This window comes from Pelobates fuscus, chromosome 3, assembly GCF_036172605.1.
Source record: "Pelobates fuscus isolate aPelFus1 chromosome 3, aPelFus1.pri, whole genome shotgun sequence".
In the NCBI taxonomy this organism is placed as follows: Eukaryota; Metazoa; Chordata; class Amphibia; order Anura; family Pelobatidae; genus Pelobates; species Pelobates fuscus.
In genome coordinates, this window is record NC_086319.1 from 256,513,298 (window position 1) to 256,801,655 (window position 288,358).

At 43.1% G+C, this 288,358-nt stretch overlaps 1 protein-coding gene across 4 annotated transcripts; it reads right to left on the bottom strand.

The window, feature by feature from the left end:
• Positions 1 to 40,958: 40,958 nt before the first annotated feature.
• SBF1 (SET binding factor 1) lies at positions 40,959 to 177,780 on the bottom strand. 4 transcript variants are annotated; one of them, XM_063448364.1, is made up of 42 exons: positions 177,647 to 177,780; positions 115,353 to 115,438; positions 114,655 to 114,792; positions 111,381 to 111,503; positions 110,131 to 110,241; positions 109,957 to 109,980; positions 108,278 to 108,383; positions 107,968 to 108,100; positions 107,725 to 107,833; positions 106,808 to 106,921; positions 105,674 to 105,751; positions 102,250 to 102,363; positions 101,930 to 102,058; positions 101,648 to 101,746; positions 101,161 to 101,365; positions 100,732 to 100,844; positions 100,416 to 100,565; positions 97,832 to 97,900; positions 97,306 to 97,461; positions 96,957 to 97,213; positions 96,504 to 96,676; positions 92,870 to 92,943; positions 92,217 to 92,412; positions 89,334 to 89,461; positions 85,427 to 85,602; positions 84,486 to 84,625; positions 83,899 to 84,103; positions 83,472 to 83,668; positions 80,950 to 81,081; positions 79,181 to 79,258; positions 78,108 to 78,286; positions 76,679 to 76,855; positions 74,832 to 74,933; positions 74,424 to 74,609; positions 71,082 to 71,208; positions 69,577 to 69,707; positions 69,134 to 69,361; positions 68,174 to 68,281; positions 62,892 to 63,106; positions 43,478 to 43,565; positions 42,982 to 43,113; positions 40,959 to 42,845 (listed from the first exon to the last, which is right to left on the bottom strand). In XM_063448364.1, the coding sequence occupies exons 1-42, from the start codon at positions 177,699 to 177,701 to the stop codon at positions 42,747 to 42,749; spliced, it is 5,640 nt and encodes a 1,879-aa protein (XP_063304434.1). In that variant the 5' UTR covers positions 177,702 to 177,780; the 3' UTR covers positions 40,959 to 42,746. The 4 variants fall into 4 exon arrangements, with proteins under 4 accessions (XP_063304434.1, XP_063304435.1, XP_063304436.1 ...); XM_063448365.1 differs by lacking the exon at positions 109,957 to 109,980; XM_063448366.1 differs by lacking the exon at positions 79,181 to 79,258.
• Positions 177,781 to 288,358: the final 110,578 nt, after the last annotated feature.

Genomic DNA, 288,358 nt, shown 5'->3' on the forward strand with positions numbered 1-288,358 from the left:
CGTCGAGTGCGTGGAACATCTGGCTTCCATGGCACCTCCTCCCCCCTTTCCGGAAAAGGCAGACAGTGGTTACTCTGGTACCAGCTGAAATAGTTGCGTTCTACATCTGCTTGCTGGGACAATCCATTGGCATTTCGGTTGTCCTTCCCAGGCTGGTACTGGATAGTAAAATGAAAGGGTTGGAGCTCTAAGCGCCAACGTAGCAGCTGTCTATTATCCCCCGCCATCCAATTTAGCAAAACTTGGGGGTTGTGATTGGTGACTGTGACGGTAAATTCTCTTCTGTAGAGATAGGGTTGGAATCTTTTGAAGGCCCACACCAAAGCCAGGCACTCATTTTCATATCCTACATCCCGGTCTAACAATTTTCACCTTTGGTAGGTTACTGGATGCTCCTCCCAGTCCTCATTCACCTGGCTCAACACTGGTCCGAGTCTGTACATAGAAGTGTCTGTATGAACTAGAAAACGTTTGTTAAAGTTTGGAGCTGCTTGGACAGGAGCTTTTCCCAGAGCAGCTTTCAGGGTAGAAAAAGAGAGCTGGCACTCGGGGGACCACAGGACTGTCCGGAGTAGGGATTTCTTAGTCAGATCCGTCAGGGGCTTGGCAGTCTCACTATACTCCTTGTAACGGATCCCCTATACTACGACTGAGTACATCCGTTGTAAGTCTCCCAAATCCCAAGTGAAACAGTGATCAGAGCCCTTGGTTACCCAAACAGCAGCCGAGACTTGAAGGGTACAGCAGGAATGACTTTGTTTATTTTGTTACACATGGTTTTACAGGCACAGACCCCTACATGGGGTCCCCAAAACAGAACAACAGGGGTTTCAATCCCAAGAAACTGATGGGGGATGGAAGAGGGACAAAACATCCAGTTTAAAGTGGGTTGGCAGTGTCCCTGAGGGGAGGGGAGGGAAAGGGATACATTTCACTAAACCATACTTTACAGCTCTATAGAGGTGCCTGCCCCCTTTCCCTACACCAGTTGATTTAACCTTCATCGTTGTTCATCATTTAACCTTCAAGTCGTGGCTGAAGTTTGGGGTGCAAAGGCTATAACACACTTTCCCTCTGCGGGACTAGGGAAACTCTTCAGGCAGCAGATATACTCTGCCGGAGTATGGGAGATCCGTTACAAACCCGTTTAGCTTATTTTGTATTTTGACTTCTTGGACACTTATTTCACTAGGGCGTTTTCAGTTTTGACTGTATGAGGGTTGTGTATGAATGCTTTTTCTCACAATTTAATTGAATGAATGCACATATAGTTCGATGTACTTAGGATATTTAAAGCTTAGAATAAGATTTGATTCTATCCCTAAATTTTGTGCTAGCACTAACCAGTACTGTCCTGGACCATGCATTCACCTATTCATTTGAGCAGTTGCCATTCTGAGACAGTTTATTTTTTTTTATACTTTCACTAGCAATATTTAGTAGAAAGCTCCTGTATGGACTCCAATGTTTTTTACATTTAGTGTTTATATGCACTAGGAGTTAGTACCCTCTTCATTAGGGTCTTAAGACATTACCCAACACCAGTTATTTCACAGAACAATATTTATTTAATGGACACATTTATCCGCTGAATGAGTGGTTAATTTTCAGCGTTAGACGCAGGGTTGCAGATCTGTATGGAAACATATTTTATCACAGAGAGTCTTGGCTGTAGGCAGCCTAATTTGTAACTGTACCCATTTTCTTCAGCTGAAATCATATCAGATATTCTGTAACATATATAGAGTTCTATTCATCCGATGCAGTTTGGATACATCAGTTTGTATCAGGATTTGCTCTTTGAAGTATTTCTATTACCCTTTCCAAATTGCTTTCCGCGACCAGACATGATTACAGACATGAACTTGCCAAGTCCGCGCCAGCTCCTAAGAAAGGCTCCAAGAAAGCCAAGACTCAGAAAAAAGATGACAAGAAGCGTAAGAAGAGCAGGTAGGAGAGCTATGCCATCTACGTGTACAAGGTGCTGAAACAGGTCCACCATCACCTCCCGGGAGATCCAGACTGCCGTGCGACTGCTGCTACCTGAGAGCTGGCAAAGCACGCCGTGTCTGAGGGCACCAAGGCTGTCACCAAGTACACCAGCGCCAAATAAATGCCCGCCTCCCTGATCCGCTAATACAAAGGCTCTTTTAAGAGCCACCCACATTATCTCTCTCGGAGCTGCTATCATACCCACACACAGCGTTCTACCTCTAGAACTCAATGACAAACATTTCACTACCCACCACCATATATAGCATACCGCTATCTTTGCTTTACCCAACCCTTTCCGTGCAGCCTTGTTATTAAGTGACTATTTTAGGAGCTGCAGCTAAAGTCCCAGGCTCATGGTGTATTTGCTGAGTTTGCAAGTAAGGAACAAGTCACACTCATAAAGGCTTCATGTTACATCAGCAAGAGTATTCCTGTTTGTACAAGAAGGATTAATCAACCTGGACTCTGTAAAACATACATGATTTTTTACTACAGATTGCACAGCATTTTGAAATCTATGCATTCAGAGACCAAAGTGTTCACACAAACCGCATGGGACAATATTAACCCCTTAAGGACACATGATGGAAATATTCCATCATGATTCCCTTTTATTCCAGAAGTTGTGTCCTTAAAGGGTTAATACTAGGGTTTGACGGAGGCGGAGCCTAACTGCCAAAGCGAGCGGCCGCGCGATTCTTGAGCTCCTGGAAACAAGGGCCCAAATCGGCATTTTACAGCCTTCCTTACCGGCACTTTTGGGCTCTGGAAGATCTCCAAACTATACATCCTACCATGGGGAAGAAAAGCAAGAAGATGAGACCTGATAAACCCTGTGAGGGGATGTCCATCGGCGATATGTGGCGGTAGGCAAACAGCATGCAAGAGTCCAAAATGGCGGCCCTCATGGGAGATTGCTCGGACTTCTCCGACGACCAGTCCACGGTCCTGGGCGAGGGGTACTTACCCGCACTGGCAGCCGCACCGCTGACACCAAGGCCGAACCCAAACGCCGCTCTGATAACAACGGCCATAATGAAAGAGCTCTTAGCAGATCTGCAGCGGAACCTCATGGCTGATATGGCCACTATTCGCAAGGATATACAGGGCCTGACAGGCCGCCTTGGAGACCTCGAAAAAACCTCCACAGAAAGCACTAAACACATAGCATCCCTGCAAATGGCAGTCCACGACCTGCAACAACAAAACCTTATGTACAAACGCCGCTTCGCGGCCCAGGAAGACACACGACGGCGCAACAACCTTAAAATAAGGGGGATCGCAGATACCGTCTCCGAAGAGGAACTACCACACATGGTGAGGCGCCTGATAGCAGCCTTACTGACACCACGGCAGGCTGAAGTCGTGGAGATAGAGGGAATATTCTGCGTGCCCAAACCGCTGAAAGCACACTCAGCGGCCCCAAGGGACCCGATAGTCCAGTTTCGAAATATGAAGGACAAAATGGCGCTGATAGCGGCGTCCAGGGATAAGCTGCCATACCGCTTTGAGGAAATGGAGGTCAACTTTTATGCCGACCTGTCGGGCAGTGCTCTAGCCTGGCGCAGGGAATTTCGGCCGCTCACGTTAATACTGCAGCAGCGCAAAATCCGCTACCGCTGGCATCTCTCACGGTCCCTAACCATCTTCCATGGAGACGTGACTCACACAGCCCGGGACCTTAAGGAGGCCGCGACTATCATACAAAACTTGGGCCTCATCGACACAGCCTCGACCCAGGACAACCCGCCCACGGCACCCAAAAACCAGCACCGCTGGAACCCACAGATGACGGCGGTGTTTGAACCCCGATCCTCTGCGGCGGAGCCCTCGGACCGAGCCGCTACCTAGAGGCCACGGAACTCACTTCACACTAAGTTTTTGCCGTGAACTGGACATTGGAGCTCCAATATCCCTACAGCGGACAGGCTTTGGAATCCGATGCCCTCTACAGCACTCCCCCCCCCCCTTTTTATGCATATGGGTGACCACGGGAGACACTCACCCCAAGTGAAGACAATTCTGCGAATTGGAAAGGGAGGGGGGGGGGGCGCGATAGCCTCCTACGATTGACTGTGACCCCCAGCTACTGGCACACCATAATTGTTAATTATTTTTATTTTTTTTAAATTCTTTATTTTTGGTGCATAGGATAAACAGTACAAATAATCTGGCAATGCCCCAACAGCTGTTGCCGAGAGATCGTTTAACATAGATCAGTGTTAGTGAGGCATGTGTAACAATGCACATTTTGGTTTTTTTAAAGTAGTGTGAACATTAGATTGTTAGTACAGGCTATAAAAGTGAACATCAAGAGTGTATTTCTGTATGCTTAAATAAATGTAACCACCAGGGGGCAGCAGAGCGCTAGGTTTTCCACATGGTCTCGCTTCATATTTGCTCTCTATGGGGAATTACAAAAGGAGATTCAGCTGCAGTATACACTCGGGATTTTTGTAAAGGTAAGGTGCTGAAACACAGGGTTTGCCATAGTCCACAACCTTATACATACATACATATACACATGGCATATATAATTAGCCTCCGCTTGATCATCCCTGCCTCTGTGCTGGATCGGTCAGTGTCCTTGATGTAGTCAGGTCTCTTGCCAGGGAGGGGTTAATCTCTTGTTGTGCTAGCTGCAGCTTCTGGTGTTTGAGAGAGGGAGCTTGTGACACAGCTGGGTTAGAGTCCCGATTGAGTTCCCTCTGATCCTCCGGTGACCATGGTGAGAGATTGCCTCATGTTATGCAGGTGTGAGCCTTCTTTACAGTCTGAGCGTTTCCTCCTTAGAGTTGTTTGGTGTGCAGCAAGAGTGTGTCTGTGCCTGTGGGTCTCCTGTTCTGCCGCTGGTGATTGATGCGGCGGCCATTTTGTTTTTCGCCATGCGGTCCCTATTTGCGCCGTTTGTCACTGAGGCTACATAGGAGATCGCTGCTTCCCCGGTGGGGTCCGGGATAACCCCCCCGGCCCACAGGGGGGGGTGAACGGGGCCCTCGTTAAGTGCATGGGAGGTCCCGCCGGACTAAGCACGGGAGACCGGCCGCATCTCCCGCCAGAGCCTCACGACAGGCCACAATCCCAGCCATCCAGCGATCATCCTTGCCGGCAGGACGGGGGTCAGTATTCACCCCTTAAGTTGTGCTCGGGTCCCCCCTCGCCTTCTTGTAGCAGCTGTTCGGGTATTCAGGAGAGATTAGGGTGTTTTGCGCTGTATATTGGGGATTCTTTGAGGAGCAGAGGTGCCCCACGTCCAGCCAGCTCGGCGGTCAGGCCCCGCCCCCCCCATAATTGTTAATTATTATTGGAAGCTTGTTTTCTATATTTAATAAGTTGCAGCTGTTACTTAGAGTTAGACATGACAGTTGATTTACCCTTCAGGGACAGAACCCACGACCACACCACCACGTCTTCACCCACAGCAGGACACGGACGCACACCACACTACTACGGCCCATATGTCAGCCATGCACAACCCTCACGCTTCATAGGCCCCCGGACAACCCACACACTGGACCGGGGAAACCCGGCCTTATACCTGCTTTTATTTTTCTCTAGTTCTCCCTCTATAGTTAACCACACCGCTGATACCAATGTCCCACAGTGTTAGCAATACAGTCCAAACATGTAGGCATGGAGGCGACACCCCCGCGGTTCCACTCAGCGACTTCGGGCATACCCATGCCCACTCAGATATTGCGGACCGATCTGTAAATAATGACCCTACTGAAGTCATCTCAGGCCTAAGCCTGTACATCTCACGACGACAACTCCCGCTCTACCAAATGCGCACTCCAAGCGAGAACCCTCACACATATTATTATTCACTTACAGCTTGCTTTGTAACCGTACTTTCAACAACATGTTGTATTTACAATGCTGAGTATAATATCGGACCAACTTGTTTATATATGCTTTTGATATCGCTTGTGCATTAAAAAAAAAAAAAACATTCTGCATACCTATCGCATGTGAAATATACAAACTGTGACCTTTTGTATACCTATAATCTGTCAACCAATATAAATCGTATTTTTGGCACATTTGCAGAATGAGAAAAAATAAAGAATTTTTAAAAAAATACTAGGGTTTGACAACAATAAAAAATAAATAAATAACTGCTTTATTGGAATAAATCAGAAGGGAAAAAAACAACCAATAAAGTAAACACAAAGTGCTAAAAATCCTAAATCTGTGATAAACAGGCTAATAGAAATACTTCAAAGAGCAAATTCTGATACAAACTTATGTATCCAAACTGCATCCGATTAATAGAACTCTATATGTTACAAAATATCTAATATATCCGATGAGTAGATTTCTACATAAAAAGAGACTCAACGTCTAGCGAAAGACCAAAAGATCTTGCACTAGAGTTGGTTCGGTTGCAGGGTATAAGGGCATAACCCTGAAAATATAGTATGAAAAGAGAAAGAGACTGAACAGGGATTAGAGTGGAATCCTCCCAATTCACCGTCCCTATACCCCAAAGAGACACTTGTTCATAATAAAATGGCAAAAAAATGCCCGAATAGAACTTGAATGAAATATAAAGAAAATAATTTTTTATTAATCCCTCTTAGGGAGAAAATAAATAATAATGGGTGAAAAAAATCAGTGAAAATGTGTATAAACAGTGATAAGATAAAACATATATATACAGGAATCGTCTATTGTTTGCTATATGTTCCGTGCACCTTTTTTAATAATAATACAAAGCCACTGAAATAGGTTTCTGGTACAGACAGTGTAGAAATATAATCATATGGTTTGTAACAATGTCTCAGTGACCACAGTAGCTATTTGGTGTACAGGGGAGAGAAGCTAAATCACTGTACTAACAAACCCCTCAAGGGTTAATGCTGAATATAGATAGATATCGCCCATAGAGGAAGGTAATTGAATTAGTAGATGTCTATCATACATTGAGGGTTCAACCAGAGAACAAAGAACTACTAATATGCCTTAATCTGTGGCCAAAATTCGTCGGGAGAATAAATCCGTAGTCTAATGATCTCGGGTCCCCTCAGAGAATGGATAGAACAGAAAATCAATTAAGTGTAATCTTTATATCACCCTAATTGAGAAAAAGTGGGGTATAAGTACAGGATACTAGAGACCTCACCAAAGAGGCTCAGTAGGTGAAAATACTGAAAGTAAAAAATCGTCACTTCCCTAGTGAGCTTAATTTCTTAAGTATGAGCATAGATGCTAAATAAGCTAAAGTAGCGAAGGAAGGAACTACATATGAGCCGAAATCCTAAGTCCTTAGTCCTAGAATACAATCAGAATTTCTCCTATTCTCTCCTATTGTAAACTGCAGCAAACAGGATACCTAGACTACCTGAACTAAATAGAGACCATGTGGTCGCATGTGAGCTCTTACCGCGACCACATGGTCTCTATTTAGTTACCTTCCTCTATGGGCGATATCTATCTATATTTAGCATTAACCCTTGAGGGGTTTGTTAGTACAGTGATTTAGCTTCTCTCCCCTGCACACCAAATAGGTACTGTGGTCACTGAGACATTGTTACAAACCATATGATTATATTTCTACACTGTCTGTCCCAGAAACCTATTTCAGTGGCTTTGTATTATTATTAAAAAAGGTGCACGGAACATATAGCAAACAATAGACGATTCCTGTATATATATGTTTTATCTTATCACTGTTTATACACATTTTCACTGATTTTTTCACCCATTATTATTTATTTTCTCCCTAAGAGGGATTAATAAAAATGTATTATTTTCTTTATATTTCATTCAAGTTCTATACGGGCATTTTTTGCCATTTTATTATGAACAAGTGTCTCTTTGGGGTATAGGGACTGTGAATTGGGAGGATTCCACTCTAATCCCTGTTCAGTCTCTTTCTCTTTTCATACTAGATTTCTACATATGTTACAAAATATCTGATATAATTTCAGTTGAAGAAAATGGGAACCGTTACAAATTAGGCTGCCTACAGCCAAGACTCTCTGTGATAAGATATGAGTTTTGGTGCAAGGATCCCTTTTGCCGCCCTCTCATGTCACTCTCTCACTGACAGACACACACAGACACTCAAACACTCACTGACAGACACACACAGAAACTCACTGACAGACACACACACACAGAAACTCGACAGACATTCACACTGACATACATACACACTCACACACACACACACACAGGCAGACACTCACTGACATACATACACTCACACACAAACACACTCACTGACACACAGACTCAGACATCCAGCCTCCTTACCTCCCTTGGGTCCAGTGTGGGGGTGCTGTTTTTGGTATGCTGGGCCCGAATGACATCATATTCTGGCTCCCAGCATCACAGAGGGCGCGTGAGGGAGGAGTGGGAAGCTGCAAGAAGAGCCTACCTTGCTGCCCACACTGCAGCCGCTTGCCTCCTCTCCTCTGGCATTAATCAGCAGAGCAGGGACCTCCCATCAGGGTAAGCAGATGTCTGCTCTGCCATACCGATTAAAGGACAGATTAAAGTAATGTAAAAAATAAGCCCACCCTGGCGTTGCTGCGTCTGGGAGATAATTGTATCACCCAGACACAGGAAGCTGACACACAAAAACCCACAAAGTACACAGAATACTGTAATGCATCCCAACATGACCATCCCTGGATAACTCCTGGTCCGAGCTATGCACCCTGCAAAAATCGTAACGATCAGATGTACAGAGCCTAATAAATCATTGTGTTAATTCTGGGCTCGAGGCTGCTGTTCATGCCCGAAAATAGCTCCATAAGATCACTTGGTTTAGGCCGGTGGATTCAAGTTTCGCACCTAAACCAAGCAACGGCCAACCCAGATAAAGGGCGTGTATCCGGGGGAGCCAATCAGGGCTCAGGGAGGTGAGGAGTTACAAGGCCCTTTTTCCTCGCACTGACCAATCAGGGGAAAAGGCTCAGACCAGGTTTGCATGCAGCGACCAATCAGCATTCAGGGTGGGGAGATGTTTCACTGGCCAATCATGAAAATGGGTGTGAAACAAATTTGAATGGTAGTGCTTTTCCCATTGGTCGGCACGGTCTGCAGGTGGCCAGCGGGGCTGTGCGGCTGTGAAGCCACCTCCCAGTTCCAGAGCGTCGGCTAGGGCTCGAGTCTCTCCCTGGTGGATCTCTCCACATGGGTAGCACCAAGGAGAGCGCTCTTTGGGGTCGGCAAGCCCATGGGCTGGGACAAGGGGATTGCGGGGAGCGGGAAACCAGTGCCGGGTACACGGAATGGCGGGAACGGGAGGGCTGCACTCTTTTGGGGGGATGGGACAGTTCATTACAAAGGTCTCAGTGCCCATTGGTCCCCGCTTCTCTAATCCTCTGCTGATCCTGGATTCAGCTACAGCATACAGTTATTATAATCCTCTGGAACCTTGTAAAAGTCCCCAATACAGTGGACAGTACCTCCAATCTTTTCAGCGTCGCTGATAAGGTGGTTCTGTACTAGGGTTAGTGTGGCTCCAGTGTCTCGGAGACCCTGTACCGTTCGGCCATTGAGCCTGATGGACTGTCAATGGTGGCTTCTGTTATCTGCTGCAGCTTGTACCGGGTCCACCTCATGCAAGATGCCCCAGGCTTCTTCGGTAACCGGCGGATTCGAAGAGGAAGAAATAGAGTGTGAAGAACTTCCTTATTTAGCTTTCCCATCTTAACTGAACACAATATGTTTCCCCTTGGTTCAGTACTTTCATACTACCGTACACCGACCACCCCCCTAACTCATTAACGTCAAAGAAACAATTAACTCAAAGGCTCTCTCTGGGTGGCCACCATTCGTATAACTGAACACACATGCTCTAGTAAATGGCAGCCATTTATTGTCCCGAACGTAGGCAGCAGTATCTGGTCGTTGCGTGCATGGAGCTAGATGTCAAATACTTTGCCTGGTCGTTTAGTGCATGGAACTACTTTGAGTGCTATTTGGACAACTTGGGAGCTCACATCCAGGCTATCCGAATATATAATACTTGTGTATTGTGGGGGCGTTTTTGGTATTGATGTATTGTACCTTAAATTCCCGGGAGAAAATTAGTTTAAGCCAAAGCAAACTCACTTATCTCCCAGACACAGACGCCTGGGCGGTTTTACTGTTATATGAATAGACCCCATTCTGGGTGTCATGTATATAAACAGGCAACTTGGCCAAAATAAAACCAGTTCTTTTTGTACCCTTCATCAAGTCTCAGCTGATGTTTGGGTATGTGGGAGTTATAATCACTGCTTCACTACGGGACCTGGGAGAATCTACAGCGGAGGTACCACTTCGGGTATAAGCGCTCTGTTAGACTGGTGGCAATCGGCTGGACTCTTCTCCCGAATGGATATCCTGAACCAGGAGATGCAGTGAATGGCCCAGCAGTTTTAGCTCTTTAAGTGAACCACACTAAATGATTTACTGGAAGCTCGAGGCAGAGTGGTGAGTAACAAGCCGAAAGCTGCAATCATCGCCAAAGTCATGCAGAGCAACAGATCCAGTAACTCACCGGTGGACATCGCTGAGGAGTCAAATACAGAGGAATGTCCAATGGTGGCTATGCATCTTGGGGACCAATCCCTTGCAGGACATCATTGTCCAGATAATGGCTCAAGCAACAGAAGCATGGACTAAGACTTTCCTAACTACGAAAGAGTCAAGGAGACACTGCTAGCAAGGTATGCAGTTACACCCGAAGCATAGTGAAGAAAATAGTACTGATTAAGAAAAGGGGAAAGAGACTCTTAGGCCAAATGCGCTTTTCATATGCACTGAGCAGCCCAAAATGTAATGCAAGGAGTCAAGCAACCACATTGACCGATGCCTTGCAACTGTTATTATTAGAACAATTTTTTGATCATACTCCACCGGAGGTTCAAGACTGGGTCTGGGACTGAAAACCATTGACCGTGGAAGAAGCAGCTAGATATTGGCCACGACGGCAGAAGCAACAAAATCACCAATAACCGCACTACTGAATAGGCAACCTCAACCTACGTCCCCGCCAGCGGCAGTGCCGTACCGAAAAATACAACCAACGGGGGCACATTAAGAACAATTGTCCCCTTTGCAGGTGAGGAGAGTGGGATCCTCCACAGTCACAACCAATGCATGCAGTATCACATTGCTTTTACAAAGAACAAGTTGGAGACTCCCCGTGCATCAGGGGTGCAGTGTGTATCTGTGTGAGTGAGGGTGCTATGAGTGTATGAGAGGTGCATTGTGTGCGTGTGTGTGTGTGAGGGTGCTGTTAGTGTCAGGGGCGCTGTGTGTGTGTGTGTGTGTGTGATGGTGCTGTGAGTGCCAAGGGTGCCGTGTGTGTGTGAGTGAGGGTGCTGTGAGTGTCAGGGGCGCAGTGTGTGTGAGGGTACTGTGAGGGTAAAAAATAAAATATGCACAGATTTTATCCCCCTCCCTTCTTACCTTTAGCCTGGGAGGGGGGACCATGCTGCCATCCCTGGTTGTGCTAGTGGTGAGTGAACTCTAGCCTATGGCAATGCACCGGATCTTGCAAGAGGAACCTGGCGGAGCTGCAAGATAGAGCTCCTCCGGGTTCCTTTCCTGTCTCCCTCCCTCTCCCCCCTGCTGGCGGTCGCAATACACTGTATGCGGGCCGGTGAGGGAGATCTTTGATCTCCCCACCGGCCCGTCATGAAAATCAGCGGGGCCGGTGCTCAGATCGGCCCGGTGTGCCTGATGGCCAGTCTGGGCCTGGTCTACATCAATTGGGGTTCAGGGTACAAATCCATTGAGGTTGGGATCATGAGGGACTTGCCAGCGGAAGTTCTACTTGGAAACGACCTAGGGTGCTTAACTTCACAATTCGATCGACAGAACACTGAAAGCGCACTACCGGTAACCACACATCTACAAGCCCAAACGATGGAACCTTTGCACTCTGAAGAACCTCAAGTAAGACAATTTCCCAAACCTAGACGCTCAACTGGCCCCCTACTATTAAAACTCAACCATGATAGTCTTTTAGCAGGTAATCTAGGGAGCCGAAAACTAAGGACCGACTGACTCAGACCTTTTTCTGGCCAGGAGTAACTTTGGATTTACAAGAATACTGTAGGACCTAAAAATGTCAGATCCAAAGAACTGTTTTTAAAAGGGTTGTATTATATTCAGGTGGAAATTGTAATGTCCTGTGAAAGAAATCTTGAGATAATAGAAGAAATCTGTGGGTTTCAAGTTCTCTTTATTGTTTGCCTTGTCATTTGTTTCATGATTAGAATTAGAATCCTCCAAGGCAGATCTCCTGATTGTGTTTAGATTGAGAAGACAAAGACTGAAAATTCCACTCCAGTGGTCCAAAGTGTTCTAAACACTGTTTGTATAGTCTTGTCTTGGTTAAGGGAGTAATTAACACTTACAGGTAGAATGGGTAATTTCCAAAGTACTCAGGAGGAATTTACAGCTTTGCCTATAGTCAAACGTCATAAAGGACAAGGAGCAACTAAGAAAATTAAAAAGTTACTTAAGAGAGCTGGCATGCCCTCAGAGGGCACCCTAGACCCACAGATCTGGAAGGAATTGTTGGCTAATTATAGAGGATGGTTAGACGTCAATGATTTAGTAAACGTTACTCAGAAATGGTATGATAGTGCAGTTGGACTAACTAATTGTGGTTGTAGGGAAACCACTAAGAAAGGTATACCATATCAATGTTTTGGACCCTTAGGGTCTCAGGGTGAGAAGGAGCTAAAGAAGGAACCTGAAAATCCACCTCCCTACCCGAATAAGGAAAGGGGCTAACTCAGCCCCTAAAGACCAAATTAAATCTCCAGTTCCTGTACCCCCTGACAATACAAATGTTGAAAAACGTATTGGATCTGTCCTCGGTGCCAATGGACAAACCCATAAAGGGAAGAGAAGTGTAGAAGTTGTGGCTTTCCTCGACCCCTAGATCACCTCTTAATGTACCTTAAAGAGCCACAGCCGGGTCACGTATTAGCCCATCTAAATAGCCCTTCACCACCTAACCAAGACCCTGAAAACCTTTTTCCAGTAGTATTTTGCAGTGGAACTACATATAACTCCGCTGCTCTAGTAAGACCCATGGGGTCACAAGTGGAAGATGGTGTTCCACCAGACTTTTAAGGGAACCCCTAGAGGCCCCTATCAACACCCCAGTAAGACCATTAGCGCCACGATTTATACCAAACCTGAAAGTAGACATGGACTAGACAAGGGAGTTCAGGTATCCAACACTGGGAAGAATATAAGCATTGGACCCCCACTGAGCAGTTAGCCATAATACAGCAACTGCCAGATGTAGAGAAGGCTCCATTAGTATTAGTCCAGTCCCTGTCCACAATCCAAGTCACTTACCAGTGTACTTGGATGGATTTAAAGCAGATTGCTGACCTTAAAGCAGGTCCCCCATTATAGCGAGAATAATGTCCAAATATACTGATGCACATGAGGATAGTCTGAAAAGAGGTTATTTGCAGCCAGATAGGTGGTTTAGAACCAAATCTGCTTCAGGGGAATGTTATATCACTGCCCTGAGAGAATGGGCAGACCCATAAAGAATTAGGTAAAGACCCAAGAATTAGCCCACAAGCTGGGTGATATTGTGCAAGGCAAAGATGAGTCTGTTGAAAAGTTCTACTAGATTACAGATAGCTTGGGAATCACTAGACTACTCCGTTATTGAAATCACCTCCACCAGACTCCTAATAAATTGCTTTATGGGTGGTCTCCTCCCTCCCATAAGGACTGGTCTCCAAAATGCCAGACCTGAAATGAGAAGCCTTCAGTATGGTGATCTAGTCAAGGTAGCAATGGGTGTGGAGGCCAATTTGAGAAACCGGAAAATTATGACGCCTCTAATGGCACCAACTGCCCCCAGACAAAACACAGAGAGAAGGCAGGTAGAGTGTTGGAACTGTGGGAGAAAGGGACACATCAAAAGATACTGTAAATGTCCTTCTTACATCAAACCAGAATGTAAAAGCAGGGCCCCTGCTTACCCCTCCTTCGCAAGATACTGCTGCTTCCCCATAGGAAATTGGCAACCCAGTGTCTCTGCATGCTTTAACCAATCCTGACATGGCTGGACCCTCTCCTACTATTAATGTTACATTACAAGGTGACAGAATAGTCCCTTTTTGCTTGACACTGGAGCAGTCCGATCTGTGGTGCAGGAAAAATTTCCTTAGGAAAAATCTGAAGATGTATTGTCATGTGTGGGGGTAGATGGGACCCCTAGCGACATCCCCCTCACCCACAAAATAAAGCTTAAACTTCATGATTCCACCTCCCTTGTAACTAGACTGCTTGTCAGATCCAATGCCCCTGTTAATTTGCGAGGCAGTGATGTTCTGTCTGCTATTAATGCAAATATTCAGTTTGGTCTGTCTGGAGAGGTATCATTGTCCCGTCTCCTAGAGGTCAACTGATACCCCTTGCTAATGTACTAGCGACCCTCACTGTGCCCAACCCTGTGACAGAACCTACCATTGACTTGACCTCAGTCCCCGACTCCCTATGGCAACAGGGAAAACAGACAGAGGCAGACTCTCTATGTCCCCAGTCAAAGTGATTCTACTGCCAGGAGCCACCCTGCCTGCCAGAAACACTATTCACTCAGCCCAGCACAGAGGATGCCATCTCCCAATCTGTACAAGAGTTCTTGCAAGCAGGAATAATTGTCCCAACTGCTTCCGCTTGTAATAACCCCCTGTACCCCATTAAAAAGAAACAGGGGAGGGGCGGAGCTTGACACCGCACCAGAGCGGACGCCATTGCTCTGAGCTCCGACACTTTGCCATACAATCTGCCTAAAACAGAGAGCATCCTGCTCAACCACCGGCTAAAAAAGAAACGGTCAGTTGCAGCACTAACTGCCGTACCTGCAGATGCCCTTCTTTTTAACTCCGGCATGAAAACCCAAACTCGAGGCCTAAGGCCTGACGTGTGGGCGGACTGCTGCGGGAACTTGCTGAAAGACCCGGACTGTGGAACGCACCGGAGTGCCCCGGTACCAGTGAGGCAGGTGAGATGGGGCGCAGGTTGCAAAAGCAGCCTCTACAGAACCCAAAACTACAGTGGTGCATCGGTGGTGCTAGCTCCCCAGACACCGCACGGCCTCCCCAGCATCCTCGGTAGAAGAGGACCACCCAGGCAGTCCCCCCTCCATTTCTCACCCTCCCTTGATGACACACTCTACAGGAGACCACAGCCCGGCCTCTAAAAGAGACATACAAAATATGCTCGCAGGCCTGAGGCAAAATTTTAAGCAGATGTGGAAGGCTGACCTAGATGTTTTAAATTCTTTATTTAATTCGTGCATAGGTTAGACAGACAAGATTGCGCTGCCTCAACGGCTGGTACATGCATAACATCGGATAGACTATAACAATTATGTGACATGAGGAACAGTGCACATTTTTTTATTGATGAGGAAGAACAGTAGCATATCGGCACACTTTTGGTAATGAAAGGCAAGCCAGGTAAAGTTAGACTAGAGTATTGGCTCGGACTAGGCGGGTGCATATGATAGGTACATTAGAGGTAACATCTGGTGAGAGACGGTATGGTAAGATAACTAGGGCTTAGACGTATAAACAGTATAGGTATGGTGTGCTATGTGTGCGGGTCCTTACGTGATGTGCGGCAGAGTGGCATCCCTGTAAGGCAAGTTACTTGTTGAGGTAAAGACATGGTAACATGCACACTGTATAGGCTGACACTAGCTATGCCCACCAAACATCTTAATTTACGTGACAGTATTCGGACTAGACGAGATATTATAATTTGAACTGGTAACCTAAATAAAGAAAATACCATAAGTAGAGCCAAACATGCAATGCGTGTAGCTGTTATAGGTCAGGCTTATCGGGTGCAGGTCATGCGGGTTTTCACATTTTGCAGAACTGAGTTGTCGAACATAATTGTGTATGGGTTACAGGCTAGTTTTACATGAATACGCAGGCTACAGTATTGTAACATGTTTGGTTGACAGGCAGGTTTAGGTGCCAGGGATGACCACCAGGTCCACTGGGAAGCAACAGCTTGCAGGGGTAAGTGCAAGTGTGATATTAGCGAGGAACGGTGTCACTGAGTAGTGGTTTAAAAGCAATACAATCTCATAGCGAGTAAGATACTGGGCATTGGAATCCGTAAGTTGCAAATGAACTGGCATTGCACGCAATGTAAAACTGCAGAAACGAGGCAGAAATAGGTGGGGGAAAATCAATAAATGCAAAATAAAGAAAATCAAGGAAAACTTTGCTCATCTGCTGTAAAAAGAGTCCTTGGCAGTCAAGAGTTAGACATGTATGCAGTGTAGGTAAAAGCAACAGGTGTCCCAGTGAAAGGTAAAGTAGGTGTCGGACACAGGTAGCCAGTTTATTTTAAATACTCAACCGACTCCAGATCTTAAAGGAACACTATAGTCACCTAAATTACTTTAGCTAAATAAAGCAGTTTTAGTGTAAAGATCATTCTCCTGCAATGTCACTGCTCAATTCACTGCCATTTAGGAGTTAAATCACTTTGTTTCTGTTTATGCAGCCCTAGCCACACCTCCCCTGGCTATGATTGACAGAGCCTGCATGAAAAAAAAACTGGTTTCACTTTCAAACAGATGTAATTTACCTTAAATAATTGGATCTCAATCTCTAAATTGAACTTTATTCACATACAGGAGGCTCTTGCAGGGTCTAGCAATCTATTAACATAGCAGGGAATAAGAAAATCTTAATTAAACAGAACTTGCAATAAATAAAGCCTAAATAGGGCTCTCTTTACAGGAAGTGTTTATGGAAGGCTGTGCAAGTCACATGCAGGGAGGTGTGACTAGGGTTCATAAACAAAGGGATTTAACTCCTAAATGGCAGAGGATTGAGCAGTGAGGCTGCAGGGGCATGTTCTATACACCAAAACTGCTTCATTAAGATAAAGTTGTTCAGGTGACTATAGTGTCCCTTTAAGGCCTGCAGCCTGGTAGCAGGCATCCGCTCGGCGATATGGTGTAGCCAGCCACTCCGTGAGATGTAGGAGGTCATTGCGACAGTGAGGTCAGAGCTCCACTCCAGTGAGGTGGACCTGATACCATGAGGTAATCTGCTTAAGAAGGTATACTGCAGATCATGGTACCGAGTTGTAGGCAGGTAAGTTGAGTTTCTTGCTGCACATGGGGATCTGCACTGCTCCTCAGACCGATGTAGCACTCCAGTCTGAAGTCGCATGTATGTTTGCTTCTGCGTCGCCTTATGTCTGAGTAAAGTGACGTAAGTCTTGGTAAGTAAATTTCTGAAGGAACTGGTATGTAGATACGGGGTACCTGAACTGATTGACAGTGACAGGGGTAGTCATTTCACTGGGGATATAATGCAAGAAATCATGAAAGCACTAGGGATCAGTCAGGCTTTCCACACCCCTACCACCACCAGAGTAGAGGGAAAATAGAAAGGGCAAATGGCACTTTAAAAAACTAAATTACGGGGCGTGGCCTGACACCGCATGGAAGCAGTCGCATAGACCGCGAGCTCCGCCATACCGTGGACCGATCAGCGTGTTACACAGCTTCAATCGACACACCAACACAACCATGAGCCGTTAGGAATGCAGGGGTGGAGATGTCCACAAAATCGAGCAAGAAACTCAAACAGAAAACGCTGCACTCGCATCTAAAAATGGTACATAACAGCGACCAAGATGGCGACGGGGACCCGCACTCCCCTTTCTCAGGCCACGATGCCTGGGATATCCAAAATGTCCCAGACACCCCAAACTCACAACCGACGCACGGACGCTTCGGTAAGCAATATGCTGCACACATTACAAACCAGCCTGAGAAATGACTTCTACAAAATGGCGTCCGACATCATGGCAGACATGCCACGCTCCAGCAAAAAGTGTCCTACCTAGAGGGGGAAATTGCTGACAACGAGGACCGAGAACGGAGGAATAATATAAGGCTGAGAGGAGTACCGGAAGACATAGGCCCACAAGACCTAACTAAATTTGTTCAAGACGCGTTCATAGCCCTGATTCCGAGCCTTGAGGCCTCCGACCTCCGCCTAGACCGTACACACCACCTGCCGAAACCCAAGCACCTACCGCCTTCTACCCCAAGAGACGTAATTACGAGGGTTCATTATTTCACAGTGAAGGACCAACTGATGCAGGCTTCTCGGGCCGCCACAATGCTGCCAGCCCCATTTACAAACGTCAAGCTGTTCATCGACCTTTCTGCAACCACGATGTCCAAGAGAAGAGCCTTTGCGCCTATCACCATGGCACTCCAAAGAACTTTCCCACGCTGTGTAAAATGACACATGAAACTTTCCCCCGCCCTGCAGAGCTTAGTCTGCGCGGAGCCCTCCATGGGTGAAGATGGAATTTTTTTTTTTTTTTTAATTGGGTCGGTTATTATGGTTTTTTTATTTGGCCTTTTTTGGGGCTGAAAAAAGAAGATTTTAGAAGAAAGAAAACATCGAATGGCAAGTTGTTTTTATCTATTTTTTTTTTTTTTACAGGTTTTTAGTTAAAGGTCCCCCACTCATTATTTTTAGGGTGAGGGGGGTAGGTAGGTGGATAATTTTTTTTTTGGGGGGGGGGAGGGGTGACTAGGGTCCCCCTTTGTATTTAGGGCCCCCACCCACAGCTCAGGGGTGGGGGCCGGGGGGGGACAGTAGGTCCCCCCTTATTGTTAATTTTAGGGCCCCCACCCACCACTCAGGGGTGGGGGCCGGGGGAGACAGTAGGTCCCCCCCTTATTGTTATTTTTAGGGTCCCCACCACCGCACAGGGGTGAGGGACGAAGAGGGGGAGGACAGTAGGTCCCCCCCTCATTATCTTTATGGCCCCCACCCGCCGCCCAGGGGTGGGGGCCGGGGGGGGAAGGAGAGTAGGTCTCCTCCCCCCTTCAACCACTATTGTGTCCAGAAAGAGTCCCTGTGGGTTTTAAAATTCGCCTGCCTATTGAAGTCTATGGCGGTTCGCCCGGTTCGCGAACATTTGCGTAAGTTCACGTTCGTGGTTCGCAAACCGAAAATTTTATGTTCGCGACATCACTACTCATAAACTGCAACCTGGAGATTGGGTAGTGATAAAAAGACACATGAGGAAAGGATTTGATCTGAGATTTGATGAGAATTCCAGGAGTTCCATCCGGACCAAGTCAACTTTATCATTGAAGGGATAGATTGGATATTCCGCCACAATTTTCTTTGGTTTGGAAACAATTTTTACCTTCAAGTATGCAGTATTGTGATGAGCACGAGGTTCGCCCCCAGTTATGCCAACCTATTTATGTCCCATTGGGAACAAGAGTTTATCTATGGGGATGGCAGATGGGAGGCAAACCTCGTGACCTATCGCAGATATATTGATGACCTGTTCTTTATTTGGAGGAGTGATAAAGAATCACTTCAATCATTTTTAACCCACTTCAATTCTTACGATTGGGGTATAAAACTTACCACCCACTTTAGTAAATCCAAAGTTAATTTTCTAGATTTGAACATCTATGTAGAGAATGGAGCACTAAAGACTAATGCGTTCTTCAAGAAAGTAGATGTTAACAGTTATATACAAGAAAAGAGTTGTCATTTTTCACCTTGGCTCCTTAATGCTCCAAGAGCACAACTACTGAGAATAGAACATAACTGTACCGACGAACATGTATTTCAAGAACAAGCACAAACGATTCTAGATAATTTTAAAGAAAAAGGATATAAGGATGAATTATTAAGTGAGGCATATGAAAAGGTTAAGTTAGAAGACAGATCCTCTCTCTAAAATATAAAGAGAAAATGAAGTTGGGAATGGAAACAAACCGGTTTTTAGATGTGATTGTAACTGTAAAAGTAAGCAGGTAAAAATAATCATTAAGAGGGCGGAGCCTGACCGGGGAGCTAAACAGACACGCTTTCTGTGAGCTCCGGAGCCTGAACCCTGTTTTCGGGGGAAATCAGCGGGAAATCAACAAATCCTGCACCCCAGTTCACCTCGCCTTGTGATACAGGGGCAGGGGTACTGGGGGACACCTGGCAAGCCTAAATGCCCGCTGTGATTCTGTCAGCTAAAGTTTTATGGCCTTAAGCTGCAAGCTCTGTGTCTGTGTGTAAGTTTCACTTTCGTTTCTCTGTGAAGTACCGTCATAAATCTTCTCTTGACAGCTAATGTTGTAGATTCTATACGGTCTTAGCCATAGGAATGTATTGCCATTTGTATTGCATACTCATGTTATACTGAATATTCATTGATTATTATCATGCATGTTACATATTATTATTTAAATTGTCACAATAAATTGTATATTTTTACAACAAATTGTGATTTTTATTTATATGGAATACATTTCACTTACACGATAACGATCTTTGGGATCTGAGAATTGAAATAGTGGGCAATTCTCAACTGTTTACTATTATTATCCCATAAATATCCCCACAACTTGTGAGTTAGAATATGGTTTAATATTCCTATATTATATGATTGCCGATCAACTCTTTAATCCATTATATGGATTTAAATACTTCCTACACCACCTAATGGGTTAATGGTTATTTATATAATGATAGACACTGCATTGTACCAATGGTATGACATTGTAACAGCTCTTTGATATTAATCACATATTATGGATATATAACATTCTTTTTTATTTGCCTTTATCCCTTTGCCATTACCCCTATGGGAGTCTGTATTTGGTTGTTTCTAAAGTGCCATCAAGCAATATGGTGGCTATGGACTCGCCCGGATACAAGGGCAAAGCAAGCGTTACGTCACTTCCGGGTGACGAAAACCGGAACCGGTGTTCTATCAAATTCCCCAGCCTCGTGAAAATCCCCTACCCTCGTCACTTCCGGTGAGGGGAAATAAATTAGGGTTAGGCAAGTTATTTTAACCTCTCTCACACTCTATTCTTGGGGTAAGGGTTAAAATAGTGTGTGAGAAATCCCTATTAAGTGATATTCCCCTAATGTGAAATATCACTAAATATGAAGTCCCTAATCCTAACCCTAATTTGAACCCTAACATTAACCCTAAATGTCCTGTGTCCTAAGCTTAGTGAATGCACTAACTATAATGAAAGTGTAAAACTAGTTTTACTTACCTTCCAGGACCTTGCTGTGGAGGAGTAGCAGGAGTGTTAGCACGCATGTGCAGCACAGGATCCAGCTGATTCCCCTCACCGGAAGTGACGAGGGTAAGGAATTTTCACGGGTAGGGAAATTTGATAGAACACCGGCAATTACAACAGTGATGGATAACAGCCGCAACTAGTATGGAGGGGCCGGCGGCAATCACAAATTAACCAATGAGGACTTTGCATACCATATAAAAGAAGAGCAGGTACCTGGATACACACACTGATTGAAAAGCCGACACGGCGAAACGCGTCTCGGGACCACCCACAGAACCCAAATTTCAATACTGTTATACTACTGTTTTTTTTTTTTTTTTTAGTTGTGCATTGCAAAATCACAAACCATCAAAGCCCGTATACATATCCTGTTACATGCAACTTTATACAATAATGTACTTAGGACAGGCGTTACATATATGCACTTTTCACAGTTATGTTGGACTCAAAAAACAAACATTTGTATCAAACGTCCCAACTCCGATCATCTGTAATACAATATGTACGGCGGGACTGATTCGTCATCACCTCACATTCGTACAAATTCTGTAGTACCCATGTGTCTCTGTCGTTTACCAAGGTGCTTTCTATATAGTTGCTGTGTACGACAGTAATGCAGGGCGATAAGGCCAAGACACACTTCTTATATCATATAACAAGAACAACAGTATAGGTAACTTTTCGTGGCCTGTCAAATATGAACATGCATTATTAAATAGTGTGTCCAGATCGGAACATACCGTATATACTCGAGTATAAGCCGACCCGAATATAAGCCGAGGCCCCTAATTTTACCCCAAAAAACTGGGAAAACTAATTGACTCGAGTATAAGACTAGGATGGGAAATGCAGCAGCTACTGGTAAATTTCTAAATAAAATTAGATCCTAAAAAAATGATATTAATTGAATATTTATTTACAGTGTGTGTATATAATGAATGCAGTGTGTATGAATGCAGTGTGTGTGTGTATGAATGCAGTGTGTGTGGGTGTGTATGAGTGCAGTGTGTGTATGAATGCAGTGTGTGTGTGATGCAGAGTATGATGCAGAGCCTTGGTGGGGGGGTGGGCATTTTTATTATTTTTTTATTATTATTTTAATATTAATAGTTTTTTGTTATATATATATTTTTTTAATTATTATTATTTTTTAATTTAATTTTATTATTTTATTTATTTTATTATTATTAATATTTTATTTTATTATTATTAATATTTTTTTCGTCCCCCCTCCCTGCTTGATACTGGTGGTCCAGTGGATGGGCACTGTGTAGGAGGGGGGGCTGGCACAGTTTACTTGCCTCTCCTGCAGCTCCTGTCAGCTCCCTCCTCCTCCGCGCCGGTCCATTCAGCACCTCTGTCAGCTCACACTGTAAGTCTCGCGGCCGCACTATGACCCCGCGGCTCTCGCGAGACTTACAGAGGTGCTGAACGGACCGGCGCGGAGTAGAAGGGAGCTGGCAGGAGCTGCAGGAGTGGTAAGTAAGAGCTCTGCAGCCCTCACAGCCCCCAGTCTGTATTATGGCAATGCAAATTGCCATAATACAGACAGTGACTCGAGTATAAGCCGAGTTGGGGTTTTTCAGCACAAAAAATGTGCTGAAAAACTTGTCTTATACTCGAGTATATACGGTATATACATAGTTAGCGATAGAAATTCTGTCGGGATAAGCGGACAGTTTTGTTTCCAAATGGTTACGAATAAAGATCCCGGTATCCGTATTTCTCCTGCTTCTTGCCCTGCATATGCCAGGGCTGTGATTTAGTCATAACATACGAGAGTAGAGAGAAAAAGAAATAAAGGAGTTTCACAGAGTAAAACATGGAATACGAGAGAGGATAAGGAAAGAGAGACAAAGAATCATGGAAAGAAAGATCAGGAGAGACAAAGAGTGAAAAGGAAGAGAAGGAAAATCAAGGAATCGAAATATGCGCGGGGTACCAGAAGGCGAGATGAAGGAGACGGGGGGACCAAGGGGCAGGCGAACGAGGGGGGAGAACCGAGGCAAACCCCCGAAGCCTCCCCCGGCACCTAAGTGCTCAGTGGACTATCATCCCACGGCTCCCACAGCCTCCGAAAGGCCTCCGTTGTCCCTCTAACCCTTGCTGTCAGGTCGTCCATTAAGCGTACTTCCCTAATTCTCGCTATGATGCTCGCTATGTGTGGTATATCTGGTTGTAGCCATGTGTGTGCTATAGCTCTTCTCGCAGCCAGGGTTACTTTGTGAATTAGTTTTTGTTCCCTTCTAGTCCAGCCCTCTATGGATCTGTTCAATAGATATACCCAAGGATTCAAATCCGTGGCTCTGGAAAACACCTGTGTGAGGAGGCCCCTTATGGCCTTCCAGAACCTGGCTACCCTAGGACACTCCCACCACATGTGTAAGTATGTCCACTTTACTCCGCATCCCCTCCAGCAGTTGTCCATAATGGTTTTGTGCCTTTTGAAGAGCATAGCTGGGGTCGTATACCATCGCAACATCAACTTAAAGGATTGTTCCTGTAATGTCACGCATACCGAGGTGTTTCTGCTGACCTCCCATATTTCCTGCCATTCTATTCCCTCGAGTTCCTCCCCAAGATCCCTCTCCCACCGTTTTATGTATGCTAGTCCCCCCCCATTCCTTAGTTTCCGTGCATAGGTGTGCATACAGTTGGGTTATGAGACCTCTGGGGATTGTCTCTAACCGACATATTGATTCAAAGAAGGTCAGTGTCTTATGTGCTATGGATTTTATATGTGGCTGTCTGGCGAAGTCTTTAATCTGTAGATATCTAAAAAAATCGCTAAAAAAATCGTTTTTGTTAGATGCCTCCCCTGTTTAAGAGCATCAAAAGTGATTATCTCAGGGCCTTGGTAGATATGGTTAATCCTTTGTATGCCTGCTCGTTCTATATTCCTAAAGTTCTTTGCCTCCATTCCCGGGGCAAACGCTCTGTTGCGCAGTAGCGGCATAAGGGGTGATGGAGAAGACGCCTGTCCAAATTTAGGTCCTGTCAGGGTATTTATATCGGCAGACATTTTGTGCTCTGATAGAAATTAAAAGTGTATATTCTGAAGTCACTCTGAACAGACCAGAATCCATTTTGTTATTTTCAAGTTAACAAAAGACACAAGATTTCAATCCCTTCTGTAAAACTGACCGCTTTGCCAGAACTAAGGAATGTATAGTATAAACAAACCAAGTGATAAGAGACTGTCTAAGTTGCTAATGGAATAGAATAAATTCTAAATCCAGACATAGGTGACAGAGAAGATTAAATAATTACATTTTACTTTCTATATCTAACAGATTCCCATTGTATTGAAGGGGTCATTTTTAGTTTAAGAACTGTCATATTGAAAATTACAGCAGAATTTGGAGACACATAGTCTGAAGAAAATTCAAGGAAAGGCTTTGAATTGAAAGAAAACTTGAGTTATAGCAACTATAAAGATAACGAAAATGACGTCAAAATAGCCACCAGGAAAAGTTAACTCGTTCCTGGATAGGTATGTTTAGTGGGACAAGACTGCCATCTATAGACCAAATACTAAAATGGTTATCTAGAAGGGAACCACACCCCTAGTGTTCCTATTGGGTTATTAGCCACTGACGAACAGAGAATCTGTCCCTTTAAAAGTTAAGACAAAGCGAAGAGAGAGGGCAATCAAGGTGATCAAGGCAAATGCAAGGAGGTAATCAAGAAATCAGGAGAGAGAAAGCAGTCGGGGGCAAAAGAGTCGGAAGCAGGCCAAGAAAGAAAAGACAGAGAAACATTCCTTGACACTTAGCTACCTGAGAACATCTGGTGAGAATATCTATTTAACTGGTAAATATACTGGCTTCATTTAATTAATTAAAATTTTCTAATAGCATGATATATGACTGGATAAATCACGATCAGATTTCGATATTTAGAAATCTTAGTTAACTAAGAAATATATATTAAACTTTCTATTCTGCAGTTAGAAAAGATTAATCATATATTTATGTAATTAATATCACATGTTAGCATATCGTGACATTTATCCAGCTGTATTGATTTGCTATAAAATAAGATTAAATATCTGTTTAGGCAAATTAAATTAAAATATCAGCTTGTAGAATTACGTAGATTTCTCATTGGATGGATCCAGGAAATGACTAATGACTGGCTTAAATGTTATTTTATTTAAAATTACATAAGAATAGATCTTAAATGCCTAGAAGAGGTCTAGCCAGCATTGAAAGGGTTATTCTAACTGTCAGCTAAAGTTGTTACGACCTCACGCTGCACTCTGTTCTCTGTGTGAAACTTTCACATTCTTTCTCTGTGAAGACAGTTGTAAATCTTGTCTTAGTCATTAGGAGATGTTTTTATATTACCATATTATATTGCATACTCATGTTATACTGAATTTCCATTGATTATTATCACGCATGTTACTTATTATTAGAATATAAAAATAAATTGTATCTATTTTTATAACAAATTGTAATTTTCTTTATATGGAATACATTTCACATACACGATAACGTTCTTTGGGATCTGAGAATTAAAATAGTGGGTAATTCTCAACTGTTTACTATTATTATCCCATAAATATCCCCACAGTCCATAGGAGTCCCACAGTCTGAGGGAGTTCAAAATTGCCGGGCATGTAACCCTGATCAGAGGTCTGTGTTCCCTAGGGACCCACATCACGAACTGGGGGAGATCCACTCCCATCATTCACGATTCTATCTCTACCCATTTCCGCTCATCGAGGGGCGAGTGCCACAATGCAATCTGTGTCAACTGTGCAGCCAGATAGTAATAGAATAAATTAGGAAGGCCCAGACCACCTTTCTGTTTAGGTCTGTGTAGAATGTGCCTAGCTATGCGGTGTCTTTTATTTTGCCACACAAAGTTACCAATGGCTCGTTGAAGCGGCTTCAGGAGCGTTTTGGTCAGAGGCACCGGGAGTGCCTGAAATAGGAACAGGGCCCTCGGCGAGATATTCAACTTTACCGAGTTGATCCTTCCTATCCAGGAGATCGGTTTCTCATTCCATGTCTTGTATTAACGTACGCCATAAGGGGGTATAGTTTCGGGCATACAGGTCTCCGGGGTCATCAGTCAAGTGAATCCCCAGATATTTGAGGGAGTGTGTTTCAATCTTGATATGATACGTGGTACGAATGTGATTGGTCTCCGCTACTGGCATCCCTATGGGGAGTGCACAGGTTTTTGTCATGTTCACCTTGAAGCCTGACATGTCTCCATACGCTGTTATGGCTTCGCTTAGGGCCCCCATAGAGATCTCTGGTCTCGTGATCGTCAGTAAGACATCGTCGGCATATGCCACTACTTTAAATTCTCTATCTCCCACCTTCACTCCATGGATATCCGGGTTTGTTCTAAGCTCCTGTAGTAAGGGTTCCAACGAGATGACAAACAATAGTGCGGAGAGAGAGGTGTATTCTGCCGGGAATCCTAGGTGTTGTAGTAATGTGAACATGTAGTGCCATTTAACTCTATCAAAGGCCTTCTCTGTGTCAATTGAAACGGCTAAAGTGGGTGTATTAGTAATTGATTGCTTCCATATGAGGTCTATGGTCCTGCGGGTATTTTCAAATAGTTGCCTACCTGGTATGAAGCCAACTTGGTCTGCGTCTATCAAAGATGTCAAATATGGGGAGAGACGGTCTGCCTGTATTTTGGCAAACAGCTTCATATCATGATTGATAAGGGATATGGGCCTTTAGCTACCCGGTAGTAGTGGGTCTTTGTCTGGTTGCCATATCTTTGTTTGGCGTGCCACCCTCTCTGAAGCTATTAAATAGTTTGAGCAGGTGGGGTACCAAGTCTTCCCTGAAGGTAAGTAAAACCCGTCAAATCAATCTGGCCCAGGTGCTTTGTTACCTTTGAGACTTGTAATTGCCCTGTCTACGTCCTGTCTACGTCCTCCTCCGTGATTTCCGCCGCTAATTGGTCTTTGGCCCCTTGCGAGAGTTTTGGCAAATCCAGCCGTGACAAGAATTGCAGGATACGCTCCTCCTCCTGTTCCTCTCCCCCACTACCGTTTGGTGTATGGCTATATAGCGTTTTGTAGAAGTCTCTAAAGACCCCCCCGATTTCCTTCGGAGTGCTTTTCAATGAGCCGCCGGGATGCCTGATTGCGGTAATATGAGTGCGTCCCTGTCTAGGTCGCAGGGTCCTAACCAGTAATGTGTCCATCTTGTTTGCCTTTTCGTAAAAAGGCCCTTTTGGACCACGTCAGGGACCGTGCCACCTCATCTATCAATAATTCTCTGATCTCTAGTCTCTTATTTTTTACCTGTCGCACCGCATTCCTGTCCGGGTTTGACTGATGCCTCTGCTCAGCTGTTTTAAGGTCTGTGAGCAGCCTACGCAAAGTTTCTGCCTTTTTTTTTCTGATTCGTTGCTAGGCGTATTAATGTTCCTCTCACTACCGTTTTGTGGGCTGCCCAGAGTGTGTTTACGCTTATGTCGGGGGTAGTATTGATGGTAAAAAATTCCACTAAGTCTTTATGTACCTGTTTCCGAATTGTAGGGTCCTGCAATAGTGATGTATTAAGTCTCCAGGTCCAGGGAGTCGCCGTGCATAGACCGCCTAGGGTGACTGAAATATTGGCGTGGTCTGACCACGTGACGGCAGATTAGATAGTACGTGTCATTAGTCAGGAAAAAGTCTATCCTCGAATGTGTCCCGTGTGGGGCAGATTAATAGGTATAGTCGATCAAGCCTGGGTGCTGAGCCCTCCATACATCAATCAAGCCAGACCGACGTATGAAGTCGTGTAGCAGTTTATCTTGCCCCCCTCTTCTTTGTGATACCCCCACGGGCACTCCTATCGACTGCTGGACTCATTAAAATACCCCCCCCCCAACTAAAATCATGCCGGTCGGTAGAGCCTGAATTTTGTTTGTAAGCGTATCGCAGAACACCGGGTCCGGATGATTTGGGGCATATACATTGACTAAGTGAATTTTATGTGAGAATAGGGTCCCCGAAACTATAATGGAACGTCCCTCAGGGTCCACGTCCGTTGCCGTGGCCTGCAGTGGGCAGCTATTCCTCAGTACTATCGCCACTCTGTTGCGCTTACAGTGCATTCTAGCCTCGTTGGAGGCCGCATAGATAGGGTCACTAAGTTTAAAAGGTGTCTGTTTGGTGATATGTGTCTCCTGGAGAAAGGCGATATCCGCCTTTAGTCCCTTTAGTTCGCGAAAAAGTATAGCCTCTTGGTCGGGGTGTTAAGGCCCTTTACCTTCAGGGAGACTACGTGTACTGTCATGGAGCTATCTGAAATCTATCGCCTTTGCATCGTTCGCCCCCCTGCAGAGAGGCCGCCACCGCACCCGCCCCCCCCACCACGCCCCCCACCGCAAAGAGAAAGAAGGAAAAGAGGACAGGTAGAGATAGAGAAAAGAGATTCAGTGCAATCAGCTTGCACTGGAGAGATAAATGAAACCGTCTGGTCTTACTGCTCGCCAGACTTTTTCGGGGGAATACGGTCTGGCCGTCCACCGGCGCGCAGCGCCCGTGAACCACTTTGGACCATATGCCAGTACCTTTTAACACTGTAACGCATTTAACAACATGAAAACATTGACCTTGGACACGTCATATTACGTAACACTGACCCATCCACTGACACATCCATAGATACTTCAAACTAGGACTATAGAACTCCATTGTATAATACAAATTGAACAAATTGGATGGATGAACGATCCCCCCTCTTGGTGGTTTATATGGGAACTTCTGTGGGTTTTTCTCTCTTTTTTTTATTGAGGGGGTGCGAATGTTTTTATTGTTGTATTTGTATTTATTGTTTGTTGTAAAATTTCATATATATAGTTATTTTTATTTTTTGGGGGGAAGGCTACATGGGGGGGGGGGGGGGGGGGGGGAGAGGAGACCCATAAACAACTTGGGTGTTGGGTAGTCCGGATTATGGGCACAATTACCATACCAATCAGGGACCAGGCATGGGGGCCAAGAATGTTCCTTCACTTTGTTTTTTAATAATTTGTATTTTTGTTGGTTTTTTGTTGTTAGTTAGTGCTTTGGGGGGGTACCGAGAGAGATCCTATGGGGGTGGGCCCGATAGCAGTCCCCTAGCTTCCGTCGCGGGGATGGGAGTCACCCGGAGAGGCCCTCTGTGCTGACAATTTGACTGGGCACTCAACGGTGCCGGCCGGCACTCCAATGGGCGCTGGGACAGTCCGGAGTGGGGCGTGTGCAGGGGTGCTGCCCGGGGCAGCTCACCTTAAGTCATAAGTCCCGGCCCCTCCACACGCCAAAAACCCTCTTGGGGTACCCCAACTCCTAAGGAGAGGAGTTGTACACATGCGTGTTTGTTCTAAAATCTGCCGACACCATGTGGGGACCCAGAACGTGGACCATCTATCGGTTCAGCATTGCCATCCCCCTAATCTCACCTAACGATCCCATCGTCTCGCTCTCCTATTTATCGTCCCCTCCACCCATATGAGGTACTAAGCGGGAATAAGCAGAACACATACATCATGCACATCGATTTCTTTCAAAAAACCTTCCCCGGGGTAAGAGAATGGAGCACCCCCGGCCCAGAGATCACCGGCCCAAAGACCGGAACCGAAGCCTCCACACCGGACAGCGCTCCACCCCCCCCCCCCCCCCCGGGACGCTCCTGCAACATCACCAGCGCTAAGCAGGCTTATCACCCATGCCACCAAGAGTCACCCGAAAGGGAAAACCCCCTGTTTCAGCATTAGCATCTGTAGCCTATGGTCTATAGTCCCGTGCAATTTTTGTCTTTTTTTTTTTGCTCTTTTGTTTTTAGTAAACTTTGTTGTCACTCTTTTCCTGTCAAATTGAGCCGAACTCCCGAGTATGAGTAGGCGTTCCGGTATATCCCGTATCCATAATAGCCACCCAACCTATCCATATTGCCGTTCCCTGCGGAGTAACCCTTCCCTGTATTTACGTGCCCCCTGTCACATCCTTCTCTGTTCTGTGGAGATGTCTGGCAATGGCTTCTGGTATCCAGTACTCTTGTTACAATTCTTGTTTAGTTTTTCTTGATTTTCTATTCTATGTCTGGTTTTCTTAATGCTGGGATTTCTGGGTTCATTCCTGTAGTCCGTCCCTGGATTTCCCAGTCTCTTGGATTCATTTAAATGTTTGTTTTATGTTGCCACACCCGTTTGTTTTCCATCATTCCCTTTGTTTCAGAGTTCCTGCAGGCAGCTCCTCAATGCTTCTGCCCTTTCTTGCAGGTAAGTGCTATATATGTATTATTTGGTTGTTTTAGCATACATTAGGCAGTGTAGGACCTGCCAGATATGGGGTACATTGGCGTTGTTGGCAGGCTTATGCAATGCATGATCATATAATGTGACTAAATCCCCATGATTTTCATATATAGTGCTTAGTTATTTCTCCTCTTGTTTTGCCTATGTTATCTTGTATTTTTTTAGTTTGTATACCCAGTCCATTTACAGTCCTGTCCAGGACTATCTTTCTCTGGTTCTGGGTTCTATTAGTTCTGTCTTGTTTGCATGTTTGGTGCCTATCTCTAGTCTTGCCTTGTTTCTAGTACTGGATACAATCTTGCTGCAGAGCCTCCCTATTCAGCTCCTGGGAGGTCTGCTTAAATTCCAAGCTCCTAGTTCCTGGTATCCGCTGAAGCTGATTCAGGGTCTTGGTATGTGGACCGCTGGTGCTCAACACCAGGGGGCGTGCGGTTATCCTGCACCAGCCCCTGCTAATCCACCTCCACACTGTGACTCCTACTCTGAACATCAGGCATACTGGGTCCCGGTCCTGCACCGCCGCCGGGACACTGTCTGGGTCCCGGGCACCGGACCGCCACCCTGACACCCCCCCCCACCAAGGCCTCCCATCCAAACAGTCCGCTATATCCCCCGTACCACTCCCCCCGCTATATATACACTGTCAATAGATATATACGATACCCTCCGCCAGCCTCCATGATCTCAGACTCAGGCATGTTGCCACTCAGTTGGAAGCGGCTGTAATTCTTCCACGGGGGCCAATGTGATGGGCAGGTCCCGTGGAGGTTCCAGGCCCAGATCCCTGAAGAAACGCAGTGGGTCACCTCTGACCGTGAGTGCATGGGTTCTGCCATCTCGAAACGCCATCAATCTGAAGGGGAAACCCCATGCATATCGGATCTCTGCTCTGCGTAGTGCCTTGGTGATCGGTTTCCATGTCCTCCGGCGTTGAAGTGTGCTGGGGGCCAGGTCCTGGTACAGCGTGATGTCTGCTCCTCCAAATGTGATGGGACCTTCTCTGCCTCTCCAGAGGACTGCTTCTTTTGTGGGATAGTGTAGAAATTTTACAATGATGTCTCTCGGTGAATTAGCCTCGGGACGGCGTGCCCGGAGTGCTCTATGTGCCCTCTCAATCTGCCATAGGTTTTCCGGTATATCAGGCAACAGGGGCTTCAGCATGGTGAGTATGAGGTCTGTGAGGGGCCTTTCACTCTCCCGTTCTGGCAGGCCCCGGATACGTAAATTGTTCCGGCGAGACCTGTTTGCGTTGTCCTCCAGGGCAAGGTAAATTTGTAACAAACTATGTCCCCCAAACGAGTGCAGCCCTCCCGTTCCCGATATTCTGTGTTCCTGGCACTGGTTTCCCACTTCCCTGCCTGAATGCTGATTGGTCTCCGCATGCAAACCTGGTTCGCACCCTTTTCTCTGATTGGTCAGCATGAGGAAAAGGGCGTACCTTGTAACTGCAAGTTCGCACCCTTTCTCTGGATTGGCCTGCTTGCTTAGGCACGAAAGTTTAATCCACGGCCTAAACCAAGTGATCTTATTAAACTATTTTCGTGTGTGAACAGAGCCTCGAGCCCAGACTTTACAGAATTATTTCTCAGGCTCTGTACATCCAAATCGCTCCGATATTTGTAGGGAGCATAGCTTTGACCAGATGCTATCCAGGGATGTAAGGCATGTGGATATGCATTACTGTGTTCTGTGTATTTTGTGGATTTAAGTGTGTCAGCTTCCTGTGTGTGGGAGATACCATTATCTCCCAGACACAGTGATGCCGGGGTGGGCTTGTATTTTATATTATTGTGAATGGAGAGCCCCTTTGGGGGTCGGTGCATAAATACTGTGTATCTGGCCTTCAATAAACAGATCCTGTTGTACCATTCATCAAGTCTTGGCTGATGTTTGGGTAACCAAAAGCTTTAATCACTGCTTCACTTGGGATATGAGAGACTCATACCGGAGATACTCAGTTGGAGTATAGGGGATCCGTTACATTGGTGGCAAGCGGTGGGATTTCCCTCCCAAATGGATATCCCAAACCAATAAGTGCGGTGAATAGACCAGCACTACCACCTCCTGAAACCTTGAAAGAGCTGCTGGAGGCATGAGGATGAGTGGCTAGCAACAAATCAAAAGCCACCCTTGTTGCGGAACTAATGGAGCGTGACAGGTCCAGCATCGCTTCAAGCGGGAGTACGGAGGAAGCCAACATCCAGAAAGATGTGCATTGAAGGCTAAGCCTCCTAGGTCCCAACCCGTCCCCAGAGATGATGATGCAAGAGATGGCTCAGGCCACTGAGGCCCTAAAGGCGCTGACCCACATTCCGGAGCTGTGGTCGGAGATACCGCTCTCCTACCTACGGTAGTGGGACCGGGAAAACTGAACTATGCTGCCTTTTAAGCATTTACAGATGGAGAGGAGGATATTGACATCTATCTCCGGGACTTTGAAAGGCAATGCGATCTGGAAGGGCTGGATCGGGCTAAATGGGCTGCCGTCCTAAGCAGAAAGTTGTCTGGCTGAGTGGCCGAGGCATACCGAGTAGTGCCAGATACCAAAATTCACCAATATGAAAAAGTTAAAGAAAGGCTTCTGGTTTGGTATGCTGTGACCCCGGAAGCCTACCGGAGGAGGTTCCGTGAAGTAAGGAAAGGACACCAGGACTCGTACACCGAGTTTGCCTTCCGCATGCAACGGGCGGCCCATAACTGGTTGCAAAAGTGCTGGAGGATGCTGCCCAACTGATCCTCTTAGAACAGTTCTTTGACCTTATCACACTGGCGGTCCGAGACTGGGTCAAGGACCAGAAACCCCTCACAATAGAGGAAGCAATATCATGACTATCGGAGGCCCAACAACTCGACTCCCACACCGCTACCTACCCCTCAGCTAGCTCCACAGCATTCCATGACTACCCCAGGAGAGCCATGCCCCTCTCCCTGCTGTGCCATGAATGTAAGCAACCCGTGCATTTCAAGAACAACTGCCCCAAAAGAACCCGGATGGAGTGGAACAAACTCCCCTCTAATCGGCCTAGAGCAACGGCACACTGTGTGGAGGGGGACTGGCCCTGGGGTGACCCATGCGCCACCCAGGAAATTTGACCAGTGCTCCATGAGGTGGACCTGGTACAAGCTGCAGAGGACAACCAGGAGCACCACAGGCAGGTTGTCAAGGATAACGGCAGAAAAGCCCAGGGGCTACTGGACACAGGGGCCACCCTGACCCTAGTCCAGCAACACCAGGTTGGAGCCACGGAAATGATCGGTCGGACTGTGGCTGTTCAAATCGCTGGCGGGGCCATCCACAGAATCCCGACCACCTTGGTGCACCTCAACTGGGGCAACGGGGCTAAGTACACAGAGGTCAGCCTCACGCAAGACTTGCCGGCAGAGGTGCTCTTGAGAAACTATTTGGGGCACCTCACAGTTCACCCCGGCCACCCCAGAGACGCCATGACCTGTGACCACCAGACGACAAGCCCGGGATGCTGAACTTCAGCACTCCGAAGACCCGCAGGTAAGGCAAAATTCCCCGTCCCGGACTGACTACATTCCCTCGTGTTGGGACACCCAGGGTTTCGGGAAGGAACTTAGGATAGACCCTACGTTAGCCAGGTACTGTAGACTATCAGCGACTGGGGCTGAGGGGGGTAGAAAGTAACGGTTCGAGTGGGATGGAAACTTACTGTACCGGGTGACAGCAGGGGTGGAGAGGGGGGCCACCAAAGTTCCTCAGAAACAGCTGGTAGTGCCGCGGAAATTCCAGGCGAAGCTATTACAGCTCAGCCACGATATTCCCCTAGTGGGACATCTGGGCATTCGAAAGACCACGCACTGGCTCACGCAAGCATTCTTCTGGCCTGGAGTCACACGGGACCTATAGGAATATTGCAGAACCTGTGATACGTGTCAGCAGGTAGGGAAGAGAGGAGACCACCCCAAAGCAAAATGAAGGTCCTTACCTATAGTAGACGAACCCTTTCACTGGGTAGCTGTAGATCTCATAGGACCCCTAAGCAAGCCGAGCCCCTCTGGGAAAAATAAAGTCTAACTGTATTCGACTACACCACCAGATACCCAGAAGCTTTAGCCCTCTCTAATATTCTCGCTGAAGATTAAGATCTTTGGTTAAGATCTTTTCCCGGGTTGAATTCCCCCAAGAGAACTTGTCCGACCAAGGCACCCAGTTTATGGCCACGGTAACACAGAAAATGTGCAAGAGCTGTGGGGTGCAACCTATTTTCAGTTCACCCTACCATCCCCAAACTAATTGTGTGAGCATTTTAACGGCACTCTGAAACAGATGCTTAAGACATTCACAGAGATTGGGAACTGTTTCTACCCCCTTTGCTGTTCGCCTATAGGGAAGTACCCCAAGAGTCCACTGGGTGCTCTCCCTTCTAGTTACTGTATGGGAGGCGAGACAGGGGGCAGTTAGACCTAGTATGGTAACACTGGGAGGGGAGCACCGGTGAAGAGGGAACCCCCATCATGCCATATGTTCTGGAGCTCTGGGACCGGCTCAAGGCTCTCAGGGAAACGATGCATGGGAACCTGTGGGCGGCTCAGAGGAACCAGAAAAGATGGTACGATCGGGGTGCATGGGATCGACTGTTGGAAATCGGAAAGAAGGTCCTAGTGCTTAAACCCACTAAGCAGGATAAACTTGGCAAGGTCCCTACCAGGTGGTGGAGCGCATCAGACACCACCTACATAATGGCCTTGTGCAAAGACGAGAGGGTTAGAAGGGCATTCCACATGCTTAACATGCTTAAGGTATACCTAGAAAGGCCTGAGAAGGTGGCCGCCATGTGTGCCCCTCCTCAGATGATAGCGAACGACTCCCCACCCCTCCACCCCCCCACCCCCCCGGTCCGTCGTGCAGGTCGGGCTGGGAGACACGTTAACGCCCGAGCAGGAGGAGCAAGCAACACAAGTACTAGGGAAGCGCCGCAGTATGTTTTCGGCCGTACTGGGGTACACTGCTCTGGTGGTCCACCGTGTGGAGACCCCAGGACAGCAACTCCTGCAGCAGCAACCATACCGCATCCTGGAAGCCGTATGGGAAAGTAAGTTAAAGGAAATTATGGAAATGCTAGAGTTAGAGGTCATCGAGCCATCTCAGAGTCCCTGGGCTTCCCAGGCCGTATTGGTACCCAAGCGGGACGGTAAAACTCGTTTCTGTGTTGATTACAGAAAACTCAACGATAAAACCGTGACCAACACCTACCCCATACCTAGGGTTGGCAAATTGCTAAACCGGATAGCGGTAGGAAACTACCTCACGACTATCGAACTGTGCAAGGGATATTGTCAGATTCTCCTGGACCCGGAGGCGATTCCAAAGTCGGCATTCATCACCCCTTTCAGCCTGTACCAATTCAGGGTCATGCTGTTTGGGATGAAGAATGCCCCGGCTACCTTTCTGAGGAAGGTGGACTGGCTCCTGGAGGGTCTCCAGGACTTCACATGTGCGTACTTGGATGACATAGCCATCTACAGTCGCACCTGGGAATTACATCTCCTGCACCTGTCGGTGGTCCTAGACCAGATACTAACCCTTAAGGCCGACAAGTGTCAGGTGGGAATGGCTGAGGTACAATACCTGGGCCACCGAGTGGGCTCCAGGAAGCAATGTCCCGAGCCAGCTAAGATGGCGCGTTACTACCGCCGAATTGAACTTGTCTATAGCTCCATAGCCAAACCCCTAAATGACCTAACTAAGAGAAACTTTCACCCGCCAAGTCCTGTGGTCTCCGGAGTGTGAGGAGGCCTTACAAAAACTGAAAAGGGCATTAACTAAAGCTCCAATACTAGCACCTCCTGACCATTTAAAACGATTTGTCGTCCATACAGATGCCTCCAAGTTCGGCTTGGCCGTACTAAGCCAAGTAGGGGACGACGGACAGGAGCACCCGTGGCCTTCCTCAGCCACAAGACACACTGTCACTTGCACACTCTCACTAACACACACACACACACACACACAAAGAGTCACTTGAACACTCACTAACACACAAACAGTGTCACTTACACACACACTCACTAAAACACAAACTGACATCACTTTACATACAGTCACACACTAACACACACAAATAGAACAATTTAAAACACACACAAAATAAACCATCCCCTTTAGCCTGCCATACCTGGGTGCTGTAAAGAGGAGAAGTCCAGCCTGTAGGTAGCTGCTCTGTTCCTGGTAGGGGGAAGCAGGAGAACTGTGCACTGTGAGCACAGGCTACTTCCTGTTCCCCTCAGAGTGCTTCTGGCAGGGGGCAGCCAGGATACAAAGTCATGTCTCAGCTTCCCCTGCCTGCAGCAAGCAAAGTGCTGTGCTCGGGTTACAGCATACCCCGCTCCCCGATCAGGTAATCGGAGGCAAAGGGAGACCAGTAGCTGAATGACTGCTCTGGGGTGTGGTTAAGGAGCCACTCACCCAGCACAGCATCTCCAGATAGAATCAGGGCAGCCCACCAGGAAACTTCCCGGTAGGCGCTCCCTAGAGGCCAGGACCCCAGGTGAAGGCCTTATTCGCCTAATGGTAGTGCCAACCCTGGGTACACCACTCTGGCGGTCCGCCAGGTAGAGATCCCAGGGCATGTACTCCTGCGGCAGCAACCATATCGCACACTCACAGCAGTTTGGTTAAACATGCAAAAAGTAATACTGGAGATCAGTGGTGAACCATGGGGCTCCGGTGCAAAAATTGATCCGTGGGCTCTAGAAGGGGGCAGAAGCACTTCAGGTTTCCTGGTTCTAGCTAGGAAGCGAGCTTGGCACCAACACATTATGATTATTATTATTGGCTCTATGATCTCTATATTTCAGTTGAGAAACAATGCATTACATTTTGCTGGTGCACTGCTTTGGAGATTTTTCTTTTTGTCTTGTTTTCAGTTATATTTTCACAAGGGAATAAAGGATTTTACCTTATTAATCCATCAACCCACGGATGCATTATATATAAAAACAAAAACATAGTGAACACACCTACTTAGACTATTTTGTCAGAGTCTGTTCAGAGACTGTAAATTTGTCTTTTCCTTTTTCAGAATGACAACGCACCCATCCATGAAGGATGTTCCATAAAGAAATGGCTTGTCAAGTTTACGATAGAAAAACTGTGCATAATGTCTTGACATAAACCCCACATTTGAAATAATATGGAAAATTAACATTAAGCCAGGTCTAGTTGTGATTTCAAAGAAAATTTCTAATCTTAGGCAAAAATTGCTTAAATCCGATCACAGCTGACTGGGAGAATTTTTCCAGTACGAGTATTCACTCCTACATTTGAAATTTACTTTGGATTCACTTTACATTCACTGATTTCACTACAATTTATACCTTAGCAAATAATCCTGATAGTTTAAAAAAAAAAAAAAAAAAAGGTCTTAGAAGATGCAAAGACAGTGTGTGGGGAACACACAACATTTTATTGCACATGATTTTGTAATAAAATGCATAAAGAACATATTCAACATTAGCAACTGTGACAAATCATCCTATTTTTGGTCACCCAAAAGACTAGTTTCACTGCGCCTTCCCCTCCAAACTAACTGCCCTGGAGCATCCTTCTACTGACCATAGTCATAGTCCAGAGAGCCGCAAAGCATGTAGCGGGATGTACTTACAATTTGTCTGGAACTCCGGTTGCGACTAGTCCCATTTACGGCCAACTTCCACACCAACTATAAGAGTGCTTTTTGGAGAGAAGTTACTTTAGACTATGAGGGGAAGCGCCCCTTAATTCGCCTACAGGAGCCCATTTGACCAGCCAAAGCACTAATCGTTCTGGAACTCTTGTGCATGGAGTATACGTGCGGCCAGTAAAAACTTCACCCCAGTGGCGTTTTGTCATAGCTGCATGGATCTGGGTGTTATTTTGCCAACATGGGCACTCCGATCAGAGCTATCCAGGGATATATAAAGTGTGGGGTTTCTGTATGTTTTTATGATGTTTTCGGGGTGTTTTGTATTGTGCTCTCTGGATACAGTAGATAATTGACTTCGCAAGCCTCAACTCAATTATCTCCCAGACTCAGAGGCCCTAGGGCGGGATCACTGTATATTGTGAATAGGGACCCCATGCTGGGGGTCCGTGTACAATGACCATGTTGAACCTAATAAAAGCACACCTACTCCCAACATTTAGTTGTGACTAATGTATGGGGGAAAGCTATACCAGCTATAATCACTACTTCGTCTGGAAGGAGCAATAATACTACGGGAAAGGTAATCCTTGGCGGCAATACTATGGTGGTCCGCCACAGCAACTGTCCTGATGATCATCAAGTTTGACTATAACAAGATAACTCCGCACTCTCTAAACCTGTATGGAGGGAGTTCTATAAAAATATTTTCCAACTCTATATAATTATACTACATTTTAGTGCATACTGCAAGCCTTACAAATACATATTTACAAGGATAAGTAAACAATATTAAAAATCCTAGGTAGTGAGTTTCCCTGTTGAAAATAACATTCATATTAAGGATACTTGGTGGGAATATTCTGTCACCGATAGTTTGTAGCGTGCGTATGGAGATGGTCACGAACCTTTGTTAGATATTTTTATTTAAAAAAAAAACTGTTCGTCAAAAAAAAAAAAAAAAATCCTAGAGTTTGCTTCGTCCTACAAAACTAGTTTCTAAATGGACAGAGCAATATTCAGAAACATCGATCTTGATGGTCATTTTGAGAGTGAACATGAAGAATCCTTTAAAGGATTCTAAATGCCTAAATACAAAATAAACACTGTTTAGTACAGTGGTCCCCAACCCAGTCCTCATGGACCACCAACAGTCCAGGATTTATGTATTTCCCTTTTATATTCAAATGGAGATACTGACAAACCCTGGACTTTTGGTGGTTCATGAGGACTGGGTTGGGCACCACTGGTTTAGTAGACATACCCCAAATGAAAACCTGCATTTAATTATGCATTTTTTTCCCCATTGGAGTTATATCTAAAATTAGCTTGCAAAAACAGCAGTTCTCTTTTCAGCTGCCTTTGCAAGCCCTCCCCTTCTAACCCTGCCCAGACTTTATGTTCAATCACAGACTTCCCAATGCAGCTCAATGAGACGTCTTTGTAAGGCTCTGGGCAATTGCTGCCTCTTGAATTCAGTGCAAGTAAGCTAACCAAACCAGGAAGTAACAGGACCCGTTGTCTGCTTGAAAAGCCAGAGGATGTAACCAGGTTAAAAGTGTCAATTTCTATTGAAATTTGCACTATTAAAAAAAAAAAAAAAAAAAAACAATAGAGGACACACTACACAAAGCTTTTCAGCAAGCTAAAGTGTCTGGAGTGTCCCTTTAAGTAAGACAGATAAGCAAACAAGCTAATGGGGAGTCTGATGCATGAAGTGAGTGAGAAATGAGAAGACAATCATACACATGTTGAGATGCAAAGCGGTGTTGGAAGAGGCAATGCATGAGCGCCCACAAAATCCCAATAAGATAGTTTATATGTGATAAATTCAGTGGATGCTTTGTGTAGATTCACATAACACTAACATATAAAACATACAGACACTGCATCTTATTAAACATTTGTTAGTTTCTTTTATTTCTCTGGACATATTCCTGTTTTCAGATATCTAGGCACAACCCAAGGACTGTATGACACAATGTACAATAACTGATGTATTCTACAAAAACAGGAAGCTTCAGCCTGAGAATCGAGATTATGTACAAAGAGCGCCAATATATAAATATGGCTTATGTAACTGAGCAATAACAAACCTTTGGGAATTTGAAGGAATGTGATGCTTTTTAGACCTGGCAGTGCCAGGATCATTGTGGGGGAAGCAATAGATATTTCTCTGCCACTGAAAGTGATTCACACTTTCACAACAAGAGAATGCTTAAAACTAAGATCCTCTTCTGCATTCCGAGCACTAAATGGTCCAATCCTTTACCAGATATCTGGTGTTTTGTATCTGACATCAGGTGTTGCACAGTAACACACAGGCAGAATTATATCTTTCTTCTAAGACTACCTGGTTCCACTTCTATTTTTCACTTTACTCCCACCGACACTGAAATAGGGTTAAGGGCAGATGAGTACCACATTACAATCTGACACATGCAGCTTGGACCATTGCAATGCAAGATTATACAAATAAAAATTGAAACCCGAATGGGAGAAAATAACTAACAATTTGCATCACATTAAATCTTCCCTCTTAATCAGAGCATCACATTGACCATTTTTTAAATAAACATTGGGTTATTTCAGGTTGTGAAGAATGGAAATTTATGGCATCTATCATCAGTGTTTATGGACATGTACCCTTACATTTTAAACCGTTTTTTTTTTTTGTTTTTTTTAGGATGCATTAAATTTGTCAAATTGTAAGTTTGTGTGTATGTATGTATGTATACTGCATAAAATCAAAGATTGGTATAAAGTTTCACTTTTTAAATCGAATGTTTAAATCAAACTATAGTCCAAAAGAAAATGGTGCGGACATTGTTCTATTTTTTATGACCATAAAGTCATTTGACAACCTACAACAATGTTATATATACAACAATGATATATATATATATATATATATATATATATATATATATATATAACATTGTTGTAGGTTGTCAAATGACTTTATGGTCATAAAAAATAGAACAATGTCCGCACCATTTTCTTTTGGACTATAGTTTGATTTAAACATTCGATTTAAAAAGTGAAACTTTATACCAATCTTTGATTTTATGCAGGGGTATTGGAACATGTGCAAAAACAATATGCTCTATTTTCTCTTTTGTAAGATAAGGATTACACTTGTTGCTTTATCACAACAGGAGTAATCTGTGCAAGTTAACCAGCCCTCTGGCAGTGACAAGATTACAAGACTCCCCAATTTGTTCCTTTTTCTATCACAGTCCTCTTCAGCCTTGTGCTGCTTTGGGAGACTTCTCTATATACATCAATATACAGTAGTAATAATAATTATAATAATAATTGAATGAAGTACAATAACCAGAGTTAAAATACGGTTAGCAATTTAACACGTTTTCTGTTAATTGCTTATGTTCAAGAGAACATAAGGTGTCAGTATAGCTGCATTACAACCATAATGTATGCCAACCAAACTGCAGTATGGATCATACAGGGGACTGTGAGTGGGTGAGACATGCTGTGATTCTTTTTTTTAATCTTCAAAATGATGCTGACAGGTTTAGCCAAAAATTTATTAAAAGTCTCTATTCCTTGAGATTCTGCTGCTTAATATATTACTTTTGTTACAATATGATTTTATGTAAGGATCTCCCCACATCAGTACAGTGTATCTGTTGGTGAGGTGCTACGTGAGCAAAATCCTATGACAAGGAGAAAATAAAATCTATAGTGGTTTTCACCTGTTTTATCTCAAAAAGTACTGACATATCTTTTTTTCTTCCTACATCAAGCACAAGAAGACTAGAAAGTCCTCCAATAGGAATCAATGTGCTTTTTGCCCATTGATGGTGCAGTTCTAACAACTGTCCATCAGCCATGTCTTCTCCACAGAATGTCAGAACACCAGTGTTTTACAACAATGGGACAAACACATCTAATTGGATTCTCACAGCCAAAGTTGATAGGGTTTCCTTTCACTGCATTGATTCCTGTCTTGGCCTACCAGGATTCTGTAAATATTTCTGTACCCTGATCTGATATAGCTATATGTCTGTAACTCTCTTTGCCTCTCACTCACTGGGTAAGTATGATTGAAAAGCCTCACATTATAAAATAATTTAAAAATCTTCACAGAAACGAGAAAAAAAAAAAAATAATAAAAAAAAAAAAATCTGACACTCGTATTTAAAAGAAGGTAACCAGAAGGCAGAACGTAGTTAAGGATCTCAAAGGTGGTCACATCGGTCCTCACGTGGGGTTGCTCTGTACAAGCAGCGATGTAAATGTGCATGACAATGTTCAGGGAGTTTGACATTTGGAGGAGAGACTCCCATTTACCCAAAACTGACCACAGGATCCACCCCCATTCACTGGCTTACTGTTGACAAAATTTACTATGGTCTTTTTTTTTTTTTTTTTTATATAAACTCTGCAGGTGTTCTGCCTTTTGTGTGCAATTTCCTCCAGAACAGTTTCCTGAATCCCTTTTTCAGTTGATTGGGAGTTATTTTCCTTCATCTGTTGCTGAGGGATAGATGCATTTAGCAGCTCACGCTACAGGCATACTTGTGATGTCCACCTGTTTCACATGAAGATACAAAGGGTTTTATGCGATGTCCGGCGGTTTCAGCTCCACACATGATCTGGGTCACTTCTGCCAGCCACTTAATTAGGAGACCCTGCCAATGGCTGCTATGTAGTGCCCCAGTATATGCTCTCTGGGTGACTGTCAGATGTGGGGACCTGCATCTACCAACTCACGCATCTGACAAACAGCTCTGGATTCGGTCAATCCATTGCTGTGCTAATAGAGGGTCTGTTGCACAAAAATTGTACACTCTCCGGGTCGTCTTCAACTGTTGAGAGAGTGAAAAAAAAAAATTATTAAGAGAAAAGGAGACACTAGAAAAAAATTGTAAAGAGAAATGGAGATACTAGTGGTATAACAAATTCCTTCCAGTAACAATGTAGTAAACAGCATAAAATACTCACATCAAAAAATGCTCTTTCATCCACAGTTTTAGGAGCACCCAGAGTCTGAGTTCCTGGAGTTATGGCCTCCACTTCGGCCAAGTCAATCTCTCCTTTACATTCAGTATCTGTGCGACTCTCATAGTATCGTAACTAATTGAAAGACAAGAGAGAATACGCCATGTAAAGAGAATACGCCATGAGCAAGACAAGAGCTAAAGACAGAACACTTAAAAAAAAAAAAAAAAAAAAAAGACGTACAAAGCAGTAAAGTCTCATCATGATTCATGTGATGCTTATCTCAACTAATTAAAGTGGTCTAAAGTAGCAATAATTATGAGTAATGAAGTGGTGAGCAAAACTAGATAGTTGGCAAGTGTGACAGTGCTTTGACATAAGCTATGGTACAGTTAGGAAATCACAAAAGTTGTCATAAGGGAAATGGGGCTAGTCTAATGCAGACAAAAAGCCATGGGCATACTCTGCAACAGAGTATCAACCAGAAAGAATTAATCACCTGGTGTTTTGTCTTATCCAACACAAACCAACGAGGCTTCCAGGGCTTCATAAAGGCGCCTCTCTTATATAAGGTGCCTTCATAAGATCTGCAAGGACAAAGAATAGATGAGATTATTTTATGAAGGCATGGCCGTTGCAATTATTACCAGCTAATGTAAGGAAATTAATGCAAGTATACTTAGTGCCCCAGTATAAGTCAAAGTTAAGCTACATTACAGCATTTGTGCATTATAATATTTGGAGTGAAATACATACTAAAAAGGGAGAAAATAACCATAAAGCAGCAAAAGTAAAGTCAATGCTGACACATGTGTAAGCATTAGTGATGTCGCGAACATAAAATTTTCCGTTCGCAAACGGCGAACGCGAACTTCCGCAAATGTTCGCGAACGGGCGAACCGCCATAGACTTCAATAGGCAGGCGAATTTTAAAACCCACAGGGACTCTTTCTGGCCACAATAGTGATGGAAAAGTTGTTTCAAGGGGACTAACACCTGGACTGTGGCATGCCGGAGGGGGATCCATGGCAAAACTCCCATGGAAAATTCCATAGTTGATGCAGAGTCTGGTTTTAATCCATAAAGGGCATAAATCACCTAACATTCCTAAATTGTTTGGAATAACGTGCTTTAAAACATCAGGTATGATGTTGTATCGATCAGGTAGTGTAAGGGTTACGCCCGCTTCACAGTGACATACCAAACTCCCCGTTTAACGCACCGCAAACAGTCCATTTGCACAACCGCAAACTCCCCATTTGCACAAGGTTGGATACCAAGCTAGCCATGTCACGTTCCTTGTCCTCACTGATGTCATTGAAGGTCTCTTCCTCCACCCAGCCACGTACAACACCAAGGGTCCCCGAAAGGTGACAACAAGCCCCCTGGGACGCCTGCTGTGTTTGGTCTTCCACCTCCTCAAAGCCACCTTCCTCCTCTGACTCCTCTTCTTCAGACTCCTCTCTCTGCATTGCCTCTCTCTGCGTTATTATAAGGTGTGTTAAGTAGTACTATTCTTATCAGTTTAATCCCTGTTACGTCCCCTATGAGGGGACGTGTATATGGCATCGATTTTAGGAACCAGGAGATGGAAAAAGATGCTTGGTTGGTCCTCCTACTTCAAATTTGGGGCACTGCGCGTGTAATCTAAAGTGCCACCAGATAGGAGTGAAACATAGAATGTGACGGCAGATAAGAACCATTCGGCCCATCTAGTCTGCCCAGTTTTCTAAATACTTTCATTAGTCCCTGGCCTTATCTTATAGTTAGGATAGCCTTATGCCTATTCCACGCATGATTAAACCCCTTTACTGTGTTAACCTCTACCACTTCAGCTGGAAGGCTATTCCATGCATCCACTACCCTCTCAGTAAAGTAATACTTCCTGATATTATTTTTAAACCTTTGTCCCTCTAATTTAAGACTATGTCCTCTTGTTGTGGTAGTTTTTCTTCTTTTAAATATAGTCTCCTCCTTTACTGTGTTGATTCCCTTTATGTATTTAAATGTTTCTATCATATCCCCCCTGTCTCGTCTTTCCTCCAAGCTATACATGTTAAGATCCTTTAACCTTTCCTGGTAAGTGTTATCCTGCAATCCATGAACCAGTTTAGTAGCCCTTCTTTGAACTCTCTCTAAGGTATCAATATCCTTCTGAAGATAGGGTCTCCAGTACTGTGTACAGTACTCCAAGTGAGGTCTCACCAGTGTTCTGTACAATGGCATGAGCACTTCCCTCTTTCTACTGCTAATACCTCTCCCTATACAACCAAGCATTCTGCTAGCATTTCCTGCTGCTCTATTACATTGTCTGCCTACCTTTAAGTCATCAGAAATAATCACCCCTAAATCCCTTTCCTCGGATGTTGAGGTTAGGACTATCAAATACCACCCTGATCTATAATTTTAGTTACCCAATCAAAAAAATCAATAAGATTAGTTTGGCATGATCTCCCTGAAGTAACCCCATGTTGTCTCTGATCTTGAAATCCATGTGTTTTTAGATGTTCAACAATCCTATCCTTTAACATGGTTTCCATCACTTTCCCCACTACTGAAGTAAGGCTTACTGGCCTATAGTTGCCCGACTCCTCCCCATTACCTTTCTTGTGAATGGGCACAACATTCGCTAACTTCCAATCTTCTGGGACTACTCCTGTTATCAATGATTGGTTAAATAAATCTGTTAATGGTTTTGCTAGTACACCACTAAGCTCTTTTAATAGCTTTGGGTGTATTTCATCAGGTCCCATTGACTTATTTGTCTTTACTTTTGACAGTTGAAATAGAACCTCTTCCTCTGTAAACTCATGACTCATTTATCCTTTTTCTTAACTGAGGTCCCCCTTTCCTTCATTTTCATCTGTAAATACCGAACAAAAATATTCATTGAGGCAGTCAGCTAGACCTTTATCCTCATCTACATACCTTCCTTCTTTTGTTTTTAATCTAACTAATCCTTGTTTTACTTTTCTTTTCTCATTTATGTATCTAAAAAAAGTTTTGTCCCCCTTTTTTACTGACTGTGCTATTTTCTCTTCTGTGTGTGATTTGGAAGCTCTTATAACTTGCTTAGCCTCTTTCTGCCTAATCTTATAGGTCATTCTGTCTTCCTCACTCTGGGTTTTTTTATAATTACTAAATGCTAACTTTTTGTTTTTTACTATTTTGGCCACATCTGCGGAGTACCACAGTGGTTTCTTGAATTTTTTGCTTTTACTGACAAGCCTAATGCAATTTTCTGTTGCCTTCAGTAGTGCAACTTTTAAATAATCCCATTTCTTTTGGACTCCATTTAAATTGCTCCAGTCTGATAATGACTCCTTTACACATATTCTAATTTTAGAAAAGTCTGTTTTTCTAAAGTATAAAACTTTTGTTTTTGTGTGGTGTGACTCAGTCACTGTTCTTATATTAAACCACACTGACTGATGATCACTGGATCCTAAACTTTCACCTACAGTAATATCTGATACCAAATCTCAATTTGTTAACACTAAATCTAGTATGGCCTCTTTACGAGTTGGCTCCTCAACGACTTGTTTTAGAGACAATCCCAGTATGGAGTTTAGAATATGTGTGCTCCTGGCACAAGTAGCTATTTTTGTTTTCCAATTCACATCAGGAAGATTAAAGTCACCCATGATGATAACTTCCCCCTTCATTGTCATTTTAGCTATTTCTTTAACTAGTAGATTATCTAACTCTTCAATTTGTCCTGGGGGCCTATAAATCACACCTACACGAGTCACTGTGTGATTACCAAATTCTAACGTAACCCAAACGGACTCTATGTTCACCTCACTAACCTTTATTAGGCTAGATTTTATGCTATCCTTTACATACAGGGCCACCCCTCCCCCTTTCTTGCCTTCCCTGTCTTTTCTATATAAAGAGTACCCTGGTATTGCTATGTCCCAGTCATTTTTCTCATTATACCATGTCTCAGTAACAGCGACTAAATCTACACTATCAGTTGCCATTATTGCCACAAGTTCATGGATCTTATTCCCTAAACTGCGAGCATTTGTAGACATGACTCTAAGCTTATCATTTTTTAACACACTTGCTACAGGCACCTTCTGTCCTTGTTTTGAGGGACAATTGGATTGATGTTTTATCACCCTTTTGCCCCCCCCTCCTAGTTTAAAAACATCCTAGCAAAACCTCTGAACTGCTCACTGAGAACATTTGTTCCCTTTTGAGAAAGATGCAAACCATCTTTTTTGTACAGTTTATTTCCATTCCAAACAGAGCTACCATGAGCAATAAAGCCAAATCCTTGCTCCGACACCATTCACCAAGCCACAAGTTAAAGTCCCTAATACGCATCCGCCTGTCGTTCTGAGTGTTATGCACAGGCAGAACTACAGAGAATGACAGTGTGGAAGCAACCTGCCGTATATCATTGGCAAAAACACTAAAAACTTCCTTAACCTCTGAAACCTCATTGCAAGCCAAGTCATTTGTCCCTAAATGGACAAGTACATCCAATTCCCCTTCCTGCTTTGCTTGCTTAACAATATTACAGATACGTCTCCTGTCTCTGTGAGCAGTAGCTCCGGGAAGACACCTCACAAGACCACCATTGTCCATCTCCACACCTCTTATGATGGAATCCCCCAACAACAACTGCTTTCTATTAGGCCTCACCATAGTCTTCAAGCCTCTCTGCACAACACCACTAGACTCAGTGCCTCTCTGCAACAACACCACTAGCCTCAGTGCCTCTCTGCACAACACCACTAGCCTCAGTGCCTCTCTGCACAACACCACTAGCCTCAGTGCCTCTCTGCACAACACCACTAGCCTCAGTGCCTCTCTGCACAACACCACTAGCCTCAGTGCCTCTCTGCACAACACCACTAGCCTCAGTGCCTCTCTGCACAACACCACTAGCCTCAGTGCCTCTCTGCAGGGCTGCCATCAGAAATTTTGGGGCCCCTGACAAAGCACAAGGTCTGGGCCCCCCCCTCTCGGGCCCGCCCACGCCCTACCTAGTCCGCTGACCATGATGCAGGACTGAATGTGGTGTGTATAGTGGAAGTGAATTAGAATGTGTGTAATGGATGTAGTGTTTGTGTGTATTAGATACTGTTTGTGCAGTGAATGCAGAGTGTGTGTTTGTGTAGCAGATGCAGTGTGTATAGTGAACGCAGAGTGTGTTTGAGTAGTGGATGTAGTGTGTGTACAGTGATGTAGTGTGTGTTTGTGTAGTGGATGTAGTGTTTGTATGTACTAGATGAAATGTGTTTAGTGGATGCAGTGTCTGTAGTGGATGTAGTGTGTGTATTAGACGCAGTGTCTGTGTATAGTGAATGCAGAGTGTTTCAATTTGTGGTGGATGTAGTGTGTGTACTGTGAATACAGGATGTTTGTGTAGTGGATGCTGTGTGTACAGTTAATGCAGAGTGTGTGTCAGTATAGTGAATCCAGAGTGTGTGCATAGTTTAGTGAATACAGAGTGTGTGTTAGTGTGTAATGAATGCAGAGTGTGTCAGTGTAATGAATGTAGTGTGTGTGTGTGTGTTAGTGCAGTGAATGCAGAGTGTGTGTAAATGTGTAGTGAATGCAGTGTGTGTAAATGTGTAGTGAATGCAGAGAGTGTGTAAATGTGTATTGAATGCAGAGAGTGTGTTAATGTGTAGTGAATGCAGAGAGTGTTAATGTGTAGTGAATGCAGAGAGTGTGTTAATGTGTAGTGAATGCAGAGAGTGTGTTAATGTGTAGTGAATGCAGAGAGTGTGTTAATGTGTAGTGAATGCAGAGAGTGTGTTAATGTGTAGTGAATGCAGAGAGTGTGTTAATGTGTAGTGAATGCAGAGAGTGTGTTAATGTGTAGTGAATGCAGAGAGTGTGTTAATGTGTAGTGAATGCAGAGAGTGTGTTAATGTGTAGTGAATGCAGAGAGTGTGTTAATGTGTAGTGAATGCAGAGAGTGTGTTAATGTGTAGTGAATGCAGAGAATGTGTTAGTGTGTAGCGGATGCAGAGTGTGTGTTAGTGTAGTGAATGCAGTGTGTTAATGTGTAGTGAATGCAGAGGATGTGTTAGTGTGTAGCGGAAGCAGAGTGTGTGTTAGTGTAGTGAATGCAGAGTGTTAATGTGTAGTGAATGCAGAGAGTGTTTGAGTAGTGGATGTAGTGTGTGTACAGTGATGTAGTGTGTGTTTGTGTAGTGGATGTAGTGTTTGTATGTACTAGATGAAATGTGTTTAGTGGATGCAGTGTCTGTAGTGGATGTAGTGTGTGTATTAGACACAGTGTCTGTGTATAGTGAATGCAGAGTGTTTCAATTTGTGGTGGATGTAGTGCGTGTACTGTGAATACAGGATGTTTGTGTAGTGGATGCTGTGTGTACAGTTGATGCAGAGTGTATGTTAGTGTAGTGAATGCAGAGTGTGTGTTAGTATAGTGAATGCAGAGTGTGTGCATAGTTTAGTGAATGCAGAGTGTGTGTTAGTGTGTAGCGGATGCAGAGTGTGTGTTAGTGTAGTGAATGCAGAGAGTGTGTTAGTGTGTAGTGAATGCAGAGTGTGTGTTAGTGTAGTGAATGCAGAGTGTGTTAATGTGTAGCGAATGCAGAGTGTGTGTCAGTATAGTGGATGTGGTGAGTGTGTTAGTGTGTAGTGTATGCAGAGTGCATGTTGTATTAGTGAATGCAGTGTGTGTATTGTATTAGTGTATGCAGTGTGTGTGTTGTGTCAGTGTATGCAGAGTGTGTGTTGTGTTAGTGTATGCAGTGTGTGTTGTGTTAGTGTATGCAGAGTGTGTGTTGTGTTAGTGTATGCAGAGTGTGTGTTGTGTTAGTGTATGCAGTGTGTGTGTTGTGTCAGTGTATGCAGAGTGTGTGTTGTGTTAGTGTATGCAGTGTGTGTTGTGTTAGTGTATGCAGAGTGTGTGTTGTGTTAGTGTATGCAGAGTGTGTGTTGTGTTAGTGTATGCAGTGTGTGTTGTGTCAGTGTATGCAGTGTGTGTTGTGTCAGTGTATGCAGTGTGTGTTGTGTCAGTGTATGCAGTGTGTGTTGTGTCAGTGTATGCAGTGTGTGTGTTGTGTCAGTGTATGTAGTGTGTGTGTGTGTTGTGTCAGTGTATGCAGTGTGTTTGTTGTGTTAGTGTGTGTGTGTGTTATGTTAGTGTGTGTGTGTGTTATGTCAGTGTATGTTGTGTCAGTGTATGCAGTGTGTGTGTTGTGTCAGTGTATATTGTGTCAGTGTATGCAGTGTGTGTGTTGTGTCAGTGTATATTGTGTCAGTGTATGCAGTGTGTGTGTTGTGTCAGTGTATGTTGTGTCAGTGTGTGTTGTGTCAGTGTGTATGTAGTGTGTGTATATGTTGTGTCAGTGTATGTAGTGTGTGTGTTGTGTCAGTGTGTGTTGTGTCAGTGTGTGTGTGTGTAGTGTGTGTGTGTGTTGTGTCAGTGTGTGTTGTGTCAGTGTGTGTTGTGTCAGTGTGTGTTGTGTCAGTGTGTGTTGTGTTGTGTATGTAGTGTGTGTTGTGTATGTAGTGTGTGTTGTGTCAGTGTGTGTTGTGTCAGTGTGTGTTGTGTCAGTGTGTGTTGTGTCAGTGTGTGTTGTGTCAGTGTGTGTTGTGTCAGTGTGTGTTGTGTCAGTGTGTGTTGTGTCAGTGTGTGTTGTGTCAGTGTGTGTTGTGTCAGTGTGTGTTGTGTCAGTGTGTGTTGTGTCAGTGTGTGTTGTGTCAGTGTGTGTTGTGTCAGTGTGTGTTGTGTCAGTGTGTGTTGTGTCAGTGTGTGTTGTGTCAGTGTGTGTTGTGTCAGTGTATGTTGTGTCAGTGTATGTTGTGTCAGTGTATGTTGTGTCAGTGTATGTAGTGTGTGTAGTGTGTGTGTGTTGTGTCAGTGTGTGTTGTGTCAGTGTATGTAGTGTGTGTTGTGTCAGTGTATGTTGTGACAGTGTGTGTTGTGACAGTGTATGTAGTGTGTGTTGTGTCAGTGTATGTTGTGACAGTGTGTGTTGTGACAGTGTGTATTGTGTCAGTGTATGTTGTGTCAGTGTGTGTAGTGTCAGTGTGTGTTGTGTCAGTGTGTGTTGTGTCAGTGTGTGTAGTGTGTGTGTGTTGTGTCAGTGTATGTTGTGTCAGTGTATGTAGTGTGTGTGTTGTGTCAGTGTATGTAGTGTGTGTGTTGTGTCAGTGTATGTTGTGTCAGTGTGTGTTGTGTCAGTGTGTGTTGTGTCAGTGTATGTAGTGTGTGTGTGTTGTGTCAGTGTATGTAGTGTGTGTGTGTTGTGTCAGTGTATGTAGTGTGTGTGTATTGTGTCAGTGTATGTTGTGTCAGTGTGTGTTGTGTCAGTGTGTGTTGTGTCAGTGTGTGTTGTGTCAGTGTGTGTTGTGTCAGTGTGTGTTGTGTCAGTGTGTGTTGTGTCAGTGTGTGTTGTGTCAGTGTGTGTTGTGTCAGTGTGTGTTGTGTCAGTGTGTGTTGTGTCAGTGTATGTATTGTATGTGTTGTGTCAGTGTATGTTGTGTCAGTGTATGTAGTGTGTGTGTGTGTGTGTAAATGTGCAATCTGGGGGAGGGGGAGGGGGAGGAAGGGGCTTTTTAACATAATAATAAAAAAAAACAAAAAAAAAACTGTTGCTCCCCCCTCCCTGCTTACCTGTGTCCAGGGTGGGGGGGGAGATTCTATGATCCCTGGTGGTCCGGTGGGGGCCCCCTGGCTTCCCTGTTACCGCAGAGGGGGCCCAGGCAGCACACAGCCTCTTCTCTCCTCTGTTCCAATAACTCTTGCGAGACCCGCGGAGTGTTGCCATGGCAACCGGGTCTCGCGAGAGTTATTAGCAGAGAGGAGAAGAGGAGAACAGGAAGTGTGCTGCCTGGGCCCCCTCTGCGGTAACAGGGAGCCGGGGGCCCGGGGCTGCACACATAGATAGCGATATTCGCTATCTATGTGTGCAGAGAGGGAAAGTGGGGCCCAGGACTGCCGCTCGCGAGAGTTATTAGCAGAGAGGAGAAGAGGAGAACAGGAAGTGTGCTGCCTGGGCCCCCTCTGCGGTAACAGGGAGCCGGGGGCCCGGGGCTGCACACATAGATAGCGATATTCGCTATCTATGTGTGCAGAGAGGGAAAGTGGGGCCCAGGACTGCCAGAGCAGTCCGGGCCCCCCAGGGCCGCCGGGCCCGTGACAACCGTCATGGTTGTCACCCCCTGATGGCGGCCTTGCCTCTCTGCACAACACCACTAGCCTCAGTGCCTCTCTGCACAACACCACTAGCCTCAGTGCCTCTCTGCACAACACCACTAGCCTCAGTGCCTCTCTGCACAACACCACTAGCCTCAGTGCCTCTCTGCACAACACCACTAGCCTCAGTGCCTCTCTGCACAACACCACTAGCCTCAGTGCCTCTCTGCACAACACCACTAGCCTCAGTGCCTCTCTGCACAACACCACTAGCCTCAGTGCCTCTCTGCACAACACCACTAGCCTCAGTGCCTCTCTGCACAACACCACTAGCCTCAGTGCCTCTCTGCACAACACCACTAGCCTCAGTGCCTCTCTGCACAACACCACTAGCCTCAGTGCCTCTCTCCACAACACCACTAGCCTTAAGGCCTCTCTCCACAACACCACTAGCCTCAGTGCCTCTCTCCACAACACCACTAGCCTCAGTGCCTCTCTCCACAACACCACTAGCCTCAGTGCCTCTCTGCACAACACCACTAGCCTCAGTGCCTCTCTGCACAACACCACTAGCCTCAGTGCCTCTCTCCACAACACCACTAGCCTTAAGGCCTCTCTTCACAACACCACTAGCCTCAGTGCCTCTCTCCACAACACCACTAGCCTCAGTGCCTCTCTCCACAACACCACTAGCCTCAGTGCCTCTCTCCACAACACCACTAGCCTCAGTGCCTCTCTGCACAACACCACTAGCCTCAGTGCCTCTCTGCACAACACCACTAGCCTCAGTGCCTCTCTGCACAACACCACTAGCCTCAGTGCCTCTCTGCACAACACCACTAGCCTCAGTGCCTCTCTGCACAACACCACTAGCCTCAGTGCCTCTCTGCACAACACCACTAGCCTCAGTGCCTCTCTGCACAACACCACTAGCCTCAGTGCCTCTCTGCACAACACCACTAGCCTCAGTGCCTCTCTGCACAACACCACTAGCCTCAGTGCCTCTCTCCACAACACCACTAGCCTCAGTGCCTCTCTGCACAACACCACTAGCCTCAGTGCCTCTCTGCACAACACCACTAGCCTCAGTGCCTCTCTCCACAACACAACTAGCCTCAGTGCCTCTCTCCACAACACCACTAGCCTTAAGGCCTCTCTTCGCAACACCACTAGCCTTAAGGCCTCTCTTCGCAACACCACTAGCCTTAAGGCCTCTCTTCGCAACACCACTAGCCTTAAGGCCTCTCTTCGCAACACCACTAGCCTTAAGGCCTCTCTTCACAACACCACTAGCCTCAGTGCCTCTCTCCACAACACCACTAGCCTCAGTGCCTCTCTGCACAACACCACTAGCCTCAGTGCCTCTCTCCACAACACCACTAGCCTTAAGGCCTCTCTTCACAACACCACTAGCCTCAGTGCCTCTCTCCACAACACCACTAGCCTTAAGGCCTCTCTTCACAACACCACTAGCCTTAAGGCCTCTCTTCACAACACCACTAGCCTCAGTGCCTCTCTTCACAACACCACTAGCCTCAGTGCCTCTCTCCACAACACAACTAGCCTCAGTGCCTCTCTCCACAACACCACTAGCCTAAGTGCCTCTCTGCACAACACCACTAGCCTCAGTGCCTCTCTCCACAACACCACTAGTCTTAAGGCCTCTCTTCACAACACCACTAGCCTTAAGGCCTCTCTTCACAACACCACTAGCCTCAGTGCCTCTCTCCACAACACAACTAGCCTCAGTGCCTCTCTCCACAGCACCACTAGCCTAAGTGCCTCTCTGCACAACACCACTAGCCTCAGTGCCTCTCTCCACAACACCACTAGTCTTAAGGCCTCTCTTCACAACACCACTAGCCTTAAGGCCTCTCTTCACAACACCATTAGCCTCAGTGCCTCTCTCCACAACACCACTAGCCTCAGTGCCTCTCTGCACAACACCACTAGCCTCAGTGCCTCTCTGCACAACACCACTAGCCTCAGTGCCTCTCTGCACAACACCACTAGCCTCAGTGCCTCTCTCCAAACACCACTAGCCTCAGTGCCTCTCTCCAAACACCACTAGCCTCAGTGCCTATCTCCACAACACCACTAGCCTCAGTGCCTCTCTCCACAACACCACTAGCCTCAGTGCCTCTCTCCACAACACCACTAGCCTCAGTGCCTCTCTCCACAACACCACTAGCCTCAGTGCCTCTCTCCACAACACCACTAGCCTCAGTGCCTCTCTCCACAACACCACTAGCCTCAGTGCCTCTCTCCACAACACCAATAGCCTCAGTGCCTCTCTCCACAACACCAATAGCCTCAGTGCCTCTCTCCACAACACCACTAGCCTCAGTGCCTCTCTCCACAACACCACTAGCCTCAGTGCCTCTCTCCACAACACCACTAGCCTCAGTGCCTCTCTCCACAACACCACTAGCCTCAGTGCCTCTCTGCACAACACCACTAGCCTCAGTGCCTCTCTGCACAACACCACTAGCCTCAGTGCCTCTCTGCACAACACCACTAGCCTCAGTGCCTCTCTGCACAACACCACTAGCCTCAGTGCCTCTCTCCACAACACCACTAGCCTCAGTGCCTCTCTCCACAACACCACTAGCCTCAGTGCCTCTCTGCACAACACCACTAGCCTCAGTGCCTCTCTGCACAACACCACTAGCCTCAGTGCCTCTCTGCACAACACCACTAGCCTCAGTGCCTCTCTGCACAACACCACTAGCCTCAGTGCCTCTCTGCACAACACCACTAGCCTCAGTGCCTCTCTGCACAACACCACTAGCCTCAGTGCCTCTCTGCACAACACCACTAGCCTCAGTGCCTCTCTGCACAACACCACTAGCCTCAGTGCCTCTCTGCACAACACCACTAGCCTCAGTGCCTCTCTGCACAACACCACTAGCCTCAGTGCCTCTCTCCACAACACCACTAGCCTCAGTGCCTCTCCACAACACCACTAGCCTCAGTGCCTCTCTCCACAACACCACTAGCCTCAGTGCCTCTCTCCACAACACCACTAGCCTCAGTGCCTCTCTCCACAACACCACTAGCCTCAGTGCCTCTCTCCACAACACCACTAGCCTCAGTGCCTCTCTGCACAACACCACTAGCCTCAGTGCCTCTCTCCACAACACCACTAGCCTCAGTGCCTCTCTCCACAACACCACTAGCCTCAGTGCCTCTCTCCACAACACCACTAGCCTCAGTGCCTCTCTGCACAACACCACTAGCCTCAGTGCCTCTCTCCACAACACCACTAGCCTCAGTGCCTCTCTGCACAACACCACTAGCCTTAAGGCCTCTCTGCACAACACCACTAGCCTTAAGGCCTCTCTGCACAACACCACTAGCCTTAAGGCCTCTCTTCACAACACCACTAGCCTTAAGGCCTCTCTTCACAACACCACTAGCCTTAAGGCCTCTCTTCACAACACCACTAGCCTTAAGGCCTCTCTTCACAACACCACTAGCCTTAAGGCCTCTCTTCACAACACCACTAGCCTCAGTGCCTCTCTGCACAACACCACTAGCCTCAGCGCCTCTCTGCACAACACCACTAGCCTCAGCGCCTCTCTGCACAACACCACTAGCCTCAGCGCCTCTCTGCACAACACCACTAGCCTCAGTGCCTCTCTGCACAACACCACTAGCCTCAGTGCCTCTCTGCACAACACCACTAGCCTCAGTGCCTCTCTCCAGGACACCACTACACTCTGAAAGTGCAGAAAATGAATTATGTAGAGCAACAGACTGTGCAATATGCTTTTTTTATCCACAACTCCAAGTCTACCAGATCCTACAGTAATCCATCTGCCATTCCTAGTATGTCTCTGCGGCAGTGGCTTTCCAGCCTGAGTTTGTTTACCAGATAATTTACAAATCTCAGACTTCAAAAATACAATCTCCTGCTGCAAGATAGAGAACTGTCTACAGATTAGACAACAACCAAACCTCCAAAAAGTGGAACGTGAAACAAATGCAAAGCAACTATTACACTGAACTAAGTCTGCCATTCCAATTAGGTGAATAATTTAAATCAAACAAACCTTCACTTTTTATTTATCCTCCTGAATACCTCAGATTACCTCCAGTTTATCTCCAGAATATCTCCAACCACACACACACTTAGAAGCAACACTCACATGAAGCAACCAAGCTATATTAGCCAAGCTAATGACAACAACCCTTATATACTCCTAAAATCACCTCCCACTAGGAATGTTTAACACCTGGGTAGGCCTCTGCTTATTAGCAAACAATAGCTAATTTAAACAGCAATCAATAGCAAGTAGCTACCTAATCAAATCAAATGCCTTATAATTACCAACAGGAAATCAAACCTTGTGCAATCAGTAACCTTTTCCTACAGATGAATCTTACCTGTAACAGTAAAAAAGAAAACTCTTAGCACAACTCTTAGACAGTTGAAGCTTCTGTAAAACTCTCCAGAATATCTCCAACCACACACACACTTAGAAGCAACACTTAGATGAAGCAACCAAGCTATATTAGCCAAGCTAATGAGTGGTGTGTTAAGTAGTACTTTTCCTATCAGTTTAATCCCTGTTACGTCCCCTATGAGGGGACGTGTATATGGCATCGATTTTAGGAACAAGGAGATGGAAAAAGATGCTTGGTTGGTCCTCCTACTTCAAATTTAGGGCACTGCGCGTGCAATCTAATGTGCCACCAGATAGGAGTGGTGTGTTAAGTAGTACTATTCTTATCAGTTTAATCCCAATGTCACGACTACTAGTGTGGTCCAGCACGCAGAAACTATGTAAACATATACATAGGCAAGAAAAGGAAAATAAAAGGACAGAGCGTAAACCGGACCTTAGAATGGCCGGACTAATACGCTAGAGACAGAGAATGGTCAAAGGGAAAGCCGAGGTCAAGAAAGCCAGAAAATACACAATACCGTTTACACAAGCCAAGTCAGGGAAACCAGAATTCAGAATAACCAGGGAAAAGCCAAGATCAGGATACCAGGAAATCAGATTCACAATGATAAAGCACTCTCAGGAAACCAGGAACAGGAAACCACGACAGGGCAAAGTACTGGGGTGAGCTAGGGATTTAAATATCACGCGGCGGGCCGGCAGCCGCGACACCCAGTTATGTCCCCCTCATCAGGCCTTTTTTTAGTCGAATGTATCGCCCACTGTCAGTCCCTTCGGGATCCATCCCTCATTCATTTTAATAAAGGTGAGGTAATCTAGACTTTTTTGACCTAGGCGACTTCTCTTCTCAGTAACAATACCTCCTGCTGCACTGAAGGTCCTTTCTGACAGGAAACTTAAAGCAGGGCAGGCCAGAAGACCTATCGCAAATTGGGATAGCTCAGGCCACAGGTCAAGCCTGCACACTCAGTAGTCAAGGGGTTCATCGCTCCTCAGCGTGTCGATATCTGCAGTTAAGGCGAGGAAGTCTGCTACCTGTTGGTCGAGTCGTTCTCTGAGGGTGGACCCCGAAGGGCTGTGGCGATGCGTAGGACTTAAAAAGCTCTGCATGTCCTCCATCAACAACACGTCTGTAAAGCGTCCTGTCCTTGCCGGCGTGGTCGTGGGAGGAGGAGGATTACTTTCACCTCTTCCCCTGTTAGATTCCCGTTGTGCTGTGACATCACGCTGTGTAAAGCATAGTTTTTAATTGATTTTGGAACTGCTGCATCCTTTCCGACTTGCCGTAATTCGGTAACATTTCAGGCACTTTCTGCTTATACCGGGGGTCTAGTAGCGTGAACACCCAGTACAGGTCGTTCTCCTTCAGCCTTTTTATACGAGGGTCCCTCAACAGGCACGACAGCATGAAAGACCCCATTTGCACAAGGTTGGATGCCGAGTTACTCATGTCCTGTTCCTTGTCCTCAGTGATCTCTCTGAAGGTATGTTCTTCCCCCCAGCCACGTACAACACCACGGGTACCAGATAGGTGACAACGAGCACCCTGGGATACCTGTTGTGGTTGGTCTTCCTCCTCCTCCTCAAAGCCACATTCCTCCTCTGACTCCTCTTCCTCACAAGCCTCTTCCAGCGTTGCCGCAGGTCCAGCAAGCGATGCTGATAAGGCTGTTTCTGGTGGTGATGGTGACCACAACTCTTCCTCTTCATGCTCATCTACGGCCTGATCCAGCACTCTTCGCAGGGCACGCTCCAGGAAGAAAACAAAATGGTATGATGTCACTGATGGTGCCTTCAGTGCGACTGACTAGGTTTGTCACCTCCTCAAAAGGACGCATGAGCCTACAGGCATTGCGCATGAGCGTCCAGTAACGTGGCAAAAAAATTCCCAGCTCCGCAGAGGCTGTCCTAGCAACCCGGTCATACAAATACTCGTTAACGGCTTTTTATTTTTGGAGCAGGCGGTCGAACATTAGGAGTGTTGAATTCCAACGTGTCGGGCTGTCGCAAATCAAGCGCCTCACTGGCATGTTGTTTCGCCGCTGGATATCGGAAAAGTGCGCCATGGCCGTGTAGGAACGCATGAAATGGTCACACACTTTCCTGGTCTGCTTAAGGACGTTCTGTAAGCCTGGGTACTTATGCACAAAGTGTTGTACGATCAGATTACACACATGTGCCATGCACGGCACATGTGTCAACTTGCCCAAATGCAATGCCGCCAACAAATTTCTTCCATTGTCACAAACCACTTTGCCGATCTCCAGTTGGTGCGCAATCAGCCACTGATCCACCTGTGCGTTCAGGGCGGACAGGAGTGCTGGTTCGGTGTGACTCTCTGCTTTCAGGCAAGTCAACCCCAAGACGGCGTGACACTGCCGTATCCAGGATGTGGAACAGTACCTGGGGAGCTGGGGGGGTGCCGTTGATGTGGAGCAAGACGCAGCAGCAGAAGAGGACTGAGCCGAGGAGGTTATGGAAGAGGATGGAGTAGGAGGAGTAGAGGAGGTGGCAGCAGGCCTGCCTGCAAGTCGTGGTGGTGTCACCAACTCCTCTGCAGAGCCACGCATACCATGCTTGGCAGCCGTCAGCAGGTTTACCCAATGCGCAGTGTGATATACCTGCCCTGACCATGCTTTGCAGACCAGGTATCAGTGGTCAGATGGACCCTTGCCCCAACACTGTGTGCCAGACATGCCATTACTTCCTTTTGCACAATCGAGTACAGGTTGTGGATTGCCTTTTGTGCAAAGAAATTTCATCCGGGTACCTTCCACTGCGGTGTCCCAACAGCTACAAATTTTGCCTCAGACTCCACCAGCTTGTATGGTAAAAGCTGGCGGGCTAACAGTTCAGTCAAGCCAGCTGTCAGACGCCAGGCAAGGGGGTGACTGTGACATTGGCTTCTTACGCTCAAACATATCCTTGACAGACACCTGACTGTGGGCAGATGAGCAGGAACTGCTCAAGGCGAGAGACGGAGGGGCGGATGGTTGAGAGGGGGCAAGGAGGACAGCAGTGGTTAACGTGGCTGAAGATGCTGGACCAGGAGGATGATGGCGGCTTTGAGTTTGTGTGCTGCTTGTACTCATGAGTTGATCCCATAGGCGTTTGTGATGTGCGATCATGTGCCTTCGCAAAGCAGTTGTACCTAGGTGGGTGTTGGACTTCCCACAACTCAGTTTCTTTTGGCACAGGTTGCAATGACACACAAAAAAAATGCCACACTGCTGAGCTCTGCAATGACGGTATTCTGGTGGTGGGAACAGCATGCGTTGATTGGCATGCTGTCTGGCTGACCGAGGGTGCCGATGCATGCTGTCTGACTGTGCCACTAGCTCCTTGTGACGAACTCCCCCTGCTTCCAACTCGTCTCCTCCTCCTCCTCCTCTCTGTCTCCCAATCTGAACTTTCCCCCTGTTCTTCTCTTCTAGCGGGCACCCACGTGACATCCACGGACGCATCGTCATCATCAACCGCTTCACTTATATCTGACAACTCAGCAAAGGAAGCAGCAGCGGGAACAACATCATCATCATCACACCGTACGTGTGTAATGCTGCCTGACTGAGACATATCCCTGCTATCTACATCCTCTGGCAATAATGGTTGCGCATCACTCATTTCTTCCAACTGATGTGTAAATAACTCCTCTGACATTCCAAGTGAAGCGGCTGTGGTGCTAGTGTTGGCAGTGGCGGCAGGGGGGCGAGTGGTAACTTGAGAGGTGCCCGAAGCTAAGCTGGAGGAGGATGGTGCGTCAAGGTTCCGAGCGGAAGCTGTAGAAGATTGGGTGTCCTGTGTTAGCCAGTCAACTATGTCCTCAGAACTTTTCAAGTTCAGGGTACGTGGCCTCTGAACACTGGGCATTATTCTAGGGCCAAAGGGAATCACAGCACCACGACCACGACGGCCCCTGCGGGGTGGCCTGCCTCTGCCTGTCATTTTTTTTCCGATTAGTGGTACTATGCGTGCAAGCTACTGTGACAACAGATATGAGTGGCACTGTGCAGTGGCAGAAGTTAGCAGAGTAGGCGCTGTAGGCCTGACACACACGCTTGCAGACAACTGCTATTCAATCTATTACAGTCAAAACTGTATTTTATTTTTTTAAATGTACACTACTGTTCCACCAGATATGAGTTGCACTGGTGTGACACTGTGCCCTGGCAGGCCCTGAAACGCACACGCGTGAAGGAAACTGACTGCTATTATATTACAGTAAAAAAAGTTGTGTTTTTAAATGCAAGCTATTGTGACACCAGTGAGTGAGTGGTGGCACTGGGCAAGTGGGCACAGTATATGCTGTGAGACTGACACACAGGCTGGCAGGCAGGCAACTGCAATTACATTACACAGAAAAAAAACAAAAAACAGACTGATGTTCTAGCCCTAGAAAGGGCTTTTTGGGGTGCTGTCCTTACAGCAGAGATCAGATGAGCCCTTCAGGACTGTAGTGGACACTGAATACACTAGCCTAGCTATCAATTTCCCTATCAAATCAGCAGCAGCTACACTGTCCCTCCTCTCACTAAGAATGCAGCTTCACAATGAATGTAAAATGGATGCTGTCCAGGAGGTGGGAGGATCTGGGAGGGAGGGTCTGCTGCTGATTGACTGGAATGTGTCTGCTGACTGTGAGGTACAGGGTCAAAGTTTACTCAATGATGACGAATAGGGGGCGGACCGAACAGCGCATATGTTCGCCGTCCACGGCGAACGCGAATAAGCGATGTTCGCCAGGAACTATTCGCCAGCGAACCGTTCGGGACATCACTAGTAAGCATTTTTAAGCTGGGCACAATCTTAACTCAATGTGTATATTTTTTAAGCCATTGTTTTTCAAATACAACCAATGATCCAACTTTACAAAACATCCCCACTGTAATAGACTCGGTTAACACCTAATCCAATACTTTTGTTCTAGAATAATGTTCTAAAACACTAGCTGTATTTTTTGTTGTTGCTCTTTTTTATTTATTTTTTTAATAAAGACATTAGGTTAGCAATTAATCCAGTTTATGTAAATAAATATATGTCCTCACATTCTACTTAATGCTGAGGCGTGATGAATGGTAAAACAGGTCTATCTTTAATGGAAAACACACAGATATATACACACTGTATTGGAGCTTCAATACTATGAGTGAGTATCTTCGCTAAAGTCCTCTCAGGGTGGAAAAAATGCAGCTGTAGTGATTACAGCCCACCTCCCCAAGCACTAGATGACACTTACTGAAGGGGAGAATAACACACATTATTATTACCAAGGTAGGTGTATATATAGTAAAAACCAAAGAAAAAGTTACCTGCGCTCTCTCCTAAATCCGTATGTATATTTAGACAAATGCAGGTCATTTAGTTACTCCAATGGCTATTGGAGGGAATGCCCGCCTGCCAACGTCAAGGCAGACCCACTTAGTCCTACACTGACCTTTCACCCTGCTTCCTTGAGCCTTGTCGTAAAGTGTGTGTTTAGGAGTCCTGCACCAGTTGTCATTGTGAATTTGCAGGCTCCACAACATTCCAAACAGGGGGTCAATATGGCTGACAAAGCACAAGAAAATGTAATTACCTACCAGGTACCAGGGCACCTGACAATAATAACCTTAAAAATACATGTTGATAGCTCTGTTGTGGAGGAGGTGTCTAGAGTCCAGCTCAAGTTATTAAAAGTGACCAGGCAATCCATTACACTCACGCTACACAAAGTCCCCAACTCAACCGACAGGTTCCTTCGAAGTTTACTGTGAAGGAGCTTGAGCTGCAATTGCAAACATGCACGATCATATCCTTTACCAAATCTTTGCACAGTAGCAGTATTGTCATCACAATTCAGATATCTGTTAAAGGAAATTGCTACCAAGTGCTCAACTGCTAGGCAGAATATGCTGCGTTATTATTAAAAATAAAGAGAGCATACATAGTGGTGGATTAACTTTCTGACCTGGGTAGAGTTAAGTCCATAAACTGCAGTGTGTGGATGTGCAGAAAGAGCAGGAGCGTGAATGTTAATATTTGTATTAAAAAGGGAAGGGGGGGGGGGTATACTGTCTGCACTGTACTTTCGATAAAATTCTACTTCTGCATATACTCATATTTAGAATTTCACATTCCCATAATCATTGAGGAGTGCATTAACCAAATAAAATAAAAGTATCCTGAGAGATTTTGAAAGCCAACAGATATTGGCTGCCTGGGCAATTACAAAACCGTAAACTAATGGCTAAATACCCTGATCCAATAAGTTGACAGGCAGATTATTTTTTAATTTTCATGTTTTAATCAAAACATGTTCTGCAATAGGAAAAACAATATTATAACTATTCTGTACATGACATTTCCTCTTTCTTGCAGGTCTGTATTACCTGTTCTCTCTTTCAGCCGTGTTGAACTGGCTGTATAAGGTGCTGGTGCTGTTCCGAGACCCCAGTTTTCCTGATCCACTCGGGGTGCTGGTTGAGCTTGGCCCGCTCTCCAAGCTCAGATTTAAAGTTGATCCAACTCCACTCTCCTGTAAGTAAACCCCCAGGGAGTGGCGATGTGAGGATACGTTTGATGACATTAGCAGAGCACTGGACTTCTAAAGGGCACAAAAAGTAATAATATGTTACACATTGATTTTATTTTTATATTTCTTTATTTTTGGAGTGCAGTGTTATTTGATAATTGTAAAAGATGTACTGCAGCATAAAACAAGTTAAACATGACATAGAATGACAAGAAATAAATGCACTGTTTTTTTGTTTTTTTTTAAGTGTTAGAGCCATGGCATAACAAAGTGTTTCAAACTATGTAAACTAACAGATAAAACCAGATGTTGACTTGTTATAGAATACACCTCAGGATGCTTAAAGTCTGTGTTGCCTTCAGGTGGCTATATACTCGAAGTATAAGTGGTCATGTTTCAGCTTGTGTACACATTGATATTAATCCAGCTTATTTGGACATGGTTTATTCACAGGAAGAGAATGGACAAAGTGTTGTGTGAGGTTTGCTGAGACACAGAGTTTAAATTCCACCCCCTCATATTAAATCTTTTGTTTTTTATATTCAAGTTTTATAAAAGACAATACAATATGACAAAGTACAAAACTATAACATTAACATACATACATATATTAAAACTCATCTACTATAGAGGAGCACTATAAATGCAGGAACTTAATTGAGACACATGGAAAAGTGATTTTATTTTTTAATTACAAACATTATTTGAAAAGGTGGGTATGTCAAAACAAAGTATTGGATTCAGAGTTAATTATACTTAAGTGATTTATATAGAATATTCTTGCAAACTGCACCTCGGTCAATTCCATTTATTAACCCTTCAGGACAAAGGCAAATGTCCAGGTTCTGGGCTAGAACAAAACCTAGAATTTGTGCTATGTAATTTTTCCACCATAATTTATAGGGACACTATAGGCAGCACAAAAACTTCAGCTTAATGAAATAGTTGTGGTGTATACATCAATGCCTGCCCCTGCAGTCTCCCTGCTTAATTCCATGCCATTTAGGAGTTAAATCACTTTTGTTTATGTCCATGCAGACCTGGCATCGCCTCTCCTGGACTGTGACTGACACAGCCTGCATGAAAAGAAAAGGTTTCATTTTCAATCAGATGCCAACAATTTTTTTGCTCTGGAATTCCTGATCGGATTGCGGACTAGTCGTGGTCCGGTAAAACTTTGTCACAAGCTCTCTTGGTCCCAGAGTCACCTATCAGAGCGCTAGATGTTAACACAGTAAAGGAGTTTAAACCCCTTAAGGACACATGAGGGACGTTATGATTCCCTTTTATTCCAGAAGTTTGGTCTTTAAGGGGTTAAGGATGTGTGGGATATGCATAAGGCTATCCTAGCTATAAGATAAGACCAGGGACTAATGAAAGTATTAAAAAAAAAATAAAAAAAATTGGACATACTAGATGGGCCAATTGGTTCTTATCTGTCGTCACATTCTTTGTTTCTATTTTGAGGGGGGATAGAGAAGGTGGTGATGTATCCAATGGTACCCATGACTTGAGTGGAGCTCCATGTACCGACCGAAAGCGCTGTTTCGGGTAACCAGGGTTTTTCACCCAGCGGATCAGAGGATGGCTGGTACCTATTCAAAACTTTACTTCCAGCAAACTTGTGCCAACCACCTACGATCAGAGCGCTTTTTGGACAGAGTGGGTGCTCAGGAGAGAGCTTTGCGGGGGCAAAATTTGTTTGGGGATGTGGGTACGGAAACCCTATGCCTCATGTAAAAGTGTTAATTGGCACCGAAATGTCTGCCCACTGTGACAAGTACTACCCCTGGGCCGGGAACATTGGGTTCTGGGGTTACTGTTCATATGTGGGTTGGTCAGGACAACCCCCTGAGAATGTGGATACGGGGGTATGTCTGAGTTTGTGAGGGGGCCATGGCAGCTTCATGGCGAACTCCCTTACTATGCTTCCCTGTCCCGTTTTATGCCACTCTGTGCTTATTGGAGGCACAAGGTGACCAGGAAATCCAGGTTGGTCTGCCCCATCCAGACTTCCACAGATTAAGCGGTTGGGAAGACACCATGCGGCCTGGGAGGGCTCCAATCGAGACAACACTTTAAGTGGAGGTAGCACAGACCCTATGTGACTGATTATGTCGCTATTTTATAGATTGGGTTGTCGGGAACGAGCTATTCGAGGATATGACATGAGTGGGGAGGTTACCATTGTTTTCCGTATGTTTGTGGAGGTTTTTCAAATGTTTGGGTGATAATTGCATTAAGCATGTGTGTGCCTGGGAGTTAATTGCATTAGCAGTGCTTGATCTAATTTATTTCCAGACACAGAAAGGCCTGGTGGGGTTACCATTGTTCTATTAATAACACCATGCTGGGGCGTCTATGTATAAATGTGTACAGTTAAACATTGTAGCAGACCTGGTCCTGCTCGTTCGGTTGCACATATCCCCCTTGTTCGTTTTCAGAACGAAAGGCTCATTCCCCTTTTTATATTACCATACACCGACCATCCCCTGGCTCATTAACTTCAAAGAGTCAAATAAACTCAAGTGCTCTCTCTAAGTGGCCGCAATTCGTATAACCAAACACACGTTTAATGCATGGAACTGTTTTTGGATACTCCCCCTCGCAGTCCCCAGGGAAACCGTACCGTTACCTGCTCCTCTCACAGTCAAGTCAGGAGACCGCTATTCGGGGGAAAAGACGCTACCGACTGAGGGGAGCATTCCCTCCCTAAGAGCCAAAGAGGAGCATTAGTTTATGTTCACACAGGAACTCCTCAAAATTGACTGGCCAGCCCGAACTTTACCGCGATGGCGATTCGCCTACACTGGATCGATCTGGGCACTACTTGGACAACTTGGGCGTTCGGATCTGGGCACTACTTGGACAACTTGGGCGCTCAGATCCAGGCTATTCGGCTATATAATGCATGTGGGGTTCCTGTACAATTAGAATGTAATTTTTGTATATTTTTATGTATCAGTTGTACTCCCACAACTGCGTGTCGGCCACAGTGGCGGATCCAGAGCCTGATCTCGGATGGGGCACTTGTAGATTATTTAAATAAATAATCCAGACACAATAACCACTACAGCTCAGTTTAGTGGTTATAGTGCCAATAATGCCAAGACCCCCTCCCGGAGTAAGTAGTCAAACTGTTTAAGAACTGTTTGACAACTTACCTGAGGTCCTCTGGGAAATGGGGCTGTAGTAGGGCAGAGGAGCAGTGGTATGTGTGAGTGGTGCAATGTGTGAGGGGTGCAGTGTGTGTGTGTGTGAGGGGGACAGTGTATTAGCAGTGTGTGTGTGTGAAGGTTGCAGTGTGTACGTGAGGGCGGCAGTATATGTCAGGGGTGCAGTGTGTGTGTGGGTCAGTATGGGTGTGTGACAGTTACAGTGTGTGTGTGGGACAATGTATGTGTGTGGGGGCAGTGTGTGTATGTGGGGGCAATGTGTTTATGGTGGGCAGGGGCAATGTGTGTGTGCGCGCGTGTGTGTGTATGGGGGCAGGGGTAATGTGTGTGTGTGTATGGGGGGCAGGGGTAATGTGTGTGTGTGTATGGGGGGCAGGGGCAATGTGTGTGTGTGTGTGGGGGGCAGGGGCAATGTGTGTGTGTGTGTGGGGGGCAGGGGCAATGTGTGTGTGTGTGTGGGGCAGGGGCAATGTGTGTGTGTGTATGGGGGCAGGGGCAATGTGTGTGTGTGTGTGGGGGGCAGGGGCAATGTGTGTGTATGGGGGGCAGGGGCAATGTGTGTGTGTGTATGGGGGGCAGGGGCAATGTGTGTGTGTGTGTGGGGGGCAGGGGCAATGTGTGTGTGTGTGTGGGGGGCAGGGGCAATGTGTGTGTAGAAGAAGGATAGGGGGGAGGGGGGGCTTTTTTTTTGTTTAATGTGTGTGTGTGGTTTTTTTTTACATTTAATAATTAAAATTAATATATAATTTATGTCCCCCCTCCCTTCTTACCTTTACTGGGAGGAGGGGGGACATCTTTCTTTCCCTGGTGGTCCCAGTGGGGATTCCCTGGTGGTCCCAGTGGTAGGAGTGAACTCTAGCCCGCGCTCCAGGGCTAGAGTTCACTCTTGCGAGATTTGGAGCGTTGCCGTGGTTACCGCGGCAACGCTCCAAATCTCGCGAGAGGAGGACCCGGAGGAGCTGCTGGTAACAGCTCCCGAGTCCTCTCTCCCTCCCCTGCCGGTCGGCTGTCAGTAATGTGCCTGCGGACCGGGGAGGGAGATCACTGATCACTGATCTCCCTCCCCGGTCTGCAGGCACAATGCAGGGCTGGCACTTGGGCAATGTCAGCCCTGCATTAGCCGGCAGGGGAGAATCTCGGGGGGGGGGGGCAATTGCCCCGTTGCCCCCCCCCTGGATCCGCCACTGGTCGGCCAGTTACTGAGGAGGGATAGAGCTAGGCATGTTGCAATCTCTATTGTTCTCATGGGGACCTGCTGTTGAGAACCCAAATGTAAAAGTGTGCTGTTTTCTCAATAAAACCAGTTCTACTTCACCCTATACTAAGTCTCGGCTGGTACTTGGTGTGAATCTGCTTAACAGCTATAATCCTCTACCATGATCTCTGTGCTATAATCACCGAGTGAAATGAGTCCTAGGCGGCGACACTCGGGTCCCATGCGAGTAGGCCACCGCAAGAGTCGTCTCACTGTAATTTAGAACCTCCAGCAAGCTTTCCCTGTCGTTCAAACTATGATCGGTGCATGGCAACTGCCAAAGCCTAGCACCAATCACAATTGCCAAGGTGGTTTGCAGGGGGACCGTAGGGACCTCCCTTGAACAGCTGGCAGCTACAGAATTCACTGCGGCTGAGCACAATGCATTCAGTCACAAACTTTAAAAACTGCATACAGCTCAGTAAATCTGGGGCTACTAAATGTGGCACAAGCTGGCAGAGGGGATACGAAGGTATTGATTGATAACTATATCTCCTTGGTGTGAGCAGGGGTTTATTGTCCCAATGTTAAAGGGTTAAATCAACTATACAAAAAATAAAAATAAATAAGACGACAGTGGGTGCCTGTCATATAAAGAAACGCTATAAACCTATTCCCATTGAGGCTGCAATGTTGTTGTGGACCACATATCACCATGAGAAACCGATTACTACAATGGAGATGTGTGGATGAATTTGGTAGACTTACCCTGCTCTCATGTCTACTTTCAGTTCTATGAGCAGCCTTTATCTTGTCCCAAGTGTCCTTCCAACGTTCAGGAACCTGCCCAAGATCCATCTCGAGACACTGTAATTCCTAAAATACGTGGGAGAAAAGTGAAAGAAACTAGTGAAAACTTAGCAGTATATAGATGCCACAGTAGTCACCATCACTATGTAGGTCCCCAGATGGCTCTTATGTTTTAGTCACCCTGTGCCCATTATAGGTACAGGGTGTGTATAATGTATTTATTCGTTATTTTCATCCATCTTCTCCTTGTTGTTTCCCCAGAAGGGTGTTGTCCCATTGTTCCAGAGACACTTCCAGATTAGTTCAAACTGACTGTTCTGCCATGCTCTTAAATCTCCAATGTGGTCCTCAGCCCATGTTATTGTCTGTCCCCACACTGCCTTGTAAACACAGTACTGTATTCACACTAATTTAAAACAGAATGGAAGTTAATTAGGTTATTATATGATTGTGCAAATGTTATTGTGCAACATTTCTTGGTGTCCAGCAGGTTATTCAAATATGGTGACTTAAACTAATTATGTCCTGGTCACCAAGTCTATGGGGAGGGATTTACAAGTGATGACCTCCTGTGGGGAATGTGCCTATAAATTCCTGTGTTGTGTTCAATAAAGTCATATCTTCTTCTTCTTCTTATTCTTTCTGTTCCAGCTTCTCTTCTCTGGTTGCACTTACATGTTGAAACATTTGCTTGAGTAGCTGTGGTAGGCCGAGAGTGCCAGCTGACACCCTCAGTTTATCACTGGTTGCCCATAGTGAGTAATGCTTCAGAAAATATGTACATCTGTGAAGCATTACTGCCAATGGGTGACCAGTGAATGGCTGAGAGCATCTTTCTTTAACGGTTTGACTGAAATGGGCATACTTCACACTCCATATGAAGTAAAATACCCTCATGGTCACTGTACATGTACGTACCTCCAGTAAGTGAGAGATGGCATCTGGTTCTAGACGTCCCGGTGCATGGTAGGATGGCCAGATTATTTTCCTCTTGGTCTGGGGAGCAGAGCTGTCATTCCGTTCAGGCTCCTCAGGTTGAGGACCCTGCAGAAGTTCCCAATCGTATGAGGGACCTTCACTTAGGGCCTCATGGGTGTAATAATCCCACACACGCAGACCCCAAACTGAGCTGTATGGGCGAAGTACCTGATAAAATTAAGCATATTTAAGAAGTCTAGCCTCACTCCAATACCGTCTTTGCTGTAATCAAAAAGAAAACCACATTCATGTGTCACTCAATGTGGCACCATGTTTATTGCAGAAAATTGTGATTAATTATGGCTTTGGATATATTATTTTTCCACCGTAAAGAATCCCTAATATACAATGAAACCTAATTTATCTCCACTGATGTATCTCACCTCTCCATCCTCAGGGCAAAACATGTAGTTATAGAACACAGGATTCTTCTTATGCAGGCGTTCCATGTACTCCCACACTGAGCGACATACCTGGGGGCTACGCCGATCTCCTTTCTCTTCATACAAGACTCCTAGAAGCAATGGAGTGCACTTACTTAATTTACAATTGGTTTAATTTGGGCATGTTGGGAACAAAGCATCAGATAATTTTTTTGTTGCATTATTCAAATTGTGTATATTAAATTGTGTGTTTAACAACTATCCTATTTCTTTATTTCTTTGATTGGCTGTTGACAACACATGCTCTCTGCAACTTTATTTAAACAGACACTATAGTCACCAGAACTACAGCTTAATGTAGTTGTTCTGGTGTGTATAGTGTGTATCTGCAGACCTCTTAATGTACACACTGCCTATTTAAGAGGAAAAAAAAGTAATAATTCTAGTGGCAGTCAGATTAGAGGTGCTTCCTGGGTCAGTGCTGCACAATGTGTAGCACTGATGTTCAGCGTCTCCACGCTATGCAAGGACATACGGAACGTTCTCCCATATAGATTACTTGAGTCAATGTATGTCTATGAGGAGATGCGTTTTGCCACGACTGCGCAATAGTCTCCCAATGCATTGGATTATTTCATGACCACAGCTAAGGAGGCGGAGCCAGCCACAAGGAGACACTGGAAGAAAGGCAAGTAAACTCATCATTGCTCTGTTGACAAGGGGGGAGAGGACCTAACCATCGCTATTAGAACTATAGTGTCAGAAATATATGTTTGTATTCCTGACACTATGGCACTCCTTAAAAGTAATAGTCATTAAAAGGACACTATAGTAACCAGAACAACTACAGCTTAATGTAGTTGTTCTGGTGGGTATAGTAGTTCCCTTCAGGCATTTTCATGTAAACACTGCCTTTTCATTGCCCCTAGGGACACCTCCAAGTCGCCACTCCTTAGATGGCCACTGGAGGGGTTTCCTGGCTCAGGGCTGCACAGTAAGCAGCCCTGCCATTCAGCGTCCCCACGCTCTGCATGGAGACGCTGAATTTTCCTTATAGAGATACATTGATTCAATGCATCTCTATGAGGAGGTCCTGATTGGCCAATGCATTTGACCCCGCCCCCATAACGATTTTAGCCAATCCAAAGCTTTCCCTATTGGAAAGCATTGGATTGGATAAAAATCGGCCATTTCGATGATGTCACAGCACCAGCGGACCCGCGCGATGCTGGAAATAAGGAGAGTATTATACTCTTATGGGGGGGAGGGAGGTGGGGGGGGGGGGCATGTCACCTAAATGGTGTGTTAACCCTTATAGTGATCCTTTAAGGGTTGACAAATTACAATTTGCATGAGGTTAAAACAGTCAGATCTTCAATCTATAATTACTCAAACTTACTATAGACCAGTAAGAAAATACAATTAATCTGTTGATGATATGTTTATGTTATTTGTAAGGGAAAGGTAAATGGAACAAATTTACAGTACTTTCACAGGCCTCTTACCTTTTTCTATCCTCTCACAGTCAGAATCAAGTAGAAAGGTGCGGAAACGGTTGGACACATAGTGATAAGCCAAGAACTTCAGGTAATACTGACTAAACTCAAACTCAGAGGGAAACTGTAGATGGATCTGTGGAGAGAATAAAGATAGAGTAATAAATGTAAGAAAAAATCATAAGGCAAAATTAAGGCTAATATAACAAAGGATGGTAGATGTTACGGAAGCTCCCATGCCACAGCCTCCTGGTGAAGCATAAAGGCTAGCCTTCTGTGCCTGGTCCTAGGAGTCCCTAAAATGGGCTGTTGTCCATTTGGGTAAGGGCCCTGGGCGTTTGTTGTATTACAACAGCATCCCTCGTGCCCAGAGACGGTTTGTCTGTTTTATATTGGGTTAGGAGTGTCTATACGTTTCCCCATATGATTTTGTCCTGTGTATTTGTTTGAATGTTTTGATTGTTCTGGTTGTATGTGCCTTCCTGCCCTCCTGTTTCTCCTGCCTTAATGTTCTCCCAGCAGGGCATTGTCCCATTGTTCCAGGGACACTTCCAGACCAGTTCAAATTAGCTGCCCTGCAACTCCTTTAAATCTGTTATGTGGTGTGACGAACCGCCTGTACCCAAAGTGGTACGTTCATCTGCAGGTCTTCTGATTCCCAGTAGAGTTCCAGTAAATATAGCGCTCCCTCTTTTGCACACCCAAACATCGGTCGAGAATTGATGAAGGGTACAAAATAACTTGTGTTATTAGAGCCAAGTGACCTGCTTATATACACGACCCCCAGCATGGGGTTCCTATTCATACACAGTGAAACCCGCCCAGGCGTCTCCGTGTCTGGGAGATAAGTGAGTTTGCTTAGTCTTAAACTAATTATCTTCCAGACACATGAGGTACAACAGGTAAAATCCCCCAAACATAAGGAAAACAGAGAGGAACCCCCACATGATTTTATATCCCTGGATAGCATGGATCTGAGTTCCCAAGACGTCCCAATAGCACTCAGATCCATGTAGTGTAGCCAGATCGCCACCGTGGTAAAGTTTTGACCGAGTGCACATGTGGCTCAAGCCCAAAATAGTTCCAGGTAGATTGTCCTTGCGGTCAGTCAGTTAATTCATATGGAGTTCCTGAAGACAAATACATTTGAGCTTCCCCTGGCTCCCAGGGAGTGGTCGCCATAGTCCAGGGTGCCTTCCCTCAAATTGCCGTTCTCTTGGCTGGCCGGGAAAGGGGAGATGGGGTGATGTGGACTGGGGAAAGGCTGGTGGAGTGGCCAAAAGGAATTACAGAGGTTTTGTGGCTACATGCCACTGGTAGCGTTCAACAGTAACAAAATGGATGCCAAATACCAGTGAGAGAGTGTTCATCAGAAATAAAGTACTGAACCAAGGGGATCGGTCAGAAAAAAACAAGGTAGGTTAACTAGGGGAGTTCTTCACATGTGGTCCTCAGCCCTGGTTATTGTCTGTCCCAACCCCTGTTAATTAGAAGGCTCCATTCACACTGGTTGTAAGCTTTGTAGTCCATACTGCTAATGATTGGCTTGGGATATGTAGTATGATTGATTCTATCTAAAGTCCATACTGCCATTGAGCACCACTGTAAGCCTATTGTAAGTAAATGAAGCTGTAGGGGTTACAAATACATGTGCTATTCTCAATAAAAGTTGTTGTTGTTTTTAGTATAAACCAAGTGTTGCCTGGTGTTTGGAGAAAGGGCTATGGTCACTGGACCGCTGGAGAAAGAATTTTCATAGCTATAATCACAAAGGCCTGGTCCAGGGTGGAAAAGACCATCAACAATGGTCAAGCTTCTGTGACTGGGTCTGCAGCGCGCTCAAGGGTCACTGGTAGTGGGAGGAAGCTGACGTGGTGGAGGTACTCAGTCTAAGTACGGGAGCTCCGCCACAGTAACAGAGTTAAATCATTTTTTCAGATCAGCTATTTTTGTTGGTAATTTCTAAAGACCAAATTTCAAAATAACAATAATTGTTTAGTGAATAAACCCTGCAGACATTCATAATAACAAAATAAAAAAAAATAAAAAAAATTAAACACAACTATAACCCAACCTATGACACTTTCTTAGCAAAAGGTCTACATTCCAACCACTCTTTCCTGGGAGATGTTTCTCATTTAAATTTAATAAAAAAAAAATCATTTTAATTTTGAAATAACATTCTTAAAATAACCAAGACACATTATTCTAATCCAAATTAATACAATGCGTAGAAGCAAATCTAAATCCGGTGTATCAAAAATACATATGCAGTAACAAAGGTAATGGGATAGATGCATGGCTAAAGGGAAACAAGGCACCCGTCACTAGTAATCAAGACATGCTCCTGCTGATGTTAAGCATCTTGCCAAAAGCAAGAGACATATGCTAATATTGGGAATGAAGGTTCAGACAGGGATTAACACACTGATGTTGAGTCTCTTAAGTGCGCTCATGACACCTGATTGCTTATTAAGGAATACATTATTTTTAGTTAGGGAAAAAGTAATTTGATGCAGAGGACTGTAGTGGTGGTTATGATGCTTGGAGTAACCCTTTTAAAGGTACAAACACAAAGTTTATAAATTTTATAGCTTCAGTCCTAAGTAACACATTTATTGTCATGCTTAAGATAATTGTTTTGTTGCAATCTATATTATACATGTTAAGTCTCCTCTGTCCACATTCTAAAATATCTCCTACATGCTGGCTACTTCACAGCACTATGTGATGTCACAGCTCTGGCACAACACTGACAGTAAAAGGAGATTAACCACAAAACAGCATCATTACACCAAGAGGGCACCTAGACAGAGTAAGTCTATTACTACATATCTGTCATATTCTCCCCAATGTCTGCAGAGAGAGAGAGCAAAAAAAAAAGGGCAGTGTTTAGTGCAGGGTTTTAAAAGACAGCAGAACTTTTCCCAACTGCAGCAATGTCAAATGTATCTTTTGTATTGGTTATTTTGGATTGATTGCTTTTGCATTAAAACACACTGTGCTATTCATGCAAAGGAGCCTTTTGGGAGACTATGTTTTTGATGCATTTATGGAATAAACTGAAGTATCTGAATTCATAGTTTTTCTATAATACAGCTAAAATTTCAAGCATGATCACAGCGCTCCAAAATACAAACAATGGAGAAATAATAGCAAACATAACTGTTCAGAGAAATAGTTTAAACAAATTAAACATATGATTTTTATATATACATATATATATATATATATATTTTAAAGGGGAAAAAAAACAACCAAAAAAAAATAACAGAGTAATAGTTTTTTTGTTTACTTTTTCCACCTCTGTGACAAGACCCACAAAATTTAAGCAGTTTCTTGCTTACTCACTTGATGCACACAATCAAGGAACTGCAGAAAAATAGGTGTGAATCCGTTACTTTGGCTGGCTGCAGTGTGCGCGCCACGGTGACTGAATCTGTGACCAAAAGAAAGCCACTCTTTTTCCACAAGCAGACGGAATCCTTCAATTGTTCGATAGTAAGGATCAGATAACAGCTGGACAAGAGACACCACCTTGATTGAAACACAACAGAATACAAACGCTTTTATACATTTAATGGTGATTCTCAAAAGAACACATGAACCCAGTGCCTGACGGCTAAACAAGGGACACAACCTGAGCAAAAATAACGCCACCATAAGGATTAGGAGAAAAGGCAGATTGAAAGTAGATTCAAGAATATAACCATTCCTATCGAAATTAATAAATAGACCGCATTATAAAGACTTCAATACCTGGGTGGTGAGATCCCATCCATCCTCGAGTCCAACCAAGACTGATGAGCCACTGTCCAGCAATTCCACAACCAGCACAGAAACCTGCAAGAGCTTGTGCAGCTAAGAGGAACATAAAAATAAATGACTCCGTACTGGGATAAATTAAAGTTTACTTTTCATGCCTAATATAACATGGTATAACACTATGGATAATAAAAAAAAATAATTTTTCAATAATCTGCAAACCTTGTATATATGTGGTAGGTGGAGAAGTTTGTTTTTCCCTCATGAGTCATAAACATCACGCTTTAAGCCACTCCTGGTTAACAAATGGAATCAAAGCGGCAACAACTTAGCCCCTGGAGAGAGTACCCGCACTCACATTATGGATAATGCTAAGTAGATTCACACTAAGTAAAGGTGGTAAGGGGGGGAGGGGGGACCTGAGACCATACCCTTAAGCTGTGCAGATATGGACATAGAGTAATCATTTGAACAACACAGAAGCTACGTTAGTTGTGATAACACTCAGTCTGATCATACTGGCTTACAAATCCTGAGGATTCTGCCTCCAGTAAGTCTTCCCTTGATATGAGAACAAGAGCATCCTTGGGACACTCCAACAGTATGCAACTTCTCTGGCTCCGAGAACCTGCAGCACTGGTTTCAGCTACCTCCACCAAGCTAAGGTACTCTTTGTGAGGTCTAGAAGAATGGAGAGTTATGAACCCTCAAACTGGACAGGGGCTTCCACACTTACTCCCATGCGGAATAGGGCTTTGTCTTGTGTGGTTTGAAAGCGGACAATTAGATCAGCTGTAGCAGTGATTGGGTCAGTCGGAGGCTTTGATAAACGTAAAATGCCATCCATTTTTCAGTTTTTGTCTGTTTTCATTGCATTACAGCTGCGAATAACCATCTGATATAGTCAGTCAACCATGGGTTTGGTGGAACAAGAGTCTGAAAGGCTTAAAGGGACACTCCAGGCACCCAGACCACTTCTGCCCATTGGAGTAGTCTGGGTGCCAACTCCCACTACTCCTAACCCTGCAAGTGTAATTATTGCCGTTTTCTATAAACAGCCACTAGAGGTCACTTCCTCCTTCATAGCACAGGAAACCTGTGCTAGAGCGTCGCTGGACGTCCTCACGCTGTGTGAGGACCTCCAGCGTCGCTCATTTCCCCATAGGGGAAATTAGCTTTCCTATGGGGAGACATAATGCGCATGCATTTGCAACCCTTCAGTAACTGGGGATTGGGGGGTGGGAGGGAGAGGGGCCCTCCAGTGCCAGGAAAACGGATCGTTTTCCTGGCACTGGAGTTTCCCTTTAATAATCAGTCTGGTAGCTTCTTTGTAAGTAAGAAAGCAGTCCATTGACAAAGTAGAAATTGGCTATTACAGGGGTATATGAAGTCTGAAGGGGTATGGATTCACAATGCAATGAGCAGGCAAACTCATAAGATAATTTAAAAAAACACACACTGATCAGAATAAGAGGCTCCTGATTGGTGTATTCTCTCTGGGAGGAAGATGCTGGCTTGTCTGTGCAAGTCTACAAACCTTTAACTGTATTTGTCTATTTCTTTTATTATATGACTTTATTTTGAATAGATTATCTATTTATTGCATTAACATGCGAGGAGGTAAAGAGTCCAATTCCTGCCTACTGATCTTTTTATAAAACTGTGTACTGTGTGTATAATAATGCTAACAAACGACATGGAGGACATTAGATGTATTTGATAAGAATAAAAAAAGGCTCATATGGATGTGAATGGAAGAAAAAGAGAAATGTGTGTGACCAGTGGACAGGAAAATAAGAATGACTTGAAAGCAAACCAGCATAAACGGCACACTGCAATACCTGAATAAGCCACTCTGAGTCCTCCAGCGTGCGCATGTAGGACATATTTGGATCAGATGAGGGGGCACTTGGCACACAAGCTTTCATCAGTTTCTTGAAACTCGCTTTGACCTGCCTAACATCAAACAATTCGATAGGGACCAGCTCCCATTGCTGTAGAGGGTCTTGCTTTACTCCCTGCATACAAACCATATGCCATGATTAGAACACATTTAGGTAACATTTAAATTGCACTTTAAAACACATGCTGTAAAGAAATGTAACCATAGTTGCTATAACAAGTATTGAAATAATAACGGCTCATATGATAACCATGTGAACAAATACTGCAAATATTTGACAAATGATGTCCTTTCAAAATGCTTCCAGATACATGCACCTCTAAAAGGGTAACATTTAGGAACATAAGCTACTGAAATATTGAATCTTTAAACCATTTATAGAGTTATTGCTTGTTTTGCTAGAGAAGCTAGGTTTAATTTGTATTTGGTGTCTTAAGTTTCAAAAGTGTTAAACTGTTACATGATCGCAGACACTTGTTGTTGCATGTAGCTAATATAATGGTTCTAATATAACACTATAAGAAAGAAAACATGAATTGAATTAACCAGTGAATACTGAATTTTAGGCCAAACTATGCAAAAGAAAGACCAACACAGGTTTTTTTTGGCATTAAAAGTACAATTTCCTGGTGAATTCCAATTACCAGATGTAGAACAAAACCCTTGAGTAAGATAGTCAAGCAGGAAATAGTTGATGGTCCGAATGTTAATGAATTAACGGGATATTCAAAATCTGGCACACATTATTATTATTTTATTATTGTAACCAGACAAATTGATGCACAGGAACAGAGGGGTTGAGGGCCCAGCTCAATGAGCTTACATGCTAGGGGGAGTGGGGTATAGTGATGCAAAGGGTATAAGTAGAGGTAATGAAATAGGTTGCTAGAAAAGTAATCACTGGGAACTTAGTAGGTTTTTTTTTTTACAGTTGCAGGAGAAGAGTCATAGGGGGCGGGGGGGGGGGGGGGTGAGAGGGGCTTCAAACTCGAACACTTTTTCATGTAAGCATAGGGTTTAAGTGTGTTTTCAAAGATTTTTTTGAAGGAGTCAAGACTGGGTGAAAGTCTAAGAAGAAGGGAAGGGAGTTCCACATGATTTGTATTCACTAAAACCGTAGTGTAAAAAAATAAATAGATTTGAAACAATTAGGTAAAAATAACAAAGCTGTTACTATAGTAGACCTGGAGAATATTTCCAAGTCAGCTTATTATTATTATTGCCATTTATATAGCGCCAACAGATTCCGTAGTGCGCTTATCTTGTCTATATTGCAATTTGGTGTTTAGTCAATAAACCGCACAGGTAAATTTGCAAACAACTGACAATTTACATTTACCATTACATTATAAGCAGCTCTGTCTAACCTTAAGCTGAGATTTGTCTCCAATGATATACAGTGCAGCTCTGCGTGGTGTCAGCGCATTGTCTGAAGGGCCACCATTCTGATGGTGAGTCAGCAGCTCTCTGCTTGCTAGACGTGTCCCGACATCAGAGTTCATGTAGGCGCTCATCCTCCCACTTCCACGTATACTGCCCCACTTACCTGAAAGGGCAGAAGAAAATTAGCTTAATCTTGAAATGACCTACCTTGTCTTCAGTTTAGTAGCATCCTAATATTCGTTAGTACAGAAACTTGCTGCTACAGTACACCATGTGATAAAGCTGGGACAACACCTACTAAAGTAATTTTCAGCAAAAAGGAGGGGAGAGCTAGTTAATAATGTAGAAGAACCTATGCTGCGGATTACCTGCACTTATTTAATTACTGTGCATAAGCAAGGATCATTGTAACTTGCTATTTATGGTACATGAAGTCAAAAAACACAGGCAGTGTTAACCAGTAAGGGAATAATTTGTAAGTATTACTTAGACCAGGAAATGTAATCTTTTAGGCACGGGCCACATGCACTGACCTCGTTCTGCATAACCACGGCGAAATGCAGGGTGCTTAACACCCCGAACTGAGTAACCTAGGGCAAGGAGAAATGGGCAGTGGGATAGAGGGAGAACGTAACAAAGTAAGGATAATATGCAGAGAAGTATAGTGGTCACATTATAGGGAAAACATATAAGGCCGGTACAGCCTACTAGAAAGCAGGCATCAGTGTGAGAGATGAGTGTCCGTACAACATATCTCAAGAAGAGGCCCTATCATGAGAATGCACAATGTAGCAGGATTCAATGTGAAGCATGCAAGGGTAACGGGCAGCAATGTGACATGTGCAGGATGAGACTTTTCTAATACCATACTAAGATTTCAATAAATCAGGAGGCATTCAGAACTAAGCATTCATTGCATTGAGCATAACAGTCTTTCACATTCATTAATTGTAATCATTAAATCTTTGTGGTCAGAAAGGTTATTCTGAACCTCATAAAACATCATTGGATACACTACAAACAGATTCCACATAGCCAGCCCTTGCTGGTGTCCTACCTCCTCGGACGTCCTCCTTCCCTCCCATCACCTGCTTCATCAGGGAACCCAGCTTGGGTTGGCGTTTGTCTGGAGAATCTGAAGCAGAAACACTGGCTTATATTCCCTATTAGGCGCTGTATCCCAGGCTACCTCAAACTGCTGTGTGAGCATTACCAGTGCCCTGCCACACTCCAGGTGCCTTGCCAATTCAAACATGTAATGGTTATCCCTGTAGGCTGATGTGCTTGTTTGGAAATATTACACTTTTAATCTTTCAAGAATGTACACAGTGGTCTGAAAATTTACTCGCAATATGAAGTGTCAACACATAAAATGGATGTACTGACTCAAAGATTTATTTTACTAATACATCTAGTGGGTTTCTAATTAAAAATATCAACGTGTTAAAAAAAAATATAATGCATTTACTTAAACAAAAAATAAAAACCATCATGAAAATGTGAACGATAAAGTAAAACAGTTTTTAGAGCTGACAATTCTAAATTACAAAATATATAGAATTTGAATTAAGTGCAATTAAGATTTTGTAAATACATAATACAAAGTAATGTTTTCACTAAGGATCTAGATTTGGCAGCACCTTTAAAATCCATATTGATGCTACCATCCACTTGGAATAACTTTAGCAAGTGCATTATATTTTTTTGTTTTAGTTCTTTATAGAGCTAATTTTGTATTCTTTCAAAGTTAGCTAATGTAGTGACATGCTTTAATATGTCTTGGGTACAGCAAACATGATTTGATCTCCACTCTCAGGTCTACAGCGAAACACTCTTCTACAGGTCTGCTCTCAGCATACAATTGCAACAAATTCTCACATTCTCTGTTGTTGGCAGGAATGTACATGAAGGGTAAGAGCGAAGGAATGGACTAGTGATTCAAAAGATGGAATGAAAGGAAATGCACTTCTAAGGGTTTATTGAGCTGGTTTAGTAATGATAAAAACAGTAGCTGAACCGGCCACTATGGACAAGTAGGCATTACAATCACTGGTCTGTGATATGCTTGTTTGCCTTTGTATTTGCAAGAGGTCATAACAGCTGTATGTTCCGCTAACTATAACTCACACACGGCACTGCATCTTTAGCACTATTACAGTTAAAGGAAAGCTATAAAATGGTTTTTACAAGTAGTCAAAACCTCGTCAGTCATATACCATTCTCTTGTCCTTTCCTAAACGCTGAAAATAACATTATTTGTTGCAGTAATTGAAGCCACATCAGAGTCACAATATAATGTTTTAAAGGAACATTTAAAAAAACATGCTGTTAAGGTAAATGCAACCATAATCATAGTGTAAATGTTTTTGTGTGTGAAAACAAAACCTACATACTTGCAAAGTGTCCCTTGATAAACTGCATGGTGAGTCCCACCCCACCCACAAACAGGAGCCTTCTATTCTGGTCCACAGAGACACTTTATTCCATAAACTCTGACCAGCTTGGCATTTTGGGACAAGTAGTTTATCCCACCCACAATTACCATCACCTCATCTCACTCTACTAAAGATTCAGCTTTGTACTCTGACAATGATAGGTGACAAAATATCAATTATCTGCTGGCTGCTCAAGTAAGATGATTTTCTACCTCAAGAATTTCAAAAGTACCATCATTGAAAACCTATTATAAGGATCTAAAGCATTTTAACTGACCTATATGTAGTTGATAATGACTTATGTTATGTTCAGTTATCTCCTTTCCATAGAATCGCAAAACAAAAGTGCTACATACTTTACCCGGGCAACTTCTACCAGTATTTGACTCACCATAGAGGTGTGCTGATGGGAAAGCACTCAGTGTATTACGCCCACTAACATCTGCATAGCGGGGCATGGAATTCACAACGGCTTGTAAGTATTTCTCCTGCTCCAGAGAAGTGGAATCTGTCTGAGAAGGGCCTGAAGAGAGACACATTGAGGAATATATCCAAAAGAGTAATAAGGATATGGAAACACTGCATACTGACATGCAACTTCTAATGTTTAATTAAAATGGTGCTTAAGTTACTTAAGTAGACAGAATTCATGGCACAGATCAAACTAAATACAAACATTAACATAAGATGTTCATCTGCTTTCTAATTCCAGTTTAAAGTCCCTGGAAGATTTCATGAAGAGAGTTCAAAGTGTTCAAAACAAAGAAAATGACAAAAGTAATGCAAATGATGGTTCTAGAGCAAGGATCTAAAACTCTGGGGCCCCAGAACGCTTTGATTACCAAAGATTGCCAGAGTATCATGGGAGCTGTAGTTAAACAAAATATTGGGGGTGGGGGGTTTAGAGTTTGTTATATTTGCTCTAGAAACTTCAATTTGAATTGTAATCACTGGCAAGGGAGTCAGAGTTATTTAAAAAAGAAATGCACATGACAGTAGCCCAAGCCACAACAACCAATGCAAGGTGAATTAGACCAGGAGATCTGCTGAGTAAAGGAAATTATAGCTACCACCCCAGCATAGGTATGTATTAACTTGCATGGAGATAATATCCCTGTCCCACTCTGCCAAATCAAATGTATCACTGGTTGTGTTATTTGCGAGATCCGGCAGAGAAAAGTCATAAAAATATGGTCAAGGTATCTTGTGGGTATGCTGAAGAGGCAGAGGAGGCCATAGATGCAGCCATCTACCATGGGAAATGTTGTTCACATATTAGAATGTGTGCTCTTAGATGCAGGAGGACTCCTGGGATGGGACTTTAGATTCAATCTTAAGTCTATGTAAGCTACAGGAGAGTGGCCATCTCTCCCGCACCAAGTCAGCAAGTATGCAACCAAGAGTGCAGGGCTGCTTGAATACACTTAAAGGGACACTTCAGCTCATTGAAGTGGCCAGGGTGTAATTTCCCTGCCCCCCTTAGTCCTGCAATGTAAAACATTGCAGCTTTACCAGACAGCCACTAGAGGCACTTCCTGGAATCCGAGTCCTATGGGAAAGGCCTAATGCGCTCATCGCACATGCGCGTTCGGCCATTCATCGGATGACGTCTTAGTAGGCATATCGGCACTGGAATCAGGTGTATAAATAAAGAGTTTTTAAGCCTTTATGTGACAAAGAGTAGGGGGGTTTCGCAACCTTGTATTCCTAATGCTATATATTCTTTCTAAGTGCTTCAGGGTCACTCGTGTAGTATTTTATTAAAATGCCAATTTCAAGAGAAATCCACACTTTTATAAAATTAAAAAAAAATCCTTAATTGTCCCCTCCCAGCTGTCAAAAATGGAAGGCAATGCTTATCATGGCGAACCACTCTACGAGAAGTATCCAATTTCCAGAGTGCATGGCTTGCTGTGCATGCTCAGACACCTAGTGGTTTACTTTGAGAACTGGATTGGACTGTTGATAATCAAATATAATGACCTCAGCAAGGGCTTACAGGACTGCCAAGAGGTGGCTGTCTCAGCACTGGGAGAAAAAAAAGGTTGGTCTATTAAATTAATGAAACAGATACTTAAAAATTACAAAAAAGAAATACAATAACAGATACCTTTATTGTTCCTGTTTTTTCCACAAATTATCACGATTTGGAGCATTCTGCAATGAGCTCTGGGCAGACTATGCATAAGACACTTGTCATCCAATCCTATCTTTTGCTTTGTTTTCAACTTGATTTGAGTATATCACATACAACCCAATCTCAGCAGGGGAATACATAGTTCAGCAGTCAGCAGCAGTTTTATTCATTAATTTTGTAAATTGAGCAATAGACATGTGTGCCCATAGCTTAAAGGGACACTATAGTCACTAGAACAATTACAGTTAATTGTAGAAATTCTGTACAGACAGTCCCTGCAGGCATTATCATGCAATCACAGTCTATGGGAAAGCATTGGATTGGAATTCTGATGTCAGCCAAAGAGGCGGACCGAAAGCTAGGCCAGTGATGCTGGTCCCATGGCGCAGGAAAAAGAGTAGGTTTTAACTTTTTCTAAAGGGACTAGAGAGGGAGGGGTGGGCAAGCCACCTAAATAGTGATTATAACACTATAGTGCCAGGAATACAAGTTCAGAGAAAGCTGTGAAGAAGCTTATTAACAAGAAGGGATATGTGCATAGTGTGTACAAAACCAGTGAACACATACAGTACAACTTCTCACATCAGCTTCATTCTTCTGCAACAATTCTCACACACTATTAGAAGTACAGTGTGCAATTGGGAATTAGATCCTTTATAGATTTGCCACATCTTAATATCCAGTTGCTATTTGAGGAGAGGCTCTTCTGGCATAGGAAGTGCAAAGTGAAGATGTTAGCCATTTGTCCCAAGGACAGATTGCTGCAAAGAACTAACCTGATGTGGCAGTATTGGTAGATTTAAAGAGCCCAACAACCCCTTTGCCATGCAGACCGCCTGAGCGTAGTAGCACAGCTTTGCTACGCGAACTCCTCCAGCAGACAACAGGGAAGCGATTCTGTCTGTAACACCGTGAGATCTTCTGCAGTGTGTTGTCCTGAATGCTCTGGGGCACAATCAGAAGACCAGGGTAACTGTTTGGACAACAAGATGGAAATAAAGAGAGGTTCCACGTTTATATACACCAATATACAATAAAATGTGTATGACTCAGAGTCATGGACACAAATGCATGACAAATGTAGGGGAAAATAGCTAATAAATAGCAATACAAAACCGAGACTTGGATGAGGTGATCCAGAAACATCCAGGGTAAGGTTGAAACCGAACTGAATATTAGATATTTGTCCGGTACAAATCTCACCTGTTACACACAGCATACATGCGGTTGACTGTGGAGATCCGGAAAGGTTCATTCTTAGCTCGTGTCAAACTATTACTCAGAGTACCAAGTCCCATGCGCTGGTAATCACGGCAACAGGCTCGCTCTGCCAAACTACCTACTGCTTGTTTCTCAGGGGCCTTCAATGTGGAAAGTGTAAGTGTGCTCCTCTCCATTTCTTCAGACACTGCAGGACAATGGAAGATATTGATTCATTAATATATTTTAGCAAAGAAACACATTACTAAAGATTTATGGCAAGTAAGATGTTTAGATCATGTAAAGCTAACAAATTAAACGCAAGCAAGTATACAGAATCATACTGAAAGATCTTCCCAACAGTCAGATATGCCAGAGAAAAATACATTGAATTTACATGTATATGGAAAGTGATTTGATTTATCTGAAATCAACCTGTGTTTATAAGTTGAGATTTTTTCCTACCAATCTTTAACCCCTTAAGGACACATGACATGTGTGACATGTCATGATTCCCTTTTATTCCAGAAGTTTGGTCCTTAAGGGGTTAAAGCTATTGTTGGACTCTAGTAGCCTTCATGAGACCACACCTGAAATGTCATCACTTGGCTGTTCCAACGAATTCTGGCTCCCACGGTGATCCCATGATGGTGGGCTATATTTCCTGCGTGTAACATATTGCCGGCCAATAGTTTTTTTTGCATTCTTCACAAGGTTCTTCGAAAGAGTTCTGTGAAAGAGGCACGAATCATTTTTAAACAGCTGACACAGTAATAAATTATCAGAGCTCTTCACACCATGACTAACTGCCCAAGATAGGTAGCACTATAAAAGTAAGCAAGATCACGTATTCAAATATTTCATGAACAGATCTTTTGCCTGCAGCACAAAGAAAGAAAACCACAAGTCCATATTTGAGAGCAAAGAAATTAATGCACTAGACAGAAGAGAGGGTTGTCAGGATAGGGAAAGGCGTTATAAACTTAATTTCTTTCCATTTCCAAAACACTGGTAAGCATATATGGAAAAATAGTCCTTTTCACCAAGAGATTATGACCAGGCTGGGTACAGTGGGGTCTTACGTGTCTGAGTGGAACAGGTCAAGAGATAAACCCACAGCCAGGCGGCTCTGGAACACGTCACTGAAATTGAGGGGGTTATAGAGAAAGACAGGGGGGTCACTACACAAGAAGGGTCCATAAGAGGAAGGATCCAACAAATGAATCAGACAGAGATTCACTCATAGGAACATTACAGAATGGACTAAGCGGTCAGTACAAAGCAAAGATGGAAGAAAAATACATACAAATGAACAGATGGCCTGCCCAGGAACACAAAACATAGTAACATCGCACAAATAGGACGGTGACAGAAAAATTAGTAGTGAGAAGTTAGACATATATTAAACTGGACATAGTCCTTGTTGTGGTTGTGTTAGAAAGTGAATCTTATGGGGGACTTCTATGCACTCAATGGGAGGGCAGATGTAGATGCTCAGTGTACTTAATTAGAAGGACATGGTAGAACTCACTTAAGGGAGGGATTCTTGTCCTTGGCTCTGGGTTGCGTGCTGAGTGGTAGGGAAAGACCCGCACTGAAAGGGAACGTTCCTAGCACATCTTGGGGGAACCTCAATTTATGCAGATGCTTGCGAAATATCTCCGAAACCTCCGAAGGAACTTCCTCATCAAATGCAATGCGCAGAAGCTATCAACAGAAGAAACAAAACATTAGGACTACAAAAACACAAATAATTATGAAATTCTGATACAAGGATTTGGAAAATAAAGTTTATTTGATTTTGCTATATGCTCTATTAGGCATTTTAACCCCTTAAGGACACATGACATGTGTGACATGTCATGATTCCCTTTTATTCCAGAAGTTTGGTCCTTAAGGGGTTAAAGGGACACTATAGTCAACATATAAAAAAGCAAGAAAGTCCCCCAACCTTCTTTCTTGCTTTTATATGAACTTGCCATAAAAAAAAAAAAAAAAAATCTGAGTAAGTTTTAATAATAAAACTTACCTCCGTTCCAGCGCAGAGCTCCCCGCTAGGCCACGCCCCCCTTTTCGATAAAATGACAAAATCACAGGGCCCAATAGGATGCTTCTCCTTGAGAAGCGTCATCGCGATGTGGTGCGCATTCGCGGTTTCGCGCTGCACCAATCGCATTCTTCATAGAGCGGCAATGAATGCCGCCCTATGAAGTAACTCAGTGCTCAACCGTGCATGTGCGCGTTCGCGAGCCGAGCTGTCTGACAGCTCAGCTCGCTTTCTATACCCGCCCCCCTCCTTAGCCAAACTGTGTGTTGGCATAGAAACACTATATATAGAGATCTCTCTGTATATAGTGTTTCTATGCCAACACACAAATAGTAAAATATAAGTAAAAAAAAAGGCATACACACACACTCTTTCTCCATCCCCATCCATCCCCCCGTCATCCATATCCATCCCCCCGTCATCCATATAATTGCACACAATAATAAGAGCACTGTGATCCATATATCCCAGATAAAAATACAAATGGAAAAACAGAGACACATTTATAATGAGATGTATAAACAGAATGCTAGTGAGTCAACATATAACCGTATCACATTTAGATTATATCAATATATCCAGCCAATGATAAAGACTCACTAAAGAACTTATAAATCACAAAGAGATTGAAAAACGAAAAGTGGCTGCTCATCTAAACACTTATACACCACAAACACTGTGGGGCTTAAAACTCAAATATCAAACTCTGAGTTGGTCACTCGCTGGTGTGATGTCTTAAATGTATTTTTATATAAAAAAAAAGATTCATATATCATATGCCTATAAAGAAATCAAGAAAGCTGGAAATACAGAAAACCCTAACGAGGCACCTCCAGTCGCTAGACACTTTGCAACAGCGGGACACCAACTGTCCACCTTGAAATTCACGAGGAATGATCATGTGCCTAAATTGAATCGAGGGGGTGATAGAGAAAGAACTTTTGAGACATGAAGCATATTGGATTTCTACACTAAAAACTGTTACTCCGCTAGGCTTAAATGAATGTAATACGTTACACTGTTTCATTGAGATGAATTGCTACATGTTTACTATTGGTATCCAGCTGAATGAAAAGAGTTGATACTTTGTTTCAGATTATTAGTCTGTGAGACCATTCTTGCCCATGATTTGTATACTTCTATATTTTGGAATTACTGAATACTGATGTTCACCACATACTATCTCATTACTTTGTTGTTTTTAAGTACTAACTGTACACTATGATTGAGCTCCTATTCCCAAAAAGTCAAACTTCGTTATATCTGTATTAATTGTTTCGGTATTTCCAGCTTATTTTGTTACTAAGTGAGGAAATATGGTACTTTCCCGAAATAGCTACATTTGAGAAATAATCTAAAGATGATACGGTTATCATCTACATCTAATTATGAATGTGTCTCTACGTTTTTCATTTGTATTTTTAAATGGGATATATATATATATATATATATATATATATATATATATATATATCACAGTGCTCTTATTAATGTGTGCAATTAGTACTAATCTATTATGTATGTAAATTATCTTGCATATATGTATATCATTCACGTGTCACTTTTAGTTACACCAAGGGTGAAATGATAAGATTCCCATTTTTTCTTGTTAAATATTTATCTAATGTATCTTATACACCATGATGCATGGATTGTATCTAGTTGTATTCATATTCACATGAAACACGCTATTTAGTGGTCACCTGATGGTGTTTAAAGGGACACTATAGTCACCCAGAGCACTTCAGCTCAATGAAGTGGTCTGGGTGCCAGGTCCCCCAGGTTTTAACACTTCAGAAGTAAACATAGCAGTTTCAGAGAAACTGCTATGTTTACATTGCAGGGTTAATCCAGCCTCTAGTGGCTATCTTCCTGACAGCAGCTAGAGGCGCTTCTGCGACGCAAATTCAGAACGTCCATAGGAAAGCATTGAGAAATGCTTTCCTATGGTCTGTTTGCATGCGCATTCCGCTCCACTCGGGAGCTGACGTCAGCGGGGGAAGAGAGGTAACCAGCGCCAAGGGAGCCCAGCGCTGGATTAAGGTAAGCCGCTGAAAGGGTTTTAACCCCTTCATCGCCAAGGGAGGGGGGTCCTAAGGATGCTATAGTGTCAGGAAAACAAGTTTGTTTTCTTGACACTATAGTGATCTTTTAAGTAAAGGTTTGTGGTTCACATTTGGCTCATCAATCTACAGTTTGCACTGTTTAGTCTGGATCTTTGATCACAGGTATTACCTTTGTCTAGGGTGAGGGTACTTCACCTTTACAAGTTTCCCACACTTTTTTGCTATTTAAAGATGGTGTTTGGAGCTATAGGGTTATCCTGATGAAAGTCCTATGATGGACTGAAACGTCGATTTGTTGTAACCTGTGTGTTATTAATAGGCCCAGCATGTGCCTTTCTTCGTGGAGATTTATGTTGATTTGTCTGAAAGAGCACCGTGGCACTTATACTACATATGTGAGTGCAGGATCAAGAAATATATATATATGATCATTAAGAAAAACAATCTATAGTTCTATTTATAGATTCAGAAATTTTTTTTAGTCCTTTTATGACAAGTGGTTAGGCAAGCCTCATTGCATCATCGTATCAATGGCATTCATTGGTAATTAAGAGGGTTAGAGACAGGGCGGATTTTCCTATAGGCTAACTAGGCTTCAGCCTAGGGCCTCAAGATCAAGAGGGGCCTACATTCAAATTGGTAGCAAAATTAAAATTACACTATTCTAAAAACCGTGAACACTGAAACACTGAACCGAAAATAAGGAGAAATTCTACGCATATGATATGACCAGTGGCGTACTAAGGAGGGGGGGGGGCATGCCCATCCTGCAACAGACTGCAATGCCCCTCCTGCCGCGATCGCCGAGACCGGCGGTCTGCAGCTCCGCAATGTGCAGAGCTGCAGACCATGGATCTTGCGTGCACTGCCCAATCAGAGCGTTGCCGCGGGTTACCTCATTACCCCCCTCCCTCTCACAATCACCCCCCCCTCTCCTCATCACATTTTTTTTTTATAAAGGTTAGTACCAATCACAACATGTTTCATTTAACATATTGATATATATCACAGTAATGATGTATTTTATTGACTCTCATGTAATTTACAAACTTAAAAATGGGAGGTGATAGGGCCTCAAAAGTGGAATAGCCTAGGGCCTCTTTTCATCTAAATCCGGCCCAGGTTAGAGATGTAATTGCACATGAGGTATAGACACAATTTAACCCACCCATCTCTCTTTAGAGTTTGGTACTTGGGAAAAAGAAACACAGTTTACAGCCTGGGAACCAATCCAAACTTTGAGTGCCTGTTATAGTTGCTCCTTCTTCCCTCCTATCAAACACATGGTCAGTTCTGTTGTCTGTACCCATTACATGTGCTCTCACCTGAAAGGTACAGGATCGCAGTTGCAGCCCTTCCTGGACATACTGTTCTAGATGAGCTGTAACGCTTATCTTCTTCTCCTTTGTCAAGGACGCTAGAGGGAAGGACCGGACCACCGACTGCTCAGCCACTGCAAACAGAATTAAGACAGGATTTGTATTGGCAAATGGAGGGATGGGAAGCAGTGAGACACTAACATGGTCATTACAATAATAGAAAGAGGTTCTGATGCGGTAGATCAACTAGTGCCAGGAAAGCATTACATATGTGCACACAGGGAGGATGAAAAGATTCTTGCCATCCTAATCCTAGGCGACAATCCATTTTGCAGCTTTCTTATGAATGCAATTACATTCTCTCAAATGTTTATTCACTAAACTCTGAATTGCAGAGAAGAGACATTTAGGGAAGGAGTAGCACTGGGCAGACATTAAGTGAGATTAGACGCACTGGTGAGAAATTGAGAGAAAGGAAACGGCCTGGAGAGACATTTAGCAAAAGGATATAGAAACTGGGAGATATTTTAGGAGGGAGACACAGTGTGCAGACATTTAGGGAAAGAAAGAGCCATACTGCCCAATATAAACATATTAATCCAGTATATGTATCGATATACACACGCAGCCTAATATATCCAACCACACATACATACAGCCAACCACACACACACACACACACACACACACACCCTAATACATCCAAGCATACACTCATACTGCCTAATACATACATACATACACAGCCTAATGAATACATCCATACACTTATACTGCCTAATACATATATCAATGCATTTGGTGGGATTTAATTCATAACATGGGGATTTATTTACGTTACTGTGAACGTAAAATATGTACTTTAAGTAAAATATGTTTTTCTGTTTAATATTAATATATATTATAAATATAATGTAATATATAAGGATCTGTTTAAATGGTCACACATACTCATTGACATACCCAGAAGGTCACACACAGTTACACTTTATTTACAAGAACAAACACAGCAATTTAACACACACACACAAATGTATAACCATACGCAAAATAATCATTCCCATTTATCCTCCAAATAGGCCATACCTAGCTGCTGTGACTTGAAAAGGGGACCAGCCTTCAGGAATTGTTCTTGTTTTTGCTGAGGAAGCAGGGGAGCCGTGCGCTATGAGCACAGGCTGATATCTGCTCCATTTACAGTGTTTACGGTGTTCACAGACAGGTGGCAGGCTGGATAGCAGATCATGTCCTGGCTTCCCCTGCCTGCAGGAAGCAGTGTTTTTCTGCTTGGGTGCTGGGGTTACAGTAAACCCCACTCCTTTAGCAGATAATCGTCAGCAAAGGGAGACCAGCAGATGAATAAGTGTGCTGAAGGGTGGCTAAGGAGCTGCTCGCCCAGCACACTGCCCCCGGAAAGCAGCAGGGCAGCCCACTGGGAAATCAACACTATGGGCGCCCCCAACAGGTTGGTGCCCCAGGCGAATACCTTATTCACCAAAAGGTAGCACCGGTCTTGCATACACAGATAGCAGATAGGGTCAGATACCACAAAACATTAATTTGCTAGTGGTGTATTAAACTCTCTGGTTGTGCTCAATGTGTTCTTGTTAGTCATTGCTTGATTTTTATTTCATTAAGGGATTTGAAATTATGATATAATTCAAAGATGACAAAAAAATAAACAAAAAGCAAAAAACAAGTGGTAATACCCACTAAACTTACTGCAGCATGGTTAGAAGAAAAATCTATTGCATTTATTATTTCAAACTGATAAGAACAATACATTTCAGGGATGTTAACCTTAACATTAGGTGATAAGAAAGTCAAAGCAATGCCATATGCTAGTAAAAAGAAATCCGCATACTGTATGACATTAGGTAAAGTACTTGTATAACTTAAACAAAAAAGGTTAAGAGTGGAGCAGTATATTCCAAGTGGCTGTTATAAATTGAACTACTCTGTAGGTGCCATGATATAGTAATAACTTAACTCATGTATTCTCTCTCTTTTTTGATCATATGAAAATTCTAGCTCTCGCTCTTGAAGGACTGGAAATACTCTGGTTAAGTTCTGAAAACTGTATACATATAGCACTAAAAATACTGTTTTTATCAACTGTTCTTTATTTTGTGTGATTTTACCTTGATTTTTATTGTGAATCTGGTTACTTAAGAATTAAAACGACGTCACCAAAGTGGGCGGATACAGCTGCAGCACGAAACAGCACGCCGATATTCAGCCGTGGGAAGGAGCTGAAAAGCCTATACCCCTGTGACTGCCACATGAATCTCGGCTTCATTTTGTGAAAAAACAGGCAGTGAGTAGCGGCGTATGCTGTGCCGAACTCTCCACGAACTCTTGTAAGAGTCAGTCTGTTTATAGCATTGTGTTAGAATACTTTTAATGTTTTTAACTGTGAATACACTTGTGAATAAACAGTCTTGTAGGTGTATTTCCTGAGCCCTTCATAAGGGTATAATTTATGGGAATACCTCTATATTTGCTCCTGATTAAGTTTAACAATCTACACTATTATGTTTTCTTTTTTCATATCTTTTCTCATGTAAACTGAGGAACTGGTACATGAAAACTTCTTCTTAAACATTAAGTACTATATACCATTATTACCTCTATCATCTTATAGTGTGTATATTTCTATATATTGGGGACATATCACCTAAACAGCCACTTGGAATATACTGCTCCACTCTTAACCTTTTTTGTTTATCTTTAAATATTCTTGAGTGTCTAAGGGTACCACAATTAGAGTGTTTTGAAGCAGATAAATGTTCATACCAACTCTAAACAGTGTTTCTTAAAGCCTATTTTATTTTTTTTAAAGAAAAAGAGCGCTCCAAAATCATCACTTTATTTACTTGTATAACTTACCCAAAGGGTCTACAGGAGTCCCCTTGAAGATGCACCGATAAGTAGTAAGGAAAAGAGCACCTTCAGCAGGAAGCAAAGGTGGGCCTCCTAGCATACCCCCTGATGCTTCCTCCCTTCCATCTGGCAGCAGATAGACCCGAAGGCCTTCCATCACTAAATCTTCACCTGCTAGCAAGGTGGGGCGCAGGAGCTTGGGCTGTAAAAAAGCACAGTGAAATCCTTTGTCATGTGATATGTGATGGTAGAAATCAGTGCACAAGAATATTCTGAAGAAAACTTTGCAGATGCCACTAGATTAGAACAACACATGGAAGAATATTTCACAAAAATGAATGTACACGGTATAGATCTGGGTTCCCAAAAAGTGGACCCCCAAAAGTTGTACAACTTTCACGATGCTTTGAATGCCTTTAGAATGACAAACCATAATGGATAGTTTTAAACCATTTGGGGATCTATCGTTTGGGCACCATTGGTCTAGATTACGTCAATGAGCATTATGATATAATCTCTTTAACAACCATATAATCAGGATCAACAGTTATAGTATAACAATCATCATCAGTTGGTCATGTTCCTGGCAAAATACTACTAAATATTTTAAAGATCTACTTATTACAGAAAAGGCCATTTGGAAGATAGAAAAGATTTACCTTTTGTATTGGAGGCAATCGTTTACTTTCCCTGTGAACAGCATCCAGAGTTTCTATGTGCATCTGTACAATATCTAAGATAAAAGCACAAAAACACATAGTACAGTAATCAACACAACAGGAACAGACAGACCTCCTATGACAGCCTGTCTTCTGACTTATATTATTGTAATATAGGATGGTGATTGTATAATCTGTAGCAGATAACATAAATCAAAATTATTGCCTTTCTATTGAGGCATCACCAACTAATATCCACATGTCAATTTACTTCAAATTATCAGGACAGTACACACAAAATTTATGTAGCATACAGCAGTGTAGTGATGCCAAATACGGTTTCATATTACATTGGCTAGACAACCATGTGATGTGCTTTCTCTCCTGAAATAAATACTGCAAGCTCGGTTTGTGACATATACCCTTTTGTGAGACCTATCTTGTTTTGTATCCGGTGCTCATCCTTTTCTCAGTATGGAAAACAATAACAGTTATGTATAAAAATGAGCATTGACAAAATTCAAAGTGAATTTCAAATTTAAAGGATCACTCTAGGGTCAGGAACATGTATTCCTGACCCTATAGTGCTAAACCCACCAAGTAGGTGGTTTGCCCCCCCCTTTTTAAAAGTTTAAAACTCATCTTACTTCCAGCACTGCGCATGTCCGCTGGCACTGGCTACGCCCCCTTTGTGACAATCAAAATGGCCGATTTTTAGCCAATCCAATACTTTACCATAGAGAAAGCATTAGATTGGCTAAAATAGGCACGGGGGCAGGCCAAATGCCGTTTTGGCCAATCAGGACCTCCTCATAGAGATGCATCTCTATGAGGAAAATTCAGCGTCCCCATGCACAGTGTTGGGATGCTGAGCGGCAGGGCTGCCTACTGTGCAGCCCTGAGCCAGGAAGCACCTCCAGTTGCAATCTAAGGAGTGGCCACTTGGAGGTGTCCCTAGGCGCAATGTAAACACTGCCTTTTTTCTTAGAAGGCATAGTTTACATGAAAATGCCTGAAGGGAGCTATTATACTCACCAGAACAAATATATTAAGCTGTTGTTGTTCTGGTGACTATAGTGTCCCTTTAAGGTCGAAATAGGTGAATTGGAAAGATTCTTCAAATAAACTATGATTCCAATTTAGACATTTTAGTCTAAAATGTGAAATGCACTATGAATTCAATTAGAATTTCTGACAATTATCACTTGAATCCAATAAACCTGTATGTTCCAATCAACATATCAGAGTTTCATTGTAATAAAACTTACAATGTGTTTTAATTTGCAGTAACCACAAAATGTTTTTGATTTTGTACTTAGTTAAGTTTAAGACAATGTCAATAAGTCACTCTCGAACTTATTCTTTTTCGTTCGCATGATATTTAACTGATGATACTGCAAACTAACTTCCCCTGTGTTATCTCTCTTTAAACCTCATCTTTATGTTAAATTCACACTTTTGCAATGACCACATTACTACTGCGACACATTACTGTTTAGTTGCTATCTTGTTTTACATGAAACTCCTGGAATGATATGTAAAGAACAAATCAAGTCATTATTTGACCAATAAATTCTGGAATATTAAAATAGTTAAGCATATGTTTCTATATGACATATTTGTGGATGTATACGGTGCATAAACAGAATTGTGAATGCAAAAATTAAACGGCCTTGGCATCTAAAGCAGGCAAACTCCCATACAGATTGTACAAGTAAAAAAAACAAAAACACAAAAGCAAAAGTAGGCCTCACAGGCTTCCTAAAAGTCTAGAACTTTATATGACAAATGGATATTTAATGGAATATATGTGTAAGAGGTGAGCTCCACAACGCACATAGAAAGTACTGACATTCTTTTTAAAGGGATACTCAGAAAGAAAACAACTTTAGCATAATGAAACAGTTTTAGTGTATAGATTATTCAGCCTCACTGCTCAGTTCTCTATATTCAGTGTAATGGAAACCATGGGTTCTCTTGTCATAGGTTTTTTTTTTTTAAACCTTTAAGATGTGCTTGGACGAATATACAAGAACGTTTAGCTTAACACAAGCTGGGAAGATCTTTCCTCACAGGAAGACTTGTGTACAATAATTAAAGGCCGTATTTAAAAAAAAAAAAAATGCAAAGAAAACCATGGATATATTTACCAACCATTCATACAATTTTGCAAAAATCAGGTGAAAATGAACCAGAAATTAAGGATTAACAAAGCACGTGCACAGGGTTTTTTCTCTTTAAACATACCACAAGTAGGCTGGTGCTCTTCACCAACCCGCCACACTATGTATTATTATTTTTTTTACCATTTTGTTTCCCACTCATACCTCTCATTTCATTCTCCTAAATTAATGAGCCCCGTCTCTTCCTTTCATCCAATCAGTAATAAACCCTCCCATTCCACCTCCTCTCACCTGCTGTTGTATTGTTTGCTATGGCTTTTTCAGCAGTAAAATGTGTGGGCACAAATGGGCACAGGCATCTCTGAGCTGAGAACAGGATCGACTGGAAATGCATTAACCCTTGTGCTTCCCTTCTTGGTGAACATCGTGTTCATTCCAACCTGTATTCAGATCCACAGAATACAGACAGTCGCTAATAGACTTGTGCAATTTGTTTCAAATTAACTGTTCGAGACGAACGAATTTCAAACTACCCAAATATTTTTCTCGCTCTCTTTAATGCATTGATTCAGCCAGACTGAATTTTTGCACCATGCACAAGTATAGAACCTGCAGAACTATTGTAGTGATCAGCATAATTTGTAATTCACCAATTCTCTTGATAAATGCAATCAATGACGGACTGCTCCCTACATAAATCAATGGATTGGAAGTGTCCTCATAACATTTATAGAAAATGTTACTGTGTTTTTTATTTCCAGTTTCTCAACAATACCATCTTACAATCAATTTATACCCTCATTTTCTTTTCTGGTTCCTTCCTTACATTTAGAAATGTTACAGTTCTTATACAGAGGTCTTATCTTCTCACCCTTCCTGGGTGGTACTTTTATTTTACAAGTCCTCTACCAGGGGCCTGGTAATGCGAGTGTTCTGTATACTATCATAGCTGTTCTTAGAACTGTACATTTTTTGACAGCAATCTCAGATGTCCCACATGGAATCTGTTGAAGCCACTCTTCCCAAATTGGAAGTCAGAGCTCCGAGTGTTCCTACCACGACTGTGACTACTACTGCCTCCACTTTCCACATCTTTTCTAGCTTTTCTCCCAGTCCTTGATATTTGTTCATCTTCTTAAGTGAGAACCTAGAACCTAGACCTGCTTATATACTATTATTTTTGCCAACTGTAATAAAACTATCAATAATGGAAATAAGCAACACTGTTGAAGACTGCGTTGTCTTGCTGGACACACATGTGCCAATTCATGCACTGGACTGCATTTTTTTGTTCAAAAACACCCTCACTCAATTAAATCTGATTTACTTGGTTCAGTTTTTCAGACATTTCGATCACTACTTTGAATATTGCCAGTCGTTTGTGTACCACAATTAACAAAAATATTAATTGATGATGGCACAATGAGTAAAATCATGTGATCGTAAAGCAGGTAGAATTATGTAACCGTAAAGAGTATGTGCATCGTGAAGAAGTAATTAGATTTGTATACCTGGGATCATTGTGTGTAAGCCTTTTAAGTGATCAGGAGTCACCCCACTTTCTGTACAAACTTTGTCAACAAATCGTGTGATGATTCGGACCACATAGTGAGCCACGTCTGAGCTTTCAGAGTCTTCAAATCCACTCTCTGTGTCTGCACTTTCTGCCATGCTTCCTGCCATACTGAGATATGAGAGACAGAGGTCACAAAACACACAATGCAGAAAATTATATATATATATATATATATATATATATATATATATATATATATATATATATATAAAAATAAACAGAACTTTGCAGATAAAAAAAACAAAAAAAAACAGGAGGTGGAATTTCTGGGATCTGGACCAACATTTCTGTGGCAAGATAAGCGTATGACATGATGATAAAGAGGAGCATGTTAGGTAACTAAGGAGTAGTGTGAGAAAATGGTATTGGGACACCCCAGAACAATTACCTGTTAGTGATAAAGCTGTTAGACACACTTTCTGTGTCTCCAAAGCCAGCTCCCCCACGTAGTAGGCGGTTCTTGGAAGTGTCCAACGGTAAGAGTAGATAACTCATGCGGCTGGCATAGTGTATGGCTTGGCTAAACACAGTGCTTTCTTCCTTCTGGATGAGCTCCAGCTGTTTTTCCCGTGGCAGAGTTGGCCACAGTCGACACTGTTCTGCAGCAAGTTCTAATGCTGATCTGTCCTCTTCCTCCATCTCATCCTACAGACAGTAAGTTTTAAAAATAAATCTACATCATCTACGTAAAACAGTAATTGTAGACACTACAGATTGGGGCTGAGCTTTCAGTTTACCGAATTTAAAGTGTTCTCTTCAGGAGACAAATACAGGGCACGGATGTGGTTTTGGACATCTTCATAAAACATAGCCTCCCAAAATTGCATGTTGGTCCAAATCAAATGTTCCTGCACACAGCTGTAAGCAAACTGAGTAATCCCAGGACTTAATTTCTGAAAGCAGAAAAGGAAAATTAGAGACTGAAGAGGAAATTGCATGGCAAAGGAGAGAAAGACATGGACATCTGAGAATCAATATAACATGTAGAGAAAATGCAACAGAAAACAAATATGAGTTAAAGAAAACCCAGTATGCATTAGACAAAAGTCTGAGAATGACAGAGTGTGAAAATCTGCAATGAAAGTTAACACATGTAAGATAAAAGATATAGAGTACGCATAGAGAAGCATGTCATGACATTGAAGTTAATATGCAAGAGGCATACAATGATGGGGCCTATGGTTAGACACAAAATCACATAAGAAATTTAGTTAGTGGATGTTGAAGACATAATGATAAATAAAGGAGATTTCCAACTCTTACCCTGCAGAATGCTGTAACCAGAGGTAATAAAGCAGCAGCAATTGCATGCTCATCCAAAGCTGTGCAGTCCTGTGATAAACATGAGTGTGCGATTAATAAAAATCAAACAAAAAACATCAACACATTGATGATCTTTTCTTTTCAATTCTTTATTTTTGTATTGCGGGAGGTTACAAACATTTCAACAGACGCCACAACAGCGTATCTTAGGATTCACATAGATTAGACAGTGGCGTGATAATTCGCACTGTTTTCATATTTTTTAAGCTTAGCTATACAATTAAATCTAACAGAGTGGGTTTTAGCTACAATAACTAGCATAATAATAGCACTTTGTCATTACGGTAGTATTTATAGCAGGGTAACGTAGGGGCCAAATTAAAAATAAAAGGCAAACTTAAAAATGAGCCAGTATTCAAATATTGAGGGGTTTAACTGCTATGATATGCGTGAAGCATAGCATCTCATGGTTCCATCCACTGCGCAACATGGAACTCACGATTACTGTAGGTAAGTCCTGATTGTTCATCCAACACCTGTAGCGTGGAGGGCATTGCTGGCGTGATGAAAATTATGTCTAGAGGTGTGAGCATTTCCTCGCTGGCGTGTAGTGTTGACATTGCTCAGGTGAGCAGTTATTCTAGTGTGGCCTCGCTTTGGTACGTGTTAAATAAAACTGTACTCGTTGTGACTGCATTGGTATTGCTGTTCAGGCACCTTCCCCTTGAGAACTGGGCATGAGAGGTACACGCGTGGGTGGGTCAAAGTGCCAGAAAGCAACCTTCGATCTGCGCCACATGTTATGGTGTCAAGGGCAGAGGGACATTGTGCCTAGGAGTATGTGCTAGTGAGGTGAGCTGTAGTGTGATATTCGTTGTGTAGTACATGTGTGGAATACAGTGTGTAGTCTACTGTAGGTGAACAGGCAGAATCTGTAGAGCGTACAACATTGCCTCTTATGTTATATAGGGTGTCGTGATACACATTGTAGTAGTAGCGTGCCTTAGTCAAAGGTAAGAAGAATGAAATCATCAGTGGTACAACAATTATAAGCAGGTACAGATTGCTGCCTTAAGTTGTGTTGGCGGATGGCCTAATGCAGTGTTAGGTTATTGCCTATAAAATTAAGAAATTATAAAAGTTCTATAGGGGTTAAGTCCGTGAGAAGTGTAGTGTGGTGTAGCGGCCTTACACAGTCCATGGACAACCAGTGTGGCAATTGTCTGTAGCCTCTGCTTCCCATTTCAGGTGGTGGCGACCGCATAGGGTGCCGCCGGTTTTTGCCGTGGCACAAATTCCTGCGCTCCTGCCGAGTGTGCCCCGAGGCTGCGGTTTGGGAGGCCTCTCTGTGTCGAAGTACCTTCCAGGGTTGGTAGTGGTAGGTTTAGCTCCTCCATGGCCACTGTGGCTTCTTGAAGGTTCCGGGTCAGCATAGGGCCATTTGGGCTCTCTATGCACAGAGTTCGACCGGGTCCCCAGCGGTATCGGATCTGTCGTTGCCGTAGGAGGGAGGTGGCCTGCCGGAGGGACCTTCTCCAGGACAGAGTGCCACTTGACAGGTCTGCATAGAAAGAGAGGGACATTTCTTCGAAGGTGTAGGTTGGCCGGCCCTTGATGGCATCCAGTACTGCCCTTTTATCTCTCGCTGATTGAAAGCGGAGGATTATATCCCCCGTGGCTGTCGGTGGTGCTGTAGCTGGTTTTGGGATACGGAAAATCCTGTCTAGCATGACCGTTTTCGCCATTTTAGGAGACAGGAGTGCGGTTAGCAGCCGCATGGTAAGGTGAGGGAGTTCCGCCTCTGGTATGGAGTCAGCGACCCCTCTTAGCTTTATGTTGTTTTGGCGTCTCCTATCTTCCTGGGTGGCCAGTTGTTGCGCCTGTAGTGTCGCTTGATGTTGCAGCTCATAAACTGCCGCTTGCAATTCCGCTATGTGGCTTGCTTGTTCTCTGGAGGCGTTTTCTACCGTCCCCAGCCGGGTGCAAAGGCCTTGTAGCTCTGACCTGATTGTGGCCACCTCCGTCTAAATTTTTTCGTGGTGGGAGGCCATGAGTGTTGTGATGGCCTCCATGGTGACTGGTGTGTGGGCTGATGCAGGCGGTCGAGGTCTCTCAGGCAGTGGTGGTGAGCCTGTCTGTATGGGGCCCCCTTCTCCGTCCTCGGAGGTCTCATCCGAGAAATCAGTGCATCCTCCGTGCAGGGACTCCATTGTTGCGCTCGCGGTCTCGTGGGCCTGTCTCCACATGTCCCCGATATTCATACCCTGACGGGGTTTATCGGGCTTAGGCTTCTTTGTTTTTCTGCCCATCGTTGTCGGGTATGTTAGGGGCACTTTGGGGGTCCGTTGAGCCGTGGTAGTCGCCAATATCGGCAGATTAGTGACACATTGATGATCTTTACCAGTGACATTCAGCTGAAAGGTATTTACACATACAGTGTATGGTCTTATATTTGTACTCGTGTTTTATACTCACATAATACATATACTTGCACTCATGCAGGCACCTGCTAAGTGTTTGATGGTCACTTTACCACCTTCAAACTATAAATATGCTTGCTGTTACTACACATACTCACGCTCACCTGTAAACAGCAGTTCATCAACCTTATAACAAAGTCAAACTGCTGGTGGTCTAGCACTGCCCGGTTCTGCTGAACATGCAGATTAAGCTCCTGGGTTAGACACTGTCTGGCTGCCCTTCCCTTCAATGCACGAAGAACAGCTGGATGCAACTATGCAAAGAAAAAAGAAAAAAGAAATAAAGAACAAATCAGTCTCTACTCTGTTACTTATAAACACTACCAAGAAGCTAAGGGATTTGACCATGGTTACAAGTCTATGTATATTGCCAACACAGGGTTACCATCCTTCCCACTTCAATATGTTTTATGCTATCACCTTTTTGGCCTCTAGCATCTTGTTCTCAAAGATGTAGGAGATACAGTTTCTCACAACCTCGAGTCGCCTGTTACTATTTGCCAAAGCACTGCCATTTCTTTCCACAATTGCATCTTTAAAAAAAAAAAAAAAAAAAAAGGGTTAATATTTAATAATTATAAATAAAACATTGGAGGCATTAATGAGAGAAAAGTAAAAAAACAAATATATAAACACATAGAAATATTGAGGGAGAAAAAAAAGTAGAAACAATGCCAATCTGGGAGGGAAACTCAAGAGAATATGTCATGAAAGTGAAGATATATGCTATAATGTAGGAAGTTTGGGAAAAATAAAAAAAATCAATAAATTATGGAAAGGGTAGAAGCATGCAAAGGAACTTATTTATTTTAAATCACCTAAATAAAATAACAAAAGTGATCTGCATACCAATAGGCGGCCCTGGAGGAACCATACATTTCTTCTCTGCCCTTACAGCAGGTGGTGCATTCTGCATCTTAGCAGCTGCCTGGTCTAGGGACCACTGGACACTACTCTCATCCAGAAGAGGAAATGGTTTATGTTGCGGTCGCAAGTAGCTGCCTTCTGATGGTCTTTGAACTTTGTGCATACTGACTGCCGGGTATGGATTTTCCTGTGTTGGATGGGATTGAAAAATTTCAATTCTTAAATACTCTGAACAATTCTTTAACAGGAAAATATTTTATTGGACAATTACACTCTTTCTAGAACTTTAATCAAACACTCATTAATACATAGGGTCTGCCTACTGACTTCAAATAGCCAAAGGACACCCATCTACAGATTTGCAAAGCCTTGCAATCAAGATACCCCAACTTTCTGGATTTTTAAAACATTTTTTCTCAAAATATATACTAAAAAAGTTCACAGAACAACTCCACTATCTATGACTTACATTTCGATAGAGCTTCTCAGCCAGTTCTCGTACATGCCTCATGACGCTTCGTTGGTTACCTTCTTCACATTGTAGTTTTTTCACATCATAGGCAACCAGCTTTGTACAGAAAAACAAAAGAAATTACTTAATAGAACATGAGAAAGGGATGAGAAGGATATGGCAAAAATAAATTACACAACCGACAAAAAGAAGATGCATATTCAGTCAATGTCAGTCAAACATCTAATTCTAAAGTGTTAACACGTTCAATAAATGTGTACAATACTGCTGGCTCCTTACCTCATCAAACAAATCAAGAGATCTGTACGGTGCCCCACGTTCTGTTACAAAACCTGCAAATGCCATGCCTTCTAGAACCTTTGTCATAAAATCATCTTCCACCAAAGCGCGCTGACCAAGAAAAGAAGCCTAAATTGTGTGGAACAAAGACATGCATACATCATTAGTTCCAACAAGTTTACACTTTTTATACACAGGAATGTAGACAAATATAATTTATTCCTAAAGTAAAACCAACAAACTTTTAGAAATAATCCATTAGTAATGGACAGACAGAAGAAGTTGACTGAGCATATGGATGGGGATACACAGACACAAACCTTGTGAAATCGTATGACTGGTTCTGGATGGACTCTGATGAGCTGCAGACAGCAGCGATATCCCAGGAGGATCTGTGCAAATAGGCGAAGGAACACAGCACGTACTTCCATATCCTGTAAAGGGGTAGTACAAAATTAATTCACTACACACAGCATGGGTCGGCTGGTTTTACAAAACCATAAATTTTTGAAATTATCCTGAAAAACAACAGCATAACTTCGTAAAAACAGGAACTTCAATGTCAACTAGAAAAGCTACAATTTCTGGGGAAATTGTGTGAAGTGTTCTTGCCTCCACCAGTAGTCTACAACTGGAATGGGCGGAGTAACTTATCATTTATTTATATAGCACATTTAATTGCAACGTTGTTGCCCAAAGTACTTCACATTTATATTAAAACATACATTTATAAAAACATTAGCAGGTGTACAAAAGGCCCTGTCTATGACATCACTTGCTGCTCCAGCCTGGCACAGGTCAGAGTATTTTGGTGGTTGACATCTTCAAACAGTCATATTTTAAAAACTATACATCCCACAGCGAAGAGCTTTATTGTGAGAATCACAAGACCCAGACCTACAATTTGATGCATAGTATGTCTCTGAAGTATTAAAAATGAAGGCACAGTTGCAGTTTAGAAATTGCCCTTCAGGTTTGAGCGGGCTAGAGTAAAGTTTCAATGAATGTCAATGGACGGCGTGAGTTGCAAACAAATGGTCATACTGTGAAAACTATCAGGACTACTTAGCCGTGGACATTATTAGTGACAGCAGGGATAGCTGAACGTTTTGATATATGATTTGTGTAGGTGGGCTTGAAAATGAGGGAGTGGTGGCAGTTTAGAAATCATGTCCTGATTTTTCAGCTTTTGCCAGCTCCCACTCTAGTTTTGAACATTTTACCATTCATTCCTATGGGACCAATTTTGCCACAAGAACGACGATATTCCGTGAACCATTCGGCAAAACGTTCCACAAAGTAATAGCAATCCGATCGGGAACAATCCGCACGTTTCGGTATATTATGGTCTATGTAGTGTAAAAACTGTGGGAGGAGTTAGGGTGGCAAATTTGGCTATAATAAGAATAATATATATGTGAGATAACATTAAGTGGTCTTGCTATGCAAGAACACTTAATAATAATAATAATATATGTGAGATAACATTAAGTTAACTTAATTAATATAAATAGCTCTCTCTATATCTATCTATCTATACATATATATATATATATATATATATATATATATATATATACACATACACATACATACATACACACACACATATATATATATATATACATACACACACACATTCTGAAAAGATATATATATATATTTTCAAATTTGATGTATTTTTAGTGTATACTTATCTTGTTTATATTGATGATTATATTAAAAATATTCAAAATCTCACATTGTGTAATTTAAGCTTAATTGGTCAGTCATTCTGTAAAACTGTTATAACAACAACAACAACAACAACAACTAGTATTTATTAAGCACCTTTCTCCAAGTGAGACTCAATGCACTTTTCAGCGCACGCTCAAGGAATTAACCACATTTTTTCCCCCAAAGTTTGTGGTATTATATAAGCCACTTTTAACACAAACTGTCGTCAAGAAGGAATTCACTGAGCTGGAGTAACCACCACTGAAACAGGTAGATTATCCCAGTGCACAATGTACAGAACAGAGTGTAATGAGGCTTTAACACAATCTCTCCTAAAGGCGTTCACAATGAGATTCTTTATGCTCTCCGTGTCAGACAACACACAGTGATCTGCCCAAGGCTCCATGCAAAACTAAGCAATGATCAATATGCAGAGCAAGACCAGACTGGGATTGCATGCAGGAAAACACAAGCATAATATTTCTAGAATCCATGAGTCTCCTTCATATTGGTAGAAAATAAATGTGCCTGATGTTAAGCTATGTTAATCACTATAAACATGTTCAGAAAATAGCTAATCCTTGGCTTGACAAAATTGTTTGAAATCTAGGAGCCAGCTAAAAAAGTTAAGTTATTTTTAAACTACCAAAGTTTAATATTCAACGAGAAAAATTCAATTCAATTTAAAGGGACACTATAGTCACCAGAACCACTAAAGCTTAATTAAGTTGTGCTTGTGTCTATAGCTTGTCCCTGCAGGTTTTTCAATGTGACAGTCACTCAGACAGCCACTAGAGAGTCCTGGGCCAGTGCTGCACTCTGTCCAGCACCTAAGTTCAGCATCTCCACGCTCTGCATGGAGGCGCTAAATGTTCCCCATGTTCCCTCCCTATGTTTTCCTATGGGAAAGCATTGACTTAGTTGAGATCATAAAGATTGATGATCTCAGATCTTGGTGAAACCAGCATGGCGTGGGAAAAAAGTTGAGTAAAAACACCGTACTCATGTAATCAGAGGGGGGCAGGTACCTAAACAGACACACTCACTGAGAGACACACACAATGACACACAAACACTAACAGACACACATACACACATAGTCAGCCATACACAAACTGAAAGACACAAATACACACACTGTCCGGAACACATACACTAACAAATCAGACACACACACACACACACACATTTTCTCACACACTCACAAGTTGACATTTTTATTTTAATTTGCGTCCACCCAGCCTCCCTACCTTTGGGAGAGTTGGAGTGGATGCTTCACCTGGGGTCCAATGGGGCTGCTCTCTAACCTTCCTGCAGTTCCTCTCTGCTCCCCTGCATGCACTCTGCTGTGATGCCAGGGCTGGAGTGTTGTCATATTCCGACTCCTGGCATCACAAAACAGCGTACAAGGGAGCAGACAGGAACTGCGGGAAGATCACTGCTCCCTCGTACGAAGCCTACAATGCTCCCGTGAGTGGCCGGCATCAACGCTCCTGCGGGCTGTCACCTTACCTAAATGGCTGACAATTCCCAGATGCCAGTGCGAAATATCCAGTCGCAATAGCGACCTGGGATTTGTTAAGCCTTGAGCTAATCAATCAGCAGATGTTTCCAAAATTTTGAACAATACCTGGGCCTTCACAACACCAGCAGTGAAATAGCCCTGCTGGTACAAAAGCCACACAACAGCATTATTGCTTTTAAGGATGCTAGGTTCAAGACAAGCATGACAGAAATATTCTGCCATTGAGACAGGAAAGCATTAATCAACTGTATATAAGGATAGAATAGATTAACACAGCTTAATAACCGTGGATGAAAGAATGTGTTCCTATGTTTTTTGGTGTTTTTTTTTGCATCACTTCCTGTCTTTTTCAATGTGTGACAGAAAAGGTTTGTGCTTATACATATCTCATTCTAAAGTAAATATTTTCAGCAAATTTTTACGTATCCTTCTTACCACAATAAACACTGCAGATGCACAGGATTTATGCAATTAAAAGAGCAATCCATGTGTGGAGAGATTACCTGCATCCGAAGAGTGGAGGCCGTAATGGATGATGGAGGAAAGGCCAGGTCTGCAATTTGGAGAGCAGGGTCTAGTACCTGAAAAGACAAGAGCATTTGATGGTGTAATAAATGTATTTCAGAATAGCTGTGGTGTTATAAGTATGGATGGTTACATCAGACAACTTGACCTTTAAAAGATCAGGATCTAGATGTTGACCTATGGTCATTCCTCCTTGCCAAACCTAGTGACAAGTTTACCCTCACTCAAACATAAATTGCTTAACAAACTTACGTTGGCAGCCAGGCGAGCATTGGCTTAATCCGGGCTTAGTACCAAATATGCCTTAATTGGATTACATGATTAACAAAATAAAAGATAATTATTTGATGGACAAGCCAACGGCTCAGGTACGAAACACAGTGGCAGCTTTCACCAAGGTTTGGCAACCCTTTGAAGAATACTGTGACCAACTTGGGAATTAATCCCTACGCAAGAATTAATCTCTCCACCCTGCGAAGAGGTATATCTCCTCTTTTTCCCTATTTCTTTCTTTTTCTTCTCTCTTATTTATACATCAAATAAAAGTTGAACACCGCAGACAATGTAAATAATTGATAAATGGACATGGTTTCATGTGCATGTTTCATAGATGAAACTGTAAGCCATGGCGTTGTACAGTAGTTATAATTATATCTTTACACTGTGTTAATGCAATGAACACTGTCACTGGCACTTTGTCTGCTATTATATGAAATTCATATTCATCTATTCTCGGTTACCTATGTGATATAAATATTGTCTACTTGTGCTCATAAATAAAGAATTTTAAATAAATAAATAATAATTTAGGTTACACTAATGGTTAAATAGCCATTGTGTCCTCTGTATCTAGATAGGAACATTGGGATTGTGCAAGAAAATTAATGGAAAATTGTATAGTGAAGGCTAGAAATAATAATGGAAAATTGGATTTTTCAGTAACCAGTCATAGGAACTAAGACAGATAGTAAGATAGACAAAAATAATAGAGCATACAAAGGCTAGGGAAGGAGTATTGCAAATTGAATAAAATGCAATATTAAAAAGACCCCCCTCCCAAAAAAAAAAGCACATTATAAAATATTTGTGCATTTGTAAAATTGTACACTTACCCATGACAAGGACTCGTGCGTGTGATGTAATAGTGGCTCCGGTAAAAGTGGGACCTGAACACACTCTGGAATGGTTATTGTGCCACCATCCAAATCTGCAATCACCACATCCAGCTGGCAAGAAATACAGAAGCTTGGTCAACATGAGTTGCATGGAGCTAGAGGTGTATGTAGCTTCAACCGATATGGACCCAGGGGTCTAGTAATTTAGTAATTAATTTAACACACCAAACATTCCTAAGATTAGGCAGTCATGCATGAAATGTGTTGGGTTAATAAGCCAGGATTTAAAGATTTTTTTTTTTTTCTTTCTTGTATTGTACTCTTATGCTGCTTTTTAATATGTTACATTTTTTTCTCTATTAGATTACATAAGGACTGTGTTAGCAGGCCAATTTCTATTGTGTTTGCCAACACACCAAATGCCAAAGATAACAGCGAGAGAAGCTAGTTCATTTTGACGGTTTCACACAAGCAAACATTCAGATAACATAAACTGAGAAATAAAGCTGATCACCCAATGAATGCTAAACAGAGGAATTCAGGTGATCCCAAGAGGCAGGGTTAAATGAAAATAAAGTAACACTAAATATATGGTCCCACAAGCTAAAAATTCAATCAACCTTTACTAGTTGAATTATAGTATGATTTTCCTTGTTTTAGACTGGTGTTATCCAAATTTGGCGCTCCAAGTTAGGTTGAAAATCAAGGTCAGGGGTGCCCAAAAGGATCCCCAGATGTTTTATCATGCAAAGAATTATGGTAGTTGTAGTGCTACAACATCTGGGGATCTACCTCTTGGGCAGTCATGATCTATTCAATATAGAACAGATTGAGGTATTAGTTAAGAAATTCCTGGCCAATATCATTGATGGCAAAATTAAAGGGACCAATCTGTTAAAATGCAAGTTGCTTACCAACTCCTGCGTTTCAGACCGGAATAAGGCATTCACTCCGATGATAAAAGGTGTGGGTGTGCTGAGAACTTCCAGGAGATGGGCAGGTAGGATAGGGACATAGGTAAAACTGAAAAGAAAAAATAAATCAGAAATACACTGAGATAGATACAAAGCACTGTTACACTTTCATATGACTTAAGAGGAGGCTTAGATTGTTATCTGCATGAATGCATGTATCTCCAGGAGGTGAGGATGATTTACCTGTATCTGAGAGGGAACATAATAGCTAGTAAAGCTCTACAGCTTTCTGTCAGACGCTGGTAACTCCGGGAGAGAAACAATATCTTGTGCTCAGTGAGAGCTGCACAAAACAGGCACAATACATTGGTGATACCTAGAGAATGGAAGGGGAGACATGGATGAATCGATTAGGAAGCAGAGAAAATAAGAAAATGAGAAGCCCTAATGAATACTAGGGATTGGTAATGGATGTGAATCATTTTGTAACATGCATGTGATTTAGAGTTGCCATAGTTGGACAACTGATTAGGCTAATTTAGGAGGTTCTTACCAAGCTGCCGAAAAAGCAGGGCCACACTGCAATTGCTAATTGGAAGAGAGTCGCAAATAGGAGTCTGGATGACTTGACGGTCTCCTGCTCCCAAGGATATTGTTCTCTGTGGGGGAAATTAGAAGGGATACTTTTATAATTGTAATAATGTTAGGTTTGGATTCCAGGGCTAAAAAAATAACTAACAAAGCAGAAGGCAGAAGGAAAACAGAGAAGAATAGGAGATGGGTTAAAAAGAAGCAGATAAGAGAAGAAAAGGCCAGTGTGCAGTAAGAGAACAAATGGGAAGCTAAAGCAGGGGGGAAAACAAGTTGGAAGTAAAGTGCAAGTAAACAGGTAAAGTGGACCTGTCACTTTCTCGTAATTTACATTTTTCAACCTCATTTTACTTTTAGTATTATTTCTCTACACTAAGACACCCACCCCACCACCAATCTGATTTTTGGGGAAATGAGAAGGGAAACTAGTTCTAGATAGAAAAATAATTAGAAATGCAGATTATGCAGCACATGCTCTGAGGAGATGAACATTTATAACCTGAAATCTCCAAAACACTACACTCCAGAAAAACAAAAAGCACAAGCTCCAAGATATTTACATAAACATGTTTAATGATGCTAAAAGCTGTGTTAGTGACAGATCCACTTTAAGACACTGGGTGAGTGGAAGAGGAATTATAATCCCTATGAAAACATGCCCTGTGGGTGATTAAAAAAAAAAAAAAAAGGGCAGGAATGACGGAAGTTAAAAATTAATGCCACTGTATTCCATGCTTCACAAAAACCAATGACCAATTCACAAGATCTATCTGTGCCCATGCATCCTACTAAACGCATGAAAAAACAACCACCCACACACATCATCATGACAACTGAAGAAAATAGAACATTCATCTGAAATGTGCACTCTATACTAAAGCTAGAATGTGTGTCAAAGCCATATTGTGCATGGATAATATATATAGTTGCACATGGAAAGTTGACAATGCCACTAAATAAATTTTGGATGCAAAATAACAACAGTATGTCTCAAACATAGAGTACATAAACAATAATATAGGTTCGGCATCTCTTAATAAGCCGTAAAAACATTTGCACACGGATGAATATTGATGTAAGTGAAATCCAATTGTTTACATAGGTTACCAAGGCATAATGCTTACATCTTAGACTGACAGTGCAACCAATGACAACGACTCAATATCTCACACTGACAAAACATCGGGCCTGTATGGTTATGATCATGTACCAAGCTTAAAGTTCAATAAGTTGCATAGTGCTAATTAATACTAAATGTCTAACTATTAATGCAGGTTCCACATCACATGCAAACCATTTGAACAGTCACATAATATCCCAGCTGATAGCATAGCTGGCCCTATATAGTCTTAAGTAATACCTGTACATAGCTAGTCATACAAATAGCAAAGCAACAAAAAAGGAAAAAGGAATATAATGCATTATCTCCTACTACCAGGCTCTTTACTTTCTGTGTATTGTTCGATTGCATGTTTTCTAGTAGTAATATGGGATATGGACATATTTAGAATGTTTCTTTGGAGATTGTATGTTACTTATTTTTAGACCATTCAGATAGAGGTTCATGTGCAGGGAAGTGGCGTGAAACGGGATGAAAGCAGTGCAGTGTGTGTCAGGGGAGTAATAGGGAGAGGTGCATACCACATTATCCTGTTCCTGGTCAGACTGGGAGAAAGAGAATCAACATAAAGTCAGACAACAACACATAGACAGACATAGGTCACACAGTCCTACTACACAGTTTGATCAGGAAAGAGCAATCATGTGTGATCTGATAATATATTAATCACATAGTTAAGGCACATTAACACTAACCTGGGATCCACCAGTGACAGGGACAGTGCAGGTTAGCAGGTTTCCTACGACATTCTCTAGTTGCACACTGAGGCCATCAGTGTGGATGGTGTAAATCAGACCCAGAGAGTCCTGTAGTTGGTGATATAAGACACACAAGCATACAAGTCAAAAGTATCCGGATACAAATACACATCGCAAGTTTGTACAGATATATTTTGCTTTCAAGTGAAGCGCCACTTAATGCTACAGACTCAGTAGAGCAAATAGTGATTTGTAGAACTTATGACCACCGCTGTCAACGGACTTTAAAGAAAGATTCGAAACATCTGAAGTTCTCTATTTGTGAACAGTATGTCCCCAATTTTATTTTACAAAGGTTTCAATTTCAATAGAAATACAGCCGGGAGGTGTCTCTTCCGCCTAGTTTAATGTCCCTGCCCAGAGCGCCTGCCTTTGAAAGACTTCTCTGTACTACAGCTCATTGAAAGGTCTGTGATTGGACAATCGCGTGCATAGACATGGCTGGCCCATAATGCTTCGCTATAATAGTCATCTGCATGGTCACTCCCAAGAACAGAAGTGTACTCAAAGGTAAATTTTTATTTTTAGTACCAATTTATTGTATTTCTATACAGGTTTAAAAAAAAAAAAAAAAATAATAATAATAATAATATTAATAATAATAATAATAATATAAGAAAATGCCATAAGTAAATAGAAGGCACTCACCAATATTATAAATTCACAGCAGCAACCAGTAAAGTGTCAAGACTTCAAAACACTCACAATAAACAATAGAATTATAAGGTGCACCATACTGTGTATAGCGTTGTACAGATAACCGTCTATATTTGTATTGCTTTAAAAAAAAAAAAAAATAAAAAAAAAAAATTGGTTCAATGGTTCTGCTCTAACTAGAAGTGCCCCTGCAAGAAAATACAGCTTTACTTGCTTGCTGAGTAGCTTTATTCTTATTTTTTAAGGTTGAAGCACATCATGGAGGTACATGCACAGAAGCTCTCTTCAAGAAGTGTTAGCATAGCTATGATATGTATTAGGGGTGGTGTTAGAGTGCTGTTGATAGAAGGAGACTGGGTCAGAGTGTTCTTTCACCACACTGTGATGCAAAAAGAATAGCTGGGCATACAGCTTAGTGTGTTCACACATAGCATACATAGGTTATACGTTTTTGTGATATCAAAAGATGACCACTGTGTGGGACTGTTCACAAACTGCTCTTCACAAGTGGAACAGACTTCAAAACTCACCCTGAAGACCTCTGGATGATCCAGACGTGACACCAACACCAGAGTTTTTGGAGCATAAAGTTGTGTTGTAGAGGGTATGGGGGCATCTTCTTCTGATTCTCCATCTCTTTGATCACCAATAGACTAAAAATAAATAAATAATAACAATATTAATAGTAACAGTTTTACAGTTGCTTGTCTCCTCTTTGCCTGTTGGTGTTCAGAATCCTACTTTACCGATCTGATCATTTAAATATACTTAATTTGTAAAATTGTAATATACCAATATTAATTTTGCAGATCACAGATGCCTTTCAATTTGTTCAGAGGTTTATTCTTGTTAATGGAACACTATAAGCACCCAGATTACTTCAGCTCGTTAGAAAAACTGCCATGTTTATATTGCAGGATAAAGAATGGCTCCAGTGGCTTTCTATTAAGCAACCATTAGAGGTGCTTCCTGCATTCACACAGAGTTTATTTCTTATGTTATAAATTGATTCAATGCTTTCCTATGGAGAAAGTCTAATGAGCGTGGCACTTGGCGCACATGTGCATTAGCGTCTCCCGCCATTGCCAACGTCTGAGGAGGTGGAGCCAGCGGCGAGGACATGGGCACTGGAAAGACGTAAGTGTTAAGAGTTTTTTTTTTTTTTTTTTTTTAAATCCTTTAATAACCGGGTGGAGGGGCGAACAATAGTTTAGGGCAGAAGAACACTATAATGTTAGGAATACACTTTTGTATTCCTAACACTAGTGTACCGTTAAAGGAACATTATAGGGTTAGGAACACAAACGTGTATTCCTGATCCTATAGTGTTAAAAACACTATTTAGACCCCTGCCCCCTTAAACGCAGTAAAAACGTACCTTTATTCAAGCGCTTAGTTGGTCCCTTAGGAAAGCATTGGATTGATAGAGATAGTCAATTCTCATGATGTCAGCCAAGGAGACGGGCAAGTGCAGAGCCATATGGTTCCCTGGCCAATTAGCATCTCCCCATAGAGTTGCACTGAATCAATGCATCTCTATGGGGAAAGATCAGCGTCTCCATGCAGAGCGTGGAGACGCTGAATGCAAGTGATGCACGTTGTGCAGCACTGACCCAGGAAGCACCTCCAGTGGCCGTCTGAGCGATTGCCACTGGAGGTGTACCTAGGTAGTAATGTAAACTCTGCCTTTTCTCTGAAATGCCTGCAGGGCTGACAATATTCACCAGAACTACTACATTAAGAAGCAGTTGATATCAGAGATGCAAGCTTGTTTTGTCACAAATTAATAGTGTTAATAAGACACAACCGTGAAAACATACAACATAGTGATTTTTAATTAACTTCTCATCTTAATGCATTATAGACTCAAATACCCGTTTAGAGTCCTGATTAAATTCTAAGCAGCTGATACTAGAAGAAAGAATGTGGGGGGTTAAACATGTGCTTGCTAGTGTCTTCAAAATTAGCAGGAGAAACTTGAATACAGGTGATAGAGATAGTGTGCATCTGCTATTTAGTTAGAATAAACTGGAATATTTAACCATTGCATTGCAACACAACAAATACATTTTAACATATTATATGCAATTATGCTTAATCAGTTATCACTGTAGAATGGCAAGATACAGAGATACATTAAAGAGACACTTTAAGTCTCTATACCCATAAACCTGCAATTGTAATTATTGCAGTTATTGAGAAACTGCAATAATTACCTTGCAGTGTTAACGCCACCTAAACTGGCTGTCTACTAAAGAGCCACGAGAGGTGCTTCTGTGTCCTCAGCCAGAAGCACCTCTAGTTCCACTAAATGACGCTGGACGTCCACATGAGGACATCCAGTGCCAGTTAAAACCTCATAGGAAAGACATGTTTTCCTATGGGGAAGTCCTAATGTGCTTGCCCCACATGCGCATTAGGTCCCCTCTGCTAGATGACTTCGGCAGAAGAGTGGAGGCAGGCGGAGTCTGACCGAGCACAAAGAGAAATCAGCACTGCAATCAGATAAGATTTTAACCCTTTATCTGCTGCAGGTGGAGAGGGGGGTGGGGCAGAGGATACTATAAAGCTAGGAATACAAGTCTGTATTCCTGGCACTAAAGTTTCCCTTTAACAGGAAAATCTAGAAGCCTTAAAAAGCTTTCCATGTCTTATTTTAAATGGAATATATCTTTATGACTAGGGCTCCAGTAAATATAAACAATGTAAAATGTACTAATGCTGTGTGTGTGTTACATACACTGGGCTACAATCTACATTTCTGGTTTACATTCAAAATGTTAAAAAAATATATAATATATATATATATATATATATATATATATATTATTATTTTTTTTTTTTTGCTCAGACTATACATCTCTTATTAAAAGTTTAAGAGGCCAAAATTGTCTAAAGTCACAACTTTGCTTTTTCTACCTTAATGTTATGTTTTGGAGTGCCCTGGGGTATGGAGAGTCTGTAGTTCCTGTACAGTGCTTCTGTTAGCTTTCCTGAGCTAAAACATTCAGATTTAGCTTAATGCAGAGATCCCTAGCTGGATGTGAAAGACTGCAGGTAAGTTGTCAAACAGCTAGCAAACAACTTGACTACTTACATTTGTGGGGCACTTGGGCGCTCTTCACACCATACAAACTACAAAGCACCATAGTGGTTATGGTGTTTGGAGTTTTTCTTTAACATTTGGAGTTTAGTGATTAAACCACCAATATGTCCATTCAATCTAAAAATGGCCTCCTTTCCATTTTTTTGTAAGTTGACATTCTACAGCACACCAGTTGCGAGGGGGCAGGGAAATATTGAGAATAAAATTAGACATAGGCTAGAGATTTAACAACAGCTCTTTATACTGCAAAAGAAAAGTACTACGAACAAAAGGAAAAGGCAGCCAAGCTAATCAAGATAAAAACAACGTCATTTATTTTAGTCTCAACAAAACAGCGCTGAGAATGTGTAAGATGTCAGGCTGTAGAATAAGTTCTTCATGCTAGATTTTATGCATCATGATGCAATTCAAGCTAGGGTCTTCGCTTCTGTTAGGTAGACAACAGCCACTTTGGAACAGAATATTTTCAGTATTTTGATATAAAAGTTGTAAAGGAGGATTTAAAAAAAATAATAATAAAAAAAAATATTTTTTTTGTTGTTTAATGTTTTAAATAAGATGGGGTACGAAAAGACAAGATGTCCAACAACATGTGTGTGAAAAGAGAAGAGAGTAATCGTAGGGCCGAAAGTTACGGCTTAGCATTTTGGAAGGAAAGACTATTGCAAGACATGCCATAGAGGAGTAATGCAAATTACCTGAATACATTCCAGCTCCTCCCAAAAGGTAAAACAGCTGCAGTAATGGCGCTCAGAGTTTATGTCAGTCAGAACCGCAATAAAAAATGTTGGAGGATTCTTCTCTGCACATAACTGCCATCCGCTAGGCTGACAGAACTGGGAAGAGGATAAAAGTTATCATTAGAACAGGCTGGACAGAGACGACATGTGTATACAGATCCACAGCCACAGGTAATTGTATATTAGAGATGAAACAAGGAAAGTGAAACAAAGGAAAGCATAAAAAAATAAAAGTAAAAAGTATAGAAAATAAGTATAAGATAACTGACAACATTCCATCAGGCAATAAATGTGCATTAAATTGGGACAAATAATATTTTAATCATTTAAATTATTTCATATTTGTGCGAGAATCTTTAAGGTTTGAAACACAGGTAGTGTATACCAGTTTCTACAGACTGCATCAAACACACACTACACACTTCAGGGGTGGCAGAGGCATCTGTAGTAGACATCAGTTTAGTGGGACAAATTTCTGGTGGCAGAAATACTTCTGTACTCTAGACATTGTAGTGGGGGAGTGAGACAAATGTCCCTCTGTATTACACAAGTGTGGTGACATTGTTCCTGGACTGCAACCGAATAATGGATATTAAGGATTATCTGTACTATATAATCCACATGTACTGAGTAAAGGAAGAAAACCCAACACTCACCAGTTCAATTCCTTGGGGAAAAGGGTTATCCTCCCAGTCTTTTTCTGGGAATCTCTGCAAGATCCGGCCTTGTCCTATCCCGCTCCCTGAGGAGAAAAGAAAAATACTCAATAAGGAACAACTCCACGGTGTAAATAAACCTAGTTCCTGTGCAACAAAGGCAATAATATGATGTAGCAATAAAATGGCCAATTACATTTGTCGTTTTAAATAGGTTGTTTTGTAGAATAAACAATTAAAATTCCATTAACATTTTTTATTTTAGGTCAAAAGGTAGATCGATCGATTTTAAAAAGCTGTTTACTACTGTACAGAAAGACACTGATAGATATAAGAAAAGTTGTAGAAACACTCATGTATTTAAGCAAATCTCATAAGGAGGATCCTGTTCTCTATAAAAATACAAATGATAACAATGTAGGGAGTACAGTATTTTAGTTATGTCTAATCAAGACTCCAACACTAAAAGTTGTTTATAATTTTTTTGCCACTTATATAGTGACAACATATTTCTCTATGATTTAATTAAAGGGGAGAATTGGGGAGGAGGGGAAGAATTAGGGGAAGGGGAGGAGAGGGTGAGGGCAAGCAATTGACAAACAAAATGCCAAAAGATCCAGGATGTGAAATGTCCCCATGTTAATCAAGGTCACGATCTCAGTGTATGATAAAATATACAAATTTGTATATTTTATCAAGGTAAAAATATTGAAAGGACTGAACTAGAACACGGATCATGTGCAGTGTGTGGTGGATTAGGGGTAAATATAGCAAATGTGACATGAAGTGGTCCCTCCAATTCAAGAAGATAACTTGTGTAATAATGCACTCTATTCTCTCTTCTCTTCTCTGGAGTGTGGGTAAAGAAATAAAGTGGGTGGCTTGCATGTGCTCACCCATCCTACCCCACTAAATGTGTGTACTAATTCTTGCATAGTTAGTGCTGGAGAAGGCCCATATCTTCGAACACAAAATGCCATACACTTTACAAGACCCCCACCGTGGATTGTAAAATGTCCTAATTCCCTCTGTGTTTTGTTTTTTAATACAATCGGTGTAGGCACTGTGGATACTAATTTATTATTTCTGCTCTAGAATTGTTCTTCATACAATACCATACAAATGGTAGAAACATAATTTTAAATAGGTTTCCACTTCTATGCATACAAAATTTACAACACTAAAGAACAGTTCTTCTGTCTATAGCATAACAGATATCACACCACCATTAAATCAACGTGACTCATTTCTATTTTAGGTATTATTGTTCATAAAGGCAGAACATCAGCTCTTTCTACATAGCGTGGATTAGAAAGTTCTAATTTCCTGAATAATAACTTTGTTCTGGCTGGTGAATCTTACTGATATATCTCTGTAATCACATACATGTGGCTAACAACAAATAGCACTTTTGAGAAGATACACCTTGGAATGGTGTCCCCTGAGATAAAAATAAAATAAAATAACTTTAGAGATTAACGGATGATGCAATCACATATGCACATGCAGCAGAGCAGATAAGGCTCACAAAATATGAGAGAGAAAGAGAAGGCAACGGCTCAGAACATGAGCAGCAGAGCCAACAATTAAAGAAATGGGTTCTCACATGCACCAGACCTGCCTTACCAAATAAAGAATACATACAGGTGGATGGAATGAAAGTCACATTACCAGAAGGAGAAAACTCCCTCCCCACAAAGTAGCCCACCCACACAACCACAGGGCCAAAAATAAAAACTCAGACAGACACCAAGGCCCAAAGTATTTGTAATGCACATTTCAAAGGAATAACAGCACAAAGACACAACAAAGGAACAACGGTATATACAGGCAGTGTGCAGCTCCTTCCTGCAATTCTCAACTATTTGAGCTACACAACACAGAACCTTATAAAGAAGTCTAAGTGTGAAAACCACTTCCGCTTGTAGCAGATGGAATCTCATTTCCACCTTTGCATGGCATGACAAGGTACTGTGTGAGCAAGTCTGGTGACACGTCTTTTCTATACTGATCATGTATGTAAATGAAGATTACTGTTGGACAGGAACAGCCAATATAGCATGTGCAAACTGTCTAGCACTGCCATTCCTTTGCTGCCTATTTACCTGATTCTGTAGCAGATTTGTGTTAACTGTACGCAGGCTTGCAATGATTTTATGTTGTGTATAGTCTCACAAGTTACATTGTGATCTTTACATTTAAGCAAAGCATGCATGAGACGAAGTGGCATTGTAGGTTACATTTTGGCATGACTCCTCTGTGTGCTGCACCTTTAATGTGTGTTCTTGCCACAGCATTGTATTGTATGACAGGGTGGGGCTGGCACGGCTCTCTGCATGGTGACGTGCTGAGCAAACAGGTATTGGTGTACATCACACAGCCAGTGCTGGTCTCTTAGAATATACAATTACAAAATCCAGACCTTTCCCAGGCCAGCAAAATCTACTTCTGCTCTTGCAAATCTTGGCTGCCCAGAGATTGTCAGCATGTATTTTGCACCCAGGTGGTGTGTGAAATGTGGTAAAAAGGGAATAAACTGGAAACACACAAATGAATTGCTAGGGAGGGAGAGGTAGCAAATGTGAGTTGGCTAAACATCAATAGGAGAAAACAAATATTCCCCATTCCTTTATCATATGGTCACTAATCCAACAGCTACTGGGGGCAGTATGAGATTGCAACAGGTCAGCGAAGCCAATTGAGAACTGCATTACCAGCAGCACCACCACAGCCTTGAGCCTAGTAGTAAATCCCAGGTTTGAGCCATGGGAATCAGACACAAGAGGGCGAGAAGGTAGACTATAAGGACAGCAAGGGGTCTGAAAAAAACAAGTATTAAAATAAATATTGACTGGAATGTAGCATTGGGAGCAGGCTACAAAATAGAAATATGCAGAGATGAGTAGTACTAAACACCATCTGATATACATCATGGGTGTTTGGAAATTGTATGAAAAGAGCAAAGGGCTTAAATATTACTTAAAACACAAATCAGGGGGAGGGGCTTGGCATCCAACAGAGCAAGTCGCAGGCTGAACAAGCTCCTCAGCAAAATTAAAGAGACACTATAATCACCATAGCCACTTCAGCTTAACACAGTGGTTCTATGGTCTATAGCATGTCCTTGCAGGCTGAGCACTGTAAAAACTGCCTTTTCAGCGAAAAGGCAAGGTTTACATAGCTGCCAAGGAACACCTCTAGTGGCAGTCACTTAGACTATCTCAGTACTGCACAGTGTGCAGCACCTACTTTCAGTGTCTGCACACACTGCACGAAGTCACTGAATTCTCTACATAGAGATGCATTTATTCAATGCATCCCTTTGAGGAAATGATTGGCGCAGTGTTTTTCATGCATGCGCAATAGCCTCCTGATATGGGAAAGCATTGGATTGGCTGAGATCATCAAAATTGATGATCTCAGCCACTGAAGTGGAGCCAGCTGCAGTGTGAGAAAAAAGGTCAATTGAAACACTTTTACTGCTCTCTAATGGTTGCCAGGGAACTAAAATGTTAGTTTAACACTATAGTGTCAGGAGTATATATGTGTGTATTCTTGACACTATAATGTTCCTTTCAGCGTATATTTCACGTTTTAGAGACCATTTCCGCTCTAAACTTGCTCTTACCACCTGAGGACACTCTAAACTCTGATCATTCTAAATTGCCTAGGTGTATCTACAAGCCTATCGAGCCAAAGTCCACCCTACTAGCCTTTCCTGCTGAGGAATGCAGCTGTTTCCCCTCTCCATAACAGCCTTGCACTGGCAGAAGCCCTGCTTCCCTCTTCTCCTTTGTACCAGCTATCCCTGTGTCCATTGCAGTCAAGCTTTTCTACCATGGCAAGCTTTGTCATTCTTTTTATGAAGTGGACCACACATAGTATGTCTGGGCCAAATGAGCACACTGTCACCAACCAATAGAATTAGTGAAATCACTTGGGTACTGGGTTTGCAGTACTCTAATCAGAATATATGATCAGATTCCTGGAGTTGGGAACCGGGGGAGCATAAGTGGATAAGCTTGCCTTATGTAGCTCTTTTTCTTTGTTTCTATTAACTTTAATGTGTCCTTAAGCCAAATAATATGTGGCTATTTACACCCGTGGCTACCTGCCTGTGAATTTCAGCTGTTAAGTTTCTCTTATTATTTCATTAATTATATGCTTCACTCTCTAAATGTATAAAAGGAGGGTATTGTTCTAGTTCATTATATCATACAGCTGTAGCGCAATCTCTGTTATAAATGACAATGTAACGTGTTTATTATCGGTTTTTACCTTGTGATGTATTTTGTTGTAACCTTGACTTTTACCTCAATAAAACATAAAAAAAGGTTTTGCGTTTCAAGGGGAAAAAAACAAAAAACACCCCCACAAAACATACATACATACACTTAAATCCTTTTGATCTAATTGACCAAAAAAATCTCAAGTCTTTAATTTAGTACAAATACAAAAAGAGAAGTCCTGCGCTTAGTCCCATTACTACTGGGCCAGCAGCAACGACTACAATACACATCAGCCTCAATATATAGTAAAAACCAAAGAAAAGAAAATGTTACTTGCGCTTTCTCCTTAATCCCTATGTATATTTAGAGCCATTGGAGCAACTAAATGACCTCCATTTGTCTAAATATACATAGGGATTAAGGAGAAAGCGCAAGTAACATTTTCTTTTCTTTGGTTTTTACTATATATTGGGGCTGATGTGTATTGTAGTCGTTGCTGCTGGCCCAGTAGTAATGGGACTAAGCGCAGGACTTCTCTTTTTGTATTTGTATTTACTTTGTATCACACAGCCTGGTTACAATGCTGCTGCCCATCCCATGTGTTCCCTATTAAGGGTTAATAAGTATAGGGGTGTATATAAAAAATACCCCTTTCTGTCTCATTAGAGATATCTTTGCCAGAAGCTCAAGGAAGCAGGCTGAAGGGTCAGTGTTAGGACCCGCTTAGGGGGGTCTGCCTTGACGTTGGCAGGCGGGCATTCCCTCCAATGGCCATTGGAGCAACTAAATGACCTCCATTTGTCTAAATATACATAGGGATTAAGGAGAAAGCACAAGTAACATTTTCTTTTCTTTGGTTCTTAAATTTAGTGCACATCACCATAGCAACACTTTCAAAACATTTAAATGGGAATTGACACTTTGAAGGTTTCTAAGGAACACTATAGTTAGGAATACAAACATATTCTTAATGCTTTAGTGTTCTAATCCTTAGTTAGATTTTGGCCCACGACCCAACTTTTACTTACCTCTTTTTCGCATAACATCCCTGTCCTTGCAATAGGCAGATGCTCCACCAGCAACATTATCTTGTCTGCTGACTCTTCTTCAGCTATTGTCCAAATTTTTTTATAGAGAATCATTGCGGATGAGAAGTACAAGCACGGTAAGTGCCAATCAAATGCTTTTCATAGGGAAGCACTGAATCCAAGCAGCAGCATTGGAACACACCTTTCTAGTCGCTGTCTTCCTTACACCTCTAGTGGCAGCAGAAGACAGCCACTATACGTGATTTACCGCTGCAACGTAAACATTGCAGGTTCCACTAAAATAGAAATGTTTTACATTGCAAATTTAAAACTAGAGGGACACAGCAACCAGACCTCTTCATTGAGATGAACTGCAGCTCATCGAAGTGGTCTGGGTACAGTGTCCCTTTTGTACTTGTGTGGAGCTTCGACCCAGTGACGAGGGACATCGGCACTGGGATCAGTTAAGTAAATAAATGTTTAACCCTTTATTTACCGGGGAGAAGGGGCGGGAGACAGAGGGATCGGTAGTGCCAGGAATACAGCTTTATATTCCTGGCACTACAGTATCCCTTTAAGAGATATAGATTTGAGAAGAGTGAATAACATTACATTTATGAATGAACACATCTTTATCCTGCATTTGAATGCCTTCGTTATAGATTCAATCAGTGCTATAAGCTCCAGCCTAATGGGCCTGCCACGAAGCACCGAGACATTAAACAATGTTTCCATGTTTCCTCTTTATTTGCCTTTAAACTGGATTATGACATACCGTATATACTCGAGTATAAGAAGAGTTTTTCAGCACATTTTTTGTGCTGAAAAACCCCAACTCGTCTTATACTCGAGTCACTGTCTGTATTATGGCAACTTACATTGCCATAATACAGACAGGGGGCTGTGGGGGCTGCAGAGCTCTTACTTACCTTTCCTGCAGCTCCTGTCAGCTCCCTCCATCTCCACGCCGGTCCGTTCAGCACCTCTGTCAGCTCCCACTGTAAGTGTCGCGAGAGCCGCGGGGTCATAGTGCGGCTCTCGCGAGACTTACAGTGTGAGCTGACAGAGGTGCTGAATGGACTGGCGCGGAGGAGAAGGGAGCTGACAGGAGCTGCAGGAGAGGTAAGTAAGAGCTCTCTGCCAGCCCCCTCCTACACAGTGCCCATCCACTGGACCACCAGGGAGTGAGAGCCCCCCTCCCTTCCATGTATCAAGCAGGGAGGGGGGGACGAAAATAAATAATAATAAAATAAAATAAAAAATAATAATAAAAAATTTATAACAAAAAAAACTATTAATATTAAAATAATAATAAAAAAATAATAAAAATGCCCACCCCCCACCAAGGCTCTGCATCACACACACACACACACACACTGTAAATAAATATTCAATTAATATTATTTTTTTAGGATCTAATTTTATTTAGGAATTTACCAGTAGCTGCTGCATTTCCCACCCTAGTCTTATACTCGAGTCAATAAGTTTTCCCAGTTTTTGGGGGGTAAAATTAGGGGCCTCGGCTTGTATTCGGGTCGACTTATACTCGAGTATATACGGGTGATTTGCTAAATCTTTAAAGCAGCACTGTCGCCATCTGGGAAATTTGTATGATTTGCAAAGACCCCCGACTGTAACATACCGCAGGTGGTTTGGTGTCCTGGGAATGGGGGTAGGAGGAAATGAGCTCACTTTAAGGCAGGAGCTGATGTTATGGTCAACGTTACTGCAGAACTCTCACAAGCTAAAGGATTTTTAGTGTTTTATTATATGGTGTATAATCTAGAGAAGCAAAAGTCCCCCTTTAGCCCCTTAGTGACAACATGTCGTTCCATGCAGTCATGTAGTTAAGTTTCATTTTCTTACAGCACAAAACGTCCTGTCCTGCCTTTATCTGTTCTGGCACCAGGTATAACTTGGTAAATTACTGTGATTGCATGACCATTTAATAATGACATTAATGATATCACTTGAGGGAATTCCTCTGCTTTAGAGGTAGATACAGCTAGAGTTTGAAAAAGCAATACAAGTGGTGTGTATTTAAATATTACTTGACGCACCCTGCAACTTTATTCATCTCATGGTGCTTCACCCACCAGAAGCTGAGTAACTTCTGTATTTTTGCACATGCACAAGAGTACAACACCAAAGTCTATAAAGGATCTGCAATTCTCTAGAAAACACCTTCTCACATAGTGTCAAAATGCTCTTTGTTAAATACTCTGGTGGTTTACATGCTACAAATATATAGTCCTAAACAGCATTGGATTCTGTGACGCTTAATGTTATAGTCTCTGAATACCAAATTTTACAAAGGTTTAGATTTAAAACCATAATGCACTCCTAACCATGTTTATGCTCTAACTTCCAAAATAATTGTAATCAAAGAGATAGGAGGCATTTAACAATCAGGAATAATATATGAATCAATTTGACGTTATTTTTCCACAGTTAAACTTGTTCTGCAGAAAGTAGTATGTGCATAACCGTGAACACGTGACCCCCTCCCCCCCCCCCATCCCCATTTTTTAAAGATTTTATTCATGCAAACTATTGCGTTTAGTATACCCATAAGACTTTAGAAGAAAGTCATAAAATTGTCATGGTGCCAGGAGGCCCCTGGCGCAGCTAACCTTAAGGGGTTAAACCGTTCTTGAATGGTTTAAACCCAAAAGTCTGTGCTCCCGTGCTGAATCTCCATGACTCTCTGCATTCCAGCAGAATAAGGCAGCCATTCAAAAAAACTTGCTTGAAAAGAAAAGTACCTTTTTCAAGCCAGGTACATTTCTTTTCAATAAATTATTATTAATTTACAGTAAAAAGGACACAAAGCAAGAATGTCAAAAAAACCTCACTCATAAATGTGCAGAATCTAGCAAAAGTGTCAAAGGTATTAATAATAGTGGTGTGTTGCATGACCCTTTATAAACTAGGACTGTGGACAAATGGATGGTAAATGGTCAAGCATGGGTGAATATTTAATCCTTAAACCCATGAACCACACAAGATAAGAACACCTCATTTTTGCAATACAATGATCTCTATCACAAATCAAAGTCAAAACTATAACCTAAAATAAAGGAAAATATGTGGTTTAGAAAAACCTACAAAATGCTATCCTATCAAGTTTATTAATTTAAAAAACATTTTTTTTTAGTGACTTGAAGGTTGTTGACATTTACCAAATACCAATAACCACAGAAGTTTTCCCTCAAAGATTTGGGAACATTTCCACCACTCTGCTATGAAAAGCTGGCACCACCATAAAGGAAACAATTGCACAGCAGCAATAGCAGCTACTGGTGCGTCTTGCCAAGTACACGCGCATCCAGTAAATTCCGTGGGTACATGATACATGCAAGTACTGCTGACATAACTAACCTACATAATGTTATGCAATATATAAACAGTGCAATCACACACACATTACAATAGGTGACATACAGATATAAATAGCGGAGTTAGTTTATTTATGGCCACAAATGAAATAACGTTATATAGCCATGTCTTAAAACCTTAAAATTCCTTCTTCATTTCTACAGTAATTTGAAACAAACCACCAAGCTGATATATACATATTTATATTACATTATTATGTAAAATAGTGACTGTTTGCTTTTAAAATACTGTTAGAAGTTGTTTATTACCCATTAAATATTATTTAATATACCCATTGTAATGCGCCATTTGGTTCCAGCAAAGTGTGAATGTACATATAATGAACTGTAGACTGCAGGCTAATTAAGGTTTATGTTAGTGCAGTACATATATACTATAATATACATTTATATATAATGGAAAAACTGAAACAATGATTGCAGAAGCAGTCACCCCTATCGGCTCTTCTTTTGCTAATTATAAATTTCAGTTTTCCAAACAAACCTATTTTTAGCTGAAACTGTGGTGCTTTATCTAAACATGGTTTAGGAGAAAGTAATTATGTTTCCAGTAGTTCTATAGGAATGCCTGAACGCCAAACTCATTTCATTGCTAGCCATGTCTTGCATGTAAATCTTTTATGTGAAGGAGAGGAGTTATTTTACTGGACAGCAAGTTGTGGTAAGATCAGAACAGAGTTGGAAAGCTCTCCATTAAAAGGACCACTATAGTGCCAGGAAAACACTCATTTTTCTGGCACAATAGGTCCCCCCAACTCTCAGATGCCCCCCTCCCGCCGGGCTTTAGGGGGTGGAAGGGGATAAGTTTACCTCTTTCCAGCGCCGGGCGGGGGACTCTCCTCCTCCTCGTCATCAGCTGAATGCGCATGCGCGGCAGGAGCTGCGCGTGCATTCAGCCAGTCCATAGGAAAGCATTCTCAATGCTTTCCTATGGACACTGGCGTCTTCTCACTGAAAATCACAGTGAGAAGCACGGAAGCGCCTCTAGCGGCTGTCAATAAGACAGCCAACTAGAGGTTGGATTAACCCTATTATAAACATAGCAGTTTCTCTGAAACAGCTATGTTAATAGAAGAAAGGGTTAATCCTAGCTGGACCTGGCACCCTGACCACTTCATTAAGCTGAAGTGGTCTGGGTGCCTATAGTGGTCCTTTAAGGTTGATCTAGAGCAGGAATGTCAGGGTGCCCTCTTACCTTATGGGGAAGGGAAACCATGTTCCAATGGTTTAAACTCACAGTTGATACCACAAGACTGTTGCCTACTCACATTCTTCTTCCCAGGATGCATTAGTAAGAAGGAATGTTGAAGCTAAGAGCGTTAGCACTAATTTTCTCAATGGGTGGCCGGTGATAGTCTAAGCAGTAGCCGTCTATCAAACCACCTGATACTGTGATGGCCAGGAAGGAGGAACTGAGAAAGCACTGGTGTTGTGTGCCAGAGGTCCACAGAGAAAAAAAACAGTTTAATCTCTGAAGTTATTATAGGATGGGAAGAGTTCCTTTAAGTTTGTTGTTATCCCGCCATTTGCAAATAAATCATGCGGCTTTGTCTTGTGTTAACTTTCATTCTCTGCCCTTATTTTGCTGATATTAAAATATCAATCAAGGTGCTCAGTGGAGCTAAAGGGGAACTATCTGTGTCTAGAAATTGCACCATTGAATAACTCCTTAAAAAATTTAATTTAAAGTGGCTCTGTTATGGGTGGTGATATTTAACACAACCCTTCCCCCACCCCCGCCCCACCAACTAAGTGACTTTCTTCTTTAATTTCAATCGTGAAGTTTACAACCAATCCAATTCTTCCCCATAGGCAAGTATTTAGAGGCTAGAGCGCATTTTCTGTAACTCGACACTCTTCAACAATGTAATGCTGCTCTATACAGCCTTTAACACAGAGTGTCACCAACACCAGTATCCCTGCCTCAACACAATTCAGCTACTGGATGATTACAACATACAGCCTGACTGTCATCTAGCCGTGGATCATTTTGCCTGAACTAAATGCTACTGCTTTATCACAAGGATCACCTACTCACCATCATTACTCCCAGGGGCCACCTTCTATGTACCCACTCACCAGATCAGGGCTATTTCTTCATACAGAGGGGTGAGATCCAACCTTTTCAGCTATGCATACCATTGACTGATATATTTTTCACTTTTTATTTTTATATATTTTTTGAGCCTTTTACTGTATACAATTTATTATTTTTTTAACCTATTTTTTCAACATGGATAACATATACACACTTTTATCAGTGGACTGAACATTGAGATATACATTTTGTCTGGTGTTACAGTTAGCCATTGACAATTAATGCAGATATTGCTGCTCCAGTCAGGGGGTGGATCCATTTCGATCAACTTGTGTGACTATTTAAATGTTATATATGTACAGAGTCATCTTTACATAACCGTTGTTGTATACCTTAATAAATAGGCATCGGATCAGGTGCACTATAGGCTTCATACATATGGTAGCCTCTTTTTCTTTCCCCTATATATAAATGTAGTATGAAATATCTTTTTCTTTGGTCAAAACTTATATAAAATATTTTTTGCAGTAACTTGAGTGCGGTATATTTTGTATGATTCCATTAAGATCAATATGCCGCATCAAAAGTATATCTGTTTTTCTAATGTTCCATATCACTAGCAGCACTATAACAGGTTTCCTATAGGAATTAGACAAACACTGACTGCCCTAATAATTTCTGCACCGGGCACTATGTTAGGTAAGGATTGAAAGGTAACCTTAGGCTCCGGAATCACATACGTGTAGCTTACGGTGTTAAAAAAAAAAAAAAGAGCTTCAAAGCACAAAGGAAAATAACGAAACACATGGAAGTAGCAGAGAAAATCACAACACTAAGATAACTGAGAAAGTTGATACACAGCACTTTAATGAACTACACTAATGAAACAATTTTAGAATTGAAGGTGAATTTAAAATTCTCAGCTATGCTTTCAGTTCAGCTACTCTGCCTTTAAAGGAATTCTAGTGTTAGGAATACAAAGCTGTATTACTAGCATTTTAGTGCCCTCGCGGCCCCCCGTCCAGTACATGATGGGTTAAAAAATAATTTTTTATTAGTTCACCTGATTCCAGCGCCGTACTTCCTCAACGTTGGGTCGGTGCTCTGCCTCCTCAGACTTCATCTGGACCTAAGGAGCATGTGCGGCAAGCACCGCAAGTGCATTAGGCCCTCACTGTAGGAAAGCATTGAATAAATGCTTTCCTATGGGGGGATTTTACCCATGCTGGATGTTCTCATGCATAACGTGAGGATGTACATTATCATTTAAGCAGCAGAGAGTCCGGGTCAACTCCCAGAAGTGCAACATAAACAAAAACTGCAATGTTTTACATTGCAGGACTAAGTGGGAAAGGGACATTGCACCCAGACCACTTCAATGAGCCCTTAAAGGACCACTATAAGCACCCAGAGCACTTCAGCTCAGTGAAGTGGTCTGGGTGCCAGGTCCCTCTAGTTTTAACACTGCAGCTGTAAACATAGCAGTTTCAGAGAAACTGCTATGTTTACACTGAGGGTTAATCCAGCCTCTAGTGGCTGTCTCACTGACAGCTGCTAGAGGCGCTTCCACGATTCTCACGGTGGAAATCACAGTGAGAAGACACTGGACGTCCATAGGAAATCATTGAGTAATGCTTTCCTATGGGCAGTTTGAATGCGCGCGGCTCTTGCCGTGCATGCACATTCGGCACAGACGTCAGGAGGAGGAGAATTCCCCAGCGCCGAGGGAGCCCAGCGCTGGAGAAAGGTAAGTGGCTGAAGGGGTTTTAACCCCTTCAGCCCGGTGGGAGGGGGGGGACCAAACGACCCTATAGTGCCAGGAAAACGAGTTTGTTTTCCTGGCACTATAGTGGTCCTTTAAGTTTGATTTTGACTTCTTAATTCAGTAAAAAAAAAAAAAAAACTGAAAAAAACTGTCAAGAAACCCTAACCACCATAGCTCATTGTAGAGGTTATTGTACAAATGCACCTAAGTTGTGTGGGTGCCCAGTATTTCTTTAGTGTTATATCCACATAAACTACCAGGCTTTAGGAGCTAGGAGGGCCCCAGTTTTTCCCAAGCAGCTAGAAAACACTTGACAAATCAGGGGAATGATGACAGAGTTACATTTCTACTGTTGTGATTATCTACACATTGATTATTATCTGTATATTGTGCTAGCCAGATGGCAAAAGCATAAAAAAAACAAAAACAAAAAAAAAAACTTTGTTTAAATTTTGTGTATCTTACGTGTAGAGGAGCAGACAGCTAGCCAGCACAGCAACACAAAAGGCCAGAGGTTCAAAGCCCGAAAGGGGGATCCCATCATATGGGGGAACAGAAAGCAGCAGTAATAAACCCCCCAAATAGGGAGAGCTAGGGTTAGGAATTTTTAACACAGTAAAGGAGTTTAATCATGCGTGGGATAGGCATAAGGCTATCCTAACTATAAGATAAGGCCAGGGACTAATGAAAGTATTTAGAAAATTGGGCAGACTAGATGGGCCGAATGGTTCTTATCTGCCGTCACATTCTATGTTTCTACACGAGTTCCATGGTACAGAATTTTATATATATATATATATATATATATATATATATATATATATATATATATATATATATATAATTTTTTTTTTTTTTTTTTTTTTATCTTTGCAGTGCAGGGCTCAACTCATTGGCTTTGAGTGATCAGCTGACCCCTGAAAGTATCAGCTGTTAGTCCAGGATTGCTAACAAATGCCCCTGTTTAGGAACTTCTGCTCCCCATCGGCAGTAGGGGAGGAGATAAGTGCTTCTTGGTGGACTGTAGGTAAGAAGCTAAACCATTCTAAAATGGCCTGGCTGCTTACATTGGGGTTGCCAGGACACTCCTGACACCATAACAACTATACTGTGTGCTGTAGTGGTTATGGTGCTCCTTTAAGATTGATGTTGCTATTCCTGCTTTCAAAACTTTTGCTTATAAAAAATTATAAAATATCAAGTGGATCACAAAATATCAAAATTAATTCTCTGTTGTATGTTTACATGATGTATTAACGTGGATCAAATTGCTCTCACTGTACCATGATCCACTTAACAAAAAGCCATTTCTTTATTTATTTAATGTGACAGACATTGTCACGACCAAGGCAACATTAACACATTCAGAACACTCTGAGAGCATGCACAGCATAGCTTTGTGTTACAGACTGCTGAGAGGGAGGGAGGTTAACAGCCTGGGGACCAGCTTGAGATTAAAATAGACAGGAATTCTGTGAAATTCAAAGATCAAGTGAAAAACAGCATTAAGCTGCCAGCCCTCCCTATTATTTAACAAATTAATCGTTTTCAGTTTAGCATTAGAATAATTTCTACCGGTCAAAATAGCTTTTTGCAAGCAGAATTGAATATCTTTTGGAGGAGCTTTAAAAATGTTCTTGAAAAAAAGAACTATTGCAGGATATCCTAAGAACGGTAAACACAAGTTTGTGTCTGACGTATTCTTGCTGCTCTCACACCCCTCCACGATTGCATTGTATGTATGGATTTTCAATCTCGCTATCACAGTCAACACTCCATGCTGCACAGCCTTGTTTTAATCACAGTAAGTGGCAGTTTCACGTTTCCATTGCTATAAACAACTAGAATCTAGTAATAATCTGCAAAATGCAATGATTATTGTTCAATTTCAATGATAAACCAGACATTTTAAATATATATTAAAAAAAAAATAAACAACTGAAAATTGGAGCTATTAGAACATAATTAGATACAAAAGTATAATTCACATAATTTTGTTTTAGTTTTCTTACAAGTTTAATTCTTTATAGAAACATTTCAGGCCACAGTCACCTCAATCTGTTTTTAAGCAAAACCACAAAATTCTAAAAAGTTATCAATATCTGGCTTTGTACAATGTGAGGCATACCCTAGCCCGGGTCCCCGATAATGGGGAAAACCGTTTAGGAACGGAACATCCTCTTACCTGGGTCTCTGCCAGGTTTAAGGTCTCATCTCAGCACTGATGACGTGCAGAGGTGCAGAGGTGCAGAAGCTGGAAGCTGATCCTGCCAGCCATTCATTGGCTGAGTGTGTCAGCTTACCACCCTCAGCAAATGAATGGCACACTGTGCATACAAATTTATACAGAGTGGACATTAACAAGCCTGGAACTCTTGATCCGGTAATGAAGGCCAAATTATGCTGCTGAATGTAGAGTTACACCTAAAGGCAGCAGAGGAGTTATTCCATATATGCAGTGTTTCAAAGCAAAATGCTGCACATACAGTCTCCACGATCACTTCAAATCATTGAACTGGTCACAGTGTTTGGGGTAACCCTTTGTCATTTTTCTATTGTAGAAAACTAACAACTGAGCCCCCAGAAATCTAAACGATCTCGTTCTGTACAGTTTTCTTACTGGAACAAAAAGGGAAACCGGCAGGGATGAAAAGGCAAAAAACAGAAATTTTTACTTACCGTAAATTCTTTTTTTCTTAATATGGTGGCAGTCACATATGGGTTTTGCTCCTCCCTGTGGACAAGACTTTTAACAAGTTATTAAAAAGGATCCTCCCCCTTTGGGTATAAAGGCTCAGACCGCAAAACCTACCCCAGTACGTGACAAGTAAAGAAAGCAGACAAATCAAATATCCAATGCAAAATTACTTTAATAAAGAGGGAGGGTTATAATACTGCCACCATATTAAGAAAAAAAGAATTTACGGTAAGTAAAAATTTCTGTTTTTTCTGTCATATGGTGGCAGTCACATATGGGATATAGCAAGAATCCCTCTGGGCGGGACCTATGCCACGACGGCTTGTAACACCTTACGCCCAAAGGCAGCTTCAGAGGCAGAGAAAATGTCTAGCCGGTAGTGCTTGATAAAGGTGTTGTAAGATGACCAGTATGCTGCCTTGCAAATGATTTCTGGAGATGCAAGTGCTCTTTCAGCCCATGAGGTAGCCATAGCTCGAGTAGAATGGGCCTTGATAGCAGTAGGAGACTGAAGACCTGAGGAAGAATATGCCAAATCGATAGCCTGAATAAGCCAACGAGATAAAGTACCACGGGAAGCTACCTTACCCTTTAAGTGACCCTGAAAATTAACAAACAGGTGATCCGAAACTCTGAATTCCTTTGTTCTGTTTAAATATATACGTAACGCTCTTCTGACGTCCAACTTGCGCCATCTGTGTTCTTGAAGGGATGAGGGCGCACTAAAAAAAGAAGGTAAAATAATAGGTTGATTCACATTCTTTGAAGATAAAACCTTAGGAAGAAATGATGGTCTCGGGTAAAGAACCACCTTGTCCTCATGGAAAATAGTGAATTCGTCTGAGGAGGATAGGGCGTGAAGTTCTCCCACTCTTTTGGCTGAGGTGATGGCCACCAAAAACAAAACCTTAAGAGATAAAATCTTTAAAGGAACTTCCTCCAAAGGTTCAAACGGGGTAGCACTAAGGGCTTGAAGGACTAGGGCTAAGTCCCATGATGGAAACACTGATCGTTTAGGAGGCCTCTTGAGGCTGATAGACCTAAAAAACCTTCTGACAAAAACATTTGCTGCCAAATCCTTTAGAAGAAAAAAATTCAAGGCTGATATTTGGACCTTGAGAGTTTAGACTCCCAGGCCAGCGTCAAAGCCTTCTTGCAAAAACTGAAGAATGTTATCAATTGATGGTTGTAATATCGGGAACTGGTGATCCCTACACCAGTGCAGAAACTTGGACCAAATTCTAAAGTATATCCTAGAAGTCGATACTCTAGTGGCGCGGAGTAAGACAGTTATTCTCTCATCCTGCAATCCCCTGTTTCGAAGGATCAGCCTTGCAGTAGCCAAGCCGTCAATCTGAACATCTCTAGTACTTTCAAGGGTAGGTTCCTGTTCACAATGAGATGAGCTGACCTGGGAAGTTCCCAATAGCTGATGGTCATCTCTTTTAGGGCGGCAAACCAGACTCTGTTTGGCCAATAAGGGATTATTGCCAATATCCTTGCCCTGTCCGTTCGTATCTTGAGGAGAACCTTTGGGATCAGGGGCAGAGGTGGGAAGATGTAAGCCAGCTGAAAATCCCACCTTATTGATAGAGCGTCTATCCAACTGGGTTGATCTGTTTTGAATAGGGAGGCGAAGTGGTAAACCTTCTTGTTTGATCTTCTTGCCATCAAATCTACTTCTGGTACGCCGAATTTCCCAGTTAGGATTCTGAATACGTCCGGGTTTAGAGACCATTCCCTTTGGTCCCACTTTCCCCTGCTCAAATCGTCGGCTATAACATTGTCGCTGCCTCTTATGTAGACCGCCGTAATGTCTTCCAGATTTCTCTGCGCCCATTCCATAACGACTGTACAAAGACTGTAAAGCCTTCTTGCTCTGGTTCCCCCCTGTCGATTGATATAAGAGACTACCGTGCGATTGTCTGACTGTATCTTGACCGCTCTTTGAAGTAACCAAGGTCTGAGGTGATGAAGAGCATACAGAACCGCCAACAATTCTTTGAAATTTGTAGATTCCTCTGCTTCTTTGGAAGACCATTTTCCTTGGAACATGGTGGAGCCCAAGTGGGCTCCCCAACCTGAGTTTGAAGCGTCTGTGGTGACTATCAGCCAGACCTTTGGTAGAAAGGACAAGCCTTTTAACAGGCACTCTGAGGTTATCCACCAATCTAGCTGTGTTTTCACCTGAGGGGACAGTAGGAATCTTTCGTCTAGATCTTCCTCCTTCTTTGACCAAGACGTCAGGATGTTCCACTGTAAAGGTCTGACCTTTGATCTTGCCCATTTGACTGCCGGAAAAGTGGCCGTAAGAAGCCCTAACACACTCATGGCTTCTCTGAATGAACAACTTTTCATTCTCTGGAGGTTGGAAATCGATCTTCGGATCTTTATTCTCTTCCGTCTGGGCAGAAATATTGACATGGTGGTTGAATCGATCTTGAAACCGAGAAACTCTATTACTCTTGTTGGAATGCAAACTGATTTTTTTAGATTCAAAATCCAACCATGGTCCTGAAGAAACTTTATAGTGATCCGCAGATCCTCGTGTAGTTGACCTTCGGTATGTGCCACCAGAAGCCAGTCGTCTAAATATGGGACAATTGAAACACCCTTTTCCCTTAAATGAGCAGTAAGAGGAGACAGGATTTTGGTAAAGATCCTTGGAGCGGAGGACAGACCAAAAGGTAGAGCCCTGAACTGGAAATGAACGGTGTGACTTCTTCTTATTGCAAATCTTAGATATTTCCTTGAAGTGGTGGCTATCGGAACATGTAGATAGGCATCCTTTAAGTCGATTTTTACCATAACGTCTCCTTTTTGCAATAGGGGAAAAATTGATGCGATTGATTCCATACGGAATCTGTGATAAGGGATAAACTGATTTATCCCTTTCAGATCCAGAATGGGCCGAAATGAGTGGTCCGGTTTTGGAACGAGAAACAGTCTTGAATAGACTCCTCGAAATTCCTGTTTCTGTGGCACTCTTTCTATTACCCCTTTGTGAAGAAGCAGCCTGGTCTGACAATCTAGAGCTCGAGATTTCTTTGTGGACTGGTAGGATGATAGTAGAAACCTTGATCTTGGCTTTTCCAGAAAAACAATCTTGTGTCCCTTTCGGATAATCTTTAGAACCCAAGGATCCTTTGTGGTCTGTTCCCACACCGGTAAAAAATATTGGAGTCGTCCTCCTACACCTCTGGCGTCAAAAACGCTTCCCTTTGTCTCTGAAGCTTCTCTTGACTTCATTACTCTGTTCAAATTTCCGGTTCTTTTCCTTTCTTTGAAAATAGTGTGGTCTTTCCTGAAAGGGTCGCCTACCCCTGGATTGATAATTCCTGTAGCCTGCTCTCCAGGAAAATTTTCGATCTTAAAGGAAGTGCCTTCTTGGTTTCAGACATCTGACGTATGATTTCCTCTAAGGGAGCGCCGAACAATTTAGCTTTTTCCAGAGGAAGTTCACAAAGGACTGCCTTGGACGCTGTATCTGCCGACCAAGACCTCAACCATAGGGCACGTCTTGCCACCGAAGTCAAACCCATGATCCTGGAGGCCAATTTCATCACTTCTACTGACATATCCAAAAGGAATTCATTCGCTAAATGCATGTTCTGAAACATGTGACTAAGATCAACAACCTGGCCAGATGAAAAATTTTCTTGTACTAGATTTAGCCAAACTTCATTCGCTCTGGCTGCTGCTGCCCCTGCCAGTAGGGCTTTACATTGGAAACCGGCTGTCTGATAAGCTCGCCTACACGAGGTTTCGGCTCTCTTATCCATGGGATTTTTTAATGCTGCAGTTTCTCCAATAGGGATCGTGGTTCTCTTGGCAATCTGTGCCACCTGAACATCAACTTTTGGGAGATCTTCCCACATAACGTCGCTAGCCAGCCTAAAGATGTCCTTGAAGTGTCTGGAAATAACGGCACGTTTTTCCGGGTTTTTCCATTCCCTAAAAACAGAATCAACTAGGCTCTGTTGTACAAAAAAACCTCTCTTAGGATTTTCTGATCCCTGAGGTAGGATGGTCAGATTCACTTCTTTAACAAATTTACGGATTGCCTCTGAGGGAAACCCCACTGGTTCACTGGAAGAGGAACCTGAATCCTCTGATTCGACAGAAGAAGAACATTCCCCTGAAGATGATCCAGATGAGGAATCTCTTTTTCTTTTATTGATCTTTTGTTGACTGGGGACTTCTACCCTCTTAGATTCCTTAATCGTGTCCAAGGTCTGGGACAAACTCTCCTGGAACCAGGATAGGAAAGATTGCATATCCTTTTGCTTCTCTCTTTCCAACGAGTTTGCAGTACACAGACTGCATATTTTCTTCCTAGACCCGTCTGGGAGGGGAGTTGCACATTCGCTGCAAACAATATGTTTGGACTTCACCGTAGCCTTTCTAGGCGTGGGAGTTAGTTTCTCTTTATCCATCTTAGGTGGACTAGACATATCTGTAAAAATTAAACGGATACTCCTTAGAATGTATTTTCTCCTTCAGAAAGTATTTCAAAGTAAAGATCTATTTTCTGTAAATCTTACCTCAAAATACCTCTGAGCCGTGTGGGGGGGCAGGTGACACGGCGTACCTCTTCTGATCTGCATCATGCTGTCAGTGGGTACTAGCACAGCTTTTAAAGTTAAATTTTCGCGTTTTTTTTTTTTTTTTTTTAATATCTCTTTAAGCTTCCGTTTGCGCATGCGTTTTGCGCACCCGGAAGCTTAGGTGGAACGCAAACACCACCCGGGTGTGCGTTCCACCGCTGTGCGCTTGCTCAGAGCGAGCTCCGCCTCCCGGAAGTATTTGCCGGAAACCTTCTCGGCATAAATTACAGACCTGAGTATGCTCCGTAACGATTAAGAAAACGGAGCATGGGCCACTCAGCTTACCACCCGGGCAGCTCTCGGACCGGATCCCCCAGACAGCATCCTGTGTGTCTCACCAAACGACGAAGTCCTGTCCATCCCTATCGGGACAAGAAAGAAGACTGGGGTAGGGTTTGCGGTCTGAGCCTTTATACCCAAAGGGGGAGGATCCTTTTTAATAACTTGTTAAAAGTCTTGTCCACAGGGAGGTGCAAAACCCATATGTGACTGCCACCATATGACAGAAAAATTACAGGCTTGTAGAGCAATACAAGAATAATTAAAAAAAAGAACAAAACTAATCTACCCTACAAATTGCACAACATGTGTGGGTGTCTGGAGAGTCTCTTCAAAGCCAAATAACATGGTCCCCGATGGCTTTCTGGTAGCATGAAATTCTTGCTCATTGACACCTGGCAAAAGTCTTGCTGTTAAATAATTGGGTGCTTTTTAGTTTTGAATACGATCCTTAAAGGGACACCTCAGGCACCCAGACCACTTCTGCACATTGGAGTGGTCTGGGTGCCAACTCCCACCACCATTAACCCTGCAAGTGTTTTATTGCAGTTTTTATAAACTTCAATAATTACCTTGAAGGGCTAAGTCCTCCTCTAGTGGCTGTCTATCAGACAGCCATTAGAGGGACTTCCTTGTTCTTAGAACACGAAAAGTGTTTTAAACGACGCTGGATGTCTTCTCGCTATGCATGGGGACCTCCAGCGTCGCCGGAATCCCCATAGGAAAGGATTGAATATTGCTTTCCTATGGGGAGGTCTAATGGGTGTGCACAGCCATTGCCGCGCATGCGCATTAGGGAGCGTGGGCGGAGCCTGACCCATTGCAGAGGGACATCGGCGCTGGATTCAGGTAAGTCACTGAAGGAGTTTTAACCCCTTCAGCAACATGGGGTGGGGGCACTGAAGGGTCCTGCGGTGCCAGGAAACGGATGTTTTCCTGGCACTGGAGAGTCCCTTGAAGCTTATATGTAACGGACCATCAGGTCACCAAAGACGGATACATGTCTCCACAAATGACACCCCTCTCGTAAAAGACTTTTCACTCTGAGCTGACCCTCCAGCCAGTGCCTCCCAGGCAAGTGCCCCTTCCCAGCAGATCAGGTGTCTTGCCTGCACCGGCCATGACAGAGAGCAACCCTGAAGCTCTCTGGAAACCTGTGCCGGATCGGAGGCTAGCCGCACCCTGTTGGATCTTTGGACTTGCACCTAATTTGGATTAGCCACATTCAATCTGAGTGCCTTTTGGACAGAATGAACACTCCAGAGAGATCTCTCCAGGGATGGATGGCATTGCTTTGGAGATGTGGACATGGGAACCATTTTTTTTTTTTTTTTACCATTTTTGTTAACCCGGATCCAAGGTGTCTGGCCAATAATTAAATTACAGCTCAGGCACAGACACAGACACCAAGGCGCAGGGTATGTTGCAATTCTATTGTTCTCCCTGGAGACCACCTGCTGCTAGTGTTTGGGTGAGACAGCTATACACTCTGCAAGAGAGCTTCTACACAAGGGAAGGGACAACCTAGACAGTAGTAAACCTAGCTACTCGTGGGTATACCGCCACAATATACATACTTTATATAAGTAAATTACTAGGAATGCATAGAGGTTGTAAACAGTCTCTTACATAAGGTAATTACCCCACAACAATCCCAGAATGTACAGGACAGTCACAATTTGGTGCTCCTCACCTGCCACGTAGGATGTGTTCCTTGTTGTCTTCAGGTTGCAGAGTAAACTCACTATAGTCACCTAAATTACTTTAGCTAAATAAAGCAGTTTTAGTGTATAGATCATTCACCTGCAATTTCACTGCTCAATTCACTGTCATTTAGGAGTTAAATCACTTTGTTTCTGTTTATGCAGCCCTAGCCACACCTCCCCTGGCTATGATTGACTGAGATGTAATTTACCTTAAATAATTGTATCTCAATCTCTAAATTGAACGTTAATCACATACAGGAAGCTCTTGCAGGGTCTAGCAAGCTATTAACATAGCAGGGGATAAAAAAAATCTTAATTAAACAGAACTTGCAATAAAGAAAGCCTAAATAGGGCTCTCTTTACAGGAAGTGTTTATGGAAGGCTGTGCAAGTCACATGCAGGGAGGTGTGACTAGGGTTCATAAACAAAGGGATTTAACTCCTAAATGGCAGAGGATTGAGCAGTGAGGCTGCAGGGGCATGTTCTATACACCAAAACTGCTTCATTAAGCTAAAGTTGTTCAGGTGACTATAGTGTCCCTTTAAACCATGCAAGAGTACTTCAGAAGCACCATACTCATGTACTGCCCTATACGGACTAGCCAGTAACGTTACCATTCAGCAAGTATGTGAAATAAACACATCTAACAACACATGAAAGAGCTAATTAGTAGATTTAGCTTTATTTTTAATGCAGTAATCAAATCAAACATAAGCACAACCTTATTTCTAAGGTAAGCAGCCATTGAAGAAAAATTGAGTCTCCATTCGAGTAAGCAAGACTAGTAATGATATGCAGCTCTTACTGTGGTTAAATTTCTTTGTTTTCCTGTGTGGTTTAACATAATCACTCCCTTCCCAGGCAAGTCTGCCTTGCCGAGTATTAGCTCAGATTTGGGGCCGTCTTATAAAACATCCCTTCTTTGTTTTGCGGCACTGCTGAAAATTCTCTTTACCTTAAACTAGGTACCGTGTCCTATCCTTTAAATTGTGGTACAATTCAACTTTGTTTTATTCTGACTATTTCTCTTAATTAAGTGCCAGTTCTGCAATGTTTATTACCTCTTCCTCTTGCATGATTTCATTTTAAAATACACTCGCAAACAGTGTCAACTGCACAACAATGTCCTTATTAGGTCCACAAATAAACTATACATTAAAAAGGAACACTCCAAAGACCATAACTGTGACAGACCTCCCTGTCACCCGGGACTGGTACATGTCTCCCAACCACAACTTCCCTCCAAAAAACTATAATCCCCATTGTGGCAAGCGCTCCCTGGCTACAAACTCCTGGAGCAGCATGAAGGCTAGCTTCCTGCCTACAGACTATGTGCTTGGTCCTGAGCCCCTACACTGTGTAACGGTAGTCACCATCACGGGGAGCAGAAGAACACTTTACTGATGTGTTCTTATGTTTTAGTCACCCTGCACCCATTATAGATGCAGGGTGTGTACAATATGGTAAATGGTCTTGCTGATGGTTGATGCCAACTAGATGGAATTGGCTATGAAGCCTATATAGAGCCATCTATTGGTAGCAACAGCTAAATGCACTACCTGAATAGCAAGGCTTTTTAATTTGCCTATTCAGGAAGATTTACATATTGCTACTTCTGCAGGCAGGAGAGATATTTTGTGTTAAATATTGTCTTCCCCACCCCTTTATAAATATGTTATTATGTTATTCAAACTTCCAGGATGTTTTCTGACATGTTTTGGTTATTTGTATTGTATTACGTTTGTCACAGCAAGGTTGATGTAATAAGCATATGGGCTAAACCAGTGATGGCAAACCTATGACATGCGTGCCACAGATGGCACGCCGAGCCCTCTGTGGGCACGCAGCCATAGGTCATCAGATCGCTACTCAGGGCTGGCGCACCTTGTCCACTCAGCAGCCTTAGGTCCACCTAGGCGGCAACGCAGAGTAGGCACCTGCTGTTCCAACACTGCTCCCTCCATGCCCTCCGCTGATGCTGCTGGGAGACAGGAAATTACATCAATCAGACGCCGCCACCTACTCAAACTAGCTCTTCTCTCAGGGCATCATTCAATACATTTTTAACTCTTCTGAATAACTCTTGATTGGAACTCGTTACCTATTCGTAGTCCAGTATAAATGCCCCAACATTTTCGCACCCATCTCAGACCACTATTATACTGTACCTTACTCACCTAGAATAAGACACAGTACTCATTTAAGTGTCACTATTTTCCACCAATCCCTCTAGGAATATGTTTGTGATAAATATATAAATAAAAAGTGCAGAAACTCAGCAACACTGTATGTAAACACTTGTACAATGTCTTACAATGCATCAATGTGTATAATGTACATGTTTTCTACGCAATGCACACAAAATTGATGTGGAAGGGGTTATTTTTTCAGAGTCTGTACAGATGTTTAAATAACAACTGGATAAATATTTGCAAAAACATAATATTCAGGGATATAATTTTTCATTTGTGGGTAACGGCTTCTTGATCCAAGGAGAGATCTGACTGCCATACTAAGGTCAAGAAGGAATTTTTTCCAAGTTTGCTACAAAATTGGAAAGTGCTTCAAACTGGGTTTTTCCCCCTTCTTTTGGATCAACAGCATAACTAGATGTGAGGAAGGCTTATCTTGAAGGACACATGTCTCATTCTCCTACATGGCTAATTTTGCCATTCTTGACAGGACTTCGCCTTTGATGAGCGCATTCACTAGTCATGCCAGGGTGCAATGCTGAACACCGATCTGGATAATGATGTAGCATAGCAGGTGTGTGTGTGTTTTTCAAAATAAATTAACTCAATATAAGGCTGCTTGAATCTGCATTACACTGAATCAACAACCAAGGTAGTGTGGGAGATATAAGCATGTAAGTAGACCACAAACAAACAATGGAACCCATGGAACAAATTAAAGGAATTGTTTTAAGCAGAATTAATGTGATCTACAAGAGACAAAGGCCCTTGACTTGGCTTTTTTATAGATACCACTCTTGGGCACGAAGATTTCAATATCATTCTGTATTTGTTTGACTGCACACATTTGTTCAACTCAATGCTGATGTGCTTTCTTTTTTATTAGCTGTAAACTTATAGGTACTCTGAATATGGCCATTTAACACCAACATGGAATTTTATTTCTGGAGAACAAAAACAGAAAGAAAAAAACAAAAATATCAATACTGCGGACAGATATCATTTAAATAAAGACTGTACAGCAGCTGAAAAGTTCTTGATGAAAAGTACTCCAGGTGACCTGGGGGTAACAAAAATGTCCTCAACACCCAGACACTGCCAGTACTGATGGCAGCTGTGTTCCGTTCATTATAAAAAAAAAAAAAATCTGTGAATGCATAATTGCTCGGAGGACTCATGTGAGTTTACTGCCAGCCTGCTAGAACAGGCAGTTTAGAATACAGTATTTTAGTCTGTTTAAACACATTACGGCAATCTTAAGGATGCTCACAATAAGGCAGCATTACATCATTTACCATAGGGTTACTCACTAAAGTGAGGATTCAAAGTGAATTTCAAATTTAAGGTCAAAATAGCCGTACTGGAAAAAATTACCTAGGTCAGCTATACTTTTTGTACAGTTACTCTGGCCTTACATCTGAAATTCACTTTGAATTCTCACTTTGGTCAATATCCCTGTATGTGATGAATGTATGCTCAAAACACAACAGCAAGAAACCTGTGACCAGCTTTACAGTCCTCCATAAAATGTGACACCACCAGTTTTTTTTAGTTCCTCAGCAGAGAAGGAAATGACGTTCTCATTAGAATGCTCTCTAGTTTTGACTAGTAAATGCAAGTATTGTGAAATCTGGTTTGTAAAAAGAGCCCCCTTGCTATATTAAGTTTTACATGCTGCTTTCTATTGGTCTTCCTTTATATCTGTTTGTTGTCTGGAATTGTGAAATTTTCACAGATCTTTGTCTATTTACGCTGTGTCACTGTTTTAGCCCTGGCCTGCTAAAGGCTGTCTGATGATTAGGAACAAATCATTTGCAATGCACTCACAGACAATATAAACAATAATGCCAAGCCCATTATCATTTGTAAGGTCCTAGAACAAACCAATGCTGCTACAGAGTAACGGATGGTAACATAACTGGGTCCTAAGTTAGGACAGCAGCGCGCTGGCTTTTACAGAATGACGTGGCTGCCTCATGCAGGGCCAGTTATTCTGGATCTCATTATCTCATCCTGGAAAGGATTTAACTCCATGATTCAGTTTCACACTCAATGGAGATTTAATAATACGTGTGCAGATATATACACATATTTAGACATCAACTTCATATTTCACAATATGCAATATGACTTAACACACGGATATGCAGCCAGGTGTGCAACTCTAACAGAAGGGTGCATCAATGGTAAGAAAAAGAAAATGTCATCATAATTACAGACGCCTAAGGAATGTAGAGAGTGTGTACTCAACTCCACGGTGGTTATATATAAATCCTGTCAAACTTGCACCAATATATTCCTAATCTGTCCTTATGTTATTTTTTTTTCCCCCATGTCCAACCTGTTTGTTCTTTTTCTTTGTTCAATAATTTGTCACTTCCAATGTGTGAAATAAAAATTTGAAAGATCTGAATTTTTGTTTTTTTACCACTGTCAAAGTGGCAGGTTTTTAAAGACAGGTATTTCACATTCATACTCTTTATTATATTAAAAAAGAAATCTTCATATTTCCAAGTAATGTTTACCTTTTTTGTAAATGTAATAAAGGGCTAAATCGGTATAAGGGGGAAAAGGGGGGGGGGAGGGGGGGAGAAAAGAGCAGAAAAGCCAAAAGATGTTTATTTTGGCACACTAAAGAAAAGGTGGGAAAAGGCTACAATTCATAAAGGTGGAGAAAGAGTTTTACACATAACAAAATCTTGCATATGCACAAAATCTGTGCAAACATGAAAGTGAATGCAACATTCTATACATAAACCCCATGTTTCCAACACACGTGGGTCTATGGAAATATAATTGCATACTGTTATTTATTTATTTTAGAAATATACTAAAATAACTAATATGTATACAAAGACTTAATTTCAAATGGTAAATGCTGACAGGAGCATTTACTCAAGCATGGAATTAAATTAACCCTTTCAATATCAAATCAATCCCAGTTAAACTACCTGCTAATTAATTACATTTTTCTTTTTCAATGGGGCATTATTTTGATATACCCAAAATCCTCGTCAATGCGAGATTGGGAAATAACGGCAAACAATACCGTCAGTGTATGCACGGGACAGCATGAACAATGTGGCACAGATTTCAAATACATCTTTCTCCAAGAAAGGTTTAACAAAATAATTTGAAATGAATGCCCAGACAGGTTAGAGAACTATTTCACAAATGCAAATTGCCCTTGTGTACTATTTCATAATGGGTGTTGAAAAAATGTCATTTGCAGAATTCAAATATATATAATTGAAAGTACTTTGAACAATTATGGAACACTACAGAGTATTCTCAGTAGATCCCAGGTAAATTGCAAAACAGTTTTCAAATGGTTTGACTAGTTACCCTGGGAGGGCGCCAGTGCACTCCTATACCGTAACTACTACAATGAACTGCAGTGGTTATGGTGCTTGGAGTGTTTCTTTAAGTTCAATATACAACCAGCATCTAAACAAGAACTAGTATTATGTGAATATGACTAACAACTGAGGTTATATGTGAGCCTTTTTATATGTAACAGATATATTGTGATATAGACTCGCTTCCACCTGGATTACAAACGTCTGCCAAGGACAACCCAGCACTAAAATTATTTTAAGTAAAGTATAACACAATATAACCACACTAAATTAAGCAGGACTTAAAATATAAAATTGCTTTATACAGGAGCAAATCCTCTCCATGCATGCATGGCTTCAATTGGCACTGGATCACTAGTGTTTATTGATGATGTGACAGAAGAACTAAGATTAATTCTGAAGCGTGTAGAGATATACTGTCTGCACAGGTTCAGCCAAATTCTGTTTTATTTGACAGTGCTTCACTTTACAGATGGATAATGACCCAAAACATATTGCGAAAGCAACCTAGGAGTTTTTAAGAAGTAGAATATTCTGCAATCACCTATTGAGCATGCAATTCCCTTGATGAAGACGAAATGTAAGGCAGAAAGACCCACATACAAACAACCGAAAACAGCTGCAGTACAACCCTGGCAAAACATCACAAAGTAAGTCCATGCGTTTGCTGATTACAGTGCGTTCTAGACTTCAAGTAGTCATTGTCTGCAAAGGATTCCCGACAAAGTATAACAAATTACCATTTTCTTTATGATTGTGTTAATTTGTCCAATAACATTTGAGCTCCTGAAATAAGGGGACTGTGTATGAAAATTATTGCAATTCCTAAATGTTTCATATAATATTTTGTTCAATCCCTTGATTTAAAGCTGAAAACCTGTACTTCAGTTGCATCTTGGTTGTTTCATTTCAAATCCATTGTGGTGGCATAAATTATGAAAAAACAAACAAAAATGAAAACATATTAGACACCTTAACACCCTTCAGACTCACGACATGCAATTACTTGGGGGGGGGGGGGTATATAATTAACCAATTTAATAGTAAATAACAGCAGTTTAACAGTAAAGAAGGGTCCCTGGCCTCCTATATAAAGTCATGCCAGCACAGATAGGCTGAGTGCAGTCAACTGAAGACTCTCAGGCAAACAGCATCCCACTGCTACTCAGGCAAATGCTTCCTTATTAACCCAAGGAGCACAAATGGCATGTGCTGTTGGGGACTCTTGTTTTTAATGTTTTAGAAGGAAAAGACAGTGCCAGGGGAATCAAGATTATAACCACTTCTAAGAGATAAAGCTGTTATAGTGCCTACATTGTCCCTTAAAGCCCTGCTTATTGTCCCCATAAGAAAAATAAGTCTAAATTTTCTTATTAAAAAAAATAAATAAATAAAGTCTACATTTTCTTACTAAAACAACTTAATTAAAAAGATATCCAAATTTATTAAAACTACAGCTTCCATGATACGGTCATTCGAAAGGAATTCAAATTATTGTGGGAGTTGTAGTTCTACAACATCTGGAGATGTACCTTTTGGACATCCCTGGTATTGAACCAGCATCTGAGACGCTGCTCAATTCTCACCATTCCCTGTGAATAATGTCAAATCCATTGTGATATCAAATCCATGGAGTATTGCCATGCAAGAAAGTTGAAAGTCAATGATATTTGCTTCCCTGTCAGCCCAATAGACATTTATTTTGCTGTTGTTCTACAGACCCTTTTCAAACAATGTTGACCTGGTTTATAATTAAGATCTGTGGCAAACGTGCCTATGCCACAAGCTCTTGGAGGAGCGTGATAGCTAGCTTCCTGCCCAAGGACAATGGACCTTGTCACAGAGACCCTTCTCCTGTCTGAAGAGATTATGTCCCCACCTGGTCGCCTTATCCAACTATACCTGGCTCCTGAACCCCCACCTCCTCTGAAAAGGAGCTATTTTCCCTATCCTAGCCGTGCCTCTACTTCAGCACCCTTCCTGGCAGCCCCAGGACTACGACAGACCCACAGGGAGGCTCCAGAGGCACGGCACGGCTGACCAGGGAGCAACCTCCAAACACTCTGGAACGCTAGATCGTATTGCGGCTCCAGCATAATCCACTGAAACGCTTTCATCCCAGTACAACCTAGCAAGGCGCTTTTTGGAGGGAGACAGAGGAGATGGAGAGGCATTCAATGGTACCCTGGACTTGGGTGAGCTGGACAAACTTAAGGAAAGTGCCACTGTTTTAGGTGACCGTGACTTTTACTCCAGCGCCATGGAACTCTGCGCCAGATCAAAGAGCAGCCGAGGCCCGCTCAAACTGTGATTTCAATCCAAGTTTGGCCAGCCATGTCTTATCCAGGTGCTATTTGGAGAGATTGGGCACTCGGGGGCAAGCTATCCGGGGATGTATGACAGGTGGGGGTGCTCAATTATTTTATGTATGTTTTGCTCTCTCTGAGTCCGGGAGATAATTAACCAATATCTGACTCGATTATTTCCCAGACACAGAGGCACCTGGGCGGGCTTATGTTGAATACAATGGAGACCCCATGCTGGGGGTATGTGAATAAATCAGTTCTACTTCACCTTTCACCAAGTCTCAGCTAGTGTTTGGGTGAGACAGCTATACTTTCTGCAGGAGAGCTTAATCCCTCGGAGCTGTAACACAGGACCCTGTTCCAGGGTGGGAAGCTACGGAGAGACCTCAGCCAAGCTATGGCAGCTAGGGGCTGAAGCGCTTGGCAGAGTTACCCAGCTGGGGTACCAGGCAGTCCATCAAAAAATCCATTACTAAAATGAGTATCACTCATTTGTCAATTTCTTAAAGGGACACTATAGTCACCAGAACAACGACAGCTTAATGCAGGGACAAATTTGCTTGAAAACTAGGAGCCAGCTAAAAAAAGTTAGGAGTCAGATTTTTCAATGTCAAAATTACAATTCTTATAGGGACACTATAGTCACCAGAACCACTACAGCTTAATGTAGTTGTTCTGAAGTCTATATAATGTTCCTGCACACTTTACAATCTAAACAGACTAAAGGCAAGGTTTACATTGCTGTCTGGTAACACCTCTAGTGACAGTCACTCAGACGGCCTCTAGAAGTGCTTCGCGGATCAGTGCTGCACCTACATGCATTGATTCATGAAAAGAAGCTGATTGCGTAGCATGTCGTTTTGATGCGCATGCGCAATAGTCTTCCAATGGTTTTCCATGGGGAAGCATTGGATTGCCTGAGATCATCAGGACTGATGATCTAAGGCATGGAGGTGGGGCCAGCCGGGGCGTCACCAGCACAGCGTGGGAAAAAGGGTGAGTAAAAACAGCTTTCCCATGTGATTAGAGGGGGTCAGGTCACCTAAATATACACACACAGACAGACCGACACACTCACTCACTGATTTCATACATGCATACATACACACACACACACACACACACACAGAAACACTCACTGATAACACTTACACACACACACACAAACAAATTATTACTTCAATTATTTAAAATCCACCCAGCCTCCTTACGTTTAGGAAAGCTGGAGAGGATGGAGAGGATGAGTGTTCACTGCGGTCCAGTGGGGCTGCTGTAATCTCTGCTCTGTTTCGTAGCCTGCGTGAGCCGATGGTCCGCGTCCAATCTCAGGCAGTCTGTCACCTCAGGGGCTGAACAGGCTCACAAATCCCAGGCGACCTGGCGCCTGGGATTTGTTGAGCCCTGGCCTTATACAGTTGTTTTGGTGAGAGTAATCATTACCTGCATGCGTTTTTTTATGCAAACACTGCCTTTTTTCGGAGAAAAGGCAGTGTTTACATTGCTTCCTAGGGACACTGCATTTTGCCCCGCCCCCATCCCGCCTAATTCCTGATTTCCCTATGGATTGGCTAAAAATCTGCAATGTCTGATGATGTCCCCAAGGAGGCAGATCGGGGGCGTGGCCAGCGCCGGGCGCTCACATTAAGGTAAGTTTTACCCCTTTCTAAGGGAGCTGAGGGGGTTGGGTGGTTCCTTTAACTCAGGGTTTTACTGTATTATGTTTAAATTGAAGAAACAGGCTACAGTAGCAAAGCTATTAAAATATATAGTGTAGTGTATAACTCTGCATGGAATGTGACAAACTAACAGTGAATTTTATAATGATACTGCTAAATCTCCAGAAACCTTTAAATGAGTTTGGCACATTACAAAACATCAACTTGTCCACCCCTGGTATTGCGCGTTGCTAGGAAGCAGAATGTCAGACAAAGGGATTGATTAGTTCCCATATGGTATTTCGTCATTATGCAATAACAGTGCCCAAATCTCCAAGTTAAGAAAAAAAATGTCTTCAGTTATTGAGCTTCAAGTCACATTAGTGTTACATAATTATCATGTATATCTGCTACAGTACTGAATGCAACAGATCTCACTTGAAAGGTTTCATGTCCTGTAATTTTGCTTGGGCCAACTCAGCATGCAGCATTATACTGCACAATCTCCTTGGTCTCATTCAGAAAGGTATAAACACTTCCTGCATATCCTGTGCTTAAAGCATAGTGGACAAATGGTGGCTTTAGAAGTTGTCACTGCAGCATGTAACCTCAGCACAGGAAGAGGGACAGGTCCCCATAAAGTTCCTGTCACATCCCCCACCCTGGGTTTCAATCCTGCCCATTACAAGAGCTCAAAGCATCAAGTCTAATTAATCATACATACACAGCATATGGGCTTTTGTATAATCTAAAAAAATATATATATCATATTGTCTAAAAAAGGGTTAGTTTGTGTGTTTGTCTCTAATTCACACAGGTTGCTTTATAATTATTATTAGTTTTTAACAGAACACCAACATATTCTGAACGCTCTACCAATATAGGATGGTGATATTACTAAACAAATAATATCCAAAAAATAAAACAGACAAGATGAAGAAGGCCCTACTCAAATCAGCTTATAATTATGATGACGGGAATAAAGATGGAATTACAGCATGGGGGGGGGGGGGGGGGGGGGGGGGGAATATAAGATGTCTGTGTTTGAATGAGCTAAATAAGGCAAAATCAGATAGAAGAGGTCAGAGAAAGTTGTGGAAGTGAAGGAAAATAAGGTCTTATATATTGTAAGCTCATGGGCTATCTAGCTAAGCACTTTGTATAAAAGCTTCAATGGCTTGTTATCAGCTTACGGGCAGGGCTCTCTCTACCTTTTGTATTCATCTGTGTATATTGTAAGTTTTCCACTAATTGTACAGCGCTGCGGAATCTGTTGGCGCTTTATAAATACCAGTAATAAATAGATAAACAAGTATACGGTTAAAGTGTATGAAAATGTGTGTGGGTGGGGGGTGGATAACAGGAAACTGACAGATGTAAAATGTAATAGATTCTATTAATGAGTCAGGGCCCTCCCACATTCCAGACTAGCAAACCTTATCACTGGACAATCACAAAAAAGACAGACACTTATAAGAAAGAACACAAGTCATAACATGGGGATTTGGCTTATGTGTCACCTGTCCAGCCAGCTACTATAAAAGTTAAACCCTGGTTTAACTTGTTTGTGTTGTTATCTTTTCTCAATAAATAAATAAATCCATACATTTTAAAAATATATGTTATTATATACAGTATAATAATACTAGAGTATTGCAGTATGCAAAGATACATTTTTTTATTGCACAAGCTTAATACTTAAAAGACAAGCTTTCAACAGTTATCCTCTCTTCCTCAAGTTTGAAGCAATAATGGTCAACACACTTAAAACAAATGATGTTAGAGAAGGGGAGGGGGTGGGGGTGAGTGGGGTGTCAAACAGCAGAAGATCTGCCTGAGAGTGAAAGGTTTAGATTGGTTGAGAATAGCCAGAACAAATAAATAAAACAGAGAAGAGTCAATAAACTAGTTAAAAATAAAAAAATTAAAAAAATACACCTTTATATATTAATCAAATAAAGGTGAAGCGGGAGTATTGAAAAATAACTATATAAGACATTAAGATGTGTGTTTATATAAAGTTCTGGTAGTGTGTGAGAAAGCCAGAATCTTCATTAAGTCCATCATTTCTGGTGTTGAAATGTGTGATCATTTTCATCTCAAATGTCTTTCGTTCATGAGAGTCTTTGAAATTCCCTTTAAAGCACCACTATAGGCACCCAGACCACTTCAGCTTAATGAAGTGGTCTGGGTGCCTAGTCCAGCTAGGTTTAACCCTTTTTGCTGTAAACATAGCAGTTTCAGAGAATGTTTACATTAGGGTTAATCCAGCCTCTAGTGGCTGTCTCATTGACAGCCGCTAGAGGCGCTTCCGCGCTTCTCACTGTGATTTTCAGAGTGAGAAGACACCAGCGTCCATAGGAAAGCATTGAGAATGCTTTCCTATGAGACTGGCTGAATGCGCGCGTGGCTCTTGCCGCGCATGCGCATTCAGCCAGGGATGGAAGAAGAGGGAGGAGAGTCCCATCGCCGAGGGAGCCTGTCGCTGGAAAAAAGGTAAGGGATTAACCCCTTCCTCCCCCTTCAGCGCCACAGGAGTCAGACCCTGAAGGTGGGGGCACCCTCAGGGCACTATAGTGCCAGGAAAACGAGTATGTTTTCCTGGCACTATAGTGGTCTTTTAATAATTGTAATCCTGAGGTTTTGGATTGAGTGACCAGTCTGGGTGAAGTGATGACCAACAGGGGTAAGAAATCCGTTTTCCTTGTGGTTCTTGATTGAGTGTCTGTGTAGATTCATTCTGAGATGCAGCTTAAGGCCAGTTTCTCTAATGTAGCAACCTTTGTCACACATTGTACACTGTATCATGTACACCACATTCGTAGATGTTCACAAATATGATCCCTTAATGTTGTATGATTTGTTATTGTGTCTGGCTGTGTTATTGCCACATATATGTTGACACAGTTTGCAGAATGATTTGTTGCATCGTACAGTGCCATTCTGTGGTTGGGTTGTATGTAACTACTAGAGGGATTCTTGTTTTGTTTACACACACACACACACACACACACATACATATATATATATGTAAGTATGTGTATATAAATACATAAAATGATTACTCTTGTAATGTACTCTAGTTGTGTACTAATTGTATCTATTATTGGGTCTAATGAGAACCAGCTCTACTAAAAGCATCATATGTAACAGTCTGCTTTCAAATACACAAGTTAGAATCAGATCTGTGTGCTCATTAATCCTGCACCAATTACTCAATTTAATTACAACAGTAGCTGCTGAGAGAGAAACAGTATATACTGGCAACAGTATGTAGGACAATTTGTGCCATGCAACTTGAAATATTATTGCTCTAATTTAGTCCAGTCTTAAGTAGGCTTTCCCCGCTTGTTTGGTATATAACCCATTAGTAGGCTGCAATGTGTACCGGTCCCATTGTAGCGTGTAGTAAAAGCCCAGCTCCAAGGTACTATTCACAACATTTTGTAAAATAGTCACCGCAACATGGCACATTTTAATTAGAAACATTTGAATCCCTAGAGTTGCATAATTTGCATTAACTTGTTAGTAACACAAACAAATGTGGAGAGTGTCCATTGACGATAGCCTACCCAAAAAATAATTAGCATGGCATTGGTTGTACAGGGGGAAAGGCAATATGGTTCTAGTTTTTAATCAAGGTTAAAATGTATTAATATTTCCTTCAGTTATGTCTATATACTCCCATTGCAAACAGGTAACTGGCATAGTCAGCACAGGTTTATATGCAATAAGAAAAAAAGAAAAAGAAAATAAAAGCAAGTTCAGAGATAATAGTAGAAATGGCAATATTTCTAAATGATTCTACATCACCACACTATAGTTACTTGAGCAACTCCATAATACATGTGTACGCATACACAGTAACACACGTAGATGCAAAAAAAAAAAAAAGCATGAAATATTCGTTGGCGATTTAGGTTAGTCCCTACATTATACATACTTTTGAGACAATCACAGCTAATCTAACTGAGGCCACACTGTCCACTACTTTGGCAACTATGACTTAATTTGCAGGTCATTATAACTGCAACAATCTATGACTCATTTTGTCTCCAAGGGACAGGTTTCAGCCTCTCCCTCATTTACATCACAACTACTGGATGATGACAGACATACCGGTACTTATGTTTAAGGAGCCTTTTTTTTTTTTTTTTATTACACACCAGCATTTATTTTTTACACACACATTTTTTATTGTGTAAAAAATAAATGCTGTACTGTATACTGGTGTGTAATTAAAAAAATTTAATATATATATATGTGTGTGTGTGTGTGTGTGTGTGTGTGTGTGTGTGTGTGTGTGTGTGTGTGTGTGTGTGTGTGTGTGTGTGTGTAAAAAATAAATTCTGGACTGTATACTGGTGTGTAATAAAAAAAAAGCCTCCTTAACCCCTTAAGGACCAAACTTCGGGAATAAAAGGGAATCATGACATGTCACACATGTCATGCTTCCTTAAGGGGTTAAACACACACACACACACACACACACACACACACATACATACATACATACATACATACACAGGAAAGAAGAGGAGTGCATTTCTAGAGACTAGTAGCAAAGTAGAAATGCTTTTATTTAGCACAAATAAACATCAACGTTTCATCCCTCCTGGACTGGTCTTGAGTAAACTCCAGGAGGACTGAAACATTGATGTTTATTTGTGCTAAATAAAAGCATTTCTACTTTACTACTACTAGTCTCCAGAGTGCACTCATCTTCTTTCCTATACTATGGCTGGAGTTGGCACCGGAGCATCATTAAAGACCGGGAACGAGAGTGCTGGGATCGTGGAAACACAAATAAACCTTTAAAAGGGCAGGCTAAGCACAATAATCACTAGAGTTCAGTGTAATTTGGGGCTTCTAATATAGTGTATGAGCAACTAGGTCCCTTACCTTCACCCAGAGACTGTTCCCTCTTCTATCAATGCCCCAAAGTTTGGATGAAATTGATAATGTGGAAATTCCATATTATCATGTAAATTCAGTCCCTGGGTGGTGTGAAAGCCCATTTGTCAAATCCCTCCCAGATGGTTTGACAAAAATCCAGGGAATAGCATCCCATATACGTTTGCCAACATAAACGCACAAGGGCTCAAGAGTTGCACACAAAAATTTCTGCATTTTGCTTAATATGTTTTGGTGCTAAGAGCAGGCCTACACTACAAGACAAGACAAAACATTACTCATCACTGCAAGCCTGGAGACCAGTGATTAATTTATTTGCCATTGGCTACACTAAGTTGTAGTGGACACAATGCATAGATTCCCCCTTTAATATTAAGTAAAATACTGATGTAATGGGTGTATATTAATCACCCAAAGTTCCAACATTATTAACAGGAGACACAGCAAGAGGGCTTATAAAAAGTATATTTGTCTTGAGTAAAAAAAAAAAAAATACAAAACTTTATTTCACATCTTATTTAAACATTATGCAAATTGACCTATTTTGAGAGTTTACTGCCTGCTGCTTTCAATTTGCAGCTGCCTAATGTAGGGTAGTAGTCATGGGTTCTGGAAGCTCCAGGACCAGAGCCTTTGCCAACAGCATGGAGTACAGCACAAACAAATTGAGCTATGCTTTGTCTACTTCTACTTGTAGTCACGCATGAGGTCACAATCAAAACACGGCAGCTGTGTTTAGAACTTGATAAAGTCCAGCTTCCAACAGCTCCTCTGTGCCACCAGAATCCAGGGATGGCCTTCCTCAAATGTAGTAACTAATTATATGTACATACAATAGATATAAATTGTGACAGATCATCCAAACACCCAGGTCTGGCACATGGTTCCCAGCCACCACCTTCTCCAAAAATACTATTTTCCCACCCTATTTCCCGCTCCAGAACGTGCCTCAGCTCAGTGTTCCTATCCAGCGGCCCAGAGAACCTCAGAGACCAGCAGGGAACTCGCATTGCGCACCTCACCGGGAGCAAGCCAGAAATCTTCTGAAACTCCAGATCTGATTGCGGAGTTACCGCATCGGGTCAAACTCAAGGCGCTCTCAGCACCAAAATCACCAAACAGAGCTCTATTTGGAGGAGTGATCAAGGAGGTGGTGAGGCAGTGAACGACACCAAAGGCTTGAGGGAGCTCAATGTACCGACAGAGAGTTCCCTGGAATTTCCACCCAGCGCTATGGAACTCCGGACTATTCAGGCTAGGCACTTTTTGGACATTAAGGCACCGGGTATTGCAAAATACCATTGTTCTCACGAGTCAGAGATCGAGATATATATATGTAAAAAACAGATACAATTCGTATCTTGTAATACCTTTTTCATTGGACTAACAGAATTTTTTAATGACAAGCTTTCGGAGGAACCTCCCTTTCTCAAGTCTGAAGCATTTCTGAGCAAGACGACACATAGAATTCAAAGTTGAGTTGTGATACAGGGGTTACACACACACACACACACGGTCTCCTTTCTGGCAGATTGCAGACAGCGGGTGTAGATATTCTGTACATTTAAACCAACACTTTTTTCCACACAAATCTGGAGTTAATAGAACATTCTAACAGCAACCGCTCTCCTTTCACAGAGATCCAATCATGTACAGTGCTGTTACTGATAGAAGTGTGAATGAAGACAGCAACCACACTCCTATCACTTAAAGGCAGCCAGCCCAGCATATTACAGTAGATTATTCACAGTTTCTCCTCCCTGCCTTCAGCTGAGCGAGCTCTGCATGTGGGGAATCACAGGGAGGGGTGATGTGAGGTCACGGCACCTCATTGGCTGGCGGCTGGAGTTTCCATATGGTGAAGATGGCCTGACTGGGAGAGGCAAGCATGTTATCAGTAAAATCAGGCAAATACAAGACTGATATCGATTATCATAAATATGCAGAATATTGGCATTTCGTCATCAGCAAACCGATAATCAGTCTATCCCAACCTCAAATGACGGAACATAAAAATAAAAAAAATGGCAATAGCTGCCTGCCGGCCCCGGTTTTAGAATTTTAAGCATTTTTTTTTTTTTTGGCATTCTGTGTTTTGTATTGAGGTATGAATGAAGAAAATAAAAAGACAATACAGTGGTACAGTAACAACGTTTGCAGAATGTACAATAATGGCCAATACATGAGCAGAAGTAAATGCATAGGGATCATCAATGAACTGTAAATGCATGAACCCTAAGAGAGTAGGCAAGCCTCATTTTTAGTTGAAGGAAACAAACAAGGGTGAGGTAAAACAGTGGGATGCGTAAATCAAGCATACTGCCAGGGTAAAATTCATGCTATCATCATCCATGGTTGTCATTAAAGCCCAGAATGCTTGGGAGCAGTGAATAGAGAGCAAAAGAGCTCACGGGTTCCAGGGTATGTATATCCCAAGCTGCAGCCCTAGCTCACTTTTGTATGGTTGTAGCCTCACTTCCAGCCCCTTTATGTGAATTAAACAATCAGGCGCAACTGCGCACTATGAACTTTATAACCTGTCTCGAACGACCCCCCAAAGGGGGGTCGGGTCAAGGGGGACTAGTCTGAATGGCCGATGCCCGTCCTCAGTATTTGTTAAGCATTTTTTTTGACAGGCATTCACTCAACTTCTGTCTGACACATACTGCCAATCATCTTCATAGCGTCTCTGCACATATGCAAGCTGATCTACAGAGGATACAGGGGTCTCTTAAAACTAAGGCCAAACACGTTAGAGGATGGCATGATAGTGACATTGTCACTGAGGAGAGGAGACCAGAAGAAACTTCATATCTTCTTATTCATTATTTACGATCAATATATTTGTCACTTAACGTAAACTTGTCATGACAAGTTCACTTTTTTTTTTTTAATTCTTTATTTTGAAGATTTTGTGGTTACGGGTGGGGGGTACAGAAGAGAAAAATAGGGGAGTAAAATTCGTAAGTTAAATCCCGTTATACATACAAGGATACATTAATGTGCTCTAACAGTTCAATCCTGTCTAGTTATTGTATGTCGTTAAGAAGTCTATGTATCGTTAGCTGGTTGATATCTTGCGTATTCTCATCGGTGTATGATCACCTTGTTGGTCTCACGGTTGGGGTGGGGAGTGGGTAAGATATCTTTTTCTTAGTAGTGTTAAGTGTATGGTGCAGTAATCGTGGGTGTTTGTGGTTTGGCGAGTAGCCAGATTCCGTGGCGTTGTTTAGTCGTGTGGGGGTGCAGGCCCTGTAAGGGGGGGGGGACAGGGTAGATGCCTTGTGCCCTTTCTGTGTGTCGGTGGACAAGTTCACTTTTGATGAACAATTTCAGAATTTTCAAGCTTCATGCAAATCTAGTGAGACAGACAGACAGGCGGAGGAAACCATGAAAGAGGAAGTTCTAAATAAATAATAAAAATAAAACTGCTTGTAAAAGACAATGTAGAAGAGGATCAAAGACAGAAGTGAAATGATACTAAAGAGCTAAAAAGAAAACTATTAAATGTTGCCACTACAGCCCACTGACAAATGATTACATTGTATATTAAATATATTAAACGTTCTGTTATCCAGCAACTTTAAAGTATTCAATCCTTCACATTTTCAAATCACTTAAAACAAGGCTGCAAGCCATAGCGATAGACCAAAGCCCTAACAAATACATGCATCCATGAACAGATTACAAAAATAGACATAAAAATTCCAATTATGTAAATATTTATATAGGGAGAAATGGGCTTAATGCAATTCAATGCAGAAAACGTAAACGACCAATCAATTGAATGCTCACAAGAGAATGATAATTCATAAAGGGACACAGAAGTTTGTCTAATGTCCTGGATGCTGTTGGTCTTTGAGGTTGCCTTGTCCCAAACACACAGACTATGGTCAAAAAAAATGAAACCATTAGCCTTAAAAGTTTAATCCAGCCCCAAAAAAACAGTATTTTCATAAAGCATGGTTTTGGTTAGTGTAACCCTTGCTGTACTAGTTCCTTAGCCACCATCAAAAAAACAAAAAAAAAACCAAAAAAAAACACACACAAATGAACCTAAAACTCATATTGCTCCATCACCAATCACAATTTCTCCCTGCAGCCCTATTCACCACAGCTGACTTCACTCCCTATCTGCAAGAGGAGATGGAAAATCAAGGAAGGTAGGCTGTGGAAAGGACACGGAGGGGAAAAAGTCATGCTGCCACTGGCTGTCTGGCACCAGCATGCTAATGTCAGACAAAATTTGCACAGAATTCACATAAGCAAGCCTGAAGCCCTTATTTCAGGCTGGCTAATGACAACACAAAGGCACTGGTGGAGATGCACCACCGTCAACAACAGGGATAAACAGTATGTGCGTTTCATAGCACAGTGTTGCACATACAGACTCCAGTCACTACAACCACTTCAAAACAGTGAATTGCTCATGCGGTGCAGTTGCATAGTCGTCCAATAGGCTTGCCAACTTTTCAGCATATTATGCCGCTAGATTTATACAGAACCTTCAAATCCTTATGAAAACGTTTAGGTTGTCTAATCACCTCAGTGTTAGTTGTGAAATGCATGTTAGCATCTTAAATACTACATGGCTCTTAGTGAAAATTGTCTCTCCCTACATTGTAAAGAAAAATAATTTCAAACAACTTGAAATCTGTATGTTCCAATGTTGAAATTGCACTCAGAGTGTTCATGTGCATGATGGTACCCGACTGTGTGGGAGAACGTTCATTCTCAAGAAAGAAACTGATAAAAAAAAAAAATTACAACTAAATGTAAAAAAATAATTCTGCTTCGCAGCACAATGGGGCAGCAGCGTTAAATTGGCTTTCACTCCAGTGAATGAAAATTTACATCCTGAAGACCACTGACTTCAAGCAAATCATAAAGCAATTCTCTGCAAAGAAATTTTGCAAATGTTTGTGTTGACCATTTGATTAACAATAAATAATTCATAGCAATTTCGTTCTGTGCAATCTGTATGATTTACCAGCTGAGTACCATTTTTACGCTGAATTTCTTATTTTTAACTTCAAGGCTCATGTTATATTGTCTAAACATTTCTGAGGTGTAGCAGAGCTCCAGTACTCCGAAAAAGCACCTCCTCTGAAAGCCTCTCCCAAATCCAGTAGTTAGAGTGATTATAGCTCCCTTTACCAAAAATTAGCCAACAATTAATGAAGGGTAAAACAACAACTTTTATTGCATACAAAACAGCCCGAGCGCCCAATCTGTGAAAATAGCGCCCTGATCCAAAGTCTGAATTGGAAACGCCACTTGGCCGGTCTGGAAATATTGCTGGATCTTTGCAGTCAATGTGCCGATGATGCACAGTGCCTCACTGTCATGGCGCTTTCCTGGGTATCGCCTGCCGGGTCGCAGGGAAGCCATATTGAGTGATTATAGTTTCTTTTAGTGTTGGTTCTTCACATGTTGATTAAAGAGACACTATAGTCACACTTTAGTCACCCGTCTCATTGAAGTGGTCTGTGTGCAGTACCACTCAGTCCTGCAATGTAAATCATTGCAGTTGAGAAACTGCAATAATTACATTGCAGGACTAAGACTGTTTCAAGTGGCAGTCAGACAGGCACTAGGAGAACTTCCTGGCGGCAAACCAGCTATTGGCAATTGGCTAATTTTGAGGAAGGCCTAATACACGTGCAGTGCTCGTAATGCATATGCATTAGGTTCTCCCTCTCGATGATGTTGGAGGAGGCGGAAAAAGCCAGTGCGAGGGACCTTGGCGCTGGCAGATGATGAGTGTTTAAAGAGGGGTTTTTTTTAACCCTTTCATCACTGCGGGGCAGAGGGACACTATTTTGTTATGAATACAGCTTTGTATTCCTAACCCTTTAATGGAGAGCAAATATCCATACAATGTAAACCAGACTATATTTGTTCCCCTAAGACAGACAGGGTCCCTAGGCAGGCAACAACCAATTAGTGATTGTTGAAAATGAAGAGCAAAAAACGTACTCGTGAGCCAGGGTGAATGTGTTTCTGTATACGTTCGTATAAGAATCAGAGTGTATCCATATTTTCACCCATCATAGATTTGAGAATGAAGTAAATAAATAGGGCAGACAAATGTACCTTTAAAAGTATGAAGCAGGACAAAAGGGTTGAAATACAAACACGCACTTATACATACTTTCAGAACTTTAACCCTTACATGACAACGTCTGCTTTGTACAGCTTAAGGACAAGTTTTTTTAAAGTTTTATCCTACATGTTAAAGGGACACTATAGTCACCAAAACAACTTTAGCTAAATGTATTAATTTTGGTATATAGATCATGCCTCTGAAATTTCTCTGCTCGATACACTGTTATTTAGGAGTTAAATCGTTTTTGTTTATGCAGCTCTAGCCACACCTCCCCTCGTTGTGACTGACACAGCCTGCAAGAAAACAAAATGGTTTCATTTTCAATCAGTTTTAACTTATTTTAAAAGTTTTTATTTCTTGCTGTGTAAATTGAACTTTAATCACACACAGGAGGCCCCTGCAGGGTCTAGCAAGCTATTAAGGCATGAGATGAGAAATTCTAAATTAAACAAAATTTGCAATAAAGGAAGTGTAAACATTAGTTGACTCTTTATAGGAAGTGTTTAGGAAGGCCGTGTAAGTCATGTACCGGAGTTCCTATATCCTGGCTTGATATCTCAGCTGGAATTCCCTCCTAGCTGGAAGAAGCGCTGGTTAGTGAATATAGCCCTTTGTCCCAGTAATCAGACGACAAATGATTTGTGGAGTACAACTGGATTTATTGTAAAAAGCAGTATTTTGTACATATTATTCGATACCAAAGTGATCCCGCCCTGGTGCCTCTCTCGGAGATAATTAAGTTACCCCTCGCTTAAGCTAATTCTCTCCTGGACACAGAGAGTTCAACACAAATCACCTCACAAGAGCTGGTGAGGTAGCTCAGTTGGTAAATTCCCTGACTACATAGTCTGTTCAAAAACACAATGTCACAGTAGAGTCAACACAGCCCTTCATCCTTCTGAGGTTGGTAAATGATTTGGTACCATCAATTGGGTAATAACATCTTATTATTCAGCTGCCGATTCGGTTAATTACGCGCTGCAAAGAAAGGTGCTATATAAATACTAGTTATAACATGATATATCCCTGGAGAGTTCTGATTCGATAGGCAAATCACCACTGGGGTAAAAAAAAAAAAAAAAAAAAAAAGAGTTCCACAGCGAAAGTTAATTATGTGTTTTTGGGCGGTCGGAGGCTCGTGCAGACTGATCTGATTTCTCAGCAGTCTATTGTACTTTCCCTCCAATTAGCACCCTCCTAGCTGGAAACAGGGGTTGAAGTTAAGCCCCATAATTGAAGTTAACCGGGAGATGTTGGGAGCCAGGTCTCGCTGACTGTATTGCGGCTCCGGCTCCACCGAATCTATAGCAGGCCAGGTGGAGAGGTGCTCTCGGTTGTTATTAACGGATCGTAAGATCCAGGGGTAGTAATTTAGTCTTTAGGGGGAAAATTGGGATAGGAAAAGTACAGTCTCCACAATTCACATGCAGGGAGGTGTAACTAGGGCTGCATAACTCCTAAATGGCAGGGAATTTAGCAGTGTGATTGCAGGGGCATGATCTATACACCAAATCATTAAACTGCACTTGTTTTGGTGACTATAGTATCCCTTTAAATTATAATGTCCTTCTTTCTCATGTAGTGCACACAAACACATTCTTAATGGTCTTTAAAAAACACTTTTTGAAATAAATACGCAACTCTTTATTTAGCATGGAAACAGAATGAAAATTGGTAGATAAATAGTTTTCACAGTATTGCCTATTAAAATAAAGCATTTAAAAAAAATGTGAAAATACTTTAATCAATTTGTCTTGATTTCGGCCTAGGATTTTCCCAGTTTGCAATTACAGGTCATATATCTAAAGGAGTGCATTCCTGTTTTAAAGTGGAAAGTTTTGAAATGTTACATAAAGTTAAAGCCTGTTGTAGTGGTTATGATGCCAAGAGAACCCTGGCTGGTTTCCACAGTAATGGGACAAACTGTTTTGTGATGGTATGCCCTGTTACATAGATCTTCAATGGGCTCCAAGGTTCCTTGCTGCTGTAGTGACGTGCCTACGACTTATGCAGAGCTGCAGAAACCGATGAAGTCACCATTTATTGGCTGAAATGTAAATCAATCATTCTCAGCCAATGAATGGCACACTGTGCAAAAAAAATAAACAATAAGACTGAATTAGCATTACCCAGCCAAGAGCTCCAATACCAGGCTGGCTGATGACACATGGATGGAGAATGCGTTACAGTCAAAATCTGGCATAAATTATTTAACATTATTCTACCAGACTTAAGCCCCATAATTGCTATCAAATAGTCAGCTGAATACAGAAATGCCCCCTTTGTTTGATTTGGTCAATTTGATTAAATCACAGTGCCAAATTTGAGACCTAGCCATTTCAGTTTGGGAATCTTGAATTTTGATGCATTGCCTATGTGACTTTTGGGCAACAGAACAGGTCACCATTTTACATGGGTATAGTAAATTGGATCAATCACATGCTTTTTTTTTTTTAACTAAATTCCATGCCTTCATGCTACCTAAGTGAATGGTGAGCCAAGTGCAGACTCTGAGAGTGACAGCATGTCAGTATCAGAATTAAAGTGCAGATCATGGGGAGCTTGTCAACATTCTCTAATCTCCATGATATGACAAGGTAGTTGCTTGTCCTCTAGAAACAGTTTTTCAGGATAGCTAAACTTATTTGTACCTTGAAATTGACATTTACTTTAAATTCTCACTTTAGTCAATAACCCTGATAGGAAAACAGATATTCATATAAACAAAGAACTAACATTGTTTGTAAAGTGGAACAGAAATTGAAAAATTGAACGCGACTAATTAATTGTACTTATTTGGAAAAAGGGCAAATTCAAAGTATGATTAATAACTGTCAATTCGTTCAGCTCTCCGGATGTGGTAAAAGACAGATTTGTTCAAGAGCAGAAGGAAATTAATAATTATCCCAGAGGATTGGTCACAGGATTACGGAGCCAAATCATAATATACATGATATTATTTTATATTGTTGAAGTGATGTAAACCATGCGATATGCTCTCAGACAAAGAAACTAAATAAAATAAAATACACAAGAACTACAGCTAATAGAGTGTTGCGCCCTACACAACTTGCGCCAGAAGTCAGCAGAAACTATGCCAACACTGTTGTGTCATTTACTTTGGATAGTAGTTGCAAAGAATCTTTTCATTCAACATTTTTCCAAAAATATGTACGGCTGGGCCTGCCTCATTCATATTACTGCAAATATTCTAATCACATAGGCTCTCTCACTCATTTCACAATGTAGTCAATTATGGTAGAGAATTCTACACATCCTTAAAGTGGCACGGTCATGGCCGAATACAGTTTTGTTTTTTTAACCCCCCTCCCAACTTCACTACATCCAATTGAATCTTCGAACGGGACTTAGTCTCCAGCCACGGTGTCGAAGAAGGTACGGGTCAGCGGTGTTCGTGCAATTGGGTAGCCGCAAACAGTTCCATAGATTTGGCTGCACACACCGCTGACCGCATTCGAATAAGTTAAATGGCCGCCGCCACGTGTTCGTTTGTCGAATGGCGGCCACTTCGACTGCATCCGAAGTGCCAGTTTAAAAGTTGTAACACTGCTCCAAAGTATTTAAAGGGCCAGGAACATTATAGGAGCATTATAAAAAAACATTATGCCCAAATGCAGTTCTTAAAGGGCAATACATCCCAGGGCCATAGTCGCAGGGCAGGCGGCTAGCAATCAGTCCTCTCCAATGCTCAGTGGCAAATGTCAGTTTGTCACAGACATATTTTATGCACAGAATTGACATTGGGTAGCCCGGAACACGTGTGCCGGGAGTGCAACTAGCCCACAGTACGCAAGTGCAGATTACTCAGTATGTGCAGTGTTTCAAGCTGTTTCAAATCACTGAAGTGGTCAAGGTTGTTGGAGTAATCCTTTAGTCTAATTCAATAAAAAATATTTACTAATGGAAATAAATAATCATACAGACAGACAGCACCGACAACAACCTACAAAACAGACATAAATAAAAAGTTTAATTTGAATCATAAGATATTAGTAAACAAAATCAAATATTTCATAAACAGATATGTCTCTTGTTTTTTTTCCAGATAATTAGCGCAATATCTAAAAACCATAATGCATGCTCATGAAATAAGACTAATGCACAATTTCTCTAACTATCCATGAACAAAAAGAATGCATGAGGGAAACATGGTTTTCAAAGGATACCATTTTGAGACCAACCAGAAATGGTGAGGTTGATCCTGAGACAGACAGTGCTTTTAAAAAAAAAAAGGAAAAGTCTGCTTTAGTGAGTGGGAATCTAATGACCTTTTAAATCATATGTTTCACAAACCAGAGCTCATTGACCAGAGACAGTTCAGGATTGTAGCAGTTCACAGAGAGCCACTGGTTTATGGAGAACCATAACAATATGCAACTGAGTATACAATCCTGAATATATCCGGGATGAATAACACCTTATATTTATTTGATCACTTGCAAAATTAATTTTTGATCAGAAAAAAACAAAATAAATCTTGGAATGTGTCTAAAATTACAATAAAAAAATAAATAATAAAAAAAAATGTCAAAAACAGAACAAACATCCATGATGTCTTAAGCAAAAAATTTGTGATATTTCAACTATTATCATCGCCATTTATATAGCGCCAACAGATTCTGTAGCGCTTTACAATATTTCATCCAAACAGACCATTCATCAGATAGCCCACCTGTGTATGTAGTGTTCCTTTAATACAATCATGTAATTAAATCCAACAGACTCTCGGCTCCAGGTCCAGGAGGTCCTTATAGGAGGAAGTGCTGATTGGCCAAGCAGACGTTTGGCCCTCCCCACCTGCTTGCTGATTTCCGCATATCAATTGGCTAAAAATCGTTATGCCTGATGTCAGCAAGAATGCAGATCGGGGCGGTGCTAACGCCGGTGGACCTGTGCAGCGCTTATTACCTTTTAAGTGAAGTTGAGAGGGGCAAGCCACCTAAATGGTGGCTAACACTATAGGGTCAGGAATACATTTTTGTGTTCCCGATCCTATAGTGTTCCTTGAAAGTAACACGTTGGAAATACAAATGTGCATTGTTACCACTATAATGCATGTTTCCTTTAGTTTTACATTTCTCCCTCAAAGCACCAGTCTCTGTGCTGCCGTCCTGCCACCTTGGTATAGGAAACCATTGGAAGGCTAGCGCGCAACACTGAGCGGAGCCACTCAGTGTTGAAATTGCATTTAGCTACTAAACACAGCTACTAGACGCATTTAAACCTGCAATGAAAACATTGCCTTTCTTCAAAATGTCAGTTTCCATTGCAGAGTTAAAAAGGGGAAGGAGCGGGGCATGGCAGCCAGACCACTTCATTGAGATTAAATGGTTTGGGTGCCTATAGCATTTCTTAGATTTTTATTCAGATTTTAACTCATGCATTGGCATAAAAACTGCTATACAATTGAAGGCCATCCATCAAAAATGGATCTGTGCTTACTTGGTCTCCTCAACTCTCACTGGATAAGATGCAGTCTTTCAGACTTGTTGTACCTTAGGCTTATTTAAAAGGGAGGTGTTAGCAATATACACACTATAGCTTACCCCAGTGGTGATGTTGCCTACAATGTCCTGGTGCTGTTCGTCAGAATGTTCAGGAGCCGTTTGCTATAAACAAGGGCTCTTGTGAGTGCACAGAGACTACCTCCTGCTCTGTCATACTAATGGTTAAGAATTAACATGTTAATATCAATTTTGTCCACAACATGGATGAAAGGGTTAGCAGTGTGTGCTTGGCTAGAGCAAGATAGTGATGGTCAATGGGCACCATTAAAAGCATCAGTTTATATAGAACAATTTCTAAACATTTCTAAACAGTTTGACAAAGAAAATGTTCCACAACATGTAGATCAGTATATTTAAGCATGTGCATGTGGATAGGTTAGATAAGATAGGCATACAAGACAGATAGACATCACATGATCAAATTAATGCTTTCGGAATGATCCAACAAATATTTGGATTTTGGTTGGAGTAACCCTTCAGCTAGTGTTTTCTAGTTTTGTATCTTATATTAAAGTGAATAAATGAATTCTTATCTTCTAAAATTATATCCAATTATTAAAAAGGAGTAAAAAAATGCTAAATAAATTAATATAATCTGTATCACATTTTTTACTCCTTTTTAATAATTGGATATAATTTTAGAAGATAAGAATTCATGTATTCACTTTAATATAAGATTTTATGTATGCATATCTTTTATTTCCACATAAGATTTTATGTATGTATATCTTTTAGGCTTTTTCTGATAAAACAGGTTACAAGAGAAAGTATATATTTATTATAAATACAATCTACATCTATTTCCCATTATGATTTGTGGTATTCTATGCTTCCGTGATATCGGCCGAGTGAACCGCAAGATGGAACGCATGACGTTTCGGCTCATCCGCACGTGACCGGAAGTGACGGAGAAAATCAGGAAAAGATTGAAAACGAGGCTTGAAACGCTGGGCGTCACCGTTTTCATGGTGAACGCCCGTGAATTCACGAGCCTGAGACTCATTATTAGACTTTTGAAGAGGTATAAAAGCAGGAACTGGTCCTACAGAAGATACAAAGACTTTTTTCCATTTTGCATATCCAGTTGAAGAAGCTGTTATAGCGAAACGCGTCCTGGGAACTTGGAGAAGATCAGTCTTTACTGAATTGGACTTTTTAAATGCCTAGTTAGTGTTTTTATATTGATATATATATTTTAATGTTAATAAAGTATATTTATATATTTTTTATTACTACTGGCATTGTTCCTGCTACTCTTTTAAAGAAGGTTTGTGGTCCTTAACCACAACTACCTTTGATCAGAGCCGATGTGGATGGCTCTGAGTTTGTAAGTACCCATTTGTTCTTTAAGTACATATTTGGAATCAATGGTACTGCACCATATATGCTTCTCCCCGTTTTAGAAAGCAAGAAAAGGGAAGAATATCCATTAAAGAAAGGATAGGGTCGCCTCCACGGACCCACAGGCTATCAAATTGAGCTATACATATTTAGCTCTTGAAAGTGTGAGTGGGAATTTTTCACTCTATATCTTTATAATTTATTCTTATCACAGTATACACATGTTTGGTTATATTTTATATTTTTAAGGCATTGAGTACTACCTAAGGACACTTGTATATACAATTAAGGTACTGTCTATCTTAATTTGCACACTAGAAGTCTATTCACAACTTTTTTGTTATATACAGCGCTTCACCTGCACTTTACAACATGACCACTTCAATTCACTAACATGGTCATGGTGTTTGGAATAACCCTTTAATGAAGTGCTGAGATTTTACCAGACACTGGTAGCTTTAACAAAGAAAACCCGTGCCAATTATAATATCCTTGTAAGAAAGTATGGCAACACTTCCTGTAGCCAATAAACAACAGATAACCAGACAGAATGCAGCCAATTAGATAAACATTTTGTGGCGAACCCTGTGTTATTACCCCATATTTTCACTGAAAGACTAATTCCCTACTCCTGGCTCTCTTTCCTCACCCTCCATGCTAAACACACGAGAGCGCCTCTCTACCTGGCTGGCCAGTGACTCCAGAGAGTTGCGAGGACTGTAGTGGAACTTGGCAGTAAACTAACGGAACTGTGTCTCGGCCGGCGCCCCTACTCACATTTCCCAGTCAACTTTTACTTTAGATTAGCCCCACTTCCCAACCCGGCAGGAGAGCGCTATTTGGAGGGGAGGTACTATGGACTGAAAGTAACAATCGCTCCAGCAAGGGGGAGCTCCCCTTTGTTTGTCTGCAGGAACTCCCAATATTTGATCAGCCAGACGAGACATTTATTCTGGAACTCTTTTCGGCATGGACCTTGTTAGTGACTGGTCAAATCTTTACCCCAGTGGCGATTTATCGGTTCTCCATGGATCCGGGAGAATCTTGAGCGTTCGGATGAGAGCTAACAAAGGGTATATATTGGGTTGGGGTTCCGGTTTGTTTTTATGTGTTTTGGGGAGGTATTTTGGGTTGTGTAATCTGTATGCAGGAGATAATTATTCTAAGCAAGGGTTGACTTAATTATCTCCCAGATACAGAGGCACCAGGGCTTACTCTGAATTGAATAGGGACCCCCTGCTGGGAGCCCATGTATTAAAGACTGTGCTGTGACAATAAAATTCAGTTGTACTCCCAGAACGGTGTGTCGTCTAGTTATTGGGGGAAAGGGCTATATTCACTAAACACCGTTTCTTCCAGCTATGAGGGGAATTAAGCAGAGATACTCAACCATATCTCTGCTACACATTCATATTTCAGTGTTCCAGTCAGTGTTTATAAAAGCAATACCACACGTAGCCAGCCTCAATACAAGTCAGAGTATAGAATACAATACAGAATACTTATGATTAGCACAGACTGTACTGTAATGGTTAAACCTATCCCAACCGGTGACAGGAGCTGAGTGGTTGTTACTGGACACTAGCAAGTGACATGTGTTTCTCTCAATCTGCAGTCAGCCTTCATTCACTGTACAGCTTATCCAGTGTCCAAATGAGGCAGTGTATACATAAACCAACTTCTATGGCATTGCAGAATTGGTGACATTCAAGTAAAGGGCACAGAATGAAGACAGAAAATGCAGAAAACAATGTAACAGGTAAAAGATTCAATCAGGTAAAATGGTACTGAAATAAAAGTCTAAAGTATATTAAGCAGGAGTGACTAGCAGAAAGCAACTCAAAATTAACAGAATCAATCAAGAAGCATAGCTATGAAAAAGGAATGAGAATGAGAAACAAATAACAAAATGCATAGAAAAAAATTGCATAGCTGCGTTCTAACATGTTCCCGTGGTGTCTAAATAAATCACTATCTGTTAAAAAAATTATATTCAAATATGAGAATTGTGGCAAGAAAGGAGAATAATATAAGCAGCTGGAGGTATATGCTTATTAATGAATCTGGAAAGGCTCGTTGTATGCTAGTAAAATAAATTTTACAAAATATTTCAAAAGATCTTGTAAGCTGAAATATATATTAATGAAAAGAGAAGTGAAGGTTGAGGAGACCCTTGCCAATTGATCAGCAACTGAGAAAAGGTAAATGAACACCCTAGACCAGGGGTAGGCAACCTACGGCACTAGTGCCATGCACGGCACTCGAGGTGTCTTTGCACGGCACTCGAGGCTGCTAGAACCAAACACGCTCTGGCCTATCAGGAGTCCCAGTAAAACTTCAGATATCTGCTAATACGAAGAGGTGGTGAAGGACCATCCTCAATTTATGCATGGCAGCACATAGAGATCACTTCACAGCACATCTGAGATCACTTCCTCCCAGCACTTGTGAATGGGAATTCACACTGTAGTAGAGCAGCCTGCAGCTCCTGTCCTTGACCTGTACCTGGCCTGCCTGGTCCCCACTGGAACCCAGGGAAGTCACCCACACTGCTAGATATACACAGAAATGCAGAATAACAGCCCACACACAAACATACACACAATCCCCACAAACGCAACACCACAAACAATCCACACACATGCACACAACCCCACATGCAGGCTCTCACATGCAATACCCCAAACAGCCCCCAGACACTACCAAACACACAATGTGACATATCCATCCACACACAATTCCACAAGCAGCCCTCATACACAGCCCCCATTCATATGTATCATACACGATACCATAAACTACTAATGAACATATACAATATAATAGCTCACATACGCACAAATACCACGATACAAAGCAATTACAGTATAAATAACACAAGCAGAATACGGCAGCATACACACCTCAATTTAGAAAAATAGGATCGGCACGCTACGGGACATCACAATCCTATATCGGCACAGTGCTGCTAAAAGGTTGCCTACTCCTGCCCTAGACTATCCTTCACTATGCACAACATACCAGGAAGTTATCTCTTAGTGAGCACATAAACAAGATCTAAGGTTATATATATTTAGACTGCTTAATAGGAAGTATAAGATGACGATTTTAAGCATAATCACTCACGCCCATGCCTTTTGTGCATTACAGACAACAGCCGCCTTCTTATATCCCGCTTACATGTAAACGCTTTGCATTAAAAAGTTCACAAAATTAGGGATCGACCGACATTGATTTTTTAGAGCTGATACTGATAAACTGTGAACTTTCAGACCGATAGCTGATAACTTACCGATACACTGTACATTTATCATTTTTAAAAAATTAACTATTTTTACACAAATCTACTGTTAACTGAATATGTTTATTATTTTTTGCAAATCTTTTTTTTTTATTAAGGTAAATGAACAAAATACACATGCCAGTCAGATTTGTTTATGTTTTCAAGAATGTATGTGTAGTGGATGCAGTGTGTGTATAATAACTGCAGAGTGTGTGTTTGTGTAGTGTGTGCATAGTGAATGCAGAGTGTGTGTTTGTGTAGTGTGTGCATAGTGAATGCAGAGTGTGTGTTTGTGTAGTGTGTATATAATGAATGCACAGTGTGTGTTTGTGTAGTGTGTGTTTGTGTATATAATGAATAAAGAGTGTGTTTGTGTAGTGTGTATATAGTGGATGCAGTGTGTGTGTTTGCATAGTGTGTATATAATGAATAAACAGTGTGTGTATAGTGGATGCAGTGTGTGTGTTTGTGTAGTGTGTGGATAGTAAATGCAGTGTGTGTATATAATTAATGCAGAGTGTGTGTGTGTTTGTGCAGTGAGTGTTTGTGTAGGTATGTAAAATGGAAGGGGGTATTTTTATTTTTTACCCCCTCCCTGCTTCTTACCTGGCAAGGGAGTGGGAATATTGCATTCCACACTCTTTCTTACCTTCCCTTCAGCTCCCCTGTCTAACTCTCGCGGCCTATATGCCGCACGGAGCTTTGCCATGGTAACCCATGGCAACACTGACGGCCACGGGACTCGCGAGAGTTAGACAGGGGAGCTGAAGGGAAGGTAAGTAAGACTGTGCTGGGCCCCCAGTACCCTGATGGCAGCCCTGGTCTGCATTATCGTCAATATCGGTATCTTTATTGGCAGATACCAATATTGCTGAAAATACAGAATATCGTCCAATAATATCGGCCAGACCGATAATCGGTCGATCCCTACACAGAATGTGAGTATATGTTCACATTACAATTTTGCAGCACAAAGTATCTGTATAATTCACAGGACTGTGTGCAGGAATGTATATATACACAGAACAAGGTTTACACAATACAGGAGCCACCGTCAAACATACATACTGTCCCACACCATGCTTAATCCTTATGTATACCGAACATGAATGATTATACATTATAGTAGAAGACTGCTATACAACAAAAATAAACAGCAAACACTGGCCACGTAAGAAGACGCAAAATAAGCATTATATATATTTAGAAGCACCACAATATGCTTAATATTAGAAGAGAATGTATGAACCAGGTCCCAGAGTGGTTAAAGAAGCTGCTAAAAATGCACACATTAATGGCAAGTTGTTTAACAAAATAATCAAACATATTCTCCCACATAACTTTTTCTAGCTTTGCAATTTAGCCTAAGACATGCAGTACCCTTACTGTTTCTTCACAATCCGTGGTTTAGTAAACCAACTGTGTGTTGTGAAAAAAGTCTCTCGCAAACTAGGCTTCAAAAGTAAAAGAAAACGCATCTGTCAAAACACAGAGGGAATAGGGGGAAAATAAACTGACCTTACACAGGAGGAAAGGACTACTGAAATCTTAAAGTGTCTACATTATGTGGACAAAAGTATGTGAACACTGGACCATCACTCCTATATGGTGGACATCCCATTCCAAAAATCATAAACATAAGGAGTTGTCCACTTCAGGCTATAACAGCCGCCACTTTAACCCCTTAAGGACACATGACATGTGTGACATGTCATGATTCCCTTTTATTCCAGAAGTTTGGTCCTTAAAGGGTTAAAGGGAAGGCTTTCTATAAGGATTGTGTCAGTGGGAATGTTTGCCAAAAGAGCATTGGTGAGGTCAGGAACAGATGTTGTGATCTAGCTCCCAGTCGGCTTTCCAATTCATCCCAAACATGTTCAATGCTTTTGAGTTCAAGGCAAGTCGAGTTCCTTAACATCAAAGTCAGTAAACCATGTCTTCATGGACCAGGTTTTGTGCACAAATGACAGTGCACTAGGGATAACCCAATATTATTTTTCCAACACCAATGCTGATACAGATTATCATTACCAATTTTAGGCTGATTGCCAGTGCCAATATTTTGTACATTTACATTTTTGAAAAAGCAAAATAATTTCTACACAGTTCAGGCATTAACTGAACATGCTAACCGCAATCACACTCCTCACTGGCTGGCAGCTGGAGTTTCTGGATGCGGAAGACAGCACATAGTGACTGGGAGAGGAGAGTAACTTATTGGTAATACAAGACCGATACAGATTAGCCGAAATATGCTGAATGTTGGCTCTAATAACGGACGAAACCAATAATTTGTATATCATTATAGTAATGCTAACAAAGTCAACTGCAAGTAAAATTGACAAAGCCCATTGCTTCCCCAATATCTAATGCCAATAAGCTGAATGTTCACATGGATAAAGCCAGATTAGATGCAAGGTCCTGTAAAAGCACAGAATAGCTTATACTTGGGGGCACAATGGGGTGCCTCCTGGAGGCAAAGAATTCAAAAAAATGGTTCCAAAACTCAGCACTCCAATGATAAGTTGCAGTAAAGCTTCTTTATTTATTTATAGATACATTCAAACAAAAGTATGCACGGCGAGGCGGAGCCAAGCAACTGATCCGAGCGGCCGCACGAGCGACGAGCTCCGGGGTAAAACGCCCGATACCCGGTGAAAAAACTGTTAATTGAGCCGCAACACGGCAGCCAACTCACCCCTAACAACCATGGGCAGGAAATCCAAAAAGCTGAAGCCCCAAAAACCTAAACCGGGCTCCAGTATCGGCGATCTGTTCCGCCAAGCATACGGGGCGCATAGCCCCAAGATGGCCGCCGACATGGGTGACTTCTATGACTCCGAGGAGCTATCCCCAGATGAAGAGGGAGAGGGGCAAGTACTGCCACTACAACCCCCCCAGAAGTCTGCAACCAACAACTCCAGACCAGTGACAGCATCAATGCTGGAGAACATGTTGGGGGCCCTGCAGAAAACGATACAAGCGGATGTGGCCTTGCTCCGCACAGACATCACAGGCCTGGTAGGCCACATAGGCGCAGTGGAAACCACCACGGAGCACCTAACCCAAACAGTAGCCCAACTTCAACTAGAAGTGCAAGCACTTACCAAACGTCAGGCTGCCTCCGACCTCCGATTTGCCGCGCTGGAGGACTCAAGACGCCGCAATAATTTGAAAATCTGGGGAATCCCGGAGAGCATGCCCACGTCTGAGCTCCCACACTTCCTCTGGAGGCTCATGACTCACCTATTGGAGCCCAAACAGGCAAGGATTATCACCCTAGACGGGCACTTCAGAATACCAAAGCCCAACAGAGCGCCAGAACAGGCATCTAGGGATCTGAGTGCGTTTTCGGAGTGGATTGGATAAGGCGCTGGTACACGCAGCCTTAAAGTGGACTACCCCACTCAACTTTGAAAATATGGCCCTCTCGTTCTTCGCGGACCTCACTGGAGAGACACTTCATTGGCGCGAAACATTGCAACCCCTCACAGTACTGCTCCGAAACTATAACATAGAATACAACTGGAGATCCCCACGTACCCTACGAGTGAAACAAGGAGAAGCATCATACTCCATCACAGACATCACTGAAGCACCAGCACTCCTCACCAAGCTCTGCATACCAGGGGACTCACTACAACCACCTGGCACCCACACCACCAAGCTACCAACCCAACACTGGAACCCGAATGCCATAACACCATTCTACCCGAAAGGGAAAGTGCCCACGGCAACCGCCGCAGCGACGACCTGAGGAACAACCTTGATGTGGAGGACCCTCCTCGCCAAGATACAATGGGCTGAAGTTAGCTAGACACTCCATAGCCCCCCTCAGTTGTACTGTGATTTTTCCATTTCAAGCCCCTGAGCTGTGACCCATGCCGTGGCGACAAACCCCCCCCCCCCCCCGCCTCGCCCACCATCAACCCACAAGACCAGCTATAATCGAGGGCTGGAGGTGTAACATTAGCCCCAGCAGATACCTGCCACCTGAGGCACACTCTTGAGGCCCTAGTATAACTAACCCCCCAACTAACAGGCAGGATAGCCATCGAGACAGGTACCCAAATTCACTATCTTAACCGTTTTTAAAGCATTTTCGTTAGACCTGCAAAACTTACACTTAAAATAAAGAGACACTTGAGCAAGAACCTAAGACCCACAAAAAAGAAAACTGTGCATGAGTACAATAAGCCAGAAAGTTACCCCACGAATTATGCATTTACTGTTTGACCTGTATATTGTGGCTCTGCGAGCCGAGGGAACCTTGTTGCACGCAAAAATAAAGAATTTAAAAAAAAAAAAAAAGTATGCACGGCAAGTCAGTGATTAAAAAAGAAAAATATATACAGACTACACATGAAGGTGATGAGAAAAGAGAAAAAATTTTTTACCACATGCCTTGAAAAGTCGGACTCAGAAACTACTAGCTGTATATAAATTGAAAATAAAATGGAGCATCTTATGAAAAAAGGTTAACACAAGTCAGGAGGTATTTTGTTTAATAGGATAATTGCATTAAAATTAATAGAAAAGTGAACGTACTCCTTTAATAAACAGATATTATGAGACTAGTAGCTGACTAAGCTATACAGAAAAGGATTGTTATAAAGCAATGTGATATTCCCAATTGTCATGTCACAGCATAAAGTACAAAGAAAGTTGCATTATATTTCCAGACCAGATTCTTATTGGGTTGAACACCCCACCCAACCACTATAGGTGCCCCTTTGGAGATGACCACAGGAAAGCATAAATTGAGCAGTGTCTTGTTAAGCAGTTTAACCCCTTAAGGACACATTACATGTCTGACATGTCATGATTCCCTTTCATTCCAGAGGTTTGGTCCTTAAGGGGTTAAGCATTAAGTATTACAGTTAGTATGTTAATCTCCACTGTTAAATTGAGTGTAGGACCAATCGATACTGGGGTGCTGTGCCATGCTGGTGTACTTAACACAATATCCATATGGTGTAACTGAATGCACATATTTGTTTGCCAAGATAGGCAATTTTAAGACGCCTTGTAAAATTCAAAACTTATTTTTGTGTGTGCACTGTTCCTTAAGCTGTATTTAGCATACAGTACAAGTGACAAGAGGAGGCAGTCATTGATACACACAGAGACCATTATGCCTTTAGATTTTCATTGTGGTGATTGAAGTGTATGTACTGATGCATAAAGAGGGGAGTGCCACAAAGCAGAAATGGAAAAAAATGTCAATATAGAAAGTATTTTCACTACTTCTATAATGGAAGATAACTAAAGGCCACAGGATATTGCTGAAGTATTTAATACATTTCATGAAATCATACAGAGAATGAGCACCACAGGAAACACAATATTTCTATCGTATCTCTACACTTCCTGGAAGTGATCCCAGCTTCACATGTGATTAATACGCACATTTTGCCAAATTACTGGCTAGGCCCACAAATGTACAATATGAACCTCAATGTCCCTATAGGAGACATTTAGACAGTGATTATGTGCGCAGCAAAAGTATCTTTATTTATACAGCTGATGTAAAACAGCTCAGTACAAAGGGGGTGGAAGAATACATATGATCCATTGTATTTCACTGAGAGGCACTGTAGCTGTAACATATATACTGACATATAGATAGAGTGTCATATTAGTCTAAATAGCTTCAAGACACTAAACAATGAAAACAACAAGACTGTAGGATTTGAAATTACATTAATATGCATGAAATCCTATTAAGTGCTAGATGCTTCAACCCACCTAAATTACAAGCCCTCGTCCCCATGTGCTACCACAGATATCCCACTGAGAATCACCATCTGCTTCATCTCCATAGACTATAATATGTACAGTATGCACGCATGCAAAAAACAAAAAACAACAGTATTTGCCCGGTTACTCACTATAACTAAATCCTTCATACACTTCCTCATAAATCCTCAAAAGTGGAGAGTATTATTAAGCTGTCCGCTTAAATTAAACTGTAAATACACCCACATAATTTATCTTTAATTATAATATAAACACAATTGTAAATATACGTCAAATAAATTACATTTAATTATAACTCATTATGGTGTATTAACTGCTTGAGTAAGTACAAGTAAGGCTGCTTTGGGAACATATGTATTATTGGTCAGGGGTTGTATTTTTAGAGCCACTGTATTTTATAAGTAAATAAACATTTAAAATGGAGACAATAAGGTAGCAAAATTAGCTTTTGGTGTACACTGCAAGTAGATTGGGAATGTGGAGTATTGAAGTATGAGCATTGTTTGCACCCAAGGGGATGGTGAGATAAAACTTATTTAAAGGAACACTATAGTCACCAGAACAACTACAGCTTATTGAATTTGTTCTGGTGAGTAGAAATATTACCTTCAGGCTTTTTTCTGTAAACACTTTCTTTTCAGCGAAAATGCAGTGTTTACATTACAGCCTAGTGATAACTTCACTGGCCACTCCTCAGATGTCTGTTAGAGATCCTTCCTGGGTCATGGCTGCCTAAAATGCATCCAAACATTCAGTGTCTCCACCCTCTGCATGCAGACACTGAACTTTCCTCATAGAGATTCATTGATTCAATGCATCTCTATGAGGAGATGCTGATTGGCCAGGGCTGTGTTTGAATCATGCTGGCTCTGCCCCTGATCTGCCTCTTTGTCAGTCTCAGCCAATCCTATGGGGAAGCACTGTGATTGGATCAGGCTACCACTTCTCATGATGTCAGCAGACTGCTTGTTTTTTTTAGGCAAACAGCATGCAGAGTTACAGCTTCTGGCTTGAATACAGTAAGATGTTGCTATATTTATGGAGGCACGTGGGACCAATGGGGGCTACATGGTGGTTTTAACACTATAGGGTCAGGAATACATGTTTGTTTTCCTGACCCTATAGTGATCCTTTAACCCCTTAAGGACCAAACTTCTGAAATAAAAGGGAATAATGACATGTCGTCACACATGTCATGTGTCCTTAACCCCTTAAGGACACATGACATGTGTGACATGTCATGATTCCCTTTTATTCCAGAAGTTTGGTCCTTAAGGGGTTAAGGGGTTAAACACAAATGACATTTGGAAGCCCTCTTCCTTTCACAAGGCAAATTGTGTAGATATGCCATTATAGCAGAGGTTGTTGTCAATTCCTGCCCAGTTGCAACATCATACTTCAAATGGGCCTCCACATGCCACTAATTTCACAAGTAGAGATATTCGCCCACAGCTTATTCAAGCAGGCATTTTACTGCTACATTTTCTACTAATACTCCACTATAGCCTTCATATGAAGATGCGGTTCTGAAATTGCTTTTAGAAACTAGCAGAAACTATCTGGCTGGCTGGCTGGTTTGTTCAGGACAAGGTAGAATGCCATTAGCAGATATGAACATGTGACAAGATGCTCAACAACACTGTATATAATAATAATCACCCAACCTACATGGGGCTTATTTACTTAACAGCGAATTTCAAAAAATTTAGGTAAAAAAAACCTTATGTGGAAACATTTACCAGTTCTAGCTTGTTGTTGGAGGATGTTTCCAGCAACTTCAACTAAATTTAGCATTTTGATTTCAATTCAGAAACAATGTTTAGTGAATTTGTCGATTTTACACTGACAAAATGAGCTGTATTGTGACCAAAATGGCAAGATGCATTACATGGGGCAACTTGGAATGAAAACTATTCATTCAAAAGAACAGGTCTTACCTACACTACGCAATATTCTTTTTCATAAAAAAGTGCTATTAAATGGAGAAAGTAGGGACAGACCAGTGAGGGTATACTCACTGCTTTAGGCTGACTACTGAGGTCACAGAAAGTGCCTCTAAAACATACACAGCTCAGTAACACTGGGAAACAATACAGTTTGGGGGAAAAAACTAAAATTTAACCATCTACAAAGAAAGCAACGAGAAACACACATTTCTAGAAAAGTAAAATATAGAGAAAATATAAAGTTACTTGTATATCTTTCAAATGAATCTGGATGAGACCACTAGAAGTGCATAATAGAATAGGGGATCATCTGCTAAATACAGATAAAATGGATAAAAAGCGTTTAACTGTGTGGGAGTAAATGAATAAACACAGTTAAACGCTATGTTTTTCCATTTTATCTGTATTTAGCAGATGATCCCCTATTCTATTATGCATTTGTATTGAAGACAAGAGGAAGTCTTTGGGGACCTTTTACCCTACACAGGGAAGTTCCGTTTTGGTTTACAAATTATCACTATTTTTCACTGGGGTTGTGTTCACATATTCTGTTTGTTTGTATATATTTGAGACCACTAGAATTAGGATGGCTGGCTTTGAATAAAATTATTTTTGAAATGTGTGAAGTATAAAATGGAAAATGTACAGATATTATATTTTTACAGTCGATATGCATTAAGAAAAACATATAAAGCACTGGGCAATATTGTTTTACTATATCTTGACCAAACTTATTTATTCATTATTGGGTTTTTTTTTTGTTTTATTTTTAAAGCGCCAATATATTCCGCAGCACTAAAATTCATGCACCTGGTTCTAAGTAGGGAAATCTAGACATTTATTTCTCAGTTAGCCTTACATCTTGGGGGTTATCATAATGGCTAGCAGACTTGCGCACAAATCCCTTTCAGCTGTGGCAAACAAATCAAATGCCTGTAACTCTATCGACAAATTAATCGATTTGTTAATCAAATCTAAACAAATTCAATCAGTTCGTCCATAGATTGACAGACATTTGATTCGGTGCAGTTGAATGTATTGTACAAGTTTAATAGCTTGTGAATCAGACCTGTGTGCATGGAATCCCTATCCTCAACATAGTCAACACAAGTGGATTGGGACTTCCCTAGGTAAATATAAACAAGCACAGGAGATTTTAGGATAGGAGAGAAACCACAGATATGGTGACTTTGAAAACCTACAGGTTTATTCACTAAAACATGAGTGACAAAAACACATCAGAAGAAAGAAAAAAAAAACAAAAAAACAAAAACAAGGACAATATATTCTAAACATTAGAGGCAGCACGAGGCTGCTTTATGGAGTTTCCTTATATATCTAAAAGTTAACAGGTAAGGTGGAAAACCACATCCCAAGTAAAATAAAGGTTGCAAGTAATTAAGTTATTAATCAGGAAAGAATCTAGAACCATGAATACATAACCCTAATTAAACACTGAACAGTTCTGCCAAACCCTAACAGAGAATGCTAAAATACAATTACAGAGAAAGGTGTTCTGTAGTTAGAACACAAATTTTAATTACACTGTAATCATCCTACCTGCCAACACTCCAGCAGTACATTCAGCACCACCACAGTTAAACAGTTATACAATTTTACTCTATATATACCCAAGTAATAAACATTATACGAAGACAAACATATTTTGTACTATATAAACATTGGTACACCAAGAGCAAGTTGCATGATTCCAATACATGTGTGTGACGTTCTAATTTACTAATAAATTGTATGCTTATGGAACAGGACTCTCTATTCGTCCTGCTCGTGTTGTACTGTGATTACAGTGACATAATCCCTTGGAGAAAGCTCTGCAGAACTTAAACCTAGCCTGACCTGAGATTTGCAGATCTCTATACAGACAGTCAGATCTTAGTACATTGCAGGGCAGTGTCCACAGAGCTCCCAGCATACAGCATTCTATAGGGAATCCCTGTAATGCAGTAATTCCATGGGGAGCCCTGCCACCCCAGCACCATCCCTGTGACCATCATAACTCGGTACCCATGGCTCTCCCCATGGGTGTCTCTCCTCCCCCAGATTTGGGGTATCCCCCTCCTCCTCCCAGCTCTCTCCATTCCGCCTAGTGGCTACTGGAGGCCTTTCCCGTTAGCTGGTCCGCCCCTTCTTACCTCTCTTGTTCAAATCATAGCCCACCAGCAGGAAATAATCTGCCAGCCTCGTCATGTCCCCGTTTCCCGGGCCGCTCTGTCAGCCCCGGACTCCTCCCGCAGCCACCGCCATCTTTCCTGCCAGCCGGGTCCCGCACTGCGCATGCCCGAATCTGGGTAGGGCGGAAGGTGGGGCGTGCTGCGCTTGACGTCACCAAGCAGCATAGGGTCAGAAGGAGGGCACATTCCCTGCAGTCAGAGAAAGGCGGAGCGATGGAGCCGTCACAGAATGGAAAGCGCTGCGAGAGGGCGTGTTCTACATGTAAATGGGCGTGGCGTGTTATGCTAAGTAAGTTGTGGGCGTGGTTACATTGCATGTGGGCGTTGTCTAATGCTTGCAGCCTCAGTGACAGGGCAGCTAATGTTATTGGGTGGAGCTGGCACTGGAGACTTATTAGAGCTTATCTCTGGCACAGCATTGCTTCTTGCGTGGCTAGTGTTTGGATTTCTCCCTTGGTCAATGTAGAAATTATATCAGGGGAGTGTAGGTAATGCCATGGCTGAAAATATATATTTTTTCCCAGCAAATTTCTGTATTTTTTTTTTTGGGGGGGGGGGAGGGGGGGGGGTTGTCATTATCAATACAATTCGTAGTTTTGCCACATAAAACCAGTATTTGTATTAATTCACTAAATTCGGTCAATTGAACAACAGATTTCAAAACAGAATTAAAGTTTAAAAAAGTAACCAATGAATATTTTGTACACATCATCTATTGTGAACTACATTTGCCAATCACTGTTTAGTGAATAGACTCCATGATGCTAACAGAGCTTGCAGCATCTCATTACAGCTGGTGTGAACTGATCAGAAATATTTACTAATGGGGTTATTCATTAAATAACATATTTTGCTCTGATGGACAAAATCTAGTAAAAAATGTCTGAATGTCAACCACAATGACAATCCTCATATCTACTAAAGCTAAATACTCAGAAGTTGGTCTCGCAGGGCACTAGTTTTACTACAATACAGGACCGAATGCATCTGTTGTCATAACCCTGCAATGTAAGTTTCTCTGCAGTTTCTCTGAGGTAAGGGTACAGGGGTGCTTCACCCAGACCACACCAATGAGATAAAGTGGTCTGAGTAGCTATAGTGTCCCTTTAAAGTCACCCACCTGATGTGCACCGGGCGGATTATGTCCAATCTCCTATCTTTGTTTTACAGGCCCCATCCCATCAGATTGTTCAATTTCTGCCCTTGTATTTGCTGGATTTTAGTCATGAAAATTCATAAATAATGTATATATAATCATTACTGTTTTTAAATAAAAAAATATTTTCTCACTGCTCTGGGTGGTATTTGTTTGTGTATTTCTCATCCATGGGTTCTCTTTCAGAGGCCTGGGAGTCTGAGGGCTCTGCACAATATCTTAGCTCTTCCTAGAACCTGGAAACTGCAGGAACCACTCTCCCAGTGTGGAGGTTACAGGTCCAACTAGGACTACTAATGCCTTCACTTTACACATCCTTTCTAATTTGTCTTTCACCCCCTGGTGCTGTATACCTTCATATGTTCCTTCTTCTTGATGTTATGGTCACTGGGTGTTGTCACATCCACCTTCCCTGCAATCATGCGCTCCTTTTCTACCGATGTCGGTTTGGTTGGCCAGTATTTGCTTGTCTGTCTGGATCTGGAAGTCTCACAGAATCTTAGCCCTGTCATTCTCAACTGCTCTTTGTAGTATTATCCCATCTGGACTTAGGCAGATCCAGCCAATATTCTGTGCACTCTTTTGGGCCCCCATCTTCATCATGTACTTGTGGATGTTCTGTGTTTCATCCAGGACTTTGGCCTTGACACTCATCAGGTCCCAACCTCCTTCCTTTCAGCTGCTGTACAGACTCCTAATGCTGGTTTCTAGGTGGAATCCTCCGTTCGTATTGGATCGTTTCTAATTTGATAATCCTTGCTTGGTCAGGTTATTATCCCAGGGTGCCTGATGACTGGTAGAGGTATGTGTTGATCGCATGGATCTTGTTCTTGCTTGTACATCAGATACTCCTGAGGTACTTTGATGTTACTATCCTCATTGTCTCTTCCTCATGGTTTGCCATGTGTTTGATCTATCCCCAGGTACTAGTAGCTGTTCTCTTCATCACCTATTTGGTCTTTTGGCACATGTATGAAAGATGGGAAATGCTAGATTTGTTTTACATTTAGAAGAATATGGTATACGGAAAGTCATTTAAAGTAATTAAGCATTGAAGGGAAGTGAAAGTAATAAGCACAAAAACATCCCTTTTGTAGTAGAGGAAACTAAAGGGATATTGTCACAACAAACATGATAAAGTCGCATTTTAAGAGCTCCTAATTCCATTACATAACTCAAACACATTCTTGCACACCAAATGGTGTATGCAACATGCATGCCATAGAGCTATGTAAACAGAAGCCAGTTTTATTGGTTGGGACTATCTTGGACAAGAGAGACATAGTATTCAGGTAATATTACTAGCCCAACATTTTTTATTAAATCCATACTTACCTGACGAGGACTTTGTCCTCCATTCGTTTTTTTCTAGCATAGCAGGAGAAGAGCTATTACATATCTCTCTTACATTTCATCACCCTTAAAATAAATAATCACCAATATATATATTATATATATTATTACTGAAATTTAAATATAGAATATAAATATTTTTTTTCAAAATCCCACAATAAAAGAATAGCAGGGATATCTGCTCACTTTTTCCTCAACAGTGAAGATGACAAACAGGAAATCTATATAAAGTAAACAGACAGGCCCTCACTTGACCACATACCAGCAGAAGTGGACCCCACCCAAAACCATCTTCAGCAATTTTTAGAATTGAAGCTTCACTACTCAGAATTGGTTTTGTTATACTTCATATAGCCGTCAGGGTACAATACAATCCTTAAGAATAAAAATTGTAAAATGTCAAAACAGGTGAATGCTCAGCTTAAAGGAACACTATAGTGTCAGGAATATAAACATGTATTCCTGACATTATAGTTCTATATGGCTGATTATGCAAATGGTGCCTGTTACCTCCAGTTAAAAAGGTGATTTACTTACCTTTTTCCAGCGTTGCGCAGGTCCAGTTGGGTCTTTTTCCAGCCCCACCTGATGATCTCAGCCAATCCAATACTTTACCATAGGAAAGCATTGGGGAGAGTATCACACGTGTACAGCAAGATATGTCAGCTGAAGTTCCCCTCCAGCTGGAAGTAGAGCTTTACTGTTTATAGCCCAATTTTCCCAAACACCTGACAATACATAGTGTAGGGGAGAAAAACAATGCTTATTGAAAACAGCTCAAGTTAATATAAACAAACCCCTAGAATGGGGTCTCCAGCAAAGGTATAGGTGATCCTGTCCTTGCGCCTCTGTGTCTGGGAGAGGATTGCGACATCCACCGCTAAATTTAATTATATCCCAGGCACAGAGAAGTCTAACACAAAATATCCCCAAAATAGCAATTTAAGAATGAAGAAGCCCCGCACATTGTATAGCCACAGATAGTCCATACTGGAGTGCCCAATCTGGGAAAATAGCGCTTTGATCCCTATCAGAGCTCCAACACCCCGACTAGGTGTCTTCACTGAATCCTCCTCGAAGCTAGAAGAAGAGCTGATCAGTGATTATAACTCTCTCCCCAGTAACTAGACGACACATAAGTCTGGAAGTGCAACTCTTTTTATTGAGCCCTTTTTTGCACAGACCCCAGCATGCGGTCTCCATTCAGCACATACAGTACCCGCCCAGGCACCCCTGTGTCTGGGAGATAAGTGAGTTGCTGCCCGCTAAACTTATTATCTCCTGGATACAGAGTGCCAAACATAAAAACATCCCAAAATACAGTTAAAACACACAGGTACCGGGGCGGCGCCTGACTTCCGGTGCGAATGGCGGCATCTTGCTAGAGCTCCGCACAACCAGGCCCTCCAGAAGCTAATATTAGCCGCAATTTCCACACCAATTCCGCCAAAAAACTTGCCACATTACCATCGACTAGCGGTACACCCGAGGAGATGGGCGGTGGACGCAAATCCAAACAGGGGTCGGCCGTGGCCCCGATCTTCCGAAACTGCAAACCGGAGGAAGAACAGTGGGCCGAAGAGCAGAGGGAATATGATTCCGACTCCACAGCTAGTGACATAAGTCACCAAAACACTAACCCTGTTACAAAGGACGACCTCCGTATCTTGCTGCACAACATAAAAACGAATATGGCAGCGGAATTCACTAAACACCTGGCACCCCTGCGGGCAGGCCTCACAGACCTCGTGCAACGCACCAGCACCCTGGAAGACAAAATGGATGTCGCCACATCCAGAGCAAACACTCACGAGCAGGTCATAAAAGAACTCAGGGACCAAGTAAAACAACTAGAGGACGCCCAAGAAGACCTCAATAATAGATCAAGGCGCAATAACATAAGAATACGGGGCATACCCGAAGCAATCGACATGGAGTCCCTCTCATCCACCATCAGGGAAACCTTCTGCAGCCTACTCCCAGAAGCAACCTCAGCTGAGCTTCTCCTAGATCGCGCCCACAGGGCACTCCTGGAATGACACGGCCACGGGATGTGATAATGCGGCTCCATTACTACCACATCAAAGAGGCTATAATGAGAGCCGCACGGGATACACCCCTCCAAATAGAGGGACACCAGGTCCTATTCTTCCAGGATCTGGCCCCCAGTACCCTGCAAAAGCGAAGAGAGCTGCGACCGCTTACCCAGGAACTTACACGAAGACGGATCCGTTATGCATGGGGGCACCCTTTTAAACTCACGGTGCGAAGAAACAACCAAACATATACACTTCACGACATCGCAGAAGCAAGCAGTTTCGCAGAGAGGCTAGGCCTACCCCTCGCAGACGCCAACAACAGAGAGGTACCCAACGTGGCCCAATCACCGCCAAACCGAAGAGCTGAAATGGACCACCGATGATGCCACTCACCCACGGGAGATCCGAACCCCGACAACAGGGACTAACCATCACCAGCTAGCAGACCGACACCGCCCGCTCAGATCCTCAAAACTTCGATATCCCGACATGGACTGTACCCGCTCACGTATCCAAGGACATTGACACATGGAAAATCTAAGACTATCACGAATCCGACGAACCGACGACCCACAGCATTACCACCGTCAGACTATCAGATAAGAAATACTTCTCCACAATGCTAACCTCTGTGCCTTCCTATGATTATGTAGTGAGCTTGATTAAACCCATATGTCCACACCATAGATCCACATACATGCACGATACAACACCCATACCCACTACATATCAACTCAACAGAGCCCTATTCCCCATTAATCCCCTTAACCCCCTAACCCCAGAGAAAACCACCAACGAGGACACAGACTCTCTGTCGGTCCTCCAGGGGATCAAAACTAACTAGACCCCTTGCATGCACCGGATCTGAAAGAGCTCAACACCTTAGTCATTCCCTTAACTCCATGAGACACAATGAGAACAGTGCCCATCCGAACTGGGAGAGACAAGGAAGGTATGCGCCCTCAATACCCAGGTCACATGCCTCTACAGTAAGGGCGATTTCGCTCTGCCCTGGACGCATATGCCAAACCGCCACCCAAAACATACCAAAACATTAAGAATCTGACACACAAACCCGGGTACTGCATGAATGGGGTAGGGAGGACACACCAAGGGGGTACGGAAAGGGGGAGAGGAGACAGACAAAAAAAAAAAGAATATAATTTAAAAAAAGAAGGAAAAACAAGGAATAAAAGGGAAAAATTATAATACAAAAAAAAGACCAAGCAATCATATTAAAGGACCACTCTAGGCACCCAGACGACTTCAGCTTAATGAAGTGGTCTGGGTGCCAGGTACCTCTAGGATTAACCCTTTTTTTTATAAACATAGCAGTTTCAGAGAAACTGCTATATTTATAATAAGGGTTAATCCAGCCTCCAAATCCTCTAGTGGCTGTCTCATTGACAGCCGCTAGAGGCGCTTGCGTGATTCTCACTGTGAAAATCACAGTGAGAGCACGCAAGCGTCCATAGGAAAGCATTGTAAATGCTTTCCTATGCGACCGGCTGAATGCGAGCGCGGCTCCTGCCGCGCATGCGCATTCAGCCGATGACGTCGCGATCAAGATGGAGAGGAGGAGGAAAGCTCCCCGCCCGGCGCTGGAAAAAGAGGTAAGTTTAACCCCTTCCTCTCTCCAGAGCCCGGCGGGAGGGGGTCCCTGAGGGTGGGGGCACCCTCAGGGTACTCTAGTGCCAGGAAAACGAGTATGTTTTCCTGGCACTAGAGTGGTCCTTTAAACAAAATATACACCAAAAGCATGATACATATACACAACATCAAATATAACAAAAACATAGCAGAACTTACACGTCACTGCTACATAGGGACACCCACCTTGAAATGACAATGCTTATTACTACAGAGGTATCATAAAAAATGCAGTGGGAACACAATTGAACTGACATGAGCATGCTAATTAAAAACACACAAAGGGATGTGACAATGTATAATAATGTCTATGAACAACATAAAACAAATGGGAACTGTGCTAGATTTGGCATTGTATTACCGGCTACCAGCACATGGTTTGACAGAATAACGTTAACTGCGATTTATATGTATTATAAAATGTATTGGGAACACAACAATACTGATACTATAATGCTATTGTAAAGCACAGGACTCGATGTGTTACTGCTTAATATTGTTGTACATGTGATTTATGTTTATCCCGTATAGGGACAAGAACACATAACTGGATATCACACACCACGATCCCTAAGGTACAACGAAGACCGACACACAAGATGACAGACACATCGAGACCCATCACCCTTTTGGAGCGAACCACACTCCTCTACCGACAACCGACTCTGGGTACAGTGCTCACACACACCCTACTGTCATACCTCCTTGCGGCCCGCGCCGTTCCGTTCCCGCCGTCCTTCCTGCTCTGCTGGACTGTGCTGTCCTCCAGCTGGCTTCTTGCACTCAGGTGCGCGCGCGCGCCGTTTCTTAAAGGGGTACGCGCGCCGTTTCTTAAAGGGCACAGCACTCAGGTAGTCAACTCTATTTATAATCTACCCTACTCTATCCCTAACCTATCAGAGATCACTCAGCCCTATTTATACCTCCTTCTTACATCACTTCCTTGCCCTGTCGTGGTTTCTTATAGCCCGAGAGTGCGTTCTGTTAACTTGTGTTTTCTTTGTATCTGACTTCGGCTTGTCTTCTGGTTATTCTTATCTCTGGCTTCCTTGACCTTTGGCTTTGTTTTCCGTTTACGCTTCCTGCTCTAACCCTGACCTTGGCTCGTCTAACGTTCCTAATTCATATTTCTTATCACGTTAAGCCCGGCCATTTTAAGGACCGGTAATACGTTTATCTGGGGTTGCCTCTCTTGTCCTTTAGTTTGCGTGTTGGGGAGCTCAACCTTGACACCTACACCCTCTGGCAATATATGCATGGAGCCTCTCTCCGCCTCCTCTGGGCCTCCCTACCCTCTTGGGGGAGTGGTGGGGGGGTGGGGGTGGAGCGATGCCATAGACACCAAAGTCTGGCACACAGAATGACTGGGCCACACCCCCATAAGGAATTGCAATAACTCAAACAAAGGGCCGGCATGCGACTCCGGCTATCCGCCACTACATACCAACACACTACACCCACACCTTAGGAGCGGTTAGGCGAACCACTCCACCACCTACTGGCAACGAGTAAGACCAGTAGCTCAGCTCCCTAGGGCCTCCACTGATAGAACCTCACCTTACTTACTCCCCCCCTTCCACCACTCCCATCCCACACCCTTCCTCCCAGTCCAACGTCGCGGCATGGGACCCCAGCCCGCACCCCAGCCTAACTGCCGCCTCACCCACCAACGCACCACATGTCAAGGCTGGTACCGGACCCAACCCGGGATTACGACCACCATAATGCCCCTCTCCCTGAAATGCGTCTCCATCAATACCAAGGGCCTCAACACACCCATTAAAAGACATGGTCTACTACGATGGGCACATAGGCAACACATAGACATACTACTCCTGCAAGAAACGCACTTCACAACCACAAGATCGTTTCCCCTTACCAACCGATACTATAAACAGAGCTACTTGGCCAACTCCTCGGACACTAAGACGAAAGGGGTCGCAATTATACTTAAAACCACATGCCCCCTAACAGAAATCAAGAGCACAATAGACCCACAAGGACGCTACGTCACAATAGAAGGGAAAATAGGCACAACTCCTTATGCCATAAGCTCAGTATACACTCCAACCATCCCACACAGCACATTCGGGCAACAATACGCCACACATTTACAAGCCTACGCAGGCAAACGCCTGATAGTAGGTGGAGACTGCAACGCCACACACAGTCCAGCCATCGATAGATCATCGCGGGGGACGGATACCCCCCAACCATCCCGAAACGATACATACTTTGCCCAATTCCTAACCACGCAAACGTTAGTCGACATATGGAGAGCGCAACACCCATCCACCCGACACTACACCTTATATTCGCACCCACACACCTCATATTAACGCATAGATCACTTTCTAATCTCCCCAAACTTAACATCTCAGGGATCTAACACCTCCATAGGCACCATCTCGTGGTCGGATCATGCAGACATAACACTTATCATTCGCCTGCCTGACTTAAAAAGACCATGGTCATGGAAGCTAAACCCACTGCTCCTTCACGACACCCAGATTAGGCTCACAGTCGCAAAAGCGATCAAAGAATACTTTGACACTAACATGTCCTCCGTAACTTCTCCAATAACACTGTGGGCTGCACACAAACCAGTAATCAGAGGCACTCTCATTAGCCTAGCATCAGCCCACAAAAAAAGGAAAACACAACAAATCACGGAGACGCTGACCGAGCTACGAAAACTTGAAACTAGCCACAAACGCAAGCCACAGCCACATACGCTGCGCGAACTAACCACCACCAGAGATCTCCTTAACCCCTTAAGGACCAAACTTCTGGAATAAAAGGGAATCATGACATGTCACACATGTCATGTGTCCTTAAGGGGTTAAACGACTCACGCACACGGACACGACCAAAGCCTTGATGTGGCTTAAACAGAAATACTATGAAACAGGCAACAAAGCCGATACCATGTTAGCCCGACGGCTTAAAAAACGCATAGAAGCCAAACAAATATCCTCTATACGCACGAAGACAGGCTCACTCAGCGACTTACCCAAAGATAGGCGACACATTCCAACACTACTTCGAATCCCTGTACAACCATTCACCACACCTCAGCCAAGAGTCCACCACCTACCGGGAACAATTAGATAACTACCTCCAATGCATAACACTACCTACCCTATCCCAAGCCGCTAAACAAGCCTTAGAAGCAGAGGCCACAGTGGAAAAAATGGCAATAGCCCTTGGGGCTTGTAAACCTAACAAAAGCTCAGGCCCAGACGGATATACCGCTCTCTACTACAAAGAGTTTAGCCCCTTACTCCTTAAACACCTTTGCGCAGTGTTCAATGCTGCCATACGAGGAGACCACCTTCCACCTGACATGACAATGGCAAATATCTGCCTACTCCCCGAACCCAACAAGTATCCCACGGAAGCCGAGCACTACAGGCCCATCTCTCTACTCAACGTGGACCTCAAAATCATGAGCAAGATGATGGGCAATAGAATTAACCCACACCTAGACAAATTAATACACCCAGACCAAGTGGGCTTCATCCCCAACAGACAAGCATTAGACAATACACGCAGAAACATAGACCTTATATGGCTGACCCAACACCGCAAAATCCCTACTACAGTGATCTAACTAGATGCCGAAAAGGTGTTCGACCACTTACTGTGGCCCTTTCTCTACCGCACACTAGAACATATGAACTTCCCGAGCTCCTTTCTTGCATTCTTGCAGGCAACATACCACTCCCCTCAAGGAGCCCTCCTACTCCCCAACATCACCCCACCTAGATTTCCAATATCAAACGGCACAAAACAAGGCTGTCCACTATCGCCCCTCATGTTTGCAATATCGTTAGAGCCCCTACTCAAAGCAATCCGCACCAATCCTCGTATAGAAGGAGTAACTATCAGAGGCGAACCATACACGGTGTCTGCCTATGTGAACAACATACTTCTAGCACTAACCAACCCGGACCAATCCATAGACTTCCTGCTAGATACCATACACGAATACGCACTGGTCACAGGATATAAGCTGAATATAGCAAAATCAGAAATCCTACCAATCCAACTCTCCGAATCACAACTAACCACCCTAAAAAATAAATACCCATTCCGAATATGCTCCTCAGACATAACATACTTGGGAATTCATCCACCAGCCGACCTAAACACTAAATACGCCAAAAACTACACGCCGTTACTACGTATAGCACATACCAACCTGCAAAGATGGGCGACACTGGGAGTATCCTGGCTAGGCCGGGTGGCGTCTGTAAAAATGAACCTACTCCCCCGACTGCTATATCTTTACCAGACGCTGCCCATATCTCCCCACAAAGCAGATCTCAAAGCCCTACAAATGGCGGTAGACAAATTTATCTGGAATGGTCGCAAACCCCGAGTTAGCAAAACATCACTTTATGTTCCAAAAAAACACGGAAGCCTAGGGCTACCGAACTTCTCACACTACTACGCAGCAGCGCAACTGGCCCAGATACAACACTGGCATACCCCACCACAAACCAAAAGATGGGAAGACATTGAACACATAATCTTTGGCAAAGATCACCCATCCCTGTACATGTGGGTTCCTAAACCACATCGGGACCCATGGCTAGAAGGAGACACTTCCCTACCCTGGTAAATACAAATACAACTGGCACAGACACAAACACCCCTAAGACAAAGACATTCTAAATTGGCTATAAAGAACCAACTCCCCAAGACAACCTTCTTAAGCCCAAACATTCCCATACCGGACTGGGGCGCCGTGCCGCGAAACACCCTAATCACCCACCCACGGACCCTCCCATCCTGGGGACTTTTCCCCTCGACCCACCCCGTATCCATGGCACCACCACCCTGCCCCTGCACAGGATCAACAGGCATCAGAATTTTTCTTTCGGAAACACACACACCCCGAAACATACGACATCCTATAACAATGAAAGACCAAGAGCCAGGTCACCATCTGGTTCCGAGACAAAGCCATACTGAATGCAAACAACATCTTGTAACCGACAAATGACAGTATTCCCACAAAGGTATACTACAAACGGGGGGAGGGGCTAGGGGGGAGAGAGAGGGGGAGGGGAAGAGAACCTAGACAGCAACATAGATACCCCTAGGGTATAACAGACGCCCCATAAGGCCCATAACTATGCAGCACTAAGAAAGGGTACGCAACAGAGAAAAACAACATAGACCATTGTGAACTGTTTTTTTTTCTCTTCTCTCGCTCTCTTCTCTATCTCTACTATTGAAAAACATGTATAACTCAACCCTATGAGACAACCGCATATGTAATGGGTAACTGTGTGATTGTAAAAACAAGAAAAAAACAGAAAGAAAGCTTAAACTGTACAACCTTCCCCTACCCCTCCACAATTTTTTTTTTTGTAACCCACACCCCGCATACCGAACTGCATAAAATAAAATGAACCATAATAAAGAATTTAAAAAGAAAAAACACACAGGTACTCCACATATCATACATCCCAGATAGCTCTCATCCGATCACACAAGTTGGCCAAATAGTGCCCGGATCCATGGAGAATAGTTTTGACCGGCTGCAGACAAAGACTAAGCCCAGAATAGATCCAGTGTAATTGTGGCTTCAGACGGTCAAAGAGCGGGAGCTCGGGGGCATGGCCTGGACGCTGAAGAAGATGGCAGCATAAACCTAGAGCTCCCTGTAAGGCTCCGCAAAAACACCGCCTAAAGCACACTTTCACCCCGAAAATGGGCAAGACGAACCGACCTTCTCAACCCCCTAAACAAGCGGATACCCCCAGGAGATCCCAAAACGCCTCCATGCGGCAATTCCTAACCGCACAAGCGGACGCTGACACTCAGGCCTGTGCAACCCAAATGGCCTCGGAGGACCCGCTCCCACACTCACCAAACGGAGACGGGATCCAGGCGGACTACTTGTCAGCCGATCCAGCCACCCAACACCCGGACTGGATGGAAATGCTCCGCAACCTACCCACAAAAGCAGATCTAAAGGCGGCTAACTCGGAGCTCCGCACCTCCATCTCAACGGAGCTCCAAACGCTGAAGGAGGAAATCCGAGGCCTACACCAGCGGGTCGACCAAATAGAGGCAGACTGCGACCACATGTCTGTGGCGCAGTCCGCGAACACGGACACACTGCGACTCCACACCCTCCAATTACAGCAAATGGCGGGCCACATGGAGGACCTGGATAATCGCGGCAGGAGGCAGAACATTAGAGTCCGGGGGATTCCGGAGGAAACGGACAATTCCGCCCCGGTGCAGACCACACTGACCGGCCAATTCAACACTATACTGGGCCGCACGCAACAGGACCCCATTGAATTTATAAGAGCACACAGGGCATTACGGCCCAGAGGCCCAGAAGGGAGCCCACCCCGAGACATCATATGTTGCCTGATGAGCTACCAACTCAAGGAGGAAATACTTAGAAGGGCCAGGGACGCAGGCACGGTACACCTTGACGGTACTGAGGTACAACTCTTCCCCGACCTGGCACCAGCAACGCTGGCGTACAGGCGAGCACTGCGCCCCTTTACTAAACAACTACAGGCAAATAGACTGCGCTACCGCTGGTGCTTCCCCACGGGGTTACAAGTACAAACACCAAAAGGCCCCTTCCTAGTGAAAGACAGACATGACTTAAACGTCCTGGCAGAGGAACTTCACATTACACCGGCACCCCTGCAGTGGCCGGACCCACTAGCACCTTACACACCACCTGCCCAAGGGGCCCTACCCCAACCACAGAGAACGCAGACCCGGAAGACTACGCGGACAGTGGCGGACAGTCATTAACCTCACCGGCTTCCCACACTCTGGCAAGAAGGAACTGCCCACCCTATAGACTATACCATGTGCTCTACCCGGAGCCTGGAAGCCCCCTGCTCAGAGACTCTCGCTTATAGAGATGCAAAACCCCGGGTGCGGTCTGGACATTGAAAACTAAACAATCTACCACAGAACTGCCGCCCCCGGCTACGACTGAGACGGCGTCCCTGCAGAAAAATCCGCAAGTATATGATGGACTCTTGATACAGGACTGGCTTAACCACTTGAGGGGGGGGGGGGTTGGCGGGAGGGCAGGGGCATCCAGGCAGCAACAGACAGCTCATCTACTAGGAGGGAGGCGGGAACATGACGGGGTTGACTGAGCTGGGCAAACGCTTCTCCCACACAGGGCCCGTGACGACCTCAACAGGAGCGGGCAGGAGTGGCGTGGGCCCGGCTCACTCGGTTACCGATTGAGCCGGAACCGGCCTGTAGCGAAGGGGGTCAGAGGCGGGAGGAAGGGGGACATAACGAGAGGCTTAAAGAGCAGACGCACAGGACGGGGAGGGGAAGAGGGAACATGGGTCACCCTGTACAGACCACTTCGCATGCAGACACAAGCACCTACTCAGAACACTTAAGATGTTCATTCAGAACACAGAGGAGCAGGCAGGTCTTGGGGACACCTATCACCACAAGTTAGCGTAATAGGGTGTAACTGAGGGCAAGGGGCACACTATGGCCCGCTTAGCAGGAGCTAATAGCGATAACATTTACTGTATTACTGTATTACCATCTCACTGTGGAAGGGGAGGGAGAAAGAGAGGAGGTCGGCCGGCCCACAAAGCCGCGCAGCAACAATTTGAATGTTTATGAAGGTTTACATATGTTAATGTTTATTGTTATCTTGCTTTTACGTTATTTGAAGATATGCCCAGGGTGACGATCCGACCGCAGAAACGTCCACAGGCGGGGACAGCCACTTACGAACACGACTAAAGCCACTAAACAGGGAGACGTGGGAGACAGACGTTCCCAGACCACCCAGACTAGGAAGAGGACGAGAGCCGGACCACGTAGGAGAGGCGCTTCCCACGCGGTCACGACACTTCTCGGTGTTCCTCCCACACCCCGACGGGACAGGCGCCACATTCAGGTGAGTGGGTCACTGGGCACATAAAACGGCCCAGGCCCACGCATACACCTCGACGCCATAACCCTAACGTCATCCAGGTGACGGTTGTCAGGGTACCTGAGGCCTCTACCTCTAAGGGAGGTAGAGACTTGGTGGTTTGCCCGTCCAGGCGAGCTGTTTCCTTCGTTCCTCGCGGTTCTTCCAGTCACTTAAACACCGGCCGCGAGGAATCCACGTCCTTTTCTAGCGGGACGCTCAATACGTGACGTCATGACGCTATCACGAGCGACCTGTCACTCAAGTGTCCGATATCCAATCGGTACTTGTCAGAGGCGTGATTACCATCCAGAGCCAGGGTATTTAAGCTTACTTCTCACTTCAGCTCATTGCCCTGTCGTGGTTCTAGCTTGTCTAGTCACTCAGTGCTCTGGTTTTCTAGTTTGCTCTATTTGGTTTTGACTCGGCTTGTTGTACTACCCTGCTTCTCTGTTATCCCTTGACCCGGCTTGTCTCTCGCTTATCTGTCTTCTCGTTCCCTCGACCTCGGCTTGTCTCTGACTATTCTCTATTACTCTCGGTACGTTAGTCCGGCCATTCTAAGGCCCGGTATACGTACCTTTCCTCTCTTTGTACTCTGCGTGTTGGATCCCTGTCCCGATCCTGACATTACGACAGGGCCAATGGATCCTGCAGGTACAAACAGTCAGCTTGGTTCTTCGGATCCCATTTTTGACGCCATGGAGCACAGGATGGATCAGATGGCTTTGGCACTACAGGCACTTTTGTCTCGTGCTGGTAATCCACCTGAGGAGACACGTACTCCTTCTATCTCTCCTGCAGTCTCAGGTCTAGAGGTAGCCACTGTAGGTGCTTCTTCCCGTATTACCCCCCCAGTACGTTATGGCGGGTCACCGGAGAAGTGTCGTGGCTTTCTGAACCAGATTAGCATCCATTTCGAATTACAACCCCGCTCTTATCCTACAGATAGAGCGAAGGTTGGATTTGTTATTACTTTACTCATTGAGAAAGCTCTGAGATGGGCCAATCCTTTATGGGAGAATGATAATCCACTAGTCTATAATTATAATGCCTTTGTAGCTGCGTTTAGAAGAACTTTTGACCCTCCTGGTAGAAAGGTCAATGCAGCTAGATTACTGTTGCGCCTTAGACAGGACAATCGAACACTTGTGGATTATGCACTAGAGTTCAGGTCCTTGGCGGCAGAAGTTAAGTGGAACGAACAGGCTTATATAGATGTGTTTCTGAATGGGTTATCAGATATAATTCTTGACGAGGTCGCTACTAGAGAACTCCCTGAGAATTTGGAGGATTTAATTTCTTTTATATCTCGTATTGATGAACGCTTAAGAGAGAGGCAGAACACTCGAGATAGGACCCGTAGACCCTCCTTTAAACTAGCGCCTACCTTTCAAAATTCTGAGTTCGAGGACTTACGTATTCCTGAACCTATGCAGATAGGCAGTACTCATCTCACAGAGAGGGAGAGACAGTACAGGAGAAGGGAGGGTTTATGTATGTATTGTGGAGTCAGAGGTCATTTACGCCTAAATTGTCCCAATCGTTCGGGAAACGCTCGCACCTAAGTTTCTCTAGAGGACAGGCCTTGGGTGTTTCTACTTTGTCCTCTATTCACAACTACAAAGAGCTCAGGCTTCTGTTACCCGTTTCTTTAAAGTGGGAAAAGGGAGTAGTTAAGACTATGGCACTAATCGATTCTGGAGCTGCTGAGAGCTTTATAGATCAGGGTTTTGCTGCCAAGCATGCTATTCCATCCCAGTTAAAAGAGACACCACTGGCTGTTGAGGCCATCGATGGTAGACCGTTACTTGAGCCTGTTATTTTCCATGAGACCATACCGATTAACTTAACTGTTGGCATCCTACATAGAGAGGACATATCCTTACTGCTCATTTCTTCTCCGTCTATTCCCATAGTACTGGGGTACTCCTGGTTGAGGAGACATAATCCTATTATTAATTGGGAGTCAGGGGAGATAGTTTCGTGGGGACAGAATTGTCAAGAAAAATGCTTGCGGAAGGTCTTACCTCTCGGATTAACCAACACATCGGCTAACTCTGACAATCCTACAGAGACACAAATTCCGCCTCAGTATCTAGATTTAAAGGCAGTATTTGACAAAAAGAAAGCCGATACCTTACCTCCACACAGGTCCTTTGATTGCAAAATTAACCTACTCCCTGGTACCATGCCCCCCAGAGGTCATGTATACCCATTATCTACGAAAGAGAACTCAGTTCTAGAGGAGTATATTCACGAGAATCTAGACAAGGGATTCATTAGGAGGTCCTCCTCCCCTGCCGGGGCTGGATTTTTTTTTGTTAAAAAGAAGGATGGTTCTTTGAGACCTTGTATTGATTATCGAGGCCTAAATAAGATAACCATTAAAAATGCCTACCCGATTCCCTTGATCACCGAACTCTTCGATCGTTTGAAGGGCTCTACAATTTTCACCAAGTTAGACCTCAGAGGGGCATATAACTTGGTGAGAATCCAGCAGGGACATGAGTGGATGACGGCATTCAATACTCGCTATGGCCACTATGAATATACGGTTATGCCTTTTGGGTTATGCAATGCACCAGCTGTATTCCAAGATCTGATAAATGAGGTTCTTAGGGAATTTCAGCAAGAGTGCGTCATTGTGTACCTAGATGATATACTTATACATTCTAGTGAGATTGAGACTCATCACAAGCAAGTCAGGAGGGTTTTGCACAAGCTTCTTCAGCATGGCTTGTACTGCAAGTTGGAGAAATGTAGCTTTGATCAAACCCAGGTAACCTTTCTCGGCTATGTGATCTCTGGGGAGGGATTCAAGATGGATCCGGATAAACTCCAGTCCATTCTAGAGTGGCCTTTACCTAAAGGACTTAAAGCCGTACAGAGATTTATTGGTTTTTCTAATTATTATAGGCGCTTTATTAAGGGCTATTCTTCAATTATCGCACCTATCACTAATATGACCAAACAGGGGGCTGATACTAAGAATTGGACTACTGAAGCTCTTCTTGCGTTCAAAACTCTCAAGGAGCTTTTCGCTTCCGCTCCAATTTTAGTTCACCCCGACACTTCCCTGCCTTTTCTGCTTGAGGTAGACGCATCAGAGACTGGTTTAGGTGCTGTCCTATCTCAAAGGTTGGGTGTTGACAAACCATTACATCCATGTGGATTTTTCTCTAAAAAATTGTCCGGTACTGAGAGCAGATATGACATTGGTGACAGAGAATTACTGGCGGTTATCAAGGCTTTGAAAGAGTGGAGACATTTATTGGAAGGTACTTTACATCCTGTTACCATTCTAACAGACCACAAAAATTTGTCTTATATCGGAGAGGCCAAGCGTCTGTCCTCCAGGCAGGCTCGTTGGTCGTTGTTTCTTACCCATTTCAATTACGTTCTGACTTACAGACCTGGCTCAAAGAATTCTAAAGCCGATGCGCTATCTCGCCAATTTGAGCCTTCTGCTTCAGTTGAACCACTTGTGTCCTCCATTGTACCCAAATGCAATATTATTGCTAATACCAGTCTTAAAATTCATTCTCCGCTACTTGACCAGATCTTGAAGTCACAACATCTAGCTCCCGGAGACACTCCTGAGGGAAGAAACTTTGTTCCTCCTGAACTTCAACTGGAACTCTTACAATGTTTTCACGAAAGTAAAATAGCTGGGCATCCTGGTATTCGCAAGACATACTCTCTGATATCCAAGGATTTCTGGTGGCCTTCACTTCGAAAAGATATTGAGGAGTTCGTCGCAGCTTGTGAGACTTGTGCCAAGACTAAACTACCTCATGCTTCTCCATGTGGCCTGTTACACCCCTTGGACATTCCTGAGAAACCTTGGTCCTGTTTGTCCATAGACTTTATCGTTGATTTACCTGCTTCCAAGAGACAGACTGTTATTCTCACGGTGGTGGATAGATTTACTAAGATGGCCCATTTCGTGCCATTACCTAAACTTCCGACTTCTCCTGAATTGGCGGAGATTTTTGCGAGAGAGGTTTTTCGCCTACATGGGATTCCTTCGGAGATTGTTTCTGATAGAGGTTCTCAATTTGTCTCACGTTTCTGGAGATCCTTTTGTTCTCAAATGGGTATCAAATTGAACTTCTCCTCTGCCTATCACCCTCAGTCTAACGGAGCTGCTGAACGTACCAATCAAAAGATCGAACAGTATCTGCGATGCTTTGTTTCCGAACACCAGGACGATTGGGTCGGTCTGATTCCTTGGGCGGAGTTCGCACACAATAACCTTGTTTGTGATTCAACTCGCTCTAGCCCTTTCTTCATGAACTATGGCTTTCATCCTTCGATTTTTCCTTCGGTTTCCTCTTCTCAGGGGATACCGTCGGTTGATGATCATGTCGCCAACCTGAAGAAATTATGGGATCAGACTCGGCAAATTCTGTTACATAGTTCTTCATTGTTCAAGAAACACGCTGACAAGCATAGAAGAGCGGCTCCTGTTTTTGTTCCTGGGGATAGGGTATGGTTGAGTACTAAGAATATTCGCCTAAAAGTTCCATCTATGAAATTTGCTCCTCGCTACATAGGTCCTTACAGGGTTCTCACTCGTATCAACCCGGTTGCGTATCGCCTTGCTCTGCCACCTGCCTTACGCATTCCTAACTCTTTTCATGTCTCCTTGTTGAAACCCCTTATTTGCAACAAATTCTCCTCTAAGGTCTCCTCGCCTCGTCCTGTTCAGGTGGAGGGTCGGGAGGAGTACGAGGTCAGCTCCATCATTGATTCCAGAATTTCAAGGGGAAAATTGCAATATCTGGTCAACTGGAGGGGATATGGTCCTGAGGAGAGGAGTTGGGTACCTCAGGAGGACGTTCATGCTTCTCGTCTTCGCAGAGCATTTCACCTCCGCTTCCCATCTCGCCCCGGTTCCTTCCGCCCGGTGGGCGTATCTGAGAGGGGGGGTACTGTCAGGGTACCTGAGGCCTCTACCTCTAAGGGAGGTAGAGACTTGGTGGTTTGCCCGTCCAGGCGAGCTGTTTCCTTCGTTCCTCGCGGTTCTTCCAGTCACTTAAACACCGGCCGCGAGGAATCCACGTCCTTTTCTAGCGGGACGCTCAATACGTGACGTCATGACGCTATCACGAGCGACCTGTCACTCAAGTGTCCGATATCCAATCGGTACTTGTCAGAGGCGTGATTACCATCCAGAGCCAGGGTATTTAAGCTTACTTCTCACTTCAGCTCATTGCCCTGTCGTGGTTCTAGCTTGTCTAGTCACTCAGTGCTCTGGTTTTCTAGTTTGCTCTATTTGGTTTTGACTCGGCTTGTTGTACTACCCTGCTTCTCTGTTATCCCTTGACCCGGCTTGTCTCTCGCTTATCTGTCTTCTCGTTCCCTCGACCTCGGCTTGTCTCTGACTATTCTCTATTACTCTCGGTACGTTAGTCCGGCCATTCTAAGGCCCGGTATACGTACCTTTCCTCTCTTTGTACTCTGCGTGTTGGATCCCTGTCCCGATCCTGACAACGGTTACCCCATACACCCATCCTATCCTTCCTACTTCCCAACACCTCCCCCACCCCTCCCCTCCCACCCCACACCCCGAGACCAGACGACTGAAGACATAGACATACTGACACACTCCAAGCATGTCACTCATACCAGCAACCCTTACATTGGTGTCCATCAATGCCAAGGGGCTTAATAAACCTGAAAAGAGGTCAACTGCGCTACGCGAATTCCACACTCTCAAAGCGTCCATAGTTTACATACAAGAGACTCACTTTCGAGAGGGGGCACGACCCCGCTTCCACGACCACTGATTCCCGAAGGGGTACTATAGCGATTTCCAGGGGGGCAAAGCACGGGGGGTCGCGATTCTAATGCATAAGAGAGTCCCCTTCTTAGAAGAGGAGACGTTGACTGACAGAGAGGGCAGATACATCTTCGTGAAAGGGAAGATAGGGGGTCAAACTTACACATTCGCCAACATCTATGCCCCCAACCAGAGACACTATAGGTTTTTATCCCACACAATACGCAAACTCCAGAAATTTGCAGAGGGAGTGCTCATCCTGGGGGGCGATTTCAACATAGCAATGGACCCAAGATGGGACACCTCCTCGGGAACAACACATGTCCCGACCCAGCACCTGGCAGCACTTAAAACTCTCCTGTCTAAACAAAAGCTAGTTGACTGCTGGAGGGCCCACCACCCCGATGAGAGGGATTATACCTTCTTCTCCCACCCACACAACACCTACACCAGGATCGACTATTTCTTCGTGACACACTTTCACCTCCCACTAGTCGAGCAAGCGGAACTGGGCACAGCGACGTGGTCGGACCACGCACCAATCTCCATCACGATAGCATCCCCCCTGCACAGGCCAAAGGTGTCTAAATGGCGCCTAAATGAACAATTATTGACACAACCCGACATTAAAGCGGACATTAGCACCGTACTAAAAGAATACTTCACCATAAACACACCAGACCAAACGACACCGACAATACTATAGGAGGCACACAAGAGCGTAGCAAGGGGTCACTTTCTCCAAAAAGGAGCCATGCTGAAAAAAACGGAGGGAGGCGGAGATGTCCGCACTACTCACCGAAATCCAGGAGATAGACAAACAAAACAAGGGCACCCAATCGCACACACTACAAGACAAACTACTTGCACTCCGCAGGGAACTGACCCGACTCCTACTGAAGAGACATCACAGGGACGCATTGAGACATAAAGCGTTTTTTGCACTACACGGCGACAAAAGCGGCAAACTACTCGCTAGGATGTTAGCTAAACGCAGGCAGCAGACATATATAGAGCGCATTAGAGACGAAAAAGGCACACTACACAGACTACCCACGAAGATCCAGGAAATAATTAAAACATACTATGCTAACCTATACAACCTGCCCCATCCACCGACACAGGCGGCGGACGACCGCTTGACGGACAAAATAAATGACTATCTCACTACACAAGACCTACCCACACTAGACAAGAGCACCGCTGACCTCCTGGAAGGGGAGATCACGCTCGAAGAACTGGCCCTCGCAATAAAACAGACAAAACCGGGCAAAAGCCCAGGCCCTGACGGCTTGCCACGGAGCTACTACAAAACATTTGCGGACATACTTTACACCCCCCTAGTAGACACATACAACGCCATCAGGGAAGGCCACCACTTCCCCAAGCAATCACTCGCGGCCCACATCACTATCCTCCCAAAAGAGGGCAGAGACGGGGAACACTGTGGAAGCTACCGGCCCATCTCCCTCATCAACTGTGACCTTAAATTTCTGGCCAAAATTCTGGCCAACAGACTACAGCCCCACGTACCCTGCCTGGTACACCCGGACCAGGTGGGGTTCGTGTCGGGTAGGGAGGCACGGGACAACACTATGCGCACTCTCACCCTGATACACGGCCAGAAACACACCCGCGGGGGCCTCCTCCTGCTGTCCACGGACGCGGAGAAGGCCTTCGACAGGGTCAGATGGTCATACATGTTTAGAACTCTGGCACACACAGGCATGGGCCCCAGAATCAGAGGTTGGATAGAGGCCCTATACACACAACCATCTGCACAGGTGGTGGTGAACGGGGCACTAACAACAGCATTCGACATCCGGAATGGCACCCGCCAGGGCTGTCCCCTATCCCCGTTACTTTTTGTCCTCGCATTAGAACCACTCCTACAGGCCATAAGAGCAAACCCAGACATCACAGGGGTGACGGTAGGGAAAACACAACACAAAATCGCGGCATAAGCAGACGACATGTTATTTTACGTGTCGAACCCAGAGATCTCCCTCCCCAACATCTTAAAGGCACTACATGACTTTGGGACCATATCTAATCTGAAGATTAACAACTCAAAATCATTAATACTCAACATCAGCGTACCAGAAATCAGGACGACACACATGCACAAAACTACACTTTTCGGTGGGCAGCACACAAAATCCGCTATCTGGGCATCTGGCTAACTAGACGGGCGGGGGACATGTACCGGGAGAACTTTACACCGATGCACACACAGCTTCACGCAGACATGAGGGAATGGGCGTATCCACACATATCTTGGCTGGGCAGAATACAGGTGGTCAAGATGAACTTCTTGCCGCGCCTGCTGTATTTGTTCCAGACCATCCCCATAACAATTCCTCGCACATTCTTCACCACACTGCGCTCCGCACTAGGCAGATACGTGTGGGACGGGAAAAGACCCAGGATAAGTCACAACACACTGACACTCCCAAAAAACAGGGGCGGCTTAGCCCTTCCGGATTTCCACCTGTATTACAGGGCATGCCACCTCCTACGAATAGTGGAGTGGTCCAAGGAGGGGGTACACAAGCTCTGGAAACAGGCAGAGGAGGGGGAGGCGGGGATGCCAACGCCAATAATACCATGGATACCACCAGGATCAGGGAATAGAACACAAACACTCTCACAATACATGAGAGCCACCATACAGGAGTGGCAGAGGGCGAAGGGTAAGCACAATCTGTCGACACACCCCTCACCCATGCTACCTCTGACATACAACCCAGAGTTCCCACCAGGTCAGGACCCGAAAGCTTTCAGAGCCATAATTCCAGACCCCATACCCAGGCTCAGACACATCTCTAGACCTGAAGGCATTAAAACCCTGAGGGATCTTAGAGGGGAAGCTCCTAACACATTCCTGACACAACTCAGATACAGACAGATACGTCATTACATCGCCACACTCCCCCAAGGTACACAACTCACGAGAGCCCCCACGGCATTCGAAAAGGAATGTTTAGAACCCCAATCACTGGCACACGGAGTCTCCTTTCTATATAACATGCTATTGACCCACACACCAACGGCCACACCGGGCTTCATGGGAAAATGGGAAGAGGCACTAGGGCACACACTTAACGAAGCTGAATGGGAAAAAAATCTGCTACCTTACGCACCACTGCGCTAGCTATAGCAAGACTCAGGACACAGCATACAAAATCCTGACGCAATGGTACCACACACCATCGACACTGCACACAATCTCCCCGACGCAGTCTCCGCAATGCTGGAGATGCGGAGCGGAGAGGGGCACGCACTTGCACATTTGGTGGGAATGTAGTGGAATCATCCCGTTCTGGCGGGGGATCTACAAGATGCTACAACTTTTCTCAGATGACCCACCTCCCTTTAAGCCCGCAGAAATGCTCCTGCATCATACCAAGGTATCGCGATCTGCATACAAAAAATCGCTGTCCATACGAATACTGAACACGGCCAAATCCATCATCCCAAAATATTGGAAGCAAACCACAACACCACCACTGACCACATGGTTCGCCCACATGGAGGACCTCCGATCCTTAGAGGAATTCCAACACACGGCAGCAAACACACAACAGACATACTTTAACACGTGGACACACTGGATACTACAGACCTCCAAGCCCGACTTTACAGACTGCTTGAGACGGGTAGACAGGAACGAGACACAAGAGACAGACGGTACAGACGCACCCAACCCCCTTCTTACTCCCTGACCCTAACCCTCAATCCTCAACCTATCCTACACACCCCGACCAGGAAGGACCAGGTCCACGACCAAGAAACGCTGGACGGGTCTGACAAGAGAAACAGACTGAACTAGAAGTTAACACAGGCCAAAGTTGACACGGGCAAACCGGCATTAACTGACACCCCTGACGAGATGCTCGGAGAGGGCTAATGAGGAGGCAGGGACAGACAAGGTCAAGTTATACGAACATGGACGTTCCTGACAAGAAACTCAATCATATGCACCCCGACAAAGCATATACCAATGCCCCAGAGACCTGCATAGCTCGACATGCTGATTGTAATGTTATTTAGCCGAGACCGGTTTGCTTCTTCACACTGTACTTTTTAAGATCACCTGAGGCCTGCGAGCCCAGTACGACCTAATGAATAACGGGCCTGCGCGCTCACAAGAATATGAGTAAGTTAGAGACCTGCGAGTCTCCAAGTTGAGTCTTTTGAAACTACCTATTCCAAAAACAATAAAAATTATATTTACAAAAAAAGAGCGGGAGCTCCTATGATCAAATGAAAGGAGGTTCCCCCTGGTTGTCATGGGGCAATTATTCATGAAAGCGCTCTCCTGGCAGGTCGACAAGCGGTCAAGGTGATCGGGAGCCAAAATCTCCGATAGCCTAGTTGAGGTCCAGGGAGCTCACGGCTAAGTACAGCTGAGGACTGTTCGGTAAGTTATACAGCCGAACAACTGCCACGGAGCGTGCTTTCGGCAATATGTTCGATAGAAGGAAGGTACTGAACCAGAGGAACAGTGAATAAGTATTTTGATGAAACAGTAAGGATACAAAGAAAGGGTGCGCCACTGCCCAGGTAGAGGAAATGCGGCTGCCTCTAAAGTTCAAGCCGAAAAAAGTTTCACGCTGCCGGTCTGGTAGTAGCGCTAGATATTCTGCAGTTGGCATGCCGAAGGCTCCGAGTGGCTTGCAGCCAGGGCACTTAGGGGCTGGTTCTACCATAACTTTGCAGCAGTGTAAAATATGCAGACCCACATTATAAATTGCACATCCCTGGACAGGTCTCAATTCCGCAAAGCTTGATAAAGGCCTCTGTGTAGGCCGAAACGTTGCACTTTTTGTTCTGAAAAACCTGCCTTTCTGCAGCAATCCTGAGTGTCTGGACCTAATTTATTTTCTCTACTAAGCTGGGTTTTGCCAACCCTGGCCCTGATAAGCACATGGATTCCTAAATGTGAGTGTGGTGTCCTCTGTTTGTGAATTACTTAAATTCCCCAAGTGTTTGGTGCAAATATTAGCCGGATCGGAGGTGCCAAGCCCGAGGAATTATTGAATAAAGTGTTGACCGGGCGTTGGTCACATCTTGATCCCGCATGGAGTTCCAGACTAATTGCGCCTGTGGTCTTTGAGAAGGGGCCCCCCCCCGACTCTCGGGTAGTGATTGATGGTAATGTCCCTCTCCACCTCCTCTCCAAATAGTGCTCTCTTAAATGTCTGCAAAAGGAGATAAAACAGGTCGTAAACTTGACCAGGCAGATGCAGGAGATGTGGTCGGGCAGGGATTCCAGAGGATCAGGGCTAGTGCCCACTTCAGGCACCGAGATGCAGGCTCCCCCACAGTTTACTTTGTATGGTGGCTGAAGAAAGTATCACAAATTCAGTTCTGAGTAGCAGAGCATTTATTCTGTACAAAAGAAATGCCTCTTTCAGATGTTTAAAAAAAATAGTTACAATTTTTATATATATATATATATATATATATATATATATTTGATGTCTATCAAATCTCCTTGGCAAAGGCTATTTAATACAGATATATGTACATTACTATGTTATGCTGTATGTGCAAAGACAAGAAATTATAAAATAGTCTCAAATTAAGAACATGTCTCTGGATATCACTAAAACTATAATTTTTATTTAAAAAACTATTAAAAAGAGAAAAGCACACTTGTTGCAGTTTCTTTTGGTAAATTAATAGGAAACCCAATCACCATAACAACTTCATATTAATGATGTAGTTATGGTGCCCCTGAAGGTCCTGGATGCCAAACTATCTTGAGCGGTTAAACTGATTACAAACGGTTTAACTCCAAATTGGTCCAGATGGCACCCGTCTTTCACCATTACAACTTCATTGAGATTAAGTGTTCCTTTAAGGTGACATTTTCTTTTATGTACAACTTTAAGACTTCCATAAAACAATTAAGACTAATAATATGTAAAGGACACTCATATTTATTTGTGCTTATTCGTCAGCATTAGTAATATTTAAATATACTGTATAATTAAATATAATTTATATATAATTGGCATACATACTGTTTCTCTTTATAGTACTTTAGGAGAACATTTACTATTTATTTTATATAAGTGGCTATTTATGTATTGGAACAGGAAAAACATCTAACTAAACCTGTATAACATATTGACATATATGAATGAAGACAGGCACTTATGTAGATTTATAAGTGCAATGTAAAATTAAACAAATTATGTATGTGTGCATTGCTGATAGAAATTGCTAAAGCACTTTAGCTTGCTGAAAAGCTTTTTGTGTGAAGAGCATGTGCTATTTGTTTATTTTGCAAAAAGTGCAGATTTCAACAGAAATTGACACTTTTATAAACTAACCTTATTACATCCCCTGGCTGTCAATCAGACAATCTATCCTGATACTACCTGGTTTGGGTATCCCAGTGGAGCTAAACCAGGGCCGGATTAACATTGGGGCCGATGGAGCTGCAGCTCCAGGCCCAGGCCCATGGAATAGGCCCATTTAAAAAAAAAATACAAACATTTTTTAAACTTTTTTTTTTTTTACACACTACTCTTAGGTTTGCCACCTGACTGGTATTTTACTGGCACAGATGGTATTTGAGGCTGCCTGGCCGTGCCGGTCTTGCAGTAATACCGGCAATACAAATGTAGGTATTTTTCTCAGTATAAACGGAGATTACGCTGCAATACCAGCACCGGCCAGTAGGGGTCACTGTGTGTGGAGGGAGGCAGAGATAGGAAGTTACAGCATATCCCTGCCTCTCTCTACTACTCACTGATCTGTGGGGGAGCAGCTACACAGCACAGAGAGTCCAGACAGCAGCTGTACAGCTCAGGTAAGTGAGGGATGGGGGGAAATGCAACAGGGAGACATGCGGACATTGAGATACTTGGGGACACTGGAAAACATAGGGACACTGAGACACTAGGGGACGCTGAAACACATGGGGATTCTGTGAGACATCGGGACATTGGGAGACACTGAGACATTGGGACACGGAGACACTGTCCTATGTCTCCCAGTGTCCCCAAGTCTCCCAGTGTCTATGTCCACAAGTGTCCCCAAGTGTCTGTCTTCCAGCCAGTGTCCCTAGTGTCTCAGTGTCCCCTAGTCTCCCAGTGTCTGTGTTCCCATGTGTCTTAGTGTCCCCAAATGTTTCAGTGTCCCCATGTCTCCCAGTGTCTGTGTCCCCATGTCTCTGTATCCCTAGTGTCTCAGTGTCCCCATTTCTCCCAGTGTCCCCAAATGTCTTAGTGTCCCCATGTCTCCCAGTGTCTCCATGTCTCCACGTGTCTCCATGTCTGTATTCACAAGTGCCCCCATGTCTCCCAGTGTCCCCAAGTGTCTCAGTACCCCCATGTCTCCCAGTGTTCCCGGGTCTCTGTGTCCCCATGTCTCACTGTGTTCCCTAGTATCCTAGTGACATGGGGATACACTGAGACATGGGGACACTGGGAGACTAGGGGACTGGGCGACATGGGGACACTGGGAGAAATGGGGACACTGGGAGAAATGGGGAGACATGCAAGACTGTGACACTGGGAGACAGGGAGACACTGGGAGAAATTAATCTAAACAGCAGAATCAAACTGTGAGTAGTTTGGTGATTTTACAGAATTTTCTCTTATGTCACTCCTTGTGATTTACATCATGTGATGTCACTCATAACTAATTTATACAAAGGCTGGTATTTTTTTCCAAGAAAGTTGGCAACCCTAACTACTCTTCACATACTCTTGCTTAAAGGAACACTATAGGGTTAGGAACACAATCATGTATTTCTGACCCTATTATGTAAAAAATACCTTCTAGCCCCCCGGGCCCTCTCTTGCCTCCCTAAATAGTATTCAAGTCTGCAGCTTCTGGATCTGCCTCTGAACTGACTCTGTCTGCTGACATAATCAGAAGTGGTGGTCTGAGCAAATTACAATGCTTCCCCTTAGGATTGGCTGAGACTGTCAACTAGGCAGATAAAGGGCAGAGCCAGCACAAGTCAAACATAGCCCTGGCTGTGACAAACTGCCATTTGCCACTGGGCATTGGAGAGGACTTATGGCTAGTCTCCTGCCCTGCGACTATGGCCCTGGAAGGTATTGCCCTTCGAGACTTGTATTTGGGCACAATGGATGTTTGTATGCTGTTCCTGGCCCTTTAAATACTTGGGAGCAGTGTTCCAACTTTTAAACTGGCACTTCGAATGCAGTCGAAGTGCCGAAGCCGTCGAAGTGCCGAAGCCGTCGAAGTGCCGAAGCCTTCGAAGTGCCGAAGCCGTCGAAGTGGGCGCCATTACAGTCAAACACGTGGCGGCGGCCATTTTAATCCAGTCGAACGCGGTGAGCTATACCTTCCCCTACCCTTCGACACTGCGGCTGGAGACTAAGTCCCGTTCGAAGTTTCGAACACACATTTGAACGGGACTTTGTCATTTCTGGGTGTAAAACCGACCTCTGGTAGACAATATAACACCACGGAAACAACCACGGTTTCACTTCGACACTTCAACAAAAGTCGAAGTGAGTTTGACAATTCGAACGCCGCCTTCGGATGGGACTTTGTAACTTTTCAGGGCAGAAATAGACCGACCGCACAGCCTGAATCTGTGGAACTGTTTTGGGCATGAAAATGTGCTTGCGGTCGGTCATAAAGGACTTCCAGCTAACTCTTTAACCCCTGGATGGAATTAGCTGAATTTTGGATATGTTTGTAAGTAAAGTATGCTGATTATTAAAATGTTTTTTATGAAGATTGAATGCATAGTTTTGGAGTTATAGAAAAGTATGAAAACGTATGTTTAAACGGTATGTTATAATTGGGTTACCTCTCAGGCTAAGGGGAGGGAATCTGTGGGAGGTAACCATTGTGTGATTGGGTGATGTTTAATTGGATGTGGGCGTCTCCCTTGCAGGGGAGAATTGCATAAAAGCAGAGTGTGTGTAATTAAACTTCAGAGTTCTTCTTGACCCTCAATACGTAGCCTTGTCTCGTTATTGGAGGGAACTGCTATATCACACTGGGGATTGCTATGCGCTGCATACTCCCTTGAGCATTTATCACTTGTTCTTGTTCCGGTTACGCTCTCCTTGGAGGAGAGGTCTTTCCCACACGGTCCTGAATGCTGGAGGTTCATTCAGGGTGGAAGGAAGACGGCGCGGCTCCAGTTAAGCTACGGCGGTTGTGGAGTCTGCGGTGGTTGTGGTGTCGTCTGCAGTGCTGGGATTCCTCAGGAAGCGCTAGGAGCATCCGTCAACGGAAGGTGATCCGTTACACTGGCCAATCAGCATCTCCTCATAAAGATAAATTGAACCAATGCATCTCTATGAGGAAAGTTCAGTGTCTGCATGCAGAGGGTGGAGACACTGAATGGAAGTGCTGCACACTAGGCAGTACTGCCCCAAGAAGCGCCTCTAGCAGTCATCTAAGGAGTGGCCAGTGGAGCTATTTTCTCTGAAAAGACAGTGTTTACTGCAAAAAGCCTGAAGGAAATGATTCTACTTACCAGAAAAAATACAATAAGCTGTAGTTGTTCTGGGGACTATAGTGTCCCTTTAAGTTTGGAAGCTTAAGAGGGATGTATGGCAACAAATCCTGTGTGGACTGGCTGACAATAAAATTAGTTTAGGCAATGCAGACATTGGTTTCTCTAACACTGTGGCATGTCCCCTTTCTTCTACACTTACTACATACACCTTTACTCCGTCCCAGACTATATACCAGGAACTTCTGCCTGCTAGTAAGAAGATAAGGAGACAAGTGGACATGTGAGAGCTAGGGGACAGTCCTTAGAAAGCGTGGATTAGGAGCATCATTTGATGCATTTATGTCAAGTTAAGGGTGCTGCATGCATTCATGCCAGGCTGGCCTTCCAATTCTTTGGACAGACATGCCCCATTTTGGGCATGTTCGCCCCTTTTGGCAGTTCTGGTTACGTGACTCACGTCAGTGGCACACCCTTCTTCCCTGCCCATTGACTTCCTGCTTCCCTGGACACTGCTGTTCGGTGGTATGAATTTACTTGAAAGATGAAAGCATAAATTAGAGAGAGATTAGCATAGAGTATGTGTTTTCTTATAGCTGCATCCTTTCCCTCCAACACCATCTCCATCAGATACATGACGCTTGGGAGGTATCATTGTTTCAGTGTTTTTGGTCGATAAGATTCTGTAATTAGGCCCATCATAATTGTCAGCTCCAGGCCCACTGGGCTCTTAATCTGGCCCTGAGCTAAACCCAAGAGTCAGCAGTTGCCCAGATCACCTGCCTTGCAAAGACTTGTTGAGCTGAGTCTGTGATTGAACAGCCACAGAAATTATGGGCGGGCTTTGAATGGGAAGGCTTGCAAAGGCAACAGACAATAGAACTGCCAGTTTTGCAAACAGTTTTTAGATAAACCTCCAATGAAAAAAGAAATAACTAAATGCATGTACATTTTCATTTGGGCTATGTGACAAACTCCCCTTCCCACGTTAGTTTGCCATGAGCTCCTGAAGGAGCCTGCTTGCCAGTCTCCTGCCCACAGACTATGGGCCCTACAGGGAAACCTGTAAAAGCCTACCGAACTTGACCGACCGTTAGCACTGATTTCGTGGAACTGTTTTAGGCATAGGACCATGTGCACGGTCGGTTAAAATTATGACTTCCATGAAAATTATGAAACCCTGAACTGATCTGGGTGATCTTTGGATATGTTGGTCACCCAGATCGGGGCTATCGGGGGATGTTACTTTTAGGGGATTTTTATGTATTTTAAAGGTATTTTTGGGATGTCTGTGAATTGTGTTTTTTTTGTGTCTGGAGATAATTGAGTTAGTTCAGTTCCTGACTCAAGTGTCTCCCAGGCACAGGGGAGGAGTTTGGGACTGGTAACCAGTCCCCTCTCAGGTCCAGGTGAGGGATTATTTTGTTTGTGTGGGAGTGTCATGCCCGTGCTTAACTGTATCTGAAACTGTATAAAAGCAGGCCATCTGGCCAGATTAAAACATTCTAACTTGGGGGGCGGAGCTAGCTGCAGACCAGCAAAGACGCATTGTACACAGCTCCGTACCAACGCAGGCAAAATACCCGATTTACCGGCGGAGATCGGGCACCTACCTCTCCCAAATCTAGCCCACGGGTAGGAGAAGTACAGATGGGCAAGAAAAACAAAAAACTGAGGCCAGACAAACCTCCTTTCAGCCATGATATTGGCGAACTCTTGCGGAACTCGCAGAAGGCCGAGTGGGAGAAAATGGCGCTGGGGGAAGCTGAGTACTCCGACTCCTCAGAGGATTTTTATCCGAACCTGGGAGCAGGTGCAGTGGCAGCCCAGTCCACCGGACACACAACCAAAACACCCCCAGCAGGGGAACCGGTCACCGCAGCCCTGTTCACCAAACTGTTCACAGAACTCAGGCAGGACTTAGCTGCCGACCGGGTAACCTTTAAAGAGGCTATGGAAAAGGCCAACACAAGGCTTACCTCTCTAGAGACCACCGCAAACACCCAAGAGGCACGACTAGCTACTTTGGAACTGTCAGGATCGGGACAGGGATCCAACACGCAGAGTACAAACAGTAGCCAGATACGTATACCGGACCTTAGAATGGCCGGACTAACGTAAGTAGTACAGTATAGAATGGTCAAAGACAAGCCGAGGTCGAGGGTAACAGAAGACAGGTAAGGGAGAGACAAGCCGAATCAAGGGTAACAGAGATAAGCAGAGTAAGGTAAACAAGCCGGGTCAAAACCAAAAGGGATAATAGAATACACAAGCACTGAGTGACTAGAACAAGCTAGAACCACGACAGGGCAATGAGCTAATGAAAGAAGCTCTGTTAAATACCCTGTTCAGAGCAGTAACCACGCCTCCGAGGCGTCCTGATTGGTCCTGCAGCAATTGACTGACAGGTCGTTCCGGGGGAGTGTCCTGATGACTACTTCCTGCCTAGATGCTGTAAAAGGCAGTCATTCCCTCGCGGCCGGCCTAGCATGACCGGATAGACCGCGGGGAAGGGAGCCATCAGACCGTCTGGATGGAGGAACAGCTAAGTCTCTACCTCTTTCGGAGGTAGAGACCACAGGTACCCTGACAGTACCCCCCCTCTCAGATACGCCCACCGGGCGGAATGAACCGGGACGAGATGGGAAGCGAGAGTGATACGCCCTGCGGAGACGGGGAGCATGAACATCCTCCTGAGGTACCCAACTCCTCTCCTCAGGACCATATCCCTTCCAATCAACCAGATATTGTACTCTCCCCCGGGAGATTCGAGAATCAATAATAGAGTTAACCTCATACTCCTCCTGACCCTCCACCTGAACGGAGCGAGGAGGGGCTATTGTGGAGGAAAATCTGTTACATATGAGCAGGGGCGGACTGAGAACCCTCAGGGCCCCCGGGCAAAATAAATCAAGGGCCCCCTTACAGGCCCCATGCACCGCCTCCAGCCACACCCTACACAATCTTTAGACACAAGGAACAAAAGTGCAATAATCCCTTCAAGGCCCCAGTAGAGACTACAATTGAGGGCTAATGGGCCATGGAGGGGGTTCTTTCTAGCAGAGGCTATCTCAGTGTCCTTTAGAGAATGTGTTAGAAAGAATCCCCTCCAGGCCCTATTAGAGACTACAATGGAGTCTAATAGGCTTGGAAGGGGGTCTTTCTAACAGAGGCCATCTCAGTGTCCCTGCTGGAAACAGTCGCCTCCAGGCCCCAGTAGAGACTACAATTGAGGGCTAATGGGCCATGGGGGGGGGGAGCATTCTAGCAGAGGCTATCTCAGTGTCCTTTAGAGAGTGTGTTAGAAATAATTTCCTCCAGGTCCCATTAGAGACTACAATGGAGTCTAATGGGGCCTGGAGGGGGGTCTCTCCAACACTCTGGTTCCTATTCACAATATAGCAACACAACATAGCTGATACCTAGGCCAAGTTGGCTCCTCTTACCTTAATTACTGTTGCTGGCTGGCAGTCTGTGGGCTTGCTGGAAGGCTGTGGGCTTACTGGCTGCGGCTGGCAGGCTGTGGGCTTGCTGGCAGGCTGTGGGCTTGCTGGCTACTGCCGGCAGGCTGTGGGCTTGCTGGCTGCGGCTGGCAGGCTGTGGGCTTGCTGGAAGGCTGTGGGCTTACTGGCTGCGGCTGGCAGGCTGTGGGCTTGCTGGCAGGCTGTGGGCTTGCTGGCTACTGCCGGCAGGCTGTGGGCTTGCTGGCTGCGGCTGGCAGGCTGTGGGCTTGCTGGCTGCGGCTTGCTGGCTGGCAGGCTGTGGCTTGCTGGCTGCGGTTGGCAGGCTGTGGGTTTGCTGGCTTTAAGCCTAACTGGTGGCCTGTAGGCTGGCTGGCTGTCTACTGGCCAGCCTGTGGGCTGGCTGGCCTGTGGGTTGGCTGGCTTGCTGGCTACTGGGGCACTCGTAGATTATTTAAAGATATAATCCATGCACAATAACCACTACTACTCTGTGTAGTCGTTATGGTGCCAGGAGGGCCGGGCCCCCCTCCCAGAGTAAGTAGTCAAACCGTTTAAGAACAGTTTGACAACTTACCTAGGGTCTGCTGGGATATGAGGCTGTAGTACGGTATAGGAGCAGTGGTGCAATGTGTAAGGGATGCAGTGTGTGTGAAAGGTTCAGTGTGTGTGAGGGGGTGTAGTGTGTGAATGTGTAGGGTGTGTGAGGCAATGTGTGTACGAGGGGGCTGTGTATGTGTGTGGCAATGTTAGTATGGGGGGCTGTGTGTGTATGGGTGGGCAGTGTATGTGTGTGTGTGTGTGAGGCAATGTGTGTAAATGTGTATGGTGTGTGTGGGGGCAGTGTGTGTGTATGGGGGGCAGTGTGTGAATGTGTATGGTGTGTGGGGGCAGTGTGTTTATGGGGCTAAAGTTCACTCTCACCACTGCGACCACCAGGAATACCTGGTGGTCACAGTGTTGAGAGTGAACTCTAGCCCGTAGCTCCAGGGCTAGAGTTTACTCTCGCAAGAGCCGTAACGTTGCCGTGGTAACCGCGGCAACGATCTGTGCTCGCGCAAGAAGGACCCAGAGGAGCTGTGCTGAGCTCCCGGGTCCTCTCTTCCTCCCTCCCCTGCTGGCTGCCCGCACGGTGCCTGCGGACAGGGGAGGGGGCAATTGCCCTCCTCTTACTCCCCCCTCCCCCTCTTCTTACCCCCCTCCCCCTCTTCTTACCCCCTTCTTACTCCCACTCTCTTCTCACCCCCCTTCTTACTCTCCCCCTCTTCTTACTCCCCCCTCCCCCTCTTCTTACTCCCACCTCTTCTTACTCCTCCCTCTTCTTACTCCCCCCTCTTCTTACCCCCTCCCCCCTCTTCTTACCCCCCTACCCCCTCTTCTTACTCCCTCTTCCTCTTTTTACTCCCCCTCCCCTCTTCTTACCCCCTTTACTCCCACTCTCTTCTTACCCCCTTCTTACTCTCCCCCTCTTCTTACTCCCCCCTCCCCCTCTCCTTACTCCCCCTTCTTACTCTCCCCCTCTTCTTACTCCCCCCTCCCCCTCTTCTTACTCCCCCCTCTTCTTACTCCTCCCTCTTCTTACCCCCTCCCCCCTCTTCTTACCCCCTCCCCCCTCTTCTTACCCCTCTCCCCCCTCTTCTTACTCCCTCTTCCTCTTTTTACTCCCCCCTCCCCTCTTCTTACCCCCTTTACTCCCCCCCTCTCTTCTTACTCTCCCCTTTTCTTACCCCCTCCCCCCTCTTCTTACTCCCCCCTTCCTCTTTTACTCCCCCCTCCCCCTCTTCTTACCCCCTTCTTACTCCCCCCTCCCTCTTCTTACCCCCTCTCTTCTTACCCCCTCTCTTCTTACCCCCCTCCCTCCTCTTACCCCCTCCCTCTCTCTTCTTACCCCCCTCCCTCTCTCTTCTTACCCCCCTACTCCCCTCTCTCTTTTTACCCCCCTCCCTCTCTCTTTTAACCCCCCTCTCTCTTTTAACCTCCCCTCCCTCTCTCTTTTACCCCCCTCTCTCTTTTAACCCCCCTCCCTCTTTTAACCCCCCTCCCTCTTTTAAACCCCCCTCCCTCTCTCTTTTAACCCATCTCTTTTAACAACCCCCTCCCTCTTTTAACCCCCCCTCCCTTTTAACCCCCCCCTCCCTTTTAACCCCCCCCTCCCTTTTAACCCCCCCTCCCTCCCCCTCCCTCTCTCTTTTTACCCCCTCCCCGTAGCGTGGCCGAGCTGCTCTGTGTCCGCGGTGCCGGCCGGATTGATAGGAAGGTGCACACACACTGAGTGTGCACCTTCCTGTCAGTCCGGCCGGGTACAGGAAACAGAAACTCCTGTTCCGCGCGGAACAGGAGTTTCTGTTTCCTGTACCCGGCCGGACTGACAGGAAGGTGCACACTCAGTGTGTGTGCACCTTCCTATCACTCCGGCCGGCACCGCGGACACAGAGCAGCTCGGCCACGCTACGGGGAGGGGAGGTGAGAAGCTGCAGCCGCCTAAGCGCTCTTAAGAGAGCGCTCAGGCGGCTGCAGCATTTAAAGGGGCGGCCGGGCCCCCTGATGGCGGGCCCCCCTCCCGGCCGGGCCCTCGGACCATGTCCAAAGTGCCCGACCGGTCAGTCCGCCCCTGCATATGAGTGGTTTCAGCAATGAAACGTGAAACGAGTTTGGGATGCGTAAGGTATTAGGAAGAGCTAAACGATACGCAACTGGATTGATACGGGTCAGCACCCTGTAGGGTCCAATATAACAAGGAGCGAACTTCATGGAGGGCACTTTTAAACGGATGTTCCTCGTGCTCAGCCATACCCTATCACCTGGAACAAAGACCGGAGCCGCCCTTCTACGTTTATCAGAGTGTTTCTTGACCAACATAGAGTTGTGCACAAGGATTTGTCGAGTTTGATCCCACAACTTCCTCAAATTGGCAACATGAACATCAACCGACGGCACCCCCTGGGAAGGAGAATCCAAAGGAAGAATAGACGGATGAAAACCATAATTCATGAAGAAGGGGCTTGAATGAGTAGAATCGCAAACGAGATTGTTGTGTGCAAACTCTGCCCAAGGAATCAAACCGACCCAATCATCCTGGTGTTCAGAAACAAAGCATCGTAAATATTGTTCAATTTTCTGGTTGGTACGTTCAGCAGCTCCGTTAGACTGAGGATGATAGGCAGAAGAAAAGTTTAATTTAATACCAAGTTGAGAGCAGAAGGACCTCCAAAAGCGGGAAACAAATTGGGAGCCTCTGTCCGATACAATTTGAGAGGGTATCCCATGTAGGCGAAAAATCTCCTTAGCGAATATCTCTGCCAATTCGGGAGAAGACGGGAGTTTAGGCAGGGGAATGAAGTGTGCCATCTTAGTAAACCTGTCAACCACGGTGAGGATAACAGTCTGTCTTTTAGAGATAGGTAGATCGTCAATAAAGTCCATGGCCAAACAGGACCATGGTTTTTCTGGAACCTCCAAGGGGTGCAGGAATCCACATGGAAGCGTATGGGGTTGTTTGGTTTTAGTACAAACTTCACATGCAGCGATGAACTCCTCAATATCCCTCCGTAAAGCAGGCCACCAGAAGTCCTTAGAGATCAACGCGTAAGTTTTGCGAATACCAGGATGTCCCGCCATCTTGCTATTATGTAAACACTGTAAAAGTTCCAGTTGAAGAGCAGGAGGAACGAAATGACGGCCCGCAGGAGTCTGTTTAGGTGCTAGATGTTGCAACTTAATGATCTCGGCCAGTAATGGAGAATGAATCCTGAGATTCGTATTAGCAATGATATTGCATTTCGGAACTATAGAAGAAAGAACTGGTTCAGGTACAGTAGAAGGTTCATATTGGCGAGATAATGCATCGGCTTTAGAGTTTTTAGAACCAGGTCTGTAAGTCAGTACATAATTGAAGTGAGTCAGGAATAAGGACCAACGAGCTTGTCTAGAGGATAAGCGCTTAGCCTCCCCAATATAGGACAAGTTTTTGTGGTCCGTCAAAATCGTAATAGGGTGTAGGGTCCCCTCCAATAAATGTCTCCACTCCTTTAAGGCTTTAATGACTGCTAACAGTTCCCTTTCCCCGATGTCATATCTGCTCTCAGGCCCAGAAAATTTCTTAGAGAAGAAACCACAAGGGTGTAACGGTTTATCCACCCCTAACCTTTGAGACAGAACAGCCCCAACTGCTGTCTCAGAGGCATCGACCTCAAGCAAGAAAGGCAGAGTCGTATCAGGATGGACTAGAATGGGAGCCGAGGCAAAAAGTTCCTTGAGAGTCTTGAAAGCACCAAGAGCTTCCTTAGACCAGAACTTAGTATCAGCCCCTTGTTTGGTCATATTGGTAATAGGCGCAATGATAGAGGAGTATCCTTTAATGAAGCGCCTATAGTAGTTGGAAAAACCAATAAACCTTTGGATAGCCTTGAGTCCTTTGGGCAAGGGCCAGTCTAAAATGGATTGGAGTTTTACAGGATCCATTTTAAAACCTTCCCCAGAAATCACGTATCCAAGAAAGTCTACCTGAGACTGATCAAAACTGCACTTCTCCAATTTGCAATATAGACCATGTTGCAGCAGCTTGTGTAATACCTTTCTGACCTGTCTATGGTGAGTCTCAATCTCCTTAGAGTGTATTAGTATGTCGTCCAGGTAAACAATAACACAATCATGCTGAAACTCCCTAAGTACCTCATTAATCAAATCTTGAAATACTGCAGGAGCATTGCATAGTCCAAATGGCATAACAGTGTATTCGTAATGGCCATACCGGGTATTGAATGCCGTCATCCACTCGTGACCTTGCTGGATTCTCACCAAATTGTAAGCCCCTCTGAGATCTAACTTGGTGAAGATTTTGGAGCCCTTAAGACGATCAAATAACTCGGTAATTAGTGGGATAGGATAGGCATTTCTGACAGTTATTTTATTCAATCCTCGGTAATCGATACAAGGTCTCAGCGTGCCATCCTTCTTCTTAATGAAAAAGAACCCAGCCCCGGCCGGAGAAGAAGACCTCCTGATGAATCCCTTTTCTAAATTCTCCCGAATATACTCCTCTAGAACCGAGTTTTCCTGAACAGACAAAGGATATACATGGCCCCTCGGAGGCATAGTGCCGGGTAGAAGCTTAATCTTACAGTCAAATGACCTGTGTGGAGGCAAAGAATCTGCATTCTTCTTGTCAAACACTGCCCTTAAGTCTAGGTAAAGGTCTGGTATTTGTCTTTCTGTGGACTGAGTAGGATTCTCCGGTATGTTAATATTAGCTAATGGAGAAACCTTGCACAAACACCGATCCTGGCAGCCCTGGCCCCACGAGAGTATCTCTCCTAACTCCCAATCGATAATAGGGTTATGTCTTTTCAACCATGGGTACCCCAGAACTATGGGAACGGAAGGAGACGAAATGAGCATAAGAGATAATTTCTCCACGTGTAGGATACCAACATTTAAATCAATGGGTATGGTCTCACGAAAGATAACAGGGTCTAGTAGTGGTCTACCATCTATGGCCTCAACGGCCAAAGGTGTCTCCGTTAGCTGGGATGGGAAATTGTTCTTACTAGCAAAGGCTTGGTCGATAAAATTCTCAGCAGCACCGGAATCTATCAATGCCATAGCCCTTACTACTTCCTTCCCCCAAGTTAAGGAAACTGGTAGCAGAAGCCTGTGATCTTTATAATTAGGAGTAGAGGACAAAATAGAAACACCCAAGGCCTGTCCTCTAGAGAGACTTAGGTGCGAGCGTTTCCCGGGCGGTTAGAACAGTTCGAGAGTAAATGACCCTTGGCTCCACAATACATACACAAACCCTCTCTTCTCCTGTGCTGTCTTTCCTCCTCAGAGAGGCGGGTATACCCTATCTGCATAGGTTCAGTAAACAAAGATATCGTGGAGTCAGGACTTGGAAAAGCGGGAGCTAACCTAAAAGAAGGTCTCTGGTTCCTCTCTCGAGTGTTCTGTCTCTCTCTTAGACGTTCATCTATACGAGAGATGAACGAAATTAAATCCTCTAAATTCTCAGGGAGTTCCCTGGTAGCAACCTCATCAAGGATTACATCAGATAGGCCATTCAAAAATACATCCATATACGCCTGCTCATTCCACTTGATTTCTGCCGCCAGAGACCTGAACTCTAGTGCATAATCCACCAGTGTTCGGTTCTCCTGTCTCAGGCGCAACAGTAATCTGGCTGCATTAACCTTTCTACCTGGAGGGTCAAATGTTCTTCTAAAAGCCGCTACAAATGCGTTATAGTTATAAACTAATGGGTTATCGTTCTCCCATAGTGGGTTGGCCCATCTCAGAGCTTTCTCAATGAGTAGGGTGATACTAAATCCTACTTTTGCCCTATCTGTAGGATAAGAGCGAGGTTGCAATTCAAAGTGGATACTAATTTGGTTTAAAAAACCACGACACTTCTCAGGAGCCCCACCATAGCGTACCGGGGGGGTAATGTGAGAAGAAGCACCCACTGTGGCTACCTCTAGACCTGAACCGACAGGAGAAACAGGGGTATTACGTATCTCCTCTGGTGGGTTATTGGCACAAGCTAATAGAGCCTGTAGCGCAAGCGCCATCTGATCCATTCTGTGATCCATGGCTTCAAACCTAGGATCAGGAGCAGCCAGCTTACTGCAAACAGACAAAAGTGGAAACCACCCAGAATACGTATAATAGATAAAATACAAAAGGACAACCTGATATAGGTCAAATTTCCTTAATGGGAATAAACAAACGATAATTCAGGCCTTTCACCCTCTCAGGGGTAGTATGATGAGTAAAGATATCCTCCAAAACGATATATGTAAATGTAAAAAAAAGGCAATATAGTGAAGTATGTTTAGAAATATACAAATTCACATTTATTCATTGCACTTACAAAATAGCAGCATAAAAAGGCATCTCTCCATAAACATATAGAACTCCTGATGATGACAATCGAGTATCCACAGTCCAGAGTCAGGAAGAAGATACAGCATTCAAATAAATAAAAATAAATAAAAACAATATAAGTACATAGAAAGTACGATAATATCCAACGCGTTTCGTCCTATTGGGTATCGGACTTCTTCAGGGACCCAGTTTTCCATACACACTCAAAACAGACCGAAACGCGTTGGATATCATCCTCCGACCGTCGCACCCGGATCCAAAATGGCGCTGACCACGTGGTCGCGCCTAAACTCCCCCCGAAGTTTATACGGACGCGCGCGTGACGTCACGACGTCGACGCGCACGCACGTTCTGGGGTCAGAGGTCGCTCTCTGACCAATCAGACCTTTGAGAGGGATATTTAAATCCCTAGCTCACTCCAGTACCTTGCCCTGTCGTGGTTTCCTGTTCCTGGTTTCCTGAGAGTGCTTTATATTTGTGAATCTGATTTCCCATCCTGATCTTGGCTTTTCCCTGGTTATTCTGAATTCTGGTTTCCCTGACTTGGCTTGTGTAAACGGTATTGTGTATTTTCTGGCTTCCTTGACCTCGGCTTTCCCTTTGACCATTCTCTGTCTCTAGCGTATTAGTCCGGCCATTCTAAGGTACGGTTTACGCTCTGTCCTTTTATTTTCCTTTTCTTGTCTATGTATATGTTTACATAGTTTCTGCGTGCTGGACCACACTAGTAGTCGTGACAGCTCCTATCCATCCCTACACCCATCCGAGCACTCACTGGACCAACTACAGCCCCTATACCTTCCTGCACCCAGTATACCACCTATCACTCTTGCATCCTCTGCAGCCACTATCTCCCCATGCACCTACTACAGTCCCTATGTCCCCCTGCATCTACTACAGCCCATATCCCTACACGCACACACTGCAGCTACTATTCACACACACAAGACAAACTGCAGCCTTAATATCTATTATCCATACAAACACACACCACAGCCTTTGTGACCCCTAGACGCCTACTACAGCCCCTATCCCGTATACTGTATGCACACAATCCCACAAGTAGCATCCCCACAAATGGAAAACATGCAGCCTCCCTACGCACAGTTATCACAAGCAGCATTCCTACCATTGCAATACTGCATACAGCCTCCTTACACACACTCCTTACACAAACAAACACAATAATTACAACCATCTATATAGCACAAACATATTCTTCAGCGCACTACAATAGGTAAAAGAAGACAAACAATTCTAACACAACGCGTTGACATACAGGAACACATCACAAGCAGCATCCCACACACTGAACCCCACAAATCGCTTACAAACATTTGGAGGTTACTTGTAGGGACTTGTGTGATTGAAAACAAATGTGGGGGATGCTGCGTGTGATGTCACCAGCAAACACAGGGGAAATAAACTTTGCACCAGAAGGGGGCCCTTGGTCTCCTATTGCCCGAGGGCCCTGTGAGTTATCAGTCCGCTCCTGCTTAAGCTCCACCCTTTTGTCACAATTGTCAGGCAAAGGGAAAATACATAATCCAAAGTAATCCTTAATTTGTATTGTTTTAAAGAGAATTTGATCAGAATTGAAGAGCAGATTCTGAAAGAGGAAACAATAAAAGAAAGCTCAGTTTGAGATGACAGAGCCTCTTTAAATTGGTAAGCTGTTTTTTCCAGTTCCCCATTTTTCTATGTTGCAAGGCTATCAGCACTAATTTACAACACAGGCAGACATTATATGGCTTGTATACTTGTATGACTTTGTCTGCCTTTTGCTGTTTCATAAAAAATTATTTATATCAAAGCATTACTGGCCTTTTGATCTATCATGCTAACTTTGTGCTCCAACTTTTGCTCAAAGATTTTGTTTTCCACCCTTATATGCACTGTTCTGTGTCCAAAATTCCATCCTGCATTCCACATTAAAATTCCATAGCTTCCTCTGTGATTTAACTTCCATACTAAACATTGATCTCTGACATCTTGTAACATGAGTGTAGTTTGTACAGGGCTCTTCCTTATTGTGACGCGCAAAGCCGACTCACATTTTCAGTATAGTACTCCCCTTTAACTAATGTGACGGTTGTTCCTCAGCACCAGTGTCATATTTAAATGTTCCTTTTCTATGTTAGAATCAAATATCTTTTACAATTATATCACATGCTCCAAATCTTCAGGTATGGTTTAGGAATCTACCTTAGGAATCTATTGCTTCCAGTTCCAAACATATTTACCACAGTGTAATCACAAGCTAGAATGGTCTGATCAGCAGTGCACTGTGGCATATAGTGATTTCACTAACGGCAGTACATACAGGTGGTCCCACTTTAAATTGTCTGTGTAGCCGAGATAAATCATGACTCTCCTATAATGCATTTTTTTCAATTGATCACAAATTATTCTTTGTTTTTCTGAGCATAGATTTATTTAGTCAGCCTGTGGAGTATGCAAATAACAATAATATATTGAATGCATGCATATTTCTCATTCTTTTTAAACCATTGTTGATATTGTACTGCCTCATCTGCCATTAATGTGTATATTTGTGTCTGCTTGCGTGTGTGTTTTTGTGTATGTGAAGGTTGGAGGCGCTGTAGCTACCTGTTCAGTTAAACACCTTGAGATTTCCTGGCAAATGTTCACGTTTGGATCAAATTTCCAAACATGTCTAAACATATATATATTATTTGAGTACCGAGTTATACTCATTTTCATTTCCTTTATGGCAGACGTTTTGCCTTGTCTTTTCTTTTGTTACTGGTTGTAATAAACCTTTTGGCTGACCAATGAAGTTCCTCTTTGGAGTAAGAAAGTATCACTAAAGGATATAGCAAGGGCTTTATTTCAATTGTTAATTCACATTCACTTCCTTAAAATCATTAACCTCAACATCATATATAAATGTTCGGTGCTTGTGCTTGGAGCTTGCATTTGTTGGAAAATAATTTCAGACTTTTGTCAAATTGTGAAAGCTGTGATTAAGCCTAAGTAAATGGTGTCGTCTACAAGGACACTCATTAATGCAGGACCTAGGGTAAACGTTTATAATGACACATAGGTAATGAATGCAGATCTGTCTCAGTATATTTTTTTAACAGCAACCGAAATAGATTTAATTACTTCCCAAATATAAAGTACAGTGTGCCATAATCATCTGCCTAATACAGTCACTTCCTATAATAAATTCACTCTCAGAGAAGAAAGAACTAAAACAATATTGTGAAAAAAACAAAACAAATAAAAATAAGGATAAATAACATAGTAAACAAAATAAAAATAATGGTAAAATGAATAAATGATGCATAGTGTATATAGATAATGAACAATGTAAGATTCCCCAGAGTATTATATAGCAAATAATAATGAAAGTATCTTAAATCAACACTCCAAGCACCATAAGTACTGCACTTTCAGTCAGTAAGTGTAGTTCTGTATTGTAGCTGCTTAGATTGTAAGCTTATTTAGGCACCTACTGTTCCAGTATGTCAATCAAGTTTTGTTAGAATTTAGTGTTTGCCTTCCTTACCTATTGTACAATGCTGCTGAATATGTTGGTGCTATATAAATAATTGTAATGAAAACATCTAGCTTGTCATGCAGGAGAAATCTGATGCGGAGTAGGCATTTGGGGATTTGGGGGACACGGGTATGTTGTCAAACCCTTCTAAAATAGTTTGACAGATTACTATGGGAGGGTGTCGGAGCACTCCTCTCACTATCACCACTGCAACAGAGTATGGTGCTTTGAATGTTCTTTTAATAGTATTTATGGAATTACAAAAGCATTGATGATTTGCCTCTAATTGATGTATGTAGTGAAAACCCTGCTACATATTCACAAAAACAATTTCAAGGAATTTTAGCCCATGCACAGATAAAATTAAATCAAAATGCTAAATCAAGAATGGAGCATATTAAAGAGACATACTACAATTCTCCTACTCCGATGTTGCTGTAGGCCTCCCCTGGTTGTTTAATATAGGATCCCGATTTTGGCTTAATCACAAGCACTGACACACTTAAGGGTACATACCCTATGTTTCTTTGTATTTGCATGTGTGTCAGGGTGTGTATCTGTGTGTCAGGGTATGCATATGTATGTGTGTCAGAGTATGTGTATATGTGTCTGTGTATCTGCATGTGTGTCAATGTATGTATCGCTGTGTATCTGCATGTGTGTCTGTGTATCTGCATGTGTGTCAGAGTGTGTATCTGTTTGTCAATGTGTCAGGGTGTGTATCTGTATCTGTGTCAGGGTATGTATCTGTATGTATCTCTGTGCAGGGGCGTATTAGCCGCGAGGCAAACAAGGCATTTGCCTTGGGCGGCATTTTCCAGGGGGCGGCAAAAAACGCCGCCCCCAAATGCCCAGGGCAAATGCCTTGTTAGCCTTGCGGCTAACTGACAAGCCCTCTGGGCGGGCGATCTGCTGGGCGGTGCTGGCGGGCGGCTGGCGAGGGAGCACTGTCTGCTCAGCTCCCTCGCGCGCCGCACAGTGAGGCTGGGAGCCGGAATATGACGTCATATTCCGGCTCCGCCTCCCAGCCTCACTGTGCGGCGCGCGAGGGAGCTGAGCAGACAGCTCAGAGGAAGTGCTCCCTCGCCAGCCGCCCGCCAGCACCGCCCAGCACTGGACCACCAGGGAGAGAGGGAATTCCCCCCCCCCCCCAGCATTCCCAAAGGTAAGAAGGCTGGGGGGGGTTAAATAAAACCAGCCACTGGACCACCAGGGAGAGAGGGAATCCCCCCTCCCCCCCCAGCATTCCCAAAGGTAAGGAGGCTGGGGGGGGTTAAATAAAACCAGCCACTGGACCACCAGGGAGAGAGGGAATACCCCCCCCCAGCTTTCCCAAAGGTAAGGAGGCTGGGGGGGGGGGTTAAATAAAACCAGCCACTGGACCACCAGGGAGAGAGGGAATCCCCTCCCCCCCAGCATTCCCAAAGGTAAGGAGGCTGGGGGGTTAAATAAAACCAGCCACTGGACCACCCAGGAGAGAGGGAATTTCCCCCCCCCAGCATTCCCAAAGGTAAGGAGGCTGGGGGGGGGGGTGTTAAATAAAATAAATAAAAAAGTGAGTGTGTGTGTGTGTATATGTCTGTCAGTGTGTGTCTGTTATTGTGTGTGTGTATGTCTGTTAGTGTGTGTCTGTTATTGTGTGTGTGTGTATGTCTGATAGTGTGTCTGTTATTGTGTGCGTGTGTATGTCTGTGTGTGTATGTCAGTGTGTGTGTATGTCTGTTAGTGTGTGTGTGTGTATGTCTGTTAGTGTGTGTGTATGTCTGTTAGTGTGTGTGTGTGTGTATGTCTGTTAGTGTGTGTGTGTATGTCTGTTAGTGTGTGTGTATGTCAGTGTGTGTCTGTGTATGTCTGTTATTGTGTCTGTGTATGTCTGTTATTGTGTCTATGTATGTCTGTTAGTGTGTGTGTGTGTGTGTCTGTTAGTGTGTGTGTCTGTGTGTCTGTTATTGTGTGTGTGTCTGTATGTCTTAGTGTGTGTGTGTGTGTTTCTGACTGTGTGTGTCTGTTAGTGTGAGTGTGTGTGTATCTGCTAGTGAGTGTCTGTTAGTGAGTGTGTCTGTTAGTGTGTGTGTGTTTCTGTTAGCTAGTGTATGCTTATCTGTCAGTGAATGTGTGTGTGTATTTAGAAGGCGGGGCGGGGGAAGGGTTGGGTGGGGGTGGCGCGGGCTGGAGGGGGGCGCCTGAGTTTTGTCCTGCCTAGGGCAGCACAAAACCAGGATACACCACTGTCTCTGTGCATCTGCATAGGTGGTGTCAGAGTGTGTATCTGTTTGTCAGTGTGTCTGTATGTGTATCAGTGTATGTATCTATGTGTCTGTGTATCTGCATGTGTGTTAGGGTGTGTATCTTTAAGTGTGTCAGTGTGTATCTATGTGTCTGTATCTGCTTGTGTGTCTGTGTATCTGCATGGGTGTCAGAGTGTGTATCTGTTTGTCAGTGTGTCTGTGTGTCAGTGTGTCATATATGTGTCTGTGTATCTGCATGTATGTTAAGGTATGTATCAGTGAGTCTGTGTTTCAGGGTGTGTATCTGTATGTGTGTCAGGGTATGTATCTGTGTGTCTGACACACATATACATACCCTGACACACATACAAATACACACAGACTCACTGATACATACCTTAACACACATGCAGATACACAGACACGTATATGACACACTGACACACAGACACACTGACAGATACACACTCTGACACCCATGCAGATACACAGACACACAAGCAGATACAGACACATAGATACACACCCTGACACACATACAATGTCTGTATGCTGTGCAATTTTGGACACCTGTTCTAAAGAAGGATATTATGGCACTAGAAAAAGTTACAAAATTAATAAAAGAAATGGAACATATCAGCTATGAAGAAAGTTTAACAAATTTGAACCTCTCTAGTTTAGAAAAACGTTGCCTCAGAGGGGTAATGATAACATTATACAAATATATCCGGGGCCAATACAAACCATTGTGTGGAAATCTATTCACGAACTGGACTTTATATAGGACACGAGATCATGCCTTTAGACTGGAAGAAAGAAGATTTTGTCTAAGGCAAAGGAAAGGTTTTTTTTACTGTAAGAACAATAAGGATGTGGAATTCTCTGCCTGAAGAAGGGGTTTTATCAGAGTCCATACAGATGTTCTAACAGCAACTAGATGCATACTTGCAAAAACAGAATATTCAAGGATATAATTTTTCAATGTAGGGTAATAGCTTCTTGATCCAAGGATTAATCTGACTGCCATTCTGGGGTCAAGAAGGAATTTTTTCCTAGTTTGTTGCAAAATTGTAAGTGCTTCAAACTGGGGTTCAGCTATGTTACTATGTAACTATGCATCAGCATGTGTCAGTGTATATGTGTGTCAGTGTGGGTATCTGTGTCTGTATGTGTGCCAGAGTATGTATCTGTGTGTCATTGTGTGTATCTGTGTGTTTCAGCATTGGTATCTGTGTATCTGCATGTGCAGGGCCGCCATCAGAAATCTGACAAAGCACAAGGTCTGGGGCCCCTGCTCTGTCCCCCCCGGGCCCGCCCACACCCTACCTAGTCCGCTGACAATGATGCAGGACTGAATGTGGTGTGTATAGTGGAAGTGAATTAGAATGTGTGTAATGGATGTAGTGTTTGCGTGTATTACATACTGTTTGTGCAGTGAATGCAGAGTGTGTGCTTGTGTAACGGATGCAGTGTGTGTAGTGAATGCAGAGTGTTTGAGTAGTGGATGTAGTGGATGTACAGTGATGTAGTGTGTGTTTGTATAGTGGATGTAGTGTTTGTGTGTACTAGATGCAATGTGTTTAGTGGATGCAGTGTCTGTAGTGGATGTAGGGTGTGTATTAGACACAGTGTCTCTGTATAGTGAATGCAGAGTGTTTCAATGTGTGGTGGATGTAGTGTGTATACTGTGAATACAGGATGTTTGTGTAGTGGATGCTGTGTGTATAGTTAATGCAGAGTGTGTGTCAGTGTAGTGAATGCAGAGTGTGTGTCAGTATAGTAAATACAGAGTGTGTGCATATTGTAGTGAATGCAGAGTGTGTGTTAGTGTGTAATGAATGCAGTGTGTGTTAGTGTAGTGAATGCAGAGTGTGTGTTAGCGTGTAGTGAATGCAGAGTGTGTGTCAGTGTAATGAATGTAGTGTGTGTGTTAGTGCAGTGAATGCAGAGTGTGTGTTAATGTGTAGTGAATGCAGAGTGTGTGTGTGTTAGTGTATAGAATGCAGAGAGTGTGTTGTACTAGTGTATGCAGAGTGTGTGTCAGGGTAGTGTATGCAGAGTGTGTTGTATTAGTGTATGCAGAGTGTGTGTTGTACTAGTGTATGTAATGTGTGTGTCAGTGTAGTGTATGCAGTGTGTGTGTCAGTGTAGTGTATGCAGAGTGTGTGTCAGTGTAGTGTATGCAGTGTGTGTGTTGCACTAGTGTATGCAGTGTGTGTGTCAGTGTAGTGTATGCAGAGTGTGTGTCAGTGTAGTGGATGCAGAGTGTGTGTCAGTGTAGTGGATGCAGAGTGTGTGTCACTGTAGTGTATGTAGTGTGTGTGTTGTACTAGTGTGTGTGTCAGTGTAGTGTATGCAGTGTGTGTCAGTGTGGTGTATGCAGTGTGTGTGTTGTACTAGTGTATGCAGTGTGTGTCAGTGTAGTGTATGTAGTGTGTGTGTTGCACTTGTGTATGCAGTGTGTGTGTCAGTGTAGTGTATGCAGAGTGTGTGTCAGTGTAGTGGATGCAGAGTGTGTGTCAGTGTAGTGGATGCAGAGTGTGTGTCACTGTAGTGTATGCAGTGTGTGTGTGTCAGTGTAGCGTATGCAGTGTGTGTGTTGTACTGGTGTATGTAGTGTGTGTGTCAGTGTAATGAATGCAGTGTGTGTCCGTGTAGTGTATGCAGTGTGTGTGCCAGTGCAGTGTATGCAGAGTGTGTGTCAGTGTAGTGGTTGCAGAGTGTGTGTCAATGTAGTGGATGCAGAGTGAGTGTTAGTGTAATGAATGAAACGAATGAAGAAATTAAAAACTGTTACACTCTCTGATTCCACATATTGTAAACAAAATACTTACTCACAGTGGTAACATCTATTTATTACATGTTCATAGATGTGTGTATTACAATTTAGAATTTGTGGTTTTGCACTGAACTGGGGATTATGGAGAATTAAAAATTTCATTGCAAACTGTAGAACAAAACAGACAAATTATAAATCTTGTTCAACTCTTGTTATTTTCCTGCTAAATTTGCCTAAATTTCAAAATGTTCTTGTCAATTGCCATAATCCCCAGATTAGTGAATAACTCTATCATTTATTTTTCCCCCTTGTAAATGTGTCAGTTTCTGCAGTATGGAGCGTAGGAAGTTTCTCTGGTTGGTGTTTGGTGCGTATACGTTGACAATAGTGTAGAGCAGTGGCGTACTAAGAGGGGTGGCCCGCCCCGGGTGCCACTGACTAGGGGGGTGCCATGACGTCCAGTGTCATGTGTCACCCCCATCATTACGCTGCGGCGGCTGCGCACAGCCGCAGCACCTTTGCGGCCCGGCGGGACTTACTTCAAGGAGAAGGGGGAGGAGTGTTGTGGGCCGCGGCGGCGTGATGACGTCGTGCGCAGCGCCGTCAGCCCGCCTTCACGGATATTCAGCGGAAGGTTCCAATATCCGGGCGGTGAGGCACCCAGTCGGTCAAGGCATCATCAAAATGTGAGTAGTCATTTTATGTGATGGATCTAAATTAATTAAAGGGGGATAATGGATAATGGATTAATTAAAGAATTAAAGGGGAGGGAGGTTTAATTAAAGGGGTGAGGATTAATTAAGGGGGTGTATTAAGGGGGGTGTATTAATTAAGGGGGCTGTATTAATTAAGGGGGGAGTGAGGATTAATTAAGGGGGTGCATTAAGGGGGGTGAGGATTAATTAAGGGGGCTGTATTAATTAAGGGGGAGTGAGGATTAATTAAGGGGTGTATTAAGGGGGGTGAGGATTAATTAAGGGGGCTGTATTAATTAAGGGGGAGTGAGGATTAATTAAGGGGTGTATTAAGGGGGGTGAGGATTAATTAAGGGGTGTATTAAGGGGGGTGAGGATTAATTAAGGGGGCTGTATTAATTAAGGGGGGAGTGAGGATTAATTAAGGGGGTGTATTAATCAAGGGGGAGTGAGGATTAATTAAGGGGGTGTATTAATTAAGGGGGGTGTGGATTAATTAAGGGGGCTGTATTAATTAAGGGGGGAGTGAGGATTAATTAAGGGGGTGTATTAATTAAGGGGGGTGAGGATTGATTAAGGGGGTGTATTAATTAAGGGGGGTGTATTAATTAAGGGGGGTGTATTAATTAATGGGGGTGAGTATTAATTAAGGGGGTGTATTAAGGGGGGTGTATTTATTAAGGGGTGTGTGGATTAATTAAAGGGGCTGTATTAAGGGGTGTGTGGATTAATTAAGGGGGGAGTGAGGATTAATTAAGGGGGTGTATTAAGGGGGTGTATTAAGGGGGTGAGGATTAATTAAGGGGGTGTATTAATTAAAGGGGAGTAAGGATTGATTAAGGGGGTGTATTAATTAAGGGGGGTGTATTAATTAAGGGGGGTGAGGATTGATTAAGGGGGTGTATTAATTAAGGGGGGTGTATTAATTAATGGGGGTGAGTATTAATTAAGGGGGTGTATTAAGGAGGGTGTGGATTAATTAAGGGGGGTGTATTAATTAAGGGGGGAGTGAGGATTAATTAAGGGGCTGTATTAAGGGGGTGTATTAAGGGGGGTGAGGATTAATTAAGGGGGTGTATTAATTAAGGGGGTGTGGATTAATTAAGGGGGCTGTATTAATTAAGGGGGGAGTGAGGATTAATTAAGGGGGGTGTATTAATTAAGGGGGTGAGGATTGATTAAGGGGGTGTATTAATTAAGGGGGGTGTATTAATTAAGAGGGGTGTATTAATTAATGGGGTGAGTATTAATTAAGGGGGTGTATTAAGGGGTGTGTGGATTAATTAAGGGGGCTGTATTAATTAAGGGGGTGTGGATTAATTAAGGGGGGTGTATTAATTAATGGGGTAGTGAGGATTAATTAAGGGGGAGTGAGGATTAATTAAGGGGGTTGTATTAATTAAGGGGGGAGTGAGGATTAATTAAGAGGGGTGTATTAATTAAGGGGGAGTGAGGATTAATTAAGGGGGGTGTATTAATTAAGGGGGAGTGAGGATTAATTAAGTGGGGTGTATTAATTAAGGGGGTAGTGAGGATTAATTAAGGGGGGTGTATTAATTAAGGGGGGTGTGGATTAATTAAGGGGGGTGTATTAATTAAGGGGGAGTGAGGATTAATTAAGGGGGTGTATTAATTAAGGGGTGCGTGGATTAATTATGGGGGGTGTATTAATTAAGGGGGGTGGATTAATTAAGGGTGGTGTATTAATTAAGGGGGAGTGAGGATTAATTAAGGGGGGTGGATTAATTAAGGGGTGTGTGGATTAATTAAGGGGTGTGAGGATTAATTAAGGGGGTGTATTAATTAAGGGGTGCGTGGATTAATTATGGGGGGTGTATTAATTAAGGGGGTGGATTAATTAAGGGGGGTGTATTAATTAAGGGGGAGTGAGGATTAATTAAGTGGGGTGTATTAATTAAGGGGGTAGTGAGGATTAATTAAGGGGGGTGTATTAATTAAGGGGGGTGTGGATTAATTAAGGGGGGTGTATTAATTAAGGGGGAGTGAGGATTAATTAAGGGGGTGTATTAATTAAGGGGTGCGTGGATTAATTATGGGGGGTGTATTAATTAAGGGGGGTGTATTAATTAAGGGGGAGTGAGGATTAATTAAGGGGGGTGGATTAATTAAGGGGTGTGTGGATTAATTAAGGGGTGTGAGGATTAATTAAAGGGGTGTATTAATTAAGGGGGTGTATTAATTAAGGGGGGTGTATTAATTAAGGGGGAGTGAGGATTAATTAAGGGGTGTGTGGATTAATTGAGGGGGGTGTATTAATTAAGGGGTGTGTGTATTAATTAAGGGGGGTGTATTAATTAAGGGGGGTGTATTAATTAAGGGGGGGTGTGGATTAATTAATGGGGTGTATTAATTAAGGGGGTGTGGATTAATTAAGGGGGTGTATTAATTAAGGGGGGGTGGATTAATTAAAGGGGGCTGTGGATTAAAGAATTAAAGGGGGAGGTTTAAATAATGGAGGTGCAGGGTTTTTTTTATTAAGGGGGTTGCAGTATTCTATTTATTAAGGGAGGATGTGCACTGCAGATTTTTGTTTTTTGTTAAGGGGTGTGCAGGGTTTTTATAAGGGGGTGTGCAGGTTTTTTGTTATTAAGAGGGGTTGTGCACGTTTTTGTTTTTTATTAAGGGGGTGTGCATGATTTTTATGTGTAGGGAGTGAATGAAATTTATGTGATCGGGGTGCAGGGTTTTTATGTGTAGGGAGTGTATGAAATTTATGTGATCGGGATGCAGGGTTTTTATATGAAGGGCGAGACAAGGGGCTTTGTAGAAAGGGGCAGGGCAGGAGTTTTCTAGAAGGTTCTCACCAGCCCCTTTCTACAAAAGCACTGGTCTTCCCCCTTCTACAAAACTGGCGCATTTTACAAATTTTACAAGCAGTTTACAAATTTGTGCAATAAATATTATTGAAAACATAGAAAAAAAATGTGGGTGTTTTCTTACATTTTTATTATGGGGGGGGGGGGAGAGGGCGGTTGCCACACTCAGGGTCCGCCCCGGGTGCCAAATGCTCTAGGTACGCCCCTGGTGTAGAGCATGTTGTTAAAGAGTCCTGTAATTATGACATACTGTCCCTGATCGTCTATGTCCTCAGAGTGCAGCGTAAAGCTTATAGAACTGCTAATTAAAATAGATGCTCCTTTTGATTTGGTTGGTGCTGTAGAGTGAAACTGCCAGGGATAGCGTGATTGTAACGTGTTAGGATGATCATTCTTTCTATAGTGAGTCTCCTGGAGACACACCACGTCCGCCCGTATGTTCCTAAGTTCCCTCCCCAACTTATGTCGTTTAACCGGGATATTCAATCCTCTAACATTCATTGAGCATATTTTCATTTCTACATAAATGAGAAAAGAAAAGTAAAACAAGGATTAGTTAGATTAAAAACAAAAGAAGGAAGGTATGTAGATCAGGATAAAGGTCTAGCTGACTGCCTCAATTAATATTTTTGTTCGGTATTTACAGATGAAAATGAAGGAAAGGGACCTCAGTTAAGAAAAAGGATAAATTAGTAATTTATTACACGTGAGTTTACAGAGGAAGAGGTTCTATTTCAACTGTCAAAAGTAAAGACAAATAAGTCAATGGGACCTAATGGAATACACCCAAAGCTATTAAAAGAGCTTAGTGGTGTACTAGCAAAACCATTCACAGATTTATTTAACCAATCATTGTTAACAGGAGTAGTCCCAGAAGATTGGAAGTTAGCGAATGTTGTGCCCATTCACAAGAAAGGTAATAGGGAGGAGTCGGGCAACTATAGGCCAGTAAGCCTTACTTCAGTAGTGGGGAAAGTGATGGAAACATGTTAAAGGATAGGATTGTTGAACATCTAAAACACATGGATTTCAAGATCAGAGACAACATGGGTTTACTTCAGGGAGATCATGCCAAACTAATCTTATTGATTTTTTTGATTGGGTAACTAAAATTATAGATCAGGGTGGTGCAGTAGACATTGCTTACCTAGATTTCAGTACGGCTTTTGACACTGTTGCACATAGAAGGCTTATCAATAAACTGCAATCTTTAAGTTTGGATTCCAATATTGTTGAATGGGTGAGGCAGTGGCTGAGTGACAGGCAACAGAGGGTTGTAGTCAATGGAGTATATTCGAAGCTTGGGCTTGTCACCAGTGGGGTACCTCAGGGATCTGTACTTGGACCCATTCTCTGTAATATTTTTATTAGTGATATTGCAGACGGTCTTGATGGTAAGGTATGTCTTTTTGCTGACGATACTAAGATATGTAACAGGGTTGATGTTCCAGGAGGGATAAGCCAAATGGCTAATGATTTAGGTAAACTAGAAAAATGGTCAGAGTTGTGGCAACTAACATTTAATGTGGATAAGTGCAAGATAATGCATCTTGGACGTAAAAACCCAAGCAGAGTACAAAATATTTGATAGAGTCCTAACCTCAACATCTGAGGAAAGGGATTTAGTGGTGATTATTTCTGATGACTTAACCCCTTAAGGACACATGACGTGTGTGACACGTCATGATTCCATTTTATTCCAGAAGTTTGGTCCTTAAGGGGTTAAAGGTAGGCAGACAATGTAATAGAGCAGCAGGAAATGCTAGCAGAAGGCTTGGTTGTATAGGAAGAGGTATTAGCAGTAGAAAGAGGGAAGTGCTCATGCCATTGTACAGAACACTGGTGAGACCTCACTTGGAGTATTGTACGCAGTACTGGAGACCGTATCTTCAGAAGGATATTGATACTTTAGAGAGAGTTCAGAGAAGGGCTACTAAACTGGTTCATGGATTGCAGGATAAAACTTACCAGGAAAGGTTAAAGGATCTTAACATGTATAGCTTGGAGGAAAGACGAGACAGGGGGGATATGATAGAAACATTTAAATACATAAAGGGAATCAACAAAGTAAAGGAGGAGACTATATTTAAAATAAGAAAAACTACCACAACAAGAGGACATAGTCTTAAATTAGAGGGACAAAGGTTTAAAAATAATATCAGGAAGTATTACTTTACTGAGAGGGTAGTGGATGCATGGAATAGCCTTCCAGCTGAAGTGGTAGAGGTTAACACAGTAAAGGAGTTTAAGCATGCATGGGATAGGCATAAGGCTATCCTAACTATAAAATAAGGCCAGGGACTAATGAAAGTATTTAGAAAATTGGGCAGACTAGATGGGCCGAATGGTTCTTATCTGCCGTCACATTCTATGTTTCTATGTTTCTATGCAGTTGTGTGTGTGTAGTTGTATCTATATTGGTGTCAGTGTTTGTTTATGTGTGTCTGCATGTGTGACAGTTTGTGTGTCTGGGGCAGAGGAGTAGCAGGGGGAGCCTATGGTAGAGGAGAAACAGGGAGAGCTTGGGTCAGAGGATAAGCGGGGAGAGCCTAGGGCGGAGGAGAAGCAGGCAGAGCAGAGAAAAGGGGGATATGGGACAGAGAAAAATTTATAAATTTGAAATAAATGCAACTATATTAATTACAAACATTTTGCTAATGGGAGGGGTACCATTTATAGAAATGGGCTGCCAACGGGTACTCAAGTAGAAAAATATTGGGAACCACTGGAGTAGATGATCATTCTGATTTTTTGAATGAAAAGAATGAAGAAATTAGAAACTGTTACACTCTCTGATTCCACATATTGTAAACAAAATACTTACTCACCGTGGTAACATCTATTTATTACATGTTCATAGATGTGTGTATTACAATTTAGAATGTGTGGTTTTGCACTGAACTGGGGATTATGGAGAATTAAAAATGTCATTGCAAACTGTAGAACAAAACAGACAAATTATAAATCTTGTTCAACTCTTGTTATTTTCCTGCTAAATTTGCCTAAATTTCAAAATGTTCTTGTCAATTGCCATAATCCCCAGATTAGTGAATAACTCTATAATTTATTTTTTCCCCGTAATATTAATCCAAAGAAACAGTCATTAGTGTCTGTTCACACAAGCTAATACAATGTTTCAATATTTATATATTATTGTATTCACCCATATTCTCGGATTGATACTATGTGAGCATAGCTCCTCTACTCCGACAGAGTATATCCACCCAGTCCACTTTCTAGCCACTTGCCAGGATCCTGAAGTGCTTCAACACCAGTTGCTGTGGCTTAACTGTGGTCTCTCTCAGGTATGAAAACTCTGTGACTGGGATCCCCCAAAAATCCACACAGAACACATAGTTCTTAAAGAAACTAACCAACTAAGCTTTATTTTTACTTGGGACTAGATCTTATGCTCATTACACTTAGATTGCTGGGACAATTCAATAAAATCCAAATAACAAAATCATATCAGACAACATACACCAATTTATAATAACACAATTACATTTTTATAAAAGGGTGGGGCAGGCAATAATTAACACAAAATATGTCTCCTGCCTGCAGAATTAGCAATATGCAAATCTACCTCAATATGCAAATTAACAAGCCTTGTTATTCAGGTAGTGCATATAGCTGTTGCTACCAACAGATGGCTCTATATAGGCTCCATAGCCAAATCCACCTAGTTGGTAGCAAGCATCAGCAGGACAGAAGATCACACTAAGCATTTAACCACAACCATATTATACACACCCTGCACTTATAATGGGTACATGGTGATTAAAACATAACAAATCAGTATAGTGTCCTTCTCCCAGTGATGGTGGCCACTGTCACACTATGTACATGATACAAATAAATAAATATCCAATACGACCTTTTTACAGACAAACACTGCTCCTACAGCGAACTAATGAGATGTTCAATTCAAAAGCAAGACATAACAAGGTCTTATATATAAAAAATGAATAAATATGAATGTATCCAATATATAAATACATCAGTTCAAGGGTAACATTTAGACAATACTTATCTGCCTTCTGAAATGCAATGGATCTGTACTCTGTTCCATGTATTGAATGGGGTGTAGTTGGGCTCAGAGCAACAGATGATGTGGTTTCAGTATTTCCAGTGTTATAGAAGGACAGGGGGTATAGTCCAGGTAGTCTTGATAAGATGTGGGAAGACATGAAATGCACATGTCTGTGCTGATGTTGTAAGCTTTCCACTATATGTTGATTATAAGTTTTAATAAAGATTTACAATAAAGGAGTTGTGCTCTTTTGAACGAGTTGTAAGGAAGATTATCTGAGGGTTGTTACTTTTTTGATGTCTGTATTTTAGTGGACTGACTAGCAATATCAATATCCAGCAATATCAAGGATACAATTAAGAATCATGCAAAGTACGAAGTATGCTGTGTGCCGTGGTGAGGCCTCCAAAGACAACCTGGACTTGAGGGAGCCCCATGTACCCACGAAAATCACTGTGGTTTTCGGTGACTTGGAACCTCCACCCAGCAGCCTGGAACTCTGCACCGGATCGGAGGGTAGCCGCGGCAACCTAACTCAGGCTTGCCACCTCTGGTCCGGGCACCTTTTGAATAGAGTGGGCACTCAGAAGAGATCTTTGTTGGGAAGATACCATTTGTTTATAGATGTGGGCACAGGAACCCTGTATTATTGCTGTTTTTGTTACACGGTGCCTAGGTGTTTGGCTGCTAATTAAATTATCCATCTAGGTACAGACACCAAGGCGCAATCCCATTGGTCTCCTGTTGAAGTCCTGGGTGTATAAATGTGACAAGTTGACAGTATAAACAATTCGTCTTTACCCTTCACTGAGCTTCGACTAATGTTTGGGTGAGACTACTATATAAGATTGTGACAGAAGCTCCCATTCCATGGTCTTTTGGAGAGGCCTCTTAGCCTCATACTATGGACCTAGTCCCAAGAGTCCCTGAAAGAGATGTGTAACAGCAGCAAATGTACAAACTAAACATTGTTACTTTGATAACTCTGCAGCGCCCTCTTCTGACTGACTAGAAGTATGGATATTTGCATAATGCTGGAATATGGACAACCAAAATGTATATATTATTGCTTTTTATTGTCTTAATGTAGTTAATTGATTAATTTTAATAGCTTTTTTGCTAAATGTTTAAATATTTTTATTTTATTGAAATAATATTATTTTAATGAGCATATAGGCTAGTCCCGAGTAAAAATAAAGCTCAGCATGTTAGTTCCTGTTGAACTATGTGACCTTGAGGAATTTTAGGGATCCCAGTAACTCGCTACACATCTGTTGACTCGCTACACAATCCCTCTACCCCAGTGTTAAATAAATAGAGCTAGGCCTGAGAGCTGCAAGTGCCTTTGTAACAACAGGAGCAATCACTTTAATGAAAGCTGCAGATGAATAGGCAGAGGAGATGATATCTGCCTGGAAGAAGAGTCTGGTTGCTTCGGCTGGGCGGTTGTACTCGATCGAGTACAGGAGCTCCATCACAGCATATTTTGTTCCAGGCTAGTGTCAATTGCAATGTCGCTTTCCAGGGTGTTCTCCTGTTTCCTATTTGCTTATATACTCATTCATTTTTTCACACTTACCATTTTAACTATTACAAAATGAGATGTTCTCCTCTACCAGCTAGGCCGTTACCATATGTTGTTTAATACTATTTCATGCTTATTGTCACATGCTGGTGTTTATTGTCATGCATTTTAAACTTTCATCTTAATTTAAAAAAATGATTGATTAAAAAAACTAAAATGATAGAGTTTATTCACTAAATGCTGTGTTGTAGTGAACTGCATAATTAATTACAAAGTGTAGACTCAATAGCAAGGTTGGAGACTATTTTAGACAACATTTTGCAATTTGGTTTTCAATTCACAACAGTTTGGTTCCAGAGAATAAATCCATTTGTCTGTTTTGCTTTATTTGTAGTTAATCTAAGGAGAATATACATGCCAGAAAAGGTAAAACAAGGGACACTGTTGGTAAAAATAAATAACAGGAAGCAGAGATTTTCTATAAATTAAACCTTTTCAAATTAGACAAAAGCTGTAAACCGAGTATCGATTATTTGAACTTGACTTTTTTTTTCCTTTCATTACTTTTATGCAATACACAGACTTAGGGACATTCGATACTCTCTTTTACCGCTAACACAATATGTCTAGTATAACTAACAATTAACGCGATCAGTAACCAAAGACTTGTGGGTTGTGATGTCACATTGCTTAAATAGGATTGTTAAATTGCATAACAATTGTACTTTCTCAGAAACAATATGGTTAATAGAAATCAACTGTTGCTAGCATACAAAGCTCTGATTTTTTTGTATAACTTTGAAAATAACATTCTGGGTAATTTGTGGCAAATTGAAGGCAAAAAGAAACTCAATTAATTCATCACCCTCCAATCTAACAGTATGTATGAAGTGATCCAGTGTTAAAGTAACACTATAGTGTTAGGAATACAAATGTGTATTCATAATACTATAGTGTTAATCTAACTATGCTGTTTCTCCCCGGGTGAGGTCTTGAAGGGTGTGATTTACTTTCAGCCCTCGTCACACTGATCTCCATTCTGCTAGCACGCCTCCTTGGCTGAGATCATCGAGATCAATGATTGTGGCCAATCCAATGTTTTCTGATGGGAAAGCATTGGGAGGCTAGTGTGCATGCTTGACAAAAAGATGCATTGCACACTTGCACATTCAGGGACACCTTGAAATCGCGACTGTCCCACCAAAGTAGGGATATTTGGGAGGCATAGTTTTATGAAGTTACTGATACGCAATGTATTAGTAAATGTAAATCAGTACAGTAAATGTATCTTTCTTTTTTCTACTGGCTGTTTATGTTCATCCAAATAATAATTCCAATATCGTTTCCTTATGAAGATATTTATATATCGTAACATTGTTAAGTCAAATAAATGTAAAAATAGTGGACTTAATGTTTAATATAAAATAAGCACCAGGAGTCTACTATTTTACTTTTCTTAAATCATTTAATATTTGACTTGATCTTTCTGGTGAGTTAACCCTGTATGCAGAAGTATGTATCTTCTTTTTAGTACACTAGAAATATACCTAATAAAAATCTTTAATAGAATAGTCTAAGGGTCAGTTCTTATGATGCTGCACATGTAAGATTTCCTACATTAGAATGGACTCTATTACTCATGACAGTGTGTCAACCTTTAGCCAACACCTTAACCACACAATTATATATAATTTGTGGCCCAATATTTGTGCTATGTTGATTTACTTACTCTATGCAACAAGTGGACTTTATTTACTAAAATCCAAAGACAATATCACTCCTGACATAACTCCCCTCTTAGGGAGCGACTAGCAGCTCTCCAGCAGAGACCAGGAAAGGAGCGAGGATCCAGCGGCTAAGAATTCCAACTCATTAGACCTTTTTTACCTCCAGAGTCTAGAGAGGTTTTACTGTACTTTGGTCACTGGAGGTTTAGTCTGCGGTATTGTTCTTCTACCTTACTGCTACGAGTGGCTATTCCTCTTTTCCACTTTCCAACCAGGGAAGTAGTTCTGCATATGTTTTTTTCTGCTATTTTTAGCCTACCCCTATTCTTAATTTTTCAGTTGTACCTGTACCATATTTCACTGTTTAGTGAACCCCTTGAATATTTTCTTTCCTGCTATTGGACTACAGTTTTTATACTAGGCTCTGTTTAGCCAGATTTATGTTTATCTCCAGTAGATCGTTATAGTATCTAGGTAGGTTCAGGTTGCTACTGTTTTTTGCCTTTTAGTCCTATTCTGCTACATGTGAATCTCAATCCTTTTGATTAGTTGTGGTATTGGGTATACTGTGTACCACTATACTTTAGGCATGTAGTACCTCTCCTATTTTTGCCTCCTTTCATTAGGCTATATATACACGTCTTACCTCAGTATTTTTAAGAGTTATTAATATTTTTTTTAGATTGGACTGGGATTTAATCCTATCAATCACTTTCTATGAGAGTGGTCTTTTTAGGATGAATTGAGTTCTATATTTTAACTAAGTACTATATATGTAAAACATTGGAGATTTAGACATACATAAATGGCCAAGATATATGCAGCCAACCACTGCGCCAAAGTACTCCAAGTACGGTGGGTCCTAACTGCCTAGCTATGCATGACTAAATAAACAATAAAACACACACAGTACTTACCTGCAAAGAAAGGGGCAGAGGACATGAAACAACTGCCTGCAGGAACCAACTGAAACAAAAGGATTAATGGAAAAGGAAGGGGTGTGTCAACATAAAACAAACATATAAAGGAATCCAGGAGATTGGGAATTCCAGGAACGGAATAAAGGAATGAACCCAGAAACCCCAGCATAAAGAAAACCAGACACAGAATAGAACACCAGAAAAACTAAACAAAAAATTTAAAAAGAGTACTGGATACCAGAAGCCATGGTCAGACATCAGAACAGAACAGAGCAGTTCCTGACACCAAGCAAGTCCTAACACATTTGAGAATCATTAGATATATACCCTGTGGATTTATGCTATCTGCTGGCAAAATGGAAAAAACATGCTTTTGCAGGTCAGAATAATAGAAAACTAAATCCAGCACATGGACATGCAGCTAGGAAGGATAGACATTGACCAGGTTTGATAGCCACAATAATATTTGTAGCAGACAGAAGACAACTGGTCCCCTGGCTTGGTACTTCAGATCTATTCCAGCACGAGGAAGCAAGCAGCAAGAATCTACTCCTTCTAGAATTACCTGACTTTTAGTGCCAAGTATCTCACAGAAAGCTAAACGCGAAGCAAGAATAAAGTTTAAAACTATGATTGGGGGGGCGATAACGGTTTATAGTTTTTTATTCTACATGGTTTAAATAAACTACAATGTGTACATAATGGGAGAGCAGACAGTAACAAAGGTGTGGGAACCTTATGGGATACTTAAGAGAGTAGCAGGAAAGCTAGGTGGACAATAGAACAATACAGTAATGCCTGCAGCAAGAATGAGGGAGATAATGTACACACAATGGATACTGAATACATTTATCTAAATTTCTAAAGTACACTTTCTTACCACTCTAAACCTTGATTGATCCAATGCCACATGATCTGGGGTCCAGGCATACAATGGTTGGAGAATAAAAAAGGTAAGGTTAGCGCTAATAATATAATGAACAGGCAGCGACCTTTTAGAGGGTAACCCTCTAACCCTAAGGTTGGAGAAACTTGCATTACAATATTTATATATATATATATATATAATTATTATTATTAATATTATTATTATTATGAAACACAATCCAGATTGGGACATGGTTATTTCTTTGCCAAAAAGTATTTTTTTTTTATATAGTCTTTATCATAATTTTCATTGTTACAAACATTACATCATATACAATAGAATTTCATGCAAATAAACCCCAATGTAATTTCTTATTATATAGTATCTTACATCAGTTAATTTATGTAAAACAATTAAGCATGCCTACTACCCAATCATACTACATACATACTGACACACATTTACACAGGTGGGGTTCTTATGTCTCCCAAATATTAATTAACAATCATATCCCATACTATATTATCAGATTCATCTAATTTCTTGATTTATTATTTATTTGCATGCTAAGGGCATTTCCAAGGGGTCCATACTTTTTCATATGAGTCTATTTGGTTATTTTCTAAATAGAACCCTTGTTCCATTGAGCACTGATAATTCAGTTGGTTAATAAAATCTGACCATTCTAATATTCAATTTTTTTCCAGTTTGATTTTAAAAGCCAGAATAAATGAATCATTGGAAATTTCTTGGGTTTTTCCCACCTCGACCCATCGATATGAAAGAGGAGAAGCTGGGGAAAGGGGGGGGGGGGGGAGGAGGGTGTTTGAGATCAATATCCCAACCAAAAACATATTTCAGGAGTATCTTAAGTTTGCATTTAGAGGTATTTAATTTATCACACTCCCACCATATATGGTGGTGTGTTCCGTTTTGCTGTTGGTCTGAGGTGTTTTTGTTAATCTTCTTAGTTTTGCTGGAACCATATACCACCTATATAGGACTTTGTAGAAGAGCTCAATTAGATTTATGCAGTGTATGCTCTGTTTTACCAATTTCACTGCTTGTTTCCAGATTGAAATTTCAAAGATGTTGTTTATATAATTTCCCCACTTATTATTGGGGTTTCTCTTATAAAAGATTCAGAAAGACGCAACAATTGTAATGAACAAGATATGTTTTTAAAGATATTATGATTGCTTAGAAAACCTGCTTAGAAAATCTGTACGTTCACTTTGTCCACATTGTTCAATAATTTGTTTGTTTGATAGATAGTAGTGTTGTCGCGAACCCGAAATTTTCGGTTCACGAACGGCGAACGCGAACTTCCTCAAATGTTCGCGAACCGCGCGAACCGCCATTGACTTCAATGGGCAGGCGAATTTTAAAACCAACAGGGACTCTTTCTGGCCACAAAAGTGATGGAAAAGTTGTTTCAAGGGGACTAACACCTGGACTGTGGCATGCCGGAGGGGGATCCATGGCAAAACTCCCATGGAAAATTACACAGTTGATGCAGAGTCTGCTTTTAATCCATAAAGGGCAGAAATCACCTAACATTGACACCTGTCCTCAAAGCCCCTGATACACACTGACACAGAGCAGAATAGAGACTGTTCCCCGTCCTCAGAGACCATGATACACACTGACACTGAGCAGAATAGAGACTGTTACCCCTACATAGGGTCACTTGGCAGATATGGCGGGGTCGTGGGAGCGGGAGGATGACTTTCACCTCTTCCCCTGTTAGATTCCCGTTGTGCTGTGACATCACCCTTATACGCTGTGTAAAGCATACTATTTAATTTGATCAGCATGGCCACTTGAGTTTTCACGCTGATTGTAGTTTATATATGGTTCACAAAAATCAAACAAACGATAAAGTAAACATGTAAGGATTCAGAATATTCTTTCAAACCCTTACACATTGTGTGTACGTACTTTTTGTCTTAAGTTTGTGGCTTTAAAGAGGTTCACGTTGTTTCTATGATGTGCATAACATGTTCTTGTAAATGTTTGTTCAATTTTTCCTGGAATTGTAATTTTTGAATCTGAATAAAGATAGTCAAATCCCTGATACACACTGACACAGAGCGGAATAGAGACTGTTCCCCCTACATAGGGTCACTTGGCAGATATGGATTGACACCTGTCCTCAAAACCCCTGATACACACTGACACAGAGCAGAATAGAGACTGTTCCCCCTACATAGGGTCACTTGGCAGATATGGATTGACACCTGTCCTCAAAACCCCTGATACACACTGACACAGAGCAGAATAGGGACTGTTCCCCCTACATAGGGTCACTTGGCAGATATGGATTGACACCTGTCCTCAAAGCCCCTGATACACACTGACACAGAGCAGAATAGAGACTGTTCCCTGTCCACAGAGACCATGATACACACTGACACAGAGCAGAATAGAGACTGTTCCCCGTCCACAGAGACCATGATACACACTGACACAGAGCAGAATAGAGACTGTTCCCCCTACATTGGGTCACTTGGCAGGTATGGATTGACACCTGTCCTCAAAGCCCCTGATACACACTGACACAGAGCAGAATAGGGACTGTTCCCCCTACATAGGGTCACTTGGCAGATATGGATTGACACCTGTCCTCAAAACCCCTGATACACACTGACACAGAGCAGAATAGAGACTGTTCCCCCTACATAGGGTCACTTAGCAGATATGGATTGACACCTGTCCTCAAAACCCCTGATACACACTGACACAGAGCAGAATAGGGACTGTTCCCCCTACATAGGGTCACTTGGCAGATATGGATTGACACCTGTCCTCAAAGCCCCTGATACACACTGACACAGAGCAGAATAGAGACTGTTCCCCGTCCACAGAGACCATGATACACACTGACACAGAGCAGAATAGAGACTGTTCCCTGTCCACAGAGACCATGATACACACTGACACAGAGCAGAATAGAGACTGTTCCCCGTCCACAGAGACCATGATACACACTGACACAGAGCAGAATAGAGACTGTTCCCTGTCCACAGAGACCATGATACACACTGACACAGAGCAGAATAGGGACTGTTCCCCCTACATAGGGTCACTTGGCAGGTATGGATTGACACCTATCCTCAAAGCCCATGATACACACTGTGGGGAGCTACTGTCCTCCCCAACCCCTGCGCGGTGGGTGGGGGCCATAAATCACAATGGGGGGGCCTACTTTCCTCCCCCCCGGCCCCCATCCCTGCGCGGTGGGTGGGGGGCATAAATCACAATGGGACGGACCTACTGATAGGAGTGGAGTATTGTTCATATCAGTTTAATACCTTCCGCGTCTCCTATCAGTGGACGTGTATATGGCAGCCATTTTAGGGACCGCACACCTGGGACCCGAGCAAGGTCACCTCGTTCAAGCTGCTCTGGTTCCTTGATGAGCCAGCTGCCCGTGAGTTAACATGTCCCGTGGAGAAGCACTCTGTCCTGTAAAGTCTCACCACAAAAAAAATTAAATAAATAACAGCACTCGGAGTGGTGAGTTTAGTAAATGTTCATATCAGTTTAATACCCTCCGCGTCTCCTATCAGTGGACATGTATATGGCAGCCATTTTAGGAACCGCACACCTGGGACCCGAGCAAGGTCACCTCTTCAACAGGCGACAAGATTTGGCCCTGTAAAACTCTCCTGGATATTATGTACAATTTCTATGGATATGGCATTGATTTATGTAACAGGGAGATGGAAGAAGATGCTTGGTCGGTCCTCTTACTTGAAATTTGGGGCACTGCGCGGGCAAGCTAATGTGCCACCAGATAGGAGTGGTGAGTTTAGTATTGTTCATATCAGTTTAATACCTTCCGCGTCTCCTATCAGTGGACGTGTATATGGCAGCCATTTTAGGAACCGCACACCTGGGACCCGAGCAAGGTCACCTCTTCAACAGGCGACAAGATTTGGCCCTGTAAAACTCTCCTGGATATTATGTACAATTTCTATGGATATGGCATTGATTTATGTAACAGGGAGATGGAAGAAGATGCTTGGTCGGTCCTCTTACTACAAATATTCATTAACAGCTTTTTCTTGTTGGAGCAGGCGGTCGAACATTAGGAGTGTGGAATTCCAACGTGTAGGGCTGTCGCAAATCAAGCGCCTCACTGGCATATTGTTTCGCCGCTGGATATCGGCAAAGTGAGCCATGGCCGTGTAGGAACGCCTGAAATTGCCACACACCTTCCTGGCCTGCTTCAGGACGTCCTGTAAGCCTGTGTACTTATGCACAAAGCGTTGTACGATCAGATTACACACATGTGCCATGCACGGCACATGTGTCAACTTGCCCAACTTCAATGCCGCTATCAAATTCTTTCCGTTGTCACACACCACTTTGCCGATATCCAGTTGCTGCGGAGTCAGCCACTTTTCCACCTGTGCGTTCAGGGCGGACAGGAGTGCTTGTCCGGTGTGACTCTCTGCTTTCAAGCAAGTCAAACCCAAGACGGCGTGACACTGCCGTATCCGGGATGTGGAATAGTACCTGGGGAGCTGGGGGGGTGCCGTTGATGTGGAGCAAGACGCAGCAGCACAAGAGGACTCAGCCGAGGAGGTTATGGAAGAGGATGGAGTAGGAGGAGTAGAGGAGGTGGCAGCAGGACTGCCTGCAATTCGTGGCGGTGTCACCAACTCCTCTGCAATGCCACGCATTCCTTGCTTGTCAGCCGTCAGCAGGTTTACCCAATGCGCAGTGTAGGTGATATACCTGCCCTGACCATGCTTTGCAGACCAGGTATCAGTGGTCAGATGGACCCTTGCCCCAACACTGTGTGCCAGACATGCCATGACTTCCTTTTGCACAATCGAGTACAAGTTGGGGATTGCCTTTTGTGAAAAGAAATTCCGGCCGGGTACCTTCCACTGCGGTGTCCCAATAGCTACAAATTTTTTGAACGCCTCAGACTCAACCAGATTGTATGGTAAAAGCTGGCGGGCTAATAGTTCGGACAAGCCAGCTGTCAGACGCTGGGCAAGGGGGTGACTTGGTGACATTGGCTTCTTACGCTCAAACATGTCCTTGACAGACACATGACTGTGGGCAGATGAACGGGAACTGCTCAAGGCAGGAGACGGAGTGGCGGATGGTTGAGAGGGGCAAGAAGGACAGCAGTGGTTGACGTGGCTGAAGATGCTAGACCAGGAGGAGGATGGCGGCTTAGAGTAGGCGTGCTGCTTGTACTCATGTGTTGATCCCATAGGCGTTTGTGATGTGAGATCATGTGCCTACGCAAAGCAGTTGTACCTAGGTGGGTGTTGGACCTCCCACGACTCAGTTTCCTTTGGCACAGGTTGCAAATGGCATCGCTGTTGTCCGAGGCAGACACACAAAAAAAATGCCACACTGCTGAGCTCTGCAATGACGGCATTCTGGTGGTGGACACAGCATGCGTTGATTGGCGTGCTGTCGGGCTGACCCCGGGTGCCAATGCATGCTGCCTGACTGTGCCACTAGCTCCTTGCGACGACCCCCCCCTGCTTCCAACTCGTCTCCTCCTCCTCTCTGTCTCCCCATCTGAACTTTCGCCCTGTTCTTCTTCTTGCCGAGCGGGCACCCACGTGACATCCATGGACGCATCGTCATCATCAACCGCTTCGCTTGTATCTGACAACTCAGAAAAGGAAGCAGCAGCGGGTACAACATCATCATCATCACACCGTACCTCCATGTGTTTAATGCTGCCTGCCTGAGACATATCCCTGTTATCTACATCCTCTAGCAATAATGGTTGCGCATCACTCATTTCTTCAAACGGGTGTGTGAATAACTCCTCTGACATACCAAGTAAAGCGGCTGTGGTGCTAGTTTTGGTGGTGGCGGCAGGCGGGTGAGTGGTATCTTGAGAGGTGCCTGAAGCTAAGCTGGAGGAGGATGGTGCATCAAGGTTCCGAGCGGAGGCTGTACAAGATTGGGTGTCCTGTGTTAGCCAGTCAACTATGTCCTCAGAACTTTTCAAGTTCAGAGTACGTGGCTTCTGAAAACTGGGCATTATTCTAGGGCAAAAGGGAATCACAGCACCACGACCACGACGGCCCCTGCGGGGTGGCCTGCCTCTGCCTGTCATTTTTGGGGGGATTAGTGGTACTATGCGTGCAAGCTACTGTGAGACCAGATATGATTGGCAATGTGAACTGTAACAGTTCTGCAGAGCACACACTGTAGGCCTGACACACCCGCTTGAAGACAAGTAACTGCTATTCAATCTATAACAGTGAAAAACAAATTTGGGTTTTAAAAGCACGCTATAGAGACACCAGATATGATTGGCAATGTGCACTGGAACAGTTCTGGAGAGCACACGCTGAAGGAAGGACTGACAGAGCCGCTTGAAGGACACTGACTGGCTGCTATTAGCTTACACTAGAAACCTTTTTTCTTTGTAAAAGCACGCTATAGAGACACCAGATATGATTGGCAATGTGCACTTGAACAGTTCTGCAGAGCACACACTGTAGGCCTGACACACCCGCTTGAAGACAAGTAACTGCTATTCAATCTATAACAGTGAAAAACAAATTTTGGTTTTAAAAGCACGCTATAGAGACACCAGATATGATTGGCAATGTGCACTGGAACAGTTCTGGAGAGCACACGCTGAAGGAAGGACTGACAGAGCCGCTTGAAGGACACTGACTGGCTGCTATTAGCTTACACTAGAAACCTCTTTTCTTTGTAAAAGCACGCTATAGAGACACCAGATATGATTGGCAATGTGCACTGGAACAGTTCTGGAGAGCACACGCTGAAGGAAGGACTGACAGAGCCGCTTGAAGGACACTGACTGGCTGCTATTAGCTTACACTAGAAACCTGTTTTCTTTGTAAAAGCACGCTATAGAGACACCAGATATGATTGGCAATGTGCACTTGAACAGTTCTGCAGAGCACACACTGAAGGCCTGACACACCCGCTTGAAGACAAGTAACTGCTATTCAATCTATAACAGTGAAAAAAAAATTTTGTTTTTAAAAGCACGCTATAGAGACACCAGATATGATTGGCAATGTGCACTGGAACAGTTCTGGAGAGCACACGCTGAAGGAAGGACTGACAGAGCCGCTTGAAGGACACTGACTGGCTGCTATTAGCTTACACTAGAAACCTTTTTTCTTTGTAAAAGCATGCTAAAGAGACACCAAATATGATTGGCAACTGTCAAAGCACGCTGGCACAGGTCTGCAGAGCACACGCTGAAGTAGGCCTGACACCCAGACGCTTGCAGACAACTAACTGCTCTTCTATTACAGTCAGTGGTGTATCCTGGTTTTGTGCTGCCCTAGGCAGGACAAAACTCAGGCGCCCCCCCTCCCCCTGTGCCATCCCCACCCAACCTTTCCCCCCCGCCCCGCATTCTAAATACACACACACACATTCACTGACAGATACGCATACACTAGCTAACAGAAACACACACTCGCTAACAGAAACACACACTAACAGACACACTCACACTCAGCAACAGACAAACACACACACTAACAGACACACACTAACAGACACACACTCACTCACTAGCAGACACAAACTAGCAGACACACACACACTCACTAACATACACACACACTCACAGGCAAACACACACTAACAGACACACACACTAACAGTCACACACACTAACAGACACACACAGTCACACACTAACAGACACAGACACTAACAGACACAGACACTAACAGACACACACACACTCTAACAGACACACACACACTCTAACAGACACACACACACACTCTAACAGACACAAACACTAACAGACACACACTGACACACACACACTGACACACACACACTGACACACACACACTGACACACACACACTGACACACACACTAACAGACACAGACACACACTCACCCACCCACATTAACACATTTTTTAAAAATTTATTTTAACACATTTTTTTTACATTTATTTTTAACACTTTTTTTTAACACTTTTTTTTTTAATACATTTTTTTTTAATTTAACACCCCCCCCCCCCAGCCTCCTTACCTTTGGGAATGCTGGGGAGGGGAGGTGTCTTTTCCTCCCTGGTGGTCCAGTGGCTGCTGGGCGGGCGGGCGGCCGGCGAGGGAGCACTTCCCCTGAGCTGTCTGCTCAGCTCCCTCGCGCGCTTCAGAGTGAGGCTGGGAGCCGGAATATGACGTCATATTCCGGCTCCGCCTCCCAGCCTCACTCTGCGGCTGGCGAGGGAGCTGAGCAGACAGCTCAGGGGAAGTGCTCCCTCGCCGGCCGGCAGCCCGCCCGCCCGCCAGGCAGTGCCGCCCGATCGCCCAGCAGCCCGCCGGCATGTCTGTTAGCCGCAAGGCTAACAAGACATTTGCCTTGGGCATTTGGGGGCGGCTTTTTTTGCCGCCCCCTGGAAAATGCCGCCCAAGGCAAATGCCTTGTTTGCCTCGCGGCTAATATGCCCCTGATTACAGTGAAAAAAATTATTTCTTTTAAATCTAAAGCTTAAGCTATTGTAAAAACAGATATGAGTGGTGGCACTGGGCAAGAGGGCACAGTATCCACTGTGAACCTCACACAGAAGCTGGCAGGCAGGCAACTGCTCTTCTATTACAGTGGAAACAAAATTTTGGTTGTAAAAGCACGCTATAGAGACACCAGATATGAGTGGCAACTGTCAAAGTACGCTGGCAGGGTTGTGCAGGGCACACGCTGAAGGAAGGCCTGACAGAGCCGCTTGAAGGACACTGACTGGCTGCTATTAGCTTACACTGGAAACCTTTTTTCTTTGTAAAAGCACGCTAAAGAGACACCAGATATGATTGGCAACTGTCAAAGCACGCTGGCACAGGTCTGCAGAGCACACGCTGAAGTAGGCCTGACACCCAGACACTTGCAGACAACTAACTGCTCTTCTATTACAGTGAAAAAAAATAATTTCTTTTAAATGTAAAGCTTAACCTATTGTTAAAACAGATATGAGTGGTGGCACTGACTGTGCAAATGGGCAAGGCATCCAACCTGACACAGAAGCTGGCAGGCAGGCAACTGCTCTTCTATTACAGTGAAAAAAAATTATTTCTTTTAAATCTAAAGCTTAACCTATTGTTAAAACAGATATGAGTGGTGGCACTGACTGTGCAAATGGGCAAGGCATCCAACCTGACACAGAAGCTGGCAGGCAGGCAACTGCTCTTCTATTACAGTGGAAAAAAAATGATTTCTTTTAAATGTAAAGCTTAACCTATTGTTAAAACAGATATGAGTGGTGGCACTGACTGTGCAAATGGGCAAGGCATCCAACCTGACACAGAAGCTGGCAGGCAGGCAACTTCTCTTCTATTACAGTGAAAACAAATGATTTATTTTAAATGTAAAGCTTAACCTATTGTTAAAACAGATATGAGTGGTGGCACTGACTGTGCAAATGGGCAAGGCATCCAACCTGACACAGAAGCTGGCAGGCAGGCAACTGCTCTTCTATTACAGTGAAAACAAATGATTTATTTTAAATGTAAAGCTTAACCTATTGTTAAAACAGATATGAGTGGTGGCACTGACTGTGCAAATGGGCAAGGCATCCAACCTGACACAGAAGCTGGCAGGCAGGCAACTGCTCTTCTATTACAGTGAAAAAAAATGATTTATTTTAAATGTAAAGCTTAACCTATTGTTAAAACAGATATGAGTGGTGGCACTGACTGTGCAAATGGGCAAGGCATCCAACCTGACACAGAAGCTGGCAGGCAGGCAACTGCTCTTCTATTACAGTGAAAAAAAATGATTTATTTTAAATGTAAAGCTTAACCTATTGTTAAAACAGATATGAGTGGTGGCACTGACTGTGCAAATGGGCAGGGCATCCAACCTGACACAGAAGCTGGCAGGCAGGCAACTGCTCTTCTATTACAGTGAAAACAAATGATTTATTTTAAATGTAAAGCTTAACCTATTGTTAAAACAGATATGAGTGGTGGCACTGACTGTGCAAATGGGCAAGGCATCCAACCTGACACAGAAGCTGGCAGGCAGGCAACTGCTCTTCTATTACAGTGAAATTTTTTTATTTATTTTAAATGTAAAGCTTAACCTATTGTTAAAACAGATATGAGTGGTGGCACTGACTGTGCAAATGGGCAAGGCATCCAACCTGACACAGAAGCTGGCAGGCAGGCAACTGCTCTTCTATTACAGTGAAAAAAAATGATTTATTTTAAATGTAAAGCTTAACCTATTGTTAAAACAGATATGAGTGGTGGCACTGACTGTGCAAATGGGCAAGGCATCCAACCTGACACAGAAGCTGGCAGGCAGGCAACTGCTCTTCTATTACAGTGAAAAAAATGATTTATTTTAAATGTAAAGCTTAACCTATTGTTAAAACAGATATGAGTGGTGGCACTGACTGTGCAAATGGGCAAGGCATCCAACCTGACACAGAAGCTGGCAGGCAGGCAACTGCTCTTCTATTACAGTGAAAAAAAATTATTTCTTTTAAATCTAAAGCTTAACCTATTGTTAAAACAGATATGAGTGGTGGCACTGGGCAAGTAGGCACAGTATCCAATGTGAACCTCACACAGAAGCTGGCAGGCAGGCACCTGCAATTACATTACACAGGAAAAAAAAAAAAGCAGCCTGATGTTATAGCCCTAAAAAGGGCTTTTTGGGGTGCTGTCCTTACAGCAGAGATCAGATGAGTCCTTCAGGATTGTAGTGGACACTGAATACCCTAGCCTAGCTATCAATTTCCCTATCTAATCAGCAGCAGCTAAACTTTCCCTCCTCTCACTAAGCATGCAGCTTCAGAATGAATCGAAAATGGATGCTGGGAGGGAGGTTGGAGGGTGTGGAAGGGAGGGAGTGCTGCTGATTGGCTGGAATGTGTCTGCTGACCGAGAGGCACAGGGTCAAAGTTTGCCCAATGATGACGAATAGGGGGCGGATCGAACTGCGCATGTGTCCGCCCGCCGCGGCGAACGCGAACACGCTAAGTTCGCCGGGAACTGTTCGCCGGCGGACAGTTCGGTACATCACTAATAGATAGTTTTTGACTCTCAAATACGGAAATATATCCTTGGATGATATTAAAAATTGTGACTAGTGATGTCCCGAACGATTCGCTGGCGTATAGTTCCTGGTGAACATAGCATGTTCGCGTTCGCCACCGCGGGCGATCACATGCGATGTTTGGTCCGCCCCCTTTTCTTTATCATTGAGTAAACTTTGACCCTGTACCTCACAGTCAGCAGACACATTCCAGCCAATCAGCAGCACACCCTCCCTAGCAGACCCTCCCACCTACTGGACAGCATCCATTTTAGAATTACTCGGAAGCTGTATCCATTTTTTCTTCAATTTATTATTATTATTATTATTTTTTTGTGCATATAAATGTTACAAGCAGATACTCCGCCCAGACACTCTGTATTACTGCAGATACTCCCTCCAGACACCCTGTGTTACTGCAGATACTCCCTACAGACACTCTGTGTTACTGCAGATACTCCCTCCAGACACCCTGTTTTACTGCAGATACTCCCTCCAGACACTTTGTGTTACTGCAGATACTCCCTCCAGACACCCTGTGTTACTGCAGATACTCCCTCCAGACACTCTGTGTTACTGCAGATACTCCCTCCAGACACCCTGTGTTACTGCAGATACTCCCCCCAGACACTCTGTGTTACTGCAGATACTCCCTCCAGACACCCTGTGTTACTGCAGATACTCCCTCCAGACACCCTGTGTTACTGCAGATACTCCCTACAGACACCATGTGTTACTGCAGATACTCCCTCCAGACACTCTGTGTTACTGCAGATACTCCCCCAGACACCCTGTGTTACTGCAGATACAACCTCCAGACACTCTGTGTTACTACAGATACTCCCTCCAGACACCCTGTGTTACTGCAGATACTCCCTCCAGACACTCTGTGTTACTGCAGATACTCCCTCCAGACACCCTGTGTTACTGCAGACACTCCCTCCAGACACCCTGTGCTACTGCAGATACTCCCTCCAGACACTCTGTGTTACTGCAGATACTCCCTCCAGACACTCTGTGTTACTGCAGATACTCCCTCCAGACACCCTGTGTTACTGCAGATACTCCCTCCAGACACCCTGTGTTACTGCAGATACTCCCTCCAGACACCCTGTGTTACTGCAGATACTCCCTCCAGACACCCTGTGTTACTGCAGATAATCCCCCCAGACACCCTGTGTTACTGCAGATACTCCCTCCAGACACCCTGTGTTACTGCAGATACTCCCTCCAGACACCATGTGTTACTGCAGATACTCCCTCCAGACACTCTGTGTTACTGCAGATACTCCCCCCAGACACCCTGTGTTACTGCAGATACTCCCTCCAGACACTCTGTGTTACTGCAGATACTCCCTCCAGACACCCTGTGTTACTGCAGATACTCCCTCCAGACACCCTGTGTTACTGCAGATACTCCCTCCAGACACCCTGTGTTACTGCAGATACTCCCCCCAGACACCCTGTGTTACTGCAGATACTCCCTCCAGACACTCTGTGTTACTACAGATACTCCTTCCAGACACCCTGTGTTACTGCAGATACTCCCTCCAGACACTCTGTGTTACTGCAGATACTCCCTCCAGACACTCTGTGTTACTGCAGATACTCCCTCCAGACTCCATGTGTTACTGCAGATACTCCCTCCAGACATCCTGTGTTACTGCAGATACTCCCTCCAGACACTCTGTGTTACTGCAGATACTCCCTCCAGACACTCTGTGCTACTGCGGATACTTCCTCCAGACACCCTGTGTTACTGCAGATACTCCCTCCAGACACCCTGTGTTACTGCAGATACTCCCTCCAGACACTCTGTGTTACTGCAGATGCTCCCTCCAGACACTCTGTGTTACTGCAGATACTCCCTCCAGACACTCTGTGTTACTGCAGATAATCCCCCCAGACACCCTGTGTTACTGCAGATACTCCCTCCAGACACTCTGTGTTACTGCAGATACTCCCTCCAGACACCCTGTGTTACTGCAGATACTCCCTCCAGACACTCTGTGTCACTGCAGATACTCCCTCCAGACACTCTGTGTTACTGCAGATACTCCCTCCAGACACCCTGTGTTACTGCAGATACTCCCTCCAGACACCCTGTGTTACTGCAGATACTACCTCCAGACACCCTGTGTTACTGCAGATACTCCCTCCAGACACTCTGTATTACTGCAGATACTCCCCCCAGACACTGACACAGAGCAGAATAGGGACTGTTCCCCCTACATAGGGTCACTTGGCAGATATGGATTGACACCCATCCTAAGGATCCCTGATACACACTGACACAGAGCAGAATAGGGACTGTTCCCCCTACATAGGGTCACTTGGCCGATATGGATTGACACCTGTCTTCAGGGACCCTGATACACACTGGGGGGGACCTACTGTCCTCCCCCCCGCCCCCACCCCTGAGCGGTGGGTGGGGGCCCTAAAAAAATAAATAAGGGGGGACCTACTTTCCCCCCTCAGCCCCCACCCCTGAGTGGTGGGTGGGGGCCCTAAATAAAAATCCCCCCAATCAAAGGTGACTAGGGGTCCCCAAGCCCCTAGTCACCCACCCACCTCAAAAGAAGTTACCCCCTACCTACCCCCCTCACCCTAACAAATAGTGAGGGGGGATAAAATAACTAACCTGTAAAGAAAAATTCAACTTACCATTTGACGTCTTCTTTTTTCTAAAATCTTCTTTTTTCAGCCCCAAAAGAACCGACGCAATAAAAAAAAAAAATTAAAAAAAAAAACGAGCGCAAAAAAAAAAATGGAGTTCTCTTTGTCATTTTACACAGCGTGGGAAAATTCCAAAGAACTTTCCCACGCTGTGTATAATGTCACAGAACACTCTGATTGTTTAGATTCCAAGCCCACCAATCAGAATGCTCTTTGTCATTTTACACAGCGTGGGAAAATTCCAAAGAACTTTCCCACGCTGTGTAAAATGACACAGAACACTCTGATTGGTTAGATTCCAAGCCCACCAATCAGAGTGCTCTTTGTCATTTTACACAGCGTGGGAAAATTCCAAAGAACTTTCCCACGCTGTGTAAAATGACACAGAACACTCTGATTGGTGGGCTTGGAATGTAACCAATCAGAGTGCTCTGTGTCATTTTACACAACGTGGGAAAGTCCATGGGTGAAGATGGATTATTTTTTTTTGCGCTGGCTTTTTTTTTTTGTTTTTTTTTTTAAATTGCGTCGGTTCTTATGGCTTTTTATTTGGCCTTTTTTGGGGCTGAAAAAAGAAGATTTTAGAAAAAAGAAGACGTCAAATGGTAAGTTGAATTTTTCTTTACAGGTTAGTTATTTTATTCCCCCTTCACTATTTTTTAGGGTGAGGGGGGTAGGTAGGGGGTAACTTTTTTGGGGGTGGGGGGGGTGGGTGACTAGGGGCTTGGGGACCCCTAGTCACCTTTGATTGGGGGGGGGTTATTTAGGGCCCCCACCCACCACTCAGGGGTGGGGGCTGGAGGGGGACAGTAGGTCCCCCCCTTATTGTTTTTTTAGGGCCCCCACCCAAGGGTGGGGGCCAGGGGGGAGGACAGTAGGTCCCCCCTCATTATTTTTATGGCCCCACCCACCGCGCAGGGGTGGGGGCTGGGGTGGAGGAGAGTAGGTCTCCCCCTCATTATTTTTATGGCCCCCACCCACCGCGCAGGGGTGGGGGCAGTGGGAGGACAGTAGGTCCTCCCCCCATTGTGATTTATGGCCCCCACCCACCGCGCAGGGGTGGGGGCCAGGGGGAGGACAGTAGGTCCCCCCCTCATTATTTTTATGGCCCCCACCCACCACGCAGGGGTGGGGGCGGAGGAGGACAGTATGTCCCCCCCCAGTGTGTATCAGGGTCCCTGAGGACAGGTGTCAATCCATAACTGCCAAGTGACCCTATGTAGGGGGAACAGTCCCTATTCTGCTCTGTGTCAGTGTGTATCAGGGATCCTTAGGATAGGTGTCAATCCATATCTGCCAAGTGACCCTATGTAGGGGGAACAGTCCCTATTCTGCGCTGTGTCAGTGTGTATCAGGGATCCTTAGGATAGGTGTCAATCCATATCTGCCAAGTGACCCTATGTAGGGGGAACGGTCCCTATTCTGCTCTGTGTCAGTGTGTATCAGGGATCCTTGGGATAGGTGTCAATCCATATCTGCCAAGTGACCCTATGTAGGGGGAACAGTCCCTATTCTGCTCTGTGTCAGTGTGTATCAGGGTCTCTGAGGACAGGTGTCAATCCATATGTCAAGGTGTCAATATGTCATATGTCAGGTGTCAATCCATATCCATTGTGATTTAGGAATGTTAGGTAATTTATGCCCTTTATGGATTAAAACCAGACTCTGCATCAACTGTGTAATTTTCCATGGGAGTTTTGCCAGGGATCCCCCTCCGGCATGCCACAGTCCAGGTGTTAGTCCCCTTGAAACAACTTTTCCATCACTATTGTGGCCAGAAAGAGTCCCTGTGGGTTTTAAAATTCTCTTGCCCATTTCGCGAACCGAAAATGTTGTGTTCTCGACATCACTAATTGTGACTGTAATTGTTGAAATTGAGTTTTCCCCATTCCTAATAATATGTGACATTTGACTAATCCCACAGCTCCTCCATTTCCTCAAATCTAAATCTTCAACATTACCTTTAGAGTGATAAATAATTAAGTTTTCTGTATATTGATCTATCTGTTTTCTATTATCTAACCAAAAGCAATCAAACAATTTATCTATTCTAACATCCTGTGACTCAATCTCACCCCATTGATTAGTCTTACTTCTAGATTTATCCCAAGCCAGAAAGTGTGATACCATACATGCCTCATGGAGAACATTCACATCTGGAAAGTTTAAACCTCCATTTTTGCGTGTTTTTTTTTTATAATTCTAAATGAAATCCTGGGCTTCTTATTCGCCCAGATAATTCCAGAAATAGATTTTTGGAATTTCCACAAAATTTAAGGACTTACTCTAATTGGTATTGTTCTAAATAAATAGAGTAACTTTGGTAACAAATATATGTTTACAGATTCTAGTCTATCGAGCTATGATAATTAAATTTGATTCCATATTGTACAATATTTGTTGAAATCTAGACATGTGCAATTCGTTTCGGTCCGAATATAAATTCGGCCGAATTTCGGGTAATTCGGACATTCGGGTGCCGAAGTGCCGAAAGTACCAAATTTCCGAAGTGTAGTAGAGCTGAAGTGCCGAAGTGCCGAATTGCTGAAGTTCCGAGGTGTCAAAGTGCCGAAGTTCCGAAGCACAGTATTGCCTCAGTACTAATATACTTACCCAGTGAAAGAAGAAGAATGTTACACTGTATACAATTTCAAATAAAACAGTATACAAACATAGCCAGGATTCAGCTGTAAGTGTTTGCAATATTTACAACAATCAAGTAACATATATTCATATAAAATGTAAGTTACTTAGCCAGTCAATGTAATGACAGGAATGAATAAGTAGATAACTCCCTAATTCCCACGGTATTAGGGAGCTATCTACTAAAAGGCTGAAAGACATAAATTGGTCTTTCAGCCTAATTTACTAATACTAAGTAAAGATTACTGAGTATTAGTAAATTATGCCCCTACTAGCTATACCGCGAGTAGGGGCATGTCTATTAAACAGTGAGCAGCCTGTGCTAGGAGTTTATTTTTTGGGGGAGGAGGTGACTAGGGGTTTGGGGACCCCTGGTCACCTGGGGGAGGGGGGTTAAATTTTCATTTAGGGCCCCCACCCACCGCTCAGGGGTGGGGGCCAGGGGGGAGGACATTAGGTCCCCCCCCATTATTCTTGTTTAGGGCCCCCACCCACCACTCGGGGGTGGGGGCCAGGGGCAGGACAATAGGTCACCCCCCAATTTGTATTTAGGGCCCCCACCTGCCGCTCAGGGGTGGGGGCCAGGGGGGAGGACATTAGGTCCCCCCATTTGTATTTAGGGCCCCCACCCGCCGCTCAAAGGTGGGGGCCAGAGGGAGGACATTAGGTCCCCCCAATTTGTATTTAGGGCCTCCACCCGCTGCTCAGGGGTGGGGGCCAGGGGGGAGGACATAAGGTGTGTCCCCCTTATTCTTGTTAAGGGCCCCCACCCACTGCTCAGGGGTGGGGGCCAGGGGGAGGACATTAGGTCCCCCCAAGTTTTATTTAGGGCCCCATCGCCGCTCATGGGTGGGGGCCGGTGGGGTCCTCCCCCCTTTTTTTTACTTTAGGGCCCCCACCCACTCAGGGAGGGGGGCCCTTTTTTTTTTTAACAGTGAGCGGCTGCTCACTGTTTACTAGACATGCCCCTACTCATGGTATAGCGAGTAGGGGCATAATTTACTAATACTAAGTAATCTTTACTTAGTATTAGTAAATTTGGCTGAAAGACCAATTTAGGTCTTTCAGCCTTTTGGTAGATGGCTCCCTAATACTGTGGGAATTAGGGAGTTATCTACCAAGCAGCTGCAACAATAGTCCCGAAATGCCCGAGTTCAGAAGTTGCCAAAGTTTCGAAGTGCGAAGTTGCCGAAGTGAAGAAGTTCCGAAGTGTCTAAGATCCGAAGTGCCGAAGTTGCCGAAGTTCTGAAGTGCCGAAGTGTTCAAGTGCCGAAGTTCCGAAGTTGCCGAAGTTCCGAAGTGTCGAAGTGCCGAATTGCCGAAGTCCCGAATTGATGAAGTCCCGAATTTCGGAATGCCGAACCGAAACAAATATTTTCCCCATGCACATGCCTATTGAAATCCTCCCAAAGATTTACCGTCTACCATATCACTCAATTTTGTGTGATTTTAATCCCCAAATAGTCAATTGTTGTTAGATTCCAATTAAATTTAAATAAAGATTTTAGATGATCCAATTATTTCGATTTAAGACCAAATTTCATTATTTGTGTTTTAATAATGTTAAGTTTATAATTTGACAGTCTGCTCTACTCAGCCAAAAGTTCCAATACTGCTAGGATTGATTTAATGGGGTTTGTCAGAGTCAGGAGAGCATCATCAGCAAACAGAATTATTTGCTGTTCATTGGTTCCTACATTTATCACCTGAACTTCTTTAGACTCTCTAATTAGTGCAGCAAGTGGCTCCATGTATTGTATAATAGGGAAGCTAACAGACAGCCATGCCTTGTACCATTTTTAATGTATAATTTAATAGACATCGTGGCTGGGCCTATTACCTTTGCTGTAAGGTTTGACTACAGAATCATAATACTTTCTCTAAAATAGTCCCTTAAACCAAAATGTTGAATAACTGTATCCATTAAGACCCAGCTCACCCTATTAAAGTACTTTCCGATGTCTAAAGTAAAAAATGGCTCTTTGATCTTCTTATTGTTAACTCTGTGGATTAAGTTAAGGACCCTTTGAATGTTATCTGAAGCTCCCCTGGCCCTGACGAACCCCAATTGATCTGCATGTAGTAAGAATGATATTACCTCTTTGAGTCTATTTGCAAACAGCTTTGAGTATATCTTGATATCCAAATTTATAAGCGGGGTGCAGGGCTGGGCCGCCGACCTGAGCAGAGGTCTCCCGTTGCTCCGTGCTTGGGCCCCTGCAAAGAGCAAATCTTATGATCACTAAACAAATCTGCACCCATGCCACTAACTGATGCAGGTGGGGGAACACCTAAGCTAACAGAATGGTGGCTGGAGATATTTCTTAAAAATCACTTGTATGTCTGTGAGTGTGTGTATGTGTGTGAGTGTATGTGTGTGTGTGTGTGTGTGTGTGTGTATGAGTGTGTGTGTATGAGTTTGAGTGTGTGTGTGTGTGTGTGTATATGAGTTTGTATGTGTATGAGTGTGAGTGTATGTATGAGTATGAGTGTGTGTATGTGTATGAGTGTGTGTTTGTGTGTATGTGAATGTGTATGAGTGTGTGTTTGTGTATGTGTGTGTGTGTATGAGTGTGTGTGTGTGTGTGTGTGTGTGTGTGTGTGTGAGTATGAGTTTGAGTGTGTGTGTCAGTATGATTGTATGTGTATGAGTGTTTGTATGTATGAGTGTGAGTATGAGTGTGTGTGTGTGTGTGTGTATGGGTGTGTGTGTATATATGTCAGTGTGCTTCTGTGTCCACGCACACATCTGTGTATGTGCATCTGTGTGTCAGGGTGTGTTTTTATGTCAGTGTGTGTATCTGTGTCATGGTGTGGGCATGTATCAATGTTTGTGTGTGTCAGTGTGCATGTGTGCATATGTCGGTGTGTATCTATGTGTGTGTATGTGTCTGTGTGTATCTATATGTGTGTATGTGTCAGTGTCTATATGAATTTGTGTGTATGTGTCGGTGTATTTATATGCATCTGTGTGTTAATGTGCAGGAATATCTGTGTAGGTATGTATGTATGTATGTAGTAGTCTATGTGCATACATCCAAGCAGTCAAATCCGTTGGTTAGAAATTCTATCTGTGCTTCTGTAAGTTCCCCAGATTGTTTTAAATAAAACTCTGCAGCTTCAAGTCCTTGTCTGTGTTTAATAATAGTATACAGACTAGTCACATCACATGTAATTAAAAGATACTCCTCTTCCCATACAAAATCATTTAAAATCTTTTAAGTAAGCTGGGCAAGTTTAAACGAGAGGTTGAAGAAAGAAATCTATATACTGTGATAACTGTGTTAAAATGGAGTCAATCCCTGAGGCAATAGGTCTACCCAGTGGGTTCACTAAACTTTTAAGGATTTTAGGTAAAATGTAAATAACAGGTATTTTTGGATGCTCTACTTTGAGAAATTCATATTCGTGTTTGTTCAAAACATCGTTATCCAATCCTTCTTTTAATAACTCTTCATATTTGCTTTTTATTTCCATAATAGGATTTTTATTTAATTTAGTATATGTAATTACTTTGCCTAGCTGCCTTCTTACTTCATTAAGATAATCATCTCTATCTAGAATGACAACACCACCTTCCTTGTCAGCTGGCTTAATTATGATAGAATTATTTTGTTTTAATTCTTTAATCGCTTGTCTTTCTTTAAAAGTAAGATTATGAAGATTATTTCCTATTTTATAGATATTTTTTATATTTTACTATATATTTTCTAATTATTTTTTAGTTCCCCATTATATATTGTTATTCTTAATATTTTATATATATTTTGTATATGGTTTAATTTTTTTTAATGTTTTATATGTGCTTCTCCCTGTTGATTTTTAATAGAATGATAGACATATGGTGGACCCTTTTATTTATTTCTTTTTTTTTCATAAGATTGTAACTTGTCTCACTTTCGTTTTATATAATATTGTATTAATCCTATTTATCTCATTGCCCTTCTCGCCTTGCCTTTTCCCTTTTCAAATATGGCAGACTATGAACTTATGAACTTATGAACTAAGCTATCCTAATTGAAAAGAACTATGGTGAGAATGCACCGCCTTACGTCATATTCTGGCTCCCAGTATCACCATACAGGGCGTGCGAGGGAGCAGGAAGACCATAAGCATAGTCAGCGCTTCCTCGCCGCCCCTGGAATTTTCTGCACCCCGGTCCGGTATATTGCTGCAGAGATGGCACCTGCTGTCTGGAACAAGCAGGTGCCTACTCTGCCTTGCTACATAACCGCCGCTCCGGGGACGCCCTTAGCTGGCCAGCTGGCCACCTGCTGGGTTCCCTGTGACAGGCCATCGTCATGCTCCACATGGCACCCTCCACCTCCTGGCACCTGGGCGCAGTGCACCCATGCACCCGCCCAGGATCGGCCCTGGTTCCTGGGTCCCAGCAAGTGGCTGGGAAGCAGACTGGATGGAGGTACTCAGTCGGAATACAGGAGCTCTGTCACAATATGTATATATGTGTGAGTTATATATATATATATATATATATATATATATATATATATAGTTAATACAATGTTAAACAAAAATCTGCCCACCAGTCAAGCCATAAGACTTGCTTTTCCCACAGAAATCCCAAAACTGCAGCGATGTTGCAACCGCAAAGGATTCTGGGTGGGCATATGCAAATTAGTTCAACAAAGAATCACAGTTTTGCCTCATTCCATTTCAAACATGGATTCCTTTTAATCTGTGTTTGCAGTATACAACTGCTTGGAACACAATTTAGGAAAATATGCAAAACCATTGAACCACTCATGGACAGCTGTTTCGTTGTTAATGCATGAGGTTGGTTACTGGTTTGCTTATTGAGGCTTGGTAGTGCTTGGGAAGCAAAATCCAAATAGGTTATGGTGGGGAAAAATTGTGATTGAAAACCCCTTCCACCTGAAGTCTGTGGATAGTTAATACAATGTTAAACAAAAATCTGCACACCAGTCAAGCCATAAGACTTGCTTTTCCCACAGAAATCCCAAAACTGCAGCGATGTTGCAACCGCAAATTGTGTTCCAAGCAGTTGTATACTGCAAACACAGATTAAAAGGAATCCATGTTTGAAATGGAATGAGGCAAAACTGTGATTCTTTGTTGAACTAATTTGCATATGCCCAACCAGAATCCTTTGCGGTTGCAACATCGCTGCAGTTTTGGGATTTCTGTGGGAAAAGCAAGTCTTATGGCTTGACTGGTGTGCAGATTTTTGTTTAACATTGTATTATTTATCCACAGACTTCATGTGGAAGGGGTTCTCAATCACGATTTTTCCCCACCATAACCTATTTATATATATATATATACACACACACACTCAGGCATATTATGGATGCTTGAATGTGTGCATGTGTATTCTTAATCTCTATGTTGTTTTTTTTTTTTTTTATTCTCTCCCTTCTAGTATCAATTACTCCATTTGCTTTTTTTTTTTTATTCTTTATTTTGTTGGTGCGTAGCATAGACATATTAACGTTTCAAAACATCAGCAATACAGTTAAAGTGATAGTACAAGATCATATTACTTGTTAGGGTATCGGCACCGTTTTATATGGTAGTTAAACAAGGTTACACAAGTCAAGCTTACATTTACAAATGGCAGGTCGAGGGGGTGATGTAGGACTCGATCTAGAGAGTGCATGAGGGTTGTGTTTTGCATGTTGAACTGGGAGAGTAGAGTAAGAGGGAGGGGTAAAGTAAGGAGTGTGACCAGTGGTGCCCGTTGTGTAATGAGGGGGGCAGTAGCCCTTCTCCATGCTAGTTGTGTAGGTCTGAGCACCTCTGGTGTTGAGATTCTCCTCTGCGTGGGGTGCCCCTAACCATGGGGGTGGCGGGGGGGTATATAAAATTAGTTTGCCAGCGGGGATCGTCGGTCTGTGACCGCGTGTAGGTGCGGTATATTAGGCACCTTTTAAGGCCGTGTCAGGCTGTATCGCTCGTGCTGCGTTACAGCATGTATATCAAGGTTGGCAGGGTGGTCAAGAGTGTGAGAGAGCTGTAGAACATTTGTTGGTAACATGAAAAAAGAAAAAGGAAACAAAAACAAGCAAACATAAAGGAAATGCAGACACACCCTGGGTAACAGCCTTGGTGCGATTTTCTGTAGTATGTTATATAGTCAGGTTGGTGGGGGCGCTGCTGCACCAGATCTTGGTTCAAATATCGCAAGGTTAGCTGGATCCCAGCCTCCAGGGTTCGGCGGCCCAGATGGGATAGCGGTGGGCACGTGTAGCCCCAGTGCAGTCAGGAGCGTTGGTCCTTCGGAGACAGTTCCCAGCTTGTGTGTGGCTCCTTCGTGTGATACCAGTAGGGATCGTGGGGTCCCCCATCTTTATGCGATCCCTGCCGTGCGTAGTTGAGATGTGATTGGTTGTAGAGATCTGCGCCATTGTAGGATGGCCCTTGTGAGGTCCTGGTAGACCGTGAGCTGGGAGCCTTCGAATGTATATGGGGTTTTGTCCCTCAGGGCTGTCAGCAAGTGTCCTTTATCCTGATATGATATGCAGCGGAGGATAATATCCCTGGGGGCAGCTGGTTGTGCCTTGGTGGGTCCAGGTAAGCGGTACACCCCGTCAATAGTAAATTTTCTCGCCGCTGGGGCCGGTAGCACCGAGGCCACGAGGCGTCGCAGGTAGTGGGGCAGTTCCTCTGCTGTTACTGTGTCAGGGACCCCGCGGATCTTGACGTTATTACGCCTGTGGCGGTCTTCTAGCGCTGAAATTTGTGAGGTAAGTACCTGGTTAGCGGACTGAAGGTTGCTTAGGGTGTGTTGCATAGTTGATATCTCTGTGCGGACATCTTGTATGTCATTCTCTGTGGCACTGACGCGGTCTGTGACCTGCTGGACGTGCTTTTTAATTGCCGCTGTGTCAGCTGCCAGTAGTTTCTGTATGTTCAGTAAGAGAGTTTGTAAGTCCTGTTTAGTGTCCAGGTTGCTGGTTATGGAGTCAAGGTGTGTGGTATCTGTGTCATCTCTCACCATTGTGGCCTGTGTCCCCTTGTGTTCCAACCTGTCTGAGGTGCTCCTCGTGCTCCCGCTCTCCCCGGCCGCCATTTTGGATGGTGCCGATTTTTGCAGCATTGTGCTTATGTCCCTTGAGTCCTGGACATCTCCGTGTGAGGGCTTTTGCTGTTTGCGCCTCATGTCCACCGGGTTTGCTGTGGGACTCTGTGGGGGCTGTGGAGGTATCTCTTCCGCTCTGCTAAGTGCAGCACCGCCGAGAAGCGTGTCCCAGCTAATGTAGGCCGGTGCTTTGTAGGCCCCGGACCGGCGCTTACATTTGCCCGATTTCGGCGGCTGGAAGAAGGGCATCGGTGGGCAGCAGGTCAATCCCCCGAGCTGATGGTGGTGTCGCCGGGGTTGGATTGCCCCTGGTACGTCCCTTTTTTCACGGGGAATCAGTTTTTCTATCGGAGCCCAAGTAAATGGCGTCCGCTCGGCTGCGCTGGCAAGCTCCACCCCCCTCCATTTGCTTTTTTGTCCTCACTTGCTGAAACTTTGCAGGATACAGTTGCAAGAAAAAGTATGTGAACCCTTTGGAATGATATGGATTTCTGCACAAATTGGTCATACAATGTGATCTGATCGTCATCTAAGTCACAACAATAGACAATCACAGTCTGCTTAAACTAATAACACACAAAGAATGAAATGTTGCCATGTTTTTATTGAACACACCATGTAAACAGTCACAGTGCAGGTGGAAAAAGTATGTGAACCCCTAGACTGATGACATCTCCAATACCTAATTGGAGTGAGATGCCAGCCAACTGGAGTCCAATCAATGAGATGAGATTGGAGGTGTTGGTTACAGCTGCCCTTCCCTATAAAAAACACACACCAGTTCTGGGTTTGCTTTTCACAAGAAGCATTGCCTGATGTGAATGATGCCTCGCACAAAAGAGCTCTCAGAAGACCTACAATTAAGAATCGTTGACTTGCATAAAGCTGGAAAGGGTTATAAAAGTATCTCCAAATGCCTTGCTGTTCATCAGTCCATGGTAAGAAAAATTGTCTATAAATGGAGAAAGTTCATCACTGCTGCTACTCTCCCTAGGAGTGGCCGTCCTGTAAAGATGACTGCAAGAGCACAGCGCAGACTGCTCAATGAGGTGAAGAAGAATCCTAGAGTGTCAGCTAAAGACTTACAAAAGTCACTGGCAAATGCTAACATCCCTGTTAGCTAATCTACAATACATAAAACACTAAACAAGAATGGATTTCATGGGAGGATACCACAGAGGAAGCCACTGCTGTCCAAACAAAACATTGCTGCACGTTTACAGTTTGCACAAGAGCACCTGGATGTTCCACAGCAGCACTGGCAAAATATTCTGTGGACAGATGAAACCAAAGTTGAGTTGTTTGAAAGAAACACACAACACTATGTGTGGTGAAAAAGAGGCACAGCACACCAACATCAAAATCGCATCCCAACTGTGAAGTATGGTGGTGGGGGCATCATGGTTTGGGGCTGCTTTGCTGCGTCAGGGCCTGGACGGATTGCTATCATCGAAGGAAAAATGAATTCCCAAGTTTATCAAGACAAGGAGAACTTAAGGCCATCTGTCTACCAGCTGAAGCTCAACAGAAGAGGGGTGTTGCAACAGGACAATGACCCAAAGCATAGAAGTAAATCAAGTCAGAGTCCTGACCTCAACCCGATTGAGATGTTGTGGCATGACCTCAAGAAAGCGATTCACACCAGACATCCCAAAAATATTGCTGAACTGAAACAGTTCTGTAAAGAGGAATGCTCAAGAATTACTCCTGAACGTTGTGCACGTCTGATCTGCAACTACAGGAAATGTTTGGTTGAAGTTATTGCTGCCAAAGGAGGTTTAACCAGTTATTAAATCCAAGGGTTCACATACTTTTTCCACCTGCACTGTGAATGTTTACATGGTGTGTTCAATAAAAACATGGCAACATTTCATTCTTTGTGTGTTATTAGTTTAAGCAGACTGTGATTGTCTATTGTTGTGACTTAGATGATGATCAGATCACATTTTATGACCAATTTGTGCAGAAATCCATATCATTCCAAAGGGTTCACATACTTTTTCTTGCAACTGTATTTATGACCCATTGGAAGAATTGTGTCTATGTTCCATTTTTACCTCTTACCTAATCAGCTGTATGTACTATCGGCTCTGCTATCACTATAACCTCTGTATCACAACTCAGGTCTGAATTGTATGTGTTATTTAGCTCAGAAATGCTTTATACTTGATAAAGGGGAGGATCTCCTAAAAGTTTGTTGTTTCAAAGGTATTATATATATTAATTTATCAAATGATATCAAAATATTACAACATTTTAATATTTTTTATAATATTAAATTATTTTAAAAGTTAATAAAAATATAAAATTATTTAAAAAGCATATCCAACAATATTAAATCAAGGCCCGATTCTGTTATTTTTCTATTACATCACTGGACTAATACAGCTAATATTTTTTTAACATTCTGTGTTTATTTGGCTTCCAATAAAATACATATATACCAAGGGTACAAAAACATTGTGCAAAAAACACCACATACACATAAACATATGTTCATGTAACATTCACATTACTCCAAGAGGTGGCGATAGAGTGCATGCATTACCAGATAAAGAGATTTAATAGAATGTTTGGTCAATTTTGGAATTTTAAAAAAAATATATAGTGCTGATAAATGAGTAAACGTGTATAAAATGATTTATGACTCACTCCGGCCCCTAGTCTGGGACCTTTGCATGTGATGTCCCAAGTCAATCTTGGATACTTTTGTTAAGTCATAAATGAATGAACTAAGCAAACAAACCAAATAAAACAAACAAACAAAGACAAAAGCAAAAAACAACAGCAAATGAACCAAAAATAATGTAAAGAATTGGACTTATGGAGGAGGAGTGAACTTTTTTTTTTGTGTGTTCAACATGAAAGTGGAGTTGGAAAAAATATTGATCTTTTTTGGCTTTTTGTTTTGTCTTATTAATTTCATATTCTGACGTCTGTAATTAACTGGTTGTCATCTCATCTTGATACGTGTTTAGTTACAAATAGAAATATATGCATTGAGGAAATGTAAAAAGGAACAGTTTAAAAAATCTTAACCTTGTGTCAAGATTATTGATAATTTATTTGTTCCAGAACTGGATTTTCCATATCCTACATGCTGGAGTAAGGTAAATTATCAGATTTGTTTGGGGTCCATAAGGACTGTTAGGACATTGGTTTGGCTGCCAAATAAGGTTATGCAAGTTGAATACGTTATCAAAATAGAAATCTTGTGATGTCATGCTAAATGAATTCTATAGACCATTTATGCAGTATCAATACCCATGGTATGCAGTGTAGGACAGGTTATCTAAGGATATATGAACCCAATGAATAAAGCTAAACTATGTTTTCATGCTAATGTTCCTTTGAACATGCAAACACATACTTTGCTTTAGTAAATAGTCCTGGTAATCTCTTCCGTGATAACATTTCTTGTTAAGAGTGATAAATGATCTCTTTTAGGTCATTATTCACTAGCAGACAAAGGAAAAGCAGCTATTTTAATGGAGTGCAGTGTGTAAATGTATTCATGCATTTTACTTACAACCTCCCTACCCTCACTCCAGCCTCACTTTGCCTACTCTCTTTATTTGTATTATATAATTTAGTGTAGGCTTTTACTAGCTGTTTATTTACTAAATGGCTAGGCTAAAATACGCATGTTGCAAAAATCTACAGCTCAGTTGATTATTTGTTAATTAGACAACTTCGTCCACTTCTGCTGTTTTCCAGCTCATCTGTTCTTTCTAACTATTTTTTAGCTTGACTTTTGCATTTGGTTGTTAATTCACCAAAGTTCATGGTTTGTTTAATAAACTGTAAACTGTTTCTTGCAATATCATCATTCATCCTACATAAAGAGTATGTTAAGCAGACAGGATAGTAACTGGAAATGTAGCAAGTGTATAAAGTACCTGAGCACTACTGGCACCATAACCACTACAGTGTGATGTAGTGGTTTTGGTGTTAAATGTGTCCCTTTATGATTAATGACTTGTGTTCACTGACGCATGCTAAATTTCTTTCAGCAAGTATAATTAAAATTTCTGATTTACTGCGGTAAATTAACAAGTTTATATGATTTCTAATATTTTTATATATTTGATTAAATCAAAAATGTACAAACTCCCCCCCAAAATTGGAACTTTGTTCATTCTTCATTGGAACAACCTTTCAAATGACTTTAGGTAGCCTACAAAGAAGTCATGTCACAACATTTATTGTCAATTATCAAACATGACATACAGAGGGGTTTATTTTTTTTTTTTTATTCTTTATTTTTGTTGTGCACAAGATAACAAAATAGCTTACGATACCACATCAGCATAATATGGTATTAAGGTGGTGGCACATTTTTTTTGCAGTGTAGATATCAACAAGCTAAACATTCACATCTAGTCGCAGGGGTTAAAAGAAAACATAACATGCAATTCTGTAGGTGTAGTAGTAATAATATCACATGAGGGGTTTCAAAGCAAACATGCGCTAAGTGAGGTTGGTGAATGGTGACATGATATGAATGCGAGAGAAGTGTGCATGGTACCGCGCTTCAAGAAAAGTCAGCCTCTGCATGCTTTGGGGCTGTGGTGGAACAGGCTAAGTACTAACCATCTTTGCATATTGTACAGATGTATCACTACAAGGCTAGACGTGTATTGCGATTATGAAACCAGCAGCACTGTAACAGCTGAGTGCTATGAAGGTAAACTATGGTATCTATATCCGTCTACTCCTCCCCTCACTACATCACGTATTAATATTTGTGAACAATACGTTGAGACTAGATGTTAGGTAACAGTTAACAGTTGGGGCACTCTGCAATGGCACTTGGAGAGTTAATGTTGCTGAGGTCTGATAGATTGGCCCAGATTCAGTTTGAAGCTGAAGATAACACTTGAAGTTCCTTTTTAAGCATTAATCTGGTACATGAAATATGACAGTGTTATTTATGAGAGGAGTGATAGCAGGTCATGGAAGACAGGGATAGAAGGCTTATACAGTATAGACAATATTATTTGTGCTAGGATCTATTGCCCTGACCTCTAGATGCCATCAGCCCTGCATAGGTAAAGTGAAGGGTAAGTGAAAGGAGGACATAGTGCCAACAGTCCAGACAGGGGTTAATGCATGTCAGTCACATATAATAGAATGCTTGAAATAAATGCAAGACAGTAACTGAAATGCTGAATAACTGAAATGTTCACCCTATCCCCAGCCTCGCCCTCCAACCTCCTCGGCTAGTGGAAGTCCTTGCATAGAGTCTCCCACCTCTGAGTGGTAGGTAGTATGGGCCTCCCTGCTCATCCACCCATCTCCCCCAGACCTTTGCACAGTCCAGCGTTACAGTCTTAGGGGTCCCATCTGTAGCTGCAGCTAGGTTCAGGGCTCGAGGTCTTCCTCCACGCTGCTTCCCTTCGCTCTGGGATCTGGCTTTCTGGGCAAAGGATGGGCTTCCAGAGGAATGTCTCTTTAGAGACTGCTGTCCGCGGCTGTGAAGGGACTCCGCAGGTCGGGGCTTTTGGCGGGAATAGGCCTGTTGCCTTCTCTTCCTCTGCTCTGCAGGTGCCTTGATCAGGCCTCTTTTAATGGGTTGCTGTACGGTGCGGTGTCCGGGAGGTCGGGTTGGGGCCACATGTTTCGTTGCTGGTGTCTTCGCTTGAGGGTAGACCGCACTCCAGAACTGCGCCCAGAATCTTTCAAAGGCTTGAGCTATGCGGTCTTCTCCCTGTGGGTGCTTTGCTTCAGGCTTTCCTCTGGCGGCCATCTTGGAGCTCACGTGGCAGTACAGCCGCTCCGTGTGCCCTGTCAGGGCTTGTGGATGTGAGCCAGTAGGTGCGCCAGCGGGGACCGGGATGACCCCCACCGGTCCAGAGGGGGGGGTTCGAGGCTGTTGAGCGGTTTCCGAGCCATGTGCTCGGCGGGTCGGGAGATCGGCCGCCTCCCCCAATCACCGGGCACAGTAGGCTGCAGAGGTAGCTCTGGCTGGAACGATGCCGTCGTACAGTGGGTGCCGGTAGATGTAGTGACTCTCCACCGGTACTCCAGGTGGGTCACTTTGCCATTTGTAGGCAGTTTTTCCTGATATTCTGCCGTGTAAGGTCGGAGCTGAGAGAAAACACGTCCGGCCATCTTGCTGGTCAGGCCCCGCCCCCGGGGTTTATTTTTTAAAACACTGATTTGTTAGGAGCTTAAAATCAAACTTCAAAATTTAAATTAAAATAGCTGCACACACAGACTCTTACCAACATAACCACTTCTAAAAGCAGCAGAGGTCATGGTGGTTGGAGTAATCCTTTAACCCCTTAAGGACACGTGACATGTGTGACATGTCATGATTCCCTTTTATTCCAGAAGTTTGGTCCTTAAGGGGTTAAAGGAGAGGAGTGGGCAACCTATACAGGGACCAAAATGTGCAGAATGGTGGAACCTTACTACTTCATCTTGCGTAAAAGGTTACAATGCCTGAGTCCTTCCAATCTGTGTTAAACCATTTTCAAGCAGTTCGCTGTGTTGCCCCTGCTGGAGGTTTGGAGGTTAGACTTCCTTTTAGCCATACCAATACCTACCAGCAATACCATTTTTTATGAATGGGGAGCTACAGATTGACTTATAGCTGTCCACTTTATGCCATTCAGCGATGACTCTAGCCGGCGTCAATCTGCCTTTCCTCTAGCCCAATTTCAGACACCGGTTGTCAATGTGAACAGCAAGGAACGGTGCTGTGGAGAGTCAACTTTGGAGTTAAAGGACCACTATAGGCACCCAGACCACTTCAGCTTAATGAAGTGGTCTGGGTGCCAGGTCCCTCTAGGATTAACCCTTTCTGCTGTAAACATAGCAGTTTCAGAGAAACTGCTATGTTTACAAATGGGTTAATCCAGACTCATTGACAGCCGCTAGAGGCGATTCCGCGCTTCTCACTGTGATTTTCACAGTGAGAATACGCCAGCTTCCACAGGAAAGCATTGAAAATGCTTTCCTATGGATTGGTTGAATGCGCGCCCATTCAGCCGATGACGGGAAAAGAGGAGGAGAGTCCCCAGCGCCAAGGGAGCCCGGCACTGGAATAAAGGTAAGGGATTAACCCCTTCCTAACTCTAGAGCCCGGCGGAAGGGGGACCCAGAGAGTGAGGGAGACCCAAGGACCCTATAGAGCCAGGAAAACAGGTATGTTTTCCTGGCACTATAGTGGTCCTTTTAGCTGTTTGTTATTGGTTTAACCCCAGGGACACCATAACCGCTTTATTTAAATGAAGTTGGAAGGACGGAACCGGAGGACTCCAAACACTATAATAACTTTAATGAGATGAAGCAACTACAGTGCCTACAAATTCCCTTTAATTCTCCATGTGAGATGGGGTGCTATGTACAATAGTGTAAAAAAAATGTAGACATGGAGTGTCCCAGCTAGTAAAGATTACTGTTTGTCAATCACATGGTCAGCTCCAGGTAGACAAATGTCAAAAATATATATTGTAAAATATACACATATACAAGAATATAAACATATATTAATTATTCTTTCCTGTCTCCTAGATGGCTGCCACAGTTGAAGCAAGCAAATGCGCACATCCACAGATTGGCAAGCTCTGTGTAGATTAAACCTTGTACTGTGTGAAGTGATGACATTTTTGTGCATGACAAGTCTTTGAAGGCTGCAGTAGCGGCAGGGAGTGGTGCATAGAATCATAGCACTATATAATCAGGGTGCAGGGTTTTTAGAGTGATTTAAAAAAAAAAAAAAGAAAAAGCAAAAATCATGTCCTCAAACAATTATAGATATAAAGTTAGGGTATTGGAAGTAGGCAAACCATATGCAAATATATACAGGATATGGGCAAAGGGAGCACTGATATAACAATAGCTGACATAGGTATTACTAAAGAACATTATTTGCTTTTTGCACTATCTCTGTACAAAGGTGCAATCTAACTATCTAGTCTGCCTTCCAGGAAATCAAGTCCTGATTCTGAATAGGAGGATTACTATTTGCAAAGATTACACTGCTACGCACAACTATGCAGTATGCTAGCCTATACAACTCTTGCTGTGAATCTTCCAATTGCATGTATGCGTACCGAAGAAACTTTTGTGGTGCTCATGAGACTTCACTAAATTTGTTTCAGTACAATATATATATGATTTTTAAAAACATTTTCTTAATAAGTGCCATCATATTCTGCAGTGCTTTACACGTGATTGCAAGTTTGTTGGGTTTTATTACCAATGATATAATTAAGCAAAGAATTAGCCAAAATAGTGCCACATAATTTCTTACAATTCTTGTAATTGAGATTGGCCATCATAATGTCACAGATGACATTTGCTTAGTCCCCCACCCTTTTTCACAAAACTCCACCCAATTTTCAGTGACAGGAACCTTTACCTGTCCGGTTTAGTATTAGAAACCTCAGGACAAGCTTCATGCCTGCAAGTCTCTGAGACAGAAAAAAACTTCTATGGAAAATCAGCGCTTCAAATAACAGTCTGCAGAGTGAACAAAGTTACAGAGATTCTCCTGCTTGAGAAACAGTGTCAAGAATACTTTGCAAAGTAATCAGAGCTCTGCTAAAGAATCTCTGTTTAGAATCCTGTGGGCAGCAGGTGAGACCCTGGCATTCATATTTTTTTTTGGGGGGGGGGGGGGGGGGGAGAATGGGGGGTTAGTCTACATGTAGTGGGCCTTGCTGGGGAGCTATTAAGATTATTAATTAATAGAGATTGACTTTTGTCCTCTGCTCTTGCATTTCTTCATTCACTTGTTTTTCTCAAACCATTAAAAGGAAAAAATGTTTAACTAATGAATTGCACTTCATATGAAAATGTAATGACACGTAATTTAAAATACTGATTATTTTATTTTGATGGTAACAAACAGTGATTAAATGGCATCTCCTTTTAAAGAATAAAGTTCAAATGTGGCCCACCAAATAACCACTTCTGAGGCTAGTTCAGGATTATGGGAGTTGTAGCACAGCTGGAGGACCATATGTGAGTACCTCTGCTGGCGTATTTGCTAGCTGAAATGTTACCATACATCTTCCTGCTCTAAGTTAAAATGGGTAACTTTACAATTGAAGACTACAGATATTGACACAAAAATTAGAGCTGAGGGTGGTATTTTAGATAAAGAGCAAGATATATGGCAGAACGATGGTGACAGATGCTAGCAGTGTTAAGGAGGAGAGATGGCACAGGTTAACACAGAGTTAAATTGTTGAAGAACTGCATCTGCTGTCTTATCATAGATGGATGTAAGACAATTAAACAATTGTCTTATGGCAACCAAGCCGATATCCATCTAATGTGGAATAACATGTCCTATGCCTGGTAATGCATTGTGTGAGTCGTAGTTACACTATAAATGGGGAGCTTTCTGTTGGCCTTTACCATTTTTGTATCACATCTCCTGATAGACCTGCACAAGTGAATGGTAATGCTAACAAGGGCTACTAACATGGCCGCATCTTTGAAATATATGACCTGGACATTTATGTGCCCAGCTTAACTCTTTCAATGCAGAGTAACTAAGCAAAATACATATATAATATGTGTGTGTATAGAGAAATTGAAAACTTTTTCTTCTTTTTTTTTTTTAGTGCGTCAATCTGCTCTCCTTGGCTACTGTTGACTGCATCTTATTATTTTGATGTGTCCTTGAACGAGCTGCTGACTCCTGCCAGTAATCCCTGACGCAGTCTTTACCTTCTGGTGCTTGTCAGTCGTGTCCGCCTGTGCCAGTTTAAACTCTTGCCATGCGGTCACGGGTGGCTGTGTCACTGTGTTATATCAGCCTCTTGTGTATGCTGGAGATGCCAAACTCATTGCCTCTGCCCTCACCAAACATCTTGCTGCTTCCAACTCCCAGGTAAATATACCAGCCTCACACTTGTGTTACAGGTCTATGATATATTATACATCTACATTCATCTTATAATTATATACACTGTATATAAGGATACTACATATCTCTCTTTAAGAAATGTTTATATAAATATACACACACACTCGGAATAATAAACTATATATATTTCTCTCCTCTCCACTGTTAGTCTCCTTTCCCATGTAGTCCCCCCCAGCTATCCCCTCCCCTGTGCTGTCACTCCTTTACTCCCTACGTGAATTTTAGCATGCTCTTATTTAATAAATTGTATATAGACCCTAATCTGGTCTCTCCCCCTTTACACTCATGTTCCAATGTCATATGACTAGCCTTCCTGCTCTTTCCATATGGAGCATCTGCAGTCTGCATAGTCTGATGCAACACTGATGCAATGTTAAATCTTCACGTTTGAAAGTCACACATATATAAAGGGTGTGGTCACATGACCCAGTGACAAACCACATTGCCACCTTAATTTTCCTATACTCTTTGTAACACGATAGTTTGATGGTTACAGTGTTTCAGTAGTTCATTCATATAGGAGTTTATTCTCTAAACAGCAAGTGAAAGGCAGCAGATATTGGATATTGGCTGCTGATTTTAAAGTCACAAGTTAAATCGTACACTCTGTTCAGAGAATAAGCCCCATTAACAGGTCAATACACTAAAGTGAAAATGCGAAGTGAATTTCGAATTCAAGGTTAAAATAGCCAAACAGTAAAAATTATCATTCGTTCAGCAATGCCTCCAGTAAATTTGAAATTCGCTTTCAATTCTCACCTTAGTAGATAATCCTCTAAGTATAACATTTGTATCCAAAAGAGAAGTATTTGATTAAACCGTTTTGACAGCTCAGAGCGCAGACACACACACATCCACCCACTGACAGACACACACACACACACACTGAGAGGCATACACAATCACTCAGACATACACACACACATTCACTGACAGACAGACACACACAAACACACACACAGAGACAGACACACACTGACAGACACACACACACTCACAGACACACACACTCACTCACTCACAGTTACACACAGACGCACCCAATCACTCACAGACACACACTGACAGACACACACAAACAAACACATTCACTTACAGACACACACACACACACACACACACTCTCACAGATACACACTGACAGACACACAGAGTTACTCAGACACACAAGCTCCCTCACAGAAACACACTGACAGACATACACACACACACACACAATCACTCACAGACACACACTGACAGACACAGACAATCACTCAGACACACACTGACAGACATACACTTACTCACAGATACACTCACTCACAGACACACACATTCACTGACAGACACACACTCACAGACAGACAGACACTCACAGACACACACACACATTCACTGACAGACACACACACACTCAGAGACACACAATGACAGATATTTACACACAGACTCACTGACAGATAGACACACACTCATTCACTCACTCACACATTCACTGACAGACACACACACTCACAGACACACACTGACAGATATACACACACAGACTCACTGACAGACAAACACACACACTCACTCACTCATACATTCACTGACATACATACACACACACACACACACTTCCCCCCAACACTCAGATTATTTTTTAATTCTAATTTAAATCCTTCCAGCCTCCCTACCTTTGGGAGAGCTAGGTGGATTTTTTTTACCTGGGGTCTAGTGGGGCTGCTGGCAGGGCTGTTTAGGCAGGCGTGCAGGCAGGCATGTGACCAGTTGAGGTCCAGGCGGGGGGCGAGGGAGCGTTGATTTGTGAGCTCTCCACGCCGCAAAGTGATGCAGGGAGCCGGAATGTGACATCATATTTTGGCTGACGGCATCAGTCTGCGGCACGCAAGGTAGCTGAGCAGGAGAGCTCACAAATCAGCGCTCCCTCGCCGCCCACCTGTTGCTTAAATACCCGCCTACCCCATGGCATTGTCTGAGCATTTGGGGGCAGCGTTTTTTGCCGCCCCCTGGAAAGTGCCACCTAAGGCAAATGCAGCGCTGAGTGGTGTTTCTGAGTACAGTATTGGGTTCAGCCATGAATCACCAGCCGTGTCTGTAATGTAATATACTACCACATATTTGTATGTAATTGAAACTTAACATTTCCACTTTATTATGAATGGTTATTAATTTATTAATTTATTTATTACATTTTTTATTTTTATTGTGCATATGATTACATATAAGCTTGTATGACCACGACAGTTCAGACAAGCATCAGAGTTGCAAACGTCACAATACTGTGACATGTCAAGTAGTGTATCTGCACATTTTTTAATGAAAGTACGATCAGGCTACTCAGTCATGTCTAACTATGAGAAGTGAGAAGGTCAAACATAAGCTAGCATAAGATATTTAACTAGAAATGTGTACAGTTAGTTTTATGACTTATTTAGCTAGTCAGACATGGAGATGCGAGTAAGTATTAATTGTTGACATGCTAATAAACTGTGACAGGCTGATATTCCACTGGGTACCACACACTTATAGATACGATTAAGAGAAAAAATTAAGAGAACAGGATTGAACTCCCTGCACTCTAAACTCCTCGCAGTAAGTATACCACTGAAAGTGATGTATAAGGGAAAGATCTCTGCACAAGGTAGATAACTTAGATCGGCAGTGTAGAGAGAACAACAATAAGAAGGGCTAGCCAGCTGAACATAAATTTAACTTTAAATACAACCAGAGCCTGCATATGAGAGCTTGTCAGTATGTCCACTGGGCACAAGACACAAGATAGAGTAGGTATTTGAGTAGACAGGGTAATTTTGTAGACTGGGTAATGTGCCATCAAGCGGTTCCCCCATGCTCCATGCTGATCATGTTGTGCCATCTCTTCCTGCTTCATGTATGGCTGCATCGTTCGCCTCTCCCAGTCTTGAGCTCGGATGTGGAGTAGTGGGTGGTCGGCTGGAGCCCGGCCCTGAGGACCAAGAGCTGGACGTGTGTCTCATGCGTTCCCAGCTCGGTAGAAGAGCAACTAATTAAGACCTTGCCATGGGTTAGGCCGGTGATGGCCCGGTACCTGTGGACCTCCTTCCAGGGTGTAGCGCTACCATGTGGGGTGCCATGTCGCCTGGCTCGAGGCTTGGGTAGGTAAAACCGGGTAGCTGGTTACAGGTGTTACTGGGGTCAGGAGTTTACTCAGTCCCCCCCTTTTTTTCAGTGAAGGGCTTCTCTGGTGCCACGTGGTGGCGAATCAGTGCGGCGGCCATTTTATATTTGGGGCATTGTGGTACGCCTTGCAGGCATTGTTGAAGACCGCTTAGGTATCCTCCAGTGAATACGAGGATAACCCCCCTGGTCCAAAAGGGGGGGGTGGGGAAGGGGCCTGTGAGATGTGTCACAGAGCAGTTGTGTGGCAGCCAGGTAAGTGAGCAGGTCGGCGGCTGTCCATCCCGCTTCTCTCCCAAGAAGGCCGCAAGCTCCAAAGCCTTGTCCAAGCTCCTGATCTCAGAGCCAGAGTCAGCTCGAGCACAGTTCTTTTCCCCTCCGGCTTGAATTAAGGCTGTGAGCCTAGATTATCGGTCGAAAAGGGCAATTTCTGCAGGAGCCTCTCCCGCATGCGACCGGTTAGCATGGCGGGCAGGCCCCGCCCCCCCATGAATGGTTATTTAAGTGAGTGTGTTGCAGCACCCGGCCTTGCCATAGGTGCCTTATAAATGGCATCCAAAGAGAACAATAAGTATAGAGAACAGGATGGCCAAAGGGTAGATCCACAGCTGTAGATTGTAGATCTGCAGTTCCCATGATGCTTTGACGGACGTTGCCTTTTATGGTCACCATCAGGGTTATTCACTAAAGGGAGAATTCAAAGTGCATTTCAAATTAGCTAAATTAATCAAACTAGTTAGAATGGAAAAACTCTCTGTGCTTTCAGTTCAGCTACTCCGGCATCAAAATTGGAGTTCTCTCTTTAGTAAATAACTTTGAATATCCTAGAAGTGGGAAAATGTTTATTTCAGCAGCATCTCATTAACATATAGAGTCATGTGGAAAAGAAAATACACCCTCTTTGAAATCTTTGGTTTTACATATTAGTACATTATAACTATCATCTGTTCCTTAGCCGGTCTTAAAATTAGGTATATACATTCTCAGATGAACAATATTATTACACTGTGTCATGATTTATTTAACAAAAATAAAGCCAAATGAAGAAGCCATGTGTTAAAAACTAAGTACACCCTTACTGATTCCATAGGAACTAAGAAGCTAAATATACAGCTGAATGTTTGAGTAGATTTCTGGTCTGAAGCATTCAAGTGTGGTAATATAATGCATAATGGTAACATAATGCCAAGGAGGAAAGACATCATCAATGAGCTTAGGGAAGCAATTGTTGCTGCCCATCAAACTGAGAAGGGTTATAACTAGGCCATTTCCAAACAATTTAAAGGCCACCATTCTACAGTAAGAAATATTATTAAAAAGTGGAAAACATTCAAGACAAGTGGCGATCTTCCCAGGAATGGATGTCCAAGCAAATTCAACCTAAGGTCAGACCATGCAGTGCTCAAAGAAATTAAAAATAAAACAAGAGTTACATGTTAAATGTTACAGTTCATGACAGTACAATTAGAAAAAGACTGAATAAGTATGGTTAGTTTGGAAGGTTTGCCAGGAGAACCTCTAAAACCTGTAATCTATAAAAACATGGCAGCATGGCTTAGATTTGCAAAGTTGCATCTGAACAACCCACAGGACTTGTGGAACAATGTCCCTTTGACAGATGAGACCAAAGTGGAGATGATTGGCCAGAATGCACAGCTCCATTATTGGCAAAAACCAAACACAGCATATCAGCATAAACACCTCACACCAACAATCAAGCACAGGGGTGGAGGGGTGAAGACTTGGGCTTGTTTTGCAGACACAAGGCCTGGGAACCTTGCCATCATTAAGTCAACCATGAACTCCTATTTATATTAAAGTATTCTAGAGTCAAATGTGAGACCATCTGTCCAACAGCTAAAGCTTGGCTGAAATTGGATCATGCAACAGGACAATGATTCCATGCACACTAGCAAATCTATAGTAGAATGACTGAAAAAGAGCACAATTAAGGTGTTGTAATGGCCCAGTCAGAGTCCATACCTCAACCATGGAAATGCCGTGTCGGGGCATTAAAAGATCTGTGCGTAAACAAATGTCAGCAAACCTCAATGAACTGAAGCAACGTTGTAAAGAAGAGTGGGACAACATTCCTCCACAATGGTGTGAGAGTGATAAAGGTATACAGACAACTATTACTTCAAGTTATTGCTGCTAAAGGTGGTTCTAAAAGCTATTGAATCATAAGGTGTACTTCGTTTTTCCCACATGGCATCTCCATTTTGGCTTTATTTTTGTTAAATAAATCATGACACAGTGTAATATGTCATGTGTTGTTGCTCATTGGAGGATGTATTTATCTAATTTTAAGATCTGCTAAGGAACAGATGATTATTATTATGTCATGATATGTAAAACCACATACCGTATATACTCGAGTATAAGCCGACCCGAATATAAGCCGAGGCCCCTAATTTTACCCCAAAAAACTGGGAAAACGTATTGACTCGAGTATAAGACTAGGGTGGGAAATGCAGCAGCTACTGGTAAATTTCTAAATAAAATTAGATCCTAAAAAAAATATATCAATTGAATATTTATTTACAGTGTGTGTGTATGAATGCAGCGTGTGCGTATGAGTGCAGCGTGTGTGTATGAATGCAGTGTGTGTATGAGTGCAGTGTGTGTATGAGTGCAGTGTGTATGAATGCAGTGTGTGTATGAATGCAGTGTGTGTATGAATGCAGTGTGTGTATGAGTGCAGTGTGTGTGTGTGTGTGTTGCAGAGCCTTGGTGGGGGGTGGGCAATTTTATTTATTTTTGTAATTATTTAAATTTTTTTTATATTATTATTTCTAATTATTTTTTTTATTTAATTTCATTATTTTTGATGTTATTATTATTATAGTTTTTTTTTCGTCCCCCCTCCCTGCTTGATATATGGCAGGGAGGGGGGCTCTCCTTCCCTGGTGGTCCAGCATTGGCAGTTCAGTGGGGGCTGTGGGGGCTGTGAGAGAGCGTTACTTACATAGTGCGGCTCTCGCGAGACTTACACTGGGAGCTGACCGAGGTGCTGAACGGATGGCGCGGAGGAGGAGAGAGCTGACAGGAGCTGCAGGAGAGGTAAGTAACGCTCTCTCACAGCCCCCACAGCCCCTGTCTGTATTATGGCAATGCAAATTGCCATAATACAGACTATTGACTCGAGTATAAGCCGAGTTGGGGTTTTTCAGCACAAAAAATGTGCTGAAAAACTCGGCTTATACTCGAGTATATACGGTAATTCAAAGAGGGCATACTTTCTCTTTTCCATTACAATTCCATCCTTACGCACAAACAAAAATTTGAATATTAAACTATAATAATATATTTGTATCACATAAATAGTGAATACACACTTGCTTACACTCAGGCATACATTGGAGCATCTCAGGAAGCCCTTTGAACACTAGATTATATTTCAATTGATTTAAATTTTTTTTGTTTTTATTTTAAATATATGTATAAATAAATTGATCCAATTGGATTTTTAATCCTACTTCATTTGCCTCCTGTAAAGAAGGGTTATCCCCTTATAGAGGGTTAACAGCCTTGATACCTAGAGGCAGGTTTTCCTTATTGGCTCTTCCTAAAGTGAGCAGTATGGTACTGGTCTATCTACCATTTGTTTCCTACACTACTACCCTAGATATATCTCTCTATGTTTTATTTCTAGTTTACTAAGTAGAACCAAGAAGAGGAAAAAGGTGTCATCTCAACTCCCACAAAGTGCTTGTAATTTGAGCCAGTCGCTACATTTGGCTCTATTTTTGTGAGTTTGTTTAATTATATTTTTTATTACCAATGATTATTGTACATACTACACCATTAGATTTTTTTCTCTTTTGTCCCCTTATGTTAAGTACGGGACTGTTTCTTACTGCAGTTCTTTACTAGGGGTAAGTGTGTTTTAATCAGTGCTCCACTTAGGAGATTTTTGGTGTATTTCACCATCTTACCTCCTTACTGTGGTAATATATATATTTGGGTGGACAGGAGAGATTTCCATATCAGTGTGGTAGCTGCTATAAGATTGACATTTCTGATATTTGTTTAAGCGCCTATTTTGTACACAGAGCACTTTTATATACCTTCATACATACATATACAAATATATTCACTCTCATACATGCATAAATACACTTAACCCCTTAAGGACCAAACTTTTGGAATAAAAGGGAATCATGACATGTCACACATGTCATGTGTCCTTAAGGGGTTAAGTGACTTACATTCATTTATACATAACAACACTCAGTGGCATAGATACATGAATACGTGCACCTACTGATCCCAATATATACATATATATCCTCATATATTGTTATATTGCGCCTACATATTCTGCATTGTGGTACAATACTTAAGTAAGACAAATATTTAATTTAACAACACACATATGACATACAGAAACAGTAGATGAAGAGGGCCCTGCTCAAAAAGCTCACAATCTGCATGGACAAGGAGAGGGGCAATCTAGAAGAAGTGAAGAAAATTTCGGAGCACAGCAAAACAACATTCATGCGGGCAGTAGGTTATGATAGCTCCATTGACCTTAATTGGAAACTAAAGTCAACCTTCATCTCAATTAAGTGGTCTTGGTGCAGTGATCCTGTATGTATAGCCCTTCAAGGTAAAAAAAAGTGCCGTTCTGCAGAAAGGGCAATGTTTACCTTTATGGGTTAAATGGTACTCTAGTGGCTGTCATATTGATAGCAACTAGAGGTGATTCCATTGCACTCATCGGGTGGTACTTGGTCATGTGAAGCGGCAACTTATCGGAAAGCACTTAATTCAATGCTTTCCTATAAGAAGCATTAGATGTTGCACAGCACTTGTCATTAATATGCTTCAAGTCCCTCAATGCTCCTCTGTGCTATTAACAGATGATTAAAAAGCTTTATTCTATTAATATTACGGCAAACAGGAGGGAGTACAATAGATAGGGACCGCGACACACTAGTGTTCCTTTAAGGGAGCAAAGATATAGACTTTGTTCTTGGAGTGGTTGAGTATTAGGAATCGTAAAGTTATCCAGTCCGAAACAGAGGATATGCAGTTGGTGACATGATCTTACACAGTGTTCCCCAACACAGTCCTCAGGGACCACCAACAGTCCAGGATTTATGCATTTCCCTGTTTTATTCCAATGGAGATACTGACAAAACCTGGAATGTTGGTGGTCCATGAGGACTTGTTTAGGGAACACTGATCTGGCAGACGGAGGATTATCAAGGGATTACAGGTAGATTTTAGTATAACATCCACAGATGTTAGTGAAAGCCATAGGATGATACAGAGGTGTAACTAGAAACCACAGGGCCCCGGTGCACAAATTGCGCTGGGACTCCCCCCCATACATCTCCCTCACTTCCCCCAACCACTCCATGTGTCGCATTCACACACCCCAGCCCCTCATGTGTTTCATTCACATCCCACAGGGTGAGTGTGGCATGGTTGGGGGTATGGGTATGACAGAATTGGAGGGGTTCATGTGATAGGGTGAGTGTGGCATGGTGAAGGGGGGCGAGTGTGACAGAGTGATGGAGAATCAGTGGGACAGGATTGGGGGGGAGTGTTACAGTGCTAGAGAAGGTGAGTCTGATAGGGTGAATATTGCAGAGCGAAGGGAGGTGAGTATTGCATGGGTGAGTGACATGATTGGAAGTTATTGTGAGTGTGGCAAGGTGCAGGGGGGTGACAGTGCATGTGGTGGGGTGACAATTACACAGACACACATGCATATAAACAGACAAACACACACTGACATACATGCAGATACAAACCATATAACACATACATACACAGACACACATGCTGATACACAGACACACATACAGATACAGACGCACAGATACACACACTGACACACATACAAAACACAGACACACAAACGAACACACAGATACACAGATATATATACACACACAGGCACATGCAGATACAAAGACACACAGAATGACACACATTCATATACACAGAATGACACTCCTACAGATACAAACACTGACACACATACAGATACACAGACACACATGCAGACACAGAGACACTTAATGACAAACATTCAGATACACCGAATGACACTCATACAAATACAAACAGTGACACACATACAGATACATAGGGCAGACACTGACATACAGACAAACATATAGACACATATGCAGACAAACAGATACACATGCAGTCAAACAGATACATATATAGACACACACACAGATAAACACATACATACAGACACACAGATACATACATACATGCACACATACATACATACAGACACAACATAGAGACATACACATACAGACACACACACATACAGACACATATACACACAGGCACATACGCACATACAGACACACATGCAAAATGTGTTAGTCACCCTCCTGTTTCTCTTTTAGGTGATGATATCAGGTCACCAAGAGAGGCAGTGTCAGTAGAGAAAAGGTCCAATGAAGGAGTGGTGAGAGAGGTAGGAAGAGAATTAGGAAAGAGCATTGTTACCAAGGCCAAGGTTGCAAAAGTTGAGAAGCAAAGGTGGGTGGTCAACAGTGTCGAAAGTCGCAGAAATATCAATAATAAGTAGCAAAACACAAGCTCACACATTCATACTTTCATATACAGTTAAGATAAGATGCCTTTTTCCAGCTCGCTGTATATGGTGAGGACATTTTATAACAGGATTTGCTGTGAGCTTATTTATTGAGATTTATTATATTACAGGGCAATATGTAAGCAATAAATACATTTTAATAACTGGATGCAGGCATGAGCCAGAATGTTTCCTTTCTTTTTTCTAAAGTGGATTCTGAGTCATTTGGTTCAGATTTAGTAACTGTAGTGTATAATTGTCAATACTACTATCTAAAGGTTTCCTGTTTTGCATTGTGCTCTGCTGTCTCTTTGTCCCAGTATCTCACCCTCATCCAGGTGCTATTTATATGAGATAAGAGATAGTGAAGTGCAAATCGGTATGGTGTAATTTTATAGCGGGTTATTAGGCCAAAGGGATTCTCCCTGCTTTAAAAAAATCAGGAAGAAGAAAGGTAACTAAATTCCAATATCTTTTTTCAGACTTTGAAATCCACCTATTTAGTGCACTGGGATTTGCACAATAGAATGCTTTGTGAACTTTACACACAATTTAAATGTGGTATTAAAGTCCTCATGGACTTTTTCGTGCAACTAATCATTTTTTTTTGGAGCCAATTTCTTCTGTTACTTTGGCATCAAAATGAGGGGCACCAATGTAGCATTGTTACTATGCCATGTAAGACGTGGCTGCTAGGGCATATTTTCTGGGTACACTGGGCTAATTGCATACTTGTTGGGCACATGAGGGATCTCCTGCTGGCAATCAATTTAATGGCATCGTACATTAGCTGGGCATACTTGCTAGGAACAGTGGTTTCTCTAGCAAGCAAAATTGCCAAGTAAGCATCAAGTCGGACAATGAGAATGAACATGTGATTTGTGGCATAAGAAATGGGTACTCTGGCAAACAGCCCTTGACTTTTCCTACAGCTCTGAGCTGTAGTAAATAGTGCTGGGCTTTTGTAATCTTTGCAAGATTTTTGCCACTAGGAAAATGTTTGTGGATGGCATTTATGGTTTTTTTTATGAGCAATCTACATTATTTGCATTTGAAATCTGTGAGATGGCACTTTTCACAAATATTGTCCTTCATTGAAAAAGTAATACAAATAATTATTAATAATAATATTTTTTTTGTCAAAAAGCACATTTTGTGGATGCAGTCTGGGATTGTGTTAGAAAAGTATTTACAGAGAAAAATATTTTTAAGATTACCTGCCACTGTGTATGTTTTAAGTTATACTGCATTTTCCCACCTCAGTACACCACTGATTTGCTGGATCATCTCTACGGCAAGATTTATTTATTTACTGATGTGAGAATTGTCTAGAATTAAAAGTAAATTTAAAATTTTAGACCACAATAGCCAAACTGGAAACATTGCTGAATTCCCAACAATGTTGAGCGTTCTTCCAGAATTAGATTATCCTACACACATTACAGACCGCGCACAGTATTTTTTGATATATTGATATTTTTCATATATTTATAATATATTTGAAATTTTTTATATTTTGAAAATATCATTTTAAAAGCGTATCTAAAAATATGAAATCAAGGCCATAATTACTGAAATTAGCAAAATGAAATCTGATTATATTCTTGCATATCTTTGATCCTTTCCAAAGTCAAACAAGAGTAGGCAACAGTGTTAGGGGGAAATTATTTATATACATTCCAGACAGAACTCCATGCTGTTTGGGATCCTAAACCTTTACATAAATGAAGTCAAGTGAAATTCAGGCACTTTCAGTTGCTGGCTGAATTTTGAACTTTTAGTGTCATCTATGCACTGACTAGATGTACCGTATATATATTTAACGCACCCTGAGCTTCAGAATAATAATAATAATGTACGTGTTTAGGGTCACGGGCATTCATAGTGCCCAAGTGTCTCAATTTAGGAGGGACAGTCCAAATCCCTCTGAGCTTTATATTGTTGGTGTGCCTGATTGTATAACATAGCTCCTATGCAATAATACTCACAATAATGTGTCTTTAAACTACAATAAATGTGTTTAAAATCGGTATGTGTAAATAAGATACATTGTTTTTCTTCTAAAGTACATTTTAGTTCCATACATTGTTATTAGAAAGTCACCCAAAATTACTCAGAACAGCCCTGCCTCTGGCCATCCTTGCCAATTTGAAATGTTGGAGGGTATGGTCATGGGGTATAGTTAATTACCATAATTACTGGTTCATAATTCTAAATGATTTACCATATAAAAGGCATTCTTTTCTCCGTTGTAGGGCACAGGAATAGTCTGCCTCATCCTCATTTGTTTAGTGAATTTAAATCTTTTTGAACAGAAATTCAAGAGATAAGATCAGAAAATGCTAAATGTAAACCAGGGGAGAAAACACTGTCATTGATTACATGTTATATATGTTTTCAAAACGCAGATCATGTTTTCTTTTTTTTTTTGTCAATCTGTTTTTTATTGAAGGCATATGAGATAGGGTACAGAAGAGAAAACAGGGAAAATGTTCTAATGGGTTACAGCGTCGGATAAATACTCCAGATTAGTAATGCCTCTTTTTTTTTTTTATATATAAGAGAAAAAGTATGAGTGTGAACGTATGCAAAACCATAGCAAATAAGGGTTAGCAAGAATGACATAACCTATGTCCAAGTTAGGTAGGTACACAAAGTGTTACAATGCTTGATCAGGTAAGCCAAGTAGATTTATATGGTGATAAGGTTAGGTCATGTTCTACACTAGCTGTACAGATGTCGCATGCTAGGAGTTTAGTAGCTGTATAGACATGTCAGGGCCTAGGCTTTGTAAGCGGTGGTCATGCTAGATGTCTGTTATTCGCTTTCAGGCACTGAGCAGTCGCTTTAATGCTATGGTCAGTCGCTTTAGTGCTCTCACCAGTCACAGAAATAGTAACATTTGTCGTTTTAACCCTTGTCGCTTCAACCTTTGTCGCTTTAACATTTGTCGCTTTAACATTTGTCGCTTTAACTTGTGTCGCTTAAGCATGTGTCGCTTTAACATGTGTCGCTTTAACATGTGTCGCTTTAACATTTGTCGCTTTAACATTTGTCTCTTTATCATCAGACTTTTTAGTAGTACCAGAGCTTAAAATAAAATAATAACATAAAGTCATACGAGTAGGCAACATGGGAAGCGTATGAATAGGTGGGATTCCAGCGAGGAGAGTCCATGGGGGCCATTCAGACTAGTTCACTACAGCCGTCAGCTGAAAGTGGTGGTGGTGGGGCCGCCAGTCATTGGGGCCCGTTCAGCCTATACCTCTGCAGGGTATGGTGGGGAAGCTGGCACTGTTGTTCAGTGTGGGCCACCGGGGCACGGCATGGTATGGGTTGGCGTCGGCCGTCGGCTGGCCACAGGTCATTATGAAGGCCTTCACCTGTGTTCCACCGACTCGGCTGCTCGGACGCCATGTGGGCGCCATGTGGGGCTCGGGTGTTCTGCCGCCGCCAGCGGCGGGTAAGCCTCCGGCGGTGTGGTCGGTGTCTTGGAGTCGGACTCCATGTGGTCTTCGGCCTGGGAAGGCGTTGTAGACGGCCCGTGGTATAGGCTTCTGGTAAGTGAGTGTGCCGTCTGGCGGTCCGTCGTAGTGTGTTAGTACCTCGCCCCTGCTGTTGTGGGTGAAGCTTTGGGCCCCGAGGTAAGACTTTGAGCCTGGCTGGGACTTTGCTGGCTGAGTTAGGCCTATTGGTTCGTGTGTGAGATACCTTTGGCTTGTGGGGTCGCGGTTGGCCCTTCTCGCCGTCTGCCTCAGCCTGGCGTTCGTTATGCCACCGCCATGTTGGAGGTCTGTTAGTGAGAGGTTGCTCGCTGAGTCGCCGTGAATCAGGCCGTCGGTGGTGCGAGGCCCTCAGGAGGGTCTGGGCTGGACGGGACATTAGTACCTCCAGTTTGCACCAAAAGAATATTGGAATATTCTGTCCAACCTTGCCTCAGAACCCATCTCACCCAGTGCCTCATCGGGCTTCCACGTGGCCGGCGGTCCCCCATCTGTCCTGCTGCTGGTATGGGCTCCCGTAACTGGGTCGGGTTGAGCCCCATGCTGTGTGTAGTGGACCGGGATATCCCCCCCGGACCTGTGGGGGGGGGGAACGGGACTTTGTGAGGTCTCGTTAGTGGGAGAGGAGAGGGACGGGAGATCGGCCGATTCCCCCGCCCGCAGCCCCCGTTAGGCCGCAACCGCTCCACATGGCTTTTGCCTACCGGGGTCTCGGCTTTCCGCATCAGGGCTCTCCAGCCGTTGTCCGCGGCAGATAGGTACCCGTTTGGATCCGGTTGTGAGCGGCAGGAGTCCCAGCAAGTCGCTGGAAAGTGTAAGTTAGTAGGGAGCTCCTGTATGTTGCGACCGTCCGCCATGCTGGTCAGGCCCCGCCCCCCAGATTATGTTTTCTCGTATTGAATAATGGGTGTCACACAGCCAGCGACGATGGAGACAATGCAATTCTCTCTCTTTGCAACTCCACTGCCAGCATATCACTATGAGAACATGGGCTAAATTAAAGACAGCAACAGTAAAGAGCAGCAGCTGGCTGGGCAAGTGTCTTCCACCAGTCTCAGGCAGACCAAGACATGCTCATCCTGCCCGAAGATTAAAGAAAACTTACTCTATGGAACAACAAATCCGATCCATGGAGGCCCCACTTTGCCACATACAGGACATAAACGATCTGCTGCTAATGTCTGGTGTCAGATACCTGTTAGGACTCTGTTTAGTAGATGAACTCCATGATGCAGAAAAAGCCGTAAGCACAATGAGGATGGCAGTACAAAGGGGTCAGATAAAAAAATGGTCAGGAAAAGCCAAAGGTCAGGACAGGTAGCACAGGTTCGTAATCAGGAGTCAGGCAGGGGTCAAATACCAGGAAGCAAACAGGACAGGCACTGAAGGTATGAGCACAACAGGAGCACAGTATAACTGTGCAAAGAGTCAAGGGTTTGTGGAGTTTAAATAGGGACAGGAGGCATATCCAATACTGCTGCTCTGCTCTTTTTTAGTTTCTGCTCTCTGTCTCTTTAAGGGGACTTGCTTTGGCGTGCACCCACTATAGGATTCTCCTGAAGCCCGCCCCTCTGCCATGAGGAAACGGAGAAGACAGTTCCCCTTTTATAGAGCCACACATGGGAAGTGGCATCGTCTGTCCTTGGAGGACTGTAAGCGGCTGGCGTCAATGGATGGGCTGACCGCACTGCACAGAGGGTAGCGTTCTGGCCATAGGCGTCTGCTGGAGGGGTCAAGGGGGGGGGGAGCGTCCGCAGGAGAGGGCAAGATTTTTAATCCTCCCCACAGGCAATTTTCTCTCGGACTATAACAGCTCAGTCTGAGGGAAAGAAGGAGGGTTCTGCTGGAGGTTGGAGTTAGGTGCTGGGGGGTGGAGGGAGGTGCTGGGGGCCGCATTTAGGCTTCCAGGGGATGGAGGGAGCACTGTGAAGCTCCCGTCTGAATCCCCAGCAATTTGGTGCCTCTATGCTCCGCCTCCACACTCAGGCTCCACCTCCTGCATGCAAGCCCTGCCCCACAAAGCTCCACCCCCACCCTCACGCTGCTCACCTCACAGGAAGGAAGAGAACAGCACATGGAGACGTCACCTCCCAGTCTCCTACAGCTTTCTGTGACAGGTAGGCTTCAGCTAATGACAGTAATTGTGATTGTGTGTGTGTGTATGTGTTTGTGTGTGTGTGTGTGTGACTGCTAGTGAGTGAGCGTCTGTGTGTCAATGAGCTTATCTGTAAGTGAGCTTGCGTGTGTCAGTGAGTTTGTAGTGAGCATGTTTGTGTCAGCTAGTCTCTACTGAGCTTAAGTGTGTGTGTTATTGAGTGTATCTGTAGTAAGCAAGTGTGTCAACAAGCGTGTCTGTAAGTGAGCATGTGTGTGTCAGTGAGCTTGTCCTTAGTGAGCATGTGTATGTTTCAGTGAGCTTGTCTGTAGTAAGCATGTGTGTGTGTTTTAGTGAGCTTGTCTGTAGTGAGCATGTGTGTGTCAGTGAGCTTGTCGTTAGTGAGCATGTGTATGTTTCAGTGAGCTTGTCTGTAGTAAGCATGTGTGTGTGTTTTAGTGAGCTTGTCTGTAGTGAGCATGTGTGTGTCATTGAGCTTGGATGTAGTGAACTTGTGTGTGTGTGTGTCTGAGTTTGTAGTGAGCATGTATGTGTCAGCGAGCTTGTCTGTAGTGAACTAGTGTGTGTGTGTGTGTGTGTTAGTGAGTTTGTAGTGAGCATGTGTGTGTCAGTGAGTATGTCTGTAGTGAGCATGTGTATATGTGTCAGTGAGCTTATCTGTTGTGAGCTTGTATGTCAGTGTGAGTGTAGTGATCATGTGTGTGTCACTGAGTTTGTCCGTAGGGAGCATGTATGTGTCAGTGAGTTTGTCTGTAATGAGCATGTGTGTCAGTGAGCTTTTCTGCAGTGAGCATGTGAGTGTGTCAGTAAGCTTTTCTGTAGGGAGCATGTGTGTGTGTCACTGAGCTTATGTGTAGGCGAGCTTGTGTGTGTCAGCTAGCTTTTCTGCAGTAAGTATGTGTGTGTCAGTGAGCACGTGTATATGTGTCAGTGAGCTTGTGTGTGTCGGTGAGCTTTTCTGTAGTGAACATGTGTGTGTCAGTGAGTTTGTCTGTAGTAAATATGTGTGTGTCAGTGAGCTTGTCTTTAGTGATTATGTGTGTCAGTGAGCTTGTCTGTAGTGATCATGTGTGTCATTGAGCTTTTCTGTAGTGAACCTATTTGTGTGTATCAGTGAGCTTTTGTCAGTGAGATTGTCTGTGACTGCATGTAAGTATTCT

Excerpts from the sequence above, each read along its gene's own strand:
- SBF1 (XM_063448364.1), bottom strand. The coding sequence starts at position 177,701 with ATGACGAGGCTGGCAGATTATTTCCTGCTGGTGGGCTATGATTTGAAC. Across the intron at positions 102,059-102,249 it reads CAGTCATACGATTTCACAAG|GCTTCTTTTCTTGGTCAGCG; the intron begins GTTTGTGTCTGT and ends CACACAATTTAG. Across the intron at positions 68,282-69,133 it reads CCATCTCTCACTTACTGGAG|GAATTACAGTGTCTCGAGAT; the intron begins GTACGTACATGT and ends CACGTATTTTAG.